The sequence below is a fragment of the Protopterus annectens genome, chromosome 8.part0 (genome assembly GCF_019279795.1).
Source record: "Protopterus annectens isolate FY-2018-M chromosome 8.part0, PAN1.0, whole genome shotgun sequence".
Taxonomy (NCBI): Eukaryota; Metazoa; Chordata; order Ceratodontiformes; family Protopteridae; genus Protopterus; species Protopterus annectens.
This window is the reverse complement of record NC_056741.1, coordinates 165,122,953-165,411,310: the sequence shown is the minus strand read 5'-3', so window position 1 is coordinate 165,411,310 and position 288,358 is coordinate 165,122,953. Positions and strand designations below refer to the sequence as shown.

The following is a 288,358-nucleotide window of genomic DNA, read 5'->3' as shown; positions in this document are numbered from 1 at the left end:
TGTTATTTTATAGATGCATACATTCTGCAGAATCAATGACACTTTTAGTAACTAAATGACATCAAATGAACTAGGAGCTGCATTAGAAAACTCATTATGGATATTAACATCTGACTTATGTTACATAACTAAACCTTTAATAACAAAACAGATGGTTGTGAGGCTTTTTTTAATAAGTATTTATATATATATATATATATATATATACATATATGTATATATATATGTATATATATATATATATATATATATATATGTGTGTGTGTATATATATATATATATATATATATATATATATATATATATATATATATATATATATATATATATATATATATATCATCTTCTTTTGGCTATTCCCATTAGTGGTCACCACAGCGGATCATCTGTTTCCATTTCTTCCTGTCCTCTGCATCTTGCTCTGTCATACCAACCACCTCCATGTCCTCTCTCACCACATCCATCAACCTTATCTTAGGCCTTCCTCTGTTCCTGTTACCTGGTAGCTTCATCCTTAGCATCTGTTTCCCAATATACTCAGCATCCCTCCTCAGCACATGTCCAAACCAATGTAATCTTGCCTCTCTGACTTTGTCTTCAAACCTTCCAACCTGGGCTGACCCTCTAATAAACGTATTCCTAATCCTGTCCACCCTCGTCACACCCAGTGCAAATCTTAACATCTTTAACTCTGCCACATCCAGCTCTAACTCCTGCCTTTTTGTCAATGCCACTGTCTCCAACCCATATAACATAGCTGGTCTCACTACCCTCCTGTTGACCTTCCCTTTCACTTTTACTGGAACTTATCTGTCACAAATCACTCCTGACACTCTTCTCCATCCACTCCATCCTGCCTGCACTCTCATCTTCACCTCTCTTCCACACTCACCATTACTCTGAACTATTGATCCCAAGTATTTAAACTCATCCACCTTTGCCACCACTACTCCTTGCATCCTCACCATTCCTCTATCCTCCCTCTCATTCACACAGATATATTCTGTCTTAGTCCTGCTGACCTTCATTCCTCTTCTCTCTAGAGCATATCTTCATCTCTCCAGGGTCTCCTCCACCTGTTCCCTACTCTCACTACAGATCACAATGTTATCTGCAAACATCATAGTCCATGGGGACTCCTGTCTGATCTCGTCTGTTAACCTGTCCATCACCATTGCAAATAACAAAGGGCTCAGAGCTGATCTTTGATGTATTCCCACCTCCACCTTAAACGCATCCATCACTCCCACAGCAGACTCACAGCTGTCACACTACCCTCGTACATATCCTGTACCACTCTTGCATACTTCTGTGACACTCCTGACTTCCTCATACAATGCCATAACTCCTCTCTAGGCACCCTGTCATATGCTTTCTCTAAGTCTACAAAAACACAATGCAACTCCTTATGACCTTCTCTGTACTTCTACATCAACATTCTCAGAGCAAAAATCACATCTGTAGTGCTCTTTCCCAGCATGAAACCATACTGCTGACTACTAATCATCACATCCCTTCTTAACCTAGCTTCCACTACTCTTTCCCATAACTTCATGCTGTGACTGATCAATTTAATCCCTCTGTAGTTACTACAGCTCTGCACTTCACTCTTATTCTTAAAAATCAGTACCAAAATGCTTTTTCTCCATTCCTCAGGCATCCTCTCACTTTCCAAGATTTCCTTAAACAATCTGTTTAAAAACCTCTACTGCCATTTCACCTAAACACCTCCATGCTTCCACAGGTATGTCATCTGGACCAACAACCTTTCCATTCTTCATCCTCTTCATAGCTGTCCTTACTTCCTCCTTGCTAATCCATTGCACTTCATGATTCACTTTCCACACATCATCCAACCTTCTCTCCCTCTCATTCTCTTCATTCATCAACCCTGCAAAGTACTCTTTCCATCTACTCAACACACTCTCCTCGCTTGTGAGTATGTTTCCTTCATTATCCTTTATCACCTTTACCTGCTGCACAACTTTCCTAGCTTGGTCCCTCTGTCTAGACAATCAGTACAGGTCTGTTTCTCCCTCCTTAGTGTCCAACTTTTCATACAACTCTTCATATGCCTTATCCTTAGCCTTCACCACCTCACACTTTGCCATGCACCTCATCTCCTTATACTCCTGTCTACCTTCTTCATATCTCTGACAATCCCACTTCTTCTTTGCCAGCCTCTTTCTCTGTATACTCTCCTGTACTTCCTCATTCCACCACCATGTCTCCTTGTCATCCTTCCTCTGTCCAGATGTCATACCAAGCACCTTTCTAGCCGTCACCCTTACTAGCTCTGCTGTAGTTAACCAGCTATTTGATAACTCTTCACTGCCACCCAGTGCCTGTATTAACTCTTCCCTGAACTCCACCTCACATTTACCCTTTTTCAATTTCCACCATTTGATCCTTGGTGCTGCCCTCACACTCCTCCTCCTCCTCTTCTTGATCACCAATGTCATCCTACAAACCACCATCCTATGCTGCCTAACTACACTTTCCCCGATCACCACTTTACAGTCTCCAATCTCCTTCAAACTGGTCCTCCTACATAAGATATAATCCACCTGTGTGCATCTTCCTCCACTCTTGTATGTCACCCTATGCTCCTCCCTCTTGTTAAAATACGTATTCACCACAGCCATGTCCATCCTTTTCACAAAATCCACTACCATCTGACCTTCTGCATTCCTTTGCTTACCACCATACCTACCCATCACTTCCTCAGCCCCTCTGTTCCCTTCACCAACAAACCCATAGAAATCTGCTCTAATCACCACTCTCTCACCCTTGGGTATAGTCATCACCACTTCATCCAACTCACTCCAAAATGTTTCTTTCTCATCCATCGCACACCCAACTTGTGGGGCATATGCACTAACAACATTCATATGTATATATTATATATATATTTAGGGGTGTATATTATATTTTTGAAAGTTTCAAACATTGAACACCATATGGTCGACACCATATGAGCGATGTTTGAAATTTCAAAAATATAATAAAAAAATCTAAATAAAAAAACTATACTTACCTAAATGCTGTAGGCAGGGGGGCAAGCCCCCTGCACCCCTCATGTGGGAGGCTGCACCCCCACACCCCCGCTACTTAAATATTCCTACTCTGAGATTGCAATGCATTGATGTAATGGGAAAATATTCCCTATGGTGTTTTCTGTGTTACACATGAGACGTTTCTACATTTCGACCAATTGGGTTCGCTCACTACGCGTTCGCCATTTACAATTTTCGATCACACGATAGGAACCCTATGTATGTATATATATAGATATATATATATATATATATATATATATATATATATATATATATATATATATATATATATATATATATAGATATAGATATATTCAACAGATCCTTACATGAAAAATGTTAGATAGATGACTGACAAAATGGTTAAAACATCTGATGTTTCTTGAAAAGTCTTGGAAATATTGACAATCTTCTTAACCTTCAACTTCTAATGTTTATACATACTTTGATCTGATGTGTATTTCTGACATATCTACTTATCAGAGGTGCTATTATTATATGTGACATATTCATATAGCTTCAGTTATATTAAAAACTCTCATTTTAATGTATATTTCATGGACTTAGATTTATTTAGTTGCTTTCATAATGCTTTTCTTTTTGTTTTTATACTATATTCTAAGCAGAGATAGATAATTTGTGTCTTTTGGTGCTGGAGAGGTGGTGGATGGACCAGAAACATTATGTTTCATGTATGTGTTTGTAAATCCATGGGACCAGACAACATCCCAGGCTGCATACTGCATGAACTACAGAACAAAATGGCACCCCACCTAAGTACCATGTTCAATCATAGCCTCGCCTCAGGCTATGTGCCTACTGAATGTCGCACAGTGATGGTTATCTCACTCCACAAAAGGGGTGCCACCATGGATCCTGGAAACTACCACCCCATTAGCTTGATGAGCCTGTACTGCAGGTCATGGAATGTATCATCTTAGAGCTTATAAATAAAGACATAAGTAACCTCCAAACTCTGGACCCCACTCAGTTTGGGTGTGTAAAAGGTAGATCATGTCTACTAAACCTGATTGACTTCTTTGAAACAGTCACTAGAGCCGTAGTTGACAGCAAGGTAGTGCAAACAGCCTATCTTGACCTCAACAAGGGTTTCAATACCATCCCCCACTCTGGAATTATAGATAAACTCACTAAACTAGGCATAAATCCCTATGTCACAAGATGGGTGGGCAACTTGCTCACTGACAGAACCCATACAGTAAAAGTAGCCGACTCTAAGTCCAACTTCAGACCAGTGACGAGTGGAGTACCACAGGGTTTGGTGCTGGTTCCTCTCCTGTTCAGCATCTACTTCTCTAAAATGCAGGCCAACACAGTAGGTCTTTGGCTAACAAAGTTTGCAGATGACTGCAAACTGGGAGCCATAATAAAATCACCTAATGATGTAGACATTCTACAAAAAGGCCTCACAGAGACAGATACTTGGTGTCATGGCCTCAAGCTCAATGCCAAGAAGTGCATTGTCATCCCCTTTGGGAAAAACTCAGTAGCCATGAACTACCACATAGGTGGTAGCTCACTAAACAGTGAAAGTGTGATAGGAGACCTCGGGACACAGGTGGACAGTAGTCTCTCCTTTGATAACCACATCACCACAGTAGTCAGGAAATCCTGCCACATGGTACACCTCATCACAAAAGTGTTCTACTCTAGAAAAAAGCAGGTCATTGTCCCTCTCTACTCATCCCTCATCAGACCCATTATGGAGTACAAAGCCTCGTTTGGCATGTATCTAACAAGACACCTACAACAATTGGAAAGGCTACAGAAATACCTCACTAAGAGGATTACCGGCCTCAAACAGATGCCATACACAGACCATCTCAAACATCTCCAGCTCTACTCCCTTGCATATCACCTACTCAGAGGAGATCTCTGCCTGACATACAAAGCTATGTAAATCACCAAGTTTGCTACCAACCACAAGTCCTCCTCACATCACTGTTCCTCACTCCATATACTAAAATGGCTAGAGCTTCCTAACTATCTCACATACACTCAACTAACTCTTGCTCACAAACTCATTTTCAACTCCTCTCTCTGTCCCTCCCTTTCATCAGCTTTTAAAATGCACCTTCCTGATAGAATATTGAGGTCCAACAATCAAAATCTATTAGAAATCTATAAACCCACTGGACCCCCAGGGAAAAATCTTCTATCTTTTGTCCTTGCCCGCCTTTGGAACTCTCTACCATCATCCATCCGCACCACCCCCAACCACTTTATTTTTAAAAGATCTCTTCATTCCCACCTAGTATCCAAGTGGGAATGCTCTTGCTCCACCCATATAGCTAATTTACTTGCAATTGCCATCTTCCTTCTTTGCCTTGATTCCTCTTGCATTTTTCCTGATTATTTACTCATAACTAATATACATTATCATTTGATTTTATAGGGAAAACTGCACTAGGCCTCACCTCCTAAGTGCTTCCTTCATAAATTTCTGTTATTTCTCAGAAACTTGATTCAGTATTTTGAATATGATACAAACTCAAAATTTTTCATGCACTATTCTTTACAATCTATAATCTATTAATTGTATCTAATGTTCTTTCATAGTTATTTCTTCTGTGTTTACTTGAAATTGTTTTCTGGTGTCAAAATACTTTGGATTAATATATAATTTGTAATTTGTTATAGTGTTTGTATAACTAGTATGAATCACTTTTTGTAACATACTTAGTTCTGGAGCTTTTCTCCCCAGGACTCCATTGAAAACGGGTTATTTGGCCCAATGGACTATCCTGGTAAACCAACTGCAAATAAATAAATAAATAAAATCCCAGAGCTGTTGGACATGGTACACTTAAAGAAATCCTAATCTCTCTGAACCACATGTTCCAGGGATGTAAATCTTGTCACTACAATAAACAGAACATGCCAGAGGGATAGATTCCTGTCCGAGACTTCCCATATTCTGGAACAAACTACCCATTCATGTCAAGCAAAGCTCCTCAATGGCCCACTTTAAGAAAAATCTTGATGACTGGATGGGAAATAGAAAATTCACCCTGAGGATCACTTTTGTGGCACTGCTTGACAGGGGCACAGGAAAACAATTTTCTTGTGTGGTGAAAGCCAGGGAACCTTTTTGGCTAGACTTATATAGGCACCAGGGCTGATAGCCTAGTACCTACCTATAAACCTATGAATAGTTTTGGGTTTTCGAAAGTAGTGCTTAATACACATTATACATCCATGATAAGTAAGTTTTCAGTAGATTTCAAGTCAACACGGAAGAAAGGTTTTTCAGTAAGTAACAACATACACATTATAGTCAATGGCTTATAAATGTTTATCATTAAATATTAATAGTTTGAACAATAATCCCAAAAGAACTAGTTTGCTTAAATATATCAAAATGCATAATGCCCAGATCATCTTTTTACACGAAACCCATCTATTAAAAAAGGCCTACAAAAATACTCATTTAATGGCTATACCATTCTGGCTGATTCATGCTTTAAGACTAAGAGAAGGAGCACTCTTATTCTATAGAAAAATACTTATACTACGCCAAGAATTATAGATACAATTTCAGATAAAGATGGGATGCTAAGCATGGTTATTTTGGAAGTCAATAGGAAGTATTATACTTTGATTAATGCATATTGGATACCAGGACTAAGTACTAAATATGTTGACAAATATCTGGATCTGATTACTTTAAATGCAAAAGGGGAAATTATAGCAACAGGTGATTTTAACTGCCTATTATCAGGCAATGATACTTATAAAAATGGCAAAATAAAACTAACATCACAACCCGAGAAGTTAAATGACTTTACAAACCAGATGAACCTTAAAGATATACGTGGTCTAAGAGAACATTATTCCTTATTCTATACTCACTATTCATATTGGTGTGGTACACAAACAAACATTGATAAGGTCTTTGTATTAAATAATATATACTCAAAAATAAGTGATGTATCTATAATGACTTGTCTACTTTCAGACCATAATGCTATAAACTTTACATTAACTAAGCATACAGATGATTTAAGATTTCTACAGAGAATTCCTGCTTACATAACTAAGTTCATAGACTTTAGGGAATGGATAATGAAAGAAATAGACATGTTTATGGAAACATATTATAATGGTGAAGTGATTGATACTATACTATGGGACACCTTTAAAGTTTATATATATGGTAGAATAAAATCTTGGTACCTTAAAAAAGGAGAGTGTGGGACAAAGAACATTTAGACTTACAAAAAAACATAGACAAGATAAAAATGGATGCAAAACCAAACAAAATAGCACATAACTAAATTACTATGTTAAATCAAAAATACTTAGAAGTTCTGAATCATAAGGTAGCCATAAACCTGGAAAAATTGAAATTATAATCTTATGCTGTAAATCCTAAATATCTACATAAAATAGCAGTAAGATTAAAAAAAATAAACAATGAAAATCTTATTAATGAGATTAAATATAAAAGTGATGGTTCAGTTAAGAGCACATCTAACTTAATGGCCATATTAGAAGTGTTCAAAAACTGCTATGAAATATAAATAATAACACACCACTTTTGAAGACAGGTAATGTAATAAATCATTTTATTCATGAAAATATAACTACTAAGGTGTCAATGCAACAAATTAACATATTAAAAAAAACAAATAACACTAACAGAAGTGAAAGAGCAAATATAAATTTAAAAGATAATAAAGCTCCAGGACTGGATGGATTAATTCCTGAGCTATATAAGATTTTTCCTGAATATATAATAAAGAAAATGATGAGTGCCTTTACTATGATTAAGCAAAAATGTATAACACCCCCATTGTGGAAATATTCAGTTATCTCCCCCATTTTAAAACAAGATAAGGACTCCAAATCTTGTGATTCATATAGGCCAATTTCATAACTAAACACTGATTATAAAATGTTCAGGACAATATTAGCTAATAGGATAAAGAAAATATTACCTAATCTAATACATAATGATCAGACAGAGTTCATTCTTCATAGAAAAGTGCAAGATAACATTATTAAATTACTATCATTAATAGACATAGCATGCAAATACAAAAAACAACTAACTATTATCAGCTTAGACATAGAAAAGACATTTGATTCTATTAGTTGGTCTTATCTACAAAGAATTCTGATTGGTTTTGAATTCTCCTCAGATTTTGTCAACTTATTAATGAAAATGTATAGTGCGGCACAAGCTTATGTGAAAATCAGATCATGTCTATCCTCACCACTAGAAATCCTCAAGGGAACTAGACAAGGTTGTCCTTTGTCACCATTATTGTTTGCTCTTTCACTGGAACCTTTTGTTACATATATCAGAAACAAGCAAAATATAAAAGGCTTTCAAGTTAATAAGGACTATTGTCCTAAGATAAAATTATTTGCTGATGATATGTTGTTAACATTGAGTGATATTGATGGTTCTTTGCATGATGTGATAAATACCTTAAACAAGTTTGAAAGAGTTTCAGGGCTTAAATTTAATCATAATAAATCCAAAACAGTACTAATTAACAAAAAGATCAACAAAAACCTACGAGAGAATAGCCTGTTTAATTGGGAGAATGATACATTAGAATATTTGGGTGTCAGTATAAAGAGTACATGGAAAGAGTCTGTTAAACTAAACTACAATAATTTAATAACCACCATTAGTGAACTAATCAAAAGATGGAATACAATGTTCTTCACAATGGAGGATAAGCTATCTTTAATTAAAATGATAATTTTACCTAAAATTTTGTTTTATATATAGTCATTGATACTACCCCCTCCCAAAATGTATTTAAAAAAATAGATTCCATGCTACTTAAATAGTTATGGTTTCCCTTAAAACCTAGGATTGCATATAAATGACACATTAGAGCTTGGAACAGTAATGGGATAGCATTCCCTAGCTTAGATCTTTATTCAAAATCAGTTATAATTAATGTAATATTACATTGGATCTCACCTACCTATATATCTGTCTGGAAAATAATACATGAGATTCATATAACTGATGTCAGAACTATAGAAAATCAATTTAAGGAACAATACGGAATAAGTAGAGTTCATTGGCTTTTATGTGAATTTTGTTTATTTAATAAGAAGTTTGATCATTTTTCTTATGGCATTAATCAAATATTGAATAACTTTAAAAATACAATTGATTGAAATTACAACATTAAACAATTCCTATTTCTTACATTCCCTATAGCATACACCCCTGATTGTCTAGATTCTTTCAACATCAATGTGATGCAAAAATTAAAGGAGAATAACTTGATATTCTGGCATCACTTTATTAAAAACAAGAGTATTAAACCACTAAACTCTCTTCTATGTAGTTTTTTTTCTCAAAAAATTATTTATTTTCAATTAAAATAACATTTACATAATATTTTTTAATATCATTTTAAACAACTATATACAATATTTGCAATAGCTTGACTTTCAATTATATACACTGTATGTTATTAAATATAGAATTAACAGATCAGTTATCAGAGATACAATATTGATTATTGCAGAGTGTACAACAAAGATATAACTTTCTTCCAAGGATTATTTGCCAATGGCCTGGGATAGATTTATAGTTCTTTGATTTTTATTTCCATCAATAGGTTCATAGGTTTATACTAGGCTATCTGCCCTAAGGCATTTATAAGCCTAGCCCAAAGTTTTGTGGCTTACGTCACCCCTTATATGAAAAAAATACTTTGCCCATTAGTTTGTTGTGCCTCTGTCCAGCAGTGACACAGAGATGATACCTGAGGTAAACCTATGGTCTCCCATCCACAGGTCAAGATTTCTCTTGAACAGAGTCAGCGAGGTGCTCTGCCTCACATGGACCGGGATTTTATTCCACAGCATAGAGAGTCTCTGAGTGCTAAATCTATCCCTCCAGCTCGTCCTATCAATGCAGTTGTCTTCAGTAAAGTGTAGAATTCTTCTAAAGTCGGGGGTGTATTTGAATTCCACCTTCTGGTTACGCATTTCCTAGATATAGCAAGTATTGTCCATAACAAATACATATTTGTCTTATTCAGGTAGGGACCTTCATTTACATTTAGTATAATCAATGTTTTAGTTAAGGTAAAGGATTCATTAAATAAAGCTTGAAAAATGATTGATTCCATTCCAATATGATTTAATTTTATTACATTCATAAAAAATATGAATCCAGTCTGCTTTATTTGGCTTTTCACTCCTCCAGCAAAAAACATTTGTAGTAGTACTGATCTTTTTAATTCTATCTGGTGTTAAAAATGCTCTATGTAAGTATTTCTGGTTAAATATTTTCCAGTGCTGCGTGTTAGAGGTGTAATTAACTGATAGTAAGATGTTAGTTTTCATTTCTTCTGTTAACTGCAATGAATGTCCTTTTGTTAAAAAACTGCCAGTATGATGGCTTGGGAATTATTTTATATGTTGCTAACTCTTTATATAGATTTGAAATGGAATTTTTCTTTTCACAACTATTATATATAAATTCACACAGAAAACTTATTAGATTTGGAATATCTTTAAATGAGGAATTATTAATTAATCTGCATAAATCTTGAGTGTACATTAGAATGCTTTGTAAGATTAACCAGTCTTGTGTTGGAATATTGTAAGCAGTTTTTATCATATGTATATCTAAAACAATTAATTTATGTACACATTGAAACCAGTATAAGAATCCATGTTGTTCCCAGGAGGTTATTGTTTCCCTATATATTTTGTAAGGAAAGTTCTTAGTGATGGTAAATGGGGTTAAAAGGTCAAACCAAAGTTTTAGATCTATGTTTGCATTGATAAGTTTCCTAAAGGAATTGATGTAATGATTAATTGGTGTTGTTTTAGAAGGTTTTGTTATATTATATTGTATACTTATGCATATGTACCACGGTTTGTTTGATTTGTCTACTATTACATTTTTTAACAGATTAAATTCCTTTGCTAATATAGCCATTGTTAATTATTTCCAGTTGGCAAAATAATTTAGGTTTATCCAGTCTATTGTAGTTTCAAGCACAGATGATTTTATATATGTTTCTATTTCTTGGAATTTCAATCCTCCAGGGTCTAATATGATGAGTTTTGAGCTACTGTATTCTTTTTGGGAGACCATACACATTTTATTAAACATGAGTTTATTTCTTTAAGAATGCATCTTACAGGAATTAACTGTATTCCTAATGCTACATATAGTATTTTTGGCAATAAGACCATTTTTATTAATTGCAATCTGTCTTCAAACGTTAATATAATTTTGTTCCACTTTTCTATATATATTTTTATTGTTTCACTAATCTTTTTATAATTTATTAATATTGTTTATTTATATTTTTGCATAACACTATTCCTAAATAATTTAGCGTACGTTCTTGTTTTCCTATGATGGATTTATCTGTAACTTGTAGTTCTTTTTTCTTACTTAAAAATAGATATTTTGATCTATTAAAGTGTATACCTGAAATCTTATATAATTTCTCCATTACTTCTTCTATCTCTCCTAATGACTCTCTGGAGTTTGATAGGGTTAATAAAATATCATCAGCAAAAAGCATTATTTTAGATATGTACTGGTCATAGACTTCTATTACTTTTATTCTTGGATTATTGCATATTATTTCTACAAGTATTTCTATAGCCAAAGCAAATAAAATAGGAGAAAGGGGACATCCTTGTTTAGTACCTTTCTTTATATGGATATATTTTGAGGTGAAAGGAACTAATTTAGTGTAGGCTAAGTTATTAATATATATGTTTTTTTAGTAATAAGATGAAGGGTGGAGGAAATTCAAATAATGCTAAAGTTTTTAATAGATATTCCCAGCTGAGGGAATTGAAGGCTTTTTCTATGTCTAATCCGATTACAAGTGTTTTTCTATCTTCTTTATTCACATAAACTATAAGAGTAAGTATCCTTTTAATATTATTGTGTGTGTGCCTCTTATATAAAAATCCAGTTTGATCATTATTAATTGTCTTTGAAAGTGGGACTTTCATTATGTTAGCTAGGATTGACATGAATATTTTGTAATCATTATTCAATAATGATATAGGTCTGTATGAGGTGCAAAGGTCTGATGGTTTATTATCTTTAAGCATTTGTGTTATGAGAGAATATTTCCATGAGGTTGGTATTTTTGCTTCTAACTGGACTTCTAGCAAACTTTTATGAAAAAGGGAAATTACTGTTGAAGGGAAGAGTTTGTAAATTTCCGTAATTATACCATCTATCCCTGGAGCTTTGTTAGATTTACTTTCTTTTATCTTGTCAATAATTTCTTTGTAGGATATAGGTTTTTGTAGGTCTAGTTTTAAGTTTTCTAGATTTTTTTATACTGATATAGTTTGTATCTAAATTTATTTGGTTGGTATCTAAATATTTTTTTCTTTTTTGAAGTGTTACATATAATGGAACCAAAATGCGTCAAGGATGTCTCCTATAGCTGATACTTTTTTCCCTTTCTTTTCATGATATATACTACTAATGTTATTTGCTTTAGATTGTATTTTAATTCTTGTAGATAAGTTATGTAGATATCTGGGGGAGGTGGATAATGAGTTTATTTTTAATTTTTCCAAGGCTAGACAAGTTTTATGTGTTAGAATTTCATTATATGTTTTATTTAATTCCGCTATTTCTTTTTTGACTTCTGGACAATTCTGTTTTTTTTTTAGATTTTGCAGTCAAGAGTCTGGTTTGCAAGTTTAATGATTCAGATTCCCACTCTCTAACTTTGTTTTTTGTACCAGCTAAGAGTCTTACCAAATAAATACACTTTTAATGAGTCCCAAACCATGATGCTACTGATTTCTGTTGTATTATTAATTTCAAGAAATAATTGTAGTTTTGACAACATCCAGGATCTGAATTCTTTAATTTTCATGATATATGATGGAATTCTAGTTGAGAAAATTAAAGGTTTAAACTCTATTTGGAGCTTCATTATCAGAGAGTCATGATCTGAGAAGGGGCATGAAACTGAGAAGTTGAGGATTTTTGTTTATAAATCCTGAACTATGAATAATTTGTCTATTCTGGTTTGTGTTCCAAATCTATGGTATTTATGGGAAAATAATAAGGATTTATCATATATTTTACTTTAAAAGTGTCTATTAAATGAAATGAATCAATCCATCTTTTTAAGGATTTTGAAATAGTTGCTATGCGAAAAGACTTCTTGGTGGTTTCAGAAGCTTCTAAGGTATAATTAAAGTCTCCTTCCAGTATAAGATTTCCTTTATAATTGTTGGAAATAAAATCTAGGTGTTTTTAACTGTTCCTGCTCCAATTCCTGGGAACCAATATAGATTAGCTAAGGTCCATATTCTGTTATTAAATTTAATTATAACAAACGCTAGTAGACTCTCTTTGTCTTCATATTTATAAATAACATTTGGAGTGATTATGTTTTTTTTCCAGATAATTGATACTCCTTTTGTCTTTGTTCTATAGGAGGATTGAGCTAAGACTGTATAGTCCTTAGGGTTCCAAATAAAGCTATCATTAGTCTTAAAATGCATTTCCTGGATAAATACTACTTCTGCCTTATTTAGATTTAAATATTTTAGCAAGTGTGATCTTTTATTTGCATTATTTAAGCCATTAGTATTTAATGATAAGAATGTTAAATCCATTTCAAGTTATTGTTGGAAGAAACATTTTGCTTCTTTTTTTTATTTTGATTATAGTAGTTATACCACATTCTCTGGTAACATTGAATGTTATTTTATGTGTGTAAACTTGGGAGTGTAATTTAATGTTCGTTCTTCTTTAAATACAAGTGGGGTAAAATTCTGGTCAGGCTTTAAAAAAAATACTTCTATAAAACATTAATTCAGAATTGTCCAAAGCACTTCAAAGCACCCGGCTAATGGAAAATGCTACCCAAAATGCAGAATCATTCACAAATGCACATACAGGAATGCATGGATCGTGCCATCCCAAGTAAAACCAAGACTCACTCCTCCAAAAACAGGAGACCAGTCTGGTGGACCCCGGCCATATATAAACTTTACAACAGAAGGAGGAAACTATTACATGATAGGGCAAAATCCCAAAAAGGGAAGGCATCCCTGATCAGTACTAGCAAGAAACTTCGATCCCTCATAAAATCATCAAAGGCTAGCTTCGAAAGTAAAATTGCCAAAGATTCTAAAGATAATCACAAGGCTTTCTTTAGCTATGTTAAGAATTTGGGTGGTAACTCCCAAATCTGCTCAGAGCTGGTGCAAAATGGTGTAAAGTACACTGAACCCAGTGACATTGCCAACATCCTGGTGGACTGGTTCAGTGCAAACTTTACCCCCCAAAAGGACCTGTGTCTATCCCAGAAGTATGCAGTCCCCCTGACATCACAGACACACAGGTGAAAGCAGCCCTTTCCAAAGTAAAAAACACAGCATCAATGGGACCAGATGGCATCCCGGGCTGCGTCTTACATGAACTCCAAAAAGAACTAAACCCTCACATAAATTCACTGTTCCAACTCAGCCTCACCACAGGTTATGTACCCAAAGAGTGGCATACAGCAATGGTAATCCCGCTCCACAAAGGGGGCACCACAATGGATCCCGGGAACTATCACCCTATAAGCCTGACTAGCCTGGTCTGCAAGGCTATGGAGCACATCATCATGGATCTCATAAACAAAGACATTGGGAACCTCCAGACACTGGACTCTACCCAATTCAGCTTTGTTAAAGGCAGTTCTTACCTTTTAAACCTAGTTGACTTCTTCAAAACAGTTACCAAAACCATAGATGAGGGAAAGGCAGTCCACATAGCCTACTTGGACCTCGCAAAGGCCTTCAACACAATACCCCACTCTGGTATCATAAATAAGCTTACCAGCCTAAATATCAACCCATTCATCACAAGATGGGTTGCAAATTGGCTCAGGGATAGAACCCACATGGTCAGAGTTGCGGGTGCCATGTCTGACTCTAAACTGGTTACAAGTGGCGTCCTACAGGGCTCTGTCCTGGGACCCCTCTTGTTCGGTTATATACTTCTCTGAGGTACAGGCAAGCATGGGAGGACTGTGGCTGACCAAGTTTGAAGATGATTGCAAACTGGGTGCCATAATCAACTCTCAAGCTGACACAAGCATCCTCCAAAAGGGTCTTATGGAGACGGATACCTGGTGTCAGAACCACGGCCTCAAGCTAAATGCCAAAAAATGTGTATTCATCCCCTTTGGGAAAAACAAAGTGCCCACAAACTACCACATAGGAGGTAATCTGCTAAGTACGGAAGAAGTAATTAGGGATCTGGGGACCCAAGTAGAGAGTAACCTCTCCTTTGACAATCACATTGTCAAAGTGGTTAGAAAAACCTTTTATATAGCTCACCTAATCACAAAAGGGTTAACATCTAGATCAAGGGAGGTCATTGTGCCCCTCTACTCATCACTCATCAGGCCCATAATTGAGTACAATGCCCCATTTGGGATGTACATTACCCGACACCTGCAACAGCTGGACAAACCACAAAATTACCTCACCAAGAGGATCGTGGGCCTCAAACAGATGCCCTATGCAGCTTGACTAAAGAAACTCCAGCTCTATTCAGTTGCTTACCGCCTACTCAGAGGCAATCTCTGCCTGACGTACAAGGCCATGTCTAACCAAGAACTAATGGACATGCTCCACCTCAAGAAAACCAAATCCATCAGAGATACACGCTCCAGGGATTTAAACCTCAGCACAGCTATAAATAGGACATGCTGGAGGGATAGATTCATATCCCAAAGGCTTCCCTCGCTCTGGAATAGAGTTCTGGTCCATGTTAGGCAGAGCCCCTCCCAGACCCTCTTCAAGAGAAATCTTGATGAGTGGATAGGAAATCGTAAATTTATTCCTGGGATCACTTCTATGGCCCTGCTGGACAGGGGCTCAGGAATCTAGTCTAAAAGGGAGGTGAAAGCCAACATATTCTGGCTAGGCTTATAAATGCCCTAGGGCATATAGCCTAGTACCTACCTATGAACCTATGAGCCTATAAAGTATTAAATACAAGTAAATATGAATTTCCCATTAAACATGGAAGGAAAGTAATTTCTAATACAATAGATAAAGATAGATCTATTGGATTATCACTCATACCTTTAACCAACAATATCAACTGAGCTCCATATGTTAAATTATTATATGGAGAATTTTCTTAAAAGAGATATGAAATTCTATATTATTTTATTATTATTCTATAGTATTTTATATATCAGGATGGAATGTTAGTAGTGTAAACAATTATTATGTTGACTTAGAAAATATCCAATATTTAGTTACCCTTAAGCGATCCCAAACGTGTCAGATATGCCATTTCAGATAAATTAAATGCAACAGAGGAGCATACACTAAGTAAGCCAACAACAAACAGATTATTACTAAAATAATTTGACTAAAAGGACTCTGTAGGAGACAATGAGTGATTACAAATGAAATATGAATGTACTGTAGGTGTACAGACACTGGATCCTACCCAGTTCGGCTTTGTTAAGGGCAGATCCTGCCTCTTAAACCTGGTTGATTTATTTGAAACAGTCACTAAGGCCATTGACGAGGGGAAGGTGGTCCAAACAGCCTACCTGGACCTCGCAAAAGCCTTCGTTACAATACCCCACTCGGGCATTATAGATAATCTCACCAGCTTAAATATAAACCCCTATGTCACTAGATGGATTGCAAACTGGCTCAAGGACAGAACCCACATGATTAGAATTGCTGGAGCCATGTCAGACTCCAAACCAGTTACAAGTGGTGTCCCACAAGGCTCAGTCCTGGGACCTCTCTTGTTCGGTATATATTTCTCAGAGGTACAGGCCAACACGGAAGGACTGTGGCTGACCAAGTTCGCAGATGATTGCAAATTGGGCACCATAATCGACTCTCCAGCTGACACAAGCATCCTCCAAAAGGGCTTCATAGAAACAGACAACTGGTGCCTCAAGCTAAATGCCAAAAAGTGTATAGTCATCCCCTTTGGCAAAAACAAAGTGCCCACAAATTACCACATAGGCGGTAATCCATTAAGTACAGAAGAAGTAATTAGAGACCTGGTGACCCAAGTTGATAGCAATCTCTCATTTGACAACCACGTGGCCAAAGTGGTTAGAAAAACATTTTATATAGTCCACCTAATCATGAAGGGATTCACATCTAGATCAGGGGAGGTCATCATGCCTCTTTACTCATCCCTCATCAGGCCCATAATTGAGTACAATGCCCCTTTTGGGATGTACCTTACCAGACACCTGCAGCAACTGGAAAGACCCCAAAAGTACCTCACCAAGAGGATCAAAGGGCTCAAACAGATGCCATATGCTGCCCGGTTAAAGAAACTCCAGCTCTACTCAGTGGCATACCACCTGTTCAGAGGCGATCTGTGCCTGATGTATAAAGCCATGTCCAACCCAGAATTAATGGACATGCTGCACCTCAGAAAATCCGAATCCCATCGAGCTACACACTCGAGAGACTTGAACCTCAGCAATGAAATAAATAGGACATGCTGGAGGGACAGATTCATAAACCAGAGGCTCCCTTCACTCTGGAATAAAATCCCAGTCCAGGTTAGGCAGAGTCCCTCACTGACTCTCTTCAAGATGAAACTTGATGAGTGGATGAGAGATCGTAGGTTTACCCCGGGTATCACTTCTGTGTCACTGTTAGACAGAGGCACAGTATACTAACCTCAAAAAAGGGCATAGCAAAATAAATTTAAAATGGGTGGCGAAAGCCAAACACATTCTGGCTAGGCTTATAAATGCCCTAGGGCAGATAGCCTAGTATGAACCTATGAACCTATGAACCTATGTGTACTGTCTTCCTTTACTTTCCCATGCTTCAGCTCACCAACTTCAACTTACACTTATGAAAAGACATGGCTTATCAGTGGTATCCTGACTCTGAGTAGAGGCGCCCTACATTCTAGTGTGCAGTGCTTTTACATATTTATAGATTTACAGAGTCTAAGAATGAACTATGATCACCCTGACAATTCCCACCCTGCATTGGGCACCTCCTGCTTCCAGAATGGGTAATCACATCAGGTCTGGAATGAATGTGTAGGCACCCATATGGTAATCAAGACTTACCTTAGGTAAGTATTAATCAAATAGTATGTAGAGAATGATAAAGAGGTCTTGGGGCAGTTAGAATACTCTTAAGCCTCTCCTCCTTTCACCAAAAACAGAGATTTCCCTTCCCTTTCTTTCCCTTGTTTTAAATCAGTGCTAATAAAAGAAATTCAGTAAACATAGGTAAACAGAAATAACATTCAGTAGTCCATCTTGTACATGACTCGCAATCCATTAAACAAGTCAGTGACTAACATCACTTTAGTAAACATTATAAAAACAAATTAGAAATAATTTCCTAGCTCTTTAAATTTTCTGATAAAGCAAAAAGTTAACAATAAGCTATTTTAACTAAAAATGTAAAGCATTTAAAATTTTCCTCGCATGTATACATTTCCACTTATATTGTAGTGTCAGTAGCTGTTTTTGAAATCTGTACAATACTTCACATCTTCAAATCATTCCTTTTTCAATTCAGGTTTTGTTTTGTCAAAACTGCAACAATATTTCAAGGGCACTCAAGTTTCAAATAAATCATTGTCAGTTGCCAATTGAGTTAGTTTAGAATGTATGGTTAGTGCAAATATAGCATGTTGCAAAAATAATATGTATTTTTTCGTGTGCTTTAGAGACTGTCATATGCAAGTGACATACATAATGTAGCATATATAGAGCAGATAGCTTATGGATTCAGGTTGTTAAAGTAAGTTATGCTTATTAATCACAGGCAGTTTCATTTAAGTTCACAAGTAATTTGGGGACATTTCAGTTGAGTTTTCAGGAATGTGTAGTCCAATGTGAGTAATTTATAAAGTATTTACAAGTTGTTCTATTACGTTATCTAATTTACCCTTCCTTAGATTGTAATTCAGTTTAATAGCTAAACAACATTACTTTTTTATTTGTTATCTGCGAGGCTAAATGCACTTTGCAGATTCACAAAGTCCATAGAAACTGCCGCAGACGTTTTCTTTTGCCATGTCAATACAAATATAGTGGTTTCTAATCAATGAGTGTTAAAAAAAAAAAAAAAAAAACTGAAATAGTTCACGAGGCTGATAGAATGTAAAGAAAGCTTCATTTCTCACAAGCAACAGTACATTTTCTGTCATTTTTTATATTATGTTAATATTATAGGAAATAATTCAACTGACATTATGTACATAAACGAAACATTTCAGAGTTAATCACTAACATGCCCCGTAACCTATTAAGTATAACAGTGTCCAGCCTTAATCTAATAACTATTGTAATAACATCTAATTGAGTCCACCTTTCCTCATAAATGTGTCACAATTCATTAGCAGAGTCTAACGTCTGCCTAATAATCATTATAAAGACAAATAGTAATTTCCTAGCTCTTCAAACTATCTGATATTGCAAAATGTTGACAGCAAGCTATTTTAACTGGAAGACTAAAACATTTCAATACTTCCTTGTGAATATACATTTTTACTTATACTGTAGTGTCTTCTGTGTGGAGACATGCGTGAATGGGCGTACCTTCGTTGAAGGTTGTGCATCAGGGCTGGCAACTTGGCACATAAAAATCTACTGCCAATCATTAGAGGACCAGAGTTCCGCTATGGCGACTCCTAACCGGGAAAAGCCGAAAGACACAACAACAACAACTTATACTGTAGTGTCAAGAACTGTCTTTGAAATCTATGCATTATTTCACTTCTTTCAAGTCATTCATTTTACAATTCAGATTATATTTTGTCAAAATGTCAATAACATTTCAAGGGCACATTTAATATTTAAACTGATATTTTAAATGAATAGCTACCAGTTGCCAAGTGAGTTTAGACAGAGTGTGAGGTAACTGCAAAGATAATATGTTGCAAAATGTAATATGTATCATTTCATGTGCTCTAGAGACTGCCAATTTAAAGTAACATAAAATGTAATTTTTACAGTGCAGACAGCTTGTGGAATCAGCTTGTTAAACTGAGTAATACTTTTTAATCAAGCAGCTACATTTAAGTGCACATGTAGTTTGGGAACATTTCAGCTGTGTTTTCAAGAATATGTAATCCTATGAGGATAAATCATAAAATATTTACAAAATACCTATTATGTATTTATTTTACCTTGCTTAGGTTGTTTTTCATTTTAATAACTAAACATTACTTTTTCTTATTATTTGTTATCTGTGAAGCTAAATGCACTTTGCAGGTTCACAGTGTCCTTAGAAACTGCAGCAATTGTTTACTGTTGCTATGGCAACACAGATAGAATGTGAAGAAAGCTTCACTTCTCTTAACCAACAGTACATTTTTCCCTCTTTTTTTATATATTTGTTAATACTAAAAGGAAATAATTCAAAGGACATATGTACATGAATGGAACATTTTAGAGTTAATCACGAACATGTCCCCAGTTCCAATATGCATAACAGTGACTATCATTAATCTAATAAATATTGTCATAACAATTAAGTTCACTATTCCAATTAGTCTACCTTAAAACTAGATTATTTTAGACTATTATTTATCTATGTATAGATAGTGAGTTATTAAATATATACAGACTATATTAGTATAGTAAATAGGAGAGAATTTAGAAAGGGAGACAAAATGCAGTTAAAATAAATAATGAGAAAAGAGAGAAGAGAGAGAAAGAAAAGAGGAAATTAAGAGAAAATACACACCGTGGTGGTGGTGCTGCGGTAGGGTTGTTGCCTCACAGTAAGACGTTGTCCTGTTCGATTCTCAGCTAGAGCATCTTCTGTGTGGAGACATGCGTGAATGGGCATACCTTCGTTGAAGGTTGTGCATCAGGGCTGGCAACTCGGCACGTAAAACTCTACTGCCAATCATTAGCGGACCGGAGTTCTGCTGTGGCGACCCCTAACCAGGAAAAGCCGAAAGACACAACAACAACAACACATATACTCTGTATGTTGATTTACAGTTTAACTATTTTATGTGCTATATAACCCTCCTTCTGTGAAAGAAAAGTACTCTGTTTTACATACCTGAGGTAATGTGAAAACTCTCATGTGTCATCTATTTTCAAAAAATGTAGATAAAGACTCTAGTAGTTAGTTACCTTTGTTTTAAAATTCCAAGCAGTAAAATTGGTCCTTTAAAGTAATGTTAAAACAATTCATATCACAGTAGATGCTTTGGGAGATTTGGCTGTAACAGTATCAGTCTTTTGCTTCTTCTTGTTGACGTCTGTCTAGACATTTGTTTCTTTTATTCTTTTGAGAGAAGGTAACATCCAATCCATATCTTCTGGTAAAGTAATCACATTATTAGTTTTAATAAATGAAGAGGCTTCCTCTAAGTCAATAAAAGTCCTCATCTCAACATACAGCATTGTTATCTTAGCTGGATATGCAAGTTGTGCCTTGATGTTATTTTGTTTCAGAAATTTTATCATTGGCCACACTTTTTTCCTTTGTTCCATTATTTTAGATGAATAGTTGCTATCAAATCTTATCAGGCTCTGTTTATATTTTAGAGGTGCCTTCCTCCAAGCAGATCTTAAATCAGTTCCTTGTCCAAGTATGAAAGAAATTTGATAATTATTGACCTAGACAGAGAGTTTGAGTTAGTGGCAGGTTTCCCAAGAGCTCTGGGCACCCTTTCAATACCAAAGGAAAGTCCTTCTTTTAAATTTAAAAAGTCGGGGATCCAGCTTGATAAAAAGGAAATAATATCCTCACCTTCTGTGTTTTCAGGTAATCCGAAAATCCTGATGTTATTTCTCCTCTCCCTATTTTCCAAGTCATCTACTTTATTAACCAACCAAGTGTTTTGTTTATAAAGCAGTTCTTTCTGTGTTTCCTCTTCCTTAAGTCTGCTTTAAAGTCTTTTAGAAAAATCTCTATTTCTGTTATCCTTGTCTGGTGTTGTTGTAGCATTTCCTTGAAGGTGTCAGTCAGCCTGTTTCTGACTGCTTGTTTTAAGATTTTCTAGGTTCTCTTTAAAATCATCCATCTTCAAAGACAACTCCTGCAGGGTAGATGTCATCTGTTGTAGTTCCTTCTTTAAGGCAGCATCCTGATGAGAATTCCTTGAGTTGCTCATTTTAACAAGTGAATATATCTCCAAACGTTTTGACAGGAAATTATTTATAAAACTTCACCAACGTTTCTAATTATGTAAATTAGTCCTTTATCTATAAGATGTTATACTTTGAAGGAAAAAAAATATATTTTCTTCTGCCTTATTTAACTAGTTATATGGAGCTCTAAAATACTGCTGCTTTCAGTTAGCCATTCAGGCTCTGCCCCTCTTCTATGTAGTTTTGATAATAGTCAAGACGGTTGTTTATACACTCATTACGGCAGTTTATCGAAAACAAAATGAGAGTATCAATCAACCTAGAGACAGAATCTATACTTAGTTTGATCCAGCTTTTTATTAGGTGTCTTGAAAAGACAGATGATCAGAATTAAGTATCTCACCTATCTATAAGATACTAAGAGAAGACACTCTAAAGTTTGTCTCATATTATTGGAATTACTACATAAAGATTAATGGAGAACAAATATCTGATAAATCCAAAAAAAACTGTTATTGAAATCTACGTATGGTACCTCTTCTTCATTATATTGGAGACTGTATAGATGGAAATTTATGAATAGGAGTTTCTATACTCCACATAAAATAAATCTTATACTCAAAAACAGTGAAATTATATGTTGGAAATGTGATGAATTACTAGAGCCCAACTGGGTTCACATGTTCATTGAATGTAGAAATGTTGTTCAATATGGGAATGACTTCAAATATTTTGTAAGGTTTTATGGTCTGATAAATGTCATATTTCTAACTCACTAATCCTATTCAACGTTTCTATACCTAATCATCATCTTTTGGCTGTTCCTGTTAGGGGTTGCCACAGCGGATCATCTGTTTCCATTTCTTCCTGTCCTCTGCATCTTGCTCTGTCACACTAACTACCTGCATGTCCTCTCTCACCACATCCATAAACCTTATCTTGGGCCTTCCTCTTATCCCTGTTACCTGGTAGCTTCATCCTTAGCATCTTTTTCCCAATATACTCAGCATCCCTCCTCAGCACATGTCCAAACCAATGTAATCTTGCCTCTCTGGCTTTGTCTCCAAACCTTCCAACCTGGGCTGACCCTCTAATATACTTATTCCTTATCCTGTCCACACTCATCACACCCAGTGCAAATCTTAACATCTTTAACTCTGTCACATCAAGCTCAAACTCCTGCCTTTTTGTCAATGCCACTGTCTCCAACCCATATAACATAGCTGGTCTCACTATATCTCCATCTCTCCAGGGTCTCCTCCACCTGTTCCCTACTCTCACTACAGATCACAATGTCATCTGCAAGCATCATAGTCCATGGGGACTCCTGTCTGATCTCGTCTGTTAACCTGTCCATCACCATTGCAAATAAGAAAGGGCTCAGAGCTGATCCTTGATGTAATCCCACCTCCACCTTAAACGCATCCATCACTCCCACCGCAGACCTCACTGCTGTCACACTACCCTTGTACATATCCTGTACCACTCTTACATATTTCTCTGACACTCCCGACTTCCTCATACAATACCACACTCCTCTCTAGGCACCCTGTCATATGCTTTCCCTAAGTCTATAAAAAACGCAATGCAACTCCTTCTGACCTTCTCTGTACTTCTCCATCAACACTCTCAGGGCAAACATCACATCTGTAGTGCTCTTTCCTGGCATGAAACCATACTGCTGATCACTAATCATCACCTCCCTTCTTAACCTAGCTTCCACTACTCTTTCTCATAATTTCATGCTGTGACTGATCAGTATAATCCCTCTGTAGTTACTACAGCTTTGCACATCACCCTTAATCTTAAAAATACCTAATGTAATACCTAAATCTCAGATTCAGTTACCCTGGTCAATTCTTGCAATTGCCAGAAAAGTTATTATTTTGAACTGGAAAAGTAAATAAGATTTGATGTTTAAAGAATTTATCAATTTAGCAAAAGTTGTTTGTAAAAAAAAGAACTGCAAACCATTTTTTATAGAACTTATAACATTACTAAAATAAATAGCATGGCAAAAATTAGAAAACCTTTTGAACAAATACTGATAACTTCTCATGGATAAAATTATTGTTTATCATGCATGAATGTAAATATTGTAAATAGTTTTGTTATTGTTTTATTGTATTTGTTATATGTACATTTGCATATGTTTATAATGAAAACAAAATAAAAATGTTTTTGGAAAAAAAGAAAGTAAGATGGGAGATGTGCAGTTTGGATCCAGGTCAGGATGCAGCACAACAAACTCAGTATTTGCAATGAGACAAATAGCTGGAGAGGAGGAAACAGTCCAACTGGACATTCCTAGACTTGGAGAAAGCTTATGACAAGGTCCCAAGAAAGCAGTTTTGGGCAGTTCTATGATGATCTGCAGTCCCAAAAACATTGGTAGAACATATCTCTTAACTGTCCATGTTTTTGCCTCAAATTTGGTCTGATCCTCATAAAATTTGTCGGATTTTTTTTTTGGCAAATTACTGGGATGAACTGAGGCATGAACTCACTAAATAATGACATACATTTGAGTTTTAGACTTCATATCCTTTAGAAAGTACATTTAAACACCAACCTGCTATTCTCATTGTTTTCTAAGTTTATAAGAGCAATGTTTGAAATCTGTCCCTGTTTTTGGGCCTTTGTCCTCCCATTATGTCAAGCTTTGTCCAGATTTCTTGAGCTAAGAGGTTGAGAGGTGTGTGGTAGAATTAGTGTAGCCTATGCATAAGGACTTGATGATGAACAGTGTTTGGACTCACAGGGATGTCCCAAGTGGGAGCAGTGTCCACTGAGTTCAGCTCTGAGCCCACTGCTGTTCTTAGTGTTGATGGATTACATTAGCAAACACAATAGTGGGAACAGATCAGCAAAATTGCTGTGTGGAGATGATATGGCATTACAAGCAGACTCTGAACAAGAACATTAGCAGCTAGTAGGTGAATGGGCATGGAATGAAACTGAGTACACAGAAGACAGATGTCATGGGAACAAAAAGTTTTATAAATCCAGTTTTGGTTGTGAAATTTATCCCCAGGTTCTGTGCTGATTGCCACAGTACTCAGTTGGTGTACATTGCCATTTATAAAGATTGTCCCCACTTTTATGTGGAGAAGATGAATTGAATCAGATGTTTAAAGAAAGTATATTTAAATATCTGAGTGACATATGAAATGGCAATTTGACTAACACTGTTGCTAAGCATTTCTGTGGACATCTGGGGTGTATTTTTTTCTTTTTTGGCTCTGCAGTTAATTACTCTTGATTTCAAAGGTGGGAATATTGTGCACCTGACTAAGCTTGCAGAGATAAAATGGATCGTGAGACTGCAAGTGGATACGGCACCAGATCTTAATGGTGTAGTTGGTGTAGTTCCTTTAAGATCTGCCTTGAGAGCTCGTAGACTGCCACAATGAATGGACTAACTGGATTGGCTAGGCATTACATGCTGCAATACTGTCTATTGGTTGACTTGCTTTTTAAATAGATACTTTGTGTCTCTTGAATTAGATCTGAAGAAGCGCCATAAGCATGGAAGCACTAATCTCTTTTTATTTGTCTTTTAGTTTTTTTGTTTATTAAAGTATTTCATTGCCAGTACTGGATTCTGCCTGGTTAGTCAGACCATTCTTCCTTTTTGTAAGACAGATGTCATAGGAACAAATGTATGAAATTAGAAGAAGCTGAAAATTGAGATGCAAGAGAAAATAGTGGAACAGGTTAACAGCTTCCGGTGTCTGGAAGGGGTGATTTAGAAGAAGTGAAGTTTGAATGAGGAGGACAAAGCTAAAATCAGAGGAGCTGCAGCCAACTGAAACAAAGTTTTGGGGTAGTGTGTGACAGAAGAGTGCCAACAAAGCTATAAGGAGTATAAAACAATGGTGTGACCAATATTTCTGTGTGGCACAGAAACCTTAATCAAGAGAGGTGGCAACAGTTGACATGACACCCAACCCCATGTACTAAAAATGGGAAAAGGGGGGGTTGATGATGTTGATAATATCACTGTATTAAGTAAAAATGTGTTTGTTTAGATGAACAACTACAATTTTATTAATTTTATTTATTTTACATTTGTTTACCTGGATAGTCCGACTGGATACATGTCCATTTTCAGTGAAGGCCCGGGAAGAAAAGCTCCAGACATACATACAAGGACTATCACATATAAATGTAAGAAACATTTGTCAAGATCAATATATAAGATGTAAGTTACATATTAGATGAAAAACGTTTGTCAGGCTCAAAGCAGTATATGATAAAGACATTCATAGATTCATGCTCCATCAGTTTAACAATATAATACATTGTTATTAGGTAATAGACATAAACTTGGGATGTAGTCAAAGTAGAGGAAGATGACCTGTTTTAGCACACAAGCATTTAGTATTAGTTAGTCTGGAATGGTGCATGGGCAAAACCAGTGCAGTTTGAAGTACTACATTAGATTTGTTCTGAATTACGTTGGGGAAAGTTCGGAAATAAGGTCAACAGTAAGGAAGTTTCAGGTTTTGCCCACGGAGTTGTCAAACAGTGATTCTAAAGCTAAATTATTAGCTTTGAAAGTTTGAACTAAGAGTTTGTCAGATGAGCGTAGTACCCTAAGGTTACTATAAGGAGTTATAAGGTTAATGAGTGTGGGCATATTTTCAGGCTGATAGAGAATCTTGTGAGCTACTATAAGTTGATTGAACAGAAGTAGATTAGGTAATTCAATCTGACCACCAAGTGTCCCAAACAGAAAACAAATAAATAATCAGTGATTATTTGCATTGTGTAGAGACAGATTTTGTCTCTATTTCTTGCAAGTAGGGGTAGGTTAGCAAAGCAGCTCATTCTTGCAAGCTTGTATTTTGGGTTGAGATTAACCATGCATCTGGAAACCTCTTTTACTAATATTTTCTTTCCCCAACTACCTGTCAAACCCCACCCTCAAGATAGTCTATCAATTCGCTCCCCATCACTGGGATGAGAACCGAACAGGAACGGCTGGCATATAGACAGACATCAGTGGTGATTCACGTTTTTTCTTTTTTTTTTCCTCTGCCCAACTAGCATGCACTTGCCTAGCTGCTATAGAGAGGGGTGCTATGAGTTATCCATTGATGATGTCCATTTCTACTTCTGTAAGGTGTGTTCCCTCCAGTGGTCCTCCCCTTGTCCTTGCAGTGCAATCAATGTTCTCTCTTTGGTCTTCAGTGCGGAGATTGCACCACACAGTGTACCCTTGAGTGCCTACAAACCACTCCTACCCACATGGAGAGGTGACGTGACCATGGCTCATCATTCTTTTCCCTCCCTGCTTTGCTTGTCCAGTGGTAAGGCCACTACCTCATCCCCAGTCTCTTGGGTCATAGTCAAGTATCCATCTTTTTTCATTATGGAGCCAGGTTTCTTTTCGTAATAAATGTGATGCTGCATAATGTAAGGAATATCTTAGTGTTGCATGCCTCCTGGAACACTGGGTTCGGTCAAAATGCTGGACAGAGTAAACATTCATTGCTAGCTTTTGATTTAAAACTCTTGTTCTGCCTTGTTGAAAATTATCTTACCCATTACCTGCAGTGATACCTTACCAAAAGCATCTTTTGCTCCAATTTTACTTTCTTCGCTAAGACACACAAAAAGTGTAATCAGTCTGGTGAGGATCTAGATAAGGTGCATGCTTTGCATCTCTAGAACTGTCTAGAGCTAAAAGAAGTGCAAGCAACAACACGTAGGTTTAAAAAGAGTTAAAATGTTTGTTATACATGCAATCATCCTTCTAATAATGGCATCATGTAATGCAGAAATTGATTAATAATTAAGTGATGGAAGCTTTTCATTTTTGCTTGATTTCTATGTAGCTTAATATACATAAATAATATCACTTAATCCAGATTTCATGACTGATGTTCTACATTTTTCCACAAAAACAATTTATTGTCTACAAAAATTTATATACACCAATTTATGCATATATATATATATTATGAGTATTATATCACTTGTGAAGTTTACCTACTTGATCTGCCATTTTAGAGCTTCTGGAAATCCCATTTACCCTCAACATGCCTAGCTTTTACTTCATTGTTTCTTACAGATCCCCATCAATTCACCCTCAAAGATCATGGAGATTAACTCCACTTATACTCTGCAGTATACCTGTTACTTTGGGAAGAACTGTGTCTCTTTTTCTCAAGACAGGAAAGATGCAATCCAATCTAAACATCTAATTTTGTCACAAGACCAGTGTCTCTACAAACATGTCGCACTACGGAATTTTCAACAATAAATAAACTAGACTTGCTGGAGAGATGGGTTCTTAACTCAGTCTATTCACAGCCAATGGAATAAGTTATTGTTACATGTCAAACAACATAGTACTCTGATTACCTTTAAGTCTAGTATTGATGATTGGATGGATATACACACATTTATTCCAAAGTTATCATGTAACGCCATACTCACTTTGAGATATGAGTACTATTATGTGCTTCAAAAGGAAGGCATGAACTTTTATGAGTGTCTGATTAATGGTGTATTTGGCTAGGTATATTATGGTTCTAGTGATCACTTGCCTAGTATTGTTCGTATATTGCTATGTTCCTAAATGTTCCTACTCAGTTACATAGTCTGCTATTCAAAACACAGATAAAGATGTTGTTGTGTCTTTCGGCTTTTCACGGGTAGGGGTCGTCACAGTGGAACTCTGGTCCGCTAATGATTGGCAGTAGATTTTTATGTGCCGAGTTGCTGGCCCTGACGCACAACCTTCAACGAAGGTATGCCCATTCATGCATGTCTCCACACAGAAGACGCTCTAGCTGAGAATTGAACAGGACAACGTCTTACTGTGAGGCGACAACACAAGATGTGAATGAATAAATAAAAGAATGAAAGTCATCCTCTACCTTCTAAGTTCACTTTGACAATCTGTCAACAGGGCATTAAAAAGGAAAGTTTTTGACCCTTACACATACTGCGCCTATTTAGTCAGTGATTTCATAGTCAGATACAGTCAAGAGTTAATTAATGCATGGAAACCTTTCTATCTTTTCAAGTGTGAATTGTCAGTTGCAGATAATTAACAAAAGCAATGAGCAATAGGGCGGTTAACAACTTTGCTAAAAAGAGACAGTTTAAACTAAAGCTAGCTGTTATAAAGCCCCTTCCAGAAGAAGATTTGACCATAATCAAAAATATGCTCAAGAGCTTGCTACTAATAAAACACTGGTAATCATGTTAAAAATGTTCTAACCTGTTGACAAGCATTCAGAAAAAGACAAAATTCAGTGCATTACCTAGTACTGCCAATGGACTTCCGCGGTGGTGCAGCGGTAGCATTGTTGCCTCACAGCAAGAGGTTCTCCCGTTTGATTCTCGGCTGGAGTGCGAGGAGTGCCTTCCGTGTGGAGTCTGCATATCCTCCCCGCAGTTGGATGGGCATTTGAAAGACATGCATAATTGGGCGTACCTTCGTGGAAGGTTGAACATTGAGTTGGCACCTCGGCGTTCGTGAAAATCTACTGCCAATCATTAGCGGACCGGAGTTCCACTGTGGCGACCCCTAACCAGGAAAAGCCGAAAGGCAACAACAACAACCTAGTACTCCCAATATACATGAATTTTGAGACAAGACAAAACTGATCAGGTCAAGCAATATAATGGTAACACAGAGCACATTTTGGGAAATGAAGCAAATGGCTTGTCTGTAAAATATTACTAAGCATTCAGAATGATGCAGGTGATTTAGTACTGAGCAGAACAACAAGAAATAAACAAATTTCCTAGCCTGATTTGAAATTGATTAGTGACTTTGGTGCTAAAAGAACCAAGTAGGAAAGCAGATAAGTGGCTCGACAATGTTAGCTAACCCATCCTAGGGGGAAGGAGGGAGTGAGGGAGGGAAGGTTTCAGTCTGGCCTATTGCAGTTTTAACACTTAATGGAGAAGAGTTACAGAACATGCAAGGCATTGGCTAGAGACATATGCTTGTCTCTGTCAAACTGCATTCATACTATAGCCTTCATGGGGCATGTACAGGAATGTGCATGCCTACAGGAGATGGTATAGCAGGCGCCTCTGTGTGTGATAGTATGTGTTAGCCTCCAGGGTGGGAGTTAGAGCCATACCATTAAAACCCCTGGTAGTTGTCTGGATGATTGCCTCCCACAATCAGCTGTTATCCCTTGTGAGAATAAACGGCCGTTCAATAATAGGAACCCTGTGAATGACAGGTGGTATGTTTGTGTGTGTGTGTGTGTGTGTGTGTGTGTGTGTGTGTGTGTGTGTGTGTGTGTGTGTGTGTGTGTGTGTTTGAGGAGGGATAATACAAAAAGACAGAAATAATCAAAAAACTTTTTTTCAAGTTCTGCATAGCACAATGCTTTCAATTCCATTATGGCTATATTGACTAATACTTTCTGATTCCACAAAGCAATTCTGGCTTTAGAGTTAGAAAATAAGTCATAACGTTGTGATACAAAAACGCCTTTCATTCTGTTTAGTATTTATCGAAGGCTTCATTGAAATGTGTCTTATAAGTCACGACTGCACTATATTTCTTTAAAATCTGGGTATGTGAGAATCTAGCTGTGCCAGGAGCAATGCAGTACAGTATGTTAATGAATACAGCTCCTCAAATAATGTTAGCATGCAAAGCATCCATCATTTCTCAAAATGACTAAACAAAACAGCTTTGATATCCAATGCGCTGCTGACTTCAAACAAAAAAAAAATTGTCTGTAACAATAAGATATCTCCTAGCACACTAACACAAGTTTTCATCATTTTGAACAGTTTACTAAAGGTTCAAATAGACAATAACTGTAAATAGCCTATATTAATTAGAATAAGCAATATCTACATTTTTGCCAGTTTACTGAATTAATAAACTTTGATTTCTGCTCTCAGTATTTATCAATTGTCATCATGTACAGCTAATAGAAACCACACACAGACAACATAATTAAATAGATGCTGTTAGCTGACAATCTAAATCATAACTGTCCAGCATAGACAGTATTACATTAATATATCATAAAAATGTGTGCACCCTTTCCACTTCTTCACTGAGCCTGCTGTTAGAGGTGGTTTCACAGTAAACCTACCATAATTACAACAACATTACTAGCTCCGGGCACTCTTTAGCTCAGTAAGATTTATGACCCTTTTTTGTTCTTGCAGTTCCACTTTCTTACATGAAAATGGTTTAGTGAGACCCAGAAGTAAATTGTTGTATGTTAGTTCTGACTCACTCCACCACGAGTATGTAATTTTCCATATTAAAACTCATTGTCAGCTCAATTTGTAATTCAGCCTGTGTAGTATCTGGAATGTTAATATGAAGGGATATTCTGCAAAGCACCATCTGCTGCAGAATATGCATTCCAGTTTTGTATGGTGTTTATGTGTGTGCGGGTTTGTGCATGTGTGTGTGTGTGTGTGTGTGTGTGTGTGTGTGTGTGTGTGTGTGTGTGTGTGTGTGTGTGTGTATTTGTGTGTGTGTGCGTGCGTGCATGTGTGTGTGTGTTTTGGATTTCCAGTCATTTCTTATTTTGAAATTCAAAATATTTACCAGATTTCATTATGCAATGTTTAATGCAGTACCACAAATACACACACACACACACACACACACACACACACACACACACACACACACACACACACACACACACACATCTATATATATGTATAGGTTTCTGTCCTTTCATAGACTTGTTTTGTCCCTCATAGACCTCACACAGTCAGACAGTCAAGTCACAGCAGGCCAACCACAATACAAGACACAACACACACTGGTCATTGGTGACTCCATAGTACAGACATGACATGCTGCTCAGACTGAGTAGTAAGAAGGTCACAGTAAGCTGCCTGTGAGCTGCCGAGGCCGCCACATCCGCCAGCGCAAGCACTCAGGTCTCTCTCAGCAGCAACAAATATGACTCAGTCATGTGTTGCGCTGGTAAACGACCCCTGACGACGCCTCCCTGGACTACATGAAAAGAGACATTGAGCCCAGGCAGGTATGACCTGACCTTGAGGCAGTATCCTACTTCACCAAGAGTAAGATGATCAGCAGCTTTAACAATTGGCTTAAACACTGGTCATTCAAAGGGGATCCAGTATCTGTCTGCCTGGGATGACATGATATTGGCAGGCTCTTGCCCCCCCCATAGTTTTTTTTTAGGCAGCTCAAATTCTAAACCTACCACCCTAGAACACAAAAAGTCTCAAAAAAAATTGCTTTCGAGGCTCTTCTCCAGTATGAACATCGAGTATGTCTGTGCACAGAAAACCTGTTTTCAGGCTCCTGAGATATTCAAGAAGACACCCACACCTCAAGACTGTGGCAACGCCGCGATGCATGGAGACCATCTACAGGCCACCCTCACAAACAGGAAACCCTCACATGGCCTCCTGAAAACACTAGAGGGGATAAAGATAATCATCATCACACAACATCATGAACATGGGAAACACCCAAAGTATAATCCCCCCTCACTGTGAGATCAGGTCACAAACTAATCTCACACTTCTAAAGACTAGTGTGGTCTCCTTTAAGGCCCCGGAGGAACTACAAGATACAGCAAAAATCTTAAAAGGTAAGACACCCTTGATCCTGACAGGTTCAGTGCAAACTCCTCCCCCAAAAAAAGAGATATCTATACCCAAGCGATTTGCAGCCCCAAACATCCAGCGGCCCAAGTGAGCTGCTCTCTCCCAAAGCAAAAACACAGCATCCATGGCAAGCCTTATCTGCAAAGCCATGGAATTTGCAGGATCTGCCAGTTTGGCTTTGTCAAAGGCAGATCATGCAGCAGATCATGCTTTTTTTTTTGACTCTTCTTCAAACAGTCACCAGCCAGCCATTAGGAAAGGCAGTCCATACAGCCTACCCTCGATCTGGCTAAGGCCTTGATACAAATACCCCCTTTCGGTATCATTGAAAAACTCATCAACATATCTTCAGAGAAGGGTCTCAAAGAAATGGATAACTGGTGCAGAGCCACGGCTGAAGTTAAATGCCAAAAATGCATAGTCATACCCTTTGGGAAAACAAGGTTACCCAGGGCAATCCACACTGAGACACAGAAAGAAGTTATCAGGGACCTGGGGACCCAGGTTGATAGTAGTCTGTCATTACATTGCCCACACCTTCATGAAGGATTCTCATCATCTAGAAAGGGAGGTCATAGTCTCCTTTACTCATCACTCATCTCAAATTTGGGATGATGTATCTGACCCGACACCTGCAGCAGCAGGAGGCCACAAAAAAAGTTCACCACCAAAAAAGAAAAAGGGTCTCAAAAAAAATCTCATGCTGCGCCCGACTGAAAACTCAGCAGCTCTATTCAGTCGCCACGCTTGCTCAGAGTGACCTTTGCCTAACACATGTCAAACCAGATTGATGAATATACTTCACCTCAAAAATCTAGATCCATCAGAGCCACAATAGATTCACAAAAAGACTCCTATGCTGTGGAACAAAATCCCGGTACATGTGAGGCAGAGCTCGATAGCCTAGTATAAACCTATGAACCTATGAACCTATGAACACGGTGGAGGTGCAGGTGACTTAACCTGGTTACACTAACAGCCTTTTTGTAGGATGTGCATCTGTTGCATGATTTGTCAGAATTACCTCTTATACCACGTATTTAGTTAGCATTAGACAATATTTATTAAATAAATCTTCATATTACTTGCATGCCTAGTACAGCCCTATGCATGAATGATTGCCATACAGATGCAAATATGCAGAGCATCATGGACTGATTTCACACACAAGTTACTTCTCCAATAATCTTACATAACACTGCTGCATCCAAAGCCAGTCAGGGCACAGCATCATTGATATTGTCTTATCTCACCCAAAACACCTTTTTTCACTGCATTTCTTGCTCTGTATGCCATGCAACAAGTTCTAGTGGAAACCCTGACAATGCACATCACATAACAGACAGTTTGGCTCTATGTCCAAGTGCTAACATGACACTATGCCTACAGACATCTAGTACACTCATATGGCAAAACAGCAGCATTACAGAAGATCTTGTAAAGGTCATTGTGCAGGATGTTGTGATTATTATTATTATTATTATTATTATTATTATTATTATTATTATTATTTTAGAATGCAAAGAGACAGCAAAGAAATGTCACTTTCTTGCAAAACTTAAGAATAAGGTTTCCATTGGAGATTGATTGATAGGATTCATCTCATAAGCCATGTCCCTTTCCCACCCTCCTAGAAAAGGAGTGCAGATGAAAGTCTCTTTAAACCTTCCCCTTCAGTGCTTAGTCCATGACACAATCCCAACTCCTCGGTGGTACATGGAAACATCCTACCACTGTATCAAAATAATGGCAAGTGTTGTAACTATGTCTGCCGTTTCCACTAGCAGGAAACAGAATGTCAGTCTGCAGCACCTTTACTAATGCCCATCAGCACCAGCATTAGACATTTCATCCAGTAAGGTGCCCAGATGCAGGTACTTTTGTGAAACAGGAGTTATACATCACACCACAAAGGATGGAGTGGTAGCAAAAAGGTGCACACTTCTGTTTAAATGTTTAATCCACAAAATACAACCTAGTTCTATAAAGGGAATTTGTACTGCTGTCCTGGGTATGAGCATCCAACATACATTCAAACTGAAGTGCACACTGCTCACTTACAGAGCCTGTCCATTCTCTCTGAGAACCAATATTTTCCAGCACACCCTTTATCCATGGTACCTGCTTTTCATACAGAAGTATTATTTTCACACACACACACACACACACACGCACGCACGCACACACACACACACACACACACACACACACACACACACACACACACACACACACAGACACACACACACACTCTCAAAAACATATCCTAGGTAAGGCTGACAGAATTCTCCTATTCCTTGCAGCTTTCTTCCTGGTCTGGTACTACTGCCATCACTTAAGACGTTAATTAATATTTCTTTCACTGGTAATCAATTACAGCCATTTCAAAGGCATGTGCTACTATCCCACCACATAAATAATGATCATCCTCTTCCCAGATAAACAGCTATGCATAAATATCACAAGGCACAAGTGCTTAAAACTAAATAAATGAATTTTACCTAAATAATAATAATAATAATAAAGAAAATTTGGCAAAAACAAAGTACACATTTTCACTTAAGGAAAATTAAAAGAAAATGCAATAACATGGGATATATGCAGAAAAACCTAACCCTAGAAAGCTAAGATCCCTATCTCGCTGCTCTCTCCAAATTAACTAGTTACTCACAGATAAGTTCTAAAAGGCAAACATCGGCAACAACAGCAACTCCTTTTTTCTTCTTTTCCAGCTGCTATTTTGTGAAGTTATTTAGCATAAATCCTTTGCCAGTCACATTGCCCATTACTAAGGAAACATGAAGTAAACTAGCATACCATTTCTGTTCAGTGGAACAGAACGTGATACAATGTATGCATGCATTCCTGTTCATTGTCTCAGCATGTAATACAATGTACACATGCATTCTTGCATGTGTTATGGAGCACAGCTGTAACAGTTTTCATCCAGCATACAGTATTCCGCTGGAGTAGTGGTAACCAGGCTGCTCTGTGATAGGCTGTTTTCCTAGTACTACTAATGTTGTGAAGCAGCAGGATGATGCAGACAAGTATTGGTGATAATGAGAACACATGAGGTGAATTAATATGTGCATGTATGTTGCTTACAGACAGAATCTGTTCTCAATTCATTTGTCCCTTCTCAGGTAGACTGTCACCATTTACTCTGCAGTTGCATTACAGGTAACACTCTCCCCATTCCCATACAGTGGCATTTGATGACAGAGCTGCATTTCTGCATATATCTGTCACTCAGGACAGCAGGTCAAAGAAGCAGCTGTTGACTAAGTCTCTGCATGAAGCTATGACAATAAGGAAGTAGGCAGAAAGTGTGGTGACATGCTCCTCCCTCCCAGGTTGCACTGTTGAAGGTACAAGATATGCTATGTTATGGATCCAATAGCATGATGAAGCTCATATATATACTAAAAAAAAAAAAACGTACTGTTTATACTTCATATATGGCACTATGATATCTACAGGATGTGTCAGAGGCAAATACATTAGGAAGAGGGTAGTGCATATCCACTTTTGAAATGTTCAGTGTACAGAAAAACTCAGAAACATGAACGAACTTCTCCAAATGTACAGCTCATCGTGATAAATGTCAGATAAAAGTCAAATGATTTTGCAAGGGTATAACCCCCTGCACCAACTTGTGGTGATTTCTACCTTTCATTCTTTTTACTTTTACATTTTAATTCCAAGTTTGCATTCACTTTTGGAAGGGGCACACAAATATTCCACCTTTGGAGAATCATGCTGTATTAAAGTTAGGATAAAAAAATAAGACAGTGGGTAGGGGGTACTTGCCTACCTCAAAATCATTAATTAACATGTTTTTATTTATTTATGTGACTCTTGTGGCTTTTTTTGTAATTTCACACTAATTTTTTATTAAGACTCTCAAGGTCGATGAGTCTTTAATAAAGGATTTTTCTGTACTTTAGCTTGAGCTTCTGTCCTTTTGGCATGCTTTAGTACTGCTTTGCTTATTTGGTGTTTTTTAGTTGTTCAGCTTGCTCGCCATCCTTTTTGCTTATCGGGTTGTTAATTCCACACTAATGTTTCTTTGGTAAATTTGAAACAGTTAAATGAGTTTGGTGGGTTGTATTTGTATTGCATGTTATAAAACCATAAGTACCTTAGCTAAGGGTATGCAGTCTAAATGATTAGATTCAACTGTCAATTTACATGTGCACTTTAACATGCTGTCACATCCCTGCAGTGCAACTCCATGTAGGCCGCATGCCTTTACTACAACATAGTATTGCTGCTTTCTTCTTTTTCTTTATTATACATTCTATTCTGTCAGTTCCATATACTATATTCTCTCACTGTCTCCCTTCGGCATCAGTGTTGAGTCCTCCTGCTATCCTTTTCCACCAAAAATATGTGGCCCATCCATCTTTTCATTGCTGTTTGAAAATCATTCTCCAGTGGCTGTTTCCCAGCAAAAGTATGCAACACAGCCACACTTTTTGTTACTGTTTGCAAAATACCCTCTCCTTCCTAACCCCATTTTTGTGCATGCTTGCTTCATTTACTTCCTTCTCTCCCCATTCCTATCTCTTTCTTACTTTTTCTTCTTGTCAGATTCACTTTGTACCTTACATCTCTACATGGTAATGTGATTATCACTTTATTTTGCATTTGGCCTACATCCCACATAATACTTGGCAACGTAGCTGCAATTGCAACATACAGTCCTTCCTTAAAGTCACCATGAATACATTCCACAACCACTGTCCTCTCCTTGAGTGGTCAAAGGCCATGTTGTGATGAAGCGTCATATATTTTGTAACCACCATGTGGCAGCTCTGTATTCACTCTGTCACCCTACACAGGTGGATGTCCCTGTTTCCCATTGAAGTGACACATACTAAGACTTATAGGTCTTTGTGTCATGTCTTGCTGCATGTTGTACTGTCTTACTGTACCACGTTGTTGTCCTCTATGCACCTCCTATCTAGTGATGCTATTTTACCGGTGTGCATCCTGACATAGTTCATCCATTTCTATTTTAATGAATGTGAGCAGTAACCTATACCTGTACTACATGGGTTTCATCTCCAGTGTTCTGCACAATATGCTGTGTTTTCCATTAGCATCCCACTCCCCGCAAAGGATGTTCATCTTCTCAGCTGCCTGCATTCATTGCATGGCATGGTGCACTCTGATGTTGTGGAACACATTCTGCTGTCATAGATGGTCCCATGCACAGCACTGGCTTGCCACACCTGCCCTGCTTCCTTCTACTGTGCTTGTAGCTTGCTGATATCATTGTGCATGTTGGTCTACCCTACTTGCTTTCCCTTCATTATTGTCTGTTACTGCCTGCTTCCTTGCATTTTCTCTCCCGATGACACTGCATTTATATACACTTTTTTCTTTGATTCCTGTCCTATGTCCTATCCTCTCACAACTATTAAACCCAAATCCCCAGATTTTCCATGCATTCCATAACATCCTAGGACAGTGGGACAGGAAGGCAAGAGTTATGGACTGCATCCATCATCAAGTGGGGATTAGATTTTCCACATAATCATAACATCTCCTTCTGCTGGCCAGAATGCACTGTACAATGCAATGTTTCTGGATGTAGTAAAACAGCATGCTTCTGCAGTCCATAATTGCAGCAAGAGTGCAGGTATACACCTCGGTGAGCTTGTATCTCCAAGAGTCTGTAGGCATGCAACTCTGAGACTTTTCCGGGGGCAGCTGTTGAGAAGACACTCAAACTACACCCTTTCGTGGGATGGGTAAGCCAACATCAGCTACTCACTGTCATTCCTCCCCGGTTGACTCTTTCATTATCTGAGCAGGTAATTGAACTCAGGTTATCTGAAGTAAAGTCAGGGCCAAAAGCTCAGTGTCATGAAGCTGGCATCTCTCTGTCCTGTGTACCAACATGTTTTCTTTTTTGAATGATTTAAAAATGCTTTTCATTGCTTCACGCTGTACTACTGTACATTTTATTTTTGTATTGCATTACTCTAGTTGTTATCACAGAACTGCAGTTTGCGCTAGTGTTCTGTTTTGAACTACTGGACTTTGTTATTTGGCATACGTTGTGGTTTGAATTTATTTCTCATTGGGTTATTTACATTTGTCTAAGTCAATATTTTTGGCATATTTGCTGTACTGTAGTTTCCTGCGTTTTAAAAACTCAACTCTGTACATTTGCTACTTCAAATTTGGTGCATATGTAGTGTGTGTGTGTGTGTGTGTGTGTGTGTGTGTGTGTGTGTGTGTGTGTGTGTGTGTGTGTGTGTGTGCGTGTGTGTGTGTGCATGCGTGCTCATGAATATATGCATGCTCGTACATGCATATATGATCTTTCTTACATTTTTTTTCTGTAATAATAAAAATACATGCGCATTTTTGTTTCTAGAATATTGAAACTACATGTAATCATACAAGTACAGACTTACTACTGTTTCAACTGGTTACTGGTATTCTTTGTGGAAAGACTTGCATGAGCTCACGGTGTTTGGTTTACTATGACCAGAAATAGTAGCTTTTGTCAGTCTGTTGAGCCTGCCCTCTACTTCATGGTCGCATGCTGTTGCAAAACAGAATGGCTGTAAATCTCTGCAAACTCCTCAGCATATGTAAGGCTGCAAAAGCAATAACAAGCTCAGTTTTGAATTAACATTCATGTCCAGTAATGGCAGGAGAATGCTGGGAATGAACAAAAGAAGCAAAGCAGAAGAACAAAGCTTGACACAGTGCTTTGTTTTTGCAGCTTATGAGTAAAGCATTCCTTTTACAGACAGAATTAAGGATCTGAATTGCATTTGTGTGCATATAACATTGATGCAGTCATGCTTTCAAAATGTGCCTTTCAGGCCTGTTTCTAATGAATTCAAACATTATTTTCCGCACTGTTTGAAAGGATAGTTGTCTCTTTAGACTATTTATAGGTAAATATGTATACCATTCTGAACTGAAGATGCATTTTAGCAAAATGATTAAGTGAAAGCTATTCAGTGCTATTGCGGTTGTGAGTTACTATCAGTCTAAACTCTGATAAGCACTCACAGAAATTTAATATCACACCCACTAGGCATCACAAGAATTCTTCACACATAGGATTTCACCAGCAAGCAGTAAAATAGAAACAACAGCCACAAAAGTGACTATTGATAATTCTGACCTACTAGCTTTTTCTGTAAAATATCCTTTTGTGAGGAAATCGAATATTAGTCTGATCTTTTATTAAAACATAAGTACTTTTTTCCCCGTAGTTGCTTCACTGTGTAATATAGTATAAACTGCTGACCAGAGTATTGTATCTTTCATAAAACATCCCAATTAGCTGAATAGTACAGGAGAAATGCTTTGTTTACAGTATGCACATATGAGATGTTATTATGCTGACACCATCTTTAAGAATGGTATCTAGTAGGGACATTAGAGGCAGTTTTGGAGCACCTCTGGAACCATTCAGTTAAGAATAGATGCAGTGCAAGTATTATAATGTTAATTATTACTGTGGACTATTGACACCTCTCCAAATAAAATTAAAAAAAACCCATAATAGATCAACTTTGTAATCTACTAAGACTGTTTCACTTCTTAGTCTAATACACAATTACAGACTCTGAAATGGATCAATGACAGGTCACTGACAGCCCTGTAACTCAAACTCAACATAATGAAAAATGAATATACAGATTCTAGAATGACTTTCTAGATATATTACCTGGAAAATGATAAAACTACTTTTACTCAAGCAATAGCAAACTTTACCACAGTTGCTGTGGGGGACCGTGTCCCCATCACCCTGCAACGACTACTACTTTGCCTCTAAACATTCATAGGAAAAAGGAAATTCTTAGTTCTCAAAGAAAAAAAATGTTTCTTTTTTCTCCATGGCTGTGTGACATTGGTAAAAATATATCAGTATCAGAGTTGTGGAGAGGGGTATAGATCCTCACATGATGGTCAGGGAGCTTGCACTGTTGCAAAAAACTGCAATAAAATGAAATATTCCATGTAAAATTATTATTAGCTTTCTCTTATAAAATAGTCATTGTGTTGATTTTACCAATAGATGTACACACACACACACACACACACATGCACACACACACGCACGCACACACACACACACTCTTCTGCAGTTCTTTTCTCAATAAACACAGATATAACACTATCTTCTGGTAGGAGTTTTGTCAGTGTAATGACACAGTTTTGTTTCCATATTTCATACTCTGCATCTTAGGACATAAGAAATGCATCACATTAGGCAAATAATGGCATCTAATAAAAGGTAGCTACATCAGACAAAATGCCCACTACAAACTCTAACTCTTTTGATGTCAAATATAGAAATTCAGTCAATTAGCCACATTTGCAGTAGCGTTGTTGCCTCACAGCAAGAGGTTCTCCCGTTCGATTCTCGGCTGGAGTGTGGGAAGTACCTTCTGTGTAGAATCTGTATGTCCTCCCCGTGGTCGAGTGGCATTCTGAAAGACATGCGTGAATGGGCGTACCTTTGTTGAAGGTTGGGCGTTGAGCTGGCAACTCGGCACCGTAAAAACCTACTGCCAATCATTCGCGGACCGGAGTTCCGCTGTGGTGACCCTTAACCGGGAAAAGCCGAAAGACAAACAACAACAGTCAATTAGCCACATTTCATATCTCAGAAAGAAAATACACTATCAAAGTAGTAAATTATGACATCAGTATTTTTGAATAATGTAGCAAAATAATTTAGAATTAAGAACTTCACATCACTTAGAAAGTTATGATTGGTAATTATCAATTCATAATTAGAGCATTAGTCTTAATTTCCCCAAACTTGTTATTGCCTATCACATCATCCTGTGTTTGGCAGTCTTTGTCATTATCTGACCTCTTCCACATATATTCAGTCTTTCCCTCACTACAACTATCTTACCCCCTCCTTTAAGCATGCCATTTACCTGCCTGTTGCACAAATGTTATTCACAAGAGCTCTGCCCTGTGGCCTAACCGTCTAATAACCAAAATCTACAAGAGATTACTCTGTAACCAGATCCTTGAATATACAGAGAAGTATGATTTACTGTCTGTCATCCATCATAGCTTTATAAAAGGATTTATAAGCTTGACAGCCTTTCATTTGGTCAAAGACTCCTACTGTGGAGAAAGCCTCAATGGGAGACATTATCTTCACTGATAGAAAATGGTCATTTGAAGCAGTAGACCATCTTGTTACTCATTTATAATTTGGGAATGTGGAGTTTTGAACAGGAACTACAAAATTATTTGAGAGTTATATGGCAGTGGGTCTACTTCATATGACTGAAACTCATATGATCGACAACCATTTGACTGACACCAAAACACTGAAAGTTCATGTGGTCAACAGCTCATATGGTTGACACATAAATCCAAAGCATTATGCCCTTTCCCCACTGTAGCGCAACCCTGGAGTAGGAATAAATAGTTAGGGGGGTGTGGGGGGCTAAGCCCCCCTCATATGTCATACATTTTAAACATACATATGGATACTTTTAACTGAATTGACTATATTCATGTAAATAATGTGGGGGGGCTACACCCCCACCCCCCTAACTATTTATTCCTACTCCAGGGTCATGCTACAGTGGGGAAAGGGCATAATGCTTTGGATTTATGTGTTGACCATATGAGCTGTCGACCATATGAGCTTTCAGTGTTTTGAGCTTTCAGTATTTTGGTATCAGTGTTTTGATTGTCGATCATATGAGCTGTCGATCATATGAAGTAGACCCATGGCAGTGTGTATTTTGTCAGTCAGTGACTGGCTCTATGTACTTATAAAAAGGCCACTTCAAAACAAATGTCTCTCAAAGCTTTGTTTTAGGACTATTGCTTTTCTTCTATTCATCATTGCCCTCTTTAGACATCAGATTTCAATACATGTCAATGAAATTATTCTCCTGAAATCAGGGAAGACACTACAAGCAGTACAAAAGGATCTTTAACTCTCTTTGGAATTGGTTGCTGTCTAACTTACAATTGGCTCAAAGAAAACAGCTGTTACGACAACTGGGTCTCCCTAGATACTGAACAATATTTCTGCTGCCCCAATCACATTCCAGGCCTCCCAAAATAATGATATTACCCTGGGCCTACACCAGATATTTATTTGTGTGCAACTTGAACAAAATGTCTTTAGAAATCACTGTGTCTGATGTGTGGGTCAAGGTACTATATAATACGCTATATTCTTTCTAAATTCCTTCATTTTTGTATGAAGAAAGCTCTAGAAGTAATGAATATAGTAACAGAGATAAAACAACTGGAAATGGAATCTTTAGAAAAGGGTAGGAGTAAATTATATAGAAAAAATGGGAATTGTAGCAACAATACATGTAGAATAACATTCTGGAGGAAGAATGAGGTCTAAAAGAAGGCAGGATTTGTATGAGTTATGTAATGTTTGACTGATAATGACTGGACAGATTATAAGTGACATATAATGTTAGCAGCCATAATTGACAATTTAATGAAGATCTTTCTTGTTTAAAAAAAAGAAAGCTCTTGCCATTCATCTCCATCTATCCATCCATTCACCCATCCATCCATCCATCCATCCATCCATCCATCCATCCATCCATCCATCCATCCATCCATCCATCCATCCATCCATCCATTCATCCAGTCATGTATGCATGCATCCATCCATCCATTTATTTTCTAAACCGCTTATCCTAGTAAGGGTCATGGAGACAAAAAGCAAAGAATGGTAGAACAGACTTCCATTTACCCAGCAGATATCTCCTACTCTTTCATCAGGATTCCTAAACATTCGTAGGAGAGCATTGAGATATAATCCATCCAATGTGACCCTGGTCTGACCTTGGACATCTGTCCAGTAGGACGTGGCCGGTATAGATCCTGTGGAAGGCTTCTAAAGGACGTCATTGTGATGTCACAAACTACCTATAATGATGACTCTCAACTTGGTTATCCAGAAATCCTTCAAGATTGCTGAGTCCTTCTCTGCTTTGCAGTAAATCCAGCTATTCTGCAAAGGAGCATAATTTCCTCTCCTTGCATCCATTATTTCAGCTTATCAGTCACAACACAAAACTCATTACCATAGCTGAGAATAATGTCCTACTACTACATAACAGCATGCCCTCTGCATAGGGGCCCTCAGATTTTCCAACGGTACCAGTCTAACTCAAATTACAGCTAATAAAATATGTAATTTCATCGTGGTATCAGACTGAAAAGAACATCTTACAATCAATTATGGTGAAAGTTGCCATCTTTCATCACAAAAGGCAAACTGGCTCCCATTTACAGCAAACGGAGCTTTACAATTGTCACTTCTGAGCTTTAGACTTTTGCATCTAAATGACTGCTTCCTTTTAGCCAAAAAATTAATTGTGAAAATCCAGACTACCATCTTAGATCTTAGAAACCTTGAACCCCAGTAAGAGCTCCATTCATTCTGTCTGGAAGGGAGAAGACCTTAACCAAAATCCATTATTTTACATGGAACAAATTCCTTCTAGCTGTCAGAAATTATCAAAATTATAATAGGTTTTAAAATAGACTGAATGCGTACTTAAACTCTACTTATGAATAGCACTGTTCTAGAAATAATTGGCAGCAAAGTCAGTCATTGCTATATTGTCTATCACAGATTACTTGAACTATCCATGTGGCTGTCTGTTGTCAAGTAATAACTGTCTATCTTTACTCCAAAAGAGGAAAAATTGTTGTAATACCGTCTTGTGCCAAGTTAGTATTAAGCTTTATCTGTGAATCTACTTTCAGTGCTTTGACTGAAATATTGTTATACCCCATTGAAACATCCTATTTTAAAAAAACTCATTCACTCCAATGAAGCTTAGGAAGTTTGCACTGTAATTTCCAATGGGCGGAGCCTAAGCCTTTTGACAGAATCAAATTATGTTCTCAAATTTCAAACAAATGTTCATATCTCTGGAACCATAGGGGTTATGAAAGAAGTATAGATGACAAACTCATCAGCACAAACTATTTTTGTAATGATAGTATTCTTTAGGTTCTAGGTCTAAAACCGAATTTTATAAGTCACAGTAAACACAGTAACTATTACATATGTAATATTTTGTAAATAGCTTTCAATATCTCAGCAACCACTCAAGTTATATGTATGGTGTCAGCAGCATTTAATATATCTAGCAGAGAGCTTTCCTGTGAAGCTAAGGAGTTATGTTTGTGTTACTTGGATATTGAGATATTTAGAAAAAATGTGAAAATTATATCTATATAAATTAATACCATAAAACAAAACAGTTAATATCTATTTACCTGCACTAGACAGAGATTAAATATTAATGAAGTTGAGTTTGCCATTGTGTAAGCTTTAAGATGAAATCTTTTAAGACCTTGTACATAGCATGGTTTAGAATTATTGATGCAAATATGAACAATCAATATTTGATGCCTGTAGGCATCAGTAAGCGTTACCTGCAGATGCACCTGGAGGCATCATTTGGATGTAATGAGTAAGAACCTATTCAGAGTTATGTATTGCTCTTACAGTAAACTCTCAGTTAACCGGCACCCATAGGGATTGGTAGATGCTGGGTAACTGTAGTTTCTGGTTGCTTGAGAGTTATTATTAAAAATAGGCTGACTAATACTGTACCCTATACTATTTCTTTGGTTTGATTTGTTCTGAGGTTGGGGAGACAGGTAATTTATTTCTATCTTCCTTTTTAAAACTCTAAAACTCTCAAAAAGTAATGTATGTTTCTGTGTGTGTTTGTGGGGGGGGGGCAGAAAGTGCAACACATGAAAATTGTACTGTATTTCTTTGATTTTTTTTTCTAGATGCTTGAGAGTGCTGGTTGCTTGAGTTCCAGTTAACTGAGAGTTTAGTGTATTTATTACTGTGCATTGTTCCTTTGATCCATCATGGCTGAAAAAAGGACTATGGACCAGCCTATCTGCCTGGATAACAATAAATAAATAAGTGAAGCATGCGGAACAATATATTTCAATCACAGATAAGACCTGCTTAGACTCTTTAGTTGGTCCATTTACTTAATTAGTAGCTAAGCTGCAAATCCTGTTTAACAATAGATTTTCTCCAACCACTCAAAATAAATGCCTCCTGCATGTCCACAATATTTCTGAACTTATTCACACTCAAGAATGTTACTTGTGTATGATACCACGCTTGCTGCAAGAAAAAACAAATCTTGCTTTTCAGTTTATTTAGTTTTTTTTGACCAGGTTGGCCCCACTTGGCCTGTGACTTGATTTTCAGTGGAGACCCAAGGTAGAATTATACTGATGGAGAAATCTAGTGAGGGCTTCGAGGGAAGTTCACTCTTTTTTTTCTTCCATAAACACTATGTGAACTTTAATGCACAACTGAGTTATCACCAGCTTAAGCAGATTTGACTTCAGTTTACCAACCAGTCAGAGGGATGCACCTCAGGAGTGCAGTACTTGCGCTTATACTTCAGTCTAATAGCAGTACTGAAATGTGCATCTAAGTAGTTTTGGTTTAATTTTGCTGTTCCATTTCTGTAATACCAGGTCTCATAATTACAGCAGGGAGCCATCTGTTTAATTTTGGACACACGATAATGGCACAGCATGCGTTTTTTTTTTTTTTTTTAGTTTCTGTTTGTTAATGTATGATTACAGTTTCACATAATCCCTAATGCAAATGATTCTAGTTTCATTTCACAAAACCATGTATATTTTCACTTTTTCTCATGACTATGGCTACATAATACATAAAAATACACATACATGGGCCTATCATCTTGGGTTCTTTCCACCTAAGTCTGACCTTAACTATGGAGAAAAGGATGAACTCAAAACTAAGGATAGTGACAAAATAAAAAAAAATCCTAACTCTGCAAAAATGAAAATGTATTATTTTAATAAAACATAAAAGAAATAATTTGGGTTATGCTCCTCATCAGTCCAAAATGTTAACAGTGATTGTTTTTGGGTTTAGTATTCTTTAATGTGTTCATTTTAGATACTCTTAATGGAACACAGGTGGTCATAATCTTTTCTGGTCGCATAAAGACAGATTTATCAATGGATGATGTTGGTAGGAATTTAAGGAAGGATCAGGAAACATCATCTGATGTGTCGAATGGTGACAGTTTAGGTTGAATGCAAGCAAATATAAAGAACTGCACTCAGACCACAGCTGCTGTAACATGAATTATTAGCTTTGGCATGCTGTAACATGAATTATCAGCTGAGGGAATGAAGTGACAGAAAACCAAGAAAAAAATGGATCTTGGGATATTTAGCATGCCTTACTGTAACCACCTGGATCAGAATGTTGGGAGGAATCATCAATGAGATAGATTCCGGAAACAAAGCAGGTTTACTCCCTCTTTACTAAGCTCTGGGCCATCCACGTGTTGAGTGAAGTCCCACGGGCCATACAAGGAACACGCATCCAGCTGCTGGATGCAGTGCGTAGGAAATTCATTGGAACAGTACATAGCTTGGTGATAAAGGATATCAGCATGCACTAGAAAGACTGTAGCTCTTCTCAACAAGACTAGGAGATCAGAAGCATGACAAGGAAGTGGAAGGGTCATGGGTCATCTTGAACAGGAAGGGCAGAGGGAGGAGGAGCACAGCAGCAGATACAGTAGCAGATTATAGGGACTAAATGGCCTCAAAAGAGTAATGGCCCAGGAAATGGACTAACAGAAAGGGTTATGGCAAAGGAATCCACAGATCTACTATGAGTACTGAAAGCATAATCCCCTTATAGCAAACTGGATGACTCAAGCTAGTCAAAATCAAATCCACTAAAACTGCAGTTGACACTAATTGAAAGTGTTTCTTTTTGTTGGAGGAGACTTCTTTGCCAGACACTGCTCTTATATATTTATCTATATAAACATATATAGATAGATATATAGATATATATGTGTGCATGTACATATGGGTTCCCTGCAGAATGACAAGTATGTGGATGACAGCTGTTTAGTCAACCTGTTATGACTGACTAAGCAGCTGGTTGGTAGGTGTGCAAGATCCCACAATTCCTGGGGTTATGGAATATGCCCAATCTCAGAGTTAGTATATGTAATTAGCAGGGTGTGTAGGAGGCAAAAAAATATGTTTTATTTGTTTTTTTTTTTTTAGTTTTACAGTTATGCATGCTCCTGTGCTGTTTCTTGGAACATGCATACTGACTTGTTAACTGTTTTTTTTTTTTTGTATTTTCCATGCAATGTTTAGTGTATTCAATCTTTTCCACTCTCTCTCTCTCTCTCTATATATATATATATATAAAAAAATGTATGTATACATATATATGTATAGTATATTTTATATATATATATATATATATATATATATATATATATGTGTGTGTGTGTGTGTGTGTGTGTGTGTGTGTGTGTGTGTGTGTGTGTGTGTAAAAATAATATATTCATTTGTTAGGTGAATTTTTTGTAATATTGAATGTTCTCTGGTGAAACATCTGGAACATCACACTGACTTTTATGCTGGTTGCCTGTATATAAGTAGCAGGGGTACAGTAAGGTTGCCTCCCCTTGCATAAAATATATCTTTTGTGTGTGAATGTTTGGCATTTTAAGATTCAATGTGTGTTTTGAATGTTTGTACATTTGACATTATCATATGGGGCTGGGGGATGTGCTCTTAAACCACTATTGTGCAATCTTGGAATTGGTATATTTAAGCATCAGGGGTGTGTGGGCACAGCCTTTAACATGGGGGGAAGGAGTGCAGGAAGGCTTATCCACCTGCAAAAAAAACATTTTGTTTGTTTGTTTGGCATGCTCCAAGGTTATCTTTTGGAGTACGTTCATTACACTGTCATTCTTATGCAGTCTGTATTTTCTGTTAAAGTTGTGTGTGCTGAAATATCAAAGAATAGATTATCTTTTGTATATCCATATATACATATACACATATATATAGTTAGATAGAAAGATACATACATATATTTATGTATAGATTTATATGCAAGGATGAAATTGTCTTTATTATTAATGATCTTGCGGTAGAGCTAATGAATGTAAAATCTTTTCAGGACTTGCAGATTCAGGGATTGGGAACTGGGATATTATTACTGCAGTTATGTTTCATCAAATGCTAGTAGTCCTGGGAATACAGAATGCAATCAAGACTACATGGGACAAGCAGAGAAATGGCAAAATGGAATCTATGGACATAAGGGAGGTTGAATGTTCAGTTCTCTTAAACGTAGGACTAGATATACTTGACATCTTCAGCTATCAAACAAATGTAATATGATGCTGATTGTAAGTTTGCAATATATCGTAATGGCTTGCATTTTGGCAATAAGAATGCAGAGAGGTTATTCCTCCCTGCTAGCTGTTACCACTATAATACAGTAGTGGAAGTGAGCTAATCACTCTTAAAATGCCATAATATTCCTCCTTTATCTTTAAATGCCAGAAAATGAAGTATTATGGAGAGAGACTTTGATCAGCTGCCATTATGAGTATTAAAAACCTTTGTGTTCCTTCTATACAAAGGGTAATAATTGATACATTTTTCAGACTGAATCAACTGCAAGACTTAAGGAACTTCTCTATGTTCCTTTTTTCAGTACCTTCAGACACCTTAATGTGAAATAGCGTCTTCTGAGATCCAGGTTCTAATCTCCATATTTCTTCTTCATAAGCCTTTCATCTGGGACAAAAATAATCAGGTTTTGTACATCAGGGTAATGCTGATGGAAGCCTAGACCTGACACAGTTTTTTCTATGTTTATAGAGTTTACAGAGAACTATGCAACACTCTTCAAGTGTTTCAAGTGCATCCAGAGCCATCCGAGTTAAGATAAAACTATTTTCTGGATTTGTCATACTTGTACTTGCTTTATGCAGTGATCACTACTGTTCTTGAGCATTTTTTAAAGCATTTATATTATCTTGTGGCAAAAACTGCCAATTTCTCTACTTGCTGGCTTTTCTAGTTCTGTTTGCCTCTTAATTGCCTTGCAGAATGGTGAATTAGCTAGGGACTTAGTTCTTTAGTAGTTGTTTGCTTATTAATCTGCACTTCAGAGCTGCCTTTACTGAGCTTTTACATTAAAAAATTCCAGGATCATTCATTTTGTGGCAGAAAAGTGTTTACCTGGTCTCTCTAATTTGGGAAGCACACCAGGAAGGCTAAAGTGTGGTTATTTATTGGCTAGAGGGGATATAAGTTAGATTTCAAGCTTTTTCACCTCTATAAATCAGCAAGTTTGCATGGAGCTGCCCACTGAGCAGCAGTGGTTAGCCGTGTCCTGCATGGTAACAAATACACGGACAGTAACATTTCCCTGTGCAGTTAGAATTAGGTCTGAAATCTGTTAAACATTGTGGCATTGTATGTAATTGAGCTTTGAGCAAATAACTTACACATTGAATACAATATCCCAGCACTATAAAACATCTTGCCCTTAACTCAAGAACTACCCTAAGGACCCCTCTTAAAACCCAATCCCTTATCCTAAACAACCCATCCTATTCCAAGTCTGGGCAACATTAATATGCAATTTGCACATGTCTCTGTGGCTAACTTGGTAGATTTGGATATCCTATGGCAATGTAGCAATTGTCTCATGTTTTCAGACAACTAGTTAATAATTAAAGAAAATAACATGGTATGTGAGGGATGTAAATACACAACTTCCTTGGAGGCAAAAATCTCACATAAAAATGAGTTTATCATGAATACCAGCACTACATCCCTCACACATACAGTTCATCGCACACACAGATTTTCTTACGCCGAGGCATTTAAAAGAAGCCTTCCCAAATCTCAAAGACCTCCAAAGCCATCTAATGGCAACAATGCTTGTTATCAATCACTTAAACACACACCAAAAACAACACCAAACATCTCACATTAGCCTGGATCTGGTAGTCACCAATACAGGACAGCGAGGCACCCCCCATGCCATGTCCTCACTAGTGAGGTCAGATCACAAAGCTTTCTGTTGTGAAGTAAAAGTCGACCCAGAAAATCCAGCTAAACGAGTAACACTCAGGAACTATTCTAAGGCAAACTACATCCTAAGTGACAGTTGTCAAAATTCAAGGCTTCTCCTAACCCTCTTCCGATAATAGAGGCCCATTAGATATATGCAAAATAAGATTGATATCCCATAAGGATATCAAGCTTTTCAGCTGCATTACAGGAGGTTTAATGTATTACACAGTGAAAATTCTAGCTTAAATGTTTTTTTTTTCTTGCACTTTTTACTGAATGGTTTGTTTGTTTGACCTTTTTACCTTTTGGTTTTAATTGCTATTTTCTGGGGAAAAGTCTGAATGTAAGAATGGTATGGAATACATTTGGAAAGGCCTCTGTTTGCTGTTGAGTGGAAACCTGCCTATTATTTCTACACTTTATTCTTTAACCTGCTATATACTCAGGAAAAGCCTACTTACCTCTGCCTTCTGGAAGAAAGATTTCAATGCTTAACTTCGGGAAGAAAGATTTCAGTGCTTAAAGATGGTGATTTGTATTTTGCTTTGCTACGGGAGCTGTATTCTTTTCTGTTACGAATAAACTGTTATGCCAAGCTGATATCGAACACATAGCCTGTTGAAGAGTTGCAAGGACATTGAAACAGACTGCATTCTTGTAACCACTTTGTTAAGACAACACAGCATTCTTATGTTCACTTGTCCTAGGAATGAAAAAACCTTCACTGTAGTTATTTTCTCATTAGTAAAGATTAACATTTTGTGTGACATCCCCAGTCTCGGACAGTAATCAAGGAACTGAATGCTCACCACTAGCACTGGAGAGGGACATTCACTTAGAACAAAAATGGGTGCACCCAGTATTTCCAGATGCAGCTCTCTGCAACAAGCACAATTTGCCTTAAGAGTACATGGGAAGCACACTCAAGTCTGGGGTCTGGATTTCTCTCTCTATCTCACTCCAGGTCCCCAGTAAGAATCCTCACTGGCACAGCTGTAGGTCTGAGTCCTCAGCTGAGTGCTTAAGCCAATTCCTCCACCACTCTCTCTGTGAAACCAGTGCTTCATGCTCTTGCTCCAAGAAGCTGGCACATACACTCTTTGAGATTTGATTTGCACACACACACACACACACACACACACACACACACACACACACACACACACACACACACACACACACACACACACACACACACAGAAAAGTATAGGGTAGTTACTGCCACCAGACCCTCCACAGCCAGCTACACTAAGGCTCTTACAAGGGTATCCACTTATACTGAGTGAAATTAATATTAGTACAAATGGCAGTTTGATTAAAAGCAAAGCTTTCAGGAGCAGCCAGAGTTGTCACCAAATATATATATTAAGTACTCTCAGTGATTAAAATATTCTCTAAAAGACCAGCCACAATGAAACATTTAAATATATTTAATAATAAATAATAAAAGAACATGAAAATAAGCCGCGCTGGTGCAGCGGTAGCATTCTCGCCTCACAGCAAGAGATTCTCCCATTCGATTCTCGGCTGGAGTGCCTTCTGTGTGGAGTCTGCATGTCCTCCCCGTGGTCAAGTGGTGTTCAAAAGACATGCATAAATGGGTATGCCTTCATTGAAGGTTGGGTGTCAAGCTGGCACCTCGGCACCGTAAAAATCTACTGCCAATCATTAGTGGGCCAGAGTTCCACTGTGGCGACCCCTAACTGGGAAAAGCCGAAAGAAGAAGAATAAAAGAACATGAAAATACTATCTATTTACAATAAACAGCAGTGTTTCAATCACAGGAAATATTAAAATAACAGAGATAAATAGAATCACACAGATACAGAAAAATAGTATTTAGCTAATCTTACTTTATTTTCCTGACTGATCTAAATAATTACTATCCCATGGTCACTAGAGAAAAGCAAGATGAAGTAGGTGAGTTATCCCAATGCCATAATACTTGTCTCATCTAGTATTAAACATCATTTTTAGTGATGGATTACAGATTGACATCACATAAATCTGGTCATCTGCTTCTGGTTACCATGCTACCCCCATTGCTAGAATCTGCCAGGATTTAGCACATGTGTGTCAATAATATACACACATAAAGTTTTGCTCAGATGTGTTGCAGCTTCTGTAAGTCATAAAACAATTTCAAACTTCTACTCTTCCAGAGTAGCAATTTAGCACTGCTAAAGACAATACAGAAGGCTTCCTAGTGATTGTTTTCTCAGACATTGTGTCCCTTGTTGCAATCCGACCTGTGATATGCAATCTTTATGACCTACCAGGTAATTTAATTTCAAGCTATTTTCAGCATTATCTGGAGCTGAGCTTATCCTCTTCTCTTCCAGTATCTTCTGTTAACATGCATATTTAATTCAGTTAAAATACAGTCAGGACCGACTGTTGGTACATTTTTAACACAAGCAGCTTTACAAATACATTTTTCAACACAAGCATCTGTACAAATCAGTTTGATTTACAAATGACATATAATTCCTTACTAAATTCCAGCTAGTTATGCTGGCATATGTTGCACATCCACTGCCCTACTTCTCCTGGCATAGCTGACAATACCTCACATTGTCACATTTTGTTTTAAAAACTTCAAGACTATGTTCACCTCAGCTCTGTGATAGAGGGCCGAATACATTTTTCTCTCCCTCTTTATATATATATATATATATATATATATATATATATATATATATATATATATATATATATATATATATAGGTTCATAGGTTCATAGGTAGATACTAGGCTATCTGCCCTAGGGCATTTATAAGCCTAGCCAGAGTGTATTTGGCTTCCGCCTCCCTATTAGATTAGCCTACTTCTGTAGGTCACAGAAGGTACCCTTTTAAGATTAGTTTACTGTGCCTCTGTCTAGCAGGGACACAGAAGAGATCCCAGGGGTGAATTTGTGATTTCCCATCCACGCGTCCAGATTTTGCTTGAAGAGGATCAGCGAGGGGCTATGTCTAACATGAATTTGGATTCCATTCCAGAGTGAGGGGAGCCTCTGGGAAATTAATCTGTCCCTCCAGCATGTCCTATTTATTTTTGTGCTGAGGTTTAGGTCCCTGGAGTGTGTAGCTCTAAGGGACTTGGATTTTTTGAGGTGGAGCATGTCCATTAATTCTGGGTTTGACATGGCTTTGTACGTCAGGCATAGATCGCCTCTGAGTAGGCGGTAAGCAACTGAGTAAAGCTGGAGTTTCTTTAGTCGAGCTGCATAGGACATCTGTTTGTAGCCCATGATCCTCTTGGTGTGGTACTTTTGGGGTCTCTCCAGTTGCTGCAGGTGTCTGGTAAGGTACATCCCAAAAGGAGCATTGTATTCAATTATGGGCCTGATGAGTGACGAGTAGAGGGGCACAATGACCTCTCTTGATCTAGATGCGAACCCTTTTGTGATAAGGTGGGCTATATAGAAGGTCTTTCTAACAACTTTGGCAACGTGATTATCAAAGGAGAGATTACTATCTACGTTGGTCGCCAAATCTCTAATTACTTCTTCTGTACTTAATAGATTACCACCTATGTGGTAATTTGTAGGCACCTTGTTTTTCCCAAAGGGGATGACTATGCACTTTTTAGCATTTAGCTTGAGGCCGTGGCTTTGGCACCAAGCATCCATCTCTGTGAGACCCTTTTGGAGGATGCTTGTGTCAGCTGGAGATTTGATTATGGCTCCCAGTTTGCAGTCATCTGCGAACTTTGTCAGCCATAATCCCCCCGTGTTAGCCTGAACCTCAGAGAAGTATATACCAAACAAGAGAGGTCCCAGAACTGAGCCCTGTGGGACGCCACTTGTAACTGGTTTGGATTCGGACATGGCACCTGCGATTCTGTCCATGTGGATTCTATCTCTGAGCCAGTTGGCAACCCATCTTGTGATATAGGGGTTGATATTTAAGCTGGTAAGCTTATTTATTATGCCTGAGTGGGGTATTGTGTCGAAGGCTTTTGTGAGGTCCAGGTAGGCTGTGTGGACTACCTTGCCCTCATCTATGGCTTTGGTAACTGTTTCAAAGAAATCAACTAGGTTTAAGAGGCAAGATCTGCCCTTAACAAAGCCGAATTGGGTAGGGTCCAGTGTCTGGAGGCTCCCAATGTCTTTGTTTATGAGTTCCATGATAATACACTCCATAGCTTTACGGACCAGACTAGTCAGGCTTATAGGGCGATAGTTCCCGGGGTCTGTTGTGGCACCACCTTTGTGGAGTGGGACCACTGTAGCTGTACGCCATTCTTTGGGTACATATCCTGTAGCAAGGCTAAGTTTGAACAGTGACTTAATGTGAGGGTTCCGTTCTTCTTGGAGCTCATGTAAGACACAGCCTAGGACACCGTCCGGTCCCATAGATGCTGTGTTTTTTGCTTTGGAGAGGGCAGCTTTCACCTGTGCATCTGTGATGTCAGGGAGGTTACATTCAGTTGGGATAGGCATTTGCTCCTTTGGGGGGGAAGGGGGGGAGACGTTTGCGCTGAATCTGTCTGCCAGGATGTTGGCTATGTGTGTAGGTTTGGTATATTTTGTACCGTTATGCAACAATTCAGAGCATATCTGGGAGTTTCCACCCATGTTCCTGACATAACTAAAGAAGGCCTTGTGATTATCTTTAGTGTCTAGGGCAATTTTTCTTTCGAAACTGGCCTTTGATGATTTTATGAGGGATCGAAGTTTCTTGCTAATACTGATCAGAGATGCCTTCCCTTTTTGGGATTTTGCTCTGTCATGTAGTAGCTTCCTCCTTCTGTTGCATAGCTTATTTATAGCCGGGGTCCACCAGACCGGTCTCCTGTTTTTGGAGGAGTGAGTCTTGGTTTTATTTGGGATAGCACGATCCATGCATTCCTGCAGGTGCTCATAGAATGCATTTCTAAAGGATTCTGCGGATTGGGCTGTATTATCCTCTGGCCTGGGGGCTTTGAAGGATTCCACCTCAGTCTTGAGAAGTGCAAAGTTGGCTTTTGAGAAATTCTTTACAGTGATTTCCTTGGCTGGGGGTGGGGATGGGATATGGATGTCCAGGGAAATTTTTTTATGGTCTGATCTTACCAATGAGGGCTTTACCTCTGGTGTGGAACATAGAGTCCCCATGTTGGTGATGACCAGGTCCAATATGTTGTTCCCTCTTGTGAGAGTGGTGACCAGTTGTTCCATTGCGTTAGGTTTATAAATTCAAGGAACTGTTGGGCGAGGGTGTTTGGGATTGAGTAGTTTTCCCAGTCAATGTTTGGGTAGTTGAAGTCACCCAGTAACATAGTGTTTGGAGAGACCTTCATATTCTCCAGTGTTCTCAGGAATGCCAAGTGAGGTTCCTGTAATAGGGAGGGTGTTCTGCAGCAGGTTACAAACTGAAAGGCAGTTTTGCCTGCTGTTAGTTGCACATGGATGGTTTCCGATGCTTTGTGCAGTGCCACTAACCTGGAGGTGTAGGTATATTTGATGAATATAGATACTCCCCCTCCTTTTGTGCTTCGGTCCGAGTTTTGGGGCTGAAACGCATGATATGAGTTATAACCTCGTAGTGCTGGGGTGCTCTCAGGAGCTTTGAACCAGGTTTCTGTTACTGCACAGACATCGATTTTCTCCATACTGTGGAGAGCCTCAAGAGCGTGCATCTTCAGGTTTAGACTTCTGGCATTGAATAGCATTACCTTTAGTTTTTTTATCCTTGGGTTGTCTATGGAGGTGGGTTTGTCCTTTGAGCCTTGCCTAAAAAAGGCACTATGGGGGTGGCAAGAGCCTTGGCCAGTATATGAAAGCCTAAGGGTGACAGGTGCAAGCTTTCCCTAGCGAAGCAACATGGCTTGTCGAGCATGTCATCCCAGGCTGACAGACACTGGATCCCCTATGAATGACACCAATACTTTAGCCAATTATTGAAACTGATCATTTTGTCTTTATACTGTGGCATCATTCTTGGTGAGGGCAAGATGCTACTCAAGGTCAGGGTCATACCAGCCTGGGCAACATGGTCAGAGAGCTCCTCTATGTCTCTTTTCATGTAGTCCAGGGAGGTACATCTCAGGTCATTCACACCAGCATAGACAATGACGGAGTCATACTTGTACTTGCTTTGGAGTGACCTGAGTGCTTGCGTTATGTGGCGGATCCTGGCAACCGACAGGCAGCTTACAGTGACCTTCTCCTTGTTCAGTCTGGTGAGCAGGACGTCAGTGTGCCGGACAATAGAGTCCCCTATAACAAGTTTATTTGATGTGTTGTTTGGCCTTAAGGGCTGTGACTGTGAGGCACATTGATTTTATGAGATATGTGATTCGTGGGTATTGTTGAGGGGTGGCTGTTGCTTGGATATCTGCTTAGGAGGTCTTTGCTGTTTAGGCAGATGTTTATTTAGAGCCTCCGAGTATGTTTTTGTGTGTTTATGTGTTGGGCATGCAGATGCAATAGGTCTGTGTGAGACTGGATTTGTGGTGTGGGTGGTTACCTTTTCCTCCTGACTGACTGTGCCAGTCTTGGGTTGAGAGAGCTCTGCCTCCAGTTTGGCTGTGTAATTGCATCTCTCACATGTATTAGAGTTTGTTGGAAGGAGGAGAGGGTTGCCTGTGTACATAAGGCAATTGTAACATTGCCTCAAAATTCCCAGATTCACCAGCTGGACTGGAGAGTAACCTTGAAACTGACCCTTGGACATACCAGATTAGTATAGGGAACTGTTTTTTTACTGATTAAATTAGTGAAGGGAACTGATTTTTCACTTGATCAGGAAGGACCAATCAAGAGCCTAATACTTATGAGAAGTCAAGGAGGGTGTAGTGCTTTAGTTAGTTAGTGTTTCCTTATAAGAGCTGAGCAAGTGCAGGGCTTTAGAAAGAGAACAGAGTGATTACTTTGAGAGTTTGAACAGTTCTAAGGGAAAAAGTGAAGAGCAGACTTTGTATGTATATATATATATATATATAAATATATATATATATATATATATATATATATATATATATATATATAGATATATATATAGCTTGTATGGCTGCAGTTCATCTGATTGAAAGTTTGTAATGTCAAAGTATGAAATCATGAAATCATCAACATTTTTGCTTGGTCTTCCAAGAAGAAGGTGACTAAACCCAAATCCTATCTTTCACTGTTACAGTGGCTTCCATGAAGAAGACCATCTATTCAATAGCATTAATTACTGCAACTATGTTCAATAAATATTCAGCTGCAGAACTGCAAAATTAATTAGAATATGATCTGATCCCACCATGAAGTGATTTTTTACAGAAACTTTGCTGCACTTTGTCTGTTATTTATTTCTTTTTATTTGAAGATCATTGTTATAACTCCATCTGGCCGACTGTATGAAATTTAATAAGTTTCAAAGTCCCTTGTAGGTATATGGACATGCTAATAAGTATGTAATGAATTGACAGATGCTGTTATCTGATATTTAAGATGATGCTTGGGAGCTCTGCCAATCCTCATCAATGACTAGGACTTGAACTGGTAATAGTCATTCTGGGAGGTTACTAGGAAAAGCTAGAGTGATTATTATGCAGAAGTAAGGACTTAGATTCAGCAATTAAAGCTCCTTAATAATGAAAGCTCAAACTAATGACAAATATTGTTTCAGTAAACAACAGGTTAAACTGGAGTTCTACGATTTTGCTGCATAAGAGGAAGGGGGAGAGCAGGGCTGCTGTTAAAACAGCACTTATGTACATGATGACTTGCTCTTTCACTTGAAAGCTGTGGTTGTTCTGGAAAACTGCTGCATCTTCCCTAGAGCAAGGAGGAACTAATGGCATTTAGCCAGAATGCAGTACACTTCCCTGCCGTGAATAAATCACTGATGGAGAGAAAAAATCAATACCCTTTTGCCTATGCTCAGTCGACATGGTTCAAGCTAATTACCATAAAATCCTACGTATAAAGCACTGATGAACTAAAATGTGCTGCAGTTGGAAAATAAAAGCAAAATTGATTTTATATACAGCTGAAAACCACCTCTGCGGCTCTATGCAGTTTAGGTCAGTGTCTTTTTGAGCAAGACTGTTGTAATTTGCTTTTGAGAGAAAGAAATAAAACTGTGGAACTACTTATACAGCACAAAGGAAATGATGTTTTATTTATTTATTTTATTTTACATTTATTTTACTTTTTTATTTTATTTTACATTTGCTAACCAGGCTAGTCTAACTGGAGATCAAGCAAAAACATTTAAACATATGGCAAATCATTACAATGCTGATATGGTGTCCAGATGTGCACAGAACTTTAGATCTCATCATTAAAAGTATTTTATTTTAAGCAGAAAGTCCAAATCAGCATATAAACAGACAAATGTGTATGGTGTATTTAGTGGAGGGAATAATTTTCCAGCATTACTGTACCATTACAGCGTGCATCTGTCACACCATAGAGATCACAAGGAGATGTGTTTATTTAATCAGTTATGCTGTTTAGCAATTTTCTGCATTTTGAAATTCTTCCAGTGATATCACAGATTTTCTTCTAGCTGCTGTGTTTTTGTGGATTGAAAGAAAGATACAATTCATAAGCTTCACCCTCTGGCGATCTCAATATGGAGGTGAAGCACTTTTCGTTTTTCTTGGTTTTATTTCAGCAAAGAGTGCTTTGTGATTCAATTTAATGCTGTTCAGTTAGCTGTGAGAAACTACCGGCACTATTTCACTTAATGAACGTCAGGGCATTGATGTTTGCAGTATGCTGGCAGTTTTACGCAGACTGAGAAGTGGAGGTGTTTTATATTTCTGCTGGCTATGTCTCTTCTGCCACAGTTTCCTGAATAATGTGATTTGCATGTCAGCAGAAAACAGCCTCTTAAAGGTACACATTTCAGTATTCTTTCCTGATTAAACGATATAAAATAAGTAAGGCAAAAATAACTACATAATTAATATTCTCACAGTAGTACAGCATTGTGAATTGTTAAATAATTACTTTAGACTTCAAGATTCACAATGGCAATTTTAAATACTTTCAAGCCGCAGCAATACTTATCATGCAGAACCATTCATAAAACAAGCATTTGTCACAGTCCACTGTTCCATTTCTCTAATTTGATGGTAATAAGATTCTATTTGTCAAATGCAGAGGAATGACATCTGCTTATGGTGCTCTTGGCCTGTATTTAAGAAGGGGGGGTGGGGGCTGAGCACCAGAAAAATAGCAACAGTGGGGAGGATTGTGGGATCAGGTTAAGTGACCATCAACCTGTTCAATTTTCCGACAGGTATTTTTTTGACATGATAATGCACTTCACTGAAATCCATCAAGGACCAGCAAATGCAGTCCTTTTTGTATACTTGTACTCCATATACAGGCACACTTGAGATTGCCCATGGGACTGTGCACGTTACTTCACTTCAAGACATCTCATGTGCACTGTACTCGAGTCATTGTTATATGTGTATCTGGGCTGGAATGTTACTGGTCCTACCAGGCAAACTGGAAGAAAACAAATGCAAATAGCAATAAAAGTAATCTATGAGACTACTAGTCTCCAATCCCAGCCTGTTGGATCTTGTCCCCTTCCCAGTGAAAACGACAACAGTCATAACCACTCATGCATCTGACTTTCAGCCAGCTGTCCAGTATTAACAACTATGGCCCATTCCTGGATAAAAATCAAGTCTCCAAAATCTGTACAGCACTATGGAACACACATCATACAAGCTTAAGGTCTGAGACAGTTTAGTCTGCATTCAGGAGCTGGTATTATCTCACCTATATATAGTATATAAATGCAAATGTTTCATGTATGAAGATTAAAATATTTTCTGTAAGTCCTATGCCATAGCAAACGTTTTTAATCATCTCCATGGAAGCAAAGCAATAATCTTGAAATCACTTGAAATTTTGTTTGCTTCTATGATATTTATGTACACACACACGTACATATATTATATATATATATATATATATATATATATATATATATATATATATATATGTATATGTATATATATATATATATATATATATATATATATATATATATATATATATATATAATATGGGTCCCTATCAGAACCACAAAAAAAACCCCACAACATTGAAACGCAAAACATCAAAAGTGAAATGCCAAAAGTGAAAATAACGAAACATGACAACAACGAAACCCAGAACATTGAAGCTGCACATATCAAAGATAAAACTGCAGAACATCAAAGACAAAAGCCTTTGCAGATGGAACCCCCTTCACCCTTCATGTGGGGGCTGTGCCGCCTACTCCCTCTGATAATTATCTATATGACCTCTGAAATCGCACTGCACCATGGAGGAGGCATGGCCCCAAACATTACTGTGCCATGATCTCATACAATAACTCACCTGCCTGGTTCATTGTTCTGAGTTTTGTTTTGGTTGGCTTTCATTATTTTGTACTGTTGGCCTTCCGGTCTCAATGTTTTGCAGTTTGGTGTTGTGGTCTTTCATGATTCTGATAGAGAAACATACGGCAGTGCATGTCTAACATTTGTGTAATATATGCCAGTGTAGTTAGCTGGAGTTTTGTAAACAATTTTGTGTCATTTGACTATCACATTGACTTGTATAGATGCTTGTGTTAAAAATGTATTAACACTGTTATTATAACTGATCAAATATATATATTTAAACAAAGAGTTTTGGAAGGGAAGAGTAGAAGTTACTGAAATTGTACAATTCTCAAATACTGCAATAGATCTTAGTAAACTCTGAATGTGTATTGCACTAGAGTCAGGTGATCAAATGTGATGTCATTCTATAGCCAGCACAGAGAGGATGGAACTCTCACAGCAGTTTATTTATTTTATTTATTTATTTTATTTTCATTTTGTTTTCTTTGGAACTTGATATAAAAATGTATGACAGTCAGTTGAGTAGTTCAGTTGTTGTTTAGTTCAGTCTGTTAAAAGCTCATCATCTTGCTTTGTGGAAGTTAGCATTTCAGCATCTAATCTTGCCTTGCGGTATTAATTAAGCTAGCCAGAGAACAGTTATTCTTTAGGCAGTCAGAAAATACAGGGAGTTTAGCTGAATATTGTTTTTCTGCATCTGTTTGAATCTGTCCAACTGTGTTATTTTATTTCTCCTGTAATTGAAACTCTGTTTAATGTACTTAGATGTTTAGTATTCTCATGTTTTCAGCTTTATTATTTATTATTAAATCTTTTTATATCTTTTATTTTGGCTGGTCTTTTAGAGAATACATTTAATATCTTGAGAGTACTTGTGCTTGGCCACTCAGAAAAGCCTGGCTATTTTTGTTACATTCTACCATTTGTATTAGTATTGATTTTACTCAGTATAATTGGGCACCCTTGTAAGAGACTGAGAGTTGTTGACTTGTGGCAGTGTAGTTCCCTTATTGTCTGGTCAGAAGGGGCACAGCTAGTAGATCTGTGCCAGCCTTTTCCAGGTGTGTGTGTGTGTGTGTGTGTGTGTGTGTGTGTGTGTGTGTGTGTGTGTGTGAAAATCAAATACCCAGGTGTGGGTGTGTCAGCTGCTTGAAACTAGGACACAATGCTTCAAAGTGAGTCTTGTTTGGGATCTGGAGAGACAGACAGTAAAGTCCCATGTCTGGAGTGTTTTCCCTTGTTTGCTTTTGGGGTAAACTATGTTTGATGCAGAGAGCTGCATTTGAAAATACTGTGCAAATATATTCATATTTTTATTGACTGTCTCTCACCAGTGTCATTGGTGAAGATTGAGGGTGCTTGATTACTGGCCCAGAGTAGAGAGGCTGTCACAGTCTGAAGGAGGACTTTTGCGTTTTTAGGAAGTGTGAATATGTTTCTAAGTCTTTGTAATTATATAGAAGCATGATCCTGAGAGCACTAGGCTGTGGTGTGAGTGGGTTTGGTCTTTTTATGGGGGGGGGGTGTAGAAGATATGGAAGTAGAGATAATACATCATGATGTGATGATTGTTTTATGAAGATGATTTTAATTGGTTGTAGGGGTTGAGGGAGCTAAAGGAGGGGGTAGGAGGTAGAAGATGGTACATTGTGGCAAGATGAACATTTTATGGAGTTGATGTGTGGTGTGCTTACATAGGAAGTTGTATGTGGGCGTTAAAACTTCCAGTAGTATTGTGATACTGATGTTGAGGGTTGTCATGATTTATGATGGTGTCTATTTAAGAAGCATTTCTTGAGGGTGTGACTGTGGGTGGAGATCAGAGCAGATATATTGGATGGTCTGTGCTGTGGCTGAGGAACTGGGGGTGGAAAGGGAGTGAAATGGGACAAAATTCACACTTTACTGGGAGTTAATCAGTCAAGACCTTTGCCTAGAAGTGATCTAAAAAAGATATATGCAAATGTATGAGCTGTTCAGAAATAACAGCTTGGAGAAATAAGGCTTTGCTAGTACTTGCATGAAGTAAACCAACATATTTTATAACACAACTTTAATGGGTTAAGGCAGTTGTTCCTTGTAGTATGAGGATGACTAATAGTGGTTATTTCTCAGCTGTTAAAACAACAGAGAAGTATAAAACCCGATGGATATCTACATATGGAAATTGAAGTGTTTTGAGAGTACAAATCATGTATAGAGCAGCCATGGAAATTACTCCTGCCTTAGCATATTTATAAAAAAGTGAAAATTTTATGGCACTGAGCACAATTGGTGAGTTAGCTTCAGTCAAGTGATATTATTTTTTTATTCTTTTCTCTAGGCATTCCCACTCACAACCTGACTCTTTCACATATATTACCTCTTTTCCTTCTCTAAGATTTTCATTTCTAACTATTACTCCAACTATTATTGCTACTTGCTATAACATTATTATTACATTTCTGGATGCCTACATCCACCTACAACTGTTGGATGATCCAAAGGTCCCCACTATATATATATATATATATATATATATATATATATATATATATATATATATATATATAATTCATAAATTATTTTTAGTATACATTTTATTGTTGCAGTTTCCTTCATCTGCTACTGGATATGGAATCTCAATGAACTCTCCCTCCCTCTCTCTCTCTCTCTCTCTCGATATATATATATATATATATATATATATATATATATATATATAGATATAGATATAGATATATATGGGTCTAGGACTATTCATGAAAGCACATTTCACTGAAACACATTTGACTGTGCACAATTCACTGAAAGCTCAATTCACTGAAAACACAATTCACTGAAACATATTTCACTGAAAGTTATATATGGCCTTTTTTCCACTGTAGTGCGACCCTGGAGTTAGTAAATATAGTAAGGGGGATGTGGGGGGACCCCCCCACATTGGGGGTGTGTGGGGCATAGCCACCCACATAGTTTGGATATATATTATGTTCAGAAAAGAGTAATTTATTGGAATTGCAAGTATCCATGTATATAGTTCAAAATATTTAAAATAGGTGGGGGGCTACACCTCCCACACCCCTCCTTACTATATATAACTCCAGGATTGCACTACAGTGGGGAAAAGGCCATATATAACTTTCAGTGAAATGTGTTTCAGTGAACTGTGTTTTCAGTGAACTGTGTTTTCAGTGAAGTGAGCTTTCAGGGATTTGTGCACAGTCATTTGACTTTCAGTGAAATGTGCTTTCAGTGAATAGTCCTTGACCCATATATATATATATATATATATATATATATATATATATATATATATATATATATATATATATACACGTACACAATATCTATAACTGATACAGTGATATTTCTTTACCATGTATCACTTATGTAATCATGTTGACTCTCTATTTAAAATTAATTGAAATTTCCTTGACTAAACAATTGTTTGGCTCAAGTCATGGATAATAAGGGACCCTGGACTAGTCCACCTATCTGAATAATAAAATTCAGGTAAATAAACAAACCCAAGACATATTATTGTATTTTGCCATGCTGGCATTAATGATGGGAGCTTGTGTCATACAATTAGCAGTCAATGGTAATATACAATTTGCTGTTGGTTTAGACAGAAAATTGTCTTCAAATTATAGAATGACCATTGTCATATTCATTGTGTGCTCTGAGCAAACGGTCGTGTATCATACTATCACATGAATATTAACAATTGTGAGCAGTACAAAACAACATTTATAATAATAAAGTTAGTCTAATAGCTTTTTTTTAAACAAAAAACATCTTTATTGAATTATCACTTATGACATAGGTAATCATACATTTATATAAATGAAAACAAACCATTTTGACATATTTTCAGTTGTAAACATTGTATAGCACATATAATCTTCTATACAGTCTGGATGTCCATATTCTGGGTCAGTAATCAAGGGGTCTGAATCCTCACCACTGACACTGGAGAGGGACGTTCACTTGGAATACAAATGGATACACTTGGTATTTTCAAATGCAGACCACTTTATACCAAGCACAATTTCCCTTAAGAGCACACAGGGAACAGACTCAGTCAAGGGTCTGGATTTCTCTCTCTGTATCTCCCCAGGTCCCCAATATGACTTCCCAGCTGCAGCGATAAGTCCTCAACTGAGTGGCCAGGCCATGTCCTCCACCACTCTCTCTGTGAAACCAATGCTTTGTGTCCATGCTGTGAGATTTGATTTTCACCCATACACACACACACACACACACACACACACACACACACACACACACACACACACACACACACACACACACACACACACACACACACACACACACACACACACACACACACACACACACACACACACACACACACACACACACACACACACACACACACACACACACATACCTAGGAAAGGCTGGCAGAGATTTACCTGCTGTGCCCCCTCCTGTCCAGACTATAAGGTAGTTATCACTGCCACCAGGCACTAAAAAGCCAGCTACCTAAGGTTCTTGCAAGGGTACCCAATTGTACTCAGTGAAATTATTAGTAATACAAATGGTAATGTTGACCAAACAGCAAGGCTTTCAGGAGTGGCCAGAGTTATCACCAAATAAATATATGCAAATACTCTGAAAACCTAAATATTTTCTAAAAGAACCAGCCACAATGAAGTGTTTAATTATATTTAATAATAAATAGTAAAAGAACAAGAAAATGCTAAGTATCTATTTACAGTAAACACCAGACTTTCAGTCACAGGAAATACTAAAATAATACTGCTGGAAAGATTCACACAGTTATAGAAAACAATACTTAACTATTATCACTATAATTTCCTGACTAATCTAAAGAGTACTAGTGCCTGGTCACTTACTAGGGCACGGCAACATGACATAAGTGAGGGGTCCTTCTATGTCAGGTTCCATAAATGGACTGCTCCTGCGACTACAGTCTCCTCTAATATTAAAACATTATTTCTGTACAGAATGATATCACATACATCTGGTCATCTGACTTCTGGTTTCCATGCAACCCCCACTGCTAGAAGCTGTCAGGCTTTAACACCTACATGTTGCCATACACACAAATAGACCTTTGCTCAGATCTGCTGCTGCTTTTGGAAATCATAAAACAATTTCAAACATCTACCCTCCCAGAGTAGCAATTAGCTCCCTGCTAGAGACAATAAAGAAGGCTTCCTAACACTTGCTTTTACAGACATGTTATCTCTGGCTGCAACCAGAACTGTAAGATACTATCTTTATGGCCTAATTTAATTTGAACTATTTTGTAACATTTGCTACAACTTGATTGTAATTAACCTCTTCCCTTCCAGTATCCTCTGTTAAAGCATATACATTTAATTCAGTAACAATAATGCATGTACATTTATTTTCTTTCCAGCAGGGCACACTATTGATACATTTTACCACAGGCAGCATTACAAATACATTTTTCAAGACAATCATCTGGACAAATCAGTTTGATATACAAATGACATATAATTCTTTACAATATTACAGCTACTTGTGCTGGTATATGTTACACATCCACTGTCCTACTTCCCCTGGCATGGCTGGCAGTACCTCCCATCATTGCACAGTCATTGTCAATTGAACATGACATAGCTCATTCAATTCCAGCCTTCCCTTAAACCTTGCTCCTCCTCCAAAACATTATTCTGCATGTATTGTTCCCATACTTGCCATTTTCCATGTAACTTACTCATACTCTTTTCTAAAGATCCAATTTCCAGTTATCTCTGTTAGTATATTCACTACTTTTATCTCTGTTAGTATATTCACTACTTCTAATACAGTAAGTTTAGACTTTGTTTTTGCACTACTGCTGCTGCTATAAACATCAGTCCTAGGTCTTGAACCCAGGAGCCCATACACCACAGTCAAAGCAATTGACCACTAAGCCATTCGAGCTGTATTCATGTTCTAGTAAATGCTTTTTTGGCAGCCATCAGAATTAAACTCAGCAAGGCATTATTATAGCTAGACAATTCAGGTCACAGTTCAAAAAATCATTTCCTTAGTTATAACAATTTAATCACCCAGTGTTTTTGAAAGAGGAGTTGGCAAGGGAATTTGTAATGTCTGCCAACTAATTATGCTCCCAACAAATATATTCCAATTACCCCTTTCCTCCCCATCACACCTCCCTCGTTTACAATCTACCTGAGGAAAAATTTTTTGGAGTCTGCTTGGGGTACAAAAATACATATGCAAACACTCCCAAGCAAAAATCCTAAATCTTCTAGATTTTTTGGCATATTTGTGAAGCATACATATATCCCCTATTGCTTCTTTTCTTTCTTTCCAGTTCTTTCTAACCTCCTCTGATTGAGTCCCATAGATGTTATGCAATATTTTACATGCCCTAATAATTATCCCTTTTTTAACAGCAGCTTCTGTTCTAGACTTGACTTAAAACTCTACCAGTGCTGGTCTTTCACTTAAGATCCTTAGTTTAATTAATTGGGTAAACCCCAGAGCTTGTCCCTTTTTCCATGGCTATCACAGTGTAAACTGGCAATATAAAGCAAATGGAAATGCAAAGAATAAACAATGACACACTGAAAATTGCATTTTACTAAATATACCTAATGAAATAATGTGTATAGGCAATATTTTTGAGCTGTTGCTCAAATTATCTATAGCTGTCAGTGTTTGTTCATAAAATTAGTACTGAGATAATAAAATCAATAGGGTCAGTTTATGATTTTTTGGTTTGCAATGACTTTTCTGTGTCTATCTGTTTGCAATGACTTTTCTGTGTAAATCTATGTATTTTTTTATGAAGTTCATTTTGTGCTTTGTACCTGAGCATTGTCTGAAATCAGCTTTTTGGGGTCTGTGCATTACCATGGCTGCCACTTTTAAAATACTGTATAATATATAGCTATACCTATCTATCTATATATCTATCTATCTAATCTATCCATCTAGCTAACTATGCATTTCTCTCTCTATATCTATCTATCTATCTATCTATCTATCTATCTATCTATCTATCTATCTATCTATCTATCTATCTATCTATCTATCCATCTAGGTAACTATACATTTTTCTCTCTATCTATCTATCTATCTATCTATCTATCTATCTATCTAGAGAGAAGCAGTGCCAGCATGTTATGGGGAGAAAACAGGAGTGTCTGAAAAAGCCCAGAGATATATTGCAACCACACTAAAACCATCCTGATCCTATTATTATTCAGTCATTCCTGCCTATGCATAAAGTGTGATTCATAAGTTGATGGTATTAGCATTTCTAGTTTGTCACCCTTTCTGACTGTTCTGATGGTGTTTAGTATCAATTCACTGAACTACATGGCATTTTTATCTTAAATTAACATAACTATAAATACTTTTCCTTGTAGTGATTATAAAAAGGAAAGGAAAATTATTCATTCATAAGTCAGCATAAATAATATGGAATATATACTGTGATAAAATTTCACTTCCAGAAATTATGATAGGGTAAGTATCTGCATCAGTGAATAGTTTACATATTCAGAAAAAAATTCTTAAGGAATTTTAATAGAAAAGTATAGATTCAATCAAATGACTTATGTGTAGCAACTGCACTGAAAAGCTCCTTTAATCAATCAGTCAATCTATCTATCTATCTATCTATCTATCTATCTATCTATCTATCTATCTATCTATCTATCTATCTATCTATCTATCTATCTATCTGTCTACCTCTCTATCTATATATATGTACTCACACTCCACATTCCTATGCACCCCGGAGAATATTAGGGTCCAACCTAATACTTTCATACTAGGTGACTTCAACTACCCCTCCATTAACTGGGAAAACTGCTCATGTACCAATACACTTGCCCAACGTTTTCAGGAATTCATTAATTACAATGCCCAGGACCAACTCATTCTTACCCCCACTAGAGGTGGCAACATCCTTGACCTAGTCATTACTAACATGGGTGACCGTTGCTCTGTACCAATAGTCATCTCCTCCCTGGTTAGATCTGACCACAAACTAATCACCTTGGAAATCCACATCCCTCCCACCCCCCACCCCCCACAAAGGTAACCACCATGAAAAACTTCTCCAAAGCTAACTTTGGACTCCTAAAAACAGAGGTGGCTAACTTCACAGCACCCATGCAATTGGAAAACAGCTGCATGACCATGGAATCATACACTAATACCCTGTACAAACAAGTACACAAATGCATGGATCTCGACATACCCAATAGAACCAAGATGCTCTCCTCTAAAAAAAGGAAGTCAATCTGGTGATCCCCTGCCATAAACAAATTTTACAACAGAAGGAGGAAACTGATGAGAAATAGGGTGAAGTCCCAAGACTGGAAAAACTCCCTTATCAGCCTCAACAAAAAGCTGAGATTCCTCATCAAATCCTCTAAAGCTAGCTATGAAAACAGAATTGCAGCAGATAGCAAAGACAACCACAAGGCCTTCTATAGTTATGTAAAGAATCTCCATGGCAATACCCAGTTTGCTCGGAGCTGTTGCACAATGGCATCTCCTATAATGAGCCAACAGATATTGCCAATATACTGGCCGACAGATTCAGTGCCAACTTTACCCCTCTCTCCCCCACCAAAGGACCAATCACAATATCAGTAGATTGCCAGGCACCCAGTATTACTGCTGCACAGGTTAAAACAGCATCATAGCCTCACCTCAGGCTTTGTCCCTACCAGATGGCACACTGCTACAGTCATCCCTCTCCACAAAGGAGGAGCGACTACAGACCCTGGGAACTATCGCCACATTAGCCTGACAAGTCTGATATGCAAAGCTATGGAATGCATCATCATGGACCTAATAAACAAAGATATAGGGAACCTCCAAACTCTAGATCCCACACAGTTTGGTTTTATTTAGGGTAGAGCATGCCTGCTCAACCTGGTTGACGTCTTTGAGTCAGTCAACAGAGCTGTAGATGACGGCAAGGTGGTTCATACAGCCTACCTTGATCTGGCCAAGGCCTTTGATACCATTCCTCACTCAGGAATCATAGAAAAACTCACTAAGCCAGGCATCAACCCCTATATCACTAGGTGGGTTGCAAACTGGCTCACAGATAGAATCCACAGTGTGAAAGTAGCTGAATCCAAGTCAGACTGTCGACCAGTCATGAGTGGAGTCCCACAGGGTTCGGTCCTGGGTCCTCTCCTGTTTAGTATCTACATCTCTGAAGTCCAGGCCAACATGAAGGGACTCTGGCTGACAAAGTTCACAGATGATTGCAAGTTTGAAGAAATAATTAACTCCCCAAGTGATGTTGACATCCTACAGAAAGGCCTCACTGAGACCAACGACTGGTGTCACAACCATGGCCTTAAGCTCAATGCCAAAAAATGTGTCGTCATCCACTTTGGGAAAAACCCAGTTCCCATGAATTATCACATTGATGGTAGTCCACTGAACACAGAAGGCATCATAAAAGATCTGGGAACACAGGTTGACAGCAACCTCTCTTTTGACCACCACATTGCCACTGTGGTCAAAAAGTCCTTCTATATGGCACATCTCATTACTAAGGGTTTTGCAGCCAGGAAGAAAGAGGTCATTGTCTCTCTCTACTCTTCCTTCATTAGGCCAATCATCGAATGCAATGCCCCATTTGCCATGTACCTCACTAGACACCTACAACAACTGAGGAGGACACAAAAATACCTCACAAAGAGGATCTTAGGCCTTAAACACTTGTACTGTATGGAGCGACTCAAAAAACTCCAATTATTCTCTGTCTCATATCACCTACTTAGAGGCGATGTCTGCTTGACTTACAAAGCCATGTCTGACCCAGCTCTGTTAGAAATGCTACATCTAAACAAATCCCAATCCCGCCACACTACATGCTCCAGAGACCTCAACCTCATTACCACAAACAACTGAACAAGCTGGAGAGACAGGTTCATAACCCACAGACTGCCAATGCTATGGAATAGACTTCCCATACATGCCAAGTGGAGCACCTCACTGGCCCTCTTCAAAAGAAAGCTTGATGAGTGGATGGGAAATAGAAAATTCACCCCAGGGATCACTCCAGTGGCTCTACTTGACAAGGGCACTAGGACCCAAGGTCAGGTGGCATGATGCCAGGATAATCTTATGGGCTAGGCTTGTAAAGGCTCCAGGGCCATTGGCCTAGTACACACCTAAGAACCTATGAACCTATATATGCATATATATGTATGAACCAGCCCTTCTGTTAAACATTCAACAAATCAAGTCAATTAAAAAATTGTATTTCCAGAAGTGATTTAATAATTATATGATTGCAGAATGCTGACTTTACTTAGTTGCAGGTCACTGTACTTTTGTGATTAGGAATTTCCTCTTTCTTCAACTATAATGCAGTTTTGGAGTTGGTACATATATATATATATATATATATATATATATATATATATATATATATATATATATATATATAAGTAGCAAGAGTATGGGGGTGCAATCTTGTACAAGATGGGTGCAGAAGGGCTTGCCCAATGCAAAAATCTTTTATCATTATTATTATTATTTTGTCTTTCAACTTTTGATCTTTTCAGATCAATCAATTTAGGTTTGATTACTAATTTGCAATTAAGTATTAGTGGATTATGCATCTGAGTTGGGGATTGTTGGAACAAGGTTCAGTCTTGGGCTTTCCTGTTGGTTGGAATGTTTGAAAACTGTTTTACTTAACTGATATTTAAACACAATGTTTGCATGCAGCTGTGCACCACACAATGGGGGTTAACAGTGCCGTGTATAGACAGAAATACTTAAAAGTCAAATTTTCCCTAGATAACTCTAGGGAACCCTCCTAAGCTTCCCTGCTTCTCAGCATGCAATGCAGTTGTGCACTGTTGCCCGGAGAGCAACCCAGCTATGCTTTTTGAGGTGTTGGCACAGGTTTCTACCCCTAAACCTGCTATAGTTTAGCTGATTTTACTAGTTCTACAGCAGAGCCTAGTCCATCTAGCCCACCCTTCACCACTTATTACAGAATATACCTGACATAATGGAAGGTCAATTTCCAACCATTTCTCCAGTGTGCCTGATTGATATGGGCATCTTGTGGCAATGTAGCAATTGGCTCATGTATACAGACAACGTACTACTCCTAAAACATCCAAATACAATATGTGAGAGATGTATCTATACTATCCATCTGGAATCGATGCTCTTTCTCTCATGTAACAACAACCCAAACACCAAGCAGGTTGTCAGTACCCAGACTCCACCTCACACTAATAGCAAGCACACAAATACATAATCCCACATACATGGAGGTATTGACTAAATATATACCAAAAGACCAAAGACCTCCCAAGTGCAAAGCTTCTGCACACAATATGGTCCCAACAGCACCCACAACACATAATAACACATGCATCAGTATCTCACCCAATAAGCCCCTAAGGCAAAAGATATCTACATCAACCTACATCAAATGTCTTGGTCATAGGCAACTCCATAGTGAGGCACACAGATGTCCCCTCACAAGGCTGGACAAGGAAAGGTCACAGGCAGCTGCCTGTCTGGAACCAGGATTTGCCACATCACACACGCACTCAAGTTTCTCAACCAGAAGTTGTCATGGTGTATGTTGGAGTGAATGACTTGAGATGTACCTCACTGGACTATATGAAGAGAGACATGATGGAGCTTTCAGATTATGTGTCCCAGGCAGGTATGTCCCTAGCTCTAAGCAGCATTCTTCCCTCACCCAGGATGATGTCATAATACAAGCAAAAAAATACTGCCTTCAACATCTGGCATAGCTTCTGGTGTCAGTCTAGAGGGATCCAGTATCTGACACCCTGAGATGATATGGTCAACAGACCAGTCTGCTTTGCCAGAGATGGTCTTCATCTGTCACCACTAGGCTTTAGGTTGCTGGCAAAGGTACTTGCCTCCCCCAATAGTGCCTTTTTTAGGCAATGTCATAAGAACAAAATTCACAAAGAAAAAATATCCTCCAGAAACAAACTCAGGGTTATGTTGCTTAATGCTAGGAGTCTAAATCAGAAACTGCACTCATTTGAAGCACTTCCTACCCTGTAAGATGCTGATGTCTATGCAGTCATAGAGACATGGTTCAAAGCATCAGAGAGTACCTCGGCCATGCAGGGCTGTAATGCCTTCCACACATTCAGACCAGAAAACGAATGCGAAAAAAACAAGGGATGAGAAGTATCCATCTTTATTTATTTATTTATTTGACATTTGTTTACCGGGGTGGTTCAACTGGGTCTACAGAACCCATTTTCAGTGGAGGCCCTGGGAGAAAAGCTCCACATACAGTGCAATACAAATACATTATAGCCAAAAAAAAAAATACAAATGGCATGAGGAATACTGTACAGAAATAAGTTGATAGAATGTATAATAGGTTACAATATATACTACACATCTGGACAATTCTCATCATAGACAACTGTAGTCATTCTAGCAACGTATACATAGCTTATGAGTCGATAAAATGTAAAAAAGTTGTATGTTGGTAGTACAATGTATGACATCGGTTGTAATAGTACACGAGAAATAAAATGTTGGTTTCAGTTAGGAAAATAATAACAGAAGAGTTAGTGATGCAGAAAGATAGTGAGAGAGATAAGAAGAACAGAGACATTACAGACTGAGCAGTAGCTTAAGGATATGGTATAGAAACAGACGAATTACAAGAGACATTAGGATCTTGTAGACTGTGAAAGAGTGAGATACAACAGAAAAATAAGAAAATGAAGCCAGCGTGGAACATGAAGAAGAGCTGAGTATTAGGCTGGATTTATACAGGAGCACAGCCATGTATTTTTGAGATGATTTTTTAAACAGGCTTTAAAGTGGGTTAGGCCAGGCATAGACCTGGTAGCTGGAGGTAGTGAATTCCATAGTTTAGAGACAAAATATGAATACAGAGAGTGACCTGTTTTTTTTTTTTTGTGTGTTTTGAGATAGTGAAGAGATTTCTGTCTACTGATTGTATTGATCTATTTGGTGTATAAGGTGTGACTATGTTGGCTAGTGCAGGGCAGGCAGTAGGCCTGACAATAAGGTTGTGCAAAGCGGATAGCTGTATAAAAGCAAGTGCTTGGGAAGTTTAAGCCAGTTTAGTTCTAGCAGTGCTTCACAGTTATGTCTGTGATATTTAGAGTTTGTGGTAAACTTAGCTACTTTGTTGTAGCACTGTTCCATCTTGCTTAGGGTAAAAGTTTGTAAATTAGTTAGGACAGGGGCTCCATAAAAAAGGGAGGGAATTAAAAAGGTTTTGATATCGAAACTTTGGTCGCTGTAGTTAAGAAATGTTTGTTCCTATATAAGAGTCCCAGTTTTTAATGAGTTTTCTATATATTTGCTGTATATGGCGGTCAAAGGAAAGTTTATTGTCAATGATTACTTCTAGAAGTTTGGTTTCCAGCACATTTCTATGACAGTGTTGTCAGATGCAAAGATATTGAAATGACTGGTGACAGGAGAGATGCTTTTAGGGTGGAAGAGTATTAATTTAGTCTTCTTTGGATTCTGAAAGAGTTGGCAATTTTTTAGCCAGGATTCAACTGCAGTAAAGGATCACTGAGTTTTTGAAAGAAGTTCTGGTAGTGATTGAGCTGTACAGATTATGGTGGAATCATCAGCATATTGAATGAGTGTTCCAGGATGGGAGGAAGTGTGAAGGTTGTTAGTGAAAATGTTGAAGAGTATGGGTCCAAGGATGGACCCTTAAGGAACTCCAGTAGGGTAATGGAGAAAGGGTAAGAGATTGTTGGACCATTTCACTGCTTGTTTACAGTCCTGGAGGTAGCTCTGAAACCATTTTACTGTGTTATGTGTGAAGCCTAAGTTAGACAATGTGTTCAGTAGTAGGGGGTGAGAGACTATCTCAAAGGCCTTAGAGAGGTCAAGGAATACTGAGGCTGCATAGCATCCTGCATCTCTGGCCTTGTTCACAGTGTCTGTAAAAGATAATAGGGCTGAAGTTGTGCTGTGACTGGGTTGGAAACCATACTGGGTTTGGGTTAAAAGATTGTTTTGCAAAAGGTATTGCATTATCTGCTGATGGATACCTCTCTCAAGAATTTTGGATATGGGTGACAAGATGGATATAGGATGGAAATTGGTTAGTCCAATAGACTTGCCTCCTTTGTGGATGGAGGTGATGTGAGATTGTGTGTGTATGTGTGTGTGTATGTATATTTTATATATCCATATACAGATATAGGCTCATAGATTAGTACTAAGCTAACTGCCCTTGCGAGCCATTTTAAGCCTAGTCAATTATCCCTTGTGAGACTCAAACCCTGCACCTTGTGTTTGTAAGGCAAACACCTTAACCATTAGGCCACCCTCCCAACCCTGTTTCCATATGGTTGGTACATCTGATTCGGATAAAGACCTATTTATAAGGATACTGACTGGGTAGGCAGTTGAGTTGGCAGCCAATGTGAGGTTGTGTGGTGGAAGATTATCAATTGAGATGGAACCGGGTTTTAGTTTTGGTAGCAGTTTTTTATGGTGTTTGTAGATATGGGCTGAAATGAGAATGGGGTTTGTATGACATTTTGTTGAGTAGGGAGTTATTAATGATAGGCTTAGAGGTATTAGATGGTATAGGACTGGTGCCTAAAATAGGTTGAAGGGTGGGGGGGGTCCAGTGTCAGGGGTGTTAGTTAGTAGGTCTGCTATTGATATTATGAAGTGCTTGTTAAAGTGTTCGGCTATTTGTGATGGAGGGTATCAGATGATGGGGTGTGATCTCTATTTGTCCTAGGGTTAAGTAGAGTAGATATGGACCTCCAAATTCTTGGGTGGTTGGTTTTATGCTGGATTTGAAGCTGGGGATAGTATGATTTCTTATCTTTGTTGATTAATTTTGTAGCTTTGTTATGTAGTATTTTGAAGTCGACATGATTTTGTTTGTTTTAGTTTAGTTTCCAGGTTTTCCAGGCTAGGTCCCTTTGCTTCATCAGATGTCTACATTCCTTAGAGAGCATGGGGCTGAGTTATTTTTTGTTTCTTTTCATATGAATGAAGGCTAGGGTATTAAGTTTGTGAAGGAAGGTGCTATTAAAGTATACTATGGCATAATTAAGGGGTAGTAGTTTAAAGACAAATACTCCTCTAGACTGGTTAAATAGTACAACTTCCTAGAGTTACTCCAAGTCTAGCTAACTGTAGGAAAGACTCCCCCTACACATCATTGTTAGCTATGGGTCCTCCACCATGAACCACAAAATCCACACAGCCTGCTTGGACCTACTTGAGTCACTCTCAGTACAGCCAAATACCCTGGTCATGGGTGACTTTAACTATCCTTCCATTGATTGGCTAACATATATGAGCACAAACGCACTTGCCCAAAGGTTCCTGGACATTGTTAACACAAATGCTCTGGAACAGGTAGTAGTCAGCATCCCTACAAAGGGCTATAACATCCTTGACATAGTATTCACCAGCATAAGGGGATCAGTGCACCACCCCATGTGTGGGGACTTCCCTGGTAAAGTCTGATCATAAATCAGTCTCATTCAAAGTTAAGATTGTATCTGACCCACCCTCAGGAGCAAAAAGGTTAATACTTTTCTCCAAAGCAAACTATAGCCTACTGAGTGATGGCATCAACAGTTTCAGGTCCCCTGCAAAATCTGACAGCAATGACCCCTATACTGAGGTGTACACACATGCCCTGTGTAAACACCTATATAAATGTATAGACTTAGCTGTACTGGAACAAATCTGATCAAGATCCTCATGAAAAAATAAGCCACCCTGGTGGACATTCAGCATAAATAGGTTATACAATAAGAGAAAGAGAATGCTGTCAAACAAACAAGAGGGAACTGTCCCAGCAAAAAAAAAAATAACTCCCTCCAAAGCATAAACAAGCAGATTAGACATCTTATAAAGTCCTCTAAAGCTAATTATAAAACTAAATTAGCATCCCTTGCTAAGAAAAATCACAAAGCATTCTTTAGCTATATCCAAAATCTAAAAGGGAAGGCCTGGCTTTGTGCTGAACTAGCTGTGGATGGTACCACTTATACTGAACCTGAGGATGTTGCCAACCTGCTAGTGGACAGGTTTGGTGAAAACTTCACCACCTTTCCCCAACAATCATCAGTCACCAGTCCTCTGCCTAGTATCTCCAGAAAGCAGGTCTAGCTGCACTCTCCAAGGCCAGAAGCACAGTCTCTATGGGACCGGACAACATCCCAAGTTGCTTATTAAATGGTCTAAAACAGGAGTTAGTGGAACCACTGAGCATGCTCTTCAATCTCAGTCTAAGCACTGGCTTTGTCCCAGCTGAGTGGAAAACAGCAACCATAATCCCTTTGCACAAAGGGAATCCCTCAACCATCCCCAGGAACTATAGAATAATAAGCCTAACCAGCCTTACCTGCAAGGCCATGGAGAGAATAATCATGGACCTTATCAACAAGGATATAGGTGATCTTTAAACTCTTGACCTGACCCAGATTGGCTTTGTTAAGGGCAGATTTTGCCTGCTAAACATGGTGGACTTCTTTGAAAATGTCACCAAGGCCCTGGATGAAGGCAAAACAGTTCACCACTGCCTATCTTGACCTAGCCAAGGCCTTTGACACAATTCCTCACTCAGGCATTATTGAGAAACTCACCCAGCTGGGATTAACCCTTACACCACTAGATGACTTGCCAACTGGCTCAGAAACAGAATATATACGTCAAATTGGAGATGCCACTTCTACTAGCAGACCTGTTACCAGTGATGTTCCATAAGATCTGTGCTAGGCCCTCTACTGTTTGGTATCTATTTTTCAGAAGTCCAGGTGAAAATAGCCGCCCTGTGGCTTACCAAGTCTGCTAATGACTGCAAACTGGGTGCAATCATGAAATCCCCCCAAACAATTTGGCCTTAAATGTAAGCAAGACCAATGAATTAATAGTGGACTTCAGGAGATACATCAACCACTGGAAATTAAGGGGGTAGCACTGGAAAGAATAAAAAATGCCAAGTTCCTTGGCAGTGCACATCTCAGATGACCTCTCCTGGTCAACTCATATTAGCCACACAATGAACAGGCACAATAGCATTTGCACATCCTATGGAAAATGAGGAAGGAAAACCTGTCTCATTCCATCCTCAAAGCCTTCTACAAGGGGACCATTGAGAGAATCCTCTCAAATAACGTCATAGTTTGGTATGGTAACTGCAAAGCATCTGATCGTAAGGCTCTCCTGAGGATAGTGAGGACAGCAGAAAAAGTCATTGGTTCCACGCTCCCATCCATGGATAATCTGCACAAGACTCAGTGTGTGGGAAGGGCTAGGAAGATAATCAATTATCCCACTGACCCTGCCCATGGCATGTGCTTCCAATTTTCCTTGGGCAGGTGGTATTGCAGCTTACACTGCAAAACATCTAGACTGAACAGGTGTTTCTTCCCTCTATCCATAAAGCTGCATAACTTGAATTCCAGGTATGACAGTGAATGATTAGACCAATATGCCACTTGCTAAGAAGTATCAGCTATAGTAATCACTTGGCAAATTACAGTTACAGTTAGCCTGATTTCTTATGCTATTACTTCTTAAATGTGCAATAGTCAAGAGAAAGTCACCACACCATAAATGGGAAATATGAACATCAGAATATATCATATTACAACTGATGAAATGCAATATTCTAAGCAATCACAATGTGAAGTCATAGTCTTGCAATACCTACTAGTATAATATTGTCTAATGTCTTCCTGTCCAATTGTAATTTATTGTGTCGTTAATATTTTAATTATTACTGTATGTGCATTAGTCTTACTGTCATTCAAACTATGTGTTCATTGGTATGTCTTGCACGGAGACCAAAGCAACGTAATTTTATTCACTTTGCACTGCTGTGTATATCTGATTGACAATAAAGTTCACTTTGATTAAATCAAACTTAAAAATACATAAAGGAAAAATTTAAATGATACAATAAGTTACCAATGTAAACATGATATATCAACTCATTTTAAATCATAAAGCAACAGCACCATTAGAAAAAAATAAACTGCAGGCTTACTGTGTTACTCCCAAATAAAAATTAGTATGCAGATTAAATTAGATGTGAAATATTCAAAATCCTGTTAATAAATTAATTACTAATAATAAAGAGATTCTTGAATCATTTAAGAATTATTTTGAATCTATCAGTAAAAATAAATATGGCAGAAGGCCAGAATGCAGTTTTCATAAATCATGTTGAAAGCATGTTAACAAAAGAGAACATTCAGTAAAGCCTTTATCTTTACTAAAAATAACAGCTCAAATAAGACTTAAAGAATGGTAAAGCCTCAAGAAAGCAGAAAGTTATTGAGAAAAGTTTTTAACAATGTACTATCTAAAAAAAAAGTTATTCCAACATTTTGGAGAAATAGCTAATATTTTATAGCAAGTAAAAGATGATACTTTTTCTTCATTATATAAAGCTATCCCATTATTAAATACAAATTACAATATATTTATGCATACTTTAGCCAATAGGCTTAAAGCAATTTTACAGAGATACATTGATGAAGACCAGACTGGATTTATAATCAAAAGGCAAAACAGTGTAAAAAGAATATGGAAATTAATAGATTTGGTAGAAACTAATACATAGATACTGGCTATCATTAGCTTAGATATAGAAAAAACTTTTATTTACTAACCTGGCACTTACAGGCTTGAATCCCACCACTGACAACCAACTATCACACTGGCAAAGTGGTAGGGAGGGGCTATTGTCCTTGAATATGATCTACAATCTACAACTAGCCTAATAGCCACTAGAGTTATGGTCACTCGAGTCACACTACTGGTGCCCAAATTCATTGAAGCAGAAAAAGATGCAAATAAATCTGATTCACTAAATAGTTCACCAAATATAATCTGTACTAAAAGCCTCTTTTCACCTCTGTGAATGTCAAGGGGCTTCAATATCCCTTCTCCATGATAACTGCCTTTCAAACCAATTATTATTCTTGCACATGCATACAATCATACACATAAACACACACATGCATGCAGGCTCACACACACGCACACACTCACACATGCACACGCGCGCGCACACACACACACACACACACACACACACACACACACACACACACACACACACACACACACACACACACACACACACACACACACACACACACACACACACACACACACACACACACACACATACACACACACACAAATGCACATGTGCACACACACACACACACACACACACACACACACACACACACACACACACACACACACACACACACACACACACACACGCACACACACACACACACACACACACACACACACACACACACACACACACACACACACACACACACACACACACACACACACACACACACACACACACACACACACACACACACACACACACAGCTTCAGGTTGAAGCTGGTAGAATTCTTCAATTCCACATAGCTTTCATCCTATCAATGTAAAGCTGCCACCACTCTAGAGATGACTAGGAACCAACATAACAGTTATGTTGTCATTGAAAATAAATGAAAAATTGTTAAATTCAGAGTGATATGGCCAATTAGAGGCAAATAACAACAACTTTGCAACATACAGTACTAAATAATCTCCTCTCATCAAAGTATAAATAATACATGACAAAATACAGTTACACAATCATAAAAGTGAATAAATTAAAAAAACTTTACCTACAAAACAAAGAAGTTAGATAATGCTGATACAAATAACATTTGTAGATGTAAATGCATTTGCACAAGGAGAACAAAAAATAATTGCAAATTTAGAATACTTGAGGGGAATAACTCTAAGCTAGATAAATAGCTTGTCTGACTCAATATGAAATAATACTAAAGCCCTAACTGTTAAATTATTATCAAACTGTACAGCCAGATTACAGAACAATGCTTACATAAATGCAGAAAAATCAAGGTCTTTCTGCAAGGCCATCTTTACATTTGATTCGAATCAGAATGTATTAACTTATTATTTCTTCCCATTGAAACAAGGGGTAATTGCATAGTTTTTTTTTCTCTCATACAGAAGAAGTATTAGTAAAGACAGGACTTCTCATATTGCTGTTAGTTCATATTTGTTTTACAAATGTATACCGAAGAGTTTCTTGATTGCAAACTCTTTTATGACTTCCCCAGCAATTATATGCAAGCAATTAATTGTTTCCTTTAAAACAGTATTTTATCACACAGTTACTATATTAATGCAGAAAGAAGGACCAGATTCTAAAAGAGTCACTCTCAGTGTAAGTATGCCCTGATTCCACAAGAATTGCTTTCAGTGTAAGTGACCTGGTTTGGTGTAAGACCTAGGTATTAACAAACATTGTCCGGGAGCCAGATTCCAAAAGACCTATTCTAAGCCTGCTCTCAGTGCAAGTGGTCACTTAACACTGAAAACAAATATTTTGAAATCAGACCTGAAGTCTCAGGTTTAAATATATTTTCTCTATTTTACATAAAAGAACAAATGTAGTTAACCTGTCACTGTTATGATATCTCTAAATGCAGTTTCCCTGTGCATATTTGTTAAATATAATACAAAGCTTAAATATACCTTGTAAATATGCTACAGTTTGAATTAATAACCGAAAAAATACAGACGCATTTTAAATAATTTTCTCCCTAAGGCATCACAGGAGGAACTATCATATTTTTTATTTTTATTTTTATTTTATTTTACATTTGTTTACCGGGAAAGTCCGACGGGAACAAGGTCCATTTACAGCGGAGACCCAGGGAGAAAAGCTCCATAACAGTACAAATACAACAAATGACAAAAAAAATTATGTACAGAGGCATATATACAATCAGAGCTCCATGTCTTTATATGACAACACATAATCCATGAATGACAGAAAATTTCTATACAGTGGCATATATACAATCAAGGAGATTTTTTTGTACCTTAGTTTGATTTGAGCAAGCTTGGTATATAGATAGCAAAACTTTGAATTCCCTATTGGTAGTACAAAGCATAAAAATGAAGGAATGGAATCTGGAAAATAATGCTATTCGGGACATATGTCATAGCGCAAAAAATAATTTGTAGGATTGTAGTTCCTGATAGGGAGTATTTGAGTAGCACAAAATAGCTGAGGTAAGCAGTGAGGAGGTGAAGTGTGGCAAGTTAGGAGGAGAGCTGAAAAGATTTTATGTGATACAGGGACATAGCCATGATTGCAAGAGGTGTGACTTTAGTAATGTCTTGAAAAATGAGATGGATGGTGCAGAGGAGATACTTTGGGGGAGTTTATTCCATTCCCTAGCAATGGTGTGGAGAACAGACTTTTCCCTGCAATGTTATTGGCTTTGGTTATGCAGAGCAGGGTTTTGTTGGATGAGTGTAGAGGGTGATTTGCAGAATATTAGTTTAGAAGTTGGTTTAGGGCTGGGGTTTTCTGAGGGTTCTTATTATGTTGAAGGTGAAGACTAATTGGTGATAGTTAATTAGCTGAGGGAGTTCTAACTACTGTAGTTGCTTCAGGGCAAGACAGTGATGACTTCTAAAAGTGGAGTTGTTAGCGAGTTTTGCAATTTTATTGTAACATGACTCTAGTTTGTTTAGGTCTGTTTTCCTGATATGAGTTAGGATTGGTGATGCATACATTAGGGTAGACAAGAAGTGGGTTTGGGCTAAGGAGATTCGAGCTTAGTCTGATAGGAACTGTTTGTGTTTGTATAGGGTTCCTAGTTTCTTATGTACCTTTGTGATGGTTTGTGAGATATGGACATTAAAGTTTAGATTGTTATCTATTTCAACCCCGAGCAGCTTAGTGTGAGGGGAGGGGGAGATTGTGGTCCCATTTTTGGAGGTGATAGTGAAGGTAGTAGGTGTGGATTTGGATTTATTGGGGGTAAAAAGGAGTAATTTGGTCTTGTTGGGGTTTAGAATGAGTTGGATATCAGTAATCCATTGTTCCAAGGAGCAGGATTCTTGGGTGAGCTTTTGAAGAGTGGTTATGGATGGGGCTGAGCAGATTAGGGTGGAGTCATCTGCGTACTGTACAAGTGATGCATGCAGAGTGGAAGTATGTAGTTTGTTAGTGAAAATGGTGAATAGTAGAGGACCCAGTATTGATCCTTGTGAGATGCCTATAGTAGCTGGTAATAGAGGTGATAGTGTACTTTGCCATTTAACTGATTGTTTTCTGTTAGAGAGATAGCTTCTAAACCATGAAGTAGTAGAGGGGGCAAAGGATAAGGGTGACAGAGTGCCTAAGAGTAGGTTATGAGAGACCATATCAAAAGCTTTTGATAGATCTTGGAATATGGCTGAGACAAATTTGTTGTTGCTTTTTAGATGGTTAATCTGATTGGTAAATAAGAGTAGAGCAGTGGTTGTGCTATGGTTTGGGTGGAAACCATGCTGTGTGGGGGAGAGGAGGTTATGTAAGGATAAGAAGTGCATTACCTGGGTGTGAATACATTTCTCCAGAAGCTTGGAAAGGGGGGACAAGATAGCAATTGGCTGGTAGTTTCATAGTTCATAGGAGTTTCTGCCTTTGTGAAGGGGAATTATATGTGACACTTTAAATAGATGGGGTACATAGGTTTCTTGTATAGAGTGGTTTATAAGAATTGAGACAGGGTAGGCTAGTGATTCTGCAGCTAATTTTAGAATATTTGTGGGTAAACCATCTGCTGCGAGTGTGGTGGGTTTTAGTTTAGAGAGTAGCTTTTTAACTGAAGAGGTAGGTACAGGTGAGAGTGTGAAGGTGAGTATGTTAGTTTGTTCTACAGTTGGGGTGGTTTTAGTGGTCTTGTTGGATAGTTGGATAGATAGTGTGACAATCAATTCTGTGAAGTGATGGTTGAATTCTGAAGCTATGCTATCATTATCAGAATTGTTGTTGGGCAATGGGGTGGTGGTTTTGCCCAGTTTTAGAAGGGTATTGATGGCCTGCCAGAACTTTTGGGGGGTTCTAGAGTGCTTGTTTTGCATGTCTAAGAAGTAGTTCTTTTTATCTACTTTTGTTTGGGTTTTGGCCTTATTTCATAGTTCACGATATTTCTGTCTGTCTTGGATAGTGTTATTCTTTTTCCTGTTTTTCCAGGCATTGTCTCTGGCTTTTATTAAGGCTTTTGTTGTCCTATTTAGCCTTGGGGCACAGCTAACTTTAGTCCTGAGTTTCCTGATGGGAGCTAGTATATTTAGTACATTCATAAAAGTAGTATTAAGAAAATCAACTGCCTGATCTAAAGGTAGAGTTTTTAGTGGATTCCAGTCCTGTTGCTGGAGCATACTGTTAAGAGTTTGTGGACTGACTTTGTGCTCATCCCTAGTCTCCTTGAATAGCATGGGTTTGGGTATTTTTGCCTGTTTACAAAGGAAGAATGTGGGGCAGTTGTCACTCAGTGTATCAGGTAAGCAGCCCCCATGATAATTTTCTGTGAGGATATTAACTAGTGTCCAATCTAGAATGGAGGTTCTATTGGATTTTATGTCTACTCTGGGTTCTTGGAATAGTTGTGAGAATCCAAATAAGTTAATATGGTTTGAGGGGTTGTTGGAGTTGCAGGCTAGCCAGTCTACGTTTAGGTCACCTAGCAGGATGGTTTCTTGGGGTAGGTTGATTGCGGCCCATTGTAGTATCTCTTCTGTTATAGGTGAGTTATTTCCTGGAGGAGTATAACTACAGAGGAGGTTGATTCTCTTTTTGTTTTTAAGGGACGTAATGGAGCCTAATGTCTCTGCATTCTGGAATTTGGAAAGTGGAGTTTTTAGTGGTTGCAGGTTGAGTGTATTTGTAAATAAGATTGCAACTCCTCCTCCCTTTTTGGTACCTCTATCTTGCCTTAGGATGTTATAGCCTGGGGGAAGAATTTCTTTGTTTTCTGTGTCAGGTTTTAGCCAGGTCTCTGTAACGATTAGTATGTCTGGGGAGTAGTGGGATATGAATGCGTGAAAGTCATGTAGTTTGTTGGACAGCTCTCTAAATCCCCCACAGTTTCATACCTATAACCCTTTACAAGCTCTCTTTAACTCCTTTAGCTTCAACTTACAATTCCTAGAGCTATTCTCGCATGCCTAAACCTGTAATTAATGTAAATATTGTGAATAATTTTCTACTTTCTCCTTTAATTATGTATATAAAGCAAGCATAATCTGATTCCTCAATAAATGTAATTTAACTGACACTCACTCTCAACACTTATTTTCCCTTGCATCAAAAGTAACTGAATCACCCTTAACTTCTCTCTTAACAGATCCTGCCAACTATGCTTGTTGTAAATTCTTATTTGTGTTTCTCAGTACAAGGTTATCTTGTATACTCCTGCATTTTATTGTAATTGAACTTGTACAATGCTTTCTTGGAGCTTTTCTCCCCGGACCACCACTGAAAATGGGTCATGTTGACCCAGTGGACTTCCCCGGTAACCAAACTGGAAATAAATAAATAACTAAATATGCTATGTGTGTTTATATTGATAATAAGTAGTCCTGAATTGTGTCTGGGATAGGATTGGGTTGCTTGGACCTGGGTTGGGGTGTATGTCCCCTGGGATTAGTAGCCATTTTCTGAGGAATGTTTTATGGCATAGGCTATATCTATGTGATTTTTGGGTACTGTTAGCCCTTTGTGAAGTAGTGTGGTTTCTGTTTTGTGTATGTAGAGTAATGAGTTGTTGTTAAATAGTGTGGAGCATATTATTATATTTGTGTGAGATTGTGTGTGTGTGTGGGTGTGTGTTATGTGGTAGGTAGTGTTTTTTGGTATGTTAGAGTGTATGGATGTGGTGTAAGCTAGAGTGATGACAGTCAGTAGTAGTAGTCCTAGTGTGCCTTGCATGGTGTGGGAGAGGTGTACAGAGGAGGTTGTTGTGAGGTGGAGGGTATGGTGTGGAAGTGGGAGTGGATCTGATGACTGAGGGATGGTAATAGGTTGTTGTGGAGGGGTGGGGATATATGGGCTATAAGTGTAGGAGCACTGGGGGTGGGTGAGAGCAGGGAGGGGTGCAGAGTGAGCCCAAAGGGTGAAGGAAGTGGACTAGAGCAAGAGAACCTAAAGCTGGAGAAACCTATCAGTAACAACAAGAGCTTGACTGAGCAAGAAGGTAGCTTAGCCTAAAGATAAGGTAAGATAAGATTCAATAATAATTAATCTGTGGTTAGCTTCCCTGGTAGGGAGTGGGAAGTTGGTAATATAGAATGGAGAGTATGCTTTAACTAAATGTTCCCCCCAGCTATGGTAAGAAGGGTGGATTAGTAGAGTATATTCCTACAAACTTATAAAACCATGAATCTAAGGAAAAGGTAAAATGAAAATTTTACATTGCTTTCTGCAAATGTGAGTAGTATTAAGAATATAGTTAGAAGAATAGAGATTTTGGAGTTGTGTAATGCCTGTGATGTAGATGTAGTTATATTAGAAGACACAATATTTTTTAACAAATGACTAAAGATTACAAACAGAGAAATTATAGGGAGGAAAGATAATCTTGAATTTGGAAAATGACAGATGTTCTGGAATAATTGTATTCTGTAGATATGGAGTAAAAGTGTTAAATATAACTTTAGCAAAAATGGGAAGGTTAACCATTGTAGATTTAAAATGGAAAGAGCGAGTATATAGAAGTATAACATGATATACTAATACTGATTGTAAAGAAAGGGAAAGTTATTTCATCAGATTTTAGACTATGTAGTGATAAATATGAATACTACAATAAAAGAATAATTTAATTGTGATCTAAGAGGAAAATGTTTAAAAAAAATGTTAGAAGTTATAAGATGTGATAAGATTTTTATGACAAAAATTCATGGGCTTACAAAAAGGGTTATGTATAGAACTGAAATAGATAATTTTATAGAATCCAATGGTTTAGTTATAGGAGAAAGGGAGGTAGTTGAAACAGGATTTTCTGATGGTCTTGCAACATGGCTAGAGAAAAAGGAAAGCTAGAAATATGTACAAATAGGCAAAGGAATAAAAAGGATAAATAAGAAAGCATAGAATGAAGAAGGAAAGAGATTAGTAATGCAGTTGTAGAACAATTATAGTACTATAAGAACATTTTATAAAAATTGGTCTGAATGTTGGATGATATTTAAGGAAAATATAAAAAATAAATATTTATTTTACAGTGGGAATATGATGCAAGAAAAGGAGAGAAAGAAAAATATAGAAGAACATATATATGAAAGAAATCAAGAAAAAATTACAAGAATTGTTATATAAGCTGTGACATCTGGCTATATCCCACCAGACTACCAACAATTAAATGATGTATATTACTATCCTGGGTCAGTAACTAAGGAGCTTCAGTCCTCAGTACTAACTCCAATAGGTGACTGACACTTAAACAAAAGTAATATTTCACAATTTTCCCCTAAGAGCACAACAGGAACACACTTTATTTTCCTGGAACTGGACTATATACCACTGTCCACCCCAAATATATTTTTTATTCACACTTCAGAGCAATGTCCCAGTTTAAGACCTCTGATACACTCACATTCAAAGTAAATTTAAGTCTCACACATCCAAACACATCTGGGAAAGCTGACACAGTTTTCCATCTGTGTCCCTTCTCCATAATAATACGGTAATGCTGCCACAAATCAGAGTGTCTTCATTCCCTTCTAAAGGGGTGTCCAATTATTAAAATTAAATATTACAATAAATGATAGCTATGAACATAAGTGACCAGTCCTTTGAGGGCACCTGGGGAGAATCAAACAGAAAGAAGCACACTCTAATCTCTAAAGAAAAAAACTCTGATTTATAGCCACAATGTAAAGTAATGAAAAAAAGCATTTAATAATAAGTAAAAATGAGTTCAGGAATGTAAATCAACAGCTTTCAATAAACGCTGGAATTCGATCACTGGAAATGTAAAAAATGTATGATAGGAGTCCATTATTCGTAATAACTAAGCTTTCCTAGTCTAACTAAAGAATGTTGTCCCTGATCTAATCTAACACATAATAGCAAGGCCAAAGCAAGCTTACACTTTTTGGTGAGTTCTCTTTTCTTGGTGTCCATTGACTGCACAGCACTTGACAAACTAACAGTTCAATGTCTTATTTCAAAATATAACAGTCAGCTGTCAATCTGCTGTTTAAATAATCACTTAGCAACCATGAACATTCTAATGATATCACTCACTGTTCAGCTGATTCTCCACAGTTTGTACTTTAGAATGTCCCTCTCAAGCATGCATAGTTAGATATGTATCAAAACACTCACAGATTCTCTAAACATTCTGCATATACAGAGAATTACTCAACATTTAAAAACTTATTTACATTTCACAATTAGACATGCAGGCATTCAATGCAAGTTAATCTGAAAATATACATAAATCTCCTGCCAGACATGCTAACACAGATGACAGTGGTTTAATTGTGTTTACATTTCTCCCCACCCCTATGATTCATGCATGATTTTCAAGTCACCTTTGAAAAATGATATTTGAGAAAAATTAGTCTACCTGGTAATACCAACCCTCTCCTCTCCTGGGCAATCAATTTGCATTAGCATTATTAAACCCACCACAGCATTTTTCTCCTTCTGAGAAAACATGGCCTAGCACAGTCCCACCCCATAATTTAAAGCATCTACTTTTACAATAAATTCTTTATTATAATCAGGGCTGGCTAACACAGGGGTCCTCTTTAAAGTTTTTGGAATGCCTGTTCACAATCTGCAGTCCACATTACCTTGTCTGGTTTATTTTTTCCTAGTTAGGTTTATAAGGGGTACAGCTATAGTACTGTAATTGGGCACAAATTTCCTATAGTACCCCACTGCCCTTAAAAATGCTCTCACATGTTTCTTAGTAACAGTAAATGCTGACGCTTGGATAGCTTCCACCTTGACAGGTTCTGGCCTGATTTTACCACTTCCCACTCTGTGTCCTAAATAAGTGACCTCTGCCAGACTCACTTGACACTTACTGGGTTTTATGGTTAATCCTGCCTTACTTAATCTACACAAGACTCCCACACATGTTTGACTGCAAATGCCCATAGCATAGTCTTCAATGTAGAGTTTACCCTTTCCACAAGACTATTAGTCTGGGAATAGTAGGGAGTGTTCTTTACATGTATCACCTCACAACATTTCTACAGACAAGTCAGCAAGTCTGACATGAAGTTGGCACCTTTGTGAGTCAGTATTTCTTGTGGAAAACCTACTCTCCTGAAAATTTTTAGCAAAGCACTTGCCACCTTTTCTACACCAATATCACATGCAAAAGGAATATTAGGAACTTTACCTAGAAGTGGCAGATGGTAGGCTATAGGCTCTATCAACTACTGCACTACCTTAACTTCCAGCCCTCCTTTAGGAGTCCACTCTCTGTACAACAAACCTTCTTTCTCTACCTCAATATTCCCTTCCCAAGAAATATCAGGGACTATAGCTAGAAGTGGCAGATGGTAGGTGCTAGGCTCTACCAACTGCCATATTACCTTGCCTTCCACCCCACCCTTAGCTGTCCACTCTTTATACAACAAACTCTTGTTCCCGTATAAAGATTCCCCTCTTCCTTGATCCTCAGGTGCTTCCTTAGCTATCTCCCTTAAGCATTGTGCTGTAGGGTCCATATGTTGAGACAATCTCAATTGTACATCTACCACCCTCCTAAGCTCCCCTTTTGGAGGAAGCCTAGTATCTTCTGACAGCTGTACCTCACTGTCAGTCTGGGTATCATCACTCCCCTCCATCCTTGCAATTACCTTGTCCAAGGGAATATCAGTACCTCCCAGCAGCTGCGGCTCACTTTCAGACTTACTGCTACAGGATAGATCTTTCTCTGTGTTAGCCACCACACTAGTCTCAGCTTCAAGTATGAGATCTATCTGGTTCTGTCCCAGATTATCAGACCTACATGCCTGTCTCCCAGCCTGACTATGTGTTACTGCATGCACACAAGACACTGCATTATCACAGTCATTCTCCAGCAGGACATCTGCAGAAATATTCTGAAACACAAGCTCCCCTTCTACAGAAAGCTTAGTAACATCTGACAGCTGGCCTCACTGTCACTCTGGGTACCATCACTCACCTCTATCCTCACCATCACCATGTCCAAGAGAACATCAGTACCCACCAGAATACCTCTCAACTGCACAGATTTTTGCAGAATGTCCAGATTTTTGCCTCTAGTTTTTGGTGTGTTCCTCCTAAAATCTGTACTTTTCTGGCAAATAGCTGAGGATTGAAGTCATTAAATAATGATAAACATTTTAGTTTAGGACTCCACATCCTTCAGAAAACTCATGCTAGTGCAAAACCTACTAGTCTATCAATTTTCTAAGTTTGTAAGAGCAATATTTAAAATCTGTCCCTACTTGTCCCCCCATCATTTTAGGCTTTGGCCAGATTTTTTGCTCTAAGAGGTTAAGAGGTATGAATAGAACATTAATTAATAAATAAATATTTTTATTATTCTAGTTTTAACATTTGTTGTACACAGCTTATTGGTTCAAAAATAGACCACTTTCTTGATCAAACACTATGCGTTAGCATTTGGCTGATAATTTTATGTTTTATTATTCATTTATTTATTATTTTTTAATTTGAAAATGAAAGCATTTTTTAATATAACAATACATTTTAGGCATTAAAACTAACAGGTCTTAATTCACCATTTTTTGATTTTTTATAAATTTAAATATTTCTGTCACTTTAAGAAAAAGTAATACTGGTTTGAATTTTGGTGGGTCTTATAGTGAAGGCTTGCTATTTAAACAAGTTTGTATCAAATGATTAATGTTTGCCAGTTTATCTGAAGAAGTCTAACCATCGAGTTAGACGAAAAGCGTTGGACAAGTTTGCAATGTTTAAATTTATATTAAAGAGTGTGGAGCAGCGATCACCTGAGTGTTTTTTTCTTTTCTTAGTTTTAGTTTGTTTTCTTCATAGTTTTTTAGGTTAAGAGGTATACCAGCAGCTGTGGCTCACATTCAGACTTACTGGTAACAGAGTGCACCTTCTCTGAAACAGCCACCATGCCAGTCCCAGCTTCAGGTATAAGATCTTTCTGGGTCTCTCCCAGACTACTGGACCTACATTCCATTCTCCAAGCCTGACTGCGTGCCCCTACATGTACTGCATCATCAGAGTCATTCCCTATCAGGACATCTGCAGGAATATCCTCAAACACACCTGTTTGCTTGCTTCTTCTTCCACCTTCCCAGTCAAGATGAACTGTAGCCAAAGGTATTTAGGACGGGGTCCCTTCCAACACTCTAATAGGAGTGGACTGCCCAAACAAGTTCAGCTCTTTTCTAACCACTGAAGGCCTCACAATGGTTATATCAGAAGCTGTGTCCTTCTTAGCAATTAAGTGTTTACAGTCTGATAAGAAAGGATATATATTTTGCTGATAATTTGGCATTCCAGTTGTGTTTAAAAAACTTAACCACTGTCAGTTTGTCATCACCACTTGCTGGCTCCCTCACCTTTTGTATCTCACCTTGCCTCAATGGACATTTGACTTCTATGTATCTTCTCTGGTTACATTTGAAACATCTAATCCCTAACTGTGCACTTGGATAAGTAGATTCCTCATTACTGGTGTACTTTGTTGGAGTGGTTTACACTGCCCCCCATGGGTTCTCTTATGTCCATGTGCAGCACTGGGTATCCCTTTCTTATGCAGTGGTTCTCTGCTTGCTAAGTACAGATCCCCCTTTCTCTCCAACTCCTCTGCCGAGTTGCACTCATGGTCTGCTGACCAGACCCTTAGGTCATCAGGCAAAGTACTGATGACTTGTTCACTCACCAGAATGTCTGCCAGTCCCTCAAAAGAGGTGACCTGACACCCACTCACCCATCTCTGAAAGTAAGTACTTAAGTCAACAATATAATCATGTACACTTTCATCTGCCTTGCATCTGTGTTCATGAAACTTTTTTCTATAAGCTTCAGTTGTTAGTTTAAAACAGTCAAGCAAGCAACATTTCACTTTTTCATAATTCAAACAATCTACATAATTTAACTTTGCTACAGCCTGAATAGCCTTACCATGGAGTAAGGGAGTCAGGAGCTGAACCCAGAGCTCACTGTCAACATCATATTGTCTACATACCCCCTCAAAGATATGAATAAAACTATCAAAGTCATCCCCATCTCTGTACTAAGGAAAAATGTTTACTGACCTGTATGGATTCTGGGGTCCAGTTATTTCCTTCTCCATTACTTCCATAACCCTCTCAAAGGGTACATAGCTCCTCTTCATGCTAGCACTGTCTCTCATTGTCCTTGGCTTCAAAATGCCTTAGTCTCTCTTTGGTCTTCAGTCATTGGACTTCCAAGCGCAGTCTTTCTGCTGATTCCAATTCAAGACATTTGGCCTCCAATTTATATTGTGATGTTTCTCCTCTGATTCCAGTTCTAGATGCTTGGTTTCCAATTCATGTTGATGCTGCATCTCGTCAGGCTCCAGATGTCGCATTCTCTCCCTTTTTTCAGCCTCCAGTTCCAGTCTCCTTAACTCCATGTGGATTTTTAGGTCTTCCGAAGAAATTATAATGTAATCTGTATATGTTAACAGAACTAGAATTCTTATTCTTTCAGGTGTTATATACCCCACCTTCTTCATTTTATAATGTATTTCACATACTATCACTTTCATAATACAACTCATTGACAGCCTTGTCTTACACTACACTTCATATGTACCTCTTGCCTTAACCAGCCATTTACAAGTATATTTTCTTTATTATTACCATACACTGACATACATAATGGCCTAACATTCTCACTCATATTATATTATTTCATTATTACCCATAAGATGTCATGTCCAGTTGTGTAAAATGCCTTACAAAAGTCTCCTATCATGATTTTTATTCTTCTTTTTTATTCCTAATATCATCTGTGATGACCGTGCTCTGGCCCAGCAATCAAGGAGCCTCAATCCTCACCACTAACACCAGGGAGGTTATCTCATAGAAGAGAAAAGGACAACTAATACACACAGTAAAGTACAATTTCCCTTAAGTGCACACAGAGATCACAGTCAGTCTGGGGCTGGTTGCTCCCTTGCTCACCAGGTCCCCAATAAGACTCCCCACTGGCACAGCTATAGGGTCCAGGTCTCAGCCTAGCTGGGCAAGCTAAAACCTCCAGTACCCTTTCTGTCCAACCAGTGCTTCATTTCCCTGACCAAGTAGCTGACACAACACAAACACACTTTCAGATAATTATTTATACAACTTCCCAGACACTCCCGGGAAAAGCTGGCACAGATTCTCCAGCTGTGCCCCTTTACCCACACCATATGGTAGTAATCCCTGCCACCACCCAGCTAATAATATTAGCTACTAAAAGGCCCTTAAAAGGGTGTCCAATTACTACTGTGCAATATTATTATCCAATGGTAATGTGACTATTCAGTCTAGGCTTATTGGAAGGGCTTAGACAGTAAATTCTATAAATATATAATGTACTCTAAAGCATAATTTATCTGTACATAAAGCAGCCACAGGTAGAAGATTTTAAAAATATTTAATAATAAATAATTAAAACACAAGACAAAACTACTACACCACAGAGATATCTAAGAGCTCGGATATCACACAGAAACTTAAAATAATACATTAGGACAGGTCTGATTTCAAAGAAAAATACCTAATTAATCTTTACTAGCTTTAACTACTCCTACAAGAAAACATCACAGTGCTAATACTTACATGTGAGCATAAGGCAGAGTGCTGATAAGTTGAATATCAAGATCAAAATGCTCCCAGTCTCTTGTGAAAAAAACAGTATTTAAACATTACTAACAAACATGTCTGCTGGGTCCCTCCCAAATTACATCACGTTGACACTTAGGTTTTCTCAGGCAAACAAACTACATTATTTAGCAATCTAACACATGCTCAGAAACTTACAATACAAGACATTTCACACGTATACTCTTAACAGAAACCAGAGCAGTAAAGCACCATCCACATGTAAATTCTGGTCATAAACTTTAGCTTAAAACAATGGGCATGAAACTTTCACCCAGACTCACTGGAGCCAAATTCTTACATGAAAGGGTCACAACATGTTTCACTGGAACAGTAGCGTGCAATGCTGTCACATATTTTGTAGTTCCACATTTCACAGTATTCTTTTACACTCAAGAAAACATGCCTGCATTTTTACATTTATTTCCAAATGCCAGAATTATATATCAAATTCTATTTGACTAGGCTGGCAGACTTCGCCCATCTCTCCCCAATAGTCACCCCCAGGAACGCAAGCAAGTTTTTCAAGTGCCCCTTGAGAAACATTGCTTGAGAGTGTCAGGTCAATCTGAGTGTACCTCACCCCATTCCCTGTCTTGAGAGCCCATCTGCATTGGCATTGCTACTCCCACTGAAGTGCTGCACTGACATATCATATGCTTGCAACCCCACCTTAGCAACTTGGCATTTTGATGACTGGCTCTGTTTAACCATGTTAGAGGATTGTGATCTGTCATCACAGTGAATTTTCTTCCATACAGATAAGGCTGAAGTTTTTGTAGTGCCCACACTATGGCTAGACATTCCTTTTCTACCACTGCATAGCATTCCTCCCTGGGCTGGAGTCTACGACTGAGATAAACCACTGGGTGCTCTTCTCCCTCTTAAGAAATCAGGCTAGGTACAGCCCCTAACCCATAGTTTGAAGCATCCCCCTGCACAACAAATTATTTTCTGTAGTCTGGACTGGTTAATACAGGGGGTCCTCCCAAAGCTTCCTTAAGCTTCTGAAATGCCTGCTCACATGCTGGGGTCCACACTACCTTATCTGGCCTGTTCTTCCTTGTCAGGTCTGTGAGGGGAGCAGCTAAGGTACTATAATTGGGAACAAACTCTCTGTATTACCCTACTGTCCCTAAGAATGCCCTCACCTGCTTTTTGGTAACAGGTGCAGGCCATGCCTGAATGGCTTCCACTTTGGCAGGTTCTGGCCTTATCTTACCACTCCCCACTCTATGTCCTAGGTAGGAGACTTTTGCCATACCCACCTGACATTTGCTCAGCTTAATAGTCAACCCTGCCCTCTGCAGTCTGCCCAGCACCTCCCTGACATACTGAAGATGCTCTTACCAGGAATGGCTGTAGATAGCAATATCATCCATGTAAGCAAGGGCAAAGCCTCCTGCTCCTGCTAAGATATGATCTACCAGCCTCTGGAAAGTTGTTAGAGCATCTTCATCCCAAAGGGCATCTTTGTGAACTCATACAAGCTAAAAAGAGTCACAAAGACGGACTTTTCTCTAGCACTGGGAGTCAAGAGCACCTGCCAGTAACCCTTGGTAAGATCACTGATTGTAAGATACTTAGCCCCACCCAGCTGCTCTAGGGCCTCATCTGTCCTAGGCATGGGGTAAGCATCCAATTCTGTGTGACTATTTAATTTCCTGTAATCCACACAGAACCTGGTGCTGCCATCCTTCTTTGGCACCAACACCACTGGTGAGGCCCAGGGACTGTTGGAGTCTTGAATCACCCCTAGTTCCAACATCTCCTGTACCTCTTCCCTCAGAGTCTGTTTGACTCTCTCAAGCACCCTATAAGGGGCCTGCCTAATAGGCCTTTGGGGTCCTGTATCCACCTGGTGCTGCACGAGGTGGGTGCACCCTGGTTTCCCAGTGAACACGTCCCCAAATTCCTGCAACACTGCTCGGATTTCTCGAACCTGGGTAGGAGATAACTGCTGGGACATTGCTACCCCTTCCACCGAGGTGTCAGCCTTAGCCTCACTGAGAAGATCTGTCCCCGGATCTCTCTCAGACTCCTCCTGCAATCCACTGCAAATGCTCAGCACAAGGGCCTCCCTATCATGGTAAGGTTTCATCATGTTAACATGGTACAATTTGTGCCCCTGCCGTCTGCCTAGCACTTCCATCATGTAGTTAACATCACTTACCTTTCTTCTCACGTTGTAGGGTCCCTCCCAAGCTGCTTGCAACTTGTTGTGTCTGACAGGAATGAGAAACATCACCTGCTGCCCTACAGAATACTCTCGAGCTTGAGCATTCCTTTCATACCACACCTTTTTCTGTTGTTGGGCTTCTGCCAGGTTCTCCTGGGCCAGGCCCATGAGTTCCCTGAGCCTTGTTCTGAGGTTCAGGAAATATGCCACAACACTCCTTGTAAGACTCACACTCACCTTCCCCACTCATCTCAAATTAAATCTAGAGGTCCCCTCACCCTATGCCCATACAGCAAACTCAAAGGGTGAAAAACCTGTGGATTCCTGGGGAACCTCTCTGTAAGCAAACAACAGATGGGACAAATATTTGTCCACCTCCCTCTTAAACTGATCTGCAAATGCCCATAGCATGGACTTGATTGTAGAGTTTAATCTCTCAACAAGACCATTAGTCTGGGGATGGTAGGGGGTGGTCTTAATGTGCTTCACCCCACAGGACTTCCACAGACAAGCCAACAGGTCTGACATAAAATTGGCACCTCTGTTAGACAGTATTTCCTTTGGGAAATCTACCCTGCTGAAAATCTCTAGCAAAGCATTTGCCACCTTCTCGGCCTCAGTGGAGGACAAAGCCACTGCCTCAGGGTATCATGTAGCATAATCTACAATCACTAGGATATACTTTTTCCCTGTGTAAATTGGGGTGCTCAGAGGACCCACAATATCCATAGCTACCCTCTGAAATGGCTTTTCAATCACAGGCAAAGGCCTCACTGTCAGCCTGGATACTACTACTCACCTCTACCTTTGCAGTCACCCTGTCCAAGGCGAACATCAGTACCCACAAGCAGCTGTGGCTCACATTTAGTCTCACTGCTACAGCACAGCTCACTCCCTGAAGTAACCACCTCAGCAGTCCTGGCTGTAAGAATGCAGTCTGTCTGGGACTCCCCCAGGCTATCAGACCCACATACTTGTCTCTTAGCCTCACTGCATGTAACTGCATAAGTACATAGTACTGCCTCATCCAAATCCTTCCCTCTCAGGACATCTGCAGGATGGTATTTCCATACCCTTGTTGTCTTAAGACAACCTACTGTTGGCATTTTGTCTTTCCCATTTTCTGACTCCCTCAACTTTGGTTCCCCACCTTGCCTCCGTGGACACCTGTATGCCACATGGCCCCACTGGTTGCATTCAAAACATTTAACCCTAGCTCCTGGACGTGTATCTGGACTAGTGGCTTCCCCTGCTACTGGCGGATTCTGTTGGGGCAGTCTGTGCTGCCCACCATGGGTACCTTTAGTCCCATGAGCAGTACTGGGGGTCCCTTTCCTGTGCAGGGCTGCCCTGCTTGCTACATATAGGTCTCTCTCCTTCCCCAACTCATCTGAAGTAGCACATTTTCTATCAGCTAACCAGATCCTCATGTCCTCAGGCAAAGCGCTAAGGGCTTGTTCTCTTACCAAAATGTCTGCCAGCCTTTCAAAAGTAGTGACCTGACATCCACTCACTCAGCTATGAAAATAAGTGCTCAGTTCAACAACATATTCACATACATTTTCATCTTCCTTGCGTCTATGCTCACAAAACATTTTCCTATACATTTCAGGTTTTAGCTCAAAACATTCTAATAAATGTCTTTTTACAGCAGTATAATCAAAAGTCAGTGTCATGCATTTTTACTAAAGAAGTTACAGCTTTACCATGGAGTAAGGGAGTCAGGAACCGTACCCAGAGCCCTTGGTCAACTTCATACTGTTTACATACCTGCTCAAACAGTTGAATTAAGTGATCAAAATGATCCCCCTCTTTAAACTGTGGAAGAAATTTACTGACCTTTTGTGCTTCTGGGGTCCAGTTACTCCCTTCCCTATTACCTCCATGAGTCTGGTGAAGAGTCAGCATTTCCCTCTCATGCCTCCTCTGTCGTTCATTTTCCTCAGCTTGTAGACTCCTCATTTTCTCAGCTGCTTCTAGTTCCATATGACTGGCCTCCAACTCAAGTCTCTTTAGCTCCAGCTGGAATTTTAAGTCCACTGCAGAAAGGTTGAGCTGTCCATTCTCCGAGGATATTTTATCTCCACTGTCAGTCTGATTGCCCTACAGGCTGCTGTTTTCTGATGCAGATGTAATCAAGGCTGCAATCAGGTCTGCTTTAGTCAGGTTTCTATGCACCAGTCCCCTAGCCTGGCACATCACCGCCAGCTGGCTCCTTGTCAGCTTTCAATACTCTTCTGCTGACATGCTGCCTGCTCACCCTGACTAACACTAAGCTAACAAAAGAAATAAAATGATTGTGATCTGAACTCTGAGTATACACTGCGTGGCTGTTTTAGAGTACAAAACACTTTTAGAGATAACTGTGCATAAGCTACAAGAATTTGTTCTACCCACACCACTACAAGCCAATTAGTATGTGAAGTAGATCCCACCACTTTCAAACACTTGTGACAACCATGCCCTGGCCCAGCAATCAAGGAGCCTCAATCCTCACCACTAACACTAGAGAGGCCATCTCCTAGATGAGAGGAAAGGATAACTAATACACACAGTAAAGTACAATTTCCCTTAAGTGCACACAGAGATCACAGTCAGTCTGGGGCTGGTTGCTCCCTTGCTCACCAGGTCCCTAGTAAGACTCCCCACTGGCACAGCTATAGGGTCCAGGACTCAGCCTAGCTGTACAAGCTAAAACCTCCAGTACCCTCTCTGTCCAACTAGTGCTTCGTGTCCCTGCCCAAGTAGCTGACACAACACAAACACACATTGAGATAAGTATTTATACAACTTCACAGACACTCCTGGGAAAGGCTGACACAGATTCTCCAGCTATGCCCCTTTACCCAGACCATACAGTAGTAATCTCTACCACCACCCAGCTAATAATATCAGATACTAAAAGGCCCTTAAAAGGGTGTCCAATTGTTACTGTGCAATATTATTATCCAATGGTAATGTGACTATTCAGTCTAGCCTTATTGGAAGGGCTTAGACAGTAAACTCTATAAATATATAATGTACTCTAAAGTATAATTTATCTCTACATAAACCAGCCAGAGGTAGAAGGTTTTAAAAATATTTAATAATTAAAATGCAAGACAAAACTACTACACCACAGAGATATCTAAGAGTTCAGAGATCACACAGAAACTTAAAATAATACAGTAGGACAGGTCTGATTTCAAAGAGAAATACCTAATTAATCTTTACTAGCTTTAACTATTCCTACAAGAAATCACAGTGCTAAAACTTACATGTGAGCATAAGGCAGAGTGCTGATAAGTTGGATATCAAGATCAAAATGCTCCCCATCTTTTGTCAGAAAACAGTATTTAAACATTACTAACAAACATGTCTGCTGGGTCCCTCCCAAATTACATCATGTTGACACTTAGGTTTTCCCAGGCAAGCAAACTGCATTATTTATCAATCTAACACCTGCTCAGAAACTTACAATACAAGACATTTCACATGTATAACAGAAACCAGAGCAGTAAAGCACCATCCACGTGTAAATTCTGGTCATAAACTTTAGCCTTAAAACAATGGGCATGAAACGTTCATCCAGACTCACTGGAGCTGAATTCTAGCATGAAAGGGTCACAACATGCTTCATTGGACCAGTAGAGTGCAATGTTGTCACATATTCTGCAGTTCCACATTTCACAGTATTATTTTACACACAAGAAATCAAGCCTGTATTTCTACATTTATTTACAAATGCCAGAATTATATATCAAATTCTATTTGACTAGGCTGGCAGCCTTCACCCATCTCTCACCAATCATCACATCATCCACAACTTTTCTTTCATTAATAATTCTTGACAACCCTTCCCCTTTACATTATATATTATCTTCCATAATTTTTTTCCATTTTAGTTTCAAATCTCTTTTGTATTATTATGATAACATTCTTATAATCATTATTATTCAATATTATCACTCTTTTTTTTAATTGTCTTCTGTCTTCCTTCTTCCATACTATCCTGTCCTGGCAGGCTGCACATCACCAACACCAGATTGGATGTCCTCCGAATGGCTGGTATGAGCTATGGCTGCAACCAAGGCTGAAATCATTCCTTCCTTGGTCAGATTGTAATACAACAATCCTCTGGCTTCACACTTCTTAGCCAACTGGATCTTTGCCAGCTTACTAAAATCTTCTGCTGACATCCTTGCCTGCTATCCGTGACTATCTAACTAAAAGAAATAAATAGAACTGTGGTAGATTTAAATTCTGAATGTTTACCTTGTGGCTGTCAAGAGTGCACACCCTAATGACAACTACCCACAAGCTACTAGAATCCAATTAAAAATCCCACACTGCTGGCACTAATAATGTGACATCTGGCCAATATCCCACTGGAATGCCACCAATAAAATGACGTCCCTTACTATCATGGGTCAGTAACTAAGGAGCTTCAGTCCTCACTATCGACTCCAATATGAGACTGTCACTTAAGCAGAAGTAATATTTCACAATTTTCCCCTAAGTGCACAACCCAAACATGCTTTATTTTCCTGGGACTGGACTATATACCTCTGTCCACCTCAAATGTATTTTCTTATTATACACTTCAAAACGGTGTTCCAGCTTAAGATCTCTGATATACTCACATTAAAAGTAAATTTAAATCTTACACATCCAAAAACTTCTGGGAAACCCTGACACAGATTTCCAGCTGTGTCCCTTCCCCAAAATAATACAGTAACGCTGCCACCAATCAGAGTGTATTCATGCCCTTCTAAAGGGCTGCCCAGTTATGAAAATTAAATATCACAATAAGTGATAGTTATGACCATAAGCAACCAGGCCTTCAGGGGGACTTGGTGAGTATCAATCAGGTCGAAGCACTTTCTAATCTCTAAAGAAAAAAAACAGTAATTTACAGCCAGGATGTAAAGTAATGAAAAACATTTAATAATAAGTAAAAATGAGTACAAGAATGTAAATCAATAGCTTTCAATAAACACCAGAACTCAATCACCTAAAATGTAAAATTAAACTGCAGGGCAGGAGTCCATTATTATAGAAAAACTCTATTTTAATAAATAACTTAATACATAAGCTTTACTAGTATAACTAAGGTATACTGTCCCTGATCTAATCTAACACATAATAGCAAGGCCAAGGCAAGCTTACAGTTTTTTCTGAGTTTTTCTTTTCTTGGTGTCCACTGACTGCACAGCATTTGACAAAGTGTCATCTCAACTGTCTTATTTCAAAACATGACATATGTTTGAAAAGGCTCTTTTTCTGTCAATCAGCTGTTTAAATAATCACTTAGTAACCAGGAACATTCTAATGGCATAACTCACTGCTCAGCTGATTCTCCACAGTTTGTATTTAGAATTCCGCTCTTAGTTGTATTTGCTAAAAATAAAAGATAGATGAGGAAAATTATGGTTTATTTGAATTGATGTTTAAAGGAAATAGGAGTGATCTTAAATAAAGATAAAAGTAATGGTGTGGGTGATGTGGTAAAAATGGGTTTATGTATTTTTCATTGAATTAATTGTCTTTGCTAGGGATAACATTTGGGAAAAATGATATAGGTGTGATGCAATGGGAGGGTCTGAAAAAAGAAATGAAAGACATATATCTTCTGTGGAGGATGTACAGATTAGCACTCAGGAAAAAAGACATATCTATTGAACTTTATGTTAATATGAAAATAGCATATATGCCAAATATTTATATGATCCCAGTAAAATATGAAAAGGAAATTGTGCAACTAGTGTTTTCTTTCATATGGGGTTCAAGATTAAACCCAATAAAAACAGGTGTGTTGTATATGAGTGAATATGAATAGGGATTGGAGTTACTAAATCCAGTTGTTTACTTTTTTAAACTTGTATTGAGTATTAAATTGGGTAAAAAAAGGGACAGTGAAATTAATAGAGAAAGTGTTTACATAAAAGTACAAAAAGTTTTGGGAGTAGAGAATAAGAAAAGGTTAAAAAGAATATGTAAGTGAAGAAATTAAAAATTATCAAGAAAAAGTACTAACTTGGAAAGTGAATGATGGTACAGATACAGATAATAGGGATGTGGTATAATAATGTAGTGAAACCATATTATAGTGTAAATCTATAGGAAAATTTCCTAGAAAAAATGATTGGTGCCATTAAAGTGAGGAAAAAATGGTGTTTCAAAATAGTAGTGTCAGGATTTCTTATAGAGACTGGTAATAAATAAGTTACCAGTAAAGGGGAATATTCCATAGAAAAAAAAATGTTTTTTTGCGGAAAGGAAAAGAAAACAAGGCATGTTTTTTTGAAATGTAAATGAGGGGTAGCACTCTGGAAAATGTGTATGAAGAGCATTTCTTGAGAATATTAATGACATAATATAGATATAAATGGGTCTATATTAAAAGTTCAAAGTCTGAAAACTTTGAATCTCATATGATCGACATCATATGAACGAAGTTTTCAAGCATCGAACATTTCAACAGAGATCACCATAGGGAATTCTTCCCTTCACTTCAATGTAGTGTGAACTCAGAGTTGGTATATTTAAGTAGTGGGAGTATGGGGGGTGCAGGGGTGCTTGCCCCCCTGCATAGAGCATTCAGGTAGGTTTTTGGTTTTTACTTTGTTTACATTTAAAGTTCGATGTTTGAAAACTTTGCTCATATGGAGTCAACCATATGAGATTCAAAGTTTTCAGACTTCGAACTTATAATATAGACCTGATATAAATATGACTATATATGGATATTATTATAACAAGAAGAAAGAATACAGAGAAGGGTAGATGAGAATTTATGTTATGCCATATGGGTTATTTGGAATGAAAGACTGAATGAAACTTTCTTTAATGATAAATGAATTTTAGCAGATATATTGCAAAATGTTAGATTATTGTTGTGGCAGAAGGCGTGGGAGCCAATTATAGAAGAATAACAATGAGGATTTTCTAAGAAAAATTATAAATAGTAAAAAAAATAGAAATATATATGTATATATGTGCCAGCAAATATGCACATTGTGTAAGTATGTAAATATGTAAATAATGTGTTAAATAAAGGGCCCTTACTATTTTTATTAAGTGGAGTGGAATCTTCTTCATCCACCTGAGCTACCACTAACTCAAACAGATGGGGCCTTTGTTTAACATCTCATCTGAAGGACATACACTCTGGAAAACAGTAGCTCCACCCACCTTAGGTTGCACTGCAGTACCAGTATTGTAAAATTAATCCAACTACCTGGTGTGCAAATAGAGCCCACAATTGTCTGCATTATATCCAATCCAAAAAAGCTGTTGTGCCTTCCAAGAACCAGTTCAGATTTGTACCCAGTGGAAATTCACTGCAAATGAGTAAATAAATCACAATAGTTAAGCAATTTCATTATTCTCTGCATTAAAGGTGAGTGTGTCACCTGTTGAGCTGCATAAACTACAAAAAAGAGCCAATGACTTTACAGATATAATCTTCTTCTTCTTCTTTCGGCTTTTCCCAGTTAGGGGTCGCCACAATGAATCACCTATAAGCTCATGATTGGCAGTGGAGTTTTACGGTGTTGAGTTACCAGCCCAGCGCCTAACCTTCCACAGAAGGCACACACATGCACGCACTCACACCTAGGGCCAATTTAGAGTGTCCAATCCACCTACAGTATGTCTTTGTGATGTGGGAGGAAACTGGAGCACCCAGAGGAAATCCAAGCAGCCACAGGGAGGACATGCAGAGTATCCACAGATGGTACCCCAGCTGAGGATTGAACCAGAGAACCTCTTGCTGTGAGGTGGCAATGCTAACTGCTGCACCATCGCGGCCGCCCCCCTTTACAGATATAATAAAAAACAAATAAAACAGAGAGATGCTAGTGGTCTTAAAACTTCAGTAACAAAAATCAGAAATATTTTACAATGTTAAACATATTAGCTTTTATACACTTAGAAGGAAGAATGGAAAATATATTTATTGTTTAATTGTAAATCAGCCTATTCAATTCAAACAATATAAACAGAGGGGTCTACTTCATTTGATCAAAAGACCATTTGACCTAAACCCATTTGATCAAAATTTCATTTCATCGAAAACCAGTATTTAAGGGAAATAACAGGGATTTGTCCCCCTCCCCAATGTTGTGTGACCCTGGAGTTGGTATATATAGTTAGGGGGGAGTGGGGGGTGCAGCCCCCCACCTAGTTTTCTTTAAAAGAAGAAAATAAAACAAAAATTACACATTTTAAATGAAAATAGGTGGGGGAGCTTCACCCCCCCCCACACCTCCCAATGTGGGGGACTGTGCCCCCCACCCTCAACTATATATACCAACTCCAGGGTTGCACGACATTGGGGAGGGGGACAAATCCCTGTTATTTGCCTTGAATACTGGTTTTCGATCAAATTAAATTTCGATCAGATGGGTTTAGGTCAAATGGTCTTTTGATCAAATGAAGTAGACCCAAACAGAGACATAAAAAGTACATTTTAGAACAGCAAGTACCCACCCCCACACACTACTACTGATTAGGTCAAACTAAATTCTAGTTAAGGAAAACACTACCTATATATTTGCAACCTACATTCCCAAATCAGGTATTAAGAAACACATAACATACACAGAAAAAGACTGACTTTTAACTAAAATCACTTTTGGCTAAGTAGTGCAAAAAAGCCTTCATCAGGCCTGTGACAAGAACTAAAATCTTATACATAGCTAGATAAGTAAAAAGAGTTAACTAGATTGACACAAGAAAAAACACATAGCTATCTAACCATAAACATCTAACTAGCACTATAAATATAAATATATATCTGTCTAATAATATCTAATATGCATAAGTGTGTATAAAAACTATAAGAGCCAGAGTCAATATAGCCTACACTAAGTACACAGTAAGTGTATACTATGTGTACATATGTATTCAGTAAAATTCTTATCACATTTTTGTGCTTTCTAGTCACTCAGAAATATTACAGTAAGTATACATGTAGTTTACACTTTGTGGTAACTTTTATGAATCCCTGTCAATATTTAAAGCTTAAAGAATATTAGCAGGAAAACTACACTTAGGAGGAAGAAGGTGTGAGCTATGTCTGTGTTGTCTGCTCACTCAGAAAACTGCACACTCAGTGTAGGCTTTATTGAATCCCGGTGTAAGTTATTTATACTCAGAAAAAAAGTATTATTTAGAAAAAACTATTTCAGGAAAAATGCCACAAATAATGTCAATGCTTTGTGGTTAAAAATATCAGAAAACATGTCAGTGCTTTTTAGTTAAAAAAAAAAACTGTCTTGATGATTCAGGTTTACAGTCCCAAAAGCATGTTTATTCAATGAAAACCAGCAGGAAAAAAAAAAACACAGAAATAGTGGATGAAGTAAACTAGTAATGTATAAAAATGTGTTTATGAGTGTGCATGGTATAATTCCCCCATTTAGCATACTGGTGCACACTTTTTTTGTGTGTGTTTTTTTTCTCTACTGGTTTTCATTGAATAAACATGTTTTTTGGGGTTGTAAACATGAAAACTGTCATAACAGTTTTTTTTAACTGCAAAGCACTGACATTTTTTCTAACATTTTTCCAAGCTATAAATAAAATAATTTTTTTCTGAAATAATTTTTTTTTTAAATAATTTTTTTCTGAGCTATAAATAACTTAGTTTTTATACACAGTTATATGTATTAGGTATTTATATATATATATATATATATATATATATATATATATATATATATATATATATATATATATATATATATATGTTGCTATATACATATATGGGTCTCGTACTGTTCCCTGAATGGCCGTTTCACCAAAACTGAAATGGCCGGGCATACTTTTGCGAAAGTGCTTTTCACCGAAAAAGCACTTTCATGGAAGTATGCTGAAAAGTAAGGGAAATTGTGGGAGAATGTCTGTTGCTGAAATCGTAGTACAGTGGGGATTAGGGAGTATTTCCTTTTCCCCACTGTAGTGCAATCTCAGAGTGAGAATATAAAAGTAGGGGGCTGCGATCCCCACATGGGGGTGCAGGGGGGCTTGCCCCCTGTGTAAACATTAGTTGTGTGGGTTTTTTTTACCTTTTTGAGGGACTTTAGTGAAAGTGCTTTTTCGGTAAAAAGCACTTTCGCTAAAGTGTGTTCGGCAGATGTGGTTTTGGACTATTGAACTTTTGTTCAATAGTCCTAGATGAATAAAGGGTTGTTGCTTTGGGACACTACCTGGTTTTCATGAGGTTTGGGAATTATTGTGACTGAGTCCATCAACAAAGTTTTAAGACCACTAGTTTCTTTATTTTTTTTTCCTCAGCACTCATGGTGATGAAGTTGGAACTAGACAGATTCCTATGCTTGTTTACAGATATAATTTTACATCAGTTACTGGACACATGGATTACATTCAAGTGCACAGGAAAAACTTTATGGAAACAGTTTCTTGTCTTAAAAATTTTCAAGGAAGATCAGAAAATAAAGGTGCTTCTGGTGACGGTTCAGTGAGTAAGGCAGAATAGGAGTTGTACTAAGAATAGGGAAAGTGAAGAGTTTCCTTATTTGGTTAAAGTAGATTTTATAACTGTGATAGGATTAGATAAGGAAGAATAAAGTTGGAAGTGAGCTATGGTATTATAGTTTAGAAGATGCAGTATTCCTAAATGATGCCAATAAACAAGGAATGGATTATGGCAGAAGGTTACCTGAGGGTGTTAAATAAGATTGAATGGGTTAGTGTATGTCTCAAAGACTACATTTTGCTACCACAAGAGTTTCAGATAGTGACATGTTTATGCATTAATTACATATGCTTTGATTTCAGATTTGAAGAGGTTATGGCTTGTAAATTACCGAATAATAGCTTCTAAGTGAAAAAGATGATAGAGGACTCAGGAGTCAAGGTAAGCAAATAGAGGTTGCACCGTTTACCAGCATTGAGATGTATTACTTCACCATGCTTAGGCACAGCAAATGCAGTTTATCAGTGCAAAGAGACAGGTGGAGAAGTTACAATTAGCAAATTTCTTATGTACAGATTTGTGTCCTCACAGACAACCTCCCCTCAAAAAATGGGGGACTTTAAATATCTGGTCTTAAACAGTTTGTTGTTTTATCCGCATAAGAGTTCACCTAGATCTGGGCTGATCCTGCAAATAGTCAAATTGGATCAGTGCTCCACCCCAGTAAAATCAATCAGTCAATCAATCAATAAATGTAATTGAAAACCATAGCCCTGGCCAAACTGTTGATCTTTACATGATGATCCTTGCCCGGTCACTTTTAATTGTGGAAGTAGTAGCTGCAACAAATTATTTTGCACCAGAGAAGCACTCATTCCAGAATGTCTGTCTATCCTGTATTGATGTGTTCTGCCAGAGGTAACAGTGTGCCTTTGCAAACCATTTGAGTAGCTGGTGGAGGGGGTATGAGTGTTTTAAGGATATCCCAAATACAGTTATCTCACTGTACTTAAGCCTATGAAGAAACCATGGGTATGGTAACTTACAGACAAATCTCTAAGAAACTGTGAAGTGAAGTTGTTAGACTATAAGTGCTGCCTTGTCAGTTGGATAAGGTTTGCTCACAACTGATGAATGACAGGCAGCTGGGTTATGCAAAGGATAAACAGTCAACCTCCTGCCTTACTGTGGTTCTGTAATGCTTCCATAATTAAGGACAGTTGTGGGAAGAAGTGAAGCTTCCTATAACTAGACATAATGAGATGACTTTTGAATGCGTCAAACTGATTCCTTCTTCACTTTAAGTAAACTACGTAACACCACAAGCAACAATGTAAAGGGAACAACAACGAATGCCTGGTTGTAGTAGCTGGAACAAATGACAGAATCCTCAGCTCGAACTGGAAGAACGTAGTTTATTGCAAACAAGACAAACCACCAATGTTCACAGGTTAAGCGCTTTCATCTGATTGTAACCAGACTTCCTCAGAACAATGACAAGGTTGATCTGGATTGTTTAAATAACCTTTTAGGCGCCAAACTCTGAATTAACAATAATACTAATTTTTTAAATTTTATATTTTTAAATGCATATATCATTTTTATTGAGTGAGTTCATTATAGTGAGTTTTTTAAAGTAGCTAGTTATATGATATGTAGTTATAATTTATTTAGAGCACTGTCTGTTTAATAAGTATTATTGTTAATTCAGAGTTTGGCGTCTCAAAGTTTATTTAAACAATCCAGATCCACCTTGTCGTTGTTCTGAGGAAGTCTGGTTACAATCAGATGAAAGCGCTTAACCTGTGAACATTGGTGGTTTGTCTTGTTTGCAATAAACTGCGTTCTTTCAGTTCGAGCCGAGGATTCTGTCATTTGTTCCAGCTACTACAACCAGGCATTTGTTGTTGTGCACTTTAAGTAAACTAATGGGCTTCTTGTCGAGATTCATAGCTTCTTTAAAGCCTTTTGCAGTATCTAAGTGTTTGTCAGAATGTACATTATACAACATAGACACTGGGAATAAACTTCTAGCCTGTATAGTTCATTCATTTATAGAGGTTTTCTAGAAAAATGTGCACCATATAACATGCAGATTACATGTAGTTATTCATTAACTTTTAAAGCTACACACCATATATTACATTGCCCATTTTCCAGTTAAAATATGGATTTTAATTTTATAAACATTTTACGAAGTAACATATTATGTTACAGTGATCATTTTAAATTAACTTTTAATTTTGCAATAAGCATGTAATGTTTTTTTTACATCAAATCAAATATTTTGTAGTTACAAAAGCCATTTTAATAAATCCAACTTTGCAGACTTTAGTATCACAACTAACTGTCAAACAGTCAGTGTATCCATCTGGTTTCTTCAGTGAACTTGCAAATCAAAAATTTCAAACAGGACTGTTTACTGTGGGCAACTGATCTTCCTTTTGGGACAGCTTTTGCTGAACTTTAAGTTTACCTTGGGATGTAACTAGATAGGTTTGTCTGTAGCTCTTAGAGTTCTCCCAGCCTTTAAACACCCCACATACAATACCTTGTACCTGAATCTGTCAATCAGGGTTAATTGTTAAAGGTTGCTATCACAGCCTTTTTTGATTCTCAGTGGGATGAAACAAGTATGCTGGCTTTTCTTTGACCCATGTAATGTAGTTACAGACTGGTTATTGAGGGGTACAAGGGAGGACCTAACGCTGCATAGATTTTCCCTTAGTGAGTGCTTACCTAAGGCCTTGCTTTGCTCAAATTACATTCTTATTTTGGTTTGTGATCTATCTCTTTCACTGGTGTGATTTATGTTGTTGTTGTGAAGTGTGCTAAATGTTCAGACTTTCATTTACCATCAATAAATTAGTGTTTTATTTATTTAGGAGCAGGAATGTCACCTGAACTATGGTAGACAAAGGGTTAAAATGTAATTCACATCTATTCATGTGTCTCAGGTTGTGGTTTGGTGTATATTTAGGGCACTGATTGACAAAAACCTTAACAAAGTATGGAATTAATTGAATGCAGGCTTTTTCAAGTGCTGCTGAATGTTCATGCCATGTTATATCAGGTTAGTTGTTTCAAAATAAATGCACTCTGTACATACTTGCACATGTTTCCTGTATTTCTCATGGCTTTTAATCCTGTAGGAATGGCTATTTTTGACTTTATTTAGGATTGGATGTACTGCAGTCTGTTTGTGATGCATTAGTGTTGTTGGTAAGATAAAGGGGAATAAACCTGACAGATAAGTGAATATTTTAGAGTCAGATTATCTCTGCTTTTTGCATTGGAATGGTTGACAATGCATCAGATCATGTCCAACTATTCCGGATGATTGACTTTTCCTTGTTAATGTTAACTGGAATTAGTTTATTGGCATAATAACTTCTGTTTCTCAATATTTGCCCCTTGCCCTAAAAAAAATGGAGGCCTTCTCTGGCTACAAAGCATGACCAAAGATCTGACAGAGGCAGGGATTGTATATCCTCCTGTGGAACTTCAAACTCAGGTAAACTGATTCAGATGGTAACAGTTACTGGTAAGAATTAGATTGGCCTAACTATGCTTCCACGCTATAGTGAAATTAGGGAATGGTAGGAAGTATCATGGCTGTTAGGAGTGGTTCTAAAGCTGGGTAGATTTAGTGGAAGCTAAAGAAAACCTGCTTTGTTTGCTGTTGGAGTTGGCAAATTCCCCTGTCGAGGTGTTGTACGTAATGGGGTATTGTTAATAAAAAGAAAATTCTTGCAATCAGAGGCTAGTCAGCTTTTCTATATGAATAACAGCACTGCATTAGCAATTATCAAAGGGCATGCAGAGGTTTATTCAGAACTGGAATGTGCAGTGATTTTCCTCTGGATATTGACTAGCAAGTTAATTACCGTTAAGAGTCTGAGGCGATCCCTGCAATCCAAGAAAAGAGAGTTGAGAAGCAGAATGAGGCGTATGCGAGGTAGACAGCCTGTACAGGATGTGAACATCTTGGCCAAAGATGATGAAAAGAAGGCCGTGCAGTTTGACTACTATAGTCTGAGAAGAGAAAAATGCAGAGACACTATTCCTAGAATAAACATTAATATGTTACCATATCATTTAGCTGTACAATTGTCCTTCTAGGAATAGCATTTAATTATAGTGTGTACACTGCAATTACAGAGTGATTGCATTCAAACCCAGCCACATCACATTTAAAATATTTGTGGTAAGGATAGAAAGAGGAAGGGGAGAAACAATAATGCAACTCTTTAAAGAGCAATTACTTCCAAAGTTTATGGCATTTGAGCAACTGTAGCAAATGTAACTTCATTTTCAGTAGTGGTGGCACTGCATTCTGTGGATTATGATGAAAAATTACCACTCGAAAAAGAGCAAGGTTAATAAGTGTTAATAAAGAATGAGTGGCAGCCTTATAGAATTACAGCTAAACTAGATCCATGTTGATGCATTTATTCTAGGGGATTTGTGTACAATCTTATTCTTTTAATATCTCTTTAAACCAGTTAATAAGCTCTTTGCATTGCTGTAAGCAAACAGAAGGGTGCATGCAAACAGTAGGACCAGAATGGGCTAGAGCAGATCTATAAACTGTGTCTTATGTGAGAAAAAATATTGCTTCTTTAAAACAGCAAACACAGAAGAGTTCTAAAAATAAATGCAGAGAAAGGTCTATATATTGTTAGCAAACCACAATTACAGGCAACTTCTTGTTGAATAAGGAAATTGCAGAATGTATTGTAGGCTAATGAGATAATCCGCGGTGGTGGTGCTGCGGTAGCATTGTCGCCTCATAGCAAGACGTTGTCCCATTCGATTCTCAGCTAGAGCGTCTTCTGTGGAGACATGCGTGAATGGGCATACCTTCGTTGAAGGTTGTGCGTTAGGGCTGGCAACTCAGCACGTAAAAATCAACTGCCAATCATTAGCGGACCGGAGTTCCACTGTGGCGACCCCTAACCGGGAAAAGCCGAAGACACAACAACAACAACATTGTAGGCTAATGAGACAAGAGATCATGAAACACAGAATGCAAACATTAGGATATCTTTTATTAACTACTACAGTACTAAAGTTGTATGTTTACAAGTTAAGTAAAAGGATTTGAGCACACAATTGGCTGGAACAGCTGAGACACTGAAAATGGGAACAATGAAGTGGTGTAGATATAATGTTAATGAATAAAATGCACAGATGTCAGCAACAAACATATATTATTACAGAACAGAGACAGACATAGAAATATAATGTTCTGTAGAGTATGTGGGGTAAGGGATAGCATGAGGTAGCATACAAACTGTGCTGAATTTGGACATACTAATGCTACAGAATAAACATTATCGTTTTTATGTTCATAGGTGGTTACTATGCTATCGGTATAGGAGCCATTTTAAACACAGCAAAGCTTACCCCAAAGGTATCAAAATATTGCTGATGTGCAAGTAGACTAAGGAATTTTATAGTTATGATATAGTCTTATAGGCTTGTATGCATCAAGCATTCACTGGCAGACCTTGTGCAGGAGGATCAATATAAGAGAACAGAGATGTAGCCTGTGATATCTGGGAAATATAAAAGAAGAAAGGATGTAGTTATAAGGTCCTTATCACTGATGCATAATTATCAATAATTCAGTATTAGAAAGAAGCAAGGATAGCGGCCTCAGTTCATCACAAATATTGCAGTTTCACTGACATTTATAAAAGCAAAAGTAGTAATTAGTAAAGTGATACTAGACATATTATATTATATTATATTATAAGTCAGAATTATAATATTCTTACCAATTAGACCAGAGAGAGAGAGAGATCTGACAAAAGGCTTTGTACCTGTGAAATATAAGACAACCACATCTTTCTGAAGAAAGTAGTTGAGATTTAACATAGATTAGCTGGTGTTAAGTAACCATGGACAATGAGAAGAGGAATTGTCACAGATTAAAAAAACACAGGTATTTCAGTTAGTTTACAGTGCTCCATCATATACAGATATGGTTATTTTAGTGAAGCTAAAACATTGACAGAAAAACAATGCGCATGGCAAGAAACAATGAATAGTAAAAACATTATATGAAATAAGATACCTTAATGGGGAAGGGGTTGTTATAATGGTTAAGGTGTTTATGTCACAGACACAAGGTACAACGTTTGATTTTCACCTTTCAGGGAAATCAGCTAGGTTTAAAATAGCCCACAAGGGCAGCTCCCTAGTACTTGTCTATAAACCTTAAGTAGATTCCAGTCATTGAACAAACTTGTTTGGTTACAGTGACTAGCAATCCTTGAACAAAGAGAACCTTAGTATAATTATATAAATATTACTCAGAAACAGCTACATCTACATGCACTCGGCTGAAACTCTGGGTACTTCTTGGTGAGGTAGAAGGATTTGTTGCCGAGAATACCACAGTAACACCCTATATCTAAGTAAGATGCAAGGTGTGATGAGTAAGGTTATGCTAAATGTATTTTGTATTCAGTGCTTGTGTTTCCCTTACACAATAATACATAGACTACTGAAATTTTTAAAGTCTCTACTAGAACTCCAAGAACATGAGTAATGGTCAGAACAATTGCTAGTGGTAAACACTGGTGTATGTTTGTGTGTGTGTGTGTGTGTGTGTGTGTGTGTGTGTGTGTGTGTGTGTGTGTGTGTGTGTGTGTGTATGCATGTAATGTGCGATTTGTAAGAAATAGTATTTATTCCTGTATTAACAGACATATCATATAACTTAGAAGAATCCAGAGATAACAATGGCATAGGTAGTTTATAAGAGTGATGGTAGTAAGTGAGGATGGTAGTTATGATTGTACATGGCGTTACAGTGAGGAAGACTTGGTGGTGACACTATGGATAACAATGGCATAGGCAGTTTACAAGAGTGGTGGTAGTAAGTGAGGATGGTAGTTATGATTATACATAGTGTTACAGTGAGGAAGACTTGGTGGTGATTTTATACATGTAGAGGCATTTGCAGTTTGTGGCATTCTGGGTGAACATTGTATATACATGTGCCTTGTTCTGTTCATAGACAGATACCCAGTGATGCTATCATAAGGGCTTCAAGGTGATTTTCTAGGAGCAGTGGATTGTGCATTTTATGACTTTTGAGGTGGCTGTTGCTAACATTTATGCCTTGCTCTGTTGAGAGCTACAATGCAAAGCAGAAGGTCTCTCAAGAAGACCCCATAGTAATCTTTTATGTCCAAAGCACTGTGCACTTTGTTACATTCTAGGTAGATATTACAGACAGATAATTCTGCAAAAGTATTTTCAAGAGGATTCACAAGTGTTCTAATATATACAGGAGACAGGAAGGTGGGTCCTATATATTCTTGGACGAGAATCTGATTTTTCGTGATTCACAGCACTTCCCTGGACATTGGGCACCAAGTGATTGGCTGGATAAATTTCCTGGCCTGGTCCATCTCCTTCTACCCACAAATCATTGAGAACTGGAGAAGGAGAAGTGTGGTGGGACTGAGTTTTGATTTTCTGGCACTAAATCTCACTGTATTTATTGCATGCAGTGTAGTTAGCGTTGGAATCTTTTGGGTGCCTTATAATAGGATGGGTTTATGCAGCAGAATCCAAATGGAGGAAGCCCTGCAGATGCTAATGATGTGATCTTCAGTCTGCATGTGGTATTGCTGACACTTATTGTTATTGCACAGTGCTGCAAGGAGGCCAAAAAGTGCCGAAAATCACTATTGGACATCTGTGGTAGCATGGGCATTTGCTCTTTCATCACTTTTCATAACTGTGGCTGGCAAAAACAACTTGGCTACAGTATCTTTACTATTTTTCCTACATTAAACTAGGAATCACACTGGCGAAATACACTCCTCAGGTATGTCTAAATTATTGCTGAAGGAGTACAGAAGGATGAAGCATTGGAAATGTCCAGCTAGACCTCACTAGGGGAGCCTTCAGCTTACTTCAGATGTTTTTGCAGTCCTACAACATGATGCATGGACACTGATCTTTGATGACTCAAATAAGTTTGGCCAGGGTTTTTTTCTCGATTGTGATTGACATCATATTTATGATACAACACTACTTCTGTATAGACACTCAAAGCACAGGTATGATATGTGATACCTAATTAGTATTGCTCAGTTTTTCACATGTATGCAAAGTTTAATGGATGTCTTTGTAAATACCTTTGTTAGTTTATTTTGTTAACTCCTTTACATATTTAATTGAATTTTCTATGTAACAATCTTTGTATTCATACTTATATGTTAATCTATGTGACTGATGTATGAATCTCTTTTATTAAAATTAATAAAACTGTTTTAAAAAAAGCACAGGCATGAGCAATGTGATGGAGGCTGGTGAGAAGCTGAAAACAGATGCACTTAAATCATGCACTGGGAAATGGATATCTGCCCTGTTTATGACCCAAATTATATGGTACTAGCCTTACCACAAGCAGGCATAGGTCTGTTGGTTCTTTGTTAATGACAGTTTTACAGTAGTCTTCAAAAGTAGCACTTGAAGAGAACCAAAAATTATACTTAACAGAAGCTACTGCACTTCATATTTGTAAGTCTCTGTGCACTTTAATCTTATTTTTACAGATGTACTTTAATTAATGTAATGATATTTGAAAAAAAAGAAGGACCTTTCTGAAAAAAAAAGTAAAATGTGGGAAGTTGGCATAATGGTTAAGGTGTTCACCTTACAGATGCAAGGTACAGGGTTTGATTTTTACATGGGGTAAATAGCTAGGCTTAACATTGCCCCAAAGGGCAGTTAGCCTAGTACTAATCTATCAGCAGATGAATACAGAGTTAATAGCCTTTTGAGTAGCTATTACTAGTATATATAGCTTATTTTACTCACAGGGAGATGCTCAAGGAGAGGTACTGTTGGGAGAAACTGAGGTAATCTACATACAGAGAAGCATGCAATATGTGACCCTCTATGTGTATATTACTAGTATGCATGCATGTGTTATTCAATTCAGACAGTCAGACAGAGGTACAACTGGGAGGACAGCAAGGAAATATTTTAGGAGCAGAGGACATTGTTTTGCCTTTCTGTGTGAATATTGCTATTAATCATAGGTTCATAGCTTCATAGGTTAGTACTAAGCTAACTGCCCTTGTGAGCCATTTTAAGCCTAGCCAATTATCCCTTGTGAGACTCATACCCTGCACCTTGAGTTTGTAAGGCAAACACCTTAACCATTAGGCCACCCTCCCAACCCTACCTTTTTCTCTTCACAAGCACACACTCAGGGGCATGCACTTTCAGAAGGACACTAAGGTAATCTTATAGCTGCAGATAGCTGAGTGGTTTGCGACATTGTGGGTGGACATTGTTAGTATGTATTCCATGTTCTGCTTGCAGACAGACCCACATCAGTAACCCCAAATTCTCCTGAGCATTGGAAGAAGGATGTGATGCAGTTACTAGAAATGTTAAGTAAGTAAGGGGGAAAAGTAAGGCAAGTAAAGAATAGGACAGTCATTTATTAAAAGAACTGGTATATCTCATTTTACTTATTTATTAAATTTTCATTTGTTTACTGAGATAGTCTCTTGGGAATTGGAAATATCAATGTTCAATGGAGGCTAGGGGAGAAAAGTTGCAAAACAAGGATAGAAATACATTGCTGACAATTAAAAAATGGTCAGCAAACATTATTTACAAAGTATGTCAAAAGAAATGGTCAACAAATACTATTTCCAAATCATATCAGATTAAGGAAATACGTGATTTCAAGATATTGTGAGTAGAATCAAAAATACTATACTAATTCACTTGTATAGTATCCATAGTGAAGAGAGTTTAGAGTGCATACTTCTAACTATAGGTGTGGTACAGTTGCACAGTTCATTAGTTGCCAGGAGATATTTTAGGGTGGGTTTGAATTGTTGCAGGTTATTTAAAGGCCTGAGGTGGTCTGGAAATTTGTTCCATGCCTTGGAGATGGTGACAGAGAATAGTGAGTGACTTTAATAATTATTAGATTTATTAGCAAAAGCTAGTTTAAGTTCTGAGGATCTTAGGTTTCTATTTGTTACATGTCATTGGATGAGATTTGACAGCAAGGGTGTTTTAAGTGGATGCTGAAGTTTTTTGTGTGCTTTGAGTAGCTGGGAGAGGATGATGTGCTGAGGAAGTTCAAGCCAGCTGAGGGTATTGAGTGCTGTGCATTGATGGGGGTGGTTTGGGAGTCTGCAGGTGAATTTTCTTTATGTTGTAGTTGCTTTCTAGTTTGTATTTTTTGAAATGTTAAGATTAGATTTTGAGAGTAAGATTTTAAGAGTTGAAATTTGTGAATATTGTTGCTGCATATAGGAGGGTAGGAAGGAGAAGGGAGGGGGCAGTTATGTTTTACTGTGATCATTTAGTAGGTGTTTTGCTGTGTAAAGAGAGCATAGTTTGCCATGTGTCTTTTTGCCTGAGGTGACAATGTGCAGATCAAATGTCAACTTGTTATCAATGACAACTCCTAGTAATTTTGTGTTGTTGATGTTTTCAATTATTATTATTATTTTAGTACGTAACATTACAGTCAGAGTTGTTTTGATTTATGTTTTTAGTAAGGGATAGGATTAGTTTGGTTTTGTTGGGGTTTACGAGCAATTGAGATTTATTTAGCCAGTTTTGCATAGAGGTGAAAGCTTCTATGTGATGGTTTCTAAGGTAGGATAATTTCAGGCTGAGTAAACTAAAGTTCAGTCATCAGCTTATTGTACTATGGTGGTGCATTTTGGTTCACTGTCCACATCATTAATGAAGATATTGAAAAGTATTGGCCTGAATATGGCACCTTGGGTGACTCCTGTAGTGATTGGAAGGAATGTGGAGTGAGACTAATTCCATTTTACAGACAGGGTGTGATTGTTCAGATAGCTGGTGAACCAGCTATGTGATGGAGTTTTGAAGCCTATAAGATGTTGTCTTTAGAAGAGTAATTGATGTGAGACTGTGTCAAAGGCTTTTGACAAGCCCAGAAAATGGGTAGAGACAAAAATTACTTGAGTTTTTACTTTGATTAATGGTATCTAAGAAATGTAGCATTGCAGTTTCAGTGATGTGTTGGGACTAAGAAACATGTTGGGTAGCAGAAAGTAGTTTTGAGAGGTTTGATTGTGGTGTTGATGTGGTGGGCAATATACACAAAATAGAAGTTAAGAACAGAAATAGATGACTTATTGTAGCAGAGATTTTGGCTATAAGAATAAGAAAATAAAGTTATTTCATAGATAGTTATGACAGACTACAGGGAAGGTGGAGTACATAAATTATGACAAAAGAAAAGTTCACCCAGTACAGATAATGACAAAACCATGTAGTAATGGAGAAAATTAATGACCCAGGCATTAGCTGGTGATTAGTATGGAAAAGAAGTCAGGAGGAATACAAGCGGCAATGTCACAGATTAGGCAGGGTAAGGAATACTTTTGGGAAAATTACATTTGTAGACTGAACGAGACAAGAGGGATAACTAAAATGAGACAGAAGTTGGTAAGACACAATGAAGAGAAAATTAGGGAATGTAATTCACAAATTAAATAAGCAAAGTTAGAAAGTTCAAAAATGAAAGGTGAGGTCTATGTATGTCTAATGGAAGAAGTTAGGAGGAATGGTTTCTGGATGGAGGTGGTAATGACAAAATTGGATCTTGAAGAAAGGAACTATGGTTGTTTTGACCACTAAAGTACTGAAGTATATCTTAGACTTTTTTTTCAGAATGCAGCTAATGATGAAAGGAGAGAAAATGAGAAATTAAGTGGAACAATAACATTTCAAGAGAAAAATGGAAATAATCGGCTACTGAAATTATACTTGGCCTAATGAAAGGGTACAGCACTATTAAATCACAATATCCATGGAATGATGTGAGAGTTTATGGCCATTACAAGAAAATGTAACCATTACAGAAAGACATCAAATATCTTCAGAAGCCTTAAATGAATGCTATGGGGAAGGAGCCCAGCAAAAAGATATGCATAGAGTAGCAGTAGTAGGAAGAGGAGAAGAAATGAGAAAAAATGGTTGAAAGATAGTAACAATCAATTTAGTTAAATCTGTACTATAAAATACTGCCAAAGTTTGCAGGCCAGGATAAACGTGTGAGCAACTAGGTGGTTTAGCAAGGAATTTATACTATTAAAAAAGCAATGGATATTAAGTGAGTTTTGGAATAATTGAGGATATAAATACTTTTTATGCTATGGATAAAACTACAGTATACTACCTGCAGGCATATATAGTAAAAACATTCAGCAGTGTATATCATGACAGCTTTCTATCGTTATAAGAGGTGTGCGGGGGGGGGGGACACAAGTTACAATGGTAAGTGGAGGAAGTGTGTTAAGATTCCTGCATTAATGCAGTGGTGATATTTTAGTAAACTAATATTCCAATAAAGGGTGTTTGTATTATTTTGAAAAGAAAAAAAACAGAATTTAAATTGAAGAGTTGAGTCGTGTACAGCTTAGTAAGAGATTCAGTCAAACATTATGGTTATACTGTTTAATATTTTTTTCTAACCAAGTAGCTCACATTTTGTGAAAACATATTTTTACTATTTTTTATTGTCTGCAAACTACTGCAGTAAAACAGAGCTTTCTTTCATGTAATGGGGAGAAGTACTCTGCTCTGACCTTTATTATGTCCCAGTTTATTGCATTACTTTATGTCGGTGAGGAAAAACATTGCAATGAAGAGAGCAAGACAAACTGCACATGATTTAAATGGCATAGATGTGTACAGTGTTAAAAGAGCTACTTGAATACTACAAATGTTGTGGTCAGCCAAACTGAAAGCTGTGATAATATCTATGGCTGACGAAATCCCACAAGACATATTCGGAGCCAAAGACGTTGATGAGAAATAACCAAAAAGCTAACAAAGTACACTCAGTGTAAAATAAAGATAAAAAACTAATAATACACCAGACACCAGCTACGGTCACAAGAGCAAAATGTATTCAATGATTGAATGCTTTTGTCTCTTAAAACTCATCAATAATCAAATACATTCACACAAAAAATACCAGTCCTTGTGACATCATTAGTGATGCTTCTAGTCACATGCTGTAAACTTATCTAATAAGTAATCATAAACACAATATTCATGTTTGACCACATAAAATACAATAAATATCATATATGTGATATTAAAAAATTAAACATAATATAATACCCGCGGTGGTGGTGCTGTGGTAGCGTTGTCGCCTCGCAGTAAGACGCTGTCCGGTTCGATTCTCAGCTAGAGTGTCTTCTGCGTGCAGACATGGGTGAATGGGCATACCTTCGTTGAAGGTTGTGCATCAGGGCTGGTAACTCAGCACGTAAAACTCAACTACCAATCATTAGCGGACTGGAGTTCCGCTGTGGCGACCCCTAACCAGGAAAAAACGAAAAGACACAAAGACACAACAATATAATTTATAAATTATAAATTTATTGACTTCAGTGTTAAAACACCAGTGATCGAGGTTCTTCCATAACATACAAAGGGAGCTGCCAAATGAAGTCCCTATATTTGAGTTTGAACTCCCAAGATTCCCCTCTTTTGTTCTCACTCACTCACTTTGCCTATTAAACAAAGTAAAAACTTCTTAGAATCCCTGCAAGACAATGAATGTCTGCATAGGCATGAATCTTGTGATACACACACCCAAGCATGGAAGATTGCTTCACCTCTGTGATCAAACCATGCTAACCGTGGCTAAATTTTGTGATAACCATATCCACTTGTGGATTATTGATAAAGTAATTGCAGGATTATAACTTGATTAAAGCTCAGCTTTCTGTATAATTCCAAACACTTTTTAGAGTATAATATTACTTCAAGAAATAGGTTTGGGAGCATTAGGTACAATGTATGTGGTGGTCAAACATCACATAGTTAAGGTATTTGGAAGAAACTGTTAAATAAGATCAAAGAAATAAAGTTATGGGATAAATATGTTCCACATAAAAGGACATTTATACAAATTATTTTAATTAAAATATTTAATTAGAAGTGAGCAGTTAAGTAGCAAAAGTGGAAAAAGTTACTTTTGGGATATATTTTGAGTTCTCTGATGAAACAAGTGAAATTGGGTATTTTAAACAAAAAAAAAAAACAAAGCGGAAAAGGAAACATGATCCAGCCAATGGCTATCTTCATCTGCAGAAACTTGTATATGTGGTATACAAAATGCAGAGATAATGTAAATCTATGTTACAAAGTAAAGCTATTTTATGAAAGAAAGTTAGCACTAAATACGAGGTGGTATTAAATAAACGAGAACTTGAAGTATTGGGATTATCCAGGTTTAGGGAATGATATGGGTGTGGTTTAAGAAAATGTAAATATGGAAACTACACTAGCATGGCTAGATATAAAGAAAAGCATGGCATTTAGGAATTATGGAATGGCTTTCACTGGGTACAGTATGAGAACTGTTAAATATGGAAATATGCAGCTGTATGTAAGTTCAACACAACCTTAGAAGTATAAATTCAAAGATACTGGACTTTGTGTGAGGATTAAACATACAAAACAGATGGTCAAAACTAATGTTTAATTAAGCACAAATTGACAAAAAAAGAGCATGTTTAACTACAGCCTCTGCATGCGTGTATGCGTGCATGCAGGTATGCGTGTATGTGTGTATCCGTGTATGTGTGTATACGTGCATGTAAAAGTGCAAGTGCCTATATGTGTTTTGCAGACATGAAAAAAATGAACAAAGAACAAACAACTGACTAGGAAGTCAAAGACCACAGCAGTTCATGGTGAATTGCGGTGGTTTTACCAATAAAGGAATGTTTCTTTCTACAATAACTGTGAATTGGAGTAGTTTCTATCATTATTAGATTAATTTGCTGTGGTCTTTGTTTTCCTAGTCAGTTGTTTATTCTTTGATTAGATTTCTGTTCCAGTTCCATGTACTTCTTGTTTTTTTTTGTGGTGTGTTTTGGAGACATGTTATAAGAAATGTTGTATAATGATTCTCTGCACTGCAAGACAATGCATGGGGAATGCATGAGTTTCTGGAAATTTATGAAGAGGGGACTGAGAAATGAGGTTAGGCAAGGTGACAGATGAGACAGGCATGACTGGTGTGAGCTGTATTATAACAGGCTAATTATAAGTCTTTTATGGTACATTTAGAGAGGAAAATATGCTAACATTATGTATAACATAAAATGAAATATTTCACAAGAAAGTGAATAGGAAGAGAACATCTGAAACGATGGGAGTTAACAATAAAATTAACCATATATTATGTTATAACCACACAAAGATGCACAAACACACAACCCCCCCACACACACACACACACACACAATCACACATAGTCTTGTTCAGCATCGTCTATAAGACTGAAGCTTTGGCTAGCAGTTGCCTTGCCACTAATGTTAAATGTTCCTAGGCTTCAGTTCCTCCCTAGTCCAACAATTCCCTATGCAATAACATCCTTTCAAAATTTTGCATGCTGCTATTTCTGTCTACACTTTAGTCCTAGCAATATGGAAGGATGTAATTGCAGGGTAAGTCATCACCTGAAGCAGTAAGAAAAGGTTTGAGTTCATGGTGTGAAAAGAGTCACCTACTGACACCTAACAGCAATATGTGAAATCCTGCTAAGCTGTTGTTTCTTCTGTTTTTTTTTATTGTATTTACAGAAAAAAACTGGTGCAAATATTTCTTGTTCCTGGAAAACAAAATATAAGCTAAATATTTTGAAGAAGAGTAGCAAACATGCAGAGATTCTTGCACACTGTATGGACACCACTTATGTGTTGCTGTTTTGTAGTTTGGTTGTACAGTTTGTTAGTAACTTAGGCTTCAGACTTCTCTGAGGTATAATCACCCAGGAAATTTATGTAGATTATCTTGAACTTTCCTCTAAGTATTCACCAATGTAATGAACTATTTTCCAATTCTTTGGGCAAAACATATTTACTTCAGTATATTTAATTTGTAATATCACTAACTTCCCTCAGTCTGCGTTAGCGTTGTCGCCTCACAGTAAGACATTGTCGCGTTCGATTCTCAGCTAGAGCGTCTCCTGTGTGGAGGCATGCGTGAATGGGCATGCCTTCGTTGAAGGTTGTGCATCAGGGCTGGTAAAAATCCACTACCAAACATTAGCAGACCAGAGTTCCGCTGTGGCGACCCCTAACCTGGATAAGCCGAAAGACACAACAACAACAACAACTAACATCCCTCAGTCTACAGAAAAAGGCATCACCTTTCCAATGGAAAAGGTAGAAAAAAGAGGCAAGGGGCAGGTGAAATGGAAGAAATGGAAGAAATCGTCTCAAGCTGTGGATTTACAGTGCCAGCTGGATGAGAATTTAATATGTGATGAAAACAGTGGGATTAATAAGACTAATAGTGATGAAGCTCTATCCTTCGTAACAATTGATAGAGCAGAAATGATTGTATTAGAAGCTGAAGATTCTTCAGAGATGGTCAGCAAAGATATTCTTGTAATTGGAAATTCAGTTGTTAGAGGAACTGATACTTATATTTGCAGAGATGATAATGAACATCGAGTAGTGTTATGCTTGCCAGAAGCAAAAATAGAAGATATGAAACAAGTCTTGGAATACCTTAATGTAAGGAAGTATGGATCTGTTTTTATTCATGTTGGTACAAATGATGTCACCAACAAAGATTCTCTGACTGTTAGTCGGGAACTGACAGCCCTCCTAGATAGTACAGCTTGTTAGTACAGCGTGTGTTAGTACATATTTTTCACAAATCACCTATAGAAAGGATAGTCAGGTCACTGTGAATGAAAAGATTTTTTGGATAAACACCTACATGGAAAAAATGTCCTGTTTTAAAAAATGGAAATGTGTAGAGCATCCAAGCCTTCTTTTGGGCACACATGTTCAGACAGGATGGTGTGCATTTGTCTAGATCAGGGAAGAGAATTTTTGCAGCAGATATTTTGCAATATTTGACAAATACTAGCCAAGATTTTTGCCAGGTCAAAAATGTAACAGTTCACAGATAGCAACATTTGATGCATCTCTGATGGTTATTAATGCTAGGAGCATTAATAATAACGTTTTTTTATTAGAAAATTTGCTACGTTCCCACAAGATTGATGTTATTATTGTTTGTGAAATATGGTTAAAGAACAATGACTGGAAACGAATTCTGACAGGGTATAAATGTTTTTACTGTAACAGACATTCTAACAAAAAATCAGGTGAAGGTGTTATGATAGGGGATTAAAGATAGCTATGAGACCTGTGATTGTTACATGTTAAATGATATCACCAATACTATAGACTCTGTAACTGTGACAATAAAGACAACCCTGGAACATATAACAATTGTTGGAGTGTATAGACCACCAAAGTCAAGTGCAGATGACCTAGAGGAATTCATACATTTCTTACATGAAACACAGGACGGAAGAATTATATTAGCTGTGGACTTAAATTTACCACAAACAGACTGGAATAATATTGATTCAACAACGTTAGTAAAGAAATTATTCACAGAGTATGTGCAGTGATCATGGGGTTATTAAGGTTAATTTGTTGCTAGATAATTCTGCCAAACTGAAATCTAAGCCAGTGCACAGAAGGTTAATTACAGATTATAGTGAAGCAAAACAGTTACTATATAAAACTAACTGGAGTGAGGTGTTCAGTGGAAAAACTGCAGATGGAATGTGAAAAACTTTGAAACAGAAATTGTTTGAATGCAAAAAGTCAAAAAAATGTTTAACATCAGGATCTAAGCATGCAACATCAGGGGGATATATTTCCATAAGAACAAGATACCTGATTAAGGTGAAAGACAAAAATATAAGAAGTGGAAGAGAGGTCAAACTACAACTTTGAAAACTGAAATAAACAAGCTGTACAAACAGATTAAGCATAGTGTTAGATAAGATCAAGAAAAACTTGAAGAACATTTATATAAAGATATTGAGCATAATAAGAAACATTTTTATAGCTACATAAGATGTGGAAGGAGTAAAGATACACAAATTGATAAACTGTGTGCAGATTCTAAAATTTATTCTCATACACAACAGATTATAGATATATTTACAAAATCTTATGCAAAACAGTTTGGCTACACAAAAGGGGTGGTAAGTTGTCCTAGTGATATCCAGGTAACCCCAGATACTGGAATTAAATTAGATTATATTGAAAAAGAACTGTGCAAACTGGATCCAAACAAAGCACAGGGAGGAGACGGAATTAGTAACAATGACCTGAGAACACTTGAGCAGGAACTTACACTACCATTATATCTGTTATTCACTAGGTCATATAAATATGGGGAGATTTCTCAAGATTGGAGACATGCACTTATTAAACCTGTCTTTAAGGGAAAGGGGAGAATGACAAACCCAGAATCATATAGACCCTTAAGTCTACTTTCATGTTGTGAAAAAATAATGGAGAAGGTAATACTAGATAAGTTATTGTCAGAACTGGACAGGTTGGGACTTGAAACCATATATCAGCATGCATATGTTGAAAATAGATCTATTACCACCTGTAACATGATGTTCTATAACAATATAATAACTGCTACAAATGACAAATTGTGCTAGGATGTGATTTATATAGATTTAACTTCAGCATTTGACAGGGTCACACACAAAACACTGATCAATAAATTAGTGCAACTAGGTATTGATGTACTGTTGATAAGATGGATAGCTGCACAGCTTACAAATAGGACATGGCAAGTATCACACACCAACTGGACAGGTGAAATCCTTGGTTACAGTCAAGGTGTCCCACAGGGCTCTGTCCAAGGCCCTTACTTGTTTAGATTGTATCTTTCAGACTTTATTTTTTCATCTGAGGTGTTCTACAGTCTATATGCTGACGACCTGAAATTGGGTAAACTGATTACAAGTGTTACAGATAAGGCATGTCTGCAAAATAATTTGACTAAATTGACCATTTAGGCACAGGAGAATATGTTGATAAATACATCAAAAATTAAGCATATGAGATTTGGAAGACATAAACTGAAAGGTGAATATTTTATACAGCACACAGTGATTGAAACTGTAGACTCATTTAAGGACCTGGGTATATGGGTGGATTCAGCTATGAGTTTTTCTAATCATATCACCAATTGGCTAATGCTAGTTATAAAACTATAGTTTATATAAAAAGATTTATAAAGTCTAGGAAATCAAACATAATGAAGTCATTGTTTGTTAGTTACATTAGACCCAAACTTGAGTATGGAATAACAATATGGAAACCCTATAGGAAAACAAGCATGAATAAACTGGAAAGAGTACAGCGGAAATATACCAAGGGCATCCATGGATGTGAAAATCTAAGTTATTATGAAAGACTAAAACATCTGCCCCGGAATTCATGAAGCTCGGCGCAAGGCCAGCGTAAGGCCTGCGCCGGCGGTGCAGTGAATAGCCGGCGTAGTAGCGCCATATGCATAGTAATGAGTGCGCGCTGCAACCACAGACACGTGCGTAGGTTACGTGAGCGAGCCCAAGTAGGATGCGTCTGGAGGCGTGGTTAAGCCGGCAGGCGATGAGCAACCTAAAGTGCTGACTGCCACAGTCCGCCCAGAATAGAAATGGCACCAGCCATGGCCCGTGCAGAATGAAATGCACGCAGAGTATGCAACATAGTACCCGTCCCAACTAAACGGAGAAGCAAACACAACCCACGAAGCCCGAAGTGTACCTGTCCAAGGAACAAAGGATACGCGTAATACCGTGTTCATCCCGCAATGCACTGTGAGTGTGCATACCCAGAGAAGGTGTACCGCAGCATGCCAGCGCGCCGCACCGACATAGGAGTAGCGACCAAGGTTACCACCTGTCCCACTTTGCGAGGGGCAGTCCCCCCATGGGCAGTTGTGTCCCGAAAAAAAAATTAAAAACGGCAAATGTGCTACGATTGTAGGACATAATCATATCCCGTATTTTAGGTAATGGTTGCATGAAATAGTTATTACCGCAACTAAAATACCTAAATGTCACAAGAAACAGAATAAGCAACCAAACTGCTACAACAATAAGCTTTTATTAAGGCAAACAAATGAAGTTCTATGCTATGTAGTGACCGTGGGTATGTGTCGGCCTGTAAAATCTGATGTGAGTCCCGACAATGTCCCACCTTGTCCATTGGAAAATGTGGCAACCCCAGTAGCGACATGGGCACGGTCACCAGGGTCAGCAGCTGTCCCACCTTGCTATGGACAGTCCCTCATTGGACAGTTGTGTCCCGCCAAAAATCGAAACATGGCAAATGACCTGAGATATCCGTGCAAAACTATTCCCTCAATATACCTGTAATAGTAGCATAAAACATATATTTTGTATATGAAACACATACATGGCATAAGAAACCGAATAAGGAACCCAAATGCTACCAGAATAAGCATATATTATGGCAAAAAAGTGAAGTTCTGTCAACTCTACTTGCTGTGGGTATGTGTTGTCCTGCAAAATCCGATGTGTCCACAAAAGATGTCCCACTATGGGCATTGGAAAAGGTGGCAACCATAATGGCCACAAGCAGTAGTGAGAGTACACAGCCGGGTAGCCGTGTCGACATAACAACAGGAAGGAACCAAGATACCCTAAACACAGGCAAACATGTGCATAGCAACATGTCCCACACCCAGCAATGTGTTTGTCGCATACACAGGACGGTGTATGTCTAAGTGTAATATCCAGAAGCAGAACCTATGCATGCAAATGTAATACACAATAGCCCCATTGTAGCATGTAAGTCCCACCCATGTACGCCTGTGCACCCAACCCAGCTATCAGCCTTCTGCAGCTACACACCTACACACAATGGGCATACCTGAAATGTGTTAAGAAGTATTGTTTTAGGCAGTGCCACGCAGGCAAATATGTACCCCACATGTCACCAACCCACCTCAGGTACAGATATGCAAATGGCTGCATGTGAATGTGTCTTCAGAATGTGTACATCCTGCATGTGGTATGGACCCGTCCAAACCCTATAGGTTTGCACACGCCACGGTGCACATAACTGTACACATGTGGACAAGTCGGGATGTTGAACCACCGCACTGATGATTAGCTATGCAGACAAGTCAAACACATATAGCGGAACATGTGCCTACCAAACAGGACGTCCTAACAGGGTGCCACAGGCACAGAAGGGGAAGGTGGGACATCACATGTGGAGAGTAGCGTTGCTGGACGGCCAAACACCCACGGCCAAGGTAAAGGACGGAACAACATGCATATGTCCGGATGGATGTTGTTAGAGAAATATATATAGAAACACATATGAAGTGCCAGTTTAGAAGCAAAATACTATATAATGCATTGAAGTGTACTGTACAATATGGCAGTAGAAGTTATCATGCATGTAATTGCCTGTAGTGTAGCTGCAGTGTGATCGAACCCTGACCCTGGCAGTAACCAGTGCAGCAGGCGTATGTCATTCAGCATCAGTTACCTGCTGGATTAGAGAATAATAAATGTATGTACAGGTATATCTTTCATCCTTCCACTGAGGAGGATGGCCTTGTGAGCTCTATGTAACACAGAGTACAGCTGCTCACCAGAGAGACAAAGGAACCTAGTAGGAAATGAACTGACGATGGTATCCGAACAGGCTTTGAACGTTGACAGAGCAGAATTTACAGAAGGACATTCTAATTGACTATGTGCCTCGCAAGGCTGTGCTATTGTTATGGGAAAACATTTAATAAGCATTACCTTAGCACCGTTGTAGGAATACAATATTGTGGACTATAGTGATGTAAATGCCCTGTGACTGACCACATCATTAAGGTGGGCAAATGATGATTGTAAACACAATACTCATACAGCTGCTTCTTGTATAGAGTCAGACAAAAATCTATACTTGTACTGCATAGTTATTTGCCTCCTGGTGCATACTATTAAAACGTTGTGAAACTGAGCTTCCTGTGTGATTGACTGTCATTTTGAAAAGAGTAATGAGTGTGACAGTGTGATTTAAACAACGTAATTGACAGATGTGTATGTTCTAGCATGGAAATAGGTCAAGCCAACCACCACAATCATCATGTGTACCACATACAAACAGCCAGTAACAGGCAGTGGTAATGCATGAAGGCATACATGACTGTGGGAATAGCACAGGACATATGGCACATGCCAAGTGCAGATGCGTGACACAAAAGCCCAGGATGGGGCTCCCTGCAAAGATGGACATGTGCTAACCACACCTCCCACAGACGTACTGGCAATAAAAACACATGCCAAACACACATTAACACTACCGTCCAATCCATGACTGCAATGGAGGCTGGTCAAACACCACAATGAAGCATGCACAAACAGGGACATGTGTAACCGTTGCCTTAACACCCCCCCATAGGCCAAAGAAGAATAGAATGGACATATGCATGTAATGTTGTGAAGGATGTGTGGTAGTCCTCAGTATCACAGTGGTAGGGACACAAATACACTGTAATCAACTGTGACGTATGTGCACTGTAGACAGCATACCTGCAGGTAATACAGAGGACAATCATGTGCCACAGAATATACACATGAGAAACAGGATAGGGGATAGACAAGTGTAAATGGGACAAATTATGAATATAGGTTCATAGGTCCATAGGTACAGGGTAGGCCATCTACCCAAGTTCAGCCATAGCCCTACACCATAGTTAGGATTCCTTTGCCAACCTTCCTGTTCAGAGATAAAATGCTTATGATATTGCTGTACCTCTGTCAAGCAGTGATAATGATGTAATTCCTGGCCTATATCTGCAATCCCCCATCCAATGGACAACATACCCCCGAACAAGGCTAGCAAGGACCTGTGCCTCACATGTACTGTGATGTAGATCCACAGCATTGTGAGTGTCCGGGTGACGTATGTGTCACTCCAACACAACCTATTAATGACGGCGTCAAGGTGCATGTCACCTGCCCTCGTCGTTCCGAGGGATGCAGATACAGTAGGTGAAGCATAGACATGACATATGTGTCGATATGGCTGCGTATGTCAGGCACAGGTCAACACTGAACAACAGGTATGTGACTGAATGGGGCAGGAGTCCTACAAGTGGGGCAGCATTACACAAATCCATGACACCCTGCATCTGTATGACAATTAACCTATGAGGCCTTCCCAGGTGCTGTAGGTGTCGGGTCAGATACCCTCCGAATGGGGCAATGTAGTCAATCATAGGTGTAAGACGTAATGAGTACAAGGAGACAATGACCTACCCTGATCTAGATGTGAATCCCTGCGCAAACAGGTGGGCAATGTAGAAGTCCTACCGAACCATGATAGCAACGTGTGTGTTGAACGAATGTTGACCGACAACCTCTGTCCCCTGATCCCTGGTAATCACCCCTGTGTTCAGTGTCCTGCCACCCATATGCTGGACAGGGGTGACCTAGTACTCCTCGACAGGTATGATGTTGCATTACCTTGCATTTAGCTGTAGGCCATGTCCCTGACAGCAGATATGCATATCTGGGAGGCCCCTTTGAAGGATATCCGTGTCAGATGTCCGTCCCACTATGGCACCCATTTCGCAGTCATCTACAAACAATGTCGCCCATAACACCCCTGTGTGTGCCTGTACTGTGGAAATGTAGATGTATAAGAGGAGTGGACCCAGGGAAGAGCCCCGTGGGACACTGCCTGCGACAGGCAGTAGGTCTGACATGCTGCCAGCAACTATGACCGCGTGGGCCGTGTCACATAGCCAGTTTACAACCCATCCTGTGATGTATGTGTTCACATCCAAGCCGATGGGTTTATCAATGATACCTGAGGGGGGTAATGTGTCGAAGGCCTTTGCCAGGTCGTGGTAGGCTGTATGGACTACAAGACCCCCATCAATGCCCTTGGTGACTGTCCCGAGAACGTCAACCATGCTGTAAATGCATGAACCGCCCCTGACCAAGCAAAACCGTGTTGGATGCAAAGTATGCATGTCCCCTATGCCTTCATCTACGAGCCGCAGTATGATCCCTTCCCATGTCTTTGCAGATAGGTCTCCTCATGGTAATGGGACAGTAATAACCAGGGTCAGTGGAGGCATTGGCCCTGTGACGTGGGACTACAGTCGCCGTGCGACACAACCTGGGTACGTTACCCGAGGTGAGGCTACAAAGAAACAGCTGTCCCAACTGTGGGTGTAATTCCTCAGTGAGATCGTAGAGTACACAGTCGGGTCATCAGCTGGTCTCATGGATGCTATGTTCACTACCCTGGAGAGAGCATGTCCCACCCGTGCGTCACAGAACATTTGGGGACCACAAACCGTTGGGACAGACATCTCTTCATGTGGGGGGGAGGGTGTGGAGATGTCCTCACCGAACTTGTCAGCCCGTATTTCGGCAATGTGTGTATGTTGATTAAACTCCACATCATCATGAACCCAGTCAGAGCATATGTGGGAGTGACCTCCCAGGTATCCAGCATAGCAAATGAAGGCTGTATGATTGTCAGCCAGGTCCATGTAGATAAATCTGTGGAACGTGCCCCGGACCATGTCATGACAGCCTGTAGCTGTACACATATAATGACCAAGGGTGTCATACCTCGCAAGGTGTCTGCTCCGCCTTGTAGTAGCCACCTCCTCAAGTTGTACAGCTTGTGTATGGCTGGGGTACACCACACTGAATGCTTGGCATTGGTACAATGAACCACAGTTGGGTAAGGGAATGCCTGATACATGCAGTCCTGTAGGTACCTGTAGACGGCATATGTAAGTGATGCAGTGGCTGCAGTACTGTTGACCACTGGCTCAGGGTCCTTAAAGGAGACCACAGTAGTGTTCAGAATTGTGAGGTCTGCCTTTGAGCAAGCCATGTGTATGGTAACCGGCAACACCCACAGCAACGGATGTCAATAGCAGAAGCCATTGTCAAAATAACATAGATTAACTTCGGCATGATAATATGTATTATCATACATGTATTGACACGTGTCTTCTAATTACACTTGCAAATGGCCGGTAAGACCGGGCTAAAGTTCCCGTGATTTACCTAGTCTGGAGGTGTTGTTCCGACAATAAAGTGGCGATACTTCCCAACCGGGACCTCTGGGGATTAATTAAAGCGGTTGTTAACCTGCAACATTGGATGTACAGCATTTGGTTCTGCTCTCGGAAAACATGGTTTCCGTAGCACTACACACTATGGGTAGTCAAGCAGACATCCGCGATTAGTGAACACACAGCAGCAGTCAAACCCACTGGCCACACGGACACAGTCCGACAAGCTCTACACTTTACATATGCACATAGGTGTCCATTGTAGGACCCAAAAATTTTCCTGTACGGAATGTTTGCTAGCCTCCGTCATCACCCACGTGAACTCATTGTCGTGCCCACGTCACAGCTACACATATGCACCACAAGCATGTTCAATGTTGATGATAGCTGTCCAGGAAATGCAGCACATATGCACAGAATCCCTAGGGTACCGAGTCCATAGACGTGCGTCCACATCACAGTCCCGCACACATGAAGGATGTGTAATGGGTAATGTCGACTGTTGCAGTCAAGGGATCCTGGGTATGTAGAAACAGGGCTCGGTGTTGTTTTGCAGGTAATCCTTTGTCCCGCCCCGTGGGAGGGATGTGTGCGTAGCACCTGCCCTACTCCCCACTAATAATGCAAAGCATTCACCGGAGACTGCTAAATGCAGGTGTGAAATGTGTATAGCCCTATACCAGTGTCTAGTAGGCAATTCTCATGGATGGACAAGCGTACGACCAAGATGGCACCCACAACTGCACACCTGGGGGAATTACACAGCCGCGGTAAGGCATAACACAGGATATATACATAGGGACCACAGTTGACATTCCCCATACAAAGTTGGACTTCTGTGCCAACACCGGCGTACACAGCACTCAATCTGCCAGCAACAACATGGGGAGCACTCGCTACCATACAGCGGAACAGATGGGTGACCTGTGGAACACATACTAATGGCACACCCACAATGTCAACTAGGATATGTAAACTATGGCGTTCCCACCTATGAAGACAACATGCTTTAATGAATACATAGGGGATCAACATGTTCCGGTGGTGTTATGTTGAAAATACAGTGATGGATATGTCCTATTGGGACGTCTGAGGTTTATTTGAAGCAGTTGGTAACCTGCATCTTTGGATGTACACCATGTGTTCACAGTACTACATCACCTGGTTATGTAGCACCACGTAGAATGTGTAGTCAAACAGACATCCGCGAATGGGGAACATACAGCGGTAGTGAAAAGCACTGGCCAGTTGGACACAGTCCAGCAACATCTAACTTTACAAATGCACATTGGTGTCCATTGAAGGACCAAAAAATACATTATCACAGAACACACTCCAGCCGTCTCCAAACAACAGACGATGCTATTGCTGTGACTACGGCACAGTCAGACATATGCACCACCAGCGTGTTTAAGGTTGATGACAAGTGTCCATGAAATGCAGGACATATGAACAGAAATACCCAGATCGATGTGTCCATACATGTGCGTCCACATCCCAGTCCCGCACGCATGAAGGATGTGTAATGGGTACTGTCGAGGGTTGCAGCCATGGGACTTTGGGTATGCAGAAATGGGGCTGTGTGTTGTCTGGCAGATAATCCGTTGTCCCGCCCCGTGGGAGGGATGTGGGCGTAGTACCTGCCTTACTCCCTACTAATAATGCAAAGCATCCACCGGAGAATGCTAAAAGCAGGTGTGAAATGTGTACAGCCATAAATTACTGTCCAGTAGGCAATCCCCATGGATGGACAGGTGTACGACCAAGATGGCACCCATAACTGGAAACCTGGTGGAACTACACAGCTGCAGTAAGGCATAACACAGGAAATACAGATAGGGAGTACAGTAGACACTCCCCATACAAAGTCAGACCGCCGTGTGAATACCGGCGTACACAGCACTCGATCTGCCAGCAACAAAATGGGGAGCACTCGCTACCATACAGCGTAATAGATGGGCGACCTGTGGAACACATACTAATGGCACACTAACAACGTCAACTAGGATATGTAAGCTATGGCGTTCCCACCTATAAAGAAGACATGCTTCAATGAATACATAGGGGATCAACATGTTCCGGTGGTGTTATGTTGACAGTACAGTGACGGATATGTCGTATTGGGACGTCTGAGATTTATGTAAACCAGTTGCTAACCTGCATCCTTGGATATACATCAGTTATTTACAGTTCTAACACACCTGGTTTACGTAGCACCACGTAGAATGGGTAGTCAAACAGACATCCGCGATTGGCGAACATACAGCAGCGGTCGAAACCACTGGCCAGTTGGACACAATACAGGAACATCTACCTTTACATTTGCACATATGTGTCCATTGTAGGACCCAAAAATACATTCTAACAGAACTCCAACCAGCCATTTCCGACCACCAGATGATGCGATAGCCGTGACTACGGCACAGTTGGACATATGCACCGCCAGCGTGATTAAGGTTGATGACAGGTATCCATGAAATGTAGGACATATGAACAGAAATCCACAGATCGCCCTGTCCAGACATGTGCGTCCACATCCCAGTCCCGCACACATGATGGATGTGTAATGGGTACTATCGATAGGTGCAGCAATGGGATCTTGGGTATGCAGGAATGGGGCTCGGTGTTGTTTGGCAGATAATTCGTTGTTCCGCCCCGTGGGAGGGGTGTGGGCGTAGCACATGACCTACTCCCCACTAATGGTGCAAAGCATCCACTGGATAATGCTAAATGCAGGTGTGGAATGTGTACAGGACATAACAGTGTCCAGTAGGCAATCCCCATGGATGGATATGCCTACGACCAGGATGGCACCCATACCTGCAAGCCCGGTGGAATCACACAGGTGCAGTAAGGCATAACACAGGAAATGCAGATGGAAACTACAGTAGACACCCCCCATTGAAATCCAGACGGCCGTGCGAATACCGGCGTACACAGCACTTGATCTGCCAGCAACAACATGGGGATCACTCGCTGCCATACTGCGGAACACATGGGCGACCAGTGGAACACATACCAATGGCACACCAACAACGTCAACCCGGACGGTCATAGGATGTTGAAACACTGGCGTTCCCGCTTATGAAGAACATCCGTCAAAGAATCAATAGGGTCCACATGGTCTGGCTGTGTCATATTGACAATACAGTGGCGTATATGTCCTACTGGGCTGTCTGAGGATTACTTGAATCAGTTGCCAACCTGCAGCAGTACAGCAATACCATTTGGGTTAATCGTAGTAGAACATGGGTTTCGTAGCACAACATGAAATGTGTAGTCAAACACACATCCGCGAATGGGGAATATACAGCAGCGGCCACGATCACTGGCCACATGGACACAGTCCAACATGTTCTACATTTAACATATGCACATTGGTGTCCAATGTAGGACCCAAAAATTATCCGTATGCAATGTGAACAGACGGCGAACTACAGACCCAGAAGACCTCATAGCCGTGACTACGGCACAGCTACATATGTGCACCACCACCGTTTTCAATGTTGATGACAAGTGTCCATGACATGCAGGACATATGGATCGGACTCCCCAGGTTGCCGAGTCCATAAACGTGCGTCCACATCCCATTCACGCACACATGGAGGATGTGCAATGGGTACCGTCGAGGGTTGCAGACATGGGATCGTGGGTATGTAGAAATGGGGCTCGGTGTCGATTGGCAGATAATCCGTCGTACCACCCCGTGGGAGGTATGTGTGTATAGCACATGCGTTACTCCACACTAATAATGCAAATCATCCACCGGAGAATGCTAAATGCAGCTGTGATATGTGTACAGACCTCTACCAGTGTCCAGTAGCCATTCCCCATGGATGGACTAACGTACGGCCAAGATGGCACCCATAACAGCAAACCTGCTGGGATCACACAGCTGTAGTAAGGCAAAACACAGGGAATACAGATAGGGACTACAGTAGAGACTCCACATACAAAGTCAGACCGCCGTGCGAATACCGGCGTACACAGCACTCAATTTCCCAGCAGGTGAATGGTGATCCCTCGCTGCCATACCGCGGAACAAATGGGCGACATGCGGAACACATACTAATGGCACACCAACAACGTCAACTAGAAAGGGTATAGGATGTTAAAGCTATGGCGTACACACATATAAAGAACATCCTGCAATGAATCAATAGGTTATACATGGTTTCTTCGTGTTAATGTGACAATACAGAGGCGGGAATGTCCCAATGGGATTTCTGCGGATTAGTGAAAGCAATTGTTAGCCTGCATCATGGGAAATACACCATTTGGGTTCAGTAGCGGAAGACCCGGTTTACGTAGCACTACATAATATGGGTACTCAAACAGACATCCGTGACTGCTGGACATGCAGCGGCAGTCAAACACACTGGTCAGATGGACACAGTCAAATATGTTCTACACTTTACATATGCACACTGGTGTCCAGTGTAGGACCCAAAGATTTATCCGTACGCAATGCAACCTGCTTGGAGCGTGAGACCCAGATGAAGCGGCAGCCATGACTACGGCACAGCTACATATATGCACCACCAGCGTGTCCAAGGTTAATGACAACTGTCCATGAACTGCAGGTGATATGCACATGAATCCCCAGATTGTCCAGTCCATACAGGTGCGTCCACATCCCATTCCCGCACACGTGGAGGATGTGCAACGGGTACTGTCGAGGGCTGCAGCCATGGGATGGTGGGTATGCAGAAATGGGTCTCGGTGTTGATTGGCAGATGATCCATTGTCCCACCCCGTGTGAGGGATGTGGGTATGGCACATGCGTTACTCCGCACTAATTATGCAAACACCCACTGGAGAATGCTAAATGCAGCTGTGAAATGTGTACAGCACTATACCAGTGTCCATTGGACATTTCCCATGGATGTACGATCGTACGGCCAAGATGTCACCCATAACTGCAGACCTGGTGGAATCACACAGCTGTGGTAAGGCACAACACAGGGAATACAGATAGGGACTACAGTAGAGACTCCACATACGATGTCAGACCGCCGTGCGAATACCGGCGTGCACAGCACCCAATCTGCTGGAAGGTGAATGGGGATCACTCGCTACCATACCGCGGAACACATGGCCGACCTGTGGAACACATACTAACGGCACACCAACAACGTTAAGTGGGAAGTCATAGGATCCTGACAGTATGGCATTCACGCTTATGAAGAACATCCGTCAATGATTTAATAGGATCTACATTCTTTGGTTGTGTCCGTTTGACGATACTGTGGCGGACATATCCTAATGGGACATCGGAGGATGACCTAAAGCTTCTCCTAGCCTGCATCATTGCATCTACACCATCCGGGTTCAGTTTAGAATACCTTGGTCAACGTAGCACTACATAATATGGGTAGCAACCACACATCCGCGATTGGGGAACATACAGCAGTGGTCAAACCCACTAGCCAGATGGACACAGTCCAACAAGGTCTACACTGTACACATGCACAATGGTGTTCATAGTAGAACCCCAGAGATTCATCCGTACGCAATGTCAACCAGCCACGATCGGGAGACCCAAAATAACTGACAGCCGTGTCTACGGTACAGCCAGACATATGCACCCCCAGCGTGTTCAGGGTTGACGACAGCTGTCCACAGAATGCGGGACATATGTACAGATATTCCCATATTGTAGAGCCCATAGAGGTGCGTCCACATCCCATTCCCGCACACATGCAGGATGTGTAATGGGTACCGTCGAGGGCTGCATCCATGGGATCCTGGGTATGCAGTAACGGGGCTTGGTGTTGTTTGGCAGATAATATGTTGTCCCGCACCGTGGGAGGGATGTGGGAGTAGCACGTGCCTTACTCCCCACTGATAGTGCAAAGCATCCACCGTCTAATGCGTAATGCAGGTGTGAAATGTGTACTGCTCCATACCACTGTCCAGTAGACAATCGCGAGGGATGGACAAGCGTAGGACCGAGATGGCACCCATACCCACGAACCTGGTGTAACCACACAGCTGCAGTGAGGCATAACACAGGTAATACTGATGGGGAAAACAGTAGACACTCCCCATACATACCCAGACCGCTGTGCCAATACCGGCGTACACAGCTGTCAATATGCCAGCACCAGAATGGGGATCACACGCTCCCGTACCGCGGGAGGAATGGGTGACCTGTGGAACACATACCAATGGCACAATCTCAACGTCAGCTAGGAAAGCCATACGACATTCAAACTATGGTGTCCCCACCAATGAAGAACATCCTTCGGTGAAGTAATAGTGTTAATGTCAATTGACCATGGAATACACATAATCCACATCAAAGACCCGCTGGCACCTTATGGCACACAAAGCACGACACACATAGATAGATGAAACAGTCAACGTAGACGTTTCATCCACGACAGGTCACATGTGGTATCCAAAGGTTACTCCATAGACATGTAAGCGCTATCACCCGTACGCTCCGTGAGACGTACACATAACATAGACGCGTCCAGGCTTTATATATCCCCCCTTACACTTCCATGTGTTACTTTCTGTGCAAACAATGAACATGTAACCACAGCATAGAAAGCACAGACGCAATGTTAACCACACACACATATGGTAACACCTCAGAAGGCATCCTATTAACACATGTATCATATGATATTGTACTATGCCGAATACTCATCATTCCATGATTTAACAATGTATATGGCAGATATGCATAGCATATCACTGTAATACAGCGGGACGGAACGGAATGAGTGGACGACTGTGTGCTAACCCTACATCTGTACCTAAACTACATTCACGTTACGGGGGCTTGCTCCACCTGCCTCTCAAAAGAGGCCTCATCAGTGTTCCATCGGTCATCCCTGGTGTGTGGGCAACCCTCCACCTACTAAACCAAATAGATCCGCATTCTATAGCATAGCTGATGAGGTCCCCCTTCTGGTATTACAACCTGGACATCGTACAACACCGAATGTAGACGTATGCCTTGTGATGTGCCCACATCCAGCCGTAGGCGTACGGCATTCCTGCGGCTGGCCAGGGTGCCGCACTAGTAGGGCCACCTGTCTAGTAGGTGTGTCATGTAGGTATACCATGATGGGGGCACCATGTGCTGTGGTGGTGTGCGCCAAGGAGCCCTACAGCCTAGGGCAGCAGTCGATCTAAGCCCACAGCCGTAGGAGGGGTAGTACAGTCTGCAGGTATGTGCAGACGTGCACATGAAACTGCAGTCCACGAGGATTACCCATGGTGGCGACACATGCACAGATGGCTGTAGCGGACACACACACAACCATGCATACAGCACAGGTAGACATACACACACCATAACTAGCCAAGTACACACAAGGTATATGGCGTGTACGGGTACACTGTCAGGACAGCAAGGATAGCTGTCTGTCACGATATCCAGCAGATGTCAATACGGTGTTCTTGAATACGGACAGTGCATGGACAATGAGTGGATATGCAATGGACCACAGTCATATGTGTCTGCCGTGCAAATATGCGATACATGGGAAAGACAGCCGTCCATGCTAGAGCAGCAGTACAGCCACAACATAGGTACGTAGATATACAATGACAGAGATATAGACGGACACATGTGGCAGGCCCGGGTGTGTCATGTACACAGCATCACCCCAGCACACCATAGCATGGTGCACGTGGAGATCACGCTACAGCGGTCGCCGACCACAACAGACACACAAGCAGTACACAAACTGCATACCGCCATCCAGAAACACACGGATGGCGGCAGGATAGGTGTGTTCTGCATAAACCACAAGGAAATACCGTATGAACCCATGCAGCTGGGAGCATGGACACACACACACATGTGGCAGGCATGGGGTTTGATCACAACCCCACATACCCAAACGCACAGACGTACAACACAGGTATGGAATGCGCTACGTGGACCACCGAGCACACCACCAGCAGAGGCACATGTACAGGTGGGTGGCAACATCCGTAAAGGAATGGCCGCTGGTAGCCAAGGTTTGTGTTGCGAAGCGTCTAAAAGGATGTTCATCCGCAGAGGCAGCTGGAAACACACACACATGGAAGGGCCGGGAGTCGAACCTATGCCTATCTACATGAACTCACTACAGTATGAAGCATTTACAGAATGCGCTACCGAGTTTACTGAGCACAGCGCTGTCAGAGGCATACTTCTAGGCGGGTGACATCACTCGCAAGACAATAGCTGGCAATAGCCAAGGTATGTGTTGCGAAGCGTCTAAAAGCATGTTCATCCGCAGAGGCAGCTGGAAACACACACACACACACACACACACGGAAGGGCCGGGAGTCGAACTTACGCCTATCTACATGAACTCACTACAGTATGAAGCATTTACAGAATGCGCTACCGAGTTTACTGAGCACAGCGCTGTCAGAGGCATACTTCTAGGCGGGTGACATCACTCGCAAGACAATAGCTGGCAATAGCCAAGGTATGTGTTGTGAAGCATCTAAAAGCATGTTCATCCGCAGAGGCAGCTGGAAACACACACACACACACACACACGGAAGGGCCGGGAGTCGAACTTACGCCTATCTACATGAACTCACTACAGTATGAAGCATTTACAGAACGCTACCGAGTTTACTGAGCACAGCGCTGTCAGAGGCATACTTCTAGGTGGGTGACATCACTCGCAAGACAATAGCTGGCAATAGCCAAGGTATGTGTTGCGAAGCGTCTAAAAGCATGTTCATCCGCAGAGGCAGCTGGAAACACACACACACACACACGGAAGGGCCGGGAGTCGAACTTACGCCTATCTACATGAACTCACTACAGTATGAAGCATTTACAGAACGCGCTACCGAGTTTACTGAGCACAGCGCTGTCAGAGGCATACTTCTAGGCGGGTGACATCACTCGCAAGACAATAGCTGGCAATAGCCAAGGTATGTGTTGCAAAGCGTCTAAAAGCATGTTCATCCGCAGAGGCAGCTGGAAACACACACACACACACACACACACACACACACACACACACACACGGAAGGGCCGGGAGTCGAACTTACGCCTATCTACATGAACTCACTACAGTATGAAGCATTTACAGAACGCGCTACCGAGTTTACTGAGCACAGCGCTGTCAGAGGCATACTTCTAGGCGGGTGACATCACTCGTAAGACAATAGCTGGCAATAGCCAAGGTATGTGGTGCGGCGTCTAAAAGCATGTTCATCCGCAGAGGCAGCTGGAAACACACACACACACACACACACACACACACACACACACACACACACGGAAGGGCCGGGAGTCGAACTTACGCCTATCTACATGAACTCACTACAGTATGAAGCATTTACAGAACGCGCTACCGAGTTTACTGAGCACAGCGCTGTCAGAGGCATACTTCTAGGCGGGTGACATCACTCGCAAGACAATAGCTGGCAATAGCCAAGGTATGTGTTGCGAAGGGTCTAAAAGCTAGTTCATCCGCAGAGGCAGCTGGAAACACACACACACACACACACACACACACACACACACACACACACACACACACACACACGCATGCACGCACACACACACACGGGCCGAGAGTCGAACCTACGCCTACCTACATGTACTCACTACAGCATGAAGCATTTACAGAACGCGCTACCGGGATTACTGAGCACAGCACTGTCAGGAGGCATACCCCTAGGTGGGTGGTATCATCTGCAGAGGCAATGCGTCCGATCGGGAATGAAGTCAGAGTGCGCAGTCACGCAGCCTGTTACCATCCCAAGGTGGCCGTACAGTAACACGTTAGTGCTGCAGTCGGGAATACCAAATAACTACTGATCAGTACATCACGACAGGAATACGGGATGCACCACATGACAGTTCACCCTATGAGAGGGCATCCGGCGTGCAGGATGTAGGCAGCCAATGTGGCATGACAGCCACATATGTGTCACCTGGATGGTCACCATGGCTATGCAGGATGCCATTGGCCATGGCTACACGCATAGTAGCAGACATCGGTGACGACTGTCGTGTGTACCCCCGGTGGGTGTACTGGCCATGCCTCCCACACCTAGCGGTTGCAAAGGGGAGACAGACATGCTCACGGGGTATCAACGCAGTCGTGCGCGGTGTGCACTGTACTGTGTGTCTATCTACACAGCTGCTTACTGGGCATGCTCAGACACTTAGACTCGGCACAGAGCAGACATGCATACACATGGTGCGACGGCATGGGTGGCAGAATGTGGACCGTCGTGTGTGTCCAGCCACACAACAGCAACCCGGCCATGCCACAGACGTGGCCGTTGCGAAGGGGATACAGGCATGCACCCGGGGTATTACTGCAGTCGGGCGTGGTGTGCACTGTACTGTGTGTCTATCTACACAGCTGCTTACTGGGCATGCTCAGACACTTAGACTCGGCACAGAGCAGAGATGCATACACATGGTGCGACGGCATGGGTGGCAGAATGTGGACCGTCGTGTGTGTCCAGCCACACAACAGCAACCCGGCCATGCCACAGACGTGGCCGTTGCAGCGGGGAATATCCAGGTGCAATTAACCATGGGTAGGACTGCCCTACAGTTTGTTGCATGCTACAGACCACCCTCCCAAACCCAGGATACCTGCACAGACGTCCTGAGGACACTGGTGAGTGTGCATGCTCTCACAACAGCACCGTATAGGGTGACATCAACCACCCATACATAGACCGGGAACATTACCCATGACACAACACCCTACGCCACCGGTCCCAGGTGTTCTTACACCTGACCGCTGTGAAACAGCCATGAACCATACCCAGTAGGGGGGGACGTATACCAGTTCTGCCCATCACACATGGTGAGGATATGCCCCACACAGGATGTACAACCCTCAATGGTGATGCCAGACCATATAGTGTTTCCACTGGTCATCCACATCCTGCACCCAACACCGGCATGGGAGACCTAAGTGACGACCTCTCCACAGCAGACCACACACATCATACGACCGGTGTGGTACCCTACAAGTCCTCCATGCCAGTGGTGAACACGGGCCGCACTGCCAAATCCCTTACAAATGCCTTCTCTGAGCACCCCCAGGGATGTCTGCATGATAACATCAGGACCTTGTCCACCGAAGGCAGGAACATGGTCTGGTGGACCCCAGCCACTGACAAACTGTACATCAACAGTTGAAGATAATACATGACAGAGCAATATCAGTACCAGGGAAGCCATCACCCATACATACCGGCGTTAACATACGGCCACACATACAATCATCCAAGGCCGCTTGTGGGAGTGGTACTGCAGAGGGCACATGAGACAACCATAGGGCCTTCCTTAACTGTGGTAGGGACATGGGTGGGAGCGCACAGTCATGGCCGGAAATGATCCAGAATGGTACAACGGTCACTGCACCCACAGACATTGTCAACAAACCAGCGGACATGTTCCATGCATACATCCACCCCCCCCCAAGAGGGGACGTATCCATCCCACCAGAGTCTAGCCTCCGAAACATGTCATATGCCCTGGAGTGATCTGACATCTGTTAGGTGGTGAACACAGCACCAATGGGCCCTGATGGTGTCCCTGGCTGTGTGCTACCCAACCTCTTTGAGGCCCTCGCCCCACACATATGGCCGCTGTGTCATGTTAGCCTTACTATGGGCTAGGTCCCCGCTGGATGGCATACGGCAGCTGTGGTCCCAGTATGCCAGGGTAGTGCTTCTATGGACTGTAGACATACGCGCCCAATCAGCTTGACAATCCTTGTCTGCAAAGCTGCGGGGAGGTCCATACAGGTGCCCATGAATACAGACAGTGGTGTACAGCCAATACCGGAACATACCCACAACGATTTAGTCAAGGTCAGATCCTGCCTCCCAAACCTGCTCGTCCTGTCTGCAGCGGTCACCAAGGCCATTGATGGGGGTATGTCGGTTTGCACACACTACCATGACCTGGTGGGAGCGTTCAGAACACACTCCACATGGGACTCATGGAAAGGCTCGCCAGCGTACATGTGGGGACATATGTCACACGACGGTTCTCAGAATGTTTGGAGGTCACACCACACAGGGTTTGTGTTCCTGGTGCCGTGTCAGACTCAAATCTGGTCTCCAGTGGAGGCCCACAGGGCTCAGTCCTGGGCCCCCTGCCGTACGGCATTCGACCTTCCAATGTGCATGCAAACATAGGGGGATTGTGGCAGACAAGGTATGCAGATGACTACACACCGGCCACCATACCCAACACCCCATCTGACACAGACATCCACCTAGGGCGTCATAGACATGGATAACTGGTGCCAGAGCCATGGCCTGCTGCTACATGCCAGAGAAGGTGCAGACCTACCCAGTGTGAAGGACATGTTCGCCCCGATGTAACATGTAGGTGGTAATCCATTCAACATGGTGGACGTGTTCATGGAAATGGGTACCACACCTGTCGGTAACCTCTGTCAACACACACAATGCCAATGTGGGTGTGAAGACATTCCACTGTGGCCACCTGGTCTGGAAGGAATCACATCCACATCAGGGGTGTTCATTGTACCCCTGTACACATCACACACCAGAGCAATGATTGCGTACAATGGCACATCTGGGCTGTACCTAACCTGACACCTGCAGCACTCGGAAGGACCACAAACATTCCACGACACGGGGATGAAGGTGCTGGGACATGTGTCACACGCTGCCCGACCAAGGGGACTCCGGCTGTATACCTTCCCAGCACATCTGCTCTGTGGTGATCTGTGCCTGACATACACGGCCATGTCTGACCTGGGTGACATGGGCATGTTCCACCTCCTAGGCACCAGGCAAACACGGGCACAGAAGCGACTGTCAGACACCTCACCACAAAGATGACTAGGACGTGCTGGGGGAACAGGGTCAACGCCCGGAGACCCCCTACAACACGGAGAGGATTGCCAGCCCATGTGAAGCAGAGGCCCTGACTGCCTTTGTCCAGGAGTAATCATGACGTGTGGATGTGTGATCATAGGTATGCGCCAGGCATCATCTGTGTGTCAATGCTGGATGAGGGACAGGAGACTGATGGATGTGGCATCCTCATCCTAAGGGGTGTTAGCAGCCACACACAGTCATGCTAGGTCTACACATCTCGTAGGGTACATAGCCTGGTATGTACATGTGCGCCTATGTACCTATGTAGGGGTCCATGCCGGTTGCGGGTACCTGTGCTATGCTGATATTGCCAGACGTGCCTGTGTGTACCCCACGACTACACGTGGGGAACTGATAACAGTGCTCCCAGTAGGCACATGCAGGTACACCATCATTGGCATACGGGTTAACTGAACCAACATGGTGCTACACATGTAACCACCATGCATACTGTGTACACAGAACAATGAATGCTGCACCTGCACTACATGGTATGTCTGCTGCATGATGTCAGTGCACAACCCACATCACATACACACCTGTCACCAGCCATACACACACACCGCAACATACACATCACGTACTATGCGGACACAGGTATCACATACACCTCTCACTATCTTGTCCACCCTGTGCATCAGAATATGTTTGCATAACCGTGCACCGATGGTGTAGCTCACGGTTCTGCGGCAGAGACTTCATCATATGCACAGGGTGATATGTGTGCCACAGGCATGGGCTGTACCAATGGATGACATCATGTGTGTGTGTAAGGGCCTGTGCATTTACTGGGCATGACTGTGTAGAATGCATGTGGATGTGGTGGAGCCCTACAGTTGTGTTTGCTGTGTGTGGGTATGTGTGTACACAGTTCAGTCATCTGTGATGCCTACACGGGGTATGCTTGGCAGCCCCAGACTGTACAGTGCAGGTGGTACGGCTCACTGTGTCCGCCTGCGGCGACGTGACCCGTGCCTGCCTGGGGTCGCACGGGCACTACTGGGTGGAGGTATAGAGTGGCCACTCTGCGATGACACATGTCTGCTGGAAACGTGCCCATGCCGGGGCCGTCCAGGGCCACGTCCACGTGGCCTGCTGTGTCCTGGTGTGGTTGGTGTAGTAGCAGCTGCACTGCTGCTGCTACCAGCACTGTGTGGGTGGGCATGGGAGGTGGCACGCACACGTTGACCTGCACTTGGTGGTGTTACTGGCCCACGCCCACGTGCCCTATGCCTCACACCTACCAGGTGTTCCATCACGGACAGCTCACGCTCATGGATGGCCATGCCTCGGTCGAGGATCCCAGCCATCTCACCCAGTCTCCTATCCAGAACATCGGCAGGATGCTGTTGGGCATTCGCCAATGACTGGATGTTCTCATTCAAGGAACGGATTGCAGACCTCTGCAGCCTCTGCCCTTCCTGGTTCTGCCATTCGGCACGTGCCTGCGCCGCCATTACAGTCTGGAACATGCGTCTGGTTATACCAGCTGCTGCACCCTGTACGGCAGGTGTATGTCTAGCAGTGCTCCCCCTACGAGCAGCACCTGCCACATGCCTGTGTGGCACTGCACCAGTCATTACACTGGCAACATTGTGTACCCACACCTTCTGCAGCCACCACACATTCCTGCTCGGTGCCAACAGACGCTGACTGACCGTCATCTATGGGCAATGGTGTTGGGGTATGTGTCGGCATCTGAACCGTGTGCGGGGATGAAGGGGACGTAAGTGTGATGTTCTCCAATGGCACAGTGTCTGCCTGTGATGACCCTGCCTGTGCCTCATGCACATGGTCATCACCACTAGTATCTGTGGGGACACTAGCATCAGATGGACCGCAGGAGGGGAACGCACCTACAGCACCTGTCAATACAAAGACATACCGTACGTTACATTACAGACATGCAGACACACACACACACACACACACACACACACACACACACACACACACACACACACACACACACACACACACACATGCGCACACACACACGCTGACACACACACATGCAGACACATCATGCATGTGATATTGCAGGTGGCATGCAGCATTCCCACACCACAGACCAGTGAATGCAGCCCAGACATTCATAGTGGCAGTATGCATACTGCCCTGGAGGGAACACTACAACAGGCAGGTGTCTTTTAGTAGGCATGCAGTACACACATTCATGGTAGTTTGCATGCATCACCGTGATACACCGTGTGGCCACGGGCGAGTTAACAGTACACATGGCTGCCATCACTATGTCATGTACACCGCAAACATGTGCGGTATCATGTGGACATGTGACGATGGTATCCCACCACATGCACCACATCACAACGGATGTCACAGTGCAGTGTTATGTGTACAGTCTGCAGATACAATGCATGTGTAACAGGGATGTCTGTGCAGGTGTGGTTGGTGTGAGCTGTGTACATAGCTGTACAGTGTGGAGTACGGGCACTGTGCCACTGCACGGTAGCAGGACACAGGTATGTTTCTGTGCAATGCGTGACCTGGACGCATTACATTGCCATGTCTGAAAGTCAGTTCAGCTGCTCAGCAGCACATATATGGTGGACATTGGTGGCACCTCTAGTGGCTGTAGACAGGCATTCCATTTCACTGGTGTACCACATCGGATGTCCAGGGGGTCCACTACAGTGATGAGCCCACTATGTGTGGACAGGGTGCAACGGTGACTACCCACTGTGGATGTACTGTGTGGCAACATGCCTGTAGGTATCACCCATGGCCTTGTTTGTCTGGGTCATCGACAATTGTGTGTGATGGACATCGTGCACAAGATCCTGTGGTGGCCCATGTGACATACAACCGTACTAGTCTGAGGTGTCACATTCCCTACGGCTATGCAGACATTGAGGATGTCTGCTATGTCGTGCATAGGTCATGTCATGGTGTGAAAATGTTGCAGACAGACATCCACGTGCATGGGACATGGCATGTGCCATGTCACAACGTGTGCACCCGATGCAGGGGCATAGGTCACAGTGGTAACACCTGTGCTCTGGCCAGATCACAGCTCACTATGTGGTACTGTGTGCATACTGCAGAGGCATACCAATGCATACTACACATGCAGCCATTGTGGAACACCTACACCATTGTATGCATAGCTGACTGCACGTAACACACCAATGGGTTATGTGGTGTCATGCCACTCTATACTAACAGTTGTATCTACTGTACATGGGTGCTGTGTGTGTCGGGTGGTGCAACCTGTATACCGTGACTGGGGCACACCCAGGTGTGCATGTCATACCCGGACACATGGGGAATATCAATACACCGTATCATACCTTTGACTAGCAACAGACTTACCTGCAACAGACCCTTGTCTTTGCGACACGCCAGACGTACCTGTATAGGGATGACACAAAGGTATACACATTATCCATTACTATCGCCACGGTCAGCACTGTGCATGTCACATCATGCACCTGTGAGTTAGCATGTGCTATGCACATGTCTGCAAACACAACATAGCATACTGTTGTATGCATCTTGTGTGGCCATATACCTGGCATGTGTTGCTATATTATGTGTTGTACTATGACACCCACTCCTACGTCGCTTATCATACAAACATGCAACACTGACTTACCAGGCAGCTCCGAGCTCATTGGTTGGGAGACACCCACCTCCACGATGGACGCGAGGGTTTCCGCGTGTTGTTCCATGGGTGTCCCCAGACTGGCCAGGAGCTCCTCCGTGGCTGTGAGTGGGGGCTGGGTTTGTGGCCCACCACCTGTCCCACCTTGTTGTCTGGCGATTGCACCGGCACGCTGTCTCGCATGCCGGATTAGGTCTGTGCAGTGCCTGCAGATCTGTTGGTATGTGCGGTTGTAGCCGCCCAGGCTGTTCACCCTCCTGCGCATCTCCTGCCACATCTCCTCACGTTGTTGTGCCTGCAGTGGCACATGGCTAAATAAGATGTCATAGTTGTCATGTAACATTGGTATGATGACCTCGTCTTCTTGACGGCTAAAGGCAGGCATCCGGGAACGTGGCATTATCTGTAAGACATAATGATGGTGGCAGGTCACATTTACACTGCTGTGCTGGCATACTGCTGGAAATACATTGCTATGACATGTACAACATCTGCACAGTAATCTGTGAAAGGCATCATGGCAGTGACACAGCCAATGTGTTGGCTTCACACCATTGAGCAGTGGGTGTCATATCATATCTGTGTGTCACCTCATCACACTGTACACGCACCATGTTGATGTTAGCCTGCTGTGGACATGTGTACCTGGCTGCACCTGTGTCCATATCAGTTGGCATGGGTCCCCATGTGACGTCGGTTCTACTGTTCACCTGGATGCTGTGTATATGTCAGTAGACATCACGTCCATGGCCATTATGAACGTCAGCAGTGGCACTGTACACATACACATGGACACCTGCACATGCATGTGTTGTGCCATGTACATCCACACAGCACTGTACGGGTGTTGGACAACTTGCCACAGCTCACCTGTGTTGCACATGTGATAGACATAGGACAATGTGTAACCATGACACATTAGCAGGAAAGGCCATGCATAGCATGTACACACGCACATTGTCCACAGCAACACACAGCACCTGTAACACCACAGGGTGCATCACCGCCACATTACTGCTGTGTATGGTTGATAGTGACAGTGCCTTTTGTCCATTGCACCATGTAGGACTGTGATAGCTCATGCAGCCTTGCTGGGCAGGGCTGCATGGTATGGCAGGGTATGCCACATACATGGCACTGGGATGTGATCCACCTGGGGGTTAACGATATTGGCAGGGTGGCTGTCCGTTCCATATGTCATTGCTATGTGTATATGGACATTCAACATGTCTATCACCATGGTGTGGACACTGGCCTCATGCAAGGTAGGCTAGGCTGCACGCTGCTTGGTGAGGGTGTGTCTGGTGCATGCAGGTATCACACATCCATGCACACACTGTAACCCTGACAGGTGCTATGTGCTGGGATATTGATCGACACAGTGCTGTATGTGGACACACACTGCTATCCCGTGCACATGGATGGTTGCCTGCACTGATGTGGGTACCACATATGTCTACATCCAGTGCCTGCTGCCACCCCCATGTCTGCTGGTGCACTGCACACCGCCATACCTCCCTCTGGAAACGTGGTGTTGGGCACAGCATAGGTATCCATGTATGGGGACAGGGATGTTCACATAGCAGGGGCACTGATGGTATCGTCGATCTGACCATACACGTATGATGCACCCCTCACACATACAACCCATTCATTATGTTGTTCACAACGGTGACACAGCTATACTGCTATGCCGGAGACATTCACAGCCGTACATACACAGATGCATGCACGTCCGTCTGTGGCATGGCCTGGACTATTGGTGTGGTTCGGCACATAACGTGTTTGACTGCGGCTTGCGCAGACCTACTGTGCACATGTCTACACGGTAAGCCTGTTCTACAGTAGGCATCAGTGATGTGCTGTGCACATATCATATCTGCACATTTGGTTGGTGTCCGTCGGTCCACGGGCCAGTGGTGGGGCACACAGGGATGTTGTTGAACATATATGCATGCAACCCTGTACTGCTGTAACGCTAGCCTCTCAGGTGCTAATGTGTCATGGACATGAACACCGTACCCGCACATGTGGTTGTGGGCTGCCACCCGTACCCATCTCCTCCTGTGGGTTGCTATCATCCCACACCCTCCTTGTATTGCATGTTCAGGCTATGTACCTATGTGGGGCTTGTGGGCATGCAATACAATACTATATGCCTTTGCAGCCATCGCAGAAAATGTCACACAGGTACACTGGCAGCCGTACACTTCACAGCTTGATGTCGGCACATCACATGTTGTACACACATAACACATCTCCTGTGGGACATGGTCAATTGTACGGCCATGTCCAGCATTCACATGCCACTGCTACCCCTACATGACGGCTATGCAGGACATGTGGCTGTACAGCTACTGTCACATGTACACGAGCAATGCCCCCCCCTACCTACATCACGTGGTACTGCCTGTGGGGTATGTGCGTCTGCATCCATGCTATGGCCATAGATGACATCTGTACATTGATATGTGCAACATACCTCTTTGGGAGTGGTCATGTGCACATGTTCAACGTGTCAATGCATTGTTTGTGTCTGTCGGACGGTCATTGTTGTGCATGGTTTACATGGCTGCCATAGCGTACTGTGTGTGATTCCAGGTACTTCATTGGGCTACCAGCATTGTACATTTTCACAGCACATTCCAGCCATCACGTAGCCATCCTAGATGACAGTGGGAGGTGTTCTGCCATGTGCACATATGTCACACAGTACAAGGGTGACTGACACACATTCTCAGGACAGGGTTCTGACTGCTGTGGATGTGTGTGATGGTGTCGACAACCATGACTGCGCCAGATGGTGTCATCTGGATGTGTAACATTCACAGCACACACCTACCTTCACATAGCAACACATCATCCACAACAATGGACATTCCTGCATGAACACTGTGTGCAGTATGTCTGTATGACCACTGCATGTACCACTGGTAGCCACCAGCATGGCTGCCAACAACAGCAGTGTGTATCCTGTGTGAACATGGGTTACACCATTCACAACACACCTGTGTCAGATGGCCCTGTTGTGGGTCACAGTGCAGTTCCACACATCATGTAACAGTATACATCGTGCACCAGTATGTTGCGGACATGTGAACGGCTGTGCAACTCAACATATGCACGCATGACACATCACCTGGTACACCGTATCTGTCTTACCACCTGCTATTGTGACCACCCTGTGATGACATTGTACAGGCCACATGGACTGGGACATGTGATGGCTCAAAGGTGTATTCAGAAAAACTTCACGAACAAATGTAGACCAACCAAGAAAGAAATCCAGAACACACCCGTGGAGACAATAATTCAACTGCAGCGATGTAATGGTAACAAGCAGGTTTAATACCAACACGAATCCTTCACAGAACAACTTGATGACAAACGTTTTCACCTGGACAATTCCAGGCTTTTTCAAGTCAGAGCAAACAAAGCAAACTGGAAAAACAGTGCTTAAATAGCTGAGTCACATTTTATATACAAGTTGTAGTCTTGGATGTTTTTAATGCAGATAGGGAACATTTATTAGAAAATGTATAATTTGCACACTACATGATCTTTTTACTTTATTTTGTATAGTGTATATACTATCAGGAGTGTTAGAATGTGTTACACTGAACACTATGTGTTTTTAAAGAGCTTTATCAAGACTGAATTTTCATCATCTTGAAATGCTTTCTAATTACTTTTTAATTGCTTTCCAAGTACCAATTAAATTCAGCATGTGACTCAGCTATTTAAGCACTGTTTTTCCAGTTTGCTTTGTTTGCTCTGACTTGAAAAAGCCTGGAATTGTCCAGGCGAAAGCGCTTGTCATCAAGTTGTTCTGTGAAGGATTCGTGTTGGTATTAAACCTGCTTGTTACCATTACATCGCTGCAGTTGAATTATTGTCTCCACGGGTGTGTTCTGGATTTCTTTCTTCAAAGGTGTATTCACCCTCCGGGTGTGTGTCTAGCCAGGTGTACAGTAGCCAGTGGTCTGCACGCAGGGATACTGTACATTGGCCTACTCTGTCACTGGGACTGTTGACTATGGTCATACTGTACTTATGCAGGCATGTGGTGTTTGTCTAGTCTGACAGTCGTGGTCAACCACACTACTGTGGCACACATGACCTGCGGACATCTGCCTAGGGTGTGTGGCCCACATGTACATCTTCACATGCTATGCTGCCTGTGCAGCAGTGTCACATGTCTGTCTCCGGCAGGGCTGTCACAGGCAGGCACGGCATGCAGTGATGTGTGACAATGCTTGCACCCTCCACTGTGCTGTACACAAGCACTGCACACACAGTAAGGCACGCATGACATTTATCTGCAGTGCCTGGGACCTGCCTCCATGCCCTACACAGCACACCTGCCAGTCCAGATTGTACACAGATCATACCTCCCAGGCACATACCTGGACTGCAACACACACGGGTGGGTGGTTCCCACACCACACAGTGATTTACACACATACTGTATATTCCCGAGAAAAATGCATCATAGGTACTCCATGTTCAGATACCCATGTTTGTGACCGCTACACACATTGTGACACGCGATGGAGAGTACACTGTACACCACAGGTTACATGCTGGCTGTGTTGTCATACTGTACATTGCACCTCGGACAGTTGCTACTGCCATGTGCTGACAGCAACACGCACTTCCCTAGTATGGACTCCCATGTACCCACACATGCTTGGCCATGCACTACACATAGCTGGGTGACACATTACATGACACATACCATACCTACACTACCCTCGGCATGCACCATACCTCCATGTGTTTGTGTGCTATACCTACGGACATCCCCCTTCTGTTTGCTGAACATCTATGCTTCGCAGCCCTGCTAGCCATGCCCTAGACACACACCCATCGCAGCATGCATGGTACATGTGCTCTACGGCCGGTACTACCAACGTCTGCTGATGGGGGTAGTTAATGGCATGGCACCCCGGCAGATGGACAGTATACGTGACTATGCTGACACATATCACAGTGCACTTCCGCTACATTTACGCACTGGTAGGGACCATGCTATTCCACACAGAGACATGGTGGTACTGGCTTTTTCACAGACGCCACGGTGGTATTCCTGTTCCATGCACATGTGCTGTATGGGCACATGTGCAGGCTGTTGCACGGTAGTTATGTTCACATGTGTGTGGTGCATCACTTGACAGTCATGGTGGGTCCTCATGGTCCATCACATACTCCACAGCTAGCTACCTACACATGACTGCCGTACATTGCAGTGTGGGCCCTCACGCAGTGTGGTGGTATGTCTGTGTTGTTTGGCTACATCCACATTCAATGCAGCATACAACAGTCATCCAGGCATTGCCAACACAGATGTTGCTGGCATCATGCCTGCCAATGGGGTACCTACCAACAATACATACTCTCACTCACTACAGGGTTCCAATCCATGGCTGGACATCGCATTGCCCCTGTGGACACATACATAGTACCGCCATGCACACGTTATGTCCTAGGACACTGTCCCAATGTCACCTCCGATCTCCGTAGTTGTTATATCCCGCCAACCTGGCTGTTATGTGTCTCTGCAGCAGCCCACTGAATTGACTGCTAGCCCATTCATGGACGTTGTGTACCTTGACCACCACACTACCGCATCTATCACACTGCACATGGGTGGTACTGCATTGCACGTGTGGGACTGCATTTGTACACCCATGACTAGGCCATTCAGTATGGCACTGGGCCACATCCTCACATACATGCTTCACACACTCATTGATGACCTCCATGCCTTTACTGGCACCCTTGTTGGGCTTCTGTGTGCCACAGCACACCACATCCACATGCTGGCCACCTGTCATACCATTGCATGGGTGGTTGGTGTGGTACAGAGGGTAACAAATCAGACATTATCCCCTCATTGCCCTTCAGCACCATTCCACATTCTGGTATTGCCAATGTACACATCCACCATCACATCATACCCTGTGTCTCAGGATGTTATGCCATGTGACTCCTGGACAGGTCACACAGTGGTGCAAGCATATCATGCTACCTACAACATGTCAGGTACATGTGACATTGCACAGTCCTCAGTCATGTGGCCCCTCATGTTCACTATTTGCTTACATACACAACATGCTGTCACGGAGTACTGTCCATGCCTGCATATACCACATCTACATACCTGGCAGCATTCTAGCTCAACCTGCTCATACTGCTAACAACCATACAGGTGTCGGTGTGGCAGATATATCATGCAGATGTCATTGCATCAGATACATCACACATAGTGCATACACATCACCTTTGCATAGCGACAGTCATGCACTGGGTATCACATGGATGCTGTCCCTATACATGCATATCACATTGTACATGGTTGCTGTACACACACATGCCCCACATGGTGCTGTGGTTGCCATATTCCACTGTGGCGTGGGTACACATCTGCAGGGCCACACATTTCTGGACTGTATGTCTTGCTGGTACATTGGGTGCCCTTGTACCTGTGCCATACACACATGTACACGCGGGCAGTGTTACAATAACACATTTGTGGTGTACCTTCCACAACGGCTACAACTTTACATGTCACAGTATAGTCATGCCATGATGTATACCCGGATCAGACAGTTTACATATGCAAATGACAGACGGGGAACACATCTGTACTCACCTGCATACCACTTACACAGGGGTGTCATCTACTCTGCCATGGGCCATGTTCTCCGCATTACTGATGCATGTAGTACTCCTACATGGCATTTGCAGTGGGCAGGGTGAATGGAGCACTCCTGCATATGTGCACACATGCCACATTGCTCAGCCTGGGCTTCTGTGTGACCTCCGCAGACTGGACACACACCATGCTGTGGGACATAGGTCCTGTGCACATCCCACAGGGACACACTGTGGCACTGGTCATGTGATAGCTCCCTTGCTGATAGGGTGACACATACACATGGTACCACCACAGCAGAAGTACTGTGTAGACATGCAGTTGACATCCACCTCTGCTGTTCAGTGGACACTACCATGGGGGGGTGACACTACTGTGTACATTGCACATGTGTTTACACACGGCCCTGCCGGACGTCATTGTTGCACACACTGCACCTGCTACAGATCGTTTGGACATGGTTACTTGCTGTTCCCTCCATTTTGGGTGCCTATTCTGCTACTACTCTGTCCCATATGTGCAGGCCATACATATCCTGTTTATGTACATAACACTAGGCCATACCTCCATCATGCATGCTATGCCTGTGATACTGTGTATGATGTCTGAACATATCCATCATGCATCATGACAGCTTTACATTACACATACTTGACATAGTCACCCCTACTGCGAGGCATACATGCATGTCGTGCGCACATTCCGTATGACATCGACGGTATATGCCCATACACATGTGTGCTGTGACACTATACATACATGTCCTATCCCCTGCTGTGGCACTTCATTGTTGGACATCCACTGCCAGCATCGGCGTGGGTGGTGGCATTGTTCTGTGTTTTAAATCCCTATGGCAGCCCTTGAGTTATCCCGGCTGTGTACATGATGTCCCACTGCTGTGCACACGTTGTCCACAGTCGTTGGTATGCTCCGCGGATTAGCATTACATAACCACCTTTCACCACTCTCTGCTTTATGGACAGGTATCTTTACTTACAAACACCGTTCACATACAGTGCAGATTCGTCATACATATCATGCGTTATACACCAGTACATCTCGTGGGTTCGACATACCTTTCCTGTCTTGTTTTCCGTATTCCGCTTGAAACTTGCTGGTTACTAGTAAACAGCTCCTTTCCAATACAGTGTTAGTTCGGTATGAACATACAGTTTGAATATCCTGGGAGTCTTCCTTATATCCGTCGTCACCTGCAGCATGTGGGTTCATCACGCCAATAGCTGTTCCTCAGTGTGTACTTATGCGCATATCACCGGTGCATCTCCTCCATTAGTACGGTACGCGTCGGAACTAGGGCATGGTTCATTCCTCGTGTGGGCGTTGGTTATTTGCACTACCTTCGTGGGGATGGTATGTATTGTATTATGTTATGTGTGACTGCAGCCGCTATGTGTGGTGTCAGGTACATTTCGCTGTGGTGTTAGCCATGGATTGTGTGTGTTGAGTATGGTATTATGTTCGACATGTGGGTGTCCATGTCCTGGCGGCGTCTGTCGATGGCGTTGTGCATTCGGATGTGTAACATAGCTCTTATATTCCTGTACACAACGGATGCAGGGATGCATCCGCTGCTGATAGTGTTTCCCATGCGGGTTGTTGCGGGTATGCCGCTGTCATTGACTGCCTGTGTGTTTTTGCTATTATTTCGGCTTGTATCCCTTTGATATGTGAGATGGGGCATATCGGCGGCTGTGGGTGACGGGTACGGGTTGTGGGCCTTGCATTTATACATACACGGTATGCTTGTGTGTGTGCTCCATCCCTGCTTGGGGAGCTGCAGGTTACCTGTCTGTTGTTCTGGGAGTGTTTGTTTTGTTGATGTCGTGTGGTGTCGGTATCGCCTGCATGTGTGCTTCCTGCATGTATTCCTCCGTCACATCAGTTATATATCTGCGGATGTTCGTACGTGCCTACTATCCCTTGGCATTTTGTCACGGATAGTTACGGTGATTGTGGTCCTGTACTTGGGACGGCCTGTATGCTACCGGTTGCCACCTATTCGGGTGGCGTTTGCTTGCTTAACAGTCGTGGAACACACAGCGGTATTTACGGGACGGTACGTGGCCACGATCGGTGCCGGGGTAGCACATGCGTATTTTCGCGGTACATGACTGATGCTGTGTAGCGTTGCCGACGTATCATGTTGACTTTACCATATCAGCGCCATACATACGGTCATGGTTTGTACATGCGTCCTTTGCATCTCATGTTGGCTATAGTCCTGTGGTACATTCTGGGACATTTCCGCTTTGCATCGTTTTACGTCGCCACGCGCCTAGCCACTGAGGAGCTCTCAGTACTACTTTGTGGGTACTGCTGTACATACGCCTGTGGTTCCTATACTGTATGCCTACGCATGTTATTCCACTCCGCCTGTAACATGTCACCTACATACACATTTTACAGTGGCACACACATTACACACGCACAGCGGAACACACGACACCCTCACCTCACACATACATATACTGCCGCTTTCACAGCGACGGTTGCTCACAGTACCTACGTTGACCGCATTGCCGGTGGCAGTGTCTACCTCCGCACTCATATCCTAAGAATATGACCCGCACATATCCTGTTACTGTACCGTGGCCTGGCGATCATCCCGACTCACGGATATGCATTGAGGCAGGTTGACCTTTCCATGGGTGGCGTTCCCTGCTCTGTCCACCCTCCCGGATAGTCGGGTTGCCGTTCACTATGTTTACTATGTGGAGATTTCGCATCTTACTTCTCTGTCACCTTGCATCCCTGGGATTCCCTATTTAACCTGTTGTACTTTATATCTGTGTATGTGTACATATATTTCTACTTGTGTAATGATATCTATCTCCATATCTGTGTATGCACATATGTACATATGTAGTCGACTTGCGCCGGACGTGGCAGCATACGGCTACGCCGTCTGCTGTAGGACCCGCGTGCGGTTGAGGTGTTGGCGTTCCATGCTCCGCTGGCTGTTGGGTGTGCAGTGTTTGGGGGCTGCCTATGTTGGAGTCACACATAGGACCGCCCATACGGTACACATTATGGGCGGACATGTTTGTGTGGCGTCCATTTCACTGTGTGTGCAGGTAGGGAGGTGTCAGTCCATGGGGCCTATGCTGTCAGAGTATGTGCTATACGTTCCCTCTTTGCCAAGGCATAGGCATATTGGGTACGCCTCTGTCTACCTACTGGGGCTGGCACAGTGTGTTCTTGGCGCTGAACGCTCTGTGCCTGTGCTTGCCTTGGCAGTTGTGGCGGGCTTGGTGGCCCTACACCATTATGTCCCTGCAGCAGCTGTTTCCGCAGGATCATGTTATGTAGCATAGCACATACTATGAATATGTGGGCACATGTGCCTGGAGAGTACTGCAAGGCTCCACCGGATGTATCCAGGCACCGGAACCGTGATTTCAACATCCCAAACACACGCTCTATGATTATTCTGGTTTGTGCGTGTGCCTCATTATGGTGTTCTTGCATGTGTGTGTGTGCATTTCTGATGGGTGTCATCATCCATGGCTCCAGTGCATAGCCAGCATCCCCCACAAGGTGACCTTGTGTGATGTCCCCCCTGGCGAATACCTGATACAGCTGTGAGGCATGCCAGATATGGGAGTCGTGGTAGCTTCCAGGGCTGCCAGCACACACATCCATGATAATGCCCTGCGCATTGCACACGACCTGGCAATTGATGGAGGGGTATCCCTTGCGGTTAATGTAGCGTCTACCCTGCTCCTCGGGTGGTGACTTGATTTCTATGTGCGTACAGTCTATCGCACCCAGTACCTCCGGGTATTGTGCCACTCGGTGGAAGTGGCGCATATTGCTAGCCAACTCCTCCTGAGATCTGGGGAAGTTTATATACTCATGGACATGTCGTAACATGGCATCCAGGAACTGGTGTAGTACCCTGGATGCTGATGCCTGTGAGATGCCCATTATATCCCCGGTTGGCCTTTGAAAGGTACCTATAGCCAGTATTCGCAAGCTTACACATACCTTTATGTCCACTGGGATGGGCTCCCCTCTGTTGTCTCTTGTTCTCAGGCGTGGCCGGCACAGCTCCACTATTTGCTGTAACATGTCCCTGTCCACCCTGTAACGCTCTACTATCTCCAGGTCTTGCAGCCCCTGGTAGGTCACCCTTGGTCTGAACACTCTCCTTCTCCTCTGAGGCCTACGGTAGTTGTCGGCACCCTCCTCCGCAACTCCGTCTGTCTCTGACACATGCCGATGCATCACGGCCACGGCGGCACCCAACATATACATGTTAAAATTTCCCCGTGTGTTTACACCCTACGGTGCGGCGTTTGGGAAATCGCGCTGTGTGTTGTGTGCATTCACACTTTATACTGTTGTGCTGTACACCCGGTGATGTCATTGGGTGTGTCTGCTGCCGTATCTGTGGATTATCTTCCGTGTTTTACCGTTGCAACTGCAACGCTGTTGCCTTTGGTGTTACATTACACTTGCCTGCATTAGCTTAGCTTTGCACCTTACCTTACTGTTTCTGCACGTTGCACCTACTATTGCCTGGAGTGCATCCTGCAGGCACATGGCATATGATGCATTTTGTCTGCCACCGCCGTTATGCTACCTCTGTACTTGGCTGTGCTATTTCGGTTCTTTGCTCTTTGCATTTCTGCTACATCCCCTACTGTCTTTGCATTCATGTGCCTCCCCTTTCCCGTTTTGCGGGTGTCTGCATGCAGAGTTGTCAGCTGCCGCCGTTTGCCCTTCCTGGATTGATTGGTGTTGATTGCTCATTACGGCTCCAATTACACTGCTTCCGCATTTCCTCATATTCTCCGCATTACCTTCCTGTATCCGTGGTTGTTGACAGGGCGGCCATCACATGACTGGGTTGGGGAACGTAGTCATCCTCGTGCACATGCATCTGTGTGCGCATTATGTACTCTCAGCGCATCTATTTCCTCACACGCCGGTCCTGCTGCTGTGATGTGCATTGTACAGCCCATGTTTGCTGGGCTCCAATGTGCTTCCTCCTACAGTGGCACACCCCTCTGCGATTGACATGTATTCCATGTAGGCCACTCCTCGGTGTATTACCGCTGCGCCATTTGCTCCAGCCTTACACCGGCAGAGGTTTTGCGATTCAGTATTATCTGCCTCATTTGCATGGCATTGACTGCTAATACATGGTTACGGCACCGAACACTGCCGCCACTCCTTGGCAACCCTTGCGCTGGGGTTGAGGCTTTCCATACATACTATGGTGTGTGGTGGCTGTGAAGCTGATGTGTATTATACTGCTCTTTTAGGACATTGTCATATTATTTCATTGTTTCGCACCTTCTGTGCACATGTCCGGGGGTTCTGCTGTGGTTTCTGCGGACATACCATTTATGTCATTATTTACATTTTGTGCATGTTTTCTTTGGACATTCTCGGTGCCTTTCGCCATTGGCATATTGCACCTGTATGATACCTGACGTTGACAGCCTTCCATTACTCCTAGGTCATGTTTGGGTAAATGTAAACCGTTTTTTTTGGTTTACATCGCCGTGCCCTTATGCTACGCCTGCGCCACTTCGTGAATCGCTATTTGCCTTCATTTGCATGGTGCAACACCGCACAAGGTGTGTTTAGCATACCTACGCCGGGGGCGGCGCAGGTCCGGCGCACGCCGGTAGTGCACGTGAAATTGGTTCGTACCTGAATCGCTCGGTGGCCATATTTGGCGTTGTAACGCCAACGCTATGCGGGCACCTGGCGCAAGGTTCATGAATCCCGGGGCTGAACTTGTACAGTCTCTCTTACAGATGTTTAAGAGATCTTATTCTTCAGGTGTATATAGGGCATTTAGGAACAATTACCTCTGGGAATTTTTGGGGTTATCAAAAAGTACTAGAGAATCATCAGCTAACCTATGTAGAAGATTTTATAGGAATGAGAAGTGTACTAATTGGTTCTCTGACAGAGTAGCCGATGCTTGGAAGAAACTACCAAATTACATTAAAGCAAGTACTAGTTTAAATATTTTTAAGAACAACCTGGACATTTATTATGGTAACAAATGTTTTGCTATATTGGCAAGCTAGAAGGGCGTTAATGCCCATGCTTGAAACATTTGTATGTATGTATGTATGTATGTATGTAACTTCTTTATTCTCTAAGTACAGTTTTTTATTTATTTGCTTTTAAGAGCTTGTGGCTGGTATTTATTTAAGTAAATTTTTATTACTTGAGAAGAAAGTATTATTTATCATTGTAAGTTACTGGTATCCACTTTTAATTGGCCAAACCTTTCTACATATTAATTTTTTGTTGTTATTCGGATAAAAGCTGAGGAGAATTATATAATTCTGACAGGCTTTCCTGGAGAGAATGTGTGTGTGCGCGCGCGCGTGTGTGTGTGTGTGTGTGTGTGTGTGTGTGTGTGTGTGTGTGTGTGTGTGTGTGTGTGTCTATGAAGGTAACAATATGGGTAATAGACATTGAAGACACTGATCTTCACAGAGATAGCAGTGGGAAAGGGGCCTGAGATCTCTGCCAGTGACTCCACATCATAAATGGTCATTGTGGAGTCTTAGTCAAGGTTTGGAAGTTGGAAGTCCATTCCCAGGGAAACAGTGCATATTCCTTGTATGCCAGATTGGATTTGGAGAATTGTTTAATGAATTAGATTTGTGTACATCTTTACTAACCTCTTTGGGGCAGTGATTTGATTCAAAGGATCATCCGTCTGGTGGCCATTAGACCTATATGTGGGCAGGTCCAATGACCATAGCCCCTGTTTTTCACATAGCCAGCGTTATGTTGATAAGAATTGGCGGGAATCAAACCCTCACAGTGTCAGAGTGATCTCCATATTATATACATATCTTTTGTTTAATTTTGATCTGCATATTTGTTTCTTTTCTTCTGAAGAACATTTGGGGATTATTTACTGCCTCTGAACTTGAAAATTATGATTTAATAATCTGATAACAGAGTCAGATGTGACTGTATATGTGTATACGGCATTACTCAGGTTTACATTTATATTTTAAATTTAAAATTCTTTTACCTTTCTTTCCGTAGCTGCCACATGATCTTCTACCTGATACACCACCAGTTTAAACAGATGAGGCTTCAATTTGATATCTTATCCGAAGAACGAAATGTCAGGAATGCAGTAACTCCTCATGTTGCACTGCTGTGTGGGTCTACTACAAATACCCTTATACCATTAGCTCACGGCACATGATACTGCTGCAAAACATTTCTGTTGGCTTGGGAGGTATGGCACAGGGCACAATTCCTGTACACTAATGAAAAGCTAAATATCCTTTATAGAACCATGACTCTAACTCTAAAAATTCTCCTAATTCCTTAAAACTAAACTCCTGATTAGTCCCTAAAGGGGAAATCTTTCTCCCCTCTCCTAACACCCAATCCACTCCACTCACTTCATTAAGCTAAAATCCCACTCCCCTTCCAAACCATAATCTACTTATCACTCCCTAAAACTAAAATCATCCACCCCTCCCCGACCATTTCTGCTAATACCCAAGAGCTCCCTAAACTAAAATCCCCATGTTGACCCTAACCCTACCTTTTGCTAACACCTGATCACTCTCTAAACCTAAATCCTTCTTTCTTCCCTAACCTTAACGTTCCACTATTACTCGATCACTCCTTAAACCTAAAATCCACCTCCCCTCTCAAACCCTAACCTTCTAAGACCTGGTCACTCCTTAAACATAAAATCTCTCTCCTGTCTCTAACCCTAACTTTCTGCTAACACCCAATTTCTCTCTAAATCTAAAATCCCATCCTGCTCCCCTCCCTAATCTTAACCTTCCAATACTTGATCACTCCCTAAATCTAAAATCCTTCCTAACCCTAACCTTCTGCTAATACCTAATCACTCCCTAAACCTAAAATCCCATCCTGTTCCCCTTCCTAACCTTAACCTTCCACTACCATTTTATTGCTCCACAAATGTAAACTCCTCCTTCCCTCCCTTACCCTAATCTTCTGCTACCCCTTGATCTTTCCTTAAACCTAAAAACCCGTCCCCTCCCAAACCCTAATCCCTCAATCTCTCACTAAACATAACCTCTCTCCCCTAACCTTAATCTTCCAATCCCCTCTGTTAAGCTAAACTCACCTTCCTAAATCTAAAGTTCCCCTCAATGTTTCCCTTCCCCATTTACCCTTTCCATGGTGAGGACTTGATTGCATCTAATCATTGCAGCAACTGTGTGTGTGTGGATGCATGTTTGAGTCTGAGCACCTGTTCAGGAAGTTTGTCACTTGAGTGGAATTTGAGCAGCTATGGTGTCATTACTGGCACAAGACTATGAGCACCAGCTGTGGTAATTAAAACCACTGGTCCTGTGAATTTTCAGGCATTAGTGGTTAGAACGCTACTTACAGAACCTCTAGTACTACTTCAGTAATGTCACACTGGCATATATCAATGCATAATCTACAATGAAATGGTTTATTTCTTTGTATGTTTGTATGCCTGAGATTTCTTTATATCGGAAACAGTTCCTTCTCAAGGCATACTGCAGATTATTCTGAACACTACAGATTTTACAACAGCAATGACAAGAACTTACAAAGAGCAAAATACACATATCAGTCTGTAATATGGTTGATTGATTAAATGGCTGCATAAGTGAGCTAGAACAATTCAAAAACTAACAAGCACATGACTTTGTCAAAAAAATAGAATAAACTTTATCCAGTTCAACATGTTAAGGTTGTTTATCTTTTTATCCTTTTTCTTCTCTAATCTAACATTAATATAATTATTTAGTTATTGCATGATGTTATATATGCATTGCTGGCATTGATAAAAACATATCCTTTGCAGAACGGTCATGAGCTCTTAATTAGCTTCTTCCTGCAGTCTAGGGTTTGATTCCAACAGCGGTTATTTGATGGGACTCTTGACAGCCAGTACTGTGGTACAATTAGAAAATTAGACTAGGCTCTATACCTTTTAGTGCAATAAATCTGGACAAAGTCTAAAATAATGATGGAATAAAGGCCCAAAAGCAGGGATAGATTTTAAACATTGCTCTTATAAACTCAGAAGGTTGTTAGAATAGCATGACATGTTAGCATGCATTTTCTGAAAGATATGAAGTCTGGAACTCAAATATATGACATTAAGTAGTGCCTTCAATCTTCAGTGATTTGCAAGAAAAAGAGAAATGTTATGAGGAAAAGACCATAAATATGACGCAAAACTCTGGACATTCTGTGAAAATCTGGACAGTTGAGAGGTATGCTAGGCTCCTCAATGTTTTTGTGGATGATTACTAACTACCTATGAGCCTGTAAGTGTAGTTAGTTTGCAGGTCAAATAAAGCAGAAGCATACAGAGGATTGACATGAATTTAATTCCATATTATGTAACATTTTAGCTTGCTCCTTTTTTTTCCATTCCTACAGTATGATTGTTGTGATTTGAATATAATAGTAATAAATTTGCATGAAACGATTGTTGAGGCCACATTTCTTCATTAACATAAACATCGCTGATGAAGATGAAATATTACACGAGATGTAGAAATACTGAACAGTGTTGCAAACACTGTGGCAACCTGTGCTGCAATGCTGTCTCCCCAAATATTATTTTTGCTGGAACAGGCAAGCAAAAACTGAGGGTGATGCTACTCAATGCTAGAAGTCTAAATCTCAAAATGCACTCACTCAAGGCACTCCATAAAATGGAGAACATCGATATCTGTGCAGTGACTGAGACCTGGTTCAAGGCTCCAGAGAGCACCCCTGCACTACCAGGCTATAACTCATACCACACTTTTCGGCCATGTAACCTGGACTGGAACACCAAAGGTGGAGGTGTGTCCATATTCATTAAGGATATCCACACCTCCAGGCTAGTTGCTCAGCATAATGCAGCCAAGGTTATCCAAGTGCAACTAACTCTGGGCAAAACTTCAATCCAAATTGTAGCTTGCTACAGATCGCCTACCATGCCCCAGGATTCCCATTCCTCTTTTCTTGATATGCTGGAAAATATTAGGATTCAACCAAACACCCTAATAATGGGCGATTTCAACTACCCCACAATTAACTGGGAAAACTACTCTTGTACTAACTCCTTTGCTCAACTCTTTCTGGAATTCATAAGCGCCAATGCCCTGGATCAACTTATCCACACCCCCACCAGGGGCAACAATATCCTAGATCTAGTCATTACCAACATGAGTGACTGGTGTTCTACACCTGAAGTCAACACCTCATTGGTCCGATCCGACCATAAGCTAATTACCCTAGATATCCACATCCTGCCCCCACCCCCCCCATTAAGGAAACCATGGTAAACAAAATTCTCCAACGCCAACTTCATGCTTCTTAAGGCAGAAGTGGTGAACTTCATGACACCCATGCAGATGGACAATACAGTTACGACTACTGAATCCTACACAATTGCACTTTATAAGCACTTACATGAGTGCATGGATCGTGCTATCCCAAACAAAACCAAGATGCTATCCTCCAAAAAAAGGAAGCCAATCTGGTGGTCCCCTGCCATAAACAAACTGTACAACAGAAGGAAGAAACTGTTGCAAAATAGAGTAAAATCCCATGAGTGGAGGAGCTCCCTGGTCAGCCTCAGTAAGAAGCTGCGATCCCTGATAAAATCCTTCAAAGCTAGTTATGAAAACAAATTTGCCACTGATTGTAAAGGCAACCACAAAGCATTCTATAGCTCTGTCAAGAATCTCAATGGCAACACTCAGATCTGCTCTGAGTTACAGCACAATGGGACTAAATATACAGACCCAACTGATATTGCCAACATCCTGGCAGATAACTTCACCCCCCTCTCACCCCCTAAAGAGCCCATCTCTATACCGGAAGAATGCAAAGTTCCTGTAATCATGGCTGCACAGGTAAAAAACACACTCTCCAAAGCCAAGAACACAGCATCCATGGGACCAGACAACATCCCAGGCTGCATTCTACACAAACTACAGAATGAACTGGCACCCCACCTAAGTACCATGTTCACTCATAGCCTCACCTCAAGCTTTGTGCCTGCTGAATGGCGGACAGCGACGGTTATCCCACTCCACAAGGGGGAGCCACCATGGACCCCGGGAACTACCACCCCATTAGCCTCATGAGCCTGGTCTGCAAGGCCATGGAAGTAATCATCATGGAACCTATAAACAAAGACATTGGTAATCTCCAAACTCTGGACCCCACCCAGTTCGGGTTTGAAAAAGGCAGATCATGTCTCCTAAACCTGATAGACTTCTTTGAAGCAGTCACCAAAGCTGTAGACAAGGATAAGGTGGTTCACACAGCCTATCTAGATCTTGCCAAGGCTTTCAACACCATCCCCCACTCTAGAATTATAGATAAACTCACTAAGCTAGGTATAAATCCCTATGTCACAAGATGGGTTGCCAACTGGCTCACTGACAGAACCCACACTGTGAAAATAGCAGACTCCAAATCCGACTTCAGACCAGTGACAAGTGGAGTACCACAGGGTTCAGTCCTGGGTCCTCTCCTGTTTGGTATCTACTTCTCTGAAGTACAGGCTAACACAGAAGGTCTTTGGTTAACGAAGTTCACAGATGACTGCAAACTAGGAGCCATAATCGAAACTCCTAACAATGTGGACATCCTACAAAAGGGCCTCATTGAGACAGATGCCTGGTGTCAAAGCCATGGCCTCAAGCTCAATGCCAAAAAGTGCATTGTCATCCCCTTTGGTAAAAGCTCTGTACCCATGAACTACAACATAGGCGGTAGTATACTTAACACCGAAAGTGTGATAAGAGACCTTGGGACACAGGTGAACAGTAGTCTCTCCTTTGATAATTGCATCGCCACAGTAGTCAGGAAATCCTTCTATGTGGCACACTTCATCACAAAAAGTTTCTCATCCAGAAAAAAAGAAGTCATTGTTCCCCTCTACTCATCACTCATTAGACCCATTATAGAGTACAATGCCCCTTTTGGTATGTACCTCACAAGACATCTACAACAACTGGAAAGGCCACAGAAATACCTCACAAAGAGGATTACTGGCCTCAAACAGATGCCCTATGCAGACCGTCTCAAAAAACTCCAGCTTTACTCCGTCGCATATCGCCTACTCAGAGGTGATCTCTGCCTAACATACAAAGCTATGTCAAACCCAGGGCTGTTGGACATGCTCCACTTAAAGAAATCCCAATCCCTCCGAGCTACACGCTCTAGGGACCTAAACCTTGTCACCACAATAAATAGAACATGCCAGAGGGATAGATTCCTGTCCCAGAGACTTCCCATACTCTGGAATAAACTACCTATCTATATCAAACAAAGCTCCTCATCAGCACTCTTCAAGAAAAATCTTGATGAGTGGATGGGAAATAGGAAATTCACCCCGGGGATCACCTCTGTGGCTCTGCTCGACAGTGGCACAGGAAAATAATTTTATTGGGTGGCAAAAGCCAGGCTACCTTTTTGGCTGGGCTTGTATAGGCCCCAGGGCCGATAGCCTAGTATCTACCTACCTACCTATGAAGAAAAATATATAAAATACACAGCAATGTTTAATGACCATATACAGTAAAAAAATTTAACACAGAGAGAATAACCACTATGTCACCCGCTTGATTGCCAACTGGCTCACAGGTAAGATGTAAATAAGCAAAATAGTGGAAGTTATCTCAACAAACAGAACAGGCAGCAGTGGATTCCCTCAAGGTTCTGTCTTTGGACCTCTACTGTTTGGCATCTACTTTTTTGAAGTAAAAGCCAATACTGAAGGGCTTTGGCTGATAAACATTTGCAGATAACTGCAAGCTAGGATCAGTCATTGAATCCCCAAATGACCTGGCCATCCTGCAGGAAGGCTTGTCCCAAATAGATAACTGTTGCATCATGGACTGTAACTATATGTCAGAAAATGCATTTATTGTGTCCTTTGAGAAGTCATCTGTGAAGACTGGAGGAAGATGGGCGATGGCTGCCAGCCTAGTCAAATAAAATTTGATACATAATTCTATCTATTGTATGCATACATATAAAATACAGGCTTGTGTTTTTAAATGAAAGAAAACACTATAAAATGTGAACTTCAAGATTATTGCAACATTGCCATCTGCTGTAAGGAAAACCAAGCCAAGCATTTCAAATGTGTCTTTTGAAGCTGAAAAGATCTTATGAATCTCTTTGATGTTTACAAGTCGGCTCCAGTGAGTCTGGATGAAGGTTTCAGGCCCATTGTTTTAAGGTTAAAGTTAGGGCCAAAATATACATATGGAAGGCGCTTTATTGCTATGATTTCTGCTAGAGTGTATATGTGAAATGCCTTTTATCGTTGTAGTCTCCTGAGCAGGTATATCTTGCGAAATAATGCAGTTCGTGGCCTGGGAACTCCAGACTAAGTGTCAAAATGATGTAATTTGGGAGGGCCTTAGAGAGCTGTTGGTTAGTGTTTAAAAACTTGTTGAGTGAGAGACTGGGAAGTATTTTGATCTTGGACATCTAACCCAGCACTGCTTATGCTTTATGTATGTAAGTAGGATTATAGCACTGTATTTTCTCTTAAGAATAGCTAAAGATTAGAAAGTTAGATTAAGTGTTTTTCTTTGACATCAGACCTGTCCTACTGTATTATTTTAAGTTTCTGTGTGATCTCTGAACTCTTAGATATCTCTGTGGTGTAGTAGTATTGTCTTGTGTTTTAATTATTTATTATTAAATATTTTAAAAACCTTTATCTGTGGCTGGTTTATGTAGAGATAATTTAACCTCTAAGTATATTACATATTTACAGATTTTACTGTCTAAGTCACTCCAGATTAAGCCTTGACTGTCTAGTCATACTACCATTGGATTATAATATTGCACAGTAATAATTGGACACCCTTTCAAGGGCCTTTGTGTAGCTGATAATAATATTAGCTGGTGGTGGCAGAAATTACTACCATATAGTCTGGGTAAAAGGGCACAGCTGGAGAATCTGTGTCAGCATTTTCCCAGGAGGGTCTGTGTGGTGTGTCAGCTACCTGGGCAGGAACACTAAGCACTGGTTGGACAGAGAGGGTACTGGAGGCTAGCTTGCCAGCTAGGCTGAGATCTGGACCATATAACTGTGCCAGTGGGGAGTCTTATTGGGGACCTGGAGAGCAAGGGAGCAACCAGCCCCAGACTGACTGTGATCTCTGTGTGCACTTAAGGGAAATTGTACTTTACTGTGTGTATTAGTTATTCTTTCCTCTTCTAGGAGACAACCTCCCTGGTGTCAGTGGTGAGGATTGAGGCTTCTTGATTGCTGGGTCAGGGCAAGCTCATCACATCATCTACCCCAGGGAACTACCACAATGACAATACACCCCAGAGAGTTGACCCAGTTGTTCGGGATTTGTGAACTTATGTGGACAGTCACTTAAATTTGACCAATATGTGTCCACTGTTGTAAGAAATTCCTTCTATATTGCACAATTTATAAACCTAGCCCCTTTACTCAGTTCTCATCAGGCCAATTATTGAATATAATGCCCCCTTTGGCCTGTACATGTCCAGACACATGCAACAACTGGAACACCCATGGAGATACCTTACTAAAAGGATACAAGGCCTAAACAACATGTCTTACTTGGACTGACTCAAAACCCTGTTGCTTGGTATCTTATAAACTGCTAAAAAGAGATCTGTGTTGGCACACAAGGCATCCTCCAACCCATTACCGATAGATCTACTGCACATCATCAAGTCAAATGGTATCAGAAATATGCAGTCTATGGATCTAAACTTCTTCTACAACATGAACATTACAGTTTGTAGACACAGGTATATCTCATAGAGGATGCCACTGCTTTGGAAAAGACTCCCCATCCACATAAAACAAAGATTATCTCATCCATTTTCAAGAAGCTGTACTGCCCCAGAAACAACCTACAATGAGAAAAGAAGAGGAGCACAACATAGAAGAGGTAAGAACAGCACTAAGGAAGATGAAGTCAGGGAAAGCAGCAGGCTCAGATCAGGACACAGCAGATATGATAATGATGCTGGGTGAGATAGGAGAGAAATTGCTCCTGAGGGTAGTAATAGCAGTGTGGAGAGAAAGGCATATCCCAGATGACTGGAGAATAAGCATACTCATGCCAGTGTATAAGAACAAAGGGGACAGCCACTACTGTGGGCAGTACAGAGGCACCAAACTCCTACCACATTGCATGAAAGTTCTGGAGAAGGTGACTGATAAACAGATAAGCAGAGTAGTAGAATGTAAGATGGGAGTTAAGCAGTTTGAATTCAGATCAGGATGCATCACAATTGACCCGATGTTTGCATTGAGACAGATACTTGAGAAGCTAGAGATGAGGAGAGAGTCCAACTGGGCATTCCTAGACTTGGAGAAAGCATATGACAAGGTCCAAAGAAAGATGATCTGCATAGTACTGCAGTAGTTTGAAGTGACAGAAACACTGGTAGAATTAGTGCAGGCTATGTACAAAGACCCAGTGACTCAAGTATGAACAATGTTTGGCCTCACAGAAGGGTTTCCAGTGGGTGTGGGTGTACAACAAGATTCACCTCTGAGCCCACTGCTGTTCATACTGGTGATGGACAACATTAGCAAACAGGTTGGAGGGGACGGATCAACAAAGCTGCTGTATGCAGACGATGTGGCAGTACAAGCAGACTCTGAGCTAGAACTTCATCAGAGGATAGGAGAATGGAATGCAAATCTGAAGGCACATGGGATGAAACTAAGCACAGATAAGACAGTGGTAATGGCAGCAAATTGGGGAAATCAAAAGAAGCTGAGAACAGAGATAGAAGGGAAGATAGTGGAACAGGTAAACAGCTTCAAGTATCTGGGAGGAGTTGTACTGGGTTGTATTTTTAAGAATTCAAGCATTCTATTCAGTATATTAAGAATTTAAGATTTTGATTGGTTAATTGTTTGAATTTATGTAATTGATGATGGCATAAATGTGCATTTGTTGTGAGATATGGATGTTTTTGAAGAAGTTCTGTATTGAACGAACAAAAGCACTTAACCACTTGTGTCTTCGAGTCGTATTTTTTATTTTTGTTTTTTAAGTCGTTTATCTGGGAGGAGTAGTTGAGGAGAAGGGTAGCCTGAATGAAGAGGTCAAAGCTAGAATCAGAGGGGCTGCCGCCAACTGGCATAGAGTAATCAGGTGTAGTCTATGACAGAAGAATGCCAAAAAAGCTCAAAAGTAAGGTGTACAAGACAGTGGTGTGACCAGTACTACTGTATGGTACAGAAACTTGGGCAGTAAAGGCAGAACAGTTGAAGACACTAGATGTGATGGAAATAAAGTGCCTGAGAAAGGTGGTAGGATGCACACTGTGGGACAGATGAAGAAATGAGGACATAAGAGCAGAAGCCAAAGTAGCTCCAATTGCAGAAAAGATCAAAGATACCAGATTATGGTGGTTTGGGTGCATGTGTAGTAAAGCAGAAGACAATCTGGTGAGGAAGATTTGGACAAGAAGGAAGTAAGAAGAAGTGAGGATGTCCAGCAAAGAGATGGATGGATTGTGTGAAAGAAGATCTGCGACAGTCAGGCATGGGTGTTGAAGAAGGAAGGAGTGTGGCACTGAATCGAGAGAGTTGGCGACAGTTAACATGATACCCCGACCCTATGTAGAAAAATGGGAAAAAAGGGGGCTGATAATGATGATGATGATTTCAAGCACAACTTAGATCTATGGATGGGAAACAGAAAATGTATGCCAGAACAGCCCCCTGTACTACTAATAAACAGACAGCTCCTAAATGCTTTATCCTATGAGTGGGTCCCCTCACATTTTTATGGCATGGTCCCTGTTTTTCTCATTAAGGTAATATAAAATTATTAAATATGGGATGAGTAAGGCCAATCTATAACAAAACGGGATAGGTTATTTCAAACACAAAAATGGAAGCTGGCTAGCTTAAAGAGGCACACAAGGGCAGCAAGCCTATTACTTAGCTATGAACCCATGAACCTATAATATGCACTACAAAAAGCAATATCTTCAAGAAAATGCATAGAAAGCTGAGTACATGCAGAACATACAATATACAGACTTCATAATCAAAAATATTGACTGACTGTTCTTGTAGAAATCAATTCATACTTGTGCCCACATACAGGATTACGATCTGGCCACCAATCATAGTGAGTATACTGTGTGTCTGAGACATGGATGACAAGAAATTCACTTCAAGAGAGAAGCTCAACAGCTGAATCCTGGCATCCATATCAAGGACACATAATACTTCATCACAATCAAGATCCAGTCATAATTCTTTGTGTTGCATAGAGATTTATCTGCTCAATGTACTACAAATTAGTCAAAAGTAAGATTAGAAAGAAAATATGGTGTGTTGTGTCAGCTTTGAAAGCTGGTAAAGCAATGGGGAGGAGGTTGATGTCTATGCATTCCTTGTGTAAGGGAAGCAATAGTAATCAAAACAATGGGTGTACTTTAGCAGACAGCAGGCAAAAACAGGAGTTGAAATTAAGCCGTTGTAGACAGCAGGCATTAACAGGAGTTGAAATGAAGCTGTTTCATGTTTTGCTGATGCTGTTTTCTGGTCAGCGTTGTCTGCATTTAGTACCCATGTGATGTTAACAGCACCTAAGGTGTACTTAACAATTGTTAAGCACCCCTCTAACCATTGTTAAGATCGGGTCTCATGCTATAGCAGTGCTGAACCAGAATGCAATTTAACCATTTTTTGAGTGCAACCACTGCTCTCCATGCACTACAATAATTTTACCACTGGATGAATATAAGTAGTCATTCAAATAACTGGCTTACTTAAATGCTTCACATGCACCTAAAAATAAATAAAAATAGCGATTCACATTTTAATAACCTACACTGAAGGGGCACTTTCCATTAATGGTGAAACTATCCATTCAGGATGATTGTCATATGTGACTCGGTAGCATAAAGAATCTATGTGATTTACTCATGCTTTTGTAATAAAAATCGATGAGGTTCAGACTCACATTTCTACGTATATCACAGAGTACTTTAATAGATTGTGGCCTAATTTTAAAGCACAAGATCAAGAGAACAGTTTATAAAAATCAAGATGTTGAATTCTGTAACTGTCTTTATAAAAAAATCTGTTACTTAAGTATTTAGATACTACAATAACATTGTGGGTTGTTAGAAATAATATAAATGACAAGACATTAAGCAGGAGTTTACAAACTCATTTCTCTGTTGTAGAATCATGATGAAATATGCTATGAGTTGTTAAGGATTTAAATTATCCTTATGGGATTATTTTATTTATGTTTCATTTCTTCACTTTTAGTTATCAAAATACAAGACAATACTGTGACTGCAAAATGAAATAGTTAAGTTACGTAAAACACAGCAGAGTGGAATTTGTGGCAGAAACCTGTTGACAGAAAGGTTACACAACAACAACAAAGCTCAAAGAAATGAAAGCCTAACTTATAAAATCCTAAGAATTATACGTTCTTAATGGAATGTATATAAGCTTTAGCTCTCAGACAAGAGTTTTAGTGGTAAGTTGTAAGTATTATGATATACAAGATACGATACAACTGAAAGATGTGCTACATCAGTAAAATAATTGTAACAGATTAAATACTGTTTATTCAAGTGATTGCATTCAGCTAAACTTTTTTTACTGCAATCCTGTCAACAACAGCAACATCAAAATAACAGCTCTTCATTTGAATATCTGTAAAGCATATTTCTGTTTACCAGAACTAAATCATTGACCATTATAATTATCTGCAATAAGCTAATGTTTCTTGTCAAGATTTACACGTTATAAGTACGGTGCTTTTGCTGTGTTTAACGAACTGGGCAATTCTACTGCACTAAATGTTTTAGGAAATATACTTAACAGGGCTTTCATCAAAGCATTCTGCTAAAAACACTGTCGGTGTAGTAAATGACTTACAATTCTGTAAGTAAATATTTTAATCACTTAAAATAATTTATTTTTAAGGAACAGCAATTCATTGACATGTGGTGCTATTTACTGTTAAAACTTTGTCAGTCTGAAATGGTCTTTGCCAAGTGGAAATTCTGCACTCTCTATTATACACATGCATGGGCCTACCATAAAAATTGTTTAATTGGAAGATTGCAGAATCTCAAGGAAACAAGAGGCAATGTGACCTTAGACTAACAAAGGTATGGGGGCCACAGGGAAAGGGAGCATGTGTTCATGTAAAAGTTTGAGATTCTGCATTATATACTGGAATAGAGATGCTTGGTTAGTTTGATGCAGACATGTTTAATGCCTTTAAAAGTGTCAACAATAAAGCATGATATTGACACTATATAACAAAATTCAAAACTTGCTGTGACAGTATAAAAGCATTTTTCTGGATAGCTTTGCCCCCTACACCCCAAACAGAACAGGCCACACCATCCCCATCTTGACTGCTGCTACTTATGTATACTAACTCCAAGATCACTCCAAGGAATATCTGAAATTCTTTTGGATACTTCAGTCTCAGAATTGATATCTGCTCTATGCTTTTTATATAAGACAATAACACTAGGCATGTATATTTATTTGTTTATTTGACATTTGTTGACCAGGTTGTTCCAGCTGAGCTGAAGCCCTTTATCAGTGGACACCCGAGGAGAAAAGCTTCGCAAATGGATAGACATTCCAATGCATAACTACAAAGACATAAAAATATAGCTATATAGAACAAGACTGACAACATTTAAACAAAGTTTACAAACTAGAGATAAGACATGAGATTGTTACTAGCGTCTAAGAATCAGAAATGTACAGACTATTACAGTACAGAGTAAATGTTAAACAAACAGAAAACTTTACATTCTTTATAGTACCTAGACAGATTTTTAAATTGTTTAGTCACAATAGGTACATATGCTTTGTATTTTTAAGTAGTGGCTTTGAACAGTCTTGAGCATGTTTTTAAACTTGTCAGTATTTTTAAGTTAAAAGTATTCATGTTCTGTATACCATTGCAGTTTCTGGGAATACATACAATTATGTTTTACATTTGTTAGTGGTGCTTCAAAGCTTTAAATTGAGGTCCACCTACTTGTTGTGAATTAGTTTTAAATATGTTTTTATATTTGTCTGCTTGTTCATGCAAAAAGTAATCATGTTTTGTATATTGTTGCATTTTCTGTGAATGTATATAAGTATGTTTAATATAGTGGCGCTTTAAATTTTGAATTGAGGTCCACCTATCATTGAATAGGATTGACTATTTAAATGATTGCCAACAAATGTTTTTTGTAGAGTTTGAGAAAGCCTAACGGCGAAAGCGCTTACTTGGTCTGTCAATAAAGCTGTGTTTTTACCCTCTGGACTTATCGACTGCAATTTCCTGTGTTGGAGCAGTATTTTGGAATTTAGTTTGGCATTTGAGTTTCATCTTTAAGGAAGGACTTGTGCTTTAGGTACTTGCAATTGGATTTATTCTCAAGTACAGAAGTATTCTTCTGTGAGATTGTGAAGCACTCACGTACTCATCTGGACTGTGGTAACTGTTAACGTTCCTTTTATTTACGTCATCTCTTTATGGAACAGTGTTTTGTGGCGTTTTGCCTTCGTTCACATTTCATTGCAAACGGGCAGCGATTGTGACATACGGAGGTGCATTTCAGTTTCAGTGAGCTCTATAGCTGTACATTGCCAACAGCGACAGCGTTATATGGTGACTAACATTCTTTATCTTCAGTTCATCTGAATAGTAGCAGTGGGAAAAAAACTCGTTAGGTACAATAATTTGTCTTTATGTCTATAGTAAAATGCAGATACAAGGTAGAGAAAGACAGAAGAAGTAAGAGTAATGCAGAGGAATTAGGGGGAAGAGAAAGGAAGTAGGTGATACAGGTGAGGGAGGAGGAAAGGAGACAGGTTGGCCAAGAGAAGAAAGGTCAGTCTGGGGGATGATTATACTGACATAGTCTTGTATTGCTTTGGTGTTTTTTTTAATGCATTTCTCAACTGATGTTTGGGCTTAATAATTCAAATGTTAAGTGGAAGTTTATTCCAGTTTTCAGCTGGTGAATAGCTGTAGAGATTTTTGCCGAAGTTGATCTTTGGGTTGTATATGGTAAGGAGATGTTCTGAGGTTTGAAGTGTCCTGGTTGGGGAGTAGGAGGAGATAATGGAGGTAATGCTGGGACAGAAAGATGTCTAGTGCAGTATAGAGTGAATTATCTGAAGATGAGAGAGGAGAAGGTTATGGAGAAGCTCTAACCAGTTTAGTTTCCTGAGTGCTAAGCAGTGATGAGAAAAGTATGGGAGTTCAGCAGCAAATTTGGCAACCTTGTTGTAGGTGGTTTCTAATTTAGAGAGGAGTGCGATTTGTAAGCTGGTGAGTATTTCAGAGGTGAAGAGAAGGGTTGGTAGTAGATAGGCATGGGATAAGGCTGTCTTGGCTTTACTAGACAAGAAGTTTTTGGTTTGTAAGTTGGTGAGTATTTGAGAGACGTAGAGAAGGGTTGGTAGTAGATAGGCATGGGATAAGGCTGTTTTGGCTTTACTAGACAAAAGGTTTTTGTTCTTGTAGAGGAGTCCACATTTTTGGTGGGTTTTCTTAATGTTATTGAGTGCATGTAGGTCAAATTTTAGCTGATCATCAATAATGACCCAAGTAGTTTGGTGTGATGGATGTGTTATTGTGGGGAAGAGATAGTGAAAGAAGGTTTTAGATGATGCATTGTTTTTAGGACAAAAAAACAAGAGTTTAGTCTTCTTTGGGTTTAAGATTAGTTGTTTTCAGTTGAGCCAGTTTTCAATAGACAAAAAGGAGTTCTGAGTTGTAGTATGTAGATCGAAGAGGGTATGACGATGACTGTGGAGTCATCAGCATACTGTACCAGAAAAAACTGAGGAGTGAAGGTAGATAATTGATTGGTGAAAATATTAAAGAGTAGTGGGCCCAGTATTGAACCTTGGGGAACTTGCATGTTTATAGGCAGTTCTGGGGAGATAGGAGAAAGCCATTTTGCAGATTGGAAGCAATTGTTGAGGTAGCTAGAGAACCAAGATATAGTAGAGTAGATGGGTTGAGTTCAGAGAGTTTATTTAAGAGAAATGGGGTGAGAGATAGTGTCAAAAGCTTTTGAGAGATCAAGAAAAATGCAGGAGACTAGTTTGTTCTGGTTTCTTGCTTGTGAGATGGTGTTGATAAAGGAGATGAGGGCAGTAGAGGTACTGTGACTAGGGTGAAATCCATGTTGGGTGGGGGTGAGTTGGTTCTCTTGTATGAGGTATTGTAATATTTGTTTGTGAAAACATTTTTCCAGGATCTTTGAGAAGAGCGATAGAATTGCAGTGGGCCTAAAGTTGGATAGTTTGGTGGAGCTGCCACCTTTATGGATGAGTAGAGTGTAGACTTTTTTCCAGATTGCTGGGACTTTGACCTCAGTGATGGATTGGTTAATGAGAATGGAGATGGGTAGGGCTATGGAGTTGGCTGCTTTCTTGAGAAAGAGTGGAGCAAGATCATCTGCTGAGGGGGAGCATAGCTTAAGTTTCAGAAGTAGGGATTTAATGTAGTTGGTGACTACAGTTTTCAGGAAGAAAGCTGCAGAAGTGCTGGAGGTTTTAGGAGTGTTGGTGAGTGAGTTAGAGTCAGAGCTGGAGGTTGGATAGTTGGTTAGTTTGCTGATGGAGTCTATAAAATAGAAGTTAAAATTAGTAGCAGTTTGGACAGGAGTGTTTGTAAGGCTAGGTTGGGGAGAGGAGGGGTTTCCTGGATAAAGGATTTGGTTAATTGTATGCCAGAATTTCTTTGGGTTGTTTAGGTGTGTTTCAGGAGGGTTTGTGTAGTAGTTTCTCTTATCATTGGTGACGGCTTTCTTAGTAAGGTTGCGTAGGTGTCTATACTGTTGGAGATGGGAGGGGAGTTTGGTTTTAGTCCAGAGTTTCCAGGTTTTATTCCTCTGAGCCATTAGGGTGCGGGTGGCATTTTTGAGCCAAGGGTATACGGCTGATTTTATTCTATTTCAAATGGGGGCTAGGAAGTTGAGTATGTTAAGGAATATTCTGTTAAATTCCATTACTGCATCATCAAGGATTAAGTGGCTAAGGAATGACCAGTTGATAGCTGAAAGCTGGCTGTTTAGTTTTATTTGAGTCAAAGTTGTTTACTTTGCCACATGCTTTGTGGTTTATACATGTGTGGAGACAAACAGAGGACTTTAATTGGGCAGTGGACACTAAGGATATCTGGTAGGGTTTCAGGGAAATGATACTTATGGGGGTGAGTTACTAGGATCCCGTCAAGGAGAGATGAATGATTAGTAGATTGAGAGGTATAAGTAGGTGTGGATATTAGTTGGGTGAAACCATGTAAATTAATAGAGGCGGAGGGGGATTCGGTATATGCATGGATAATTGTGTGTGTGTGTGTGTGCACGCGCATATGTGTAGCAGTGTGTGCCTATCTCTGTGCTGCTGTGAAACAAATTAAAACTGTCTTAATGGTAGATTGGTTGCATTTATATCCATGACATTTTCTTATCCGATTCTTTACTGATTCTTCAGTAGCACCGTACAAGTAGAGTAAACTGCACAGAAGTAGATTGTAAAGAGTCTTTGGGAGGTGCAGTTTTATGATTCCTTGACTTGAAGGAAACTTCTAAGGCCAAGTGTCTTGGACTCAATGGATACTGCTGGGATCAGAGGAGAAATGATGTAGTGGATATAGCATTAAGTATTAAATCCCACTGACTCGGTTTGTCAGCATACCAAAATGTGAATGCACTTCATATTTCATAGGTTTGGCTGCTGCAGTTTTCTAAATAGCAGTAGTAAGCACTGCAAGGTGATAGATAAGTTTCCCTCTGAAAGACTGAATGTGCTTGCTAATAACAGTTTAGAACTGTTTAAAACCTCTATCTGATGTACTACAAGGTAAAATTGCAGTTAATTAAAACAGAGACATTGTTAGTTGATTTATCTATAAATAAGTTAATGGTCTGATTAAGTTAAATCCAATATAGACTCATAGCAAGTCTGTTTTTTTTTATTGCAATTAATTATTTATTAATTTATCTCTCAACTAGTGATAATTTTATCTTCACCATCTCCTCCCACAGCAAGCCTCACATTACATTTTAGCTTTACATATATGATCCCCCAACCTTATCCCCTTATACTACCATTTCTAAAACATAAAAAGGAAAGACAAAAACAACCTTTTCTAAAACTATTATGCCCATAATTTAAAAATCAGCTACAATTCTACTTTTATGTAAAGGACAATAGTAAACTGTACCACTAGGCTTTAGACTAGTAATGGTTCTATCCCACCTTGAGAAAATTGTAAAAAAAATAATATTTAACCAGTTCTGTGATTGTGTGGAAAAGTACTTCTCTCTTCAAAATAACTTGGCTTTTATAACAACACCAAATTGGACTATACTTGATGACATCCAAATGAGCAAGTTTAAAGCCAAACTAATAGGTGGCAGTATTTGTTAAAGGTCATCGATTTCGTAAGGCATAACTTACTATCCCAAACCCTGTTAGCAAAAGGCATAAGTGAAAAAGGATACGTTACCTGCAACACTTTTTTTAATTAATTGAAAACTATGAGTTAAGAATGGCACCTTCCTATCCATTTCTAAAGGAGTACTGCAAGGTTCAGTTTTATCCACTCTTATCCCCTCTGCTGTTTTCTATCAGTCTCAAAAGTTTCTGCTTTGACCTATCCTCCTACGAATCCTTCTTTATAAGGTTGTATGGTAATTTATAGGTCAGACACCACCTGACACAATTAGACATCACAGGATAAGGACATGAATTCTCTCAACTGCTGATTCTGTTGGCTCTCCAGATCTCCAAATAAATAAATATATATATATATATATATATATATATATATATATATATATATATATATATATATATATATATATAATTCTCATGAAACAACTCTTCCCTTGAAACTGTGACAGTATTTCACTAGCAGGAAATCGCTCTACATCAAAAGTTAAATTTCCATTGCTACATTGCAGTGACAAATCAAACATCAACAAATTATTTTCTCACCTTGGAATATATATCATTTCCTTCCTCCATAGGAAAATATATACTTACTATCCATCTTGAGTACGACCTCAATATTATATAGAAAGCTTACCAAAAGAAAGCAAATTTAACAAGTTACAGTAAACAAAATGTGTAGTGTTCATAACTCTCTCTTTCTTTTTGACCCTCTCTCTCTCTCTCTCTCTCTCTCTCTCTCTCTCTCTCCCTCCTCTCTTGTAGACATGAACACTAATCTTATACCTCATTAAAAGCCAAATGGCTACCTTTTCAACAATGCAATGAGTCATGTAACCAGTTTTTTCACCACCTTTTAATAATGCAATCCAGCTATAACATCCACATACAAAAACCTAAGCCTCCCTCTCATCTCATATCTCAAATTAATGTCTGGGTTAGTAAACATATCTTCTCAGTTCTTAACCCAAAACTCTGGAAATCTCTTCCCCTCTCTATCAGAAGCAGTAACTTCTGCAATATCTTTAGAAAAGGACCGAAAACTAAAACTTCTACATGTACAAGCTTTATCAACAAATCACCATGCTTACTACTTTACATCTCTCAGCCTATCCAGACTTCAATTTTGTAACTGCTGGGAAGAAATTTCCTCCTTAGGACATTTGTGTTAGCTCCCTGTCACATTTTGTTTCTCCTAATTGTTTAATGCACCTCCCAAATCACCTTCTAAACCCCCTGCTTCAACTTCCCCACACATTCAACACATTAATACTTTTCCAACTTGTCTTCCTACTTTTTATATACTCAGTACCTGCATCTTTATTTATTTATTTATTTGTTGATCAGAAAAGTCCAACTGGGCAGAGGCCATTTTCAGCTGAGGCCCAGGGAGAAAAAGCTCTACCACAGTACATCTATATTACAAGTGAATTTCAGATGCTTCTCAGAAAAAAAAAAAAAAAAAAACAGTTACATTTCTCATGAAACAACAAGCATAATTATAAGAGAGGTAAATGCAGGAAAGTAGTTACATCAATACATTTAAGTTTATACAGTTGTTTCAGCTATAAAATCATACAGAGATAAATGGAATTATACTGATAAAAGGAAAGCATCATTGTAAAGAAGTTTAGTGCTCTTAGATTTCAGTAAAGAAAGGTTTGCAAGGAGTTCAAGATAAGTAATGAAGTTATTTATAAAAGTATGTAGGAATGGAAATTTTAGCATTGTATAGGTATGCAAAATGTTCAAGAACTATAATGAATTAAGTTATAAAATTATGTAGGAGGGGAGGTGAGACATTAGTGTATAGAAGGAAAGTGGTAATAGCATATGACTGAGAGAGCAGGTATAGGATCGGTTCTGTTTAAGCTGCCTGTTCCAGACTGGTGTAACTAGAAGGTTTGTAGCTTAGGTATACAGGGGATGCATGAGAGGGGTAGAGCAGTGGGTAGGGGCTGTTAGAAAAAAGGAAAGATGAGAAGTGTTGTTTAAGAGAGGGGTGTAAAAACAGATGTGCCGATTCAAGTGCAGCAGGGAATATTGCTAGGGGAGTAACGATTCAAGTAGAGGGGGTCAAAAAATTAGTGATAAGTAATAATAAGTTTGTGCTTTTGCTAGAGGTTTTCAACTTGGCAATGAAGATGAGCATGACCAAGATTGAGTAAGGTATTTATTGAGCTTGATTTTATAGCTTGGAAGTTTGTTAGTCATTTTCACTTGTTTAGGGATGGTATTCTAGAGTTAGGAGAAGTAACAGTAGTAAAGTGAGTCCCTTGATGAGTTATTTGCTTTAGTAGTGCATAGTAAACATTTATCACTGGAATAGAGGTGTGGGGGTGTAGGGCAATAATATGTTTTTTAATGCAGTGCATTGTTCAGGATAATATATCAGTTTCTATGCCATTACTACCTGCTAGTATGATATGTAGTTGTTAAGCTCTAGCCAGTTTAGTTTTTACTCTTGGCAGTGATGAACTCAGTGTGCAGTGCTAGCAACAAATTTAGTGACTTTATTGCAACAGGAGGCTGGTTGAGATTTTAGTGTAGAGCTTAGGTTTGTAAGGAAAGGTGTATAAGAGGGCTGGAAGCAAACAGAATGATTCTTTTTTTTTTCTTGCAGGATCTGTAAGGTACTGTTTTGTCTGTAAAGGGAGATAGGTTTCTGGTGGGTCTTTTTAATTGTTTGAAGAATATGCTAATCACATTTAAGACTGTCATCTATTACAATGTCCAGTAATTTAGTATGTTGTACTACCTCAATTTTAGTATTATTTGTAGATGTAATCAAGAAAGATGTTTTTTGATTGTGATAATTTTTTGGATAAACAGCACCAGTTTTTTTTTACTGAGATTAAGGAGTTGGTTTGAATTTTTCAGTCAGGTTCCAACTGAAGTGAAAGAAATTTGAGTGATTTGTTGTAGTCTGGATATTGTGCGGGCTGTACATATTAGATCAAATAATCTGTGTATTATACTATATTTGCTTGGTGTATGGCAGTGTGAAGCTTGTTTATGAGAATATTATAAAGAAGTGGTCCAAACTATAGAGCCCTGAGGGACACCTATGGTAACTGGAAGTGAAGAAGAGAGGTCCCCTTGCCATTTGACTGCTTGTTGCCTTTCAGATAGATAACTAAGGAACCATTTAGAAGAGGCTTGAGAGAGACCTATAGTTCCATGAGTAAATGTTGGTGTGATACAGCATTGAAAGTTTTAGAAGTCTAGGAACACAGTTGACACTAGGTTACCATCATTCCTAATCTGGTTTAATGAGTTGGTGAAGTGAATGAAGTCAGTGGTTGTGTTGTAGTAGAGTCTAAAACCACCCCATGTTTCTGAGTATAGAATATTTGAATTTAACAGATGTAGAAGCTGAGCATGAATACATTTTTCAAGTATTTTTGATGGGGAAGATGATTGCAGTGGACCTGTAGTTATTAAACTGTGTAGATGTGCCACCTTTGTGTAAAATATAATAATGGATTTTTCCAGTTAGAAGGAACATATTTTTTGGATATAGACCTATTTATCAATATAGGGACTGGAAAAGCAATTACATCTGCAGCCATTTTTATGTAGTTTGAGGGGAGTTGGTCAGCAGCTACAGTGGTTGGTTTTAGCTTATGTAGGAGTTGTTTAATGGTGGAGGTAAGTACTGCACTGAAATCAAATAGCTGTGGATATCTAGCAAAGGCTGCTAGTACTGAGGGAGTAGTGGAAGTATTAATGTTTGTGAGGGACAATATAGTCTGTATAAAATAGTTGTTAGTGTGGGAATTGAATCAGTATTATTGTTGGATGTAGTAGTGGGGGCAGTAATTTGGCCTGGAAGTAAAAGTTTGCTTATGGATGTCCAGAAGAGTTTTGGGTTGTTCTGATATTTATTTTGGAGGATGTTATAATATGTTTGCTTGTTGTGTTTTATTTGGTATTTTGTCCTATTCCTTAGTTGTATTTTGTGTTCTATGTTTTGAGCCACTCTTTCCAGGCTTTGTCACGCTGTGGCACTAATTTCTTAGTTTATTTTGTTAGACATGATTGAATTTGACCCTTTTGGTGCATACTGGGATAAGATTATTAAGAATTGTTAGGAATATCTTATTGAAGTATGAGACAGAGAGTCTAAGGGCATATATTTTAGTATTTTCATGTTATATTCTCTTAAGGGTTTGATGAAAGTGTGTTTGTCAAAGTTTCCTGAGTTAAGAACTCGGTTGTAAAATATGCTTATTTTGGATAGTGTAATTTCTGAGAGATTAAGTAGATTGATGGTCATGTAGGCTGTCTGGAAGGCTACCAGCTGCCCTAACATTTTTTGGGTCTATTAGTAACAATCCAGTCTAAGGTTGATTGTTGATTGCCTACCAGTTCTTTTGTGGACTCTAGTAACTGATGTAAATAACTGGGTAAAGCCATACAGGTTTTACGGAATCAGATGGGGTGCTGGTTTTAATAAGCTGCTAGTCTATATTTAGGACCCCTAGTATTATTGATTCATGTTGTATGGTGGGATATCCAGTAGAGGATATTTTCCACAGTGGTAATGTTTTACCTAGTGGAATATATACGGCTGCTAAACACAGCACTTTCCTATTATTTATTTTGAAATGTGATATAAGTAATTCTGCATTATTAAACTGTGGTATCTCCTGTCCATTTGCAGTGTGCTAACTGGGGCTGATTTGGTCAGGGTCAACAGAGTAGGAGTAGAGATGGATATCTACTTTGACTGCACACTCTCGGTCATTTCAAGGATGGACTTCAGGCTTTGGTGGTAGTTACTGGACGGTGACAGTTCTTATGCTGTCTGTGCAGTGCATTAACTGGGGCTGGTTTTGTCAGGGTTGACAGAGTAGGAGTAGAGATAGTGATTCACTCTCTCTAGAGGCCATGGGCTCCAGAATAGGTATGCATTCAGTCTGAATTTAAAGATGGTTCTTCCCCTTTCACTTGTGAAAAAATGACATTTCATATATACTTTTCATCACGTTTGTATATACTTAGTTTATGTTCATCTACACTTTGCTATTACACCGTGCCCAACTTTGTTAATATTTTCCTAACTTTTATAATGAGGGTAACACTCCAACAGGCATTTTGTATTGTTTCTCTTTAGTGTGTAAATATTGGTAAATGCAGTTCTTTACTTTGTTCTTTATGCCGAGATTTTACTCCTGGGATGAGCCTGAAAATGTTTTTCTGAGATCAGTGCACTACTCTGATAAGCAAATTCAAATAACTATGTAAATAAGTGTTGGGAATCATGGGTTCTCATGCTAACAATAAAACCAAGCTGGAGAAGTTAAAGGGAATTACTTGACACCTTTCTGTTACTCTTAGAAAGCATTTTGTGGGAAATTTCAGAGAAACAAACCATGGAGCAGTTTTCTGCTTCCTTGATTTGAAGGGGATTTCTCACAATGCAAAGTGACTCTGAGCTTAACTGATCACACCTATATCAGAAGTGAAGTGATACATTAGTAAGTTCCTTTAATGTTCTACATTGTATAACTAAACACTGTAATGTCATAGGAAACCTTCCATCTTAAAGATTAAATGTGCATGTTAACAAAATATTATACACGTTAAAAGCAGTGTTCTGAATTTTAACAGCCAGGACTCTGACTGCATAGGTTCATAGATTAGTACTAAGCAAACTGCCCTTGTGAGCCATTTTAAGCCTAGCCAATTGTCCCTTGTGAGACTCAAACCCTGCACTTTGTGTTTGCAAGACAAACACCTTAACCATTAGGCCACCCTCCCAACCCCACCTAGGTTTTATTTTTATATTTTCTGAATGATGTCACTATACACTTAAAGGTTTTAATAAAATGTTTCCTTGTAAGACTGAACCTATATATTTACAGAGTTTATTAGAATCAAAAGTGGTCTACCTATGATTCTACTGATTTATATGCAGAGAAGAATTAATTGTTGCTAGTTAAGTCTTGTGTCATCCAATGTATGTCCTCTGTGACACATTCTATCATATATTTGCATTGCATTGGTGTGCCACAACTCACATAAGCAATGATAGTGTCATGGTATTATAGTGACATATATCCTTGTTGCTGCTATCCCCAATGGATGTTCAGTACAGTGCAGTACTACATTACCAGGTGGCTTGTCTTCCTTCCGCATACCTTTTTCAAAGACAAATGTCCTAATGCACTAAGCATCTGATTCCACATTTGCTTGTATTAGCTCAGACTGTAGCAATATGGCATTACTGTTTTTGACTGTGCTACCTGAGGCTACCTCATAGTGTGATGATTATCTAAATGAGGGATTTTGTTACAGAGCGTTGTTGAGTCACTGCCTTAATGCATTGCACTATCATCATCAACTGCTTTACCATGCTCTTCCCTGTGTGTCCCAGGCTGTGCACTATATGCTTGTGCATGGCATTTGTGAAGTTACTAGTGCTGTGCGTGTGCACTACAGAGCCATTCTGTAACCCCACATTGATGATCCATGTCACATTATGGGCCATCAGTTCTGACATGGCCAACATTTTGCTTCTCTATCAGACATGTTTTAGTGACCATGGCCATACCTCTCAACTTCTTAGAGCAACAAATCTGGACAAAGCCATAAATAATGAAGGACAAAGGCCAAAAAAAGGACAATTTTTAAATAGTGCTCTTACAAACTTAGAAAGTTGATAAGAATAACAGGTTTTGTGTCCGTGTGAATTTTATGAAGGTATGAAGTCTATAACTCAAATGTCTTTCATTATTTTATGACTGCAATCTTTAATGACTTGCCAACGATTTGCTAGAAAAACACAATTTTATGAAAAATGAACCAAAATATGAGATAAAAATCTGGACAATTTGTAAAAATCTGTACAGTTGAGAGGTATGACCATGGTTACTACAGGTAATAGGAGCAGCAGTGGTCCTGTATGGTGCCACAAATAGAGCAAGCTTTACTCCTTCTTCTTCCTCACAGTCTTTAAAGAGGGCCAATATAATGGCCCATTTCAGTAGGCTGATGCCTGGCAGAATCTTGCCAACAAGGCCAGTGATGCTACTGTTTATTTGGTCTGCCTCTCAACCTGGAGGGCTCATTGATGACTTCTGCAGACACTACTCAAGAAGTGAGGACAGAGTTCTTTACTCATAGTGGCCGTGAGCGGTCCTATTTAGTCTTCAGGCATAAGTTGCATAGGCTGGTTGCATCTGAGAAGCACTAATAGCTGGATGCCCATGTCACAACCATGAAGCACCTTCTATCATGGCTGGTTAAGCTGTACAACTGAAAGGCCTCAACTATCAAGTCAACACAGGTGTGACCTGCAGAAAATGTCAGTTAGTCATGAATTATGTATTTAACTCAGATTTATTTATTAATAATGTTAAATTTTATGGTCGTTTTTTAGATGACTTAATTATTATTTGGAAAGGGGAACAATCAGCACTCAATACTTTTTTAGATTATATTAATTGTAGTGTAGGGTTTTTAAACTTCACATATGAAATTAGTTTTTATAACATTAGTTACTTAGATATACAGTTAAATTATGATAAAATTAAACATAAGCTTGTATCTAAAATATATAGGAAGTCCACCTTCTCAAATTCGTATTTACATTATGATAGTTGGCACCCTCACCACCAGAAAAAGGCCGTGGTTAAAGGCCAGATGGTGAAGGCAGCGAGAATTGTTAGTGAGGAGGTGGACTTCGAACAAGAAATAGAATATATTATTTCATTGTTTTTAAATAGGGGTTATCCTAGTGAATTTTGCAGAAATATTGCAAAAGAAGTGATTGGTAAAAGACATACTGGATTTTATAAGGCTTTATTGAATAGTACAGGTGAAACATTGATCAACGACCATAAGGATCAACAAGTTGATTTGAAAAAATATATAAGTAATAATATTCCATTGTATATTACAACATTTAACAATACATCAAGTAGTGTAAAGAATATAGTTAATAAAAATTGGAATTTGATAAAAGCTGATAAGACAATGGGTGAAATATTCAAAGGACAAGTCACCTTTGTATTTAGGAAAGACACATCCTTTCGGGATTTGTTTGAAGGTTTAAATGTTAACGTTAAAAATTATTCATATAAACCTTCAGGTAATTTCAAATGCGGTAGGTGTTCAACATGTAAGTATCTGATAACTACCGGCACAAATGTGATAGTAAATAAACACAATATCAATATTAGTCAAAATATCAATTGTTACACCACCAATGTTGTCTATATTGCAATATGTCAACAATGTGAAGGATTTTATGTTGGTAAAACTAGCAGGCATTTGAGAGATAGGATCAGAGAGCATTTATTAGATATTAAAAATAAAAAATTAACAAACGCACTAGCTAGACATGTAAATCAGTATGTAGATCATAGTTTTAAGCTTTTTGGTGTTTCACACCAACCTTTTGATCCTCAGGGGAAGATAACAAAATATAATTTGGATGTCTTAGAATTGCGTATGCAAATAATTTTAAATGCTCACCAATACCCTGGTCTTAATGAATTTATTAGTATTAAGCCTATATTAAGAATGAAAAACATCAAAGGGTATTGATGTGATTATTTATTTATTTAATTATTTCAAGTGTATTATTGTTGACATATTAAATACACACATTGTTTTTTAACTACATTTCATATTATTATAACATGGTTATTTATTTATTTATTTATTCATTGATGTATAAATATAAGTATGTATTATCAACAATTTATATATTTATAGAAGTAACTATTAATTTGGAGCAGTTTTTAATAAGGTTTGAATAGTTTTTAAACCAGTTTTTTAATAATTTTTTGTATGGCTTATACGTATTACATTTTTATGGATTTATTTTAAGGCCTTTTGGGTGTGTATTGGGGATTTTAGTGTTCAATAACAACCTGAAGTACAATTAATTATTTCATTCAGTATATGTGTGTATATATTATAATATTGATTTTATAGTATTATTTTATTTTATTTATTACATATTCATTTAGGAATTTATATATATATATTTTTAAAAAATATAAATATATTTAATATATTTAATATATTCATTATGCAATTGTACATATACCAATATTATTTGCACATTGAACATTTTCGCAAGGTAAATATTTATTTATGTATATATATATATACTAGTACATGGACAAAATCAATACAGGTGCATTTTACTGGAATTTTTTGTGCTGCCTTTAAATTTGTTAGTAATATAATATTAATGTTTTTTAAGGTTCCTTTAAGTATATTTAGAATATGCTAAATAGATTAATTGAATAATTGGCATTAATTAGGGTTGGAAGTATAGGTATTTAAAGAAGTTTTACATCTCAGTAGGTTGTTCTGAAGAAGTTCGTTTTATGAACGAAACCTAGGTCGACGTTGTTTTTGTTTTTTATGTGATTCAATAAATCTTTATACGTTTATGGACCTTGGGATTATTCGTTTTTTGTATTTTGGCAGCAACGTTTGAGTGTACATCAATCTTCGGCTGGGGAGCCTTCTACACTCTATTTTTGTTTATTGTGAGATTGGTTACTGGTTGTCAGTTAGTCATGTGACTGATGTCTGTCTGGGCTGGCCTCTGGACTGGAGTGACATCCTCCATGTGCCCTTCCTTGTCCTCTATTCATGTATTATCCTGCCTTAGAGCATGGACGATCTGTAGATCACATCCTGATTGGAGAATGAATGTTCTCAAGCAAGGTATTAATATACAAGTATTGCCCACTGAAAAATGAGTCCACCACTTCATGGCAGCATATCAAGATACTGTGGAGCTCAGACAGAAAATAAACTAATGGCCACCATTATTTCACACTCACTAAGCAGAACTTCTGCTGTTTAACAAATGTAAAATGTAAAAAAAAAATGAAAACAAAAAGTACTTGTGTGTGTTTATGTCTGTTTGTGTGCAAGTGTATGTGTGCATGTGAATGAAAACGAGATCGATCGAGCCATTATTTTACTCTTGCTAAGCAGCATTCTTCCTGTTTAGAGACTGTAAAAAAAATAAATAAACAGAGAACAGAAAAAAGTATGTGTGTGTGTGTGTGTATGTGTGTGTGTATGTGTGTGTGTGTGTGTGTGTGTGTGTGTGTGTGTGTGTGTGTGTGTGCGTGTGTGTGTGTGTGTGTGTGTGTGTGTGTGTGTGTGTATGTGTATGAGTGTGTTTATGTTTCTGTCTGTGTCTGAGTGAATGCGTGTATAACAGCAGAAGCGACTGTGTTTTTATATGTATCTATGTGTAAAACAAGAAGAGACTGTGTATGTGTGTATGAGAGAGACAGAGAGGGAGGGTGAACAGTGACCTCAATTGTACTCACGAAGCAGCGCTTTTGCTGTAATAAGTGTAAAGTAAAAAGAAAAGAAACTTAAAATAACAAAGTATGTGTGTATATGTCTGTGAGTGAGTGTATATGTGTATGAAAACAGAAAAGACTGTGAGTGAGTGTGTGTGTGTGTGTGTGTGTGTGTGTGTGTGTGTGTGTGTGTGTGTGTGTGTGTGTGTGTGTGTGTGTGTGTGTGTGTGAAAGGCAGTGAACAGTGGGAGGGATCCCTAGCAGCAGTTAGGAGGTCTGCATACCTCTCAACCTCTTACCTCAACATATCTGGATAAGCATAAAATAAACCGAGGACAAAGGCTCAAAATAACAATATATTTTTACATGATCTGTTACAAAAATCACAACACTACTTCAACATTAGGATTTTTGTCAGCTTGCATTTTCTGAAGCAGAGGTGTGTGTATGTGTGCCTGCATGACAGAGCTCAACCACTGGCAATAGCAGTAAAGAGGTTTACATATTTCTCAACCTTTCAGCTAAAGAAATATGGATAAATAAAAGGAGAACAAAGTCTCAATAATAGGAACATATTTTAACTATTCTTATAAAAGTTACTTAAATAACAGGATTTATTTTAGAATGAATTTTCTTAATGAAATGAAAGTCTGAAACACAAATTTATGTCATCTTTTAGAGACATCAGTCTCTAATAAATGGCAACAAACCAAATGTTTTTAGGAGAAAGGAATCAAAAAAATAAAGTAAATACCTAGACATTTTAAAGCGTTATATTTTGGATGTAAAATGCTTCCTTCAACACCATTAACATATACTAATATTACAGCAAGTTTGAAACATTAGGCGGAGGAACTATTTTACATCAAAAATACATAAAAAGAAATATAATACTTAATAAAAAATAAGTAAGCAAAACACAACAATTTTACAGAGAGCTCATTCCCTAAGCACAATAATGCCAGACATGATGTGTGGTAATGTGTAATTAATGCCCTTCTAGGGTTCTAGGGGCCCTCCTCCAGCCCTGGGCAGGTGTTTATTGCACATTAACACACACCCTGTCAGGCATTATTGCTTGATATTGTGTCACTTACCATACATTGTTAGTTGCCCAGACTTCCGCATTACCAAATACCCACCTCCTCTCTCTCTGTCTATCCATTGTTGTCCCAACCTTATGTATCAATACCCTATGACTGTCTATCTCTGCATTTTATGCTTTTGACCCCTAACCTTCAAGCTTCCCCTTTCTCTCAACAACTGTTCATCACCACCTTTTCCGGAAACCCTCCTCTTCTTAGATGAAGAATGGAAGCCCCTTAGGGTTACCATCTGTCCCACTTTGCGAGGGACAGTCCCTCTTTGGGCAGTTGTGTCCTGCAAAAAAAGTGAAACAATGGCAAATGTCCTGAGATTTTAAGACAAAAATATTTCCTATATTTTCTTTAATAGTTGCATAAAAACATTTATTTTGTATCTGAAGCACCTAAATGTTACCAGAAACAGAATAAGCAACTAAAATGCTACAAAAATAAGCTTTTATTTGGCAAAAAAGTGAAGTTCTGTCCTTTATACTGATCATGGGCATGTTTTGTCCTGCAAAATCTGACATTTTAAAAAAATGTCCCATTTCGGGCGTTTGAAAAGGTGGCAGCCCTAAAGCCCCTCCTCAACAAATGACCTTTCTCCCATGACAAGTTATTTCTTATGATTACACTTGTGTCTTTTCCTCTGTTTCTTATCCCCAGTTTTTTAATTTTCCTATCTCCCCTTATTTTCAAAACTTATCTGATGAACTAGCTTGGCACAATGATCTGCTGTGCCTACTTTATCTGACACTGCATGTGGCAGTGAGGAAGAGCTCTGTCTGACACTGCATGTGGCAGTGATGTAGAGCTTCTTTACATGCAGGACCATACATAGCCTCATGCATGCTCAGGCATGTTTGTTGTGATATTGACCACTCTGATTACATGCACTTTGGTGGTGCAACTTCTCAACTGAACCTGACTAAAGCCAGTTTCCTTCATAGGACAGCTCTCCTAATTTACTATGCACTCCTTTTAAAAAAAAAAACGATTGGTACTATGCAAGGTCTGATTCATAACTAACCAGCTATAGTCCACATCACACTATTGGATACTTGATGTTCAGTGCTGCAAAGCAGTGAAACACTTGACTTTGAATCCCAAATAGTGTTTCATTAGTTTATTTGCAAATAAGGCATAACCCTGAAGTTTCAATTGCAAATCTAGACAGAACTGTGATTATGGTCTGTTCTTGGAGGGGTTTTGTTATGAAAATATTTGGAGGGGTTTTGTTATGAAAATATTTTGGAAAAACATCAGCAGCAGTTAAAGGTTATAGGAAACTAAATAAATGTATATTTTATAGGTCTGACATGATTTTACAGTACTGTTTAGCAATTTTACTGTCATAATCTAACAAAAGTCTTAGCTTTCAGTTTTGAGCAATGAGTTGCTGAATGAAAGGAAAATTTAAATCAGGTTGATTGACTTTTTTGGCAAATATTTTTTTATATCTGAATATCTTTTAGGGCATAACTTGCAAACATAAACAATAAGCAGTATAATTATATTGTTTTGGCATCATTTTCAGCTTTTCAGAGTTGAAGAAAACTTCCTTGAAGCAGGGGTGTAGCCAGAGATTTACATTTTGCACTCAGACCTAATGTTGCTGCTTCCAGTACCCAGTTGTCAGTATAGAAATGTACTCACCCCTCAAAATGCTACCCCGGGATACATGGAAAGATGTACTTTCTTTTCAACTGTTAAAATTAACTGCCATACAAAGCTAGTTATAGAGATGTATTCCTTTGGCACAAGAATTGTTTGTGAACTGTTATACTGTGAATATTCATTTACTCAGTTCTAAACAGTTTGTGCTTTTTTAGTGTTGACTTTAGCACAACCTGCTCAGAAAAACTGGGCACATTTCAGTACAGTGAGTATGCTTATCTACATCCTTGCCTTGAAGGCATGACAGCTTTAGAATCAATTAAGCCTTTGTTGTCAGCATACTCCCAATGGCTAAAATGAACATCTGAGGTGCCCATGAATGGTGCAAATTAAAATAACAGCATAAAATCATTCTTTTTAGTTTAATGATCTTTGAAGTCTTCATAAATCATTTTTTTTGCAAGTTACTGTATTGTTTACTTTTTAGTGAGTGTTGCAAGTTAGGAACATCATAACAATGTAACTTATGCTACATCACAGAAAAAATGAGCAATAAGGGCTTGAAACTAAGAGGATAGGCAGCATTAAATGGTAGTACGTACAGATTATTAAAGCTCAAACCTATTAGTGAGCTGCTTCCTGATGTCCTGTTTACCTGGTTTGATTCTGTTCACCTCTATTTGCCTGCTGTATGATGCTGAACAAGACACTTAACCACACAATGCTCTTTGTTTGTGAAAAGGGCTACTTGTCCAATGGGTGTACCTAGTTAACAAACAAATAAAAAAAACACTAGGGAAGATAACCTTTCTAGAAAAGTTGAGTAGATCTGGCCTTAAATGTGCAATAATTTACTATGTTGTATAGAGTATAATAGGTTTCAAGAAAAGAAACAACAGCAAGACAATGAATATATAATACAGTGGTGTTGCAATGACAGAATTAAAGTGGTACTTATTTACCCTTGCTATGTGACAGGAGTGAAGGAGAGATGTGCAATGACATCTGCCCTTTTTTTTAATATGTGAACACCTACCTTTCTCATGGAAAGATAACCTCAGTTTGTCATGAATATGTACATAGAGATAGCAAATACACGAGCAAAACTATGATAACTTTAATAGTATGTCGAACTTATCTACAAATCTCATCCGGGCTAGTATAATGTAAAACACTTTGATAAAATGACGAGTTAAACATATACAAAGAGTGCTGGTAACTCCTTGTTTTGTTGCTGATGTACCTAACAATATATCAGAAGGATACATTCTTTCAATTCATATAATTGAATAGTAATATTGTAATTATGTCTGCAACTTTTACTCTTAGGTTCATAGGTGAATGCAAGGCTAATGATCCCGGGGGGGGGGGTCTATTTTAAGCCTAGCCATGCTTCCCAAATGTATCAGAAACATTTTGATATCCTAGGGTTATTTTAAGGGGCATAGGTAGGCTTTGGCATGTGCAGTCAATTATTTACAGGCTGTCTCTTTCTAATAGAGACATAGGTGTCAAACAAGGGGTAAATGTCCAGTTCCCCATCCACTGATCCAAGCTATATTTGAATTGGGTTAGGGAAGGAGTCTAAAGAGGCAGGGACTCATAAAAGATAAACAATTGTGAGTCAATATGGTGATGTAGTTCAGTTGTCACCCAACCTAGGCCAAGGTTATACCACTCAAAAACTGTTCTCAGTGTTGGGATGCTGGTAGGACCACAAAGCACTCTCATGGCTAAGTGATGGCTCACTTGAGCAATTCGTATCTTGGCTTTGAGTGGAGTGAATGAGCTCTGTCCTGTTGAGAGGATTACTTGATGGGAAGTATGATGCCTGGCAGAAACATAGGTGAAAATAACTGGAAAACATATATACATGACTATATCTACATCTGTGTGTATAGTTCAGTATAAAGGATATGTTAGTTAGTCACCCGGGGGGGGGGGTAATTTTGCTGTCAGTAATTCTGGTGATGACTTTATATGGGTGTAGGCATTGATATTATTTTTGTCCAAAGACCATGAAGGACCTAGCCAGGGGGTTATGCCACATTTAGTCACAATGGGTGGATGATGTTAGCTCAGGATAGAACACAATCATTTTAAAATCAGGAAATGGTGCGATTTCTTACATTTAACATATGCAGATGTTAACCTCCTATAAGAAAGAAGCAGATTTTTCAAAGAATAGATAGGGAACATAAATAAATAATCTGTTTACATGAAAGTAAACTAAAAACTAAAAAGTAAAGAACAAAAAATAATGTATTTCAGAAATTCTTACTGATCACAAACCTGGAAGATGAAAACAGGACAGGAAATACTCTAAAATGTTGTGTTTATACACATTGAAAATATAATTCCAAAAATAAGCGCTTATACGACCAACCAAGAAACAACTAATAATAAATGCTTGTGCAAATGAACTCCACAGGATGAACCACACAGGTGAACAAAATATAAACCCTTCTTTATTTACACACAATGATTTAGCACTATTATCCACTACAGCGTGGACTTCATCAGAATACATTATGTGTTCTAAACACAATTTAAATATTCTTCATTTTGGCACCAGATAAGCACACTTTAAAACCATTGCTCCATTTAAAGTGACCATGCACAAAAATCACATAAATCGCATAGTCAATACGTAAGCATAATAAAAACACATAAAATCAGGTGGATTGCGGCACAGAATTAATGCATTATTATAAAATATATATATATATATATATATATATATATATATATATATATATATATATATTGTTATTTTAAGACATGTTCTGATAAACTTCATAGAGTTTACACTTATAAAATTGTTATAAAAAATCCTTTATGTAAATATGTATTGTAAATCTTCCCCTCAATACATAAAATCAAGTGAATACACACATTGAAAATATAAGCAAGAGTGAATCAGGATGTTGATTCATCTAAAAAGGTATAAAACTAACTTTATTGGCCAAATAAGGATGATCTTAATTTCTTTGCTTCATTTTTAGCAGTTGGGGTAAATAGAAGGAAAGTAATTATAGTCATAACAGGGGACTTCAAACTAACCTTAGATCTCAATAAAGACAGGCTTTTTTGGGGAAAAAAAACATTGTGCCAATGCGAGAACTATGGCATTAAAAATAAGGAAGACAAGACCAGAGGGCATGCGAGATCGGATTTTTATAAGGAAAAGTTTAGTTTACCATTCCTATAAACTTTAAATCACAGGCAAGTAGAACTTATTTGGTGATAATGAAAAAAATCACAGTTGCCTCCTCAGGAAATATCTGGGTAGAAGAGAGATATGCATATCTGACCATGCTCCCATTACCTGTAATATGCATATAAAGAAGTATATAAGACTCACTGACAATTACAAATAGCTGGATAAAGAAACAAAGGCTATAGTACAACATATAGTAAAACAAATACTGCCAGTTTTTCAAGTATAACAGATATAGGAGTAGGTTGACATGATGGGACTAAAGTGGCAATAAAGGATGACATTATGGTAGAGAAAGATTGAAACAGGAAGATAAACTAACAGTATTGTGACTTTAAAAAGAAAATCAATTATATAATGTTCAAAAGGCAGAAAGTCTTGTAATTAGTGTAAAGAATTACAGCTATGAACTTAGAGAGATGCTTCCTTTAGTGCAGGGTTTAATTCCCTCAGCTTCCATTTGCCTGCTGTGTTACTCTGAGCAGGTCCCCTAACCAGATAGTCCAAAAAAGGTCCATGTGGATCATTGCTCTACCATGGATAACATATGAAAATAAATAAAAACAATTTTTGTGATCACACAAAAAAAAGTATTCAGTTAAAAATAAGAAAAGAAAAGGACTTACAGTCAGTTGAAGTCCTTACTACCTTTCAGGCAGATGCAGAATGGGAAAAGAGATATGGATACAACACCACACATTACACATGCTCACATGATTCTCAGGCTGACAGGTGTTTCATACACTCACACAGACACACAAGTTTCTCATGCTGAACATTAAACCTCCTATCTACCTAGTTACGACACAATCTAGAAATCACTGTATTAGTCTCAAGCACCACAGGAGAAGTCTGATTCTTAAGGGGAGAGAGTACACTTCTGTCAGCATGGCCGCATCAGTATGTTTCAGAGAGGATGTTTCAGTAAAAAGTCAGATAAGGGGCCTGTGTGAAGATGGAATAAGGGAGCTGTGTAAAGAATTAAATGTATTCTTCTCAGGGGAAGTAGATATAGGACCAAGCATTTTTCACACACACACACACACACACACACACACACACACACACACACACACACACACACACACACACACACACACACACACACACACACACACACACACACACACACACACACACACACACACACACACACACACACACACACACACACACACACACACACACACACACACACACACACACACACACACACACACAAACACACACACGGTTTCCCATGCTGAGCATAGAATCTCCTACCTATTTAGTTACGCAGTGTAGACAGAACTAATAGCACATTTGTACTTCCTGAAAATCTGCTGTTTGGAAGAGATAGTACTCTGCATCTCAGAGTGTGTAACACATGCATACTGTAGTTGTGGATTGGAGAATGTAGCACCACTATGATTGTCACATATAATTGCATACTTCTCTACTAAAATGTAAGGCCTGTCCTTCATGTAAATTGCATTAGTGTAAGGGTCATTGACATGTTTAATGTCTATAAACTTGCCTATGCACCGTCCAGATCAAATGACCAAAGCAAAGGTGCGCAGTGTAGATCCTCGAAACAGAAACTAAGACAGGCTTGAGTTTTATGTTTTAATGTTAAACAAAATAAATACCACAAGTTTAGTGCTTTCATCCTCCACAAAAATAGACTTTATCAGAACTAATAGAAACAGTGACATCAATGGATATAAATACGGTTCCCGAAAATGCCAATCAGCACCTAATGAAACAGTACAAAATTCATGAAAATATAATACTAAAATTCTCTAATCCAATAATCATTATAACAATGTAGAATACCCAAAAGAGATACTTTAAAAAATGAATGGTTATGACATAACATTTATTATAAATTATTCATCAAAAAATATTTTAATAAACAACACCCAAAAGAATACCAAAACTTAAATTGTATCAGAGCTTGGCAGCCTGCAATTTTAAAACTAAATTAATTGAAACAAATTCATTCAGACCCTGGGGGATGGTGACATTCAATCTAGGTTGTCACAATAGCTCCTTAAACTCCAACCTCATCTCTCATGGGCCACCCCTCAGATTAGGGACTACCAGTTCTAAATTACCAAAAACAAGCGTGTTGAAGTTCACACATTGTACACTATGCTTATAAAGGGCACTGTTTTTTCTTTACTTTCTTTTTGATGTCATACTCATGTTCATAAATGCATTTTCTTAAAGTTCTTTCAGTTTTACCTACATGCAAACAAGGGCATGTGTAACACTTAGCTAAATAGACCAACCCCTTAGATCCACAGTGTCCCCTTTGTAGCATAAGAAGAGGAGAAGAAACCAAATCCAACTTAACTTGTTCCCCTACCATGATAAAAGGGTATTGTTGCAAAATCCACATTATAAGATCCCTTGGCAAGAGAGGAATGTTGGGAAAGCTACTTAGGAATGAGAAGGTCACGTAGGTTTGGTAGGTAAGGAAGCATGCATAGACATACAGGACATACAAGACAGACAAGGATAGTATTGGAAATAAAAGGTTGTGGAACACCATGATTGGGGATAGGTAAGGGGACATCCCACCCATGTCCAGATTGAAAACCTTGAGAATCTAGTCCTCACCTTCAGAACCGTCATCCATCTTTATTGCAGCAGCTCCCATGGCCAATGCTGGACATGACATCATCTTTGCTATCTGATGCAGGACCTTTTCAGCCCTTGTAATACATGTACCAAGGCCCCTCTCCATGATGTCCTTTACCAGCCCTGTCAGCTCCTGCTGGGTGACAAAATCAGGACCTCCACTGGGACTGCTCTTGGATGCTACCACTGCACCAGCAGCCAGGATAGAGGTACCTGACACAATTGGAGAAGTAGGGCAGGGGTTGTGGAGGCAATGCTGAGAGGTTGTGAACCCAATGTGCTGGGGGGTTGTGTTGCCATCTGTGGAGATATGGTGGGCTAAGCTGCAATGGTCACTCTTCTTATCTGGGCTGTTGATCATTTATTTTTTAGCAGCAAGGTATGCAAACAGCAGAATGTTAATAAATTATAACCCTCCATGAAAAAAGAGAGATAGGGTGAGGGAGACAAAAAAGATATAACTAAATATGTGGCTTGTCACCTTACTATATTTTTCAATAAACTTTGGCAATACATCAACAGTTATGATAACTTTCTATTGTAGATCTTTGCCATATCCATATATAATAGAAAGGTATTATGACATAAAGGAAACAAATTGCACTGCTATGATATAACAAAGAACAGCCTTTATTTCCCTATGACAGTTAGGATATGTGATGATCCCCTACTTAAACCTGGGGCAGTAACTAAAGAGCCTCAATCCTCACCACTGTCTATGGTAAGGGAACATCACTGCAAGCAGGGATAGAACACACAATTTCCCCTAAAGATACACTGGGAACAGGCTACAAACCTGGGAATGAAATATTTGCTTTAATCCAGATGCCCAAATGAGTCTTCACACTACCCACTGCAGAGCACTGTATCCCAGTTCTAGGCATACCTCTCAACCATACCAAATTCTTTGGTAAATACTAGTTTTGAGGGCAAAATATTGGGGTGCCAAGAATTTCTGAGTGGCCCCTTTAATTTCCGAATTTCACATTTTTTTAAGTTTTTTTTTTTTTTTTTTTTTGACGAATTTGCTACGTTCATCATCACATGCAGGGCATGCATGATGACATCAGCTTTCACGAGTCAGACAGACAGCCTGTCAGAATGCCAAGCCATAATTTAATTTAACTTACTTGCTGCAGAGTTGGACCGGTTCACACACATCTTTCTTCCCCACCTCCTTCAGCTAAGGCAAAAAAGACTGCTGCATGTATGAGAGAAACGGCAGCCTTTTCCCTATGTGCTGCATTTGTTTCAAGTGTATTGAGAGAAATGGCAGTCTTTTCTCTATGTGCTGCATTTTTTTACTGGTCTTTTTCTTATGTGTGCTCAAGTGTATTGAGAGAAACAGCAGTCATCACTTTGTTAAGCTTGTGTAAAATACCCCAGTTAGGTATGCTCACACTCAAACCCTGTACCATAGTCACAAGGAGCAAGAGACTAAATTTTCTACCCATACCACCACCACTTGTGATTCAAGGAGTCAAGTTTTACTAAATGTCTAGAATGTTTGGCTCATTCTTTTGGTCTGTTTCTCTTAAAATTTGTTTTTTTCTGGCAAATCAGTAAGAACTAAATTCACTAAATAATGATAGCCATTTAAGTTTCAGTCTTCCTATCTTTCAGGAAATGCATGGTAACACAAAACATTTTATTCTAGCAACTTTTCTAAGATTATACAAGCAATGTTTAAAATGTGTCCCTGGTTTTGGGCCGTTGCTCCCCCCTCAATAAATTTTGCCTTTTTCCAGATTTTTTGTGCTGCATAGTTCTTCAGAGGGAGAGAAGTTTAGTGCTGCCTATGCCAAGTCTGCTTGTGTTGTTAGTAGCAGAACAGGTAGAATGCTAGCCTTTTGTTGCAAACGCCTGTGGGTTCTACTCCCACAGTTTGTAGATGGATTGCTCATACGGTACTGTGTTGTACTTTTAAACGGGGGTGGATGCTGCAGTCCTGAGAATGTCCTCTTTGGTGGAGATACCTGGTAACTATGAACCTCTTTATTACTAGCTTATCAGTTTTTTTTAATGTAACATAGGCAATTTATTCCTCAAGAGCAACAGGCGCTTTATTTGTAGATGAAACAATGAAATATAAAGTTGTTTGTTAGCAGCAACCTCTTCATTAGTAACAGATCTCTTTAATGTGGATTTTTACTTCTGCAGAAATTGTCCATATTTACTGATACTGTTGGATTGTAGAAGTTAGAGTAGACATTTGTAATGGAAATGTTCTGAACCGGGCAGTTTTGTCATTATTGGTTCATGCATTTTCTTTCATTGCTTACTGGAAAAATGTTCAAAACAATAAATTTAACACATGCTCAAACAAGTGTGCTGTATTATTAAGTAATATAATTTAATACAGTCAGGAAGGTGTATCAAAGAACACATGTATGTTTTGTGTGCAAGGGGCTTATGATTTGAAAACAGCCCAAAGGTAATTTTTATCTGCCACTGGCCAGATGCATTTTTTTCAAATGTGGGTTTCAATGCTGTGTCAATGAATGTGAGTTTCAAGGGCAGAGAAGTTTTAATGTTAAGTCTATTCTCATTGTGAGACTGTATTGGTTTGTTTAGCTGATGTCTACTCGTGTTTCTGCTATAAAATGCAAAATAAAAGTTTTAAATGAAATCCAAATAATCATTGTAGAAATAAAGCAGTATGCACATTGCTTATGGTAAATGGGGTGAAATAGCCAAGTAATGGGACACTGGAATGACTGCAAGGGGAGGGCTATGTATGGGGTGGCCCCATTTGACCATGATTTTGTGAGGGGGGAAGGGCAGCAAACTCAAAGACAGCCACAGGGGCGCAAACTCTAGATATGCGCTGATCAGTAGGCCACAGAGAATGACTTTTGGAGGTCTTAGCAAACAACAATATTCTTTTGCTAAGATTAGAATATATTGCCTACCATTAAATGCCCTACTTTATCACAAAACCCACATACTGCAAGTCACCAAAAACAAAATCCTAAGGTTCATCATCTTTTCCCTTCCCAATGAACATCATTGCTACACATTTCAAAAAAAAAAAATAGTTACCATTTACTACAGGGTCTGGGCTCTGGGGCCATATTTTGGTTGTCTGTTCTTCAGTTTGTGTTTGAAAGTTGGTATCCCACAATTTTGTTGGAGTTAGTGGGGTTACATAATTATGTATGCAAATTTTATGTTACTCAGAATACCGATTTATACCTATTTGTCATGGGCCTTTGTCCAGATTTTTGATGTTTCCAAGTTGAGAGGTTTGTTTCTAGGTATTTGACACACTCACTCTTAAATATCTGATAATCACACATACAAACACTGTTGGGAAAGACTGGCATAGATTTACCTGCTATGTCCTCATTCCCAAATTACACAGCAATACTGCCAACAGTCAAAATATCACAATGCCCTTCAAACGGGGTGTTCAATTATACTGAGTAAAATAAATATTTATATAAAAGGTTGTATGCAATGCAAGCAATAAGACTTTTCTGAATGGTCCTGGTATTATCGCAATAAGCATAAACACTCTTAGGTTACTAAAAGTACTTTCTAAATAACCAGCAACAATAGAAGGTAGGAAAATATTTAATAAATACAATTGATTTAAAACAGATATACACTGAATAACTGATTTCAATAAACCACAGAGTTTCACACACAGGAATTACGAAAATAGTAATGTAGGATAGGTTTTACACTGATTAAAGAAAAACTCTATTTAGATTTTTCTAGGCCTGATACCTTGGTTTCATGTGCCATTCCTAAACATGTAGATACAACCTCCATTTCTGCACAGCCCCTTTGTAAGTCCTTGCTTGAGTGTCCTATGGGAGGGACCAATGATGAAGTTTTATTTCACTGTGCTCTGGTGTTGCAATATAATCACAGGTCACAGGACTTCAATGATATTATGAAAAGAAACTGGAATATGTTCAAGATCAATCCTAGTATTTTTCAGATCTTAGGTGACACACCATGATTTGTTTATAAAAGGGTCCATAATTTTAAAAACTTAATGGAATCTGCTGTTAAATTCTTTGACAATGATATTTTTAGGAAGGGCACTAGACTTTCTGGTAGGTGCAAACAGTGCAAGTTCATATGTCAAGATGAAAATAGCCTTTGTTTGAATGATTTAAAATTGGTTATACATCCCATTCCCAGCAATTTGTTCCACTTGTCCTGCATTTTATGTTGGTAAAACTGAACGATCACTGAGAAAACAAATTTATGAACACAACCAAGACATTTCCAAAGGAAATACTCATAATGCCTTGAGTAGGCATTCTACCAACTGTAACAGCTTTAAACGTTTCAAATTTATTATCAAGTGCATTGAAATTAATGCATGGGAAGGAGCTTGGGAAAACACTACAGAATATAAGGAACTATTGTGGCAGCTTAAACTGAATGCCACTTAAACAGAAGGCAACTAAGTTATAGTTCTTTTTTACAGCTTGTTTTTAATGTTTTTAGTACTCTGTTCTGTTAGGATATCATGTCCCCCAAAGTATGAGGTTTTCAGTAGCTTCGTTTTACTATTTAACCACCCTTTTTATCTGTTTATTATGAGTTATATGTAACTCATAGAATGATAAAATAATCGTAAAATAATAAAAAATTAAACCTAACGTTCTCTCCGAATTCTTACTCTGTCACACTCTATAACTAACCTATCTTCCCCTTCCCTCATTCAAACCAATTCCTTCTGCTGTCACTTTAGCCTTCATTATCCCCACCTTAGCCTTCTGTCTCACTCTCTCATCCTTTATGCTAAATTCTTCTCTCTGCTAATAATCTTACTTTCATATTTAAACTTTTTCATTCTCACAGGCACCAGAGTAGCAAATAATTCTCCACTGTTTTATCAAATGATTCAGTGTTATTATCACATTATTCTATGCAATAATTCTTTATTTTATGTGCTACTACTGTCTTATATCCACTGTATTTATTGTGTAACATTTTATTTGTATGTAATTAAATGTGGAGCATTTCTCCCCGGGCCTCCACTGAAAATGGGCTCTTCTCAGGCCCAGTGGACTTTCCCGGTAAACAAATGCAATAAATAAATAATAATAATTAATAGTCATCTGGATCTTTAAGGTTTTTCTAACTTTTGTACTGGACTTCTTACATCTTATTGAAGGCTTGATTTACTGCATTCACCTTTTGGTGGCTTATTCTTATCTGTGTGCATGTTTTTTGGTTATGTGTTGACATCATGCACATTTACTCCTTTTGGTTGAAACCATAACTCTGACCAAGCTTGACTGATGTCAGTTAGGAGCAGATATGCTGAAACTGCCAGAGGAGGCTAATAATAACTAACACTAGTCAGTCCATCCTGGGGCACGTGAGGCAGTCTGGCTCACTGCAATATGGATACAATGTATGGCTGCAAATATACACTTGATGCTGCCAAGGTACATTCACGAATTAGCCTTCATGAAGCATGTGATGTCATCAGAGGAAGGCACTGAAGGTTTTTGTGTCTGTAAGCATGCACATCAACTGTAGGAGGGTGGAGTTGGCAGCAAAATATAAGAAAACCCCTGATGATTGGTTGAATTATACCATCATGATCAGCTTTTGGGGCATGTGGGGGCCTGACTGATTACACAGGCCTAACAACTGGCAGGCTGTAGGAGGATAAAATACTTACAGAAAAGGTGTTGTTTACCAGATTACCCTAAACTGTCCAAATATATAACATTTACCCATTAACCTGAAGTCCATGATGTGGCCAGAAATGGTCCCTGGAGGATCCATTCACTTAGCCAGTGAACAGACCAAAATAAACAAATAAATAAATAAAATCCTACTTTCACGGATTTTGTTTCAGTATTATGTTTGTACGAAGTATACACATCTTGAATGCCTCTCCTTAGCATTCTCTGTTAATCTGCCAGTAAAATATTTCATAACTCTTTTTCAGCTTTTACTATCTGTACATAATTTGATGACAAAATCTTTCATAACACACTTTACAGTTCCTATCATACCTCTCAACTGTCCAAATTTCTGCAGAATGTCCAGATTTTTGCCCCATATTTTTGGACTGCTCCTCTTCAAATCTTTGTTTTTTTTCTAGCAAGCTGCAGAGGACTGAAGTCACTAAATAATGATATATATTTGAGTTTCAGACTTCATATCCTTTAGAAAATGCAGGCTAGCACAAAACCTGTTTTTCTAACAACAGTCTAAGTTCATAAGAGCAAAATTTAAAATCTGTCCCTATTTCTGGGTGTTTGTTCCCCATTATTTAAAGCTTTGTCCAGATTTCTTGTGTTTGGAATTTGAGAGCCGTGGTTCCTGTACAGCACACAGCTCACATCAGCACATCCTTTTTTGACATATTTGTCATCCTTTGTTAGACAATATTAGAGTTAGTACAGGGTAGTTTTTCCCTGTCAATAGGTGATACAGTATGCACAGTTTTGTACTTTTGCGTTTGTATCAGATAATAAACATAATTTTGCATGTGAATCGGGCAGTGACACAGGTTCATTGTTTTACTTTCAAAGCTGTGCCATTTATTTTGCTAGCATATAGAATGTACTGCAGCTTTAAAAAAAGTGTCATGCTACACAATTGTTAGATTTGCTTTTGCTTTAATTAGGCTGCATAAGTAATGAATGCAACTATTTCTGATAACATCTTCAGTGGCACTATGGAAACAGCCTTTTCCAGCAGTACTAAACAACAACCTGTTCCAGCAGTAGTAAACAATCATCACTATTGCATAGCTTGCACTACTGTTTTTTTTCTGTGACAAAGGCAGTTGCAGTCTCAGCATTAGACAGCAATATAAATGTTGAGGGAATACTTCAATGGAGAATAATCTGTGGGACCCTTTTAGGTGCTCTACTCCCTAAATGACATTATCGTTGGGCCTTATATGCTTCACAGATAGAATTACAGAAGAGTATTTCTCTGCTGGACTAATCATTTATCTCAGTGTTGTTTTATTAGCTTTTTATGTGAACATTTATACTTGTGACAGGGTTGATGCATTTCAGTAATACTGTCCCATTGCATATCTGTAGCTTGTATGGATACAGTTATAGAATTCCAAAATGATGTACAAGTAGAGAAGCCAATTGAACCACCATTAAGAATTACTAATAAAAACATGTTGTAGGGTTATAAACTAAGGATACAAAGTCGTAGCAACAATCTGGAAAACACCGTACAACAGTCAGATGTATTGCAGTTGTATTTAAAAGTTAGTAAAGTGTATGCTGATATTATAAAACATATGCAATAATAGAGCACGCAGAGCTGCTTGTCTAAGGCACAGCGAAAGTACATTTATCAGCAAAACTAATAAGAGAGGATTCAGAGTGAGCTTGAGTTATCAGAAGGATGGGGTGAAGCACCTGTAAGCTGTCACTCTTATCCCAGAGAGAGACACCTGCTGCAGCTGTGACCTTTCAGAGTGACCAAGGGAGCATCAAGGCTAATAGTAGTACTGAAAGTGGGGGGCAAGCATGACCAAAATTCTAGGTATGTGCAAGTGCACACATTTGATATTGCTGCTTGTCATGAATTCCCTGATCCTATTCAAGAAGTCTGATGGCAGCTGTTATATATAATCCCACAGCCTGATCAGCTCATTTCTATTGCAGACCTACATCTCAGCCCTTTTTTTTAAACAATCGCATTAAAGTGAATACGTTTGCAGTACAACTAACATGCCAGATGCTGACTGTAGTTACTCTAAGTTCCAGTAGTACTAAGTTAGAAAAGCCATTCAAGTAATTAAATCCTGAACAATAATAGATCTGCCTTATAGCTAAATGAAATATAAAAAAAAAACTTTACCCACAATATTTTTGCTGACCAACCTCATAGATCTTTATCCCATTCAGGTTTTCACCTTTCTGATACATACATGGGCAATATTTTGCCCAGTTGGTTTTGATACTGACCTTAGCTTTTCAAGATGGTTGTGCTTTTGTCAACTTTTATATGTTTTATCTCCTTTCCTACTATTTTATCTATACATACGTTTTCATCCATCCATCCTAGGGATACCAAGCTTCTAAATCATCTCCTAGAAGCAGAGACTGCAGGATCTCTTTGTTTTCGACCTGCATACCTATGCCCCTGTCCCACTGCAAAGATTAGAAGCTTCTATCACCTTGGAACTGTCTTGCCAAAAATGCTTTATTACTCTGAAAAAGCAACATTCTTTCTAGGGAGTATCATTCCTTTTTGTTGTCTCTACCAACAATTTGTAGACTTTTAATCTCACGCACCCTACTTTCAACTCTTTCCTGGAAGTCCCACCCACCTGCATTCTCCGCTCTTAACTCATTAACCCTGAGTACCTTCTCAGGGCGCCTTAGTGCTTACACCCGAGCGCTCTGTGAGTCACTTGAAAATGTAAGCTGTTTCACCTGAGTGCCTTCTACAAGTGCCGGTAAATTCACAGTCCCTTTTTAGCTCCACTGTTAGAAATTAAGTTGAAACAGTACCTGAACTTTGTCAGGTACCTTCTCAACTTTGTTTTAATGGTGGAGTAACATGTTTGTATTTAATATTTTGGAGAAAATCGGCTTGCAAATAGCAAGCTGATTCTGTATGTTTTCCGTGAAGCAAGTGGTGGCAGCCAATCGGATTCTTGCAATCCAAGCCACCACTTGCCAAACAACTCCACCCCCAGATCTAACTTCCATTGTTCTGTGATCATCTCCATAGGTGTAGTTGTGATAGTTTAAATCAATCAACCCTTTTTTCCAGTCTTCGTTTTACTGAAATTCAGACAAAAATTAATTTTGTGGTACATATCTTGAGCGTCGGATACACATGGTGTTTATTCTTAGTTTTGGTACTAATAAACAAAAGCATTCACCGGTGTTTGAGTTAGACAGGAAACATGGCTGAAGAAAAACTGTATAAAGCAGAGTATGCTAAGAGTGGACAGGCATCTTGTAAAAAAATGTAAAGAGAATATTTCTAAGGATGTTCTCAGGATGGCTATCATGGTGTAGGTATGATAAACAGTGCAGACACGAACATACATTATCGCTGCTAATTTGACTTTATGCATATACCTTTTTCATGGAGGTTTGAAATACAGAGATTTTCAATATGTGCAAGTTAAGTGTTTAGTGACAGTTTAACAGTAAAGACATTTAAAAATATGTTTTGGCCTAAATCTCAGGACACTTGCCATTTTTCATGACATGACAATCTAAAAAGTCCTGTACAAAGGGGATAAATAAGAACCCTAGATGATCTATCAAAAGTACGTTTGTGTTAACGAGCAGTTCTACAGCAACATTTTTGACATCCATTCAGCGTTTCCAGTTTTAAACAAAAACCATGAATGACAGTATACAGAAGATTATCCGTACTGATCTAGCAAAAATAACATACATAGAAGACAATATATTTTAAAACATCTGCCAAACTCGTTTCTAACTATTAAATGACTGTGAACCTTATTCCACCAACTGAGTCCATGCTGGTTGAGTGCTAAGAATCTGTACACATATTACAGCAATAAGTCTTGCTCAAACTATTCATTGTAACTTATTATCACAGGCAGTTTTCCTGGCAGAGAACTTGTTTTAAGACGTCCCTGAACTGTTAACAGTAAATCCCTTAGTTACAGATAAAAGAAATCGCACAGGCAATATATTACACCCTTCTCAGAAGTCCTTGTATTTTTCCCTACAGTAATAATAATGTCAAGTTGTGCACACTGTTATCATCTTCTTTACTTTGAATGATGATAGGACAGAAATTTTGATAAGTCTGTCCAACACTGAATTGACTGGTTGGGTTTTTTGGCATTAGGCGGGCTTTATTGTTACGCAATGTTGGTTGGTGAAGTAAAATATGTGGGTTAGCACTAGGAAGGGACTAAAGGAGAAATGTAGTTCCCTCTACATGAGAAGGAATTTCAGGAGCTCAAATATAGTGACCTTTGGTGAATAGGACTGTATTAGTGAAAAAGCCAATAGGAAGTACCAGAGGGCTGCTAGTAATCACTGGATCTAGTTTAATTAGTTATCTAAATGGTGCAAATTGTTTGAGTGTCCCGACCCATTGGCAAGGAGAAGAAACTTGAATTTTTGCAAGTTTTGTAAATATGTGATTGGGGATACTGGTGCTGTTGCAAATGGAGTAAAGTTAAATAATTTATCCATATCGATAGTCTAATATCTTTGAAATATTATTTTATGTTTTGCAGCACTTCTGAGGATAACATTTGAGACGTTTTCTTTGTTGATAAGTAGTGCTGTTTTAATAGCTCCATACTATATGTATATTTAAATAATATTTCTGCTTTTGAAGCGAACACCCACTAGAGCTGGGTCGTACATGCGATGTTTAAACTTTGTTCACTTTCGTAGTGATACTTCTAGAGAGATGCTACCTGGGCCATTAAGTGTGTGGATGTGGAGGATAAGCTCTGTTCTGCAGAGAGTTCTTGGCTGGTACCAGTCTAACGGGACTAGTGAGTGGAAGATGATGTCTCTTTTGGCTGGTCAGTGTAGCTGTGTAACAGGGCAGAGATTACGTCGTGGACTTCAGATAGGACAACTGTATAATAACCTTTATTATGAAAAATCCAGAAAGAGGCTCTTCATTAGTTTTTTACACAGATTTCAGAGCTGGCATGTGAAAACCTTCAGACTGGTTGCAGCTATTGCTGGTCTGTTTATGTGGGAAGAAGAAAGGATAAAAGAAGAAGAGTTACACTGGTAAGACCTGTAATATTAGTATAGAAATGATGGTACAAGTTGTTGATAAACTGTTTGATTAGCCTTCTTCATTGGAAGTATTTGTGAATAAGACAACTATTAACTGCTTTACATTTCGTATATAATAATCTGGCAATATTATTCCACTAAGGGACATATTTTAAGGTGAGTGTGTGTGTGTGTGTGTGTGTGTGTGTATGTGTGTGTGTTTGTGTGTGTGTGCTTTTTATTTGTTGATGATAATTTTGTATGGGGCTGTTTATGTAATGTGCATCGACATGTTGTGTCTGTCGGCTTTTCCCGGTTAGGGGTCGCCACAGTGGAACTTCGGTCCACTAATGATTGGCAGTTGATATTTACGTGCCGAGTTGCCAGCCCTGATGCACAATCTTCAACGAAGGTACCCCCATTCACACGTCTCCACACAGAAGATGCTCTAGCTGAAAGTAAAACCGGACAGCGTCTTACTGTGAGATGACAACGCTACCGCCACACCACCACCGCAGATATGTAATAATGGTCATTATTACTACTACCGCAGGGACTTTCTTCACAATGTTTTTCCAGCTTGAACTTTAATTTTCACCAAACCTACTGTGGATACTTTGGACTACAGATCATATGTTAAAGCTTCCACTGTATGAAAATCACTTTCATTCCATACTTGCATATAGTGGACCACAAGTTTTCCATGTCTAGAAAACATAGCTATAATAGCATACTTCTCAACTGTCCAAAAATGTCCAGATTTTTGTCTCTTATTTTTGGTCTGTTGGTCATTATCTTTTGTGGTTTTCTGGTAAATCATTGAGGATTGAAATCATTAAATAATTCGTTATAATGACCGACATCTGAGTTTCAGATTTCATATCCTTCTGAAAATACTTAATAATGTAAAATTTGGCATTCTAGCAACTTTACATTTATAGGTGTGGTATAATCTGTCCCTATTTTCAGGCCTTTGTTCCCCCCTTTTTTTTGGCTTTGTCCAGACTTCTTGTGCTGAGAGGTTGAGAGGTATGGAGCCATGCAAATAACTTTTTATCGTTTTGTGTGACTGCTTATGTGCATGTGTGTGTGTTTTTGGCAGCACAGAAGCCACGAACAGTCATGCAAAGTCAATGTGAATACGTTTCCTGGATGTTGGAGACTGCAAATTCTGAAGGTACACAGGGATATGTATAATGTTTTCTGTTGACGGTGTTTATGTCACTTAAAATTAGTAGCTCAGCAATGAATTTAGGGTGTGTTTTGCTGTGGATGAATATTTTGGAGAATTTAAGTAAGTGTGTTTCATGTATTCATTATTATTTATCTTTACTCGTATGTTTAATACTTTCTAGTATAACATGTAAAATACAGCTGCAGTAGTGACTTTTGCGGTGTGTCAGTGTTTGTACTGAGCATTTCATGGTTAAAAGGGCACCATGCTTTATGGTTAGAGATGTGATGGGAGGGGGCCTCTTTACCCCATATTGCATACCAGCTAATATTTCTTTAATCGAATCGTATTATCTGAGAAGATTTGTAGTTTAGTCTCCATTTGAAATGTATCAGATAGACAGAAATCTATAGTGTTCACCCATTCTCAAATATCCTTTTAATTCTACCTGATATTTTGCTTTGCAGACACATGAGCCTGCTGGTGCTGCTTTACGAGGCGCCAGTTTTATTTTAACCTGCTACTGGTAGTCTTACTAGAAAGGGTTGAGGATTGTAGTTGATTGATGCTTGTAGGTAGGTTCTTCTATGGCATCAGGTTGTCAGGGGTATAAAAACAGGCAGCTGACGCCATTACATCAGTTTTTCTTGCCACAAATGTCAGGAGACCCCAAATAGGAAGCTAGGCTATGGTGTGGAAACACCACCAGTAAAAAGTAAATACCAATACCAGTAGGAATAGCCATAGAGAGGAGAGATAAAGAAATAGAGAAAACAAAGAGGCTGGGGGGTAGGAAATGAGGACTGCAACAGTGATAACACTTAAACACCTACATTTATGGTAAGTGTACACAACTGTACTATATTCTTCGTGTTTCACTGTTACAGTTACCACACTTGGGTTGATTCCCAAAGCTGAGGAAGGGTGGAGGCAGTCAAGAAATGTTTGGGCTGGCTAGTAGGCCTTGCAAGAATGCTGTAGAAAATACTGCCCTGGATTTGGAAAAGATAGGCAGGTGGTAATGCTTGGTGAAGGTGTGTAGAGAACTCCAGCCCAGGTAGCAGCTTCCAGTATGTCCCTGGTAGAGACTACCCTGAAAAATGCTGTAGAGGTAGATGTAGCCCTAGTGGAATGTGTTCTGACCCCCTGAGGGATTGGTTTTCCATGGTGCTTGTAGCAGAAATGGATGTAGTGTGCAATCCATTTGGAAATGGTCTTGGCATTGTTTAACCGGATTTTTTTGACAATATTTCTGCCTTTTTAACTTCTGACTGTTATTGTAACCAGAGGGATGGTTAGGTGAGATAATGTGAATTAATACTTTAAAATGGATCAGCCAGATAAGTTTGATATTTCTGCTTGTCATTATTATAATTCTGATTATACTCAGTAGTTGCCTGAGTGAGATAAAGGTGATCACTAGGTGACTACGGACAGCATGGAGCTACCTTTTTTTTGGACATTTCTCCTGGCTTTGTCAGTCATGTGTGGAGTTTAGGTGGGAGGAAGGGCTCAGGAATATCTAAGTGGTATACTATTTAACTGAATGCCTACTCAGGTTAGGCGTAGCAATTATCACCTGTGTCTTAGCATGCATACCTTTGCAGTAATGAAAGGAAGGTCATTATCACATTAGCAATGCGTGCAGTTGCAATATGGCAGTCATTATCACTTTTCTGGGAAAAGTCTCAGCTGCTGTCACTGTTATTCACATAAGTACAAGTTCTTCATCAACTGCCTACCCTCCTAAACCCCTGTTTTTTTCTTCCTGTATATATATATATATATATATATATATATCTATATATATATATATATATATATATATATATATATATATATATATATATATATATATATATATATATATATATATGTGTGTGTGTGTGTGTGTGTGTGTGTGTGTATATACACACACACACACACACACACTCACACACACACACACACACACACACATACACACACACACACACACACACACACACACACACACATATATATATATATATATATATATATATATATATATATATATATATATATATATATATTTAATTTTGGTGACTGCATATCTCAACATTTTCCTGAAGGGGTCATTTGACTGAATGTTTCATTTAGGGACATATGTATAGCATGTAGGAATGATGACGTTGGTAGGGGAAATAATTAATTTGTGTACCAGGGAAGTGCTTGTGCATACATGGTCAGACTGCTGAAGATCGTAATACAGATACGGTGTAACAAGTATAGGTTATCTATAGCTCAGGTTTCAGTGATGGTTATTATAATTTTTTGTTTATGTATCCAGCTTTCGAGAATAATTTATTATCTGTTAACAATATGCATATACTGGATTGAGGAAAACTGATGGGTCTTATTGTAACCAGAGTGATGGTCAGATGCGATAACTGGAATTATTACTTTTGTGACTAATTCTTACATGGATGACCCACATATGTTTGACATTTCTGCTTGTATTACTGTACTTCCGCTTATACTCAGTAGTTGGGCATGTTTCCACACTTTGTCAGTCATGGGTAGAAATTAGGTGGTAGGAGGAAAGGCTCAGTAACATCCAAGTGTTATACTATTTTGACTGAATTATAATGATACAGTATTTCTACTGAATGATAATGAATGCCTCCGCACTCCAGACTAACATGTATTAGTTATCTGGTTATATGGTTATGGAAATTATGGTTTGTTTTCATATTTTGGTAAATAATGTCACAAGGGAAAATCTGAATGTGCTAAGTAATACCTCATTTTGAAGACAGTATTGCTGGTTCTAACATGGTAAAAGAATTGTGCCTGTATGTTATATACATGTGCAGATATCAAAGTTTGTTTCAGACTTAGGTCATGGAAATTATGATTTTTTTCATATTTTGTTAAATAACTTTGCAAGGAAGCATCTGAATGTGCTAAGTAATACATCATTCTGAAGACAGTATTGATAGTTCCAACATGGTAAACTAACTGTCCCTGCATGCTGTACACATGTACAGATCTCAAAGTTTGCTTTGGACTTATGGAAATTATTATTTTTATTCATATTTTGGTAAATAACTTTGCAAGGGAGCATCTGAATATGCTAAGTAATACCTCAGTTTGAAGACAGCATTGCTGGTTCCAGTATGGTAAAAGAATTGTGCCTGTGTGTTATACACATGTGCAGATATCAAAGTTTGTTTTGGAATTAGGTTATGGAAATTATGATTTTTTTCATATTTTGGTAAATAACTTTGCAAGGGAGCATGGTAGTGTGCCAAGTGATACCTCAGTTTGAAGACAATGTTGATCCTTACAATATGGTAAAAGAACTGTGTCTGTGCACTGTACACATGTACAGATATCACAGTTTGTTTAGTCTTGTAGGATTAAGAAAATTATCAACACTGTAAAAGTAGCCGACTCCAAATCCAACTCCAGACAAGTGACAAGTGGAGTACCTCAGGGTTCAGTCCTGGGACCGCTCTTGTTTGGCATCTACTTCTCTGAAGTACAGGCCAACAATAAGGGACTCTGGCTAACAAAGTTCGCAGATGACTGCAAACTGGGAACCATTATTGAATCCCCAAATGATGTGGATACTCCACAAAAGGGCCTCACAGGAACAGATGCTTGGTGCCAGAGCCATGGGCTCAAGCTCAATGCTAAGAAATGTATAGTTATCCCCTTTGGGAAGAAACATGTACCCGTGAATTACCACATAGGTGGCAGTACACTAAACACCGAAAGTGTGATAAGAGACTTAGGGATACAGGTGGACAGTGGTCTCACCTTCGATAACCACATTGCCACAACAGTCAGGAAATCCTTCTATGTGGCACACCTCATCACTAAGGGCTTTTCATCCAGAAAAAAGGAGGTCATTGTCCCACTGTACTCATCTCTCATTAGACCCATTATAGAATACAATGCCCTGTTTGGTATGTACCTCTCAAGACATCTGCAACAACTGGAAAGGCCACAGAAATACCTCACTAAAAGAATCACAGGCCTAAAGCAGATGCCCTATGCTGACCACCTTAAAAAACTCCAGCTATACTCTGTCGCATATCGTCTACTCAGAGGTGATCTCTGCTTAACATACAAGGCCATGTCAAACCCAGAGCTGTTGGACATGTTACACTTAAAGAAATACCAATCCCTCAGAGCCACATGCTCCAGGGATCTAAACCTTATTATCACAATAAACAAAACATGCTGGAGGGATAGGTTCCTGACCCAGAGACTCCCCAGACTCTGGAATAGATTGCCAATACATGTCAAGCGAGTGCCCCTTCGGCCCTTTTCAAAAGGAACCTTGACAATTGGATGGGAGAAAGGAAATTCACCCCGGGGATCACGTCAGTCACCCTGCTAGACAGGGGTCCAGGGAAGTAAATAGTGTGGGAAGAAATAGCCAGGGAATTGTTATGGCTAGGCTTGTATAGGCCCTAAGGCTGATAGCCTAGTACCAACCTATGAACCTATGAACCTATTATACATTTCCAATACTTCTCATTATGATGCCCATATCTTTGCAAGGGAACATGGTGATCACATAAATGATACATCATTTTAAAGCTAACATTCAGACACACAACTCCTACACAGATATGTAGCCACTATCTGTTACAGGTGATGAGATATTATGCTTTGTTCATTTATCAATTATGAGAAATATTATATTAATCATATTTCTGTGAATATCTCCATAAAGGAGCATCACACAGTAATGGTTAAGGTATCATTTTAAAGTTGACATTCATACTAACACATTAAATACAAATTGTATGGGTGTACATGGTACATTGATAAAGATACTGTGCTTTGCTTTTCCAAAAAGGCAAAAAATATGCACAATATCAACATTCCTTGCCGAATATTTAATAATGACTTTGATATGCACTATCAACATTTACACTGTTGGTAAGGTCAGTATCTGCTGAACAACTTTTGCGTTTACATTTTTAGTCTAGCTCTTATAGTTAAAAGAGTTATGAACATTTGCTTTCTGTATGGTATTACAAATGGATTTTCTGAAAATGAGCTCAGGCTGCACTGTTGTTCCTATGGTGGAATTAAGCAGGCAGCTTTTTCTGAGCTGCTCTGGAGTGAATGAGTTAAATAAAAAGCCTTGTTTCTGTCTGTTCTAATCCTGATTGTTGGCCAGAGGATTCAAAACCACCAAGACTCTGCCTGCTCCAGTGATCGATAACCATGCAGTCAGCCTACAGTCAGAACTTTGCATCTTACCTTTAAAATCTGCAACATCTACTCCAGGACCACCAATTACTGGTAAGCCTACATTCTGCCTCTCAGCAGTTATCTTGGGATTAGTGCTTTTGTTTTGCTCCTGGTGAGAGGAGGAGCATAGGAACATTATTTCCTGAGACTGCCGATTGTGAGAAAGCCTTATAACTACTTCATAGGTGCCAATTTGGAATTTTTGCTTATATTTTGCTCCTGCTGAGAAAAGGAGCAGAGTGGATAGACTCCTGTCTCTTTCTGGTTGGGATGTTAGTGTCTGTGCTTGGCCTTTCAGATTGGTCTGGTTGCTATGCAAGGCATCTACCAGGAGAAGGCTACAAGCCTATAAACCCTCACATCATCTGGGACAAGACTGTGGATCACTAAACAGGCTGCGGCCTGCTTCTCATCTTGGGATTGATGGTACTCTTTTGCTTCAGGTGAGAGAAGAAGTAAAGGAGCATTGCATTCCAGCAGAGTGAAGCTGTGGTGAGACCAGCACTAGTACTAGTCAAGCAGTAGCTATTCAGGTGACTGCCCTAATTTCATTATTATTGACAGGCTTGTTTTTTCTTTTCAGTAAGTAGTGCTTAATTTGCTTCTAACTTAAGAATATGTGCATAAATACGTTATCCCTAAAACATCAGGCTCTACTTATTAGTTTCTCCTCAAGTGTTTATCACTGCCCTGTATAGCCACAGACACCTTGGGTTGGCATTTTGCCTGTAAAAGCACCATTGAAATTTCACCAATACCTAGTTGCACACAGGACAATTAGTTTGCAGTGACATGCACTACCCCCAGAGTTGCAAACCGAATACTCCTCACATTACTTTATATTCTCACTCCAACTGTCTAATCAATAAAAAAAGGGTCTGTTGCCATTGATATGAACTTTCCCACTATATCCATTACCAGCTTGGTGGATATGGGGTCCCTGAGGCAATGCAGAAGTGGTCTCATGTTTACTGACAACCAGTTAATTCTCAAATAAACTGATATGGTATGTGAGAGGTGTATTTATACAATGCCACTGGAGGCAAACCTCTCTCATAAAAGCACTCCTAATGTCAGTAAGTTGTCAGTAGTACACATGCTGCACCCATCACACATAATTCAAAGCAGACACATAAACCCACCACATATGCTGAGGCACTTAAATGTAATCTTCCTAAATCCCAAAGACCTCAGAGATGAAGCATACATAACAAACACATTCAGCAACCCCGAATGCACTCTTTCAAAATAACATCTACATCAACACATACAGCGACATCTCATGAAGCGTCTACTTCTAAGCCCATAAGGCAAGCCACCACAGAATCCAACATTCTAGTCATTGGAGACTCCATTGTGAGATGATGAGTAAGGAGAAAGTCATGATCAGCTGCTTATCAGAGGCCAGGATCCACCACATTATGCACTTACTCAGGTCTTTAGACTGCGGTATGACTCAATCATAGTTCATGTGGGTATAAATGACTTGAGACATACCTTGCTAGATTATATCAGGAGAGACATCATGGAGCTCTCAGAACATCTGTCCCAGGCTGGTATAAGCCTAGCATCGAGTAGCATTTTACTTTCTCCATGATGATGCCACATTATGAACAAAAGATGACCGACTTTAATAATTGGCTTAGTTTCTGTGGGGATGCAATATTTATCAGCATGGAAGGAAGTTGTCAACAGAACATGCATGTTCCTTTGCTAGGAAAGGTCTACACCTCTCTCCTCTAGGCTTTTGAGTAATAGCTAAGATATTGTCCTCCCCCACAGTGCCTTTTTAGGCAATGCCAAACTGAAAGTACTTACAACATAGCAAAACAAAACCAAGAAAATCTAAAGGCATTACTGCTCAATGCTATTAATCTAAACAACAATCTCCACTACCTAGAAGCTCTCTTTACCCTAGAGAATGCTGACATCTGGACAGTCACTGAGACTTGGTTTAAAGTTGCAGAGAACACACCAACAGTACAAGGTTACAATGTCTTCCAGGCATTTACACCAGCTACTACACAGACAGGGACTAAAGGCAGAGGTGTCTCGATTTACATCAAATATAAATACACCTCAAGGCTGGTCAAACAGGACAATCCACTTTTGCTTCTCCACATTCAAATCACCATAGACAAAAATCAAATACCACTTCCTTGCAAGCTTTAGGGCCCCTCTGAGACCCAGGAAACCCATACCATGTATTTAAACTAATTGGAATGCTCACCATCCAACCCAATACCTTATTCATAGGCAACTTTAATCACCCCACTATTTACAGGGAATAATATAGGACATCAACCATACATGCATAGAGATTCCTGAACTTTTTAAATGCAAATTCCCTGGACCACATTGTCAAAATAGCAACAAAGGGTGCAACCATATTGGATCTGCTGCTCACTAATATGGGAGAGTGCTGCACACCCCCTAGTGTAATGTCTTCTCTGGTAAGGTCTGACTACAAAATGGTCTCCTTTGAAGTAAAAATAAAACTTCGAACCCCAGCTAACCCTGGAATATTCAGGAGCCACTCTAAAGCTAGCTTCCTACTATTAAATGATAACCTGGAAAAAATTAAAGCCCCCATAAAGCCTGAGACCACTGCTGCCTACACAGAACTGTTCACAGAAATCCTGTTCAAACATGTTAATAGCTGCATAGAGATAGCTATACCCACCAGGAAGAAGTACAGAACTAACTCAAAAAGCAAGTCAACCCTGTTGGAATCGCATCAATAAGCTGTATAACAGAAGGAAGAAAACCGTGGCAAAGATTAGCAGGTGCAGCACCCAGCCCAATTCAAGTGTAACTTGGACAAATGGATGGGGAGCAGGAAATTCATCCCTGGTTTGACACCTATGTCTCTAGTGGAGAAAGGCAGCCTGTAAATATTTCACCTCCCAAGCCCTTGCTTACACTTAGGAAGGGTAGCAGGAACTTCTCAGAGATTTGGGATGCATGACTAGGTTTAAAAATACCCTTGTGGTCATTAGCCTAGTAAACACCTATGAAAATATGAATCTTGTATGACAGACACGTTCAATGTGGAACAGTGTGGAACACAGATGTTTTTAAAAGTCAAACACAAAAATGAGAAACATCTCTCATACTAGTAGACAGTAAACTAAGCAGAATGAACATAAAAAAAAAAGAACTTCAGTCAGCAGAGCAATAGCAGCTTGGAAGAGCTACAAACCTAGGTATTATTAAAAATAAATATTGAGTCACTCTACTCTCCCCAAAAATTAAACAAAAAAAAAAATGTGCGGTACTAGCCTGAACAGTATGCATGCCTGATTTTCTTTTTCTGCTGTCCTGAGGCATAAAGTTGATATTTTGGTAATTAACAATTCTAGAAATACAGTAGATGAGGTGCTATATGGAGAACAGAGAAATTGGCAGAATGGCATGCGGAGCTGTTGGAAACCTATAAAAGGCTTATACAGATGATCACTTGCTGACATTGTTCGAGCATTGACAATGGTTGGGTTGGAGATAGAACTGCATGCTGTCTCAACTGTACTGCAAAGTAAATGTGTTGAGCAGCTGGTGCTGAAGGTTGACATGTGAAAGAAGGAAGTACAAGCTTTGAAAGAAATTGCACCTGTATGAATTCTGTAAAGGACTTGAATGATGAAACAGGCCAGCAAGTAACCAAAACTGAACATAGAGAACTGGAGCAGGAGTGGCAATATACAAGTTAAGAGGCCATGAATGTTCAGTGTTTGGTACAGTCCAAGGAAAAATGCTGATAAGGATAACTCCTTAATTCCTGAGACTCAGGTGCAAGAAATAAACAATGCCCTACCGGGTTGGAGACAAGGCTGACTTCCTAAACTGTCACATAATTCACCTTGAAACAGAACACAAAGTAGTTTAGTAACAGACTGCATGACATCAGATGAATTCCAGAAGTATTAACATTAACAGACTCTTCTCATGGACAGGATCCAAAAAAAAGTCTATAGAAGGACAGTAAAATTGAATGGTGTTAGATCTGATTTCTTGTTAGATCTGTATACTGGAGAACATCATCCATACTGTCTGAAAAGCTTAATCTGAGACATTAAAGCTGTAAACTGTACAGTACTGTATGTGTCATCTGTTGCATAGACAAGTTATTTTATTAGTACTATGCAAAGTTGATAATATAGTGCTGAAGAGGTTAATAGTCTGCAAAGTTCAGTGCATTAATCAGACTTTTATTTTGACAAGGTACCAGCAAGCAGCAGCAGCACAAATATCTGCATTTAATTTTTCAGTGGCGAGCCTTGCCTGTATTTGAACACAGTGGGAGTGGTGCCTTGTATAAGGTCACTTCAGTAAAAGCACAGTAACTAACATTTATGTATGTGATTGTTCTCCTAAATAGGAGCACTGCAGTTTCCACAGTTTGCAGCAGTACAGTTCCCCAGATGTCCGGATCAAGAGTGAGACTGCCGTGCAGAAAGTAAGCAGTGCCATAAATTCCTTAGGTCAGAGAATTCTCAGGTTTCAAATCTGCAGATGCCAGCTTCATTTCACCAGCTTTTCAAGTAACTGCAGAAGTTTTTCAACCATCTACAGTAAGCAGTGTGGCCAACTGTCCCTGTAAAATTGATAAGAGATCTTTTGTCTTTACATGCAGTATGGAAGAAAGTAAAGAGGGTAGTAAACAAGGTTTTACTCTTAATATATCAAAATGACCAGATAACATTTTGGACAGACTATGTAAAACCTTATTAGGGCAAGTTGACAGTCAAAAATTATGTAAATGGGTAGTAATATTTGACTGGTATTTTCAACAGAAAAACTTGTATGACAGTAAATGTTTACTGTGTAAATCATATAAAACTGTTTTCTGTGTGCAGTGTCACAAAGTAATGGTAAACAACCAGATTAGGTCATACACTTGCATTATTTCTAAATGGTTAACAGTTATGCCCTGTCACCACATGTAAAATGTTAATTTCAAAGTTACAACAGCAGTCAAATCAGTTATTGACAAAATCTCCTGTACATCTTGTTACATCCTTCAGAAAAGTGCAATAAAGCCACTGCACAGCACAAAACAGATAAGGACAAAAATGAGGTTCATGGTAAATTGACAGAAAAATTTGATAAACTTCTAAGACAGAGTGAGTTCAGAAAGTTCAAAAATGATGTACAAATACTTTTTCAGCAGTGCATAAGAGCTTTAGAGTCAGCAGAACAGGTTACAAAGAAATATCAGACAGCCCGCGCAAAATTACAAGACAAAAAAATCTGGTTAGTAAAGAGTTAAAGGAGAAAAAAAATCAGACCTTACACGGCAATTAGCTAAACTGACAAAAAAAAATAATTTATAGCATACTATTCTACACTTAAAAAACGGTTAGCATGCACAGCAAGATCTAATGTATAGACAAATGATTCCCAAGTGTTTTAGAATTTTCATTCAGTTAAAGAAAGACACATCAGTTAAACAGTAAAGTAAGATGTATAACTGCTGTTCTTATGACATAGACATAGGGACAGCCTGTAATAGCTAAGCTGTTAAATAATTTCAAAATCACCATTTCAAATAACAAAATAGTTCTAGTGCATAAAAATCAAATGAGAGTGGTTAAAAGCAGTGAAGACATGAACTCACAAGAGTGACATGCATGCATTTTCTTTTCACTTAAAGTGCATCCGTTTAAAATGCACAAGAGCAAAAACCAAACAACAGCAAATGTAAATAATGTAAATATATCTGTTTTAAGCATATGTTAGTTATGCCAGTATCTCATTTGTTTTTTGCAATATTTTGTAATTGTATAAAATCATCAAAAATAACAGAGACTCCAGTAAAAACAGTATTCAAATGCAATTTTACTAATATAACGTTGTACTGGGCAAATGATACTTCAGACGGAACTCAAGGTAATTTCTCTTGTCCAGAGGGACAAGCATGTCATATTAAAAATCTATCCTTAGACAAGAGTGTCACAGTCTAAAAAACAGCCAGTGTGGAGGCATGCATTCAACTCTCACAGCATAAAGCAAATCTATCTTCACAAAACAATACTGCAATCAAATGTTGCATACTACAAGGGGAAAGGGTACTTTTTCAATTCTACACTGACTGTCTAAACAGTACTGCAGAAGGTTCTAACATATAGGTACAAGAAAAAACTTATTAGTCTGTGTTAATGATTCACTGCAGGATTCAGTAAACCTTGCAAGGCATGCAGAAATAGTGCAGGAGCTGCTGCATGCAATATGTCCACCGAGTGATCCAGTATAGAGCTCCCTGGACATGCCTGAATGCCACTACACTATTCCTGCTTGAACACCACTGCCTTATGCTAATTACCTAATTTGCTGGTGAAAACCATAGAAATGAGGTGAATTAGCGATCCAGCAAGCAGGCAGGTATTCATGCAGGAATAGTGTAACCTGCAGAAATTTATTCAGTTACTAGCTGAATACATTTCTGCAAATGAGAAAACAAAGGCATGACAGCTCAAAAGAAAGCATGTATTATATTTAGTAGGCATGCTAATGGCTAAATATATGGCCATTGGCATGAAAAATAGTTTAAATTTTTTAAAAATAAAACCTTTTTTTTGGCCGATCTCGGCCATTTAAGCACAGGGCAGTGGCGCACAAATGGGATTGTGCCAAAAATAAAAAAAAAGGGCAAAAAGCAATTTTTACAGAAATCTGCATTTTGCCATTACACTCAATGGCATGCAGAATGAAAACAATACCAGAGAATAGTGGTGGCTAAGGGGAAAGGCCCAGCCTAAGTGTGGTAACTATGGAGTAAGGCAGTGGTGTATGCAAATGAGGGGATTTATACTGAATCACAAATTTCTTCTAAGTGTCAGACTGCACCTAACCATGCCACCATGTAGATAGGAGGAGCAGCTAACATGAAAAGAGGGTGTGTCATGCTTGCTGTAAGCACATTGGAGCTCAGTGGCCTGTGTTTGCCCTTAGCTAAGAAAAGCTAAGGAAGGGTGTGTGTCTGAGGCTGTATTGTCTTATTACATGAAATGCAGAATATGTTCACATCCAGGGAGGGCCAGTTCTGCTTAAAAGTGTTTACTTTAGCTAAACAAGTGTGCATGGCATGCACTGAGCCTAAAACAAACAAACAAACAAAAAAACACAGGGAATAGCAGAACTGTTTACATTTGAGCAACAGGAATGTGCAGCGTGCATCAGGGCTTAAACTGGGAGGAATTGGGAAGGAGAAACAGCAGAAGGAAGGCAATCAAGGAGAATTACCATAGCTAGCAGGTGGAAAGTATCAGAATCAGCCAATTACACAGGCAGCAGCCCAGCACACTACTATAAACTATGGAAACACCTTTCAGTCTGTTTTTTTCCAAAAACCCTACACCACTGGTGTACACATTCAGGGGAATTTTAAACTGACAAAACTAACAAAACATGTTAGGGGCTGCTGTTGCTCTGATTTATCAGTATGTGCTAGAAACTAAGGGTGGTGAAGAGGATAATGTTGGCAACCAACTCAGACCAAAGAGGAGGAGAAGAGTGTTCAGACCCAGGATAACCTACTGGGGCTACATGATCTGGAGATAGTAGAGTGCTACAGGGTGGATAGGGACATACTTCAGCAACCTGCTGAGCTGTGCCGGTCTTGCCTCAGACCCAGAAGCAACAGAGGGAAACCCATCCCAGTGGATACCAAGGTATGTGTAGCCTTAAGAATACTAGCTACAGGTACTTTCCAAAGACCAACTGAGGATATCATGCATGTCTCACAAACATCTGTGTCCACGATACTCCACCAGTTCCTGGATGTCATGCAACCACATGCCACTGAGCATATTTACTTCCCCAGCACCCATGAGAAGAGGACTAGCAACATGCGTCTCTTCCACCATGTAGCAGAATACCCAGAGGTACTGGGTACCATAGAGTGCACACACATCCACATCAAAGCACTATCTGGTGACCAGGGTAGGGTCTACCTAAACCACAAGGGGTTCCACTCCATCAACTGCCAGATCATGTGTGATGCCCAGGACATTATCATGAATGTGTGTGCTGGCAGCCCTGGAAGTTATCACAACTCCCACATCTAGCATTCATCACAGCTGTACTAGGTGTTTGCCAGTGGGGACATCCCATATGGCCATCTGGTGGGGGATAACAAAAAATAGGCAGGCAACAGTAATTCTTAAACTTTTATGGTTAGCACTTTCGTCAAGTATTCTTGACGAAAGCGCTAACCATAAAAGTTTAAGAATTACTGTTGCCTGCCTATTTTTTGTGTTTTAATAGTTTGTTTGCAGTTTGACTCCATCTGGTGGGGGATGCTGGCTACGCACTGGAGCTGTGGCTGATGACACCCATCAGAAATGCACACACACCTACAAAAGAATGCCATAATGAGGCACATGCACAAACCAGGATCATTATAGAGCATGAGTTTGGGATGTTCAAGTCACAGTTTTGCTGCCTTGATATATCTGGTGGAGACTTGCACTACTCTCCAGCCACATGTGCACACATGTTCATAGTATGTGCATGCTACACAATATGATTCTGTGGAAATAGATGCAGTAGGAACAAAATGGGGAAGGGCCACACAGCTCCCCACCATTGCCAAGGTCTCCACAGGCACAGAGGGACTTGGAGGAGGAGCATCCTAAGCCTGCCCCTGTAGGCACATGGAGGCATGCCTAGTATGCCCTGTCCTTGGCAAACAGGCAATGCATAGCACATACACTGATACTGTAGGACCCGAGGGACTGACCTCTCTCTCTGACTCGCACACACAATAAAATGGATGCCAAACATCACACCACCTATACCCTACCATGTATAGGCAGTGTACTGTGTGCATCTGACATAGTCAGCCCTCAAGCACCATCCTCACAACAGCCTCAAGCACAAAGTAAGTCAGTCTCCTTAACAAAATTAATGAATGGAGTGGACTGTTCTAATAGCATATCTATGGTATTGATTCAAGCATACAAGGGAATGGGGTGGCTTACTGGGATAGCAGCAGACAACTGACAGCTCTGTGGGACAGCAGGAAGCATATTCCCAGTACTGTCCTACCCACACCATGCAGTACCACCCTAGTTGACAAATACCACTGCAGTATATGTGGTGAGCCAAATAACTGGTGGGGGTCATAGGTCACATGGATGGATGTCAAAGGGGGGGTTCCATACCCACCCCCAGCTTCACCTAGCAGATCAGCTGTAGAAAACCATACAGAAATGCCTGGCAAAGGCCCCCACATGGTGACATCCATGAAATCCCCACCTATAGACTTTTACACAGTGATATCACCGCAGGTCTGCCAGTGGCAGTATGGCTTTGAAAGGTAAGAAGTCTGAAACTACAAATGTCTATGCCAGAACAATCTGACCAGTGGTCAATACTGTTATGCATGTAGTCTGAAAGATAGGGCACACCACTATGCTAAATGGGACCAAAATGGAAAGCAAATATCAGCACAGTCTCTGCAAATGTGTATTGTATACAGACTTGTCACCCCCCATAGTCCCATAGAAATGAAGTAACATGTCCCTAGCCTTAAGCAGCATCCAGTAGTCAACTAGAGTGATGGCTCAACACAGAACGCAATTGTCAGTAACACCCTCAGTCAACTTGCTGGTGCCATCCCAGGGTTGTCCACTACTGGCAGCCTCAGAACATACAATCGTCAGAATGTACTGTCTTGCTACAGATGGCCTGCATCTGTCACACCTGGCCTACAGGCCTGTGGCAAATGCCTATGCCTCACCCACAGTGCCCTGTTAGGGAGTGTCATGGGGTCCATAACACTAACATAGCATGGTCTACAAAATGCAAAGTAAGGCCATACTGCTAACTGATAGGAGAACACCTGCCAGTGTCAGAGAGACAGAAATCTGGCCAAAACCATGAATAATGGGGTGAAAAAGGTCCAAAGAGAAGGTCACCCTTGAAATACTGCTCTAATAATGTAATAAAGTTGATGGAATGATTGTAGTAGCATGGAATGTCTGATGGGTACGAAGTCAGAAACTGCAATGCCAACTGTCAGTAATATCTAACTTCAACCCTGAGTGACTTGCAAAACATTTTCCTTGAAATTCACACTCGTTTGTATAACCAACAAGATATATGAGTCATGAATGCGGACATTCTGTGATACTCTGTACAGTTGACAGGCTGGGCTAGGAGTCTAAACATGGGAATGCACTCATTGCAGGCAGTCCTAACCCTGGAAGATGGTGACATGTCTGCACCCACAGAACCCTGGCCCACAGCCATGGGGAGTAACACACCCTTCCCTGATCACTCATCTTATGCAATATCCTGACCCAAAAATGTGGCCAGCCAAGCAAAATGAGGTGGGCCATACATATATAGGTTCATAGGTTCATAGGTAGGTACTAGGCTATCTGCCCGATGACATTTATAAGCCTAGCCAGAGTGTGTCAGGTTTCGCCGCCCCATTGATTAATTAACTGTGTCAGACACACACCACCAAGCTGGTCAAACAGTCTGACACATACAAGACCCTCCAAATACAGTCAACCTTAGAGCAGATCCCTATGCAAAGCACTGGTAGCTATAAGCAAACATATCTGACCCATGAAATCCCCCTCCCATATCTTATCCCTTACAAATCTATCCAGAGTCTGCCTGTCACCCTGAACCTGTCTGATTTATATTACCCACCAGTGGACTGGAAATCAGACCAGGCCAGAACAGAAATGCACAGAGATTCTATCATTGTAATTCAAGGTGCTGGACCATTTCCCCAGCTCCAGCAGTCAATTTCTCATAGGCACACTTCTCAACATGCTGGTTTGTGCAAGAATGCATAGCATTTGGCCTATAATGTCAGTGTGTGCATCATCCATCCTGTATTCCTTTGGTAAATCACTGTGATGATCTGAGGAGGTATATCATGCAGTACTGAAACAATACATGACAGTGTTAAATGGCATATATGTCAGATGTCTGCTAAAACAAGCCCTGTAACCCTAGCAACCCATACATTACTGATAGAAATAGTCACAGTCACAGCATGGCCCATTGTCCCCCATTATGATAAGCTATCTTGAGATATCCTGCACCAACAGGTTGAGGAGTATGGCTGTAGCACAAAACAAACAGGACTTGAGTACAACAATCTCTGGAATGGAGTCCCACATGTACTATCAAAGGTCACACTTGGCATGCTCATACCCTTATAGACATGTCAGTAGGATCTAGGAATGAACAGGCCTTCCCCACCCAGTGCACTTCCCTTTGCCCAGCAGTCCTGAAGATGTCTGTCACCACAAAAGTCCCTTTCATCAGCCCTCAGCCCTATAAGCTATGTGGTGTGTAACACTATAGTACAAATCCCTAGTTAGTTCTAATCTCAGTCCTGACAAATGTAGATCTACATTGTGTGTGTTTGTGTGTGTGTTTAGAAGTTAAAGCTTTTGGGTCCATTCAAACCCTGTACACTTTCTGTTTCCTTGCTTTAGCAGTCCTGCAGATATCAGTCACCTTAGAAGTCCTTTTCATCAGACCTCAGCTTCATAAACTCTATGGTATATGTGATAACTGTGTAACACTATAGTACAAACTACTAGTTAGGTAGGGGTTCTAATCTCAGTTCTGGCAAATGCTAGTGTGTGTTTACAAGTTAAAGCTTTTGGGTCCATTCAACCCAGTACATTTCCTCTTTCCCTACTTTAGCAGTCCTGCAGATATCAGTCACCTTAGAAGTCCCTTTCATCAGGCTTCAGCCCCATAATCTCCATGGCATGTACTTTAACTGCGTAACACTATAGTACAAATTACTAGTTAGGTAGGAGTTCTAATCTCAGTCATGACAAATGTTAAAGTAAGTATGTGTGTGTGTGTGTGTGTGTGTGTGTGTGTGTGTGTGTGTGTGTGTGTGTGTGTGTGTGTGTGTGTGTGTGTGTGTGTGTGTTTACAAGTTAAAGCTTTTGGGTCCATTCAAACTCAGTAGAATTCCCCTTTCCCTACTTTAACAGTCCTGAAGATATCAGTCATCTTAGACGTCCCTTCAGTCAAGCCTCAGCCCCATAAGCTTGTGGCACATGCAATAACTGCATAACACTATAGTGCAAATAGCTAGTTAGGTAGGAGTTCTAGTCTCAGTCCTAGCAAATGTTAAAGTGTGTGTGTTTACAAGTTAAAGCTTTTGGGTCCATTCAAACCCAGTACACTTCCCCTTTCACTACTTTAGCAGTCCTGCAGATATCAGTCACCTTAGAAGTCCCTTTCATCAACCCTCACCTCCATAAGCTCTGTGACACATGAAATAACTGTGTAACACTATAGTACAAATAACTAGTTAGGTAGGAGTTTAAATCTCAGTCCGGGCAAATGTTAAAGTGTGTGTGTGTGTGTGTGTGTGTGTGTGTGTGTGTGTGTGTGTGTGTGTTTACAAGTTAAAGCTTTTGGGTCCATTTAAAGCCAGTATAATTCCCCTTTCCCCACTTTAGCAGCCTTGCAGATATCAGTCACCTTAGAAGTCCCTTTCATCAGGCCTTAGCCCATACGCTCTGTGGTGTGTGTGCAATAATACCATAGTACAAATGACTAGTTAGGTAGGAGTTTTAATCCCAGTTCTGGCAAATGTGTGTATATGTGTAGTTTAAAGCATTTTGTGGCCTCTTTCAGCTAGTACATCACCCATTACCATACTTTACAAGGGCTGGTGATGTTCCTCACTTTAGCGGTACCTTTGGACAACCTTCACCCTATAAGCTCTGTGGTGCATGGGATAAATGCATAACACTGTAGCAGCAATAAATAGATAGGTAGGGGTTATAATCTCAGTCCGAGCAAGTGTGTGTGTGTGTGTGTGTGTGTGTGTGTGTGTGTGTGTGTGTGTGTGTGTGTGTGTGTGTGTGTGTGTGAACAGTATCCTGTCTGTGGAGGAGTTGTTGTGTTTGTGTGAGAACCATATCCATTGGGGGCGCAGTTTTCTACTTTTTGCTGTTGCCCACACAGTACATGTCCCAGTGTCTACATTACAAGACCCACAGTTGTCATCCACTGTAGAGGGACCTGTAGACACTCTGCAGCCCTATAAGCATTGTGCCACGTGCAATAACTATGTGACAATATGGAATAGATAACAAGATAGGCTGCCCATCTAATCCTTGGATATCACTCCCCACTCAGAAATCATACACAAACACACTCAGGTAGGCAGCCACCCCTACATCAGTAGGTGACCTGCAAACCAGCTCACAAATAGAAGCCACAGTGTGAAATCAGCAGACTCCATGTCAGACTGCCGAACACTCACGAGTGGAGTCCCACAGGTTGTGGACCTGGGATCCCTCATGTTTGGGACCAACCCCTCTGAGGACCAGCCCAATACAAAGGCGCCCTGGCTGGCAATGTTTGCAGATGACTACAAGGTGGGTGCTATTATTACCCCCCCCCACGTGAGGCTGACATCTTTCACAAAGGCTTTTCTGAGACCTATGACTGTTGTCAGAACCCTGGGCATAAGCTCAATGCCAGATGACGTGCCGCCATCCCCTTTGGGTACGACATGGCTCCCATAAAGTAATATATTGATGCTAGTCCACTGAACACTGATGTTGGTATAATGGAACTGGGAACACAGGTTAACAGTGAGCTCAATGGTGACCACCACAGTGCCACTGTCTTCAGAATGTCCTTCCATGTGTCACTTCTCCTGACACAGGGTGTTAAATCCAGGAAGGAAAAGGACAGTGTTTCACTGTACACTCCCCTCAGTATGCCAGTCAATGTGTACTATGGCCCATTTGCCATGTACCCCACTGGACACCAGCAACAACAGGAGAGGCTGCAAATGTATCTCACAAAGAAGATCTTAGGTACTACACACTTGCCCCATATGGACAGACTCCAACAACTGCAATGAATCTCTGTCTTATATTGGCTGCTTAGGTATGATCTCTGCCTGACATACACAGACATGTCTGAACCAACCATTTTAGGAATGCGACATCTGAGGAAACCAATCTGTCTACCCAATAGGCCCCAGATACCTCAACCCCATCATCACAATCAACAGGAAATGCTGGAGGGACAGGTTCATAACCCAGAGACTGGCCACACTATGGAATAAATGCCACTTACATGCCAAGCCGAGCCCATCACTGGCCCTCTTTAAGTTAAATCAGGAGGAGTGGATGATGAATAGAATACTAAACCTGGCAATCACTCCAGTGACTATGCTCATCAGACACACTGGGGAGTATCGTCAGGTGGCATGATGCCAGTGTATTCCCATGGGCTAGCCTTGTAAAGTCTCCATGGCCATTTGCCACGTATACACCTATGACTCTTTGAACCCATGTATCTCAGTACTGTAAAATGTGTGTGTGTGTGTGTGTGTGTGTGTGTGTGTGTGTGTGTGTGTGTGTGTGTGTGTGTGTGTGTGCATTAGATTGTCTGAAAGTGTTTGTGAGTGTGTAAACATGTGGGTGAAAGTAGTTGGTGGCCTGTTTCACCCAGTACAACTACCATTGCCATACCTTGCAAGTGCTGTAAATGTCATTCACTATATATATACCTTAGGACACTCCACAACCTATAAGCTCTGTGGTATGTGCAGTAACTCCATAACACTATAATATCAATAACTACATAACTAGGGGTTCTAATATGAGTCCTGACAAATGTGTGTGTGTGTGTGTGTGTGTGTGTGTGTGTGTGTGTGTGTGTGTGTGTGTGTGTGTGTGTGTGTGTGTGTGTGTGTGTTATTGTGTGTAAGTGTATGTATATATATAATATATATATATATATATATATATATATATATATATATATATATATATATATATGTTACAGTATTTTGTGGCCTCTCTCACCCAGTACATCACCCATTGTTATAATTTGAAAAGCCTGGTGATGTCACTCACCTTAGAAGTACCTTTGGAGAAGTGACACCCCATAACCTCCATGGTGCATGTGATAAATGTGTAATAATGTAGTAACAATAAATAGATAGGTAGGGGTTCTACTCCCAGTCCTGGCAAATATGTGTGAGACAAGAGTATTGTGTGTGTGTGTGTGTGTGTGTGTGTGTGTGTGTGTGTGTGTGTGTGTGTGTGTGTGTGTGTGTGTGTGTGTGTGTGTGTGTGTGTGTGTGTGTGTGTGTGTGTGTGTGTGTGTGTGTGTGTGTGTGTGTTTGTATGTGAATGACATCCATTGGATGGGCATGGATTCGTATTTTATGCCATGGTACACACAGTACATATTCCTAAGTCTACTGTATGAGGTCCGCTGCACACATCAACCATAGTGGTATCTGTAGACACTCATCAGCCCTATAAGCCCTGTGCAACAGTATGGAATAGTATGGTACGAATAACAAGCTAGGTTGGTCTGCTAATGTCAGTACTGGCAAGTGTGTGTCTGTGTGTGTGTGTGTGTGTGTGTGTGTGTGTGTGTGTGTGTGTGTGTGTGTGTGTGTGTGTGTGTGTGTGTGTGTGTATGTGTGTGTGTGTGTGTGTGTGTGTGTGTGTGTGTGTGTGTGTGTGTGTGTGTGTGTGTGTGTGTGTGTGTGTGTGTGTGTGTGTGTGTGTGTGTGCGCGCATTGGTGTGTATAGCAGTGATTGTGAGTGTGTAGACTTGTATGTGACACTATTATGAGTACTCTCACATCCAGTACAACCACCATTGCCATACCCCACAAGGCCAAGTGATGTTATTCATCTTACAGGTACCTTGTAACAGTCATCACACTAGTAGTCCTGTGCCACCTTCAATAACCGCATAATAGTGTGGTACCACAACTTGATGGGTAGGGTTTCCAAACACAGCACTGGTAACTGTGATCCTGTGTGTGCATGTGTGTGTGTGTGTGTGTGTGTGTGTGTGTGTGTGTGTGTGTGTGTGTGTGTGTGTGTGTGTGTGTGCGTGTGTGTGCGTGTGTGTGTGTGTATGTGTGTGTATGTGTGTGTGTGTGTCTGTGTGTGTGTGGAGGTGACTTTCCTGATGCTGATGTGTGTGTGTTTGTATGCACACAGTCACATCATGTGGGCACCCTACACAGGGGTATTTTCAGCAGCTGTGGGCTATACATGGCGGAGTGTACAGTAAAATCATCGCTGGCCACAGACATGTGAAATGGGCCTGCTGAGGTTATCACAAGCACCACCAGGGTTGAGTCCGGATGTAGCACTACTCCCTGCTGGTGCCTGCTGCCTGCTGGATCTGTGTCCCTGTTGGGACCGGCCAGGATCATGTGCCCATGGCCTGCTGCATCATGGCATGGACAGCACAGCCCCTTCAGTAGTCCTGGTGTTACTGCCAGCATGTGAGTGTGATGGTGCACAGACATGTAGACACTCAGCTGATTGTGGTGCTGTCCTAAAGCCACATGTTTGCAGGCCAGTGTCTGCCAAATGCTCAAGCCCAGATATTCCACTGTCGAGGGGTGCAAATGTCTCCCCCACCATCTATCCATGACAATAGTATGCTCACAGATGACTTCAGTGAATTCATATTGCCATGGACACCAGGAAGGTGCTCATCCACGACCCTGCATATATGTCTGGTATTATGTTCATTACGTGCCTGTGCCCCCATGACAATCTGAAACATGCATCATGTGACTGCTGCTGTGGCACTTGCAACAGAGGTATGATGAGCTGCAGTCCTTCTCTGAGCTTGCCCATCTGCCTGTGTGAGACCTCCCCAGCACTCTGGCTATGACTAGTGCCTGCACCCTCACTTGCCATAGTCACTACAGTAGCCTGTTCCATGCGACCACCCACCAACTGTCCATTATCTGTGGCCACTGGTGATGGGGCATGTGTGGGCATTGTGACTGTTTGCGGGGATGGGGTTAACAATAGTGGGATGCCAACCAATGGCACAGCATCAGCCCCTGACAATCCCACCTGTGCCTCAATATGAGTATCATCATGGTCAGATTCTGCAGACACTGACATCAGTATCAGAGCGGGTAGGGCCGCAGCCACCATGTCCACCTGTGAGGGAAAAACAACATATGTAAATCACTACTGGCACCATAAGGTTTGCTGGTACACACACACACACACACACACACACACACACACACACACACACACACACACACACACACACACACATGAGGTGCCTCAAAGACATTACACAGACATCACATTAGCCGAGTGGGGGCATTCATGACACACAGTCAGACAATAACATACACACTCTGGATGGACCCTCAGCATCATACAGTGCAACCATTTCCAATTACCATTACTACTAATATACACCTCTAGGATACATGAGTGGTGTTAGTAGGTGATGGCCCTTCACCTAGCACACTGCACCCTATGTAAATTATTGATGTTCACCAGTATAGCATTGTGGCAACTCCTACAGAACATACCCCCCAACTGTACAGGGTTTTGCTGAATGTCTACATGTGTGGCTCATTTGTTTGGTCTGTTCCTCATAACTCCTGTGTTTGTTTGATACATTACTGAGTTGACCTGTGGAATGGTGCCACTAAGTAATGTCCTAATTGAAGGTCCACACAGCATAACCTGCAGTACATGTATTTTAAAACAAAGCCGGTTACTCAAACAACTTCCCAAGCTTACAGTGGATATAGTAAGTGTACACACACCTGTTAACATGCCAGGTTTTCATGATATATCATGAGACCTCAGAAATCAGGTCATAACATTGCCATCATTTTATGACATATAACCTGTGCAATCCAAATGAACAACATACACATCAGTTACAGGTAACATCTGGTAACTGAAATAGGTACAATAGGCTGGTTGCATGAGTGTGCACACCCTTAAAGTAATACTCTGTTAAAGCAACTTTTGATTTAATCATAGCATGCAGTCCTCTTGGGAAGATGTCTATCAGCATGGCACATCTTGACTTGCCAATGTTTGCACACTGTCCCTCTCAAAACACCTCCAACAACCTCTGCCTAACATATAAAGCTATGTTAAACCCAGAGCTGTTGGACATACTACACCTTAAGCAATCCCAATCCCTCTGAGCTACACACTCTAGGGACCTAAACCTTGTCACCACAATAAACAGGACATGCTGAAGGGATAGATTCCTGTCCCAAAGACTTCCTATACTCTGGAAGAAGCTACCCATCTATGTCAAGCAAAGTTCCTCATTAGCACTCTTCAAGAAAAATCTTGACGAGAGGATGGGAAATAGGAAATACACCCTGGGGATCATTTCTGTGGCTCTGTTTGACAGGGGCACAGGATATTAACTTTCTTGGGTGGCATAAGCCAGGGAACCTTGTTGGCTAGGCTTACTTAGGCCCTTGGGCTGATAGCCTAGTACCTACCTATGAACCTATGAACTATGTCAGATTGCAAGGGTATCCCCTGTGCACTGCCATCTTCAGGTCACCCTGCATATATCCTATTGGACATAGGTGTGGGCTCTGACTTGGCCAGTGCATAATGTTGTTATGGATGTATGGTTTGCCCCATTGTTGTATGAAAAGGTGGAATTCCTCACCATCCACAGCTATGTGGCAGATACTAGAATGTTTTAGAGTCAGAAGGGACCAGTGTTTGGAACTGTTCATAATCCCCTCTAACTTGGCTACAGCCTCATTTCCAGCTTGTGAACAGCAACCCCAAAGTAGGACACTGCCATCGCCATGCTTCACCATGGGGGTGGTGTTGTTGTGGTGATGTGCAGTGGTGATATTGTGCCAAACAAACCTGTCAGAATTGTGACCAATGAGTACAACTGTGGTCCCATATTACCATAACACTTGCTTTTTGGAGACCTGCTGTATTGTTTTTAGACTTTCACTGGGCCTGGATATTGTTTGGTGTGAGGAACTTCTGCCATTTTCCAACCCTACCCTATAGGCAGAACATGTGGAGACCATGGAAGGTTGTTGTGACATGTAGTACACAGGGTTCCTACTACTTGATTGAACATTTAGGATAGCGCATACCTAAATGCCGATCTGGTAATAGCGAAAGCAAAAAATGCAAATGGCCAATTTAACGCAGGGAAAGAATTCCCTTGGATGTTATGCAGATTTTGCTTCTTTCCCCAATGTAGAGAGATCTTGGAGTTGGTATGTTTAGTTAGGGGGGTGTGTGGGGCACATCCCTCCAAATTGGGGTGTGTGGGGGTGAAGCCTCCCACTTTATTTTGGTTTCATTTTTTTCTTGTGGCCGAGGGAATTCATTCCCTATGTAAATTGTCCATTCGCTGTTTTAATTTTTCAATATTACCAGGTCGATGTTTAGGTATTCGCTAACCTAAACTTTTGATCAGGTAATATAGATGCTAGTACACACCCAGTACTTGCTGGAGATTCCTGCTACTCCTTCACTGTTGCTGTAGGGCTCCTAGCAGCCTCACTGGTCGGTTTTGGTCTTGTATTCTCATAGACTTTGGTGGGATGTCCACTGCTTCACAGTCTCACTGTAGCCCCATATTTTCACCACCTTTTTATGACTGTCTGCACTGTGTTCCATGGTATGTTCAATGCTGTGGAAATGTTTGGGTACCCTTGTCTAGGCTGATACATCTCAAACAAGTGGTCCCTTAGTAGCTTTGTCAGCTCTATGTGAACCATGGCTGTTGGGCAACAGGGTATATGTTGGGATAATCCTGGTAGGACAGCTGACCGTTAGTTGCTGTTAGTCAAAGAATCTCTGTAGTTGATGACTGTTGTGTACTCAATAAGATCTACTGCTGTAGTTATATCAAAAGCTGCCTCAACACAGTACTAGCTGCAGCCTGTGCATGCATATGCATCTAGGTTGTTGTACTATTGTTATGTGTCATTATTGTTCCCATGACAGATTTGGTTGCTTTACAATTGAATTGTACAGTTTATAGGTCACATGAAAGGTTGGCAGTATTCTGAACTTGTCTATTGTGCTGTCATTTTTGTATATCACACATACCTGGCATTCTAACAGGTGTATACAACATTTATATGCACTGTATACCACTGATTTCGTCAATATGACCCTAGTTTTAGGCCTTTGTCCCCATATTTTGTCGGTCTTTGTCCAGGTGTCCTGCAATGACAGGTTGTGAGGTATACTACAGATATGTGACATATCCTGCAAATAAGCCCCTGTCATGACCACCAGGATACAATGCAGTAAACCCCACCACAGATGAACATGCAGATATTGCCAAATGGCTGAGTGTAACAGCTGTGTGCATGGTCACATGCATTCATTTTAGCATGCCTGAGGTACTGGTGAGCCACAACAGGGAAACCCCATACTTACTGGGTTCAGGCTTCTGTCCCATGTGCAGACCAGAGAGACCTATGCAGTTGTGAGGGAGAGGTATTGTCAGCAGATTCACATTAGGCATTGTTACAAGATGAATGCTACATTTCTGCACAGGTGCAGTACACACTATGATATTACACAATTTGCTATCCTTCACTGTAGATGTGTACTTGTGTGCATTTCTACACCCCACCCACTAATCCATTTTTCACTGACATATGCATCTAGAGACTCTATAGAAGACAGTTTAAATGCTACCTCATTACATTGATGTGCACTTTGGCCTTACCTTGATGCTCCTTGCCTATTGCCTGGGTGCCACCCACCTACACAACTGCTGTTTCCCGTGTCTGAGTTTGTGTGGGGGCTACCCAAAGGTTGGCAAGGAGCTCCTCTGTCACCATAAGTGGGGCCTGTGTGGCTCCCCTTCACAGGTAGCAGTACAGTACCTCGCTACAGCAGCAGTCCTTTGCTGGGCACAATGTATCAGGTCATTTGCTCTATGCCTGACCTGATCATATGTGCATCCATGGTGGCCCAACATGTTCACTCTATGGATGATCTCATCTGACAGGACAGTCAGCTCCTGCAGATTTTGCCAGCTACGGCCAGAAAGGATGCCATAGTTTAAGATTACAGCTTCTATGATGGCTGCTGTCTCTGCATAAGTGTAAGGCATTTGCAGCTGCATGGCACCTGGAGGACAGGCACAGGGAAACACATCACAGGACCTCAGGCATTGCCCAGAGTTTTTACAGAGCCAGCACATGCATATGGACTATCATTAGCCACCACTTATAAACACATCATACCCCTGTAGCTGGCAGCACTGTATGAACATGCATTGCACTCCTGATCCTAATGTATCATGCTCCTCCCAATGAGGGCCAGTACATTGCATAAACCACCATTCATCATTCATGTTTGTGTAGAGGGATAACAGTGGCCATGTTCCTTGAAGATGGGATGTCAATGGTGCTCAAGCTTTGCTTGCATACAGTGTGTAATGGAGCTGGAGGCATATGCCTGGGTTCATGTAGGATGCAGACATGAATGTTATCAGGCCCCAAGGGAACTTGTTTTTGTCAACTTTAATTAGGTAGTTTGGACCTGATCTATGATGACGAGGGGAGGGACGCATGTGCTGTGCATAACCACCTATACTGATGATGATCCAGGCTGGTGAGGTCTTACCTAAAACTGTCTTCAGCAGGTTAGTTGTAGAAATGGTACATGGGTATGTGCTGTGATTGACCACCATTACAGGGTTGGTTGGGTTGGTACCTCTGAGACTGCAGGCATATGTAAAGATGGCCTTGTGATTGCCCTTAGTGGATGTGTCCAATGTGTACTCATAGTTAACCTTACAGTAATCTACCTGTGACCTATTATGCTTGTTCAAAGGTTGACATGCCACCCAGTTGGTGCCTGCTCCTGCTTTGCCCTGTAAAACCAATACAGCATCACATTATGTGCTTTGTGCATTGCTGTTGTCCATCAAAGGGGTTTTCTCAACTTTGGTGGAGACAGGTTTTACAAGTAAAGTATTGCTGAGGCCATACAGCTATATGGGTGGTCATATATCTATTTGCAGTAGGCATGGACACAAGGTCAGAACCCTGTTGGCCACCTCTACAATTTCAACATGATACTCATGCTTATTATACTACCCATGTCTGAGTCAGGGCAATGCCACAACCAGTAGCTGTAGAGGTGTAACTCTGTTGGATGCACAGAAACTAAGGTTACACATGTGTACAACATGTACAGCTTATTCACCTGATGTTTTGCATCCCATGTCAGTTGTTATGAGGCAGCCAGGTACACCTACCCATACATACATATGCACAGGTAATACCTGCTATACATTTCCATTCTATGTCAGTATGGCACACTGTAATGAGTCTTGCTGCTCAGTCAGTCATGTCAACCTGTTAGGGCATGACAGCTGTAGGACAATGCACATATGTGGTGGGCTATGGGCAACAATTAGTGATACTTTCTTCATATTGCTGTAACACATATATGTCATTTGATAGTGCAGTAGCCTTTGCATTCACAGACGTACCCTGGAGGATGCCTGATGCTCATATGGCAGGCAGAGAGGTGAAAGGCTAGGTGTGTGGTAGTGAGGGTAGGAACTGCTAATGTTGTGAGTATGACTGGTATGGGGACAGAGCTAGCTGATATGTTGGACAGAGGAAAATGGGAATATATTGTGTGTGCCAGACACCAGATGGAAGGGGTGTACAGTTGTGTATATTGGAGTCAGGTACAAATAATTCTACCATGGTGTTTATGGGAGTGGAAATGGTGTAGGGGTTAACCTGAAGTAACATTATGCTAAGAGTGTTTGTGGAGGTGATAAGAGTGTTGGGTAGAGTGATGTTCAGGAGGCTGGGAATTGATGGTGTAATGTTGACAGTTGTTAGTGCATATGGTTCGCTAGTTGCGTGTGTGATGGATGAGACAGATGTACTTTGGTGTGGCTGAATGAAGTGGTGATGCGTGCACCCAAAGGTGAATGAGTGGTGACTGGAGCAGATTTCAATGGGCATGCTGGTGATGGGGACAGAGGGGATACATAAGTGATGTGTAGGTATGGTGTTAAGCAAAGGAATGCAGAAGGTGAGATGGTGGTGGAGTTTGCAACAGAGGTTGGACATGGGTGTGGTGAATACATAGTATTACAAAACTGAGGGGCATAGGGTGACATACAAGAGTGGAGAAAGATGCACACAGGTGGATTATCTCCTTTGCAGGTGGGCCTGTTTAAAGGGGATTGGTAACTGTAAAGTGTTGACAGGGGAAAGTGTAGTTAGGCAGCATGGAAGGTTGGTCTGTGGGATGACGTTTGTGATCATGAAGAGGGGGAGGAGTGTGAGGGCAGCATCATGGATCAAATGGTGGATACTGAGAAAGGGTGATTGTGAGTTTGTGAGACAGGCAGTTGGTGGCAGTGAAGAGTTAGCAAATATCTGGGTAACTACATCCAAGCTAGTAAAGAAGATGAGTAAAATGGGGCTTGGTGTGACATCTGTACAGAGGAAGGAGGACAAGGAGACCTGGTGATGGCATGAGGAAGTACAGGGGAGTATACAGAGAAAGAGGTTGGCCAAGGCAGATTGTCAGATAGATGCAGAAGGTAGACAGGTGTATAGGGAGATGGAGTGCATGGCAAAGAGAGTGGTGGAAAGGCTGAGGAGGGGGCATTTGAAGAGTTGTATGTAAGGCTGGACACCGAGGATGGAAAATAGGACCTGTACCAATTGGCTTGACAGAGACATGTAGTTAGGAAGGATGTGCAGCAGATAAGGCTGAGAAAGGATAACAGTGGAACTGCACTCACTAGTGAGGAGAGTGCGTCAAGCAGGTGGAAACAGTACTTTGATGGGATGTCGAATGAAAAGAATGAGAAAGTTGGATGATGTGGGTATGGTGAATCAGGATGTGCAACAGATTATCAAGGGGGATGTAGGGATAGCTGTGAAGAGGTTTAAGAATGGAAAGGGTATTGGTCCAGATGATATACATGTGGAAGCATGGATGTGTTTAGGACAAATGGCAGTGGTCTTTTTATCTAGATTGTTTAGTGTAATATAGGGAGGTGAGAAGAGGCGCGTGCAGTGGATGAAGTGTGTCTGGGTACTGATTATGAGAATAAGGGTTGTGTACAGAGCTTTAGTAACTACAGAGTGATAACATTAATCAGTCACAGCATGAGGTAATGGTAAAGGGTGGTGGAAGCTAGGCTAAGAAGGGAGATGAGGATTACTGATCAGCAGCATGGTTTTATGCCAGGAAAGAGCAGTACAGATGTGTTTTCTTCTCTGAGAGTGTTGATGGGGACATACAGAGAAGGTCTGAAGTAGCTGCATTGTGTCTTTGTGGACTTACAGACAGCATATGACAGGATGCCTACAAAGGAGTTGTGGTATTGTATGAGGTGGTCAGGAGTGGCAGAGGAATCTGTAAGAATGCTACAGGATATGTACAAGACTAGTGTGACAGCAGTGAGTTCTGCATTGGGAGTGACAGGTGTGTTTAAGGTGGAGGTAGGAGTACATCACGGATCAGCTATGAGCCCTTTCTTATTTGCAGTGGCGATGGACAGGTTGACAGACATGATCAGACAGGAGTCCATCTTGACTGTGCTGTTTTCAGATGACATTGAGGTCTATAGTGAGAGTAGGGAACAGGTTGAGGAGACCCTGGAGAGGTGGAGGTATGGTCTAGAGGGGGAGGAATGATGGTCAGCAGGACTAAGAAGGAATATACATGTGTAAATGGGAGGGAGGCTGGAGGAATGGGGAGGATGCTGGGAGTACAGTTTGCAAAAGTGGATAGGTGTAACTATTTGGGAACAACAATTCAGAGTAATGGCGAGTGTGGGGGAGAGATGACGACGTGAGTACAGTCAGGATGTGGGTGGTGGGAAGAGTGACATGTGTGATTTGTGACAGGCAAGTACCATTAAGAGTGATAGGGAAGGTCTACAAGAGGGTAGTGAGACCAGCAATGTTATATGGGCTGGAGACATTGACATTGAAAAAAGAGGTACAAGTCAGAGCTGGACATAGCAGAGTTACTGATGGTGTGATTTGCACTGGGTGTGGCCTAGCAATGTCACAGTCGGTATTGTGCAACACACACTCCAGTAGTGTTCGTATGTGAGCCAGCCTTTCCTGGGGTGACTCAGGGCCTTGAGCTGTGTTCTATGTCACTGCAGACAGACACAGTTTCTATGGCCATAGGTTCTGCTAAGCAATATATCAGTACAGCTTGTGTTGTTGAGACATAATATTGTTCGAACTTCCTATTTTCCACTTTTACATGCCCCCTACTACATTCCATTATAGGCTTGATTGTTTGACATAGCTGTGTTTATTTGTTTTCGGTTCAGTTGGTATACTCCATCAGTCTCAGTGTGTGTGTCTGTTTGTTTCTGTGGTTGTGTGTGTGTGTGTGTGTGTGTGTGTGTGTGTGTGTGTGTGTGTGTGTGTGTGTGTGTGTGTGTGTGTGTGTGTGTGTGTGTGTGTGTGTGTGGATCTCTCTCTCTCTCTCAGACAAATGTAGTATATACATCTGTTCTGTATAGACAGCATCTTGCTTTTAGTAGGTAATGCTCATGAGCAGCAGATGGCCTGTGCAACAAATGGAGTCCCCCACTTGCTAATTGCATGTGGAGCAGCTGTGGTATCATTCCCATACGCAATAGCATGGAAACACACTCCTATAACTGAGTTCTTCATGTGGGCATTATCCCTTTTCCTTGCCTGGGAGGAGTACTTCATGGAGGTGTGTGACAAATAGCATCACAGAGAGTAGTTGGGAATACCTCTTACAACAAACACTGTGGAGACAGCCCAACAAATTGGGGGAGAATGTTCCAGACATAGGGACAGAATGTAAGTATTGCTGTTCTACAGTTGAACTAATGCTAGTTTGATAGGGTTTGTGTGGATATGGCTGCTCTCCATGTATTTAAGTCTGATAGTGTTATGTGGTTCACATAACGTCCAAATGTAGGGCTATCCGCAGACTGGCCAGAGTTTGGACTCTTATATCTGGTGTGTTACTCACACATTATTTGGCCTTAGAAATGCAGTAGCATACTCTGAGGATTCTTTTTCTTCTTCTTTCGGCTACTCCAACTAGGGGTCACCACAGCAGATAGACTGTTTCCATTTCTTCCAGTCCTCTGCATCTTTCTCTGTCACACCAACCACCTGCATGTCCTCTCTCACCACATCCATAAACCTTATTTTAGGCCTTCCTCTTTTCCTGTTACCAGGCAGCTTCATCCTTAGCATCATTTTCCCAATATACTTTGCATCCCTCCTCAGCACATGTCCAAACTAAAGTAATCTTGCCTCTCTGGCTTTGTCTCCAAACCTTCCAACCTGGGCTGACCCTCTAATATACTTATTCCTAATCCTGTCCATCCTCGTCACACCCAGTGCAAATCTTAACATCTTCAACTCTGCCACATCAAGCTCTGACTCCTGCCTTTTTGTCAATGCCACTGTCTCCAACCCATATAACATAGCTGGTCTCACTACCCTCTTGTAGACTTTCCCTTTCACTCTTACTGGTACTCGTCTGTCACAAATCACTCCTGACACTCTTCGCCACCCACTCCATCCTGCCTGTACTCTCTTCTTCACCTCTCTTCCACACTCACCATTACTCTGAACTGTTGATCCCAAGTATTTAAACTCATTCACCTTTGCCACCTCTACTTTCTGCATCCTCACCATTCCTCTATCCCCCCTCTCATTCACACACACATATTTTGTCTTAGTCCTGCTGACCTTCATTCCTCTTCTCTCTAGAGCATATCTCTACCTCTCCAGGGTCTCCTCCACCTGTTCCCTACTCTCACTACAGATCACAATTTCATCTGCAAACATCATAGTCCACGGGGACTCCTGTCTGATCTCATCTGTCAACCTGTCCATCACCATTGCAAATAAGAAAGGGCTCAGAGCTGATCCTTGATGTAATCCCATCTCCACCTTAAACACATCCATCAATCCCACCGCAGACCTCACTGCTGTCACACTACCCTCGTACACATCCTGTACCACTCTTACATACTTTTTCTGACACTCCCAACTTCCTCATACAATACCACAACTCCTCTCTAGGCACCCCATCATATGCTTTCTCTAAGTCCACAAAGACACAATGCAACTCCTTCTGACCTTCTCTGTACTTCTCCATCAACACTGTCAGAGCAAACATTCCATCTGTATTGCTCTTTCCTGGCATAAAACCATACTGCTGATCACTAATCATCACCTCCCTTCTTAACCTAGCTTCCACTACACTTTCCCATAACTTCATGCTGTGACTGATCAGTTTAATCCCTCTGTAGTTTCTACAGCTCTGCACATCACCCTTATTCTTAAAAATCTGTACCAAAACACTTTTTCTCCATTCCTCAGGCATCCTCTCACTTTCCAAGATTTCATTAAACAATCTAGTTAAAAACACCACTGCCATTGCACCTAAACACCTCCATGCTTCCACAGGTATGTCATCTGGACCAACAGCCTTTCCATTCTTCATCCTCTTCATAGCTATCCTTACTTCCTCTTTGCTAATCCACTGCACTTCATGATTCACTATCTGCACATCATCCAACTTTCTCTCCCTCTCATTCTCTTCATTCATCAGCCCTTCAAAGTACTCTTTCCATCTGCTCAACACACTCTCCTCGCTTGTGAATACATTTCCCTCTTTATCCTTCATCACCCTTACCTGCTGCACATCTTTACTAGCTCAGTCCCGCTGTCTAGCCAATTATTACAGGTTCTTTTCTCCCTCTTTAGTGTCCAACTTTTCATACAACTCTTCATACGCCTTATCCTTAGCCTTCACCACCTCTCTCTATGCCATGCACCTCATCTCCTTATACTCTTGTCTACTTTCTTCATCTCTCTGACAATCCTACTTCTTCGCCAACCTCTTTCTCTGTATACTCTCCTGTACTTCTTCATTCCACCACCAGGTGTCCTTGTCCTCCTTCCTCTTTCCAGATGTCACACCAAGCACATTTTTAGTCATCTCTCCTACTAGCTCTACTGTAGTTACCCAGCTATTTGGTAACTCTTCACTGCCACCCAGTGCCTGTCTTCACTCTTCCCTGAACTCCACCTCACAATTACCCTTTTTCAATTTCCACCATTTGATTTTTGGTGCTGCCCTCACATTCATCCTCCTCTTCTTGATCACCAATGTCATCATGCAAACCATAATTTGAGGACTGCAGTCAGTAAATGGTAACATCCATGTGTATTTCTGACTTTATATCCCTCAGAACAGATATGTTACAGCAATCCTGTTACATCAACAACTTTCTCAGTTTATGACAGCAATATGTCAATCATTCCCCTGTGTTTGGGCCTCTGCCCCCAAATATGTCAGGCTTTTTCCAGATGTCATGCTGTAAGAGGTGTATAGGTGTAGTATATCATTATATAGCAACTTCATTCCAGATATCATCCCAGTGATGTATCAGACTGCCAGACATGCTATGTGTAGAAGGCCTTATATATGAGGATGAAGCCTGGACATTCTGCAGGACTCTATACAGTTGAGAGGATTGTGTATTTCCGGCAATTGTTGACAGATGGTTAGGACTGTGCAGCAGTGTATTGTGAATGTGTTATTTGGCCTGTGTAGGGGGAGGTAGATGTAAGTGTTGAGGGTCCTTTTCTATCTGACTTTGCATGCTGCTCCAGCTTCTGGTGCTGTATCAGCTGTATATGTTTGTAGGGGCAGACTGAGACATGTCCCATACCACAGTCAGGCATCAGACAACACTGTGAATTGGGCCAGTATATATATGAGTAGTGCGTGAGTGACAAACATGCTGATGATTTTGTTCATACAGTCCATATACGCTACTGTTCCTGTGGCTTACCAGTATGTCACTGTGAATGTGGTGAGATTGGATCTGGGTATGCACTTTCATGCTGGTGTCTGTTGGTTAGTGCCCTACAGTGCTTAATATATTTCAATTACATGTATATTCCCCCATAGCAAAAATGGGTTTGTGTTGTGTCAGTCTGCCTGTAGTTTACACAGTAATTGGTGATATGCCTAGCAGCTCAGTGTAGTTTCCCTACTGTGATGTTATGTCTCAATATTTATCAGATGTACTGTAGCTTGGTCCCCACACACGTTGTGTATGTCTGACACATCAGTGGAATGATGTGAAGATGTATGTCAGTGAGTAGTGGGGAGTAATTTGTTTTTGGACCTGGGCTATTCCAGTCAATATATGGTACAACAGACAGAAGGGTGTTACTGCATCAACTGTGTCACCTTATCTACTCCAGTATTTGGGATCTGTTCCCAGTTACATGGCTTTACACCCTGCCCCCTGGTCAGGCTTGGTCCAGATTTCTTGCACTAAGAGGTTCTGAGCATACCTCTTGACTAGTCAGATTGTTTCAGACGGCCCAGGTTTATTGCTCATATTTCCGGTCTGTTCCACAGAATCAGTATTTTCATTTCTGTGGTAAATCACTGTGATGATGTGAGGACTTCTGTCTGTAAATGATGACATACATTTCAGTTTCAGAACTGACATCCTTCTGGACATGTATCTGACATGAAACCTGTTACTGTTGGAACATTCTACATTTATAACTGCAGTATGTGCATTATGTCCCTGTTCTTGGACCATTGTCCCCCCATTTTGACAGCCTTTGTCCAGAATTATTGCACTAAGAGATGTAGAGGTATGGTGCTGGGTATGACTCCACTACATGTTATGGCTATATAAATATATATATATATATATATATATATATATATATATATATATATATATATATATTCCTATTTTGATATCTATACATATGTTTATGTAGCAATATATATGTATATATTCCATTCATATTTGTTTTATATGTACAGCTCCAGATATTTGATGTATATTCTTCTTCTTCTTTTTCTTTCGGCTGTTCCCATTAGGGGTTGCCACAGCAGATCATCTGCTTCCATTTCTTCCTGTCCTCTGCATATTGCTCTGTCACACCAACCACATGCATGTCCTTTCTCACCACATCCATAAACCTTATCTTAGGCCTTCCTCTTTTCTGATGTATATACTTTTTAATATTTATCTGTCACCATACACAACTATGTGTGTATATTTATATATACTAAACATGACTGATTCCACAGTGTTTGTTCCCTACTATTCTATACCTGTACTGAATGATATGCTTAAAAAACAGCATTCATTGTTACATCTCAGATGGTGCAGTGGTAAATTGTGCTGGCTATGGTGTATAGGGTCCTGGGTTCAAGACTTGACTGTGCTGAATATTTTGTTGCTGGACAGAACACTGGCTGATGGAGACAGGGTGATTAAGGCATTTTTAAGCAGCTATAAGCAGGTTTGCATGGGTTTGCGCAATGGTAAGCGATGCCAACACACTGTTAAATGGAAAACTGCTTAATCTGTGTAGGCATCACTTAGCATCACATAAACACACTTACTGCTGCTTACTGCTGCTTATTGCAGTTTACTCCCACTTACCCTCATGCTAATTTCTTTAAAAGAAAAGAAAAAAGATATGATAGGAAAGTGGTAAAAAAGGGAGCATGCAGAGGGATAATCAATGTGACAGATAGCTAGGGGTGTGCAGAATGGGTGTAGGGAAGGTCCATAGCTGTCCATTTCTGATACAGCAACATATGTGCATTTGTAGAGAATTTGGAGGTGAATTTAGACATGCAAACCTCTGAGAGAGGGGTGATGACAACAGTAATGTGTTGTTAAGCCAATTAGACCAGATTACAAGTGTCCAGTGGACATGTGTGCGAAATGGACAGCTATGTATGGGGTGACTTTTTTGTGGGAAAATGTTGCCCTTTTTTATAAGGTGAGAGTGGGATGTTGGGGAAGGATAGTAGGTACATTTGGGTAGGTAGGTTGGGTAGGAAGACAGACAAGACAGCAGACAGGGGCAGCATATGATACATGTGGGGGGTAAACACCTTGGATGGGGAGGGTGGTTGGGAATCAGATGCCCATGAACCCCCAAATGGATACAGTGAGACTGAGGTCCCCACCCATGGGCAGTCACCACTGCACCATCATGGCCCCAAAGGTGTCTGTGCTGGGGGTTGAGCAGGAGGGGCAGACTGACCCTCAAGATGCACCACATGGCCCTCAAGCTAGTGTAGCAGATCTCTAAACTCCTTTCAAAGCTCACTACACACCAATCCCTGACCTGATGATGGGTGACAGTGTCCTGTCTGCACCTGCTCCCAAGGGGGTGATGGGCCCCATCCACAGAGGTGGTTCCACCTGAAGGTGGTGCAGGACCAGTGGATGAGGAGGTCTCAGGTTGGGTTCCAGATGTGCTGGGGCCTGGTGCCACAGCAAGTTGAGGTGGGACAGGTGGATCTGCTGTGATTGGCCTTCCCAGACGTGCTATGGTGTTGCAGTTTTATAACATATGTTGGTTAGTCAAGAAAAACACATTCCAGGATTAGTTATAACAGCATGCATAGGTATTCCCATTAACCCAAAACAACATATATAGAACAGTTGCATAGCAAACATAACACATGCATATATGGAACCACAGTGGGCATTATAACGGCATGCAGGTTACATTGATAGCAACAGGCCACCAATGATAGTATTTGAACAGGGAACATTAATAGTCAAATGTTTAAATATTTGTAGAACAATAGAGCACATGTCCCAATGGTAGGTTTGGTGAAACACATACCGATTGATTTATCTGTTTAGAATATTGGTGCAGATAGAGTGGGGGAGAGGGAGATGTCAATTAACAACTGTATAGGCTTCAGTTGCTCACAACATTAATGATCATTGCTCTAATCATTACTCTCCATGTATTAGCTCAGTTTACATCGATCTATGGCCTTGGGTTGGGCAGTGGTATGTTTATATACAGTGTATAATTACAACCTTCTTACAGCTAATATATACCTTTTCTTACCTGACAGACCTGTGGAGGAAGTTTCTGTTAACACTACCTGACTGTTTCTACCCATATTCACATAATTGGGGTCACATATGTGCACTCATACAGTGTGTGTGTGTGTTTGTGTGTGTGTGTGTGTGTGTGTGTGTGTGTGTGTGTGTGTGTGTGTGTGTGTGTGTGTGTGTTTGCTACTGCCATACTCTGCCTTGATTTCTATCAGTCACCCTGGGTGTGGGTGGCAGTGACCACTAGCTGTGACAGTGTGAAACCTGAGGGACATTTCTTGGAGGAGACTACTTGGTGTATGTACTTATCTTGCTGTCATTTGCAGCCTTAGGGTTGGACAGTGGGTGTTGTACACAGTGTATAAGTACAGCCTCCTTACAGCTAAGATATACCTTTTCTTTATTTTATTTATTTTATTTATTTATTTAACATTTGTTGACCGGGAATGTCCGACTAGGTTCCACAGAGCCTGTTTTCAGCGGAGGCCCGGTGAGAAACGCTCCAGATGCATGTCTTTGGAATGTGGGAGGAAACCGGAGTACCCAGAGGAAACCCACGTGAACACAGGGAGAACATGCAAACTCCACACAGAAGGCACCCCAGCCGAGAATCGAACTGGAGAACCTCTTGCTGTGAGGCGACAACGTTAACCACTTCTTACTTGGCAGACCTATGGAGGAAATTCCTGTTAACACTACTTGACTGTTTCTACACATATTGACATATTCCTGGGTGAAATTATGCATACAGCTTACTACCACTCCCAGGATTTGAACAGTGCCTGTTTGTGCAAAAAATACAGCAAAGTATGTTTCATCAGAATGAGCTATTGAGAAACTGCTGCCACTTGTTTGACTGTTTTCTGCCTAATACTCTCTTCGTTGTACAATCTGACCTTGCAATTCTGACGTTAATGCATGGCAGACCGTTCTTATACTGTGTGTTCATACTTTGACATAGCTCAGTCTGGAAAACACTGGTTAACACAACATTACTATTTAGGTATCAGATTTTGGTGCATGGAACATTTCATATGGTTAATCTCCTGTTTTACAGCTCCACAATCTTTGTCAGATGAGTCTTGATTATTTAATACTTTCAGAGTTATAGTTGCTGTGCAGAAACTGTACACATTTTGATTTGTACCATCACATACCAAAGTAAACACAACCAGTCCGGGATTTTGACTTTTATTGACAGGTACTGACACTTTTATTGATATATACCCTGTACATCGCTATTACTCTGCTAATGTCTCATTTATTCAATACAGACCATACCCATTTTTAAACACTGAAAGGTGACATTTTACTCCTTTCGATTTATTTGCCCTGAATACTACAAGCTAGATTTATACTCACCAGCCTCGTGAGGCAGCCTTAGTAGCCTGTTGTCATGGGCATCCATGTTAATGGCCCTCTCATCTGCAGCTGTACAGGAGATAGAGAAACATTTATGCATACCTATCCATTACATACACAGGCTGGACTTTGGAAAACACTTATTGATACTGATACTTACAGATGTCAGGGGCATTCCTCGCCTATGCATCTTGGCCCCACTGATCAAAGAGCTCCCTCTTCCTATGCTTCAATCAGCAAAGTGGTGCAGGACGTGCTCACCATTCTGAGGGATGCCAGTGGCACTGGTGAGATTACGTGCGAGATGGTCCAAGGCCTCCACTTTGTATTGGGAGCTCTGGCACTGGTCCTGCAGTAGTCTCCTTTCATGGTCTTTTACTAGGAATCCATCCATGACCCCAGACTTCTTAATACCTCAGCGCTGTGCCCAGAAGTGCACATCCTCACCAATGCCAGCCATAGTGCCTGCAGTGATGAGCTACAACTGGTTATGGGCTGTATTCCCACAGGGACATTTAAATGGACTGAATTCCAGCCCTTTGCTGTGATTGGATGGTTTTGAATATGCTGAGCTAAGCTAAACTACAGGCAAACCTGCTGAGCTAAGGTAAGCATTGCTTAAAGGGGTAGATGCTAAACACTGCTTACCAATGTGCAAATCTGCTTAGCTACAATAATTCTTGCTTAGCATTTATGTTTAAGCAATGCTTACACCGGATAAGCAGGGCTGAGCACAACTTAGCATTGTTTAGCTTTCATTTTATGGACTATCAGGATTGTGGGGTTCATTCCTCATTAATGACATGTTATGATATTATATTGATTTTCCATAACATCCCCTATGTGCTTTCATTACATTACATTTTGTGTGACTATACTGTATGGGGCACTTATGTTTATATGGGGGTTTTACAACTTTATTAGACTGTCACCTCACATTTGGACCTACTACACTACTCTGGTTGACAAATATATATTATTTACTACCTAATTATAAAAAAAATAGCACTGCTTTCACATATAAAAGTGAAAAGCCTTCACTGGAAATTGAACAGTGAATGACTGCATACAAAGTGGATGAACTAACCACTACACTATCTCGCATTATAGTTTTCAGCTGTATAATTATATTTAGCTCCTTTTGATGTGTAAGCTAGGCTGAGCATAGCTGTGCAATGTGCACACCCACTCAGCTATGCTTACACTTTATTGCGGACAGAAAAAAATAATTAAATATGTGTTTTATTTTTATTTACTGTAGGGGTATGCACATTACTTTCTGCATCTTAGGGAAGGACATCTGGACAACTACATCATACATGTGGGAATTGGTTTAAATGTTCTTCTCAGGAACATGGTTACTTATTTGGTATGCTAACATGTACACTGGAATACCATTCATGACCTTATCTATGCTGGACCATTGTGGGGGGCTGTACTTTTGTGTTACTTGACTAATTTTGTCCATGGACACTGTTATTTTGACATAACAGTGTCCATGAAGACTGCAGATGCTTTAGAATTGCCGTACGGAACTATTAGAGTGCAGAGGACATGTGTACTGTGCAAGCACTGCTTGGACACACCCCCTGCACTCATACATGGATCGTGTCTGTGTAGATAACATAGCAGCATGTCTTCCTTAATATGCAAGGCACACTGCTGTTCTACACAGCCACTGTACACTCCATGCAAGAAAAACACTATTCTCGCACAGAGTGTACTGAATCCTGGGGTCAGTAATTATTAAAAGACAAGCTTGCCTTTTTATTGTCATCAAGTGATTAGGGTACTGTCAACATGTACATTAGTGAGACAAAAATACCAGGAAACAGTTATACATTTTAATGTCTCAAGTAAATGTTTAATTGGATGGAGTCACTGGAGTCACTGTATGAATATGTACATAAATGCATGGAACTAGCCATACCCAACAGAACTAAGACACTTTCCTCTAAAAAAGGAAGCTAATCTGGTGGCCCCCTGCCATTAATATATTCAACAACAGAAGGAAGAAAAATGTGAAGTCCTAATATTGGAAAAACTTCCTTATTAACCTCAACAAAAAGTTGAGATCCCTCATTAAATCCTCTAAAGCCAGCTACGAAGGCAGAATTGTGACAGGCACTAAAAACAATCACAAAGCCTTCTATAGTCATATCAAGAACCTCCATGGCAATAAACAGATTTGCTCTGAGTTACTGCACAAGGGTACCTCCTATACTGAGCCAACAGATATTGCCAACCCACTGGTCGACAGATTCAATGCCAACTTTACCCTTCTCTCCCCCACTAAAGGGCCAGTCACAATACCGGAAGAATGCCAGGCACCCAGCATTGCTGCAGCCCAGGTTAAAGCTGCATTGTCCAAGGCCAAGAATACAGCTTCCATGGGACCTTATAATATCCCTGGCTGTGTTCTACATGAACTACAAAGTGAACTGGCACCACATCTGTGTGCCCTGTTCAGTCTCAGCCTCACCTCAGGCTTTGTCCCTACCGAATGGTGCACTGCTACAGTCATCCCTCTCCATAAAGGAGGAGCAGCTACAGACCCTGGGAATTATTACCCCATTGGCCTGACAAGTCTGATATGTAAAGCTGTGGAGTGCATCATCATGGACCTGATTAACAAAGATATATGAAATCTCCAAACTCTAGACCCCACAAATTTTGGCTTTGTGAAAGGGATATCATCCCTGCTCAACCTGGTTGACTTCTTTGTGTCAGTCACCAGAGCTGTAGATGAAGGTAAGGCACTGCATACAGCCTACCTCAATCTGGCCAAGGCTTTTGATACCATTCCTCACTTAGAAATTATTGATAAACTCACCAAACTAGGCATCAACCCCTATATGTCTAGGTGGGTTGCAAATTGGCTCACAGATAGAACACAGTATGAAGGTAGTATTCTCCAAGTCAGACTGTCGACCAGTCACAAGTGTAATCCCACAGGGATCGATCCTGAGTCCTCTCCTGTTCAACATCTACTTCTCAGAAGTCCAGTCCAACACAAAGGGACTCTGACTGACCAATTTCATAGACGACTGCAAGCTGGGATCCATTATTAACTACCCAAGTGATGCAGACATCGTACAGAAAGGCCTCACTGAGACCAATGACTGCTGTTAAAACCATGGCCTTCTTAATGCCAAAAAATGTGTCAACATCCCCTTTGGCAAAAACTCAGTTCTCACTAATTACCACATTGATGGGAGCTCACTGAACACTGAAGGTGTTATAAGAGATCTGGGGGTGCAGGTTGACAGCATCCTCTCTTTCGACCACCAGATTGCCACCATGGTCAGAAAGTCCTTCTATGTGGCACATCGTATTACCAAGGATTTTGTATCCAGGGAGAAAGAGGTCATCATCTCTCTCTACTCTCCTCTCATTAGACTAATCATTGAATATAATGCCATTTGGCATGTACCTCACTAGACACCTGCAACAACAGGAGAGGTCACAGAAGTACCTCATGAAGAGGATCCTAGGCGTTAAACACATGTCCTACATGGACAGATTCAAAAGACTCCAGTTATTCTCTGTCTCATATCACCTACTTAGAGGCAATCTTGGCTTGACTTACGATGTCTGACCCAGCTCTGTTAGAAATGCTACATTTAAAGAAATCCCAATCCCTCCACACCACATGCTCCATATACTTCAACCTCATTACCACAATCAACAGAACATGCTAGAGGACAGGGTCCTCACCGAGAGACTGTCCATGCTCTGGAACAGATTTCCCATACATGACAAGCAAAGCACCTCGCTGTCCCTCTTCAAGAGAAATCTTGATGAGTAGATGGATACTAGAAAGTTCACCCCGGGGATCACTCCAGTGGCTCTACTTGACAGAGGCACTGGGAACTATCGTCAGGCAGCACGATGCCAGGGTACTTCTATGGGCTAGGCTTGTAAAGGCTCCAAGGACATTAGCCTAGTACACACCTATGAACCTATTAACAGGCTTCAGTTTAATACTAAGTTTGTAAACTGGACTGAGTACATTACAGCACATGTACGTACAAATGCAAAAATATTTTGTGCAAGCAAAACTGATAGTAAATAATAAATATGTTTGGCATATGCTGTACAGTAAATGGTTTAATATGCAAACAGCATTCTTCAGTGTATAAACCATGTCTTCTACAATACTCTTTAAATCTGTGTAAATAGACAATTTTGCCAAGTTTTAAAATATTCACAAAGATTGCTCCTTAATTTGTTTGTATTGTATGAGTTTTTCTAAGCAGACACCCTTTGTAGAATGTCTTAGTAATAGCACTCATTTAGTGGGGCATAACAAAAACTTACATGTTTATGCCAGAAGGTAAAATGTCTGTAGCTTTTAAATAAAATCCTCAAGTAGTTTAGTTTTACAAAATGGTCTGCAAAAGAAAAGGTTGTTATATATCAATGTAAACTGTTTTGTGCATTTTAAAACAAAAAGGGAGAACTGTTCGATATATATTTAGACATTTATAACAGTGCATATTTACTTTTGTTTACTAGAATATATGTAGAAAAATATAGTCAGTGAGATGAATGTACATTTCTATTTTAATTATAGTTACTTAGATGCATGTACATGTCTCAATGCTAGCATATATACATTAAAGGGTTAAACTGCTCTTAACTAAAAAGCAAGTAAAAAGGCATCCAGCTGTATGTAACATGAATGTTCAGTGTTTGGTACAACTTCAAGGAAAAATGCTGATAAGGATCAATCACTCCTTAATTCCTGAGACCCAAGTGCAAGAAATAAACAACTCCCTACCGGGTTGGAGACAAGGACAACTCCCTAGGCTGTCACATAATTCACCTTGAAGCAAAATACAAACTAGTTTATCAACAGACTGCATGACATCAGAGGAATTCCAGAAGTATTAACATTAACAGACTGTTCATTGACAGGACCTGAAAAAAAGTGTATATAAGGACAGTAAAATTGAATGGTGTTAGATCTGATTTCTTGTTAGATCTGTATACTGGAGAATATCATCCATGCTTCTAAAGGCTTAATCTGAGACATTAAAGTTGTTAACTGTACAGTACTGTACATTGTCGTCTGTTGCATAGGCAAGTTATTTTATTAGTACTGCACAAAGTTGATAATATAGTGCTGAAGAGGTTAATAGTCTATAAAGTTCAGTGCATTAATCAGACTTTTATTTTAACAAGGCACCAGCAAACAGCAGCACAAATATCTGCATTTAATTTTCCACATTAGACTTGGTTGAACAGGGAGAGCAACCCTAGATGCATAGCTTGCTTTTTTTTTTTTTTTTTTTTTTTGCACAAGGGTGTCCTAGAGTTCATGTGTCACAAGTCATTAATCAGGATGAGGCTTTCTATCAAAGGATGATGAGATAACAGAAGCTTTTAGACTGTCTTATAAGAATTTATATGCTTTGTCATTATGTAGAGGCAACACATAATGGGATTTCAAGGAAGCTAAATTGAGGTCCCTGTATAAGGACCAAGCTGAGAGGCTGGACAGGCCTACCACATACTCTGAGGCAGTGCAGACAATTTCCAGTATTCATTAAAGTAAAGCACCAGCCATAGATGGGTTTTCTGTAGAATGTTACAATGGGGATTCTATGGGAAGGTTTTACTAATTTATACAATTCATTTTTTTTTAAATTGTCTAAGTTATGGCTATAATTTGATGATAATTATAGTTAGTTCCAAATTTTAAAAGGAAGTATTGAGGCAGGGGGACTACAGACCGCTATCCCTTATAAATTTAAATTCTAATATATTTGCTAAAGTATTAGTCAAAAGGTTGGAACTGGAACTGCCTCATTTGGTATGTGAGAAGCAAAATGATTTTATTAAAGGTAGGAAAGTCACAGATAATAGGTGGGAGATAGGAGGTTTTTTAAGTTAGTGTGCATTGTTTGGGCCATTATCAGGATTAGTATTTTTTGATATCACTAAAGCTTTTGATACTGCTAGTAGGCCTTTTTTATTTGAAGTTCTACAGCAAAGATTTGTGGTGATAAACTTATAAGGTTGCTGAAGGCATTATATAATAATCTAAATCTCGGGGTAGTGGTTAATGGAGGGCTCTCACAGGAAGCTGCCCTCTCTCCTGGGTTATTTGTCTTAGTAATGGAATAGCGAGCAATGGGTAAGAAGGATGGTTAGAGGAAAGTGGCAACAAGAGGGTATTGTGAGTTTCCTTCTATTGTTTTCTGATGACTATGAACCATATTATTTCCACATATTGGCTACTTCATTAGGAATATCCCCCATTGTAGCATAGCACTAAGCTATTGATGACTTATAGTAAATGATAAACATGTAAGAGGAAAAAGGTGAAAAAGTATAGGGGAATGTATGGCTTAAATCCTTAGATGCTGTGGAACTGGGGATTGTGCCATCTTTCTAATTATGCAATGGCATTTAGACTGGCCTAATACTTGAGGTGGTGTAAAGGGAAGAAGAAGAAGAAGAAAAAGAAGAAGAAGAAGAAGAAGAAGAAGAAGAAGAAGAAGAAGAAGAAGAAGAAGAAGAAGAAAAGCTGGAGTGGGAAGTAGTCCTCAAGATGGATTTATTTATTTATTTATTTTATTTAACATTTGTTGACCGGGAATGTCCGACTAGGTTCCACAGAGCCTGTTTTCAGCGGAGGCCCGGGGAGAAACGCTCCAGATGCATGTCTTTGGAATGTGGTCATCCCACAGATCTGGAGAAAATAATTGCATATGGACTATATGAAAATAAGTAGTTTAGGATGCGGTAGATTGCTGGGTGATCACATCTTTGGACATCTGATTATATTACAGACTTTTGATGACCATGTAAGGCAGCATTGGGCTAATAAGGGTATATGGAAGTGGGAACAATAATAGATACAGCTGAGGAAACTATTGCTAGTGAGTGGTATAGCTTAATATCATTTTACAACATGAAAGTCAGATATAGCCTTTATAATCAGGATTGGTTGTTGTATGCAAAGATAAAGAAACAAAGCAGTGATCCGAGGCACAAAATAATGGGTCTATATTACTTCATTGAAGGTTCACTTCAGTGAACCTCCATTCACTGAACAAAAATCATTGATTGTTCACTTCAGAGAATGGTCACTTCACTGAATGTGTAACATGGGGAAAGTAACTACTTGCCCAACATTTCCCCATGACATACACCAAAGTATTTTAAACCCACCTAAGGTATATAGACCATATACCTTGTTTCTGTGTGGTGATCATACTGCATTCACAATTGAGGTCTGGCCAGGCATTGGTTGAGTTTTTTGTATGTAAAGATAAGCCATGTATGTTATAGATGCATATGCCCAGTTGATAAATCTTAGAGTAGCCCCCCTGGGATAAATGTTGAAGAGCAAAAAAGGAAGGACAGGCATGATTTATAAAGATCTCTGGGAGACTAAGGCCTAGGCTGCTTTAAGATTCCTGAGCAGAAGCTGGGGAAGCCAGGATAAATTTGACTAATAGAGAATGGGATGAACTTTAAGCTGCTCCCCACATGCTTAACAAGTGGCTTCAATATAAAGATTAGCAAATTCAGCAAATTTACAGATGTTAATTCACACATACTAGATGTGATAAGGGTTAGGGGAGTAATAGGGGGGTTTGCTGGAGGTGTGGTAAGCTTAGTGCACACAATTTGCATGTGTTTTAGAGGTGTAATAAAGCATGCCTGCACTGGGAATATCCAAAGGGGATAGTTAGAAGTATTTTCTACCTAAAAAGTTCGCTGGATTGGAAGTTCTGGATATTTGGGATATTACATTGAGAAAGGAAGAGAAGTTTTTCCACCTAAAAAGTTCTCTGGACTGGAAACTTTGGATATTTGGGATATTACGTTGAGAAAGGAAGAGAAGTGGTAATGTTATGAGAGTCTGTAGGGTATTGTCCTCATTGATTAAGTTGCTGTGCGCCAATACATAGAAAACCAGATAAACCTTACCTGTGGTCAAAATAATGGACTTTTTTCATTGCAAGTTGAGTGATATGGTGTATTCCTTTAAAAATGCATATTTTAAAGTAACAATTCCCTTTGAATAGCTCCTTGAACCCCTAGCACCGAAGCTGTAATGAAAATTTTGTTTTTTGACTATATTTTGGTAACGGATACTGATCAAATTAATTATTTATGCTGACTTGTTTGTGTTTGTTTAGGTAAGGTTTCAATATGCTGAGTGTGTAAATAGTGTACATGATTGGTTTGTGATTTTGTTCATTACTGGGGGATTGACTACTTGTTAAAACAATCTGTTAATGTTTTCTTACTTTGATCTCAGATGGTTGTGGATGTTTCATGTCTTTCACTTTTTTTCTTTTTTTTAATTCAGAACAATACATAGAATTTATTATTTAAAACATGTTGATAATCTCCTTCTTCCTGTCAGCCATCACTGCTTAAACTCTCCCACAACCCTGACAAAGTGGCTCATACCTGTTAATATTTATAGGCTGGCCAAGCACAATGTATTGAGGTAAGTGAAGTCCACTCCATCACTGTAGCAACTGCTATCAAGACTTCCGAGCAGTGGAAGGAGATACAATTCCCCAATGCATTATGCATGGTTAAGGTGTTTTTGGAGTTTATTAATGTGTCTTTTCATTAAAAAAATGTATAATTTGTGGCCAGCCACTACAGCCACAATACTGCATGCTAGTCTACTTGCTGATGCATGCTGATAGGAAAAGAGAAAGAAACTTTTTTAGATTTGTTTCTTGCAGAGACGGAGGCACTCACTGGGGTATAGTTTCACACCTGGGCATGTACCCCTGTGTGCCCTAGTATAGTACCACCAATGCTGACAAGCAGGATGTGCAGCTTTGTCTAATGGTAAGTTTTGTTTCAATTATAAGTTTTGCAGAGCTTCATAGTCTGCAATGTCTGTTGCAATCAGTTGTAGTGACACCTAACTCACAATATTCCAACAATTCATATAAATGTTTCACAAATTAAATTAGTCCAATTCAGCTAATTGTGTGCAGTTTACAAGGGAACTGTAAATTTTCAAAGAATATATAAATGCACGTATATAAATTACATAGAAAAGATGCATCAAAAATACCATACACATAAGACAAAGTAAAGTGGATTTGTTCAATAACACAATTTGTCTGGTGGTAGATACATGCATCAAACCCTGAGAGGAGGTTGAAAGGAGATATTCAAGTAGTTGAAGTGGCAATAGACTTTGTCAGCCATGGTCTATAAAATGTTTGCAGCCAGGCTGCAAATGTTCCATACTCTATGAAATGCCTGCAGGCTGATTGCTCTGGAAGGAATTTTTTGAGCAATGTGCAAATCCCAGGTAAGATATTCACCTGCCTTATGTCATCTGGTTATAAGTTCCATGTGCATGGGGCAGATTTTGAGAAAGTTGTTTCACCAAGTGTTAATTTAAAGGGTGATCTGAGAGGCAGTGAAGTTTGATTTCTAGGAATATAGTGTGGCTCCTCTGTTTGTTCAGGAAAGGAGGCAGAATGATTTATGTATAAGTTTGTATAGATTCATAGGTGTGTACTAGTCTAATGACTCTGGAGCTTTTACAAACCTAGCCCATAGGATTACCCTGGCATCATGCTACCTAACCTTAGGTCCTAGTGACTCTGTCAAGTAGAGCCACTGGAGTGATCCTGGGGTGAATTTTCTGTTTCCCATCCACTTATCAAGATTTCACTTGAAGAGGACCAGTGAGGTACTCTGCTTGACATGTATGGGAAGTCTATTCCATAGCATGGGCAGTCTCTGGGTTATGAACCTGACCCTCCAACATGTTCTGTTGATTGTGGTAACAAGGTTGAGGTGTCTGGAGTGTGTGGTGTGAAGGGATTGGGATTTCTTTAGATGTAGCATTTCTAACAGAGCTGGGTCAGACATGGCTTTGTAAGTCAAGCAGATATCACCTCTAAGTAGGCGATATGAGACAGAGAATAGCTGGAGTTCTTTGAGTCTGTCCATATAGGGCAAGTGTTTAAGGCCTAGGATCCTCTTTGTGAGGCACTTTTGTAGCCTCTCCAGTTGTTGCAGGTGTCTAGTGAGGTACATGCCAAATGGGGCATTGTACTCGATGATTGGCCTAATGAGGGAAGAGTAGAGGGAGACAATGACCTCTTTCTTCCTGGATGCAAAACCCTTAGTTATGAGATGTGTCACATAGAAGCAGAGGTTGCTGTCAACCTGTGTTCCCAGATCTCTTATAATGCCCTCTGTGTTCAGTGGACTACCATCAATGTGGTAATTCAAGGGAACCGGGTTTTTCCCAAGGGGAATGATGACACATTTTTTGGCATTGAGCTTAAGGCCATGGTTCTGACACCAGTCGATGGTGTCATTGAGGCCTTTCTGTAGGATGTCAACATCACTTGGGGAGTTAATAATGGCTCCCAACTTGCAATTGTCTGCGAATTTTGTCAGCCAGAGTCCCTTCATGTTGGCCTGGACTTCAGAGACGTAGATACCAAACAGGAGAGGACCCAGGACCGATCCCTGTGGAACTCCACTCCTGACTGGTCTGAAATCTGACGGAGTTAGCTACTTTCACACTGTGGTTTCTATCTGTGAGCCAGTTTGCAACCCACCTAGTGATATAGAGGTTTATGCCTAGCTTAGTGTGTTTTTCTATGATTCCTGAGTGGGGAATGGTATCAAAGGCCTTGGCCAGATCAAGGTAGGCTGTATGAACCACCTTGTCTTCATCCACATCTCTGGTGACTGACTCAAAGAAGTAGACCAAGTTGAGCAGGCATGATCAACCCTTCACAAAGCCAAACTGTGTAGGATCCAGAGTTTGGAGATTCCTATATCATTGTTTATTAGATCCATGATGATGTGCTCCATAGTTTTGCATATCAGACTCATCAGGCTAATTGGGCAATAATTCTCGGGGTCTGTGGAGAGGGATGACTGTAGCAGTGCGCCATTTGGTAGGGACAAAGCCAGAGGTGAGGCTGTGATTGAACAGGGCACACAGGTAAGGTGCCAGTTCACTCTGTAGTTCATGTAGAACACAGTCAGAGATAGTGTCAGGTCCAATAGAAGCTGTATTCTTGGCCTTGGACAGTGCTATTTTAACCAGTGCAGCAGTAATACTGGGTGCCTGGCAATCTATTGGTATTGTGATTGGTCCTTTGGGGGGAGGGGTAACGTTAGCACTGAGTCTGACAGCCAGTATATTGGCAATATCTGTTGGCTCAGTATAGGAGGTACCATTGTGCAGTAGCTCAGAGCAAATTTGGGTATTACTGTGGAGATTCTTTACATAACTATAGAAGGCCTTGTGGTTGTCTTTACTATCTGCTGCAATTCTATTTTCATAGCTAGCTTTAGAGGATTTGATGAGGGATCTCAACCTTTTGTTGAGGCTGATAAGGGAGTTTTTCCAGTCTTGGGACTTCACCTTATTCCACATCAGTTTCCTCCTTCTGTTGTAGAGTTTGTTTATGGCAGGGGACAACCAGATTGGCTTCCTTTTTTTTGAGGAGAGTGTCTTGGTTCTACTGGGTATGGTGAGATCCATGCATTTGTGTACGTGTTCGTACAGTGCAGTGGTGTATGATTCAGCAATCATGCAACTATTTGGCATTTGCATGGATGCTATGAAGTTAGCCACCTCTGTTTTTAGGAGCCCAAAGTTAGCTTTTGAGAAGTTTTTCATGGTAGTTACCTTTGTGTTGGGGTGGGGGGGGGTTGGATTTCCAAGGTGATTAGTTTGTGGTTGAATCTAACCCAGGAGGAGTTGACTATTGGTGTAGAGCAATGGTCGCCCATGTTAGTAATGACCAGGTCAAGGATGTTGCTACCTCTAGTGGGGATAAGACCGAGCTGGTCCAGAGCATTGGAATTAATAAATTCCAGAAAGCATTGGGCAAGTATATTGGTACATGAATAGTTTTCCCAGTTAATGGAAGGGTAGTTGAAGTTGCCCAGTATAAGAGTGTTAGGCTGGACCCTAATATTCTCCAGGGTGCTTAGGAACGTGGAGTCTGAGTCTTGGACATGGTTGGGGACCTATAGCAGGCTATGACCTGAATCGCTGTCTTACCCAATGTTAGCTGCATGTGAAGTATCTCAGATGCATTATGCTGGGCTACCAGTCTGGAGGTGTGTTCATCCTTTATGAATATGGAAACACCACCACCTTTGGAGCTTCTGTCCAAGTTCTGGGGCCGAAAGGTGTGGAATGAATTATAGCCTGGTAGTGCAGGGTGCTTTCTGCTGCCTTGAACCATGTCTCTGTTACAGCACAAATGTCAATGTTCTCCATTTGAAGGAGTGCTTCGAGCAAGTGCATTTTGAGATTTAGACTTCTAGCGTTGAGCAGCATGACTCTCATATTGCATTTGTTTGTAGCTGTTACCATGGTAGTTTGGTCTTTGGAATACCGCCTAAAAAAAGGCACTATAGGTGGGCAAGAGCCTTAGCCAGTTTGAGGAAGCCCAGAGGTGACAGATGCAAACCATCTCTTGCAAAGCATCGAGGTCTGTCAATCATGTCATCCCAGGCAGATAGATACTGGATCCCCTTAGAATGACACCAGAAACTTAGTCAATTGTTGAAATCAATAATTTTCTGCTTGTACTGTGATATCATTCTATGTGATGGTAGGATGCTGCTCAGGGCTAGGGTCATACTCGCTTGACCTACATAATCCAAGAGCTCCTCCATGTCTCTTTTCATGTAGTCCAGGGAGGTACATTTCAGGTCATTCACACCCATATGTACAATGACAGTCATATTTGTACCTGTTGGTGAGGGACCTGAGTGTGTGCACTATGTGGTGGATCCTGGTGCCTGACAGGCAGCTGACTGTTACTTTCTCCTTATTCAACCTAGTGAGTGGGACATCAGTGTGCCTCATTATCGAGTTACCTATGACTAGTGTGTTGTGTATGCTGTTTTGCCTTAGGGGCTCTGGTTGAGTGGCACACTATTTAGGAGAGTTATGTGTCTCATGATTAGTGATGTGTTGTGGTGGTCAGGTGCATTTCTGCCTTGGAGGTCTCTATTGTTTGGGTAGATTTTTATTGAGAGCCTCTGCGAAGGTGGGTGTGTGGTTTGTGTTTTTATGTGAAGGCAGTTGGTGTGTGTTCTGGAGGGCTATGTGTTCCATGTGGTGTGGTGCAGGTGTTAACCTTCTCCTCTTGACCTGCTATTCCGATCTTGGCTGGAGAGTGAGTGGCTTCCAATTTGGATATATAAGTGCATCTCTCACAAGTCTGAGTGTTGGGAGGTAAGAGGAGAGGGCTGTCAGTGTACATGAGGCCGTTGCTACATTGCCTAAGGATGCCCAAGTTCACCAAGTTAATAGGAGAAAGCACAGGGAACTGATCTTTAGAAGTGCCTGGAGGGGTGGGCATTAATAAATACTGGAGCTGTTTCCTTGTAGAACATTTAGTGCTGGTAGCACTTTTGTGTACCACAATAATTGCTACAAGAAGTCTGGTAAAGTGCTAAACTAATAAGCTAGTAAAAGTGCAGGAGAGGAGAGAACTAGCAGATCTAAGGGAAAAATTGAAGAGCAGACTTTGGCACCACTCAGAAGCTTACAAACAGTCCTGGTTACAGCAAATCTGTATCTGGACTAGATTAGTTACAGGAAAGGTAGAAAACAAGTGCAGATGTGGACTTTTAAATCAGAAAGTTGAAAGACAGAAAAAACTGCCCAAACGGCTAATAAGCTACAATTTCTGAGCCAGAAACCACTCCTCCTGTGGTAGATAGGCTACCTAGTGCTTACCACTCCCACTGATAAGCTAGAAGGCTTCCCCTTCAACACATAAAGGCTTGGGGGGGGCTCAGAAGCTTATAAACAGTCCTGGATACAGCAAGTCTGTACCTGGACTAGACTAGTTACAGGAAAGGTGGAAAACAAGCGCCAACACAGGCTTTTCAACCAGAAAGTTGAAAGAGATGGAAAAACTGCCCAAACGGCCAATAAACTACAATTTCTGGGCCAGAAACTATTCCTCTTGTGGTAGATAGGCTACCTAGTGCTTATCACTCTCACTGATTAAGCTAGAAGGCTTTCCTCCAATACAGAAAGGCCTGGGGGCTCAGAAGCTTACAAACAGCCCTGGATACAGCAAATCTGTATGTGGACTAGACTAGTTAAAGGAAAAGTGGGAAACAAGCAAAAATGCGGGCTTTTAAACCAGAGGGTAGAAAGAGATGGAAAAACTGCCCAAATGGTCAATAAAGTACAATTTCTGGGCCAAAAACCACTTATCTTGTGTTAGATAGGCTACCTAGTACTTACAACGCCCACTGATTAGCTAGAAGGCTTCCCTCCAACACAGAAAGGCCTGGGGGGGCTCTGGAGCTTACAAACAGTCCTGGATACAGCAAATCTGTACCTGGACTAGACCAGTTACAGGAAAGGTGAGGAACAAGCGCAAATGCGGGCTTTTAAATCAGAAAGTTGAAAGAGATGAAAAAACAGCCCAAACAGCTAATAAACTACAGTTTCTGGGCCAGAAACCACTCCTCTTGTGGTAGATAGGCTACCTAGTGCTTACCACTCCCACTGATAAGCTAGAAGGCCTCCCTCCACCACAAAAAGGCTTGGAGGGCTCAGAAGCTTACCAACAGTCCTGGATACAGCAAATTTGTATTTGGACTAGACTAGTTACAGGAAAGGCAGGAAACAAGCTTAGATTTTATTTCCAGAAAGCAGCTAAAACAGCAATAAAAACAATTCAAGTGCAGTGCAAGCTAGCACACTTGAGTGTGTAGCAGTATTAAAGCAAATACAATTTAAATAAATGCAATTTATTCTAACTGTATTCTGAACTAAATTCAATTGTTGTTTTATTCAACTATGAATAGTTAAGAAGTGCCAAAAAATATACTTATAAGCTGCAAAGCACACTCAGCACTCAGTCAGAATACAAGGAGAATTTTTTATTTTTTCTATTTTTTATTTTTCTTTTGGTTAGTAAAGTGCAAGGGACAGGAATAACAGCTGATTTTGACTTGCAACCAGTTTGCTTTTTGTAGCTGTTATGCACTGGCATTTATTTGTATGGCTCAGATGTACAAATCTAAGAATTATATTTTCAATCCTCTAGAATAAGGAAGAGTTATATAATAAGTTAGTAGCAAATATAAGGACAACATATTTATTTATCTGTATGCATTTATTTATTTATTTGTGCATGTTTCTATTTAGTTATTTATTATATTTGTTTACCGTGGTAGTGCATTGATCAATATCGACAAATTTCAAACTCAGTCTGGTTGCTCAAGTCTTGGAATCAAGGTATTTATGACCAAAGTGCTTGTGCTTAATGGAGAACATATTGTACAATTTCAATGTGGCTTTCAATTGATAGAGTACATTTTGAGAATGTAGCATGGTTGGCAGTTTAATGGTCAGTACTGGATCAATTAGAATGCATGGGTATCTTTGCTCAGTAAGAATTGGCAGAAGGCTGTGCGATAACTCCAAGATGGTAATAGCAGAAGTGTTAGCTGATTTTATTATTTTTTTGTGGTTACAAACAGCATAACATTTTAACTAATTATATTAATTTCAAGTTTATTTTATGAGTCATTTCCAGAGTTAACAACTCTCACTCCTATGTCATCCACATAAATTATTGGGTTAGTCTAGAGATGATTAGTATGAAGATGATTAATGAACAGAGAGAACAGAGTGGTTCTAAAATGAACCTCGGGAAGATACCTTTTGAGGTGGGGGGGGGCCTAAAAAGGGCAAATGCAAGTCTGAGGAGAGGATAATTCTTCCACTGGATAGAGAGTTTTAAACCTTGAGCATATATTATCTGAATAAAAAACACAAGTAACACATTGTTTTAGGAAAAAAATCATGATTTACACTATTGAATTATTTTCTAAGTCTAGAAATATAGCCCCAGTTATGAGATGAGTGGATAATGTAAAGCAGTATTAGTTCAATATTTAACTCTGAAACCATGTTGTCTATCTATTGGTATGCTATATATCTGATGATATATGTTTCTGAAGATTTTAGCACTTGGGCAAATATCGCAGCTTGGAGATTATAAGTGACTGTTTGAAGCTGTGTGTGACAATGTATATGGTAAGAGAGAGATTAAATATGTGTTTAATGGTTTACTTAGAAACATGACACCCTATTTTAATATGACTGGGTGTAAATTATGAAAATATGGTCTGCATACATACTCTTTTGAAGAAGTTCTTCAACTTTTTAGCTTATATGCATTTGAAGTAGAGTGATGGATTATCATTTATGCATGAAATAAATGCCCAGTTTTGGTTTGAAATGATTTTCAAAGTTAGGAATAGCTGCTAGAGGGGAAATAACAGGGGCTGTAAAATCTGGATATAGTTTGGAATAATAATTTATCTAACTTTTAGAAAACCTTTGGAGTAGAAAACTGTTTTATGGTTGCCCAACTGTGTTTCCTGTTGGGAATGGAAGTTTATCATGTTTTTCATCCTTGCCAAAGATTACATAACTCATTTTGTATTCTGCTACTTCATTTTAATTTTGTCAGTCTTACAGGCAACTTAGCAAAAACACCAAACCAAACCAAAAGGACGTATAACACAAAAATCCACAAAATAACATCCACAGAAGGCACTCCAGTCAAGGAACTATTTATTTAGTGCTTTCGTCCAAAAACTTTATCAGAGCTTAACATATTACAAAATAAATGTGTGTGTGTGTGTGTGTGTGTGTGTGTGTGTGTGTGTGTGTGTGTGTGTGTGTGTGTGTGTGTGTGTGTGTGTGTGTATTTTCTGTGATCAGGTTATTTCTCTAGCTCTGGACACATTTCTCGATTTATTATTTTTAATTCTGATGATCACAATAAACTGCTACTCAGATGATTTATGATTCTACACATGATTTTGTTTCATGCTAAACAATCATGTAATGCCATATTGATAGTCTCTGGTTCACTTCTATAACTCTGTAAAACAAACATCAGTACACTTCATAAGAGCTTGTGCCCTCATGAAGAACAAACAGCAGATAGAGGGGAGATGTTTCCTTTTCTTGTAGTGGACTTCAAACATCTGGCTAATTAGAGCGATATATTCACATTGTTCCACTTAAAATATGGATGTTTTATACACATGCTCATTATCACTCATTATAGTACAAGAGGAGAATTTGGCTTTTGGAGAAAACAAAAAGGGGGACTGGAGAAGTGCTGGGTCAGAAAATTAGAAGGGAAGAGGCAGCAGCAGAATATGTAAGTAATGAGACACGTTATTAACCCCGTCCCAAAACAAAAGCCTTTCCTTTCATATTCATTGGTCTGGATACTCATTTGGCTTTGCTCTACTTCTACAGCCTTCTTCAGTCCACTCTCACATCTGGCCAAGAGTGAAGTCACAAATGGCATGGTCAAAACAAAAAAAAATCTTGGCCAAAATCTCTAGCATCTCCACCCATTTTCATCCTCTTTCTAATTGAAAAAAAAGTCTAACTGACTAGCTTGATAGTTCAATCCTTTTTGAAAGTATGCTTCATCTTCTGCCTATGCATAATTCCATTCATGTCTGTCTACGTTCCCTTTATCATCCAGCAAAGTTGCCCCTCCTGGCTTTGCCTACTGATTTCCTTTTTTCTAAATTTCCTGACAAGCTTGTAATCTTATTGCAGTGTTAGCCTAAAACCTAACCTATGTTCATTTGATTCCATGCTATTAAAAAAGAATAAAACAACTGGGAAAAAAGCTTTCCACCCTCTTTCTCTATAGGCCCTTTCCTCATTCTTCCATGTATTCATTCCTGCCGATATACACAAGCTGGCATCTTCTGTCTTTTTAACTAGCTGTGTTTACTTAAGTGCGAGCAGTTTGAATAATACTGCTGCTCCCCACAGTACTTACTTTTAATATGATTAGCTATGAATTTTGGGAATTCTCTTCTTACAAACCTAAAATCCATACACATTTTTTGTATCTTTTTTATCTGACACTGTTTGCCAGCCATCAGCCCTCTCACAGTCAATTAGTGAAATTTTCCCACTGTGTGAGAAAATTTGAACATGGGGGTGCAATCATCCAGGCAGCCACCATTTTCCCTTATTTTTCTACCTATCCCCATCAGCAGTTGATGCATACAGCAGAAGTGTGAGGTCTACAATGCATTTCCCTGGAAGCTTTTTTTTAGGTTAATAGGTTTGTAGGTGTTTACTAGGTTAACAAACAATAGGGCCTTTTTAAGCCTAGCCATGCAGCCAAAATCTTTGATAAGTTCTGATACTTTAAATAACAGTAAGCAGAGGATTGGCAGATGAAGCATTTACAAGTGGGGCCTTTTGAGATGAATCATTTATCATATGTATCTCATGAAACCTACCATGTGAACATGGCTTAGTAGAGCCAGACTCATGTACCTGCCATCTACTGCATGCCATTCAGTGTTTGCTCCAATGAGTGTCAGAAATGCAGGAGGCTCAGTCGCCTTCTCCTCTCTCAGGTTGGGTGCCATGGCAATAGCCATTCACTGTCACCCCCCCCCCCCATTGTCTGCCTCCTCCATCACCTAATCTACCAATCTCTCTTGGATCAATTGGGTTGTAATCAGGATCTCATCCCTCTGTGGCACAGACCCAGGCTAGCCTTCTCATTTTTTAATTACTTTTCCCATAGAAATACTGTTTATTCCCTGTCTCTGAATACCTTTCTTATTAACCATTACTTTCTAGTGGGATTAAGCTCACCATCCAACATTCTAAGGTAAATATTTCAGAGCTATATTTTTACCATTATTACTTGAACACCCATCCACTAAACACTTTGCCACTTTACTCTCTAAGAATATATGTTTTGCAAGACCCCTTGTATTCACAGTGTAGAAATGCAGTGAACATCACAGTCTTATATGGCATTTAATTGATCTCACCCATTTACACCAAAAGCCATATGCTTGCACAGATGACTGCACCCCTCATTTCCCCAATTATTTCATCTATGACAGACCATTTGAAGAACATTTAAAATGTATTTATTAATGTCTTATCCCAAAACCATTCACTCTAGCTGTAACTGGGCAGAAAACAAAAAAGCCATTGTGTTGCAGAGTGTGAATGAACTATGCAAAACAATCGACTGTACCAAATAGCTAATAATAACAAAGAGGGAGACATTCTGAAGAAATCTGAAAACTGTCAAAATAGATTAAGATTTATTGGAGAGTAGGAGATACTTGGTATATGGTTTCAGACAAATCGTTCCAACTTCATTTCAGAGAATGGCAACAAACATAGCTCAGCATGGCAAAAGCTGTAATAACAGACAATATATGGTTGTCTTAGATGAGACTTGCAGTGATAAAACTGAAGATAGCCTTGTGCAAATGTTGACATTTCTATAAAAAAGTTGGATGTCATTCAACATTGTTATACACAAGTCTTCAAACAGTTTAAGTATATTTTGATCATGTTACATTCCCAGTACATTTGACAGCCAACCTCCTATTAACATGATTAATTCACAAAGCCCTTCCTCCTAAGACATCGTCTCCTGTCACTCATAAATGTTTCACCAAACCTCCCACATATAATCTCAGGGGTGTCTCTCAAGACAATCTCAAACCAACCTACTAACACCAAAAAGTAAACTTTATTGCATTGACCATGCATTCTCCATTCTAGTACCAGAGCTGTGGGACTCCATTCCTCTCTCAATTTAAGATGTCCAAAAGTATGTAGACTACAGACAACAGCTCAAGGAACACCTCTTCACCCAAGCAAAGTGCAGCTGCATTCACTCATGTGATGTTATTTGAGCCCTGCTGCTCTCTCACACACAATTTTATTTCTATTTCATCTTTCCTTATCTAGTAAGTATTATCTCTAGGGGAAGTCAATTCTATCTCTGATCAAATTTAAACCCAAAGCCTGCCCCTCTAGACCTATCTATACGTCAATATTTCTTTTATATCTGTCATGCACTCATGCGTTAAAACAGAGATCTGTTACTGGCAGTTAGTGCAAAGCTGTTCCAATCACAGCCATTTATGTGAAATACAACTTCTTCATATCTCATTCATCACTCTGGATCCACAATTTGTGCCTTATGTTGTAATACACCTATTTTGTAGTGTAGAACCTGTTTAAACTCAGTGGCTTCCATCGAGGTACTTAAAACATTAGTATCATATTTACCTTTCTGTTTGCTTCCACAAGAATAAATGTAGAAGCAGACACCAAAATGGGAGGTTGAAGACAAATACTGGGGGCAATCAAGTTGTAAATAATCTACAATTGAAGCATACAAACATCAGTATAAAAGCACCTAGGAAATAAAATTGATGCAGGTAGAAAAAGGAGGCCAACATGATTTAGGAGAAAGGTTAAAAAGGCAGGTCAAGCAAAGAAAAAGGCAGTTCAGTAATTCAAAAAGAGAAGAGAAGAGTGTAGGCAGAATTATAATGAAGCCAGGAAAAGGTTTCAATGATAATAAGAAATCCAGAAACAAATCTAGGAATGACATGACATTAAGAATAAAAAGGGAAGAGGTGATTTGTTTCATGCATGGGGGAAAAAATCTAGACATAGGTCAAAAAAGGGAATGAATACAGTGAAGATGGTAAAAAGGCAGAAATTCTCAACAAATAATTTTAATCTCCATAAAAAGGAAAGAAAATAAGGTCCCAGCTTTGGACAGAGGGGAAGAGAGAGGACAAGTACAGTCAGTCACACATCAAAAGTTGTAAATAAATGTGTAAAGGAGTTAGGTGAAGTGAAGTCCATGTTTTCTGGCAGCATAACCCAAGACTCTCAAGCATATGGCAGGCAAACATACAAATGGCCTGACACAACTCTTCAGCCAATCAGTCAACAGCTGGAGGCAACAAAAGAAGCCATTATACTAACAGTTTATTTTATTTAACATTTGTTGACCATGAAAGTCCAACTAGGACAGAGCCTATTTTCAGCAGAGGCACGGGGAGAAATGCTCCATAAGCATGCATTTGGAATGTAGGAGGAAACTGCAGTACCCAGAGGAAACTCACATGAATACAGGGAAGACAAGCTGACTCTGCACAGAAAGCACCCTAGCTGAGAATCAAACCAGAGAACCTCTTGCTGTGAGGTGACGGCATTAACTGCTGCACCACTATGCTGGTTCACAATGAGGAACTAGAACTGACCTGAAAACTTCAGATCAGATCTTTCAACTGCCACTGATTTTGCAAAAGGACTGTGATTTTTGCCTCCTGTTTTTCCATGTCCCTCATAAAAGTTTTGATTTTTTGGTAAATCACTGAAGATTACAGTAAAAAAAAATGTTTTAGTGATTTTCCCCACAATCTAGTGTATGGGCATTCAGAAGTTGGTATCAGGAGGTATTCTTTTATTTTGTTCTCATAATGGATCCCTATATAACAGTTGTAAGACCATATTGCCCTAAGTTTTAAAATAGCATGTATTTGCCATATAGTTAAAATATTTTCATTACAAAAAGGAGAAAAAAGTTGATAATTTACCTCTTCATGAGAAATTCCATTATATAAATAGGCATCAATGATCCTTTTTAAGATTTATTCAGTGTGTTTTCTTAAAACAGACAGGTTATAATCAAGGTGATTTGCAGAGGAATCTCATTTGCCAGAAGTTGAATGGCTGCAGTGTAGCCCATCAGACATTATCCAGGCTGACAGCATCACACCTCTCAGCTGTCCAGATTTTCATACAATGTCCAGATTTTTTCCTTATATTTTTGTCTGATCCTCATAAAATTTGCAGTTTTTGGATAATCATTGACGACTGAAGTCATTAAATAATAAAATACATTTGAGTTTCAGACTTCATATCTTTCAGAAAAAGCATACCAATGCAAAACCTATTAATCTAGTAACTGTCTAAATTTATAAGAGCAATATTTAGAATCTGTCCCTATTTTTAGTCCTTTGTCTCCCCATTAGTTTTGCCTTTGTCCATATTTCTTGTGCCAAGAGTTTGAGAGGTATGGACAGCATGGGTTGGTGAACTGCTGCTTTGAACTGCATAGAAGTCGAACCTTGGTGGTCTAAGTTAAGTCTAGCAGCCTCCATGTGATATTTTCTAAGGGTACACTCATTTCTTTCCAGTCACTAGCACTTTTATGGAAGAATGGTATATTTAGACAGCTCTGCGTGAGTATGTGTGTGTGTGTGTGTGTGTGTGTGTGTGTGTGTGTGTGTGTGTGTGTGTGTGTGTGTGTGTGTGTGTGTGTGTGTGTGTGTGTGTGTGGGTCTATGTGTGTAGTTCCCATGGTATAGTTGTGAACCGTAACTACAATCTTTGGAAATGACAGAATTTTTAAAGTACAAGTACTGTGATATATATATATATATATATATATATATATATATATATATATATATATATATATATATATATATGGGTCTACTTCATTTGACCTAAATCTCATTTGCCCGACACTCATTTGCCTGAAACCAAATGACTGAAAGCTCATTTGCCCGACAGCTCATTTGCCCTAAAGCTCATTTGACCGACAAGTAGTAATAGCAAGAAAATGGAATATGCCCCCCTCCCCACTGTAGTGCGACCCTGGAGTTAGAATATATAGGTAGGGGGGGTGTGGGGGGCACAGCCCCCCACAATGGGGGGTGTGGGGGGCAAAGCCCCCCACTGCATTTCATATCATATTGTTACCTTTTGATGTAATATTGCTTAGTAACAGAAAAGTATATCAAACAGAAAATATATATATGTGTGTGTGTGTGTGTGTGTGCATGTGTGTATATGTATCTCTCTCTCTGTAATTATATGTATATATATATATATATATATATATATATATATATATAGAGAGAGAGAGAGAGAGAAAGAGAGATACTAACTCCAAAATTGCTGTATCTTCAGGTATTCCCTCTTTTCCAAGGCACAGTAATTTCAGAGATAGTATAAACATAAGTAGGATTGGTATGCTGGTGCAGCCCCAACATTGAGAGGTAAAGGAGGCGCTAGCCCCCCTGCAAAAAAATGCTTTAGATGTGTAACACTGACTTTTGAAGTTTACTGTTACTTGCATTAAATTTTAAATTTCAGGACTTACATTGAGTTTCGAACATCCATTAGTGAGCTGTGTGTATGTGTGCGTGCGTGTGCGTGTGTGCATGCGTGCATGTGTGTGTATGCGTGTGTGCATGAGTGTGTGAGCGCACGTGTGCTTTTATGTCTGAATCCATGTGTTTAGGACTGCACTTCAAAATTCAGAGCTGGACACTATCAGCCAAATGTTACCACCAGGAGTTAAGAAAGAGATCTATTTATTGTATTTGTTTTTGTTAAATGTGTAAGAGAGCTGATCCTCTGATTTTTTTCAGGCATAATACAGGCCATAAGACATATACATTCTGATCTATTGTGGCAATGCAAAAGCAATACTGTTCATTGATTAGATATGCATATTTTATGTATGTCCTATTAACAGAGAGAGCATACACTAATACTGTTAAGAGATATAAGCAGGGTAATAATCAATCAGATCTGGAAGTTTCTAAAATGCTGATGTTTATATGCAAGTAGAATTGTTCTGAGCTTCTCACTCTTTTAGTATCACTTAAAATCCTCCTAGAATAAACACAGAGAAGACCATTAAGGTCATGTGTTTTGATTTTCATTATACCCTTTTATGCTCTTTTTTATATGTTATGTACCACTGATGTATACAATGAAAGGCATTTACATTTGCCATTGTGGAATAGACAACTGAGATTTGTGAAGCAGCTAGCTAACCTCATACCAGGCATTTATGACTACATTAGGAAAAGTTTTAGGGCTGGTATGCTAATTATACTTTTGACATTAAATAATGTGATATTTCCATCTCAATTTTCATCAGCAGTTTGTGAACCTTCCTTTTACGTCTGAATAAGGCATGTGTCTGCAAACCCTACTGCTATTCCTAGCAAACAGTGTTTGTGATCTGTCAGTGCTACATCTATCACATCTACTAAAACAAATCAACGTGGTACTCCATGCAGGTCTGATGAGAATATACATTGTAAGATTCATACTACTAATGTATCAAACACTCAAATAAATTAATTGTTAAAAATATAAAAGGACTGTTTCAAGACATACATTCAGAAACAACTATCGGGATTCAAACAAATTAATAGTAAAGCATTTTTGCATATGTGTTTGAATATTTCCACCTGATAAGGCAACAGAAAAAAAAAAAAAAACAGAAGCCATCACTTTAAAAGAGATCTGACATGTTTTTGTACTGAGTAGGAAATATATTAAAAATCAGTCCGTGGAACGTTTGTAATATCACTAACAGCTGTTCTGTTTTCAAATGCTTGCAGTTTAGTAAAGAAGGTGAAAGAAAACAACAGAGTGCTGTTGCATATTATAAGGCACAAGAGAATGGGAAACTATTTACTAAGATTAAGTCCAAGAATAATTCTAACGGCATGTGGATGTCTACACAGTTTCATGAGGTTCACATTAATGAACAAGCAATATCACAACGTCTAGCTGTTTAAAATGAAAATAATAAATCATCATCACCATGGAATTAATTCCATATTATCTTCTTTACAAAGCAACTGGTTCTGGCTAAGCTAAGTGATCAAAAGATGTGCTAATGATGTATTGTATATATCACAGAGCGGAGATGGATTGTGATATTTTTCACTTGTGTACTCACTGATTCTCAGTAATCCACTAATTAGAACAAAACTCATGGGCCCATTTTATTTTATTTCATTCTTTTGTTACCCAAACTAAGACCTAATAAGCACAAGTTCTTTTCAGGGATTTTGTAAGAGTGTCATTCTGTTTTCCTTGCTTGGAGTCACACGGGATGGATTTAGAGATGTCTGGAATAAAACCGATACCAGCAACATTCAACTTGTTTATAGTCAATTACATTAGTCATTTAAAAAAAGATTTTTGAGCCCAGTAATGCTCAGTGATAAAAAAAAATGTATGAATACAGTCAGAAAGTCTTACATAAAGGAAAAAAAATCATAATCTGCTATGGAACAGTTTTTTATTCCTTTTCCCCAGATAAGTCCAGTGACATAAGTATGTCTTTTGGGGTGACATGGCTTATAATCAAGCAGAAATAAGTGTACGTTGAAGAATGCAAACACAGATGAAGATGGCTAGTTGTGCATACATCTGTTATGTGTGCTTACTGCCAGAAAACAATTGCAATACCCAGAGGCGCATAGAGAGGGAATGAAAAGAATACTTGAAGACAGAGGGGTGCATTTATTTTGCTAACTTTAGACCAAAAGGAGAGTATAAAGCCATTGGCAAAGAGGGATATGACACCCTTACTGTGTTTTGTAAGTTCATTGGTGTGACAGTTCAAATCCATATTTGTGTAAAAATCTTTAATGCTTACTAACATTTATTTTATGTTGGAAATTTGTAGAAAAGCACCAAGTAACAAAAAGCACAAAAATAGAGCAGGATACAGGAATAAATAAAATTTATTAAGCGCTTTCGTCAAATATTAGGATTGACTCCTTCAGAATACCCGACAGTCAGCAAGACCATCCTTTTATACATACAACAATTAAGCCATTGATTGAATGCAATTGCATAATTAAGCATACAGATGTTTAAAGACATAGACTCCCTTGTTTTCCGAGTTGTTTCTTTACCAGTAAATTAAAATAATCTATGCCATTACTTAGTTCCACTATAAAATATATATATATATATATATATATATATATGTGATAAATGTGTCCCCTGACACTGAATAAAAAAAAAATGCTAGCTTGTAGATATAATTCAAAACTATCAACTGTTTTTAGAGAAAATATGAACATCATATGTGTAAATCTCTGCAACAAGCGATATATACAATAAAATATATCCAATAAAAAACCAAAATGTCTTGGAACAAACAATAATTAATATCAGTGCTATAAAAACTTACATATAAATGAAAACTTACATAGAAATTAAAAAAATACAGATAGCCAGCAAGGAGATAATGGTGAATGGTGAGGCCTATGCTGAACATTTAGAATGACTGAGGGAAGCAAGGGGTATGTATGCAGCACAACATAACTATTATTTTATCTGAAGTATTGCTCTTCTATACAGCAGTAGCTAATTAAGCATGCATACCTCAACTGTAAAATCAAGCATGCATGATTCACTCTGTAGCACAAGCCAGTTGTAGGGGGTCACTTCTAACACTGTAGTCAGATGTCGTGGGTTCAAATACTACAAGTAACAAATATATAGTCAAATCATTTAAAAATATTACAAAATAATTTCAACAGAAGTGGCATAAATACCTGCTGTTAACTTAATCTGTATTATTTGACCAACCTTGTGCGTAATATATGCACATTGCAAGGATGACCTTGAGCAATCATCAGTTACAGTCTGTAGTTGTTAAGAAATATACTTAAATGTAAAAATAGAAATGAATTCTTTATTTTGTAATAATTCATTGTATGTCACATTTGATGGTGCTAATTATCTTTTTTTTTGTCTCACCCCAACCCTTATATCTTTTTTTTTATTTGGTATGTGTGGTTTCCACTTTGGTGCAGCAGTTAGTATTGTCACCATACCGCAAGAGGTTCTCTGGTTCAGTTCTTGGCTAGGGTGCCTTCTGTGCAGAGTTTGCATGTCCTCTCTGCAGTTGTGTGGGTTTCCTCCTGGTGCTTGGGTATATTCCCACATTCCAAAGACATGCAGTAGGTGGATTGAACACTCTAAATTGGCCATAGGTGCAGTGAGTGGTATGGATGAATTACTGTGGCAGGGCTCATCACCCAGTACTGTAAACCTTGGCTCGAGGTGATTGTCACTATCACCTTGACTCCATGTGCAAAATGGAAGAAAGGGGTTAAGGATGTGTGGTCAGAACATTTTGATGTCATCAGTTTCTCACAACTCATAAAAATGCTTTACAGCACAGGGAGGTAGGACAACCACTGTGGCTCAGCCACCAGCTCCTGCATCAATGCCCAGCACATATGGTAACCAACCTGGCATTACTGCTTTTGCTGCCTCTGCACTACCTGTGCCTTCCATATCATGCAGCATTACCCTGGCTGGCAGATAATTCAGAATGGGAGTAGTGGCAGAGATAGGGATTTTGTTACCCTCCCCAGCAGATGTCAGGCTTGGTGTATAGGGTCGTGCACAGCACCAATGGTGTATGGCTACACTGGATGGAGAGGATGCTCTCTATTATGGTACATCAAATGAAGACGTCAAGTACTCCAGCAGCCAGCAGAGTAAAGAGACAGTGATGACAGTTCTGCAGGTGAGAACTAGATTCCCACTGTGCTCATGTTTGTTGGGCATGGGCATCTAATGTCCCCTCCCTATCCCCAGTCATGGTGTCCCCCAACCTGTTGTGTCCCTCACCATCTCTGTGTCTTGTTTTGTCTGTCCTGTTTTTCTGCATCTGCTTCTTCACCTTCCCTACCTACCAAAACCAGAAATACCTTCTTACCTTAGCCAACATTCCCCTCTTACTGAAATAAAAATAAAAAGGGGCATCTGTCCCACAAAAAAAATATTGCCTCCTACATAGCTCTCTACTTCACACAGGTGTCTTCTTAACACACATGCTTTGGTGCAATTGGCTATACAACATGATTGCATTGTCAACCTTCTTTGTTGAGGTGACAGTCCAAATTCAGATAATATTCTGTACATATTATCCTTTTACACTGTCGAAGTGGATTGCTACGGTTCTTTCCTACCTCTCCCATTCATTTATTGCTTTCCCTTTGTTCTCCCCCTGTTTGCTCCCCATTTCACCACTTTCCTATCTACCACATTTAACAGCTTTAATCTGGTAAAAAAAAGAATCACACACCACACACAAGTGAAAACAACCCAATGAAGCCCTTCACTTTTTGTCCTCTGTGTTTGTGCAGAGTTTGGCATCAAGCATGAGCGATGATGATCTGTTCTTCAATGTTGTGGTTACCTCCATGCAATGCTGCTTAAACCTGCTGCCTTATGGAAACACACAATAACACTAGCTTTAATAATTATTTAATTGCATTATAAATACTTATTTAAAAGTATTAGATACACCTGGATTTGAACCCTGTATCATCTGGGTTCAAAATAAATATCTCAATGCACTTATGCCTGCTGCCACAGACTCAGCTAAGCAGCAGGTGTGGTTCTTATTGTCAGTACTATCCAAAGTGCTGATTGCCACACCTCTCCACTTAATATGCCTGTGCAGAGGTAAGAAAACCAATAGAACTCTCATAACTGTATCAGTGAAGCAGAAGCTCATGTTTGTTCATCACTTAGCTACATGCAAATGGGGAAAGCAGTATAAATGTGTATCTTACATGCACAAATGCTTTGGTATTGATAGTTCAGACAAGCTGCTTGGCTGTGCACTATGGAAAGCCCAGATTAGCATGTATTACTATGTTTACTGCCTGGTTAGTCTTCATCCCATTATAATCCATGTAAAAACAACCAAAGGGAAGGCACTTTTTAATGGCTGAAAACATATTTACACTGTAGCCATGTGTTACCTGCACCCATTAACTTGAAACTTTATCCCTCAGTACTTGTTTCTAAATATATCAACTACACTACATAAATAAATTAAAAATGCTTTCTTATATACCATGTATGTGTTTATACTGGTAATACACATTCAGATTTTCCAGTACTTGTAGCAATATGGTCAGCTGTTTGCATACAGTTTGTAAAGCTATCTCTTGAAGTATGCCTGTACATTGGAAACACAGCAGCAAATACTGCACTTTGCACACTCATAAATCTGACAACATGCAAAACTTTAATATCTTGGTAGTCGTACATTGCTAGTCATCTATTTCATACAGGTCTTCCAACATCTTCTCTCAAACATCCAAAGATGATGTCATCCACTATAAATTATACAATAGCAGTGTAAAAGTCTGACTTGTGTCTTGGCGCTTGGTTTAAGTACTGAGTTCTTTAGCTGATGTACTTAGGTAGGGGTTCTAATCTCACTGCAGTCAACTTGTTTGTATGTATCTATATAGTCAGAAGAGCATAACTCTGTATCTTTCAGTCATCAGTACAATCCCATAGAGTACCAATATTTTGGCAGTTATATATATGCCTACACATCCAGATAATTCAGGTCTCACAACATCTTCTACCAAACATCCAGTGATGATGTCATCCACAAGAAATTGTCTTGCAGCATTGTATGCCATGGTGCTTGCATTAAATTCTTAATTCTCTAGTCAGTGTACTTAGGTAAGGGTTCTAATGTCACTGTAGTCAACTTTTGCATGTGTGTGTCTGTCTAATCAGAAGAATGTAACTGTTTATCCTTTAGGCATCAATACAATCCCACAGAGTACTAACATTTTGACAGTTGTACATGCCTACACATCCAGTTAATCTTCTATCAAACATCCAGTGATAATGTCATCCACTATTAATTGTCCTGCAACATTGTAAAAGGCTTTGCCATGGTGCTTACATTATATACTTAGTTCTGTAGTCAGTGTATTTAGGTAGGGGCTCTGTTCTCACTGCAGTCAACTGGTGTATGTGTTTGTTCTTTGGTTTACATTTAAAAGACCATTTTATACCTGCATGTGGGACACTGCTTTTACCATCTTCTTCTTACCAGACACTGCTGATGTCATCATATATAAGTGTTGCCCAACACTATAAAAGCAGGATTTGTGCTGTGGCACTTGCATTAATTACTGGGTTCTCTAGTCTGCGTACTAAGGCAGGGGTTCTGTTCTCACTGCAGTCAACTGTTGTGTGTTTGTGTGTGCTTGTTCATTTGGATGACATTCAATGGATTATTTTACACCTGCATGTGGGACACCACTATTACCATTGTCTTCTCAGCAGACACTACTGAAGTCATCACTTATAAAGTGTTGTCCAACACTGTAAAAGCCAGACTTGTGATGTGGTGCTTGCATTTAGTATGGTGTGTTGTAAATACTTGGACAGGGGGTCTCCTCTCATTATAGTCAACAATCACTAGAGAGACAATTTTAGAACAATATGTGAGTCCATAGCTATGTCACATCTGGTATACAATGATGATGTCATCCCATACAGTATGTGCTCTGACAATATTTAAGACAAATCTGTGCTGTGGCAGTAACATTAACTACTGTGTTTGCAAGCTACTTTACCTACACATATAGGTGATCTAATCTGATAGCAAGCAACTTGCATGGCTATCCATACACCTATCACTTTTGTGACAAGTTTACACAAGGATGCGACTCCACATCTATGGCCTACACCCCTCTCAGCATGTTCTCCTCAGCATACAAAGATGCTATCATTCTCCGTAAAGTGCAACATGACAGTGTTACCCTCAGACATATGTGGTGTTGCTACTGTGACATATGTGGTGTTGCTACTGTGCCATGTAATGTCACAGTAGCAAAACCACATATGTCTGAGGGTACTGTGCCATGTAATGTCACAGTACCCTCAGACATATGTGGTGTTGCTACTGTGACATTACATGGCAATAAACTTCTATACATACACAGATGTAAGGTTCAAGTCAGGCTCAGTATACTGCAGTGTGTGTGTGTGTGTGTGTGTGTGTGTGTGTGTGTGTGTGGTGGTACATTATGGCCATTGCATGATCTTTGTAATTGTTCTTCATTGCACTACCACTTGGAAATCCTTTCACATACTCCAATGCATCCAACATCCTCCTTTTCCCTCTGGCTACATGACATCCTTCCTACAGAGGAGTACATGATGTCCTCATGTCAAATATGCATACACACATCAGGAAGCAGAGTCCTTATATGAGCCTCTGCCAGCCATCTCCAGACCACTGTATGTGTGACTACTAATTCTGTCATGGTGTGGTGCAATTGTCCCATATGGACAGTGGCAGAATGTAATGAAATCCAATGAATATACATGTACACACAATAGCCCTACTATCTTCCATCATATAGACATAGGGATTTTTTCATGGTATAATAATGGCTAAGATGTTATGTGATATTGGTCATTAGACTAATAATGTCCTATGACCCTATGAACAGTTGACATGTCAATGTTGCTCTCACTGACATGCTATATTGAGGTGTGGATGTACAGTATGGCTACAAGAGGGTCTTACAATCTATGATGTCAGCTAATGTGTTGATGGCCATTGCTGCCATTGCAGTACATGCTCCTTATATAACAGCTGTAGTAATATACTTGCTGAGAACTGCTGACATGGCATGATGCACTGTTATGTATATTTTTGGCATATTGAGACATGTGCTGTTGTAGTGGAGCAGATCAACCTTCAGTTCACATTCTGCCATCAGAGTGACACTTGCAGTATGACACAGGTGTGAATGTGTCTACATACTAGCATTAAATGTTCTGTGATTGACATCACTATTACTTCATATTGATTACATGGTCACATAAACCTTGTGTCATACACATGTTGTTGTGCTGTGATACACAAAACCAATGTATCACATGTTTTGAAGCAAATGCAACTTTGTGGCATTCATTAAATGTGCAGTTGTGTTGCTATATTCAAGCATTACTAAGGTGGTCAGCAACACCATTGTATGGCTATTAGCATTTGTGTCAGGAAATGTACTGCACAAGCTGCAAACAACTGATCTGTAATGTGTCCTAATATGACATTAGGCTACTCAAACACAGCTTGCCCATGAAACACATGTAGCACTCCTCAAAATGGAGAACATCAACATTTGTGTTGAAACAGAGACCTGGTTTAAAGCAGCAGAAAGCAGCCCTGTGCTACCAGGCTATAACTCATTCCACACCTTTCAGCCCCAGAACATGGACCGAAGCTGTAAAGATGGTGATGTTGCCATATTCATAAAGGATATACACACCTCCAGACTAGTAGCCCAGCATAACACATCTGAGATACTTCAGGTACAACTTACATTGGGTAAGATTGCGATTGAGGTTGTAGCCTGCTATAGGTCCCCAACCATGTCCCAAGACTCTCACTCCACATTCCTAAGCACCCTGGAAACTATTAGGATCCAACCCAACACTCTCATACTAGGTGACTTCAACTACCCCTCCATCAACTGGGAAAACTACTCATGCACCAATACACTGGCGCAACGCTTCCTGGAATTCATTAATTCCAATGCCCTGGACCAGCTCATTCGTACCCATACTAGAGGAAGCAACATCCTTGACCTGGTTATTACTAACGTGGGCAACCATTGCTCTACAACAATAGTTAATTCCTCCCTAGTTAGATCTGACCACAAACTAATCACCATGGAAATCCACATCTCACCCATACTACCGACAAAAATTTAACCCCCATGAAAAACTTCTCCAAAGCTGACTTTCGGCTCCTAAAAACAGAGGTGGCTAACTTCACTGCACCCATGTCAATGGAAAATAGATGCATGACTGTTGAATCATATACCAATGCACTGTACAAACATGTACATAAATGCATGGAACTAGCCATACCCAACAAAACCAAGATGCTCTCCTCCCCCAAAAAAGCAAGCCAATTTGGTGGTCCCCTGCCATTAATAAACTCTACAACAGAAGAAAGAAACTGTTGCAGAAAAAGGTGAAGTCCCAAGACCGGAAAACTCCCTTATTAGCCTCAACAAAAAGCTAAGATCCCTCATCAAAACCTCTAAAGCCAGCTATGAAGGCAGAATTGTGGTAGACAATAAAAACAACCACAAAGCCTTCTATAGTTACACCTTCACAGCAATACTCAGGTTTGCTCTGAGTTACTGCACAATGGTACCTCCTATACTGAGCCAACAGATATTGCCAACATACTGGCCAACAGATTCAGTGCCAACTTTACCCCATCCCCAAAGGACCAATAACAATACCGGAGGAATGCCAGGCACCCAGTATTACTGCAGCACAGGTTAAAGCTGCATTCTCCAAGGCCAAGAATACAGCTTCCATGGGGCCTGACAATATCCCTGGATGTGTTCTACATCAACTACAAAGTGAACTGGCACCACATATGTGTGCCCTATTCAATCACAGCCTCACCTTAGGCTTTGTCTCTATCGAATGGTGCACTGCTACAGTCATCTCTCTCCATAAATGGGGAGCGACTACAGACCCTGGAAATTATCTCCTCAATAGCCTGACAAGTCTGATATGTAAGGCTATGGATCACATCATTATGGACCTAATTAACAATGATATAGGGAATCTCCAAACTCTAGATCCCACTCAATTTGGTTTTGTGAAAGATAAATCATGCCTGCTTAACCTGGTTGATTTCTCTGAGTCAGTCACCAGAGCTGTGTATGAGGGCAAGGCAGTTCATACAGCCTAACTTGATCTGGCCAAGGCCTTTGATACCATTCCCCACTCAGGAATTATTGATAAACTCACTCGGCTAGGCATCAACCCCTATATCACTAGGTGGGTTGCAAATTGGCTCACAGATAGAACCCACAGTGTGACAGTAGCAGACTCCAAGTCAGACTCCCGACAAGTCATGAGTGGAGTCCCACAGGGATCGGTACTGGGTCGTCTCCTGTTTGGCATCTACTTCTCTGGAGTCCAAGCCAACACAGAGGGACTCTGGCTGATCAAGTTCACAGACAACTGCAAGCTGGGAGCCATTATTAACTCCCCAAGTGATGTAGACATCCTACAGAAAGGCCTCACTGAGACCAATGACTGGTGTCGAAACCATGGCCTTAAGCTTAATGCCAAAAAGTGCATGGTCATCCCCTTTGGGAAAAACTCAGTTCCCACTAAATACCATATCAATGGGAGCCCACTGAACACTGAAGGGGTTATTAGAGATCTGGAGATACAGGTTGACAGCAACCTCTCCTTCGACCACCACATTGCCACTGTGGCCAGAAAGTCTTTCTAAATGGCACATCTCATTACCAAAGGATTTGCATCTAGGAAGAAAGAGGTCATTATCTCTCTCTACTCTTCCCTCATTAGGCCAATCATTGAGTATAATGCCCCATTTGGCATGTACCTCACTAGACACATGCAACAGCTGGAAGGGCCACAAAAGTACCTCACAAAGAGGATCCTAGGCTTTAAACACATGTTCTACATGGACAGACTCAAATAACTCCAGCTATTCTCTGTTTCATATCATCTACTAAGAGGCGATCTCTGCTTGACTTACAAAGCCATGTCTGACCCAGCTCTGTTAGAAATGCTTCATCTAAAGAAATCCCAATCCCTCCACACCACACACTCCAGAACATACATCTCAACCTGGAAACATCAAAAATCTGGACAAAGGCCCATGAAAAATAGTTACAAATCTGTACACTGATTAACATAAAATTTGCATACATAGTTATGTAACCCTACCCACTTCAATGAAATTGTGGGGTACCAACTTTCAAGTGCAAACTGAACAACAAACAACCAAAATATGGCCCCAGGCCAGACCCTGTAGTAAATATTTGTTTTCTTTTGAAATGTGTAGCAATGATGTTCACTGGGAAGGGAGAAGATGTTGAACCTTAGGATTTTGTTTTTGGTGACTTGCAGTATGTGGGTTTTAAGGTAAAAGTAGGACATGTAATGGTAGGCAATGTTCTAATCTTAGCAAAAGAATATTACAGTTTGCTAGGATGGGACCTCCAAAAGTTATTCTCCATGGCCTACTGATCAGTGGACCTCCAAACGTTATTCTCCATGGCCTACTGATCAGTGGCATAGCTTGTGTTTGTGCCACACAGGCCTGTCTGAGTTTGCCACCCCCCCCCAAAAAATCATGGTCGAATGGGGCCCCCCACACACACACAGCCATTCCAATTTCCCATTACTTGACTATTTCACCCCATTTACCATAAACACTGTAATATATGTACTGTTTTACTTCTATGATGATTATTTAGATAAATTGGATTTCATTTAAAACTTTTATTTTTATATTTTATAGCACAAACACTAATAGACATCTGTTAAACAAAAGCATACAGTCTCACAATGAAAATAGACTTAGGATTAAAACTTCTCTGCCCTTGAAACTCACATTCATTAAAACAGCATTGAAACCCACATTCAGAGAAAATGCATTTGGCCAGTGGTGGATAAAGATTACCTTTGGGCTGTTTTGTAATCATAGGCCCCTTGCACACAAAACTTACATGTGCTCTTTGATACACTTTCCTGATTGTATTAAATTACATTCCTTGTATAATACAGCACACTTGTTAGAGTGCATTTTAAATTTGTTTTTAACATTTTTCCAGTAAGCAATGAAACAAAATGCATGAACCAATAATAACAAAGCTGCCCAATTCAGAACATTTCCATCATAAAAGTCTACTCAGACTTCTGCAATCCATCAGTATCAGTAAATATGCACAATCTCTGCAGAAGTAAGAGTCATTTAAATAATACCACACTAAAGAGAACTGCAAGATCTGTAACTAATGAAGAGGTTGCTGCTAGCAAACAACTTAATATTTCATTGTTTCACCTACAAATAAAGTGCCTGTTGCCCTTGAGGAATAAATTGCCTATGTTACATTAAAAAAAGGACATTCTCAGGACTGCAGCATCCACCAATTCCACCTCCTTTAAAAGTACAGCACAGTACAGTATCAGCAATCCATCTACTGTACATACAGTCAGAGTAGAACCCACTATAATGCAGCTATCAATGCAACATTTTACAAGAGTAGAGTGGCTACCTATGACCAAAAGAACAACTGTACTTCTAAGCATTCTGAAATTCAAATAATAAAACTAGGCTATTATCCCCCCTTTGAGAAGAAAACTGACACTCAGAGAACAAATATATACCTTCAGAAACACACGAGACTGCACCATCTTGCTAAGCAGACCACCTTTCAAGAATGCAATGGAGGAAGGCATTCTACAGAAAGGTACAGTATTATGAAACAAGTTCCTACCTGAAATTAAGTCTAAAAAATTCCTCCGAGACTTTAAAAAGACATCACATGAACACATCAAAGAAGAAATCAGTTAACAAATACTTCTGAGACACTGGTTGATCTATTATTATCTGGGATGCCAACACAAGCCTCCTTTGAATCTACATTCGAAATATATTAATTACTACTTTTGTGCCAAGTGAAACTGGACATATTATATTATAGCATGTTTAATCAAAAATGTTGTCTGCAAGTTATCTGTCTTGAAACTTTTATTGTATGTTCTCCATCTCTGGGGTGGTGGCTGAAAAGGGTCTTTGGACCAGCCCACTTTCCTATATGTACACACACACACACACACACACACACACACACACACACACACACACACACACACACATATATATATATATATATATATATATATATATATATATATATATATATATATATATATATTGTTTGTTTGTTTTTTTTGGGGGGGGCAGTACTTTCATTGTTTCCAGCACCAAATTACTTACTTTGGGACTTCAGACATGCCAGAAATACATGAAGTACATTAACTGACTTCTAAATATCCACCTAACTATTCTGTATATTATCTGTTCTTTAAAAGTGGGATCCAAATGTACGTCTTCTGTCGGATGGATTTCATTGTCAATATCTTAACTCGCATTGAGTCACATTACTTATTTTTCATCCTGACATAACGCGTTTAAAAATGATTAGCACTCATAAGCAGAACCGTCTTACAAACAGCGCCTCACTCACATTCACCCTTTGCTAAGTAGCAGACAGATGTTTTGCGGCATGATAAAGAAGAGACCATTCCACAACCGTCTCGGGGTAAAGTTGACGAACATCTCTCTACCTGCTGTAAATCAGTTTTGATCTTTACTTTCCTCTTTTCAACTCATTGATGTCATAATAATAAACACCCACAAACACAATACAAAAAAAACAAAAAACACATACATAAATGACAACTTGTATACCTGGAAGAGCTTTAACATGGACTATGCCAATTACAACCAATTTAAGCCATCCAAAAAGTTGCAGAAATATCATTTTCTAATTCCACCACCAGCAACATGACCTTCAATTTGCAAAGTCACGTCTAAGAAAGTTAGTCTTAAGTACTACTGACAGCAGATATGTACTTGGTGGACATCAAATCTGACCTTGTGGCAAAAGAAATCCTGAGAATTTTAGTAATCAGGCATACAACACAGCTGCCAAATGCTGTAAAGTGCACCGTGAAGATGTAGTTGTTAGAACTGCAGCTGTCGATAACAGTGGCTGCTGCTTCTTAGTGCATTCCCAGCCCCAGTTAAAGTAAAAGCTGCACAGTTTGAGACAAGCAGTAACCATGGAATTCAAATGCTGCTTGTAGCAGCTGGGGAACTGCACACATGCATGCTATGGCCCAAAAAGTAAATCCCTCTTTTCTGACAGGCTGGCAGGCTGTTAAGGGAGCTGACGTCATTGTGCACATCTCTGCACATGACGACATCAGCTGAAAAACAAAAAACATTTTAAAAAAACCATGGAAAGTCAGAAATGAAGGGGTGCCACTCAGTAATTGTGGCAACCCATTATTTGGACCTCAAAACCGGTAAAAATGAGACATTCGGTGCAGTTGAGAGGTATGCTCCAGAGACCTCAACCTCATTACCACAATCAACAGAACACGCTGGAGGGATAGGTTCATAACCCAGAGACTGCCCATGCTCTGAAATGGACTTCCCATACATGTCAAGCAGAGCATCTCACTGGCCCTCTTCAAGATTAATCTTGACGAGTGGATGGGAAATAGAAAGTTCACTCTGGGGATCACTCCAGTGGCTCTATTTGATAGAGGCACTGAGAACTAACATTGGGTGGCACGATGCCAGAGCACTTCTATGGGCTAGGCTTGTAAAGGCTCCAGGGCCATTAGCCTAGTATATTATGAACCTATGAACCTATAGGCATATGCTGTGTAAGTGATGTAAGTATGTGACATTGGTACAGTTTTATGATTGTGTGCATAGCAACAGAGTGTGGAATGTGATGAATGACCAATGTTATATTTGGAGTTTTTTTTCACAAAGCATTTATTCCAATACATATGAAATGTTGAATGGAATACACAACTAAGCACAGATATGTGTGTGGATGCCACCAGACATACCCAACTGGAGGTAATAGACAATCTGCTAGCTGATAGTTTGTCTTACACTTCACCCCCCATCTTGCCATTGTCCATCAGCCAAAGTGCACATGCAAACAGTACCCAGTTTTTATTGTCAGGAGGGCAGCTCATCTGTGCGGTCTTTATAGCTAATAACACAGAATCAGTGGGCCTTGACAATATTAAAGGTTGCCTATTGCATGATTTAAAACCTGAACTACCACACACAGTCTGATCCGTACTTCAACACAAACCACCAGACAGCCTATATTCCCCATAGAAGGGTATACAGCAACATGCATCCTTTTGATTGAAGGGGACTATCACCTGATGCATGCAGTTATAGACCCATCCTGACTCTCCTCATCTGTGAGGTAGGCCAAGGAGTTATCATGAACCTTCTCTAAAAGGAGAGTTATCATGGGCCTTCTCTAAAAGGACACAGGTAATATTATGACTGTGTACCAAACCCATGTTTAATTTGTTAAGGCTATATCATGCTTGTTACATCTGTATGCTGTCTTCAAGAAGGTTACCAAGGATATGCATGATGACAACACTATCATCCTATGTAACTTGACCAGGCCAAGGCATTTGACACAAATACATAATCAGGTATTATAGAGAAGCGGTCTCAAGTGGCCATAAACACCTACATCACCAAGTGGGAAGACAAGTAGATCACATACATGACAGATAAATATGTCACCTCTATCTAGAGTCCAGTGACCAGGTCCATACCTCAGTGTTCTCCTAACCATTATTTAAGTCTCATACATCAAAGCTGATTTATACATCCTTTCTCCAACCAACTTTGTGGAGGACTGCAAATTTTGGACAATCATTGAAACCAAGTGTGACATTGGTATACTGCATACGGTATCAACACACAAACAAAGGATTGCTGTCATAGCCATGGGGACACAATAGATGAAGTAAAATATGGGGGAGTTAGTTCTATTATGAAAACAGATACACCAGATAATTACAATATAGACAGCACACCACTATGAGCAGACCAAGTGGTATGTGACCTGTGTACTCAGGTAGATGGTATGCAGAATATCCACCAACATGTGTCTACAGTTGTGACCACTACCTTGTATGTCACACAACTCCTGAATATGTGTGGGACATCCACATCAAACAGTATTATAGTCCCATTGTTCTCAGCCCTCATCACACCAATAATTGAGTACAATACACCCTTTTGCTTGCACCTCCCTACACATATTCCAGGGATGAGTTACTAAAGTGTACCACTTTTGTCAAAGTGAGTTCCCACACATCATATCAGCCATGCCTAAGTATTCTTTTTGGTGTATAAACATTAGGGTATGACAGTGCAGAAACTCATTTTAAGGTGTTATACAAGATGTATGAGTGATACATGTTCCTGTGATGCACACAGTAAATAAATTGCTGATAGACAACGTTGATGGCATGGGTTACATTCATGAAAGTGTGAATTGTTGCATATATATCATGCAAACCTGTAAACTAGCTTGGAGTGCTTGCAAATTCAAATATAAGTGTAATAGTGTGCCGCCTAACACATCCAGCAGATGTTAAATTTTGAGGAAGGTATGCTTGGCTCCCCTAAGAGATTGCTGACGAATCATAATAGTTGTAAAAGTGTGTTCTTGCTGAACCATCTATGATCACTCACAATCACATATGCTATGTCAAAGACATGGGATTACTGATGGTATTATTCTGATATTTTCATGATTGTGCATGCATCTATCTACTGTTGTCCATGAGCTTGTTACTATGTGCCCCACGTGATTGTGACCTCTGCAGGCATTGCATTCATATTCAGGCAACTCATTTTGCATAGCTTCACAATATGCACTTAACCCCTTCTGTAGATGCCATTCCTGATAGATGCCCTCTCCATTGTTCATGTCAGGATGCTTATATCACAAAGAATTTTTTCCACTGATATGTCACCTTGTGTGACAGTCACATAATATACTATAACTGTTCAGTCCATACTGTATCATGTCAATATGTGATTAATGTTCATGCTACATCTGTCTTTATTGACATGCCCTCATCTGCTGTACATTACCATGTTTCACCTGTCCTCTTCCCCTGTGTTCATTCTTACAATTCATCTATATGTCCCTTTTCAATACATATACTTCCCCTGACTATCTGATTTCATAACATTGAGACCAGAACATCTAAAACCCAAAACATCTAAAACCCATAACATTGAATTTAATAACATCTAACACTGCAAATCACAAGAAAATAACATCCCCTCCACATATGATGACACCAAACTAGCAAACACACTTTTTACTACGTTTCTGCAGGGGAGCAAGCCGCCTTGCACCCCCCACCCATAAATTAAATATACCAACTCCAAGATTGCACTACAGTGGGAAAACTTTAATTATCTAACC

At 40.0% G+C, this 288,358-nt stretch overlaps 1 pseudogene; it reads left to right on the top strand.

The window, feature by feature from the left end:
* Window positions 1–110,123: 110,123 nt before the first annotated feature.
* LOC122808174 lies at window positions 110,124–114,447 on the top strand (annotated as a pseudogene).
* Window positions 114,448–288,358: the final 173,911 nt, after the last annotated feature.